Consider the following 244,251-nt stretch of genomic DNA (forward strand, 5'->3'; position numbering starts at 1 on the left):
CCAACACCGTGCAGGACGTTTGGCATTTGCCAGAGAACACCAAGATTGGCAAATTCGCCACTGGTGCCCTGTGCTCTTCACAGATGAAAGCAGGTTCACACTGAGCACATGTGACAGACGTGACAGAGTCTGGAGACGCTGTGGAGAACGTTCTGCTGCCTGCAACATCCTCCAGCATGAACGGTTTGGCGGTGGGTCAGTCATGGTGAGGGGTGGCATTTCTTTGGGGGGCCGCACAGCCCTCCATGTGCTCGCCAGAGGTAGCCTGACTGCCATTAGGTACCGAGATGAGATCCTCAGACCCCTTGTGAGACCATATGCTGGTGCGGTTTGCCCTGTGTTCCTCCTATTGCAAGACACTGCTAGACCTCATGTGGCTGGAGTGTGTCAGCAGTTCCTGCAAGAGGAAGGCATTGATGCTATGGACTGGCCCGCCCGTTCCCCAGACCTGAATCCAATTGAGCACATCTGCGATATCATGTCTCGCTCCATCCACCAACGCCACGTTGCACCACAGACTGTCCAGGAGTTGGCGGATGCCTTAGTCCAGGTCTGGGAGGATATCCCTCAGGAGACCATCCGCCACCTCATCAGAAGCTTGCCCAGGCATTGTAGGGAGGTCATACAGGCACGTGGAGGCCACACACACTACTGAGCCTCATTTTGACTTGTTTTAAGGACATTACATCAACGTTGGATCAGCCTGTAGTGAGGTTTTACACTTTAATTTTGAGTGTGACTCCAAATCCAGACCTCCATGGGTTGATGAATTTGATTTCCATTGATAATTTTTATGTGATTTTGTTGTCAGCACATTCAACTATGTAAAGAAAAAAGTATTTAATAAGAATATTTCATTCACTCAGATCTAGGATGTGTTATTTTAGTGTTCCCTTTATTTTTTTGAGCAGTGTATATATATATCACAGAAAAACAAAAAAGAGAAAAATAAATTTATGCAGAAAGAGTTCAGTTTCAGTAGATGCCAATTAAGATAAATGGTTTGCTTGCTTGACAGTTCAATGTTTGTATTGGGCATTGTATAGGCTAGGCACCATCTCTGTTGACCACTTCCCTAAAGCATTAGCTGTAATGGAATGTTTTGGTGTCAGAGGCTCGGGGTTATGCTTTGAGAGATTTCCCACCCAGCCAAGCAATAATCAATAGGGGAAACACTGTTGAGTCAGAGAAATCAGATGGGTGCTACACATTGGTAATGGATGAGGAGAGTTTCTGTTTCCACCCATGTACACGTGACAATCCCGGATGTCAACAAACGATATCAACAACAGGGAGGTGTCAACGCTTCGTTGTTACAGATTTTCCAATGGATTAACCGACATTTGATAATTAATTAATGTTACAGTCAGTCGTGTACATTCTGAAAGGTACTATGAGTGAGTTATGTTGATTCTACGCTAGTTTAGCATTTGACGAAGACTTTCAACATGAGGTCCGATTCTCCTCTCTCCAGCGTCAACGTAGTGCTTGTTATGGCCTACGGAAGTCTGGTAAGTCTTAAATGAATGTGTTCTCGTGTTTTTCCTTAATATAAAGAATGCTTGACAAAACTAGCTAGCTGTTGCGTTTCTCAGGACTCCTGTGTAATGGAATTAGCTTGCTAGCTACAGTATAGAGACAGGCAACACAGCAGAAGTGTCAATCAATGTGTAACAATAAACAGGTTATATGACAGGCAATGAAGACGAACTGGGCACTTGTAGTACTGAAAGCACACAACACAGTAAAATATAGCTAGCTTTTATTAAAGGGATAATTCACCCAAATGACAAAATGATACGTTGGTTTCCTCACCCTGTAAGGTATGACAGCAATCCACGCCTTGGTTTTATTTCCCTTGCTTTGGTTTTGTTTCCAAATGCTAACCTTTTAGTATTTGTGGCACATACCCCATTCAATGGGACCGATGTTAGCATTTTTTTGCGCATCACGTCCAAATCATCCGAAAGTATCTCAAATTGATTCTGAAGCTCATCAAAGTCACTTATAGATGATTTGAACATGCTAAATGGGATTTGTGTCACTAATGCATTTGCAAACAGTGCCAGGGAAACTTAACTAAAGCATTGATTTCGGTCATACCATAGACTGCTTACAGGGTATTGACACCAAAATGCCATTTTGTAATTTGGGTGAACTAAGAATGTATCTATTGTGGACAGGGTTTACGTGAGATTTTAGGTTCAAAACGTTTTGCAACGGAATCCGACTAATGAATACCCCCAAGTGGAAGTGCATTCTCTAAATAGAGATGGTGCAACTGTGTAATCACCTGCAACTAATCATAAAACAATCATTCAAAGGGACCAATAAGATGACAGTTACAAATCATATGATTACTGTAGTTGACTTTATGGAGGCCCCTCCACCCTGTTACAGTACATGCAAGCTGTGTCAGTGTATGCCGAACAAAAATATAAACGCAACAATTTCAAAGATTTGACTGAGTTCCAGTTCATATATGGAAATCGGTCAATTTAAATACATTCAATAGGCCCTAATCTATGGATTTCACATGGCTTGGAATACAGATATACATCTGTTGGTCACAAATACCTTTTAAAATATGTAGTGGCGTGGATCAGAAAACCAGTCAGTATCTGATGTGACCACCATTTGCCTCATGCAGAGCGACACTGTTGATTGTGGCCTTTGGAATGTTGTCCCACTTCACTTCAATGGCTGAACGAAGTTGCAGGATATTGACGGGAACTGAAACACGTTATCGTACACATTGATCCAGAGCATCCAAACATGATGACATGTCTGGTGAGTATGCAGGCCATGGAAGAACTGGGACATGCTTAGCTTTCAGGATTTGTGTACAGATCCTTGCGACATGGTGCTGTGCATTATCATGCTGAAACATGAGGTCATGGTGGTGGATGAATGACACAACAATGGGCCTCAGGATCTTGTCACGGTATCGCTGTGCATTCAATATAATGCAATTGTGTTCATTGTCCATGGTTAGAACGTTGGGCCAGTAACTGAAAGGTTGCTAGATCGAATCCCCGAGTTGACAAGGTAAAGATCTGTCGTTCTGCACCTGAACAAGGCAGTTAACCCACTGATCCTAGGCCGTCATTGTAAATAAGAAGTTGTTCTTAACTGACTTGCCTAGTTAAATAAGTAAAACAAAAAAAAATTAAATGATGCCTGCTCATACCATAACCCCAATGCCACCATGGGGCAGTCTATTCACAACATTGACATAAGCAAACCGCTGGCCCACACAACGCCTTACAGGTGGTCTGCGGTTGTGAGGCCGGTTGGACATACTGCCAAATTCTCTAAAGCGATGTTGGAAGTGGCTCATGGTAGAGAAATTAACATTACATTATCTGGCAACAGCTCTGGTGGACAATCCTGCAGTCAGCATGCCAATTTCACGCTCCCTCAACTTGAGACACCTGTGGCATTGTGTTGTGTGATAAAATGGCACATTTTAGAGTGGCCTTTTATTGTCCCCAGCACAAGGTGCAACTGTGTAATGATCATGCTGTTTAATCAGCTTCTTGATATGCCACACCTGTCAGGTGGATGGATTGTATTGGCAAAGAAGAAATGCTCACTAACAGGGTTGTAAACCAATTTGTACACAATTATTTCTGTGGTCTTTTATTTCAGCTCATGAAACATGGGACCAACACTTTACATGTTGCATTTATATTTTTGTTCAGTGTATATCTTGCTTGCCAAATTCTATATTGTGTCACCCCCTTCTAGAACATACTCCTCTGGATAGGTTGATGTCTCTTCTAGGACATACTCCTCTGGATAGGTTGATGTCTCTTCTAGGACATACTCCTCTGGGTAGGTTGATGTCTCTTCTAGGACATACTCCTCTGGATAGGTTGATGTCTCTTCTAGGACATACTCCTCTGGATAGGTTGATGTCTCTTCTAGGACATACTCCTCTGGATAGGTTGATGTCTCTTCTAGGACATACTCCTCTGGATAGGTTGATGTCTCTTCTAGGACACATTCCTCTGGATAGGTTGATGTCTCTTCCAGGACACATTCCTCTGGATAGGTTGATGTCTCTTCCAGGACATACTCCTCTGGATAGGTTGATGTCTCTTCTAGGACATACTCCTCTGGATAGGTTGATGTCTCTTCTAGGACATACTCCTCTGGATAGGTTGATGTCTCTTCTAGGACATACTCCTCTGGATAGGTTGATGTCTCTTCTAGGACATACTCCTCTGGATAGGTTGATGTCTCGTCCAGGACATATTCCTCTGGATAGGTTGATGTCTCTTCTAGGACATACTCCTCTGGATAGGTTGATGTCTCTTCTAGGACATACTCCTCTGGATAGATTGATGTCTCTTCTAGGACATACTCCTCTGGATAGATTGATGTCTCTTCTAGGACATACTCCTCTGGATAGATTGATGTCTCTTCTAGGACATACTCCTCTGGATAGATTGATGTCTCTTCTAGGACACATTCCTCTGGATAGGTTGATGTCTCTTCCAGGACACATTCCTCTGGATAGGTTGATGTCTCTTCCAGGACATACTCCTCTGGATAGGTTGATGTCTCTTCTAGGACATACTCCTCTGGATAGGTTGATGTCTCTTCTAGGACATACTCCTCTGGATAGGTTGATGTCTCTTCTAGGACATACTCCTCTGGATAGGTTGATGTCTCGTCCAGGACATATTCCTCTGGATAGGTTGATGTCTCTTCTAGGACATACTCCTCTGGATAGGTTGATGTCTCTTCTAGGACATACTCCTCTGGATAGATTGATGTCTCTTCTAGGACATACTCCTCTGGATAGATTGATGTCTCTTCTAGGACACATTCCTCTGGATAGGTTGATGTCTCTTCCAGGACATACTCTTCTGGATAGGTTGATGTCTCTTCCAGGACATACTCCTCTGGATAGGTTGATGTCTCGTCCAGGACATACTCCTCTGGATAGGTTGATGTCTCTTCTAGGACATACTCCTCTGGATAGGTTGATGTCTCTTCTAGGACATACTCCTCTGGATAGTTTGATGTCTCTTCCAGGACATACTCCTCTGGATAGGTTGATGTCTCTTCCAGGACATACTCCTCTGGATAGGTTGATGTCTCTTCTAGGACCTACTCCTCTGGATAGGTTGATGTCTCTTCTAGGACCTACTCCTGGATAGGTTGATGTCTCTTCTAGGACATACTCCTGGATAGGTTGATGTCTCTTCTAGGACCTACTCCTCTGGATAGGTTGATGTCTCTTCCAGGACATACTCCTCTGGATAGATTGATGTCTCTTCTAGGACATACTCCTCTGGATAGGTTGATGTCTCTTCTAGGACATACTCCTCTGGATAGGTTGATGTCTCTTCTAGGACATACTCCTCTGGATAGGTTGATGTCTCTTCTAGGACATACTCCTCTGGATAGGTTGATGTCTCTAATGTACAGAGGTCTGTGTCTCCAGGTGTTTGTGCTGCTGTTCATCTTTGTGAAGAGGCAGATAATGCGTTTCGCCATGAAGTCTCGTAGAGGACCACATGTACCCTTGGGCCACAACGCTCCAAAGGTAAGACACACACACACACACACACACACACACACACACACACACACACACACAGTCTGACTTATTTTTAACATTATTTTTCTATACACGTGTTAATTTTCTCTACTTCCTGTGTCCTTTAGGAGCTGAGACAGGAGATAGACTCTGGTCTGTCCAAGGTTCAGGAGATCCGCTTTGAGCCACGCCTGCTGTCTGAACAGGACGACAGACTACAGAGTGGCGGTGAGAGAACACACACATCATGTAGATATCTTTTCTACCCAATCTACAGCTACAGTAGCCCTCTGTGAACTAAAAAAGATGATCTATGTGTGTGTTTTTCAGGTTGCTATGACTACCTGTACAGAATGAGGGCACTAGATGCCATACGAGACTCTGGTAAGTCTTCTCCTGCTGTTTCACCCTGGCCTGTACATCTCACTGTCATCATCCCAGTCCAACAGCACCCCCTGTTGGGGTATTATGTAGTAACTATGGTATACTCAGTGCTGTTCTTGTGCACGACGCAACGCGGAGATACAACCCTTAGCCGTGGTATATTGGCCATATACCACAAAGCCCCGAGGTGCCCTGTTGCTATTATAAACTGGTTTCCAATGTAATTAGAACAGTAAAAAGACATGTTTTGTCATACCTGTGGTATACCACAGCTTTCAGCCAATCAGCATGCAGGGCTCGAACCACCCAGTTTATAATGCTGCACATTCTCTTCACCTACTGTACTACCTTATGAATCAGTGGCCTTCGACCTATAGATCCATAACTCCAATTTGATCATAAAATGTCTTCTCATCTCCTGTCAGATATTCCGTTCAGTGAGTTGGGAGGGACTCCCACAGCTGTGACAGGGAGGAGATTCCGCGCCTGGCTTCTAGATCTGAGGAGTTCCCATTCCCTGTTCTGCAGCAGCCGTAGTTCCCTCATAGACACACTGCTGGAGGGCTACCACAACGCTCGCCACGGCACCGGGGTCAGTGTGTCTCTATTTTATCTGGGGGAGAGAAACATGCCTGTGTCTGCACTACACTGTGTCTGCCACTGACTGAGTGGTCTATAATAGAGGTCGACCGATTATGATTTTTCAATGACGATACCGATTATTGGAGGACCAAAAAAAGCCGATACCGATTAATCGGCCAATTTTTAAATACTGAATGAACACTTTCATTTGAACTTATTATAATACATCAATAAAATCAATTTAGCCTCAAATAATGAAACATGTTCAATTTGGTTTAAATAATGCAAAAACAAAGTGTTGGAGAAGTAAAAGTGCAATATTTGCTATGTAAAAAAGCTAACGTTTAAGTTCCTTGCTCAGAACATGAGACCATATGAAAGCTGATGGTTCCTTTTAACATGAGTCTTCAATATTCCCAGGTAAGAAGTTTTAGGTTGAGGTTATTATAGGAATTATAGGACTATTTCTCTCTATACCATTTGTATTTCATATACCTTTGACTATTGGATGTTCTTATAGGCACTTTAGTATTGCCAGTGTAACAGTATAGCTTCCGTCCCTCTCCTCGCTCCTACCTGGGCTCGAACCAGGAACACATCGACAACAGCCACCCTCGAAGCAGCGTTATCCATGCAGAGCAAGGGGAACTACTCCTAGTCTCAGAGCGAGTGACGTTTGAAACGCTATTAGCGTGCACCCCGCTAACTAGCTAGCCATTTCACATCGGTTACACCAGCCTAATCTCGGGAGTTGATAGGCTTGAAGTCATAAACAGCGCAATGCTTGAAGAGCTGCTGGCAAACGCACGAAAGTGCTGTTTGAATGAATGCTTATGAACCTGCTGGTGTCTACCACTGCTCAGTCAGACTGCTCTATCAAATCATAGACTTAATTATAACATAATAACACACAGAAATACGAGCCTTAGGTCATTAATATGGTCAAATCCGGGAACTATAATTTCGAAAATAAAACATTTATTCTTTCAGTGAAATACGGAACCATTCCGTATTTTATCTAACGGGTGGCATCCATCAGGCTAAATATTCCTGTTACATTGCACAACCTTCAATGTTATGTTATAATTACCTCAAATTCTGGCAAATTAGTTCGCAACGAGCCAGGCGGCCCAAACTGTTGCATGTACCCTGACTCTGTGTGCAATGAACGCAAGAGGTGACACAATTTCCCTAGTTTAATATTGCCTGCTAACATGAATTTCTTTTAACTAAATATGCAGGTTTAAAAATATATACTTCTGTGTATTGATTTTAAGAAAGGCATTGATGTTTTATGGTTAGGTACATTCGTGCAACATATGTGCTTTTTTCACAAATGCGCTTTTGTTAAATCATCCCCCGTTGGGCGAAGTTGGCTGTCTTTGTTAGGAAGAAATGGTCTTCACACAGTTCTCAACGAGCCAGGCGGCCCAAACTGCTGCATATACCCTGACTCTGTTGCACAGAATGCAAGAGAAGTGACACAAATTCTCTAGTTAATTTGTTTTATATTAACAGGCAATATTAACTAAATATGCAGGTTTAAAAATATATACTTGTGTATTGATTTTAAGAAAGGTGTTGATGTTTATGGTTAGGTACACATTGATGTTTATGGTTAGGTACACATTGATGTTTATGGTTAGGTACACATTGATGTTTATGGTTAGGTACACATTGATGTTTATGGTTAGGTACACATTGATGTTTATGGTTAGGTACACCATTGATGTTTATGGTTAGGTACACATTGATGTTTATGGTTAGGTACACATTGATGTTTATGGTTAGGTACACATTGATGTTTATGGTTAGGTACACATGGATGTTTATGGTTAGGTACACATTGATGTTTATGGTTAGGTACACATTGATGTTTATGGTTAGGTACACATTGATGTTTATGGTTAGGTCAAACATTGATGTTTATGGTTAGGTACACATTGATGTTTATGGTTAGGTACACATTGATGTTTATGGTTAGGTACACATTGATGTTTATGGTTAGGTACACATTGATGTTTATGGTTAGGTACAAATTGATGTTTATGGTTAGGTACACATTGATGTTTATGGTTAGGTACACCATTGATGTTTATGGTTAGGTACACATTGATGTTTATGGTTAGGTACACATTGATGTTTATGGTTGGTACACATTGATGTTTATGGTTAGGTACACATTGATGTTTATTTTAGGTACACATTGATGTTTATGGTTAGGTACACCATTGATGTTTATGGTTAGGTACATCCCCATTGATGTTTATGGTTAGGTACACATTGATGTTTATGGTTAGGTACACCATTGATGTTTATGGTTAGGTACACATTGATGTTTATGGTTAGGTACACATTGATGTTTATGGTTAGGTACACATTGATGTTTATGCAGGTTTATATACACATTGATGTTTATGGTTAGGTACACATTGATGTTTATGGTTAGGTACACATTGATGTTTATGGTTAGGTACACATTGATGTTTATGGTTAGGTACACATTGATGTTTATGGTTAGGTACACATTGATGTTTATGGTTAGGTACACATTGATGTTTATGGTTAGGTACACATTGATGTTTATGGTTAGGTACACATTGATGTTTATGGTTAGGTACACATTGATGTTTATGGTTAGGTACACATTGATGTTTATGGTTAGGTACACATTGATGTTTATGGTTAGGTACACATTGATGTTTATGGTTAGGTACACATTGATGTTTATGGTTAGGTACACATTGATGTTTATGGTTAGGTACACATTGATGTTTATGGTTAGGTACACATTGATGTTTATGGTTAGGTACACATTGATGTTTATGGTTAGGTACACATTGATGTTTATGGTTAGGTACACATTGATGTTTATGGTTAGGTACACATTGATGTTTATGGTTAGGTACACATTGATGTTTATGGTTACACATTGATGTTTATGGTTAGGTACATTGATGTTTATGGTTAGGTACATTGATGTTTATGGTTAGGTACACATTGATGTTTATGGTTAGGTACACATTGATGTTTATGGTTAGGTACACCATTGGTGCAACGACAGTGCTTTTTTTGCGAATCCACTTGTTAAATCACCTGTTTGGTGAAGTAGGCTGTGATTCAATGATAAATCAACAGGCACCACATCGATTATATGCAACGCAGGACAAGCTAGATAAACTAGTAATATCATCAACCATGTGTAGTTAACTAGTGATTATGTTAAGATTGATAGTTTTTTTTATAAGATACGTTTAATGCTAGCTAGCACCTTACCTTGGCTCCTTGCTGCACTCGCATAACAGGTAGTCAGCCTGCCACGCAGTCTCCTCGTGGAGTGCAATGTAATCGGAGTCCAAAAATGCAGATTACCGATTGTTATGAAAACTTGAAATCGGCCCCAATTAATCGGCCATTCCGATTAATCAGTCGACCTCTAGTCTATAGTGTGTGACTCCTGTCTGTCTCTCTGTGTCTGAAGGTGTTTGGAGAAGCAGAGTTTGTCAAATACAAGGAAGCCCTGAGCGAACTGGCCTCTGTGTGAGTATAGACACACTGCCATTTATCTAAGCACTACTCAAGTGTTTTAATGAAGGTTTTTCAAGTTTGACACGAGTAGTTATTTTTCTCTCCCCAGTGTGAAGAGCCACTCCAGTTCCACCAGTCTGGACCAGCATCACCAGTTAGCAGCTAAAGACTTGACCAGTACCCCAGAGCCCACCCCCCCCTCTCCCCCCTCCCAGGTCACATACCTGCCGTCAGCTGGGCAACGCACCAAACGACCAAAACACTTCCTGGAACTCAAGAACTTTAAAGACAAGTACAACACCTTGGAAAGCACATTCTGAGAACTACAATCTCCTATGGCATAACACGAGAAACTACAATTCCCTACAGCATACCTTGAGAAACGACAACTTGCTGCCTCTGACAACTGCAACTCCCTAGAAAACAACAACTCCTTTGCTACCACTTTAAATCTGTTTTGTTGCGACTACTGGACTCACTTTCCTTCTCTATTTCCAAAGTAGATGGCCTAGTGAGAGAAAAAAAATCTGTCGTTCTGCCCCTGAACAAGGCAGTTAACCCACTGTTCCTATGCCGTCATTGTAAATAAGAATTTGTTCTTAACTGACTTTCCTAGTTAAATGAAGGTTCAATAAAACGGAAATGAAGGTAGTGATAAGTAGAGCTCCTGGAGGTGACATACTGGGGTTTGTGGTAAAAGAAGAGGTTGGTGAGTTAGTTTAGTGAGAGGCTTGTTAGTGCCAGCAGAGAGAGAAGAGACTTGGTAGGGTTGGTACTTGGTACAGTTGGGAAGACTGGAGCACAGCAGGATTAACAGTAGCATAGCACAGCAGTATAGGAATGACAGTAACATTACGCTGCCTTACTAGTACTGAGGAAAAACACTGCCTACTATCTATCATGCATCTCACATAGTAAATAGTGCACTAGATTTAAGATTATTTGACCTTAAACATCGTTGTGAACTTTTGCACAGACTTTGCAGGTAGATCATCATGTAGGGCTATGCAAAAGAGACCAGACAAGCTACATGCAGTTTCTATGCAGAATGCATTAATGCAGTGTTTCCCAAACTTGGTCCTGGGGCCCTGTAGAGCTGGTGCACGTTTTGCAGGTTTTGCCCTAGCACTACACAACTGACTCAAATAATCAAATAATCATCAGAAGAACTTTGATTATTTGAATGAGCATTTCCAGTATTATTGTCCTGTTGCCAGCCTTGTTTAGAGCAGAACCTGAAACATACATATTCTCTGGGGTCCCCAGGACTGAGTTTACAAGGAAATGAAATGCTGCATTAATGCAGTTGTTATTTGCTGCATAAAAAGACTTGTTTATAATGTGTTCAGTGCTGAAACTTTTAAGCTATTGATTTTTAAAGATAGCAGACCAGCTTTATTCTAAACAATGGCCCCTGAATAGAGCTACAATACAGGCTGTGCAGGCTTTGTTCCCGCCTGAGCACTAAACACCTCCAGTCAAGCTGATTAGTAGGTTCCAGTCTGATTAGTCACTGTTGAGCTGGAACAGTACAGAAGTTCCATGGATTATTCCAGTATTACTGCTAGACATTTCCAGTATTATTGTCCTGTTGCCAGCACTTGTTTAGAGCAGAGCCATGTATTTACATATATATTGCTCTGGTTTAGGGCTAGTGTTACAAGGAAATGAACATGTTACCACGTCTGATGGTTGTCTATTTGCTGCATAAAAATGATTATACTTTTTAGATTGTACAATGTTTTTTGTTTGTTGCTGAAATCTTTTTTTGTATTCCATTTTTAAAGATAACATGAATGCTTTATTCTAAATAATTAAGTGCCCTTTTTCTTGAATGGATGATTTTAATACAATAATGAGTTGGCTATAAAGCCTGGGTTCCAGTCTGATCTATTCATAATGAGGTGTGAGTTGGCTATAAAGCCTGGGTTCCAGTCTGATCTATTCATAATGAGGTGTGAGTTGGCTATAAAGCCTGGGTTCCAGTCTGATATATTAGTAATGAGGTGTGAGTTGGCTATAAAGCCTGGGTTCCAGTCTGATCTATTCATAATGAGGTGTGAGTTGGCTATAAAGCCTGGGTTCCAGTCTGATATATTAGTAATGAGGTGTGAGTTGGCTATAAAGCCTGGGTTCCAGTCTGATATATTCGTAATGAGGTGTGAGTTGGCTATATAGCCTGGGTTCCAGTCTGATATATTAGTAATGAGGTGTGAGTTGGCTATATAGCCTGGGTTCCAGTCTGATATATTAGTAATGAGGTGTGAGTTGGCTATATAGCCTGGGTTCCAGTCTGATATATTCGTAATGAGGTGTGAGTTGGCTATATAGCCTGGGTTCCAGTCTGATATATTCATAATGAGGTGTGAGTTGACTATAAAGCCTGGGTTCCAGTCTGATCTATTCATAATGAGGTGTGAGTTGGCTATATAGCCTGGGTTCCAGTCTGATATATTCATAATGAGGTGTGAGTTGGCTATAAAGCCTGGGTTCCAGTCTGATATATTCATAATGAGGTGTGAGTTGGCTATAAAGCCTGGGTTCCAGTCTGATCTATTCATAATGAGGTGTGAGTTGGCTATAAAGCCTGGGTTCCAGTCAGTTTCTGCTTTAACCAATCCCCTCTCTCTTACAGCAGAAACAGACTGGTATGGTACCCAGGCTCATATGAATCGTCAGTGGAGTTATCTAAAGCACCTACAGATGTGGGACCAGGCTAGAGATTTATGGATGATTGTAGCAATGTTCCTCCAATCAAATGTGAACAGCTTCAGAAGTGTGTTTGAATCTAATGAGTTGTGTGTATGATTGGGACCAGAGGAGGCTGGTGAGGAGATAATGGATAGAACTGAACGGTAACTAACACGAAAAATCAGGTGTTTGATTTGTTTAATACCATTCCATCCCAGCCAGTACTATGGCCTGATAATAGTGCTGAACAGGCTGCTTTATGTGTTAATGGACTCCCCTGATCTATCCTCTGTGCATTGTAATACATACTGCAGCTGCCATTCCATTGAAGTGGTACCACTGGACCAGAGAGATTATTGACTGATGGTGATGTCTCATGACATTGTTTTCATGGACATTTGAGATACAACTCAATTCTAGTGGTGTAGGTTACATTTCTCCCCCAAGAACATTATACGTTGCTCATTTCTTTAATAGCCTTCAACTGTAAAAGGGGAACATGAACATCTGCCTTTTCTCCCAGCACTTGTTGGTCTATCATGTGACTCACCACCAGGGGGCAGACATTCACTATGCATAAACTACAGAAGTGCTGCACTATCCATAAACTACTGTAGTACACTATACATACAGTACTGCACTATGCATAAACTACAGTACTGCACTATGCATGAGATACATAATATAGAAGTAAATTATAATAATGCATTTAGATGTAATATAGAAATGTGAATGAGAATATTTGACTCACTAGTACCCCCTCAAAAAACACGAAAAACAAATATTTTTCATATATTTATTAAAATAACTAAAACACAAAGTGTATGTTGTTAACACACACTAACATGTCTACTGAAAATGTTTTCCCTAAAATTAAAGTTGTATTTTCACATAAATACATAAAGATGATTGTCACACACACATGATTTGTCAGGCCAAACATTCCTGTCTGAAGGATAAAACTAACAAACAAATCCCAGAGTGAGACTACAGGGACATCAAAGAATACCACATAAACAAATAAATATAGTTATGTACAAAGCTGGTGATGGTGGATGAAACGTCAGGTAACTGAAATGCATGCAAAAATGTGGATAATGTCAACTTCTTGCAAGGTTAGTAAGTACTTGTCAGAATGAATCATCTTCATTTCCTTTAGACTTTAAAGTGACATCAGTATTGGTGAGGGGACTTCTAATCCACACATACTAGACCAAACATCCCACTTTCTCAATGAAAAAAATAACAAACATGGCCTTCATAACTTTGTATAAACCATGACACATCACTGTGGCCATATAAGTATATTTACAAAAAGTCAAAGATCGTCTTCCTCCCTTTCAGGTGTCAAATAAAGAGGATTCTAACAGTGGACTCTAGGCCAGACACAGGAAGTAGGTTAATGGGTTACAGAAGGGTTTGATGGAAAACTAGATCCTCCATCCTTAATGTGTTTCTGCTTCTCCAATACCTGTATAGTGTAGCAACACTCACTCTATCCTGCCTTGGTGCCATGGTAAAAAGATGACAACCTGGTTGTGTTCTGATTAGTTTAATACAGATTTCTTACCCTCCATCTCTCTCTTCAATCCCCCTCTCACTCATCGGCCATTTTATTTCTCTGTTATGGCCCAGCCTGGCATGGTTGCCTCCTCTCTGAGGCCAAAGACTCGGTCTGTTATCAGACCCTTACTAACCACAGTGCTATCACACAGTCTCTGGTCCTCTCTGTCAGTAGAGTCCTTCAGACGGACTTCAACAGATGACAATAGATTATGACACTGGGTTAGAAAGAATAATCTGTCTGCTATGAATAAATAGACTTCTATTGAGAATCAACTCTATAAGTAGATCTACATCAACGTCCATACACAATCCAAAACACACACACACACACACACACACACGGAGGCTGGTGGGAGGAGCTATAGGAGGAATACATGTAACGGTATGAAACACAGAAAACATATGGGAACAGTTGACTGTTCCATATATACCATTCCAGACATTACAATGAGCCACTCCTCCTATTGTTTCTCCCACCAGCCTCCTCTGACACATACACACTGCATAGTGTCCTATCGAAGGAGTGTGGCCATGGGTGGGTGATGGTCGTAGCTGGTGGTCAGTTGATGTGATGTTGTGGTCACCTCAGTTTAAACTTCATACGTGCACTGTGATGTTGGTGTGGTAGTAATGTGGTAGTGGTCTATTTCAGTCCAGTCTAGCTTAGCAGGTTTGGTGTCGTTAGGTTAGCCCTTTCTCCCTCGCTTTCACCAGTTCAGGACTTGGTCTCAATGATTTTGATGAAGGGAAGAGGCTTGTTGGATGAGTTGCTGGGCTTCAAAGGCTTACTGTGGAGGAGAGAGAGAGAAATGAGATGGATGCCAAGGTTTTACTCTGGGGAACACATTACTAGTGAACAGCTGAGGGACACTATGGGGATGTGCAGGGGTTAGAAGTGTGTGTGGAGGGCTGTGTGAGGTCAGGTGATGTTTCTGGTCAGTCAGGGGAATGAGGGGCCAGGTGTGTGGTGAGTTGGTGACAGGTCAGGTGCGTGTGGAGGGCTATGTGAGGTCAGGTGATGTTTCTGGTCAGTCAGGGGAATGAGGGGCCAGGTGTGTGGTGAGTTGGTGACAGGTCAGGTGTGTGTGGAGGGCTGTGTGAGGTCAGGTGATGTTTTTGGTCAGTCAGGGGAATGAGGGGCAAGGTGTGTGGTGAGTTGGTGAAAGGTCAGGTGTGTGGTGAGTTGGTGACAGGTCAGGTGTGTGTGGAGGGCTGTGTGAGGTCAGGTGATGTTTCTGGTCAGTCAGGGGAATGAGGGGGCAGGTGTGTGGTGAGTTGGTGACAGATCAGGTGTGTGTGGAGGGCTATGTGAGGTCAGGTGATGTTTCTGGTCAGTCAGGGGAATGAGGGGTCAGGTGTGTGGTGAGTTGGTGACAGGTCAGGTGTGTGTGGAGGGCTGTGTGAGGTCAGGTGATGTTTCTGGTCAGTCAGGGGAATGAGGGGTCAGGTGTGTGGTGAGTTGGTGACAGGTCAGGTGTGTGTGGAGGGCTGTGTGAGGTCAGGTGATGTTTCTGGTCAGTCAGGGGAATGAGGGGTCAGGTGTGTGGTGAGTTGGTGAAAGGTCAGGTGTGTGTGGAGGGCTGTGTGAGGTCAGGTGTGTGGTAAGTTGATGACAGGTCAGGCGGGTGGTGAGTTGATGACAGGTCAGGTGTGTGGTGAGTTGATGACAGGTCAGGTGTGTGGTGAGTTGATGACAGGTCAGGTGTGTGGTGAGTTGATGACAGGTCAGGCGGGTGGTGAGTTGATGACAGGTCAGGCGGGTGGTGAGTTGATGACAGGTCAGGTGTGTGGTAAGTTGATGACAGGTCAGGCGGGTGGTGAGTTGATGACAGGTCAGGCGGGTGGTGAGTTGATGACAGGTCAGGTGTGTGGTAAGTTGATGACAGGTCAGGTGTGTGGTGAGTTGATGACAGGTCAGGTGTGTGGTGAGTTGATGACAGGTCAGGCGGGTGGTGAGTTGATGACAGGTCAGGCGGGTGGTGAGTTGATGACAGGTCAGGTGTGTGGTGAGTTGATGACAGGTCAGGCGGGTGGTGAGTTGATGACAGGTCAGGCGGGTGGTAAGTTGATGACAGGTCAGGCGGGTGGTAAGTTGATGACAGGTCAGGCGGGTGGTGAGTTGATGACAGGTCAGGCGGGTGGTGAGTTGATGAAAGGTCAGGCGGGTGGTGAGTTGATGAAAGGTCAGGCGGGTGGTGAGTTGATGACAGGTCAGGCGGGTGGTGAGTTGACAGGTCAGGCGGGTGGTGAGTTGATGACAGGTCAGGCGGGTGGTGAGTTGACAGGTCAGGTGGCTGGTGAGTTGACAGGTCAGGCGGGTGGTGAGTTGACAGGTCAGGCGGGTGGTGAGTTGATGACAGGTCAGGCATGTTGTGAGTTGATGACAGGTCAGGCGGGTGGTGAGTTGATGACAGGTCAGGCGTGTGGTGAGTTGATGACAGGTCAGGCGGGTGGTGAGTTGATGACAGGTCAGGCGTGTGGTGAGTTGATGACAGGTCAGGCGGGTGGTGAGTTGATGACAGGTCAGGCGGGTGGTGAGTTGATGACAGGTCAGGCGTGTGGTGAGTTGATGACAGGTCAGGCGTGTGGTGAGTTGATGACAGGTCTATGACGGGTGTGTGTCTGCCTGAGTTACTGGACGTGAATTACCTGTAGACAATCTGACAGGTCTATGATGGGTGTGTGTCTGCCTGTGTTACTGGACGTGAATTACCTGTAGACAATCTGACAGGTCTATGACGGGTGTGTGTCTGCCTGTGTTACTGGACGTGAATTACCTGTAGACAATCTGACAGGTCTATGACGGGTGTGTGTCTGCCTGTGTTACTGGACGTGAATTACCTGTAGACAATCTGACAGGTCTATGATGGGTGTGTGTCTGCCTGTGTTACTGGACGTGAATTACCTGTAGACAATCTGACAGGTCTATGACGGGTGTGTGTCTGCCTGTGTTACTGGACGTGAATTACCTGTAGACAATCTGACAGGTCTATGATGGGTGTGTGTCTGCCTGTGTTACTGGACGTGAATTACCTGTAGACAATCTGACAGGTCTATGACGGGTGTGTGTCTGCCTGTGTTACTGGACGTGAATTACCTGTAGACAATCTGACAGGTCTATGATGGGTGTGTGTCTGCCTGTGTTACTGGACGTGAATTACCTGTAGACAATCTGACAGGTCTATGATGGGTGTGTGTCTGCCTGTGTTACTGGACGTGAATTACCTGTAGACAATCTGACAGGTCTATGACGGGTGTGTGTCTGCCTGTGTTACTGGACGTGAATTACCTGTAGACAATCTGACAGGTCTATGATGGGTGTGTGTCTGCCTGTGTTACTGGACGTGAATTACCTGTAGACAATCTGACAGGTCTATGACGGGTGTGTGTCTGCCTGTGTTACTGGACGTGAATTAGCTGTAGACAATCTGACAGGTCTATGATGGGTGTGTGTCTGCCTGTGTTACTGGACGTTGATGACAGGTCTATGATGGGTGTGTGTCTGCCTGTGTTACTGGATGTAAATTACCTGTAGACAATCTGGGCGTGGCGGTCTGATGAGAGGTGAGAGTTTGACCTTTCACCTCCCAGGAAGTAGTCCATCTGATCATGCATCTCCCGGTTCTAAACACACACACACACAGTTTAAAGTTTACATACACTTAGGTTGGAGTCATTAAACTCATTTTTCAACCACTCCACAAATTTCTTGTTAACAAACTATAGTTTTGGCAAGTCGGTTAGCACATCTACTTTGTGCATGACACAGGTAATGTTTCCAACAATTATTTACAGACAGATTATTTCACTTATAATTCACTGTGTCTCAATTCCAGTGGGTCAGAAGTTTACATACACTAAGTTGACTGTGCCTTTAAACAGCTTGGAAAATTCCAGAAAATGATGTCATGGCTTTAGAAGCTTCTGATAGGCTAATTAACATAATTTGAGTCAATTGGAGGTGTACCTGTGGATGTATTTCAAGGCCTACCTTCAAACTTAGTGCCTCATTGCTTGACCATGGGAAAATCAAAAGAAATCAGCCAAGACCTCAGAAAAAAAATGGTAGACCTCCACAAGTCTGGTTCATCCTTGGGAGCAATTTCCAAATGCCTGACGGTACCACGTTCATCTGTACAAACAATAGTACGCAAGTATAAACACCATGGGACCACGCAGCCATCATACCGCTCAGGAAGGAGACGCGTTCTGTCTCCTAGAGATGAACGTACTTTGGTGTGAAAAGTGCAAATCAATCCTAGAACAACAGCAAAGGACCTTGTGAAGATGCTGGAGGAAACAGGTACAAAAGGATCTAAATCCACAGTAAAACGAGTCCTATATCGACATAACCTGAAAGGCCGCTCAGCAAGGAAGAAGCCACTGCTTGAAAACCGCCATAAAAAATCCAGACACGAGGGTGGCAGCATCATGTTGTGGGGGTGCTTTGCTGCAAGAGGGACTGGTGCACTTCACAAAATAGATGGCATCATGAGGCAGGACAATGATGTGGATATATTGAAGCAACATCTCAAGACATCAGTCAGGAGGTTAAAGCTTGGTCGCAAATGGGTCTTCCAAATGGACAATGACTCCAAGCATACTTCCAAAGTTGTGGCAAAATGGCTTAAGGACAACAAAGTCAAGGTATTGGAGTGGCCATCACAATGCCCTGACCTAGAAAATGTGTGGACAGAACTGAAAAAGCATGTGTGAGCAAGGAGGCCTACAAACTCGACTGAGTTACACCAGCTCTGTCAGGACAAATGGGCCAAAATTCACCCAAATTACTGTAGGAAGCTTGTGGAAGGCTACCCGAAACATTTGACTTAAGTTAAACAATTTAAAGGCAATGCTACCAAATACTAATTGAGTGTATGCAAACTTCTGAGCGACTAAGGAATGTGATGAAAGAAATAAAAGCTGAAGAAAATCTCTACTACTATTATTCTGATATTTCACATTCTTAAAATAAAGTGGTGATCCTAACTTACCTAAAACAGGGACTTCTTACTAGGATTAAATGTCAGGAATTGTGAAAAACTGATTTTAAATCTATTTGACTAAAGTGTATGTAAACGTCCGACTTCAACTGTAGCGTCAGAGGTTGGAGGAAGTCAAACCATACTTTGTGTTGCAGGCATAAAATAATACAGTTCAGAGCTACAGTAGCTGGTGAACAAAAGACTACAAATCCCAGGCATGGTTAGTTGGTACTGACCTCTGCCTCCAGGAAAGCCACCTTCTCCTCCAGATCTCTGATGACACGGTCCCTCTCCTGGATCACCATACGAGAGTTCTGCAGCTGTACACACACACACACACAGCCATGTTATATTCCTGGTATAGCCCTGTTATAGCATGTTATAGTCCTGTTATAGTCCTGTTATAACATGTTATAGTCCTGTTATAGTCCTGTTATAACATGTTATAGTACTGTTATAGTCCTGTTATAACATGTTATAGTCCTGTTATAGTCCTGTTATAACATGTTATAGTACTGTTATAGTCCTGTTATAACATGTTATAGTCCTGTTATAACATGTTATAGTCCTGTTATAGCATGTTATAGCCCTGTTACAGCATGTTATAGCCCTGTTATAGCATGTTATAGCCCTGTTACAGCATGTTATAGCCCTGTTATAGCATGTTATAGCCCTGTTATAACATGTTATAGTCCTGTTATAGCATGTTATAGTTCTGTTACAGCATGTTATAGTCCTGTTATAGTGCTGTTAATGTATGTTATAGTACTGTTACAGCATGTTAGTCCTGTTATAGCATGTTATCGTCCCGTTATATTCCTGTTATAGCATGTTATAGTACTGTTATAGTCCTGTTACAGCATGGTATAGTACTGTTACAGCATGTTATAGTCCTGTTATAGCATGTTATAGTCCTGTTACAGCATGTTATAGTCCTGTTATAGCATGTTATAGTACTGTTATACCATGTTATAGTCCTGTTATAGCATGTTATAGTCCCATGTTATAGTCCTGTTACTGTTACAGCATGTTATAGTTCTGTTACAGCATGTTATAGTCCTGTTATAGTCCTGTTATAGTCCTGTTACAGCATGTTATAGCATGTTATAGTCCTGTTACAGCATGTTATAGTCCCATTATAGTCCTGTTAAAGCATGTTATAGTCCTGTTATGGCATGTTATAGTCCTGTTATAGCATGTTATAGTCCTGTTATGGCATGTTATAGTCCTGTTATAGTCCTGTTAAAGCATGTTATAGTCCTGTTAATGCATGTTATAGTTCTGTTAAAGCATGTTATAGTCCTGTTAATGCATGTTATAGTTCTGTTAAAGCATGTTATAGTCCTGTTAATGCATGTTATAGTTCTGTTAAAGCATGTTATAGTCCTGTTATAGTCCTGTTATAGCATGTTATAGTCCTGTTATAGCATGTTATAGTCCTGTTATAGTCCTGTTATAGCATGTTATAGTCCTGTTATAGCATGTTATAGTCCTGTTATAGCATGTTATAGTCCTGTTATAACATGTTATAAGTTCTGTTACAGCTAGTTATAACATGTTATAGTCCTGTTACAGCATGTTATAGTCCTGTTACAACATGTTATAGTCCTGTTATAACATGTTCTAGTCCTGTTATAGTCCTGTTATAACATGTTCTAGTCCTGTTATAGCTAGTTATAACATGTTCTAGTCCTGTTATAGCTAGTTATAACATGTTCTAGTCCTGTTATAGCTAGTTATAACATGTTCTAGTCCTGTTATAGCTAGTTATAACATGTTCTAGTCCTGTTATAGCTAGTTATAACATGTTCTAGTCCTATTAAAGCATGTTCTAGTCCTGTTATAGCTAGTTATAACATGTTATAGTCCTATTAAAGCATGTTATAGTACTGTTATAGCATGTTCTAGTCCTGTTATAGTTCTGTTATAAAATGTTATAGTCCTATTATATCTAGTTATAACATGTTATAGTCCTGTTATAACATATTATAGTCCCGTTATAGCTAGTTATAACATGTTATAGTCTTGTTAAAGCATGTTATAGTCCTGTTATAGCTAGTTATAACATGTTATAGTCCTGTTAAAGCATGTTATAGTCCTGTTATAGCTAGTTATAACATGTTATAGTCCTGTTATAGTTCTGTTATAACATGTTATAGTCCTGTTAAAGCATGTTATAACATGTTATAGTCCTGTTAAAGCATGTTATAACATGTTATAGTCATGTGTGTGTGTGCGTCTCACCTGTTCGATCATGTGTCTGACTTTCCTCTGCTGGCTCTTCAGCATGTCATCTAGATGATGGATCTTCTCCTTCAGAATGGCCAGCTCCTTCTCCAACTGCTCTGACCTGAGAAGAACACACAGCGTGAGTGGCTGAGAACACTCTTCGTCTATGTGTGTGTGCTCGTGTGTGTGTGCTTGTCTTGGTGTTTATGTGTGTGATCTGTGTGATCTGTGTGTGCGCTCTGTGTCAACTCAAATCACTTACACAGATTTGCAGATGTTATCGCAGGTGCAGTGAAATGCTTGTGTTTCTAGCTCCAACAGGGCAGTGTGTGTGTGTGTGTGTGTGCTCTGTTTATTATCCTCCTCACCTCTGCTCCTCGTTCCTGCCCTCCTCTCTGATCTTGCGTAATTCTCTGAGTTCCTCCTCTCTGTTCCTCAGTGTGTCTCGTAGGGCTTGGCTCTCCTGCGCCATGCCTCCCAGCAGCCTCTGGAGCTCCTCAATCCTCTGGTCCTTCCTCTCACTACTCTCCTCCACCCCCTTCAGCTTCTCCTCCTGCTCCCCCAGACGCTGGCGCAGATCCACACCCTCAGCCTGCACAGGAAAAGGACAGAGTCATAGTTTCATAATGTACAGCACTTTGGTGTGTCTGTGTGTATGTGTTTATGTATGTGTGTGTGTATGTATGTATGTATGTGTGTGTATATATTTATGTGTGTGTGTGTATATGTATGTGTGTATATGTGTGTGTGTGTGTTGGTATGTGTGTGTGTGTGTGTGTATATATATGTATGTATGTGTGTGTGTATGTGTGTGTGTGTGTGTATATATATGTATGTATGTGTGTGTGTATGTGTGTGTGTATGTTTTACCTGCAGTCTCTCTCTCTCCTCCTGGTGTTTCTTCTCGGTCTCCTGTAGCTGAGCATACAGACGCTTACTGACCTCCCTCATCTTGGCCCTCTCCACCTCATCCTCCCCTCCCTGAAGACAGAGAGAAAGAAAGAGGGAATAAAGGAACTGTTCAACTGGGAGAAAACCTATAAACACAGTTTGTTTCCATAGATTTGAGTGAAGCTCCAAGAATCCACTAATATCCTGTTCATAAACTCATTCAGCCACCTGACTGGTCAAAGCACTGTAAACTCCTGACTCCCCGGGCTCAGGGAAGTACTGTGTTGTAAAGCATTATACAGTAGTGTATTGTATACTGTTCGTCTCGGGCCTAACAACACCCATGCCAATATATCCTCCAAACACAGTCTACTCTGGGATTATCACTTACGTACAGTATTGTGTAGTACTGTATTGTACTCTATTGTATAGTGTAGTACTGTATAGTACTCTGTATTGTATAGTGTTGTGTAGTACTGTATTGTGTAGTATTGTTTTGTATAGAATTGTACAATACTGCATTGTATAGTACTCTATTGTATAGTGTAGTACTGTATTGTATAGGTTTCTTAGTGTTGATTCTACTTTAGTGAGAGCGGCTCGGCCCTTTGTTTACACAGGTGAATCAGATTAATGACGAGAGAGAGAGAGAGAGAGCGAGCGAGAGCGAGAGGAAACGCAAAATGCTAATATGCAAATAATTACAGAACAATCCATTTTTACATTTCAATGACAGAGGGAGGGAGAGAGTGAGAAAGAGTGAGGTGTGACTATGTGTCTGTGTGTCATAGCAGCGGTTACAAAGGGAGAGATTCTGATGGAAGCCAAACAAAGGCGAAAGTTTTCCACTCATATTTCTGTAACGCCAACTGCTACTCATGCGTCATTCACACGCTGCACACACACAAACTGTTAAAGTCAGCCCTATTCACTCTTCTGAAAAGGCTCCTGAATCCTGATATGAATAGCCTTGGGAACGCCCATTACCTGTTTGGCCTCGAGACTAAACCAAAGCTATTAAACAGGCAGTCATCTGGGGAATGTAGAACAATGGAGGGAGAAGAACACAAACACACTCAACAACACAGGAGGAGAGGAGGGACGGAATGTACCAGGCCTTCCAGATCTCTCTCCTGGGGGGTGTTCCTCTCCCTCTCTGTATTTGTGAATACACTCATACTAAAATGGACACACACACACACTGAACCATGCCAATCTCTTCGAACTGGGTCAGTCTAAGACTTGATATGTAGGTGTTAGACGCACACATAAGCTCTCTCTCTCACACACACACACACACACACCACACACACATGAACCTGTGTGTATAGGGCATGTGAAAAGCCCCTCACCTGCCCATCATCTTTAGCTCCTCCCTTTGAGGAAGAAGAGATGTTCTGATTGGAGGGAGTGCTGACTCCGTAGCCACTAGCAAGAAACTAGGGGGAGAGAAGGATGAAGAAAGAGAGGGAATAGTGAGGGATGGAGAGAACGAGAAGCGATATGAGAAACATTTAGGTAGGAGTGACACACACAGGACATATTGCATATGTCATCATTAGGTATCAAAATTAATGATGACATTAAACAACTGGTTCCATAACAACACGTGTTCACATAAACATTATAAATGTGTTCCATAACAACACGTGTTCACAAACATTATAAATGTGTTCCATAACAACACGTGTTCACAAACATTATAAATGTGTTCCATAACAACACGTGTTCACAAACATTATACATGTGTTCCATAACAACACGTGTTCACATAAACATTATAAATGTGTTCCATAACAACACGTGTTCACATAAACATTATAAATGTGTTCCATAACAACACGTGTTCACATAAACATTATAAATGTGTTCCATATCATCACGTGTTCACAAACATTATAAATGTGTTCCATAGCAACACGTGTTCAAACATTATAAATGTGTTCCATAACAACACGTGTTCACATAAACATGATAAATGTGTTCCATAACAACACGTGTTCACATAAACATTATAAATGTGTTCCATAACAACACATGTTCACATAAACATTATAAATGTGTTCCATAACAACACGTGTTCACAGAAACTTTATAAATGTGTTCCATAACAACACGTGTTCACAGAAACTTTATAAAATGTGTTCCATAACAACACCTTTTTCACATAAACATTATAAATGTGTTCCATAACAACACGTGTTCACAGAAACTTTATAAAATGTGTTCCATAACAACACCTTTTTCACATAAACATTATAAATGTGTTCCATAGCAACACGTGTTCACAGAAACTTTATAAAATGTGTTCCATAACAACACGTGTTCACATAAACATTATAAATGTGTTCCATAGCAACACGTGTACACATAAACATTATAAATGTGTTCCATAACAACACGTGTTCACATAAACATTATAAATGTGTTCCATAGCAACGCGTGTACACATAAACATTATAAATGTGTTCCATAACAACACGTGTTCACAGAAACATTATAAATGTGTTCCATAACAACACGTGTTCACAGAAACATTATAAATGTGTTCCATAACAACACGTGTTCACAGAAACATTATAAATGTGTTCCATAACAACACGTGTTCACAAACATTATAAATGTGTTATAAATGTGTTCAGAAACATAACAACACGTGTTCACAGAAACATTATAAATGTGTTCCATAACAACACGTGTTCAGAAACATTATAAATGTGTTCCATAACAACACGTGTTCACAAACATTATAAATGTGTTCCATAGCAACACGTGTACACATACATATTATAAATGTGTTCCATAGCAACACGTGTTCACATAAACATTATAAATGTGTTCCATAACAACACGTGTTCACATAAACATTATAAATGTGTTCCATAGCAACACGTGTTCACATAAACATTATAAATGTGTTCCATAACAACACGTGTTCACATAAACATTATAAATGTGTTCCATAACAACACGTGTTCACATAAACATTATAAATGTGTTCCATAACAACACGTGTTCACATAAACATTATAAATGTGTGCACATACCTTGTGTTGTCCTTTGTTCTTGGTTGCCATCTGTTCCCTCAGGGTCTTCAGACAGTATCTCACCTGAGCAAAACACACACACACACACGTGTTACTGACAGACTCACACACAGAGAAAGAAAGTGAGAGAGAGAGAATGTGTCTTACCTCCTGTATCTGGGAGACTTCATCTGACAACATCTTGAGGCTCTGCTGGTGTCTCTGCTGCTCCTGTCTACGATCCTCCAGATACACCTGCAACACATGGAACACAGACGTATTACACACACATTACACATTACACACCCTGGTAACACACACACCCTCAAACATTAAGCTCCACCCACCTTGATGATCTCAACCTTTTCAGTCTTCTCCTCAGAGGGTTTGATTGGTTCAGGCTTCAGAGCAGGCCTATCACTGGTTGGCTGCACCAGAGCAAATGCTCGTCCGATTGGCTGAAAAATCAGGGAGGGAGGGGAGTTTATGATACTTGGAATAGTGTGAAAATATTTCCAAGCCTCCAGCATGTGTGAACATGAAGTGATTCTGAGTGTGGTGACATGAATGTGTGAGAGGAGTTTCGTGTTGCAACACTAGATTAGGAAGAACACTCAGTGACAGACCAACAGGATATGACACAAACTGACCGTCAGAAAATGTACTAACCAGAATGAAACAGGTTAGAAACTAATGGTGGTCCTCTAAAACAGAAGGGGAGTTGTAGAATGTATACAGCATTATAGCACACATCTGTCATTTAGGTCCACCGCTTCAAGAACAAACTCTGGAAACTATTTATCTGTGTATACAGGATTCCTGTGTTTGTGTGTGTGTGTGTCAGCAGTGTTCCTGTGTGTATAAGCCCCCCATAATCAGTAGACATTACATTTAGCCCTGATTGCTATGGTGATCACCACCATTCCATAAACTCTAAACTTCTGTGGGACTGGTCAAAGAAAGAAAGAAAGAAAGAAAGAAAGAAAGAAAGAAAGAAAGCAAGAAAGAAAGCAAGAAAGAAAGCAAGAGAGAGAGAAAGCAAGAAAGAGAGAAAGCAAGAAATAGAGAAAGCAAGAAATAGAGAAAGCAAGAGAGAGAGAGAGAAAGCAAGAGAGAAAGAGAGAAAGCAAGAGAGAAAGAGAGAGAGAGAGAAAGCAAGAGAGAGAGAAAGCAAGAGAGAGAGAGAGAGAAAGCAAGAGAGAGAGAGAGAAAGCAAGAGAGAGAGAAAGCAAGAGAGAGAGAGAGAGAAAGCAAGAGAGAGAGAGAGAGAGAGAGAGAGAGAGAGAAAGCAGAGAGAGAGACAGAGAGACAGAGAGAGAGATACACTGTATACGTTTAGTAAGCTTGGTAGTGGTCTGTCTCTCCTCTCCAACACTGCTGTCTTAAGAACAGTCTTAAGAACAGTTGCATAAGACTCTGATGGAAACCGGATGGCAGCCATGACATTTTATGACCTGTTTGTGAGTCTGTGTGTGAACTAGCACCTTGTGTGTGTGTGTGTGTGTGTGTGTGTGCTACCCCTTTCTGATTCAACACACTATCAAAGTGTGTTAGGGACAGTGACCCCAGCCATCCCCTGGTCCACTAAAACACACCAAAACCCTCAGCCAGTTCAGAAGGGCTTATGTATATTCATTTACAGTAACAGTGCAGGTTCAGAATTATGTTCTGCCATGGACTTTTATCCACATATTACACATAGGGATACAATTCCATCCATCCAGGGACAGAGTTCCATGACTTCCTTCCTGTCCCCTCTGTTGTAATTGTAGGAGTCGGCTAATGCAGACAGAATTCTAGGTGTGTGTTGAGGGTCTAGGTCTGGTATAGAGGTTAGGGTTCTAGGTTCTTACCTTGCTCCTGGGTTGTTCTGTGATCCTCCCGACCTGGTTCTGCTGGTGGAGAGTCAGCCTCAGTCTCCTGCACCCATCCTGACGAACGAGACGAAGAAAAGACGAAATGAGAAGCAGTTACAAAGAGCCCGTTATGGGATGGAGAGAGAGAGAGATGGGGGGAAGGAGGGAACTACTGGAAATGGAGGAGGGGAAAAAGAGGGAGGAGAAACTGAGTAATACTGTGTAGGGCAGAGAGGAAGAGGGAAGGTGGGAGGGAGAGAGAGACTGACTGGAGGCTAGTACCCAGTCAACTAGTGTGTAGGGAGCCAGTGGTTAGAGAGAGAGAGAGAAAGAAAGAGAGAGAACAGAAGCATAAAGTTGCTCAGAGACAGAATGTTCCATTTGAATGGCGTTCCAGATCGATGCCAGCACCAATAGGAATCTCCATTAGAATTCTGGGAGACAGTGGGCAGAAAAACTGTACTGAAGTGGGATGGAACATTTCCATGGTAACCAAGTCTCCCAGTAACCATAAACTAAATCTGGCTCCAAAACAATGCAACTTAGGAAGAGTGTGTCTGGGTGAAAATACACACACAAATATACAGAAACCTAAACTCACACACATAAAACTGTTCCATGAGTCACTATGAGGGCAGTGAGGTCTGGTTGTGTGTCTCACTGGACAGGGAACCCCCATATTACCAGCTGAGAGGGATGTGTGTGTGGTTGTGTGTCTCACTGGACAGGGAACCCCCATATTACCAGCTGAGAGGGATGTGTGTGTGGTTGTGTGTCTCACTGGACAGGGAACCCCCATATTACCAGCTGACAGGGATGTGTGTGTGGTTGTGTGTCTCACTGGACAGGGAACCCCCATATTACCAGCTGAGAGGGATGTGTGTGTGGTTGTGTGTCTCACTGGACAGGGAACCCCCATATTACCAGCTGAGAGGGATGTGTGTGTGGTTGTGTGTCTCACTGGACAGGGAACCCCCATATTACCAGCTGACAGGGATGTGTGTGTGGTTGTGTGTCTCACTGGACAGGGAACCCCCATATTACCAGCTGACAGGGATGTGTGTGTGGTTGTGTGTCTGCATGAGGCTGAGGGAGCAGGGTTATAGAGATGATAAACCAGACTACCTGGAAACCAACAACACATCATGTTCTCTTTACTGTCCTCTGTGTACATTTCTGTGTCCTGAAGTCTAAACTCAAGTTAACTCTGAGACAAGACAGACACAGCAAATACTGTGGAGTTGTAAAGTGTTTGAATGGAAACACACTGTGTGGTTAGCTACTGTTCCGTTGAATATTGACTGTGTTGTTTTGACCCATCCAGTCAGGCCAGTTAGGAGAGTTAGAGTATGTGAGGTATGTTGACGTTCTCTGTAGCTCTCTACACTGCCAGCTTTGTGTTGACGCACCAGAGTAGTGCCTCACAAAGCCTCCTTTCATCAGCGCCCATTTTAAAACCATTACCCAGAAACCACCCACTAAATGTCTCATTCCTCACTACTGACTCGCACTGACAGTATGTGTTAAGAATGGGTAGGTGATTTTTGGGACACTTATATGAAATATTTCAACACTTAACCAAATGGTATGAAGTAGTGGTTGTTTCAGTCAGTGAGGTAGCCATGGGCAGCGCCAGCGGGCATATCTGGCACATACAGTACACACTACCTACCAGGCCCGTGTGTCTCAGTAGAAATGAGGTAATAACAGGTATGTGTGTTGCGTAACGATGATGATTGTGTTGTTGGAGAGAAGTGGTGTATGACAGACAGACACGGGTACCACTGATTAGAGGTCGACCGATTATGCTTTTTCAACGCCGATACCGATTATTGGAGGACAAAAAAGCCGATACCGATTAAATGGACGATTTTTAAAATGTACTTGTAATAATGACAATTACAACAATACTGAATGAACACTTATTTTAACTTAATATAATACATCAATAAAATCAATTTAGCCTCAAATAAATAATGAAACATGTTCCATTTGGTTTAAATAATGCAAAAACAAAGTGCAATATGTGCCATGTAAAAAAGCTAACGTTTAAGTTCCTTGCTCAGAACATGAGAACATATGAAAGCTGGTGGTTCCGTTTAACATGAGTCTTCGGCCTCCCGGGTGGCGCAGCGGTTAAGGGCGCTGTACTGCAGCGCCAGCTGTGCCATCAGAGTCCCTGGGTTCGCGCCCAGGCTCTGTCGCAATCGGCCACGACCGGGAGGTCCGTGGAGCGACGCACAATTGGCCTAGCGTCGTCCGGGTTAGGGAGGGCTTGGTCGGTAGGGATGTCCTTGTCTCATCGCGCACCAGCGACTCCTGTGGCGGGCCGGGCGCAGTGCGCACAAACCAAGGTAGCCAGGTGCACGGTGTACCCTCTGACACATTGGTGCGGCTGGCTTCCGGGTTGGATGCGCGCTGTGTTAAGAAGCAGTACGGCTGGTTGGGTTGTGTATCGGAGGACGCATGACTTTCAACCTTCGTCTCTCCCGAGCCCGTACGGGAGTTGTAGCGATGAGACAAGATAGTAGCTACTACAACAATTGGATACCACGAAAAGGGGGTAAAATTCAACAACAAAAAAAACACAAAAAAACAAAAACATTCAATATTCCCAGGTAAGAAGTTTTAGGTTGTAGTTGTTATAGGAATTATAGGACTATTTCTCTCTATACCATTTGTATTTCATATACCTTTGACTATTGGATGTTCTTATAGGCACTTTAGTATTGCCAGTGTAACAGTATAGCTTCCGTCCCGCTCCTCGCTCCTACCTGGGCTCGAACCAGGAACACATCGACAACAGCCACCCTCGAAGCAGCGTTACCCATGCAGAGCAAGGGGAACAACTACTCCAAGTCTCAGAGCGAGTGACGTTTGAAACGCTATTAGCGCGCACCCCGCTAACTAGCTAGCCATTTCACATCGTTACACCAGCCTAATCTCGGGAGTTGATAGGCTTGAAGTCATAAACAGCAGAGCTGCTGGCAAAACGCATGAAAGTGCTGTTTGAATGAATGCTTATGAGCCTGCTGGTGTCTACCATCGCTCAGTCAGACTGCTCTATCAAATCATAGACTTAATTATAACATAATAACACACAGAAATGAGAGCCGTAGGTCATTAATATGGTAGAATCCAGAAACTATCATCTCGAAAACAAGACATTTATTCTTTCAGTGAAATACAGAACCGTTCCGTATTTCATCTAACGGATGGCATCCATCAGTCTAAATATTCCTGTTACATTGCACAACCTTCAATGTAATGTCATGATTACGTAAAATTCGGGCAAATTAGTTCGCAACGAGCCAGGTGGCACAAACTGTTGCATATACCCTGACTCTGCGTGCAATGAACGTGACACAAGTGACACAATTTCACCTGGTTAATATTGCCTGCGAACCTGGATTTCTTTTAGCTAAATATGCAGGTTTAAAAATATATACTTCTGTGTACTGATTTTACAAAAGGCATTGGTGTTTATGGTTAGGTACACGGAGCAACGACAGTCCTTTTTCGCAAGTTTAATGCTAGCTAGCAACTTACCTTGGCTTCTTACTGCATTCGCGTAACAGGCGGGTTCCTCATGAGGCAGGTGGTTAGAGCGTTGGACTAGTTAACCGTAAGGTTGCAAGATTGAATCCCTGAGCTGACAAGGTAAAGATCTGTCGTTCTGCCCCTGAACAAGGCAGTTAACCCACCGTTCCTAGGCAGTCATTGAAAATAAGAATGTGTTCTTAACTGACTTGCCTAGTGAAATAAAGATTAAATAAAGGTATAAAAAATAAATTAAATAAAAATCGGCGTCCAAAATGACCGATTTCCGATTGTTATCACAACTTGAAATCGGCCATTCCGATTAATCGGTCGACCTCTACCACCTGTTAGGACAGGACACACACTCAACAAATACACATGCAGTCAGATCAGACTGCCAACTGAGTGCAAACAACCCTCCCCCTCTCACCATCCCAACATCTATCTCTCAATTCTATCTATTGCCACCTGACAGTAGGACTAATCCAGCAATATAAAGAAAGACAGAAAAAATGATGGAGACAAAGACCAGCAGAGAGACAGAGAGGGAGAGAAGCGAGAGACAGCGAGTAGAGATTGAAATTGAATTGAGAGAGTGAGAGCGAGAGCGAGAGAGAGACAGGGAGAAAGAGTAGAGAGTAGAGAGAAATAAAGAGAGAATGTTCTGTTAGATGAACAGCAATGTGTCCCTAGAGACAGGTCCCCTGGCCTCTCATATAGAAACCATCATCGCCAAACCCACTGGCTCCAGGTCATCTATAAGTCTTTGCTAGGTAAAGCCCCACCTTATCTCAGCTCACTGGTCACTATAGCAGCAACCACCCGTAGCAGGCACGCCAGCAGGTATATTTCACTGGTCACCCCCAAAGCTAATTCCTCTTTTGGACACCTTTCCTTCCAGTTCTCTGCTGCCAATGACTGGAACGAATTGCAAAATTCACTAAAGCTGGAGACCCATATCTCCCTCACTAACTTTAAGCACCAGCTGTCAGAGCAGCTCACAGATCACTGCACCTGTATATAGCCCATCTGTAAATAGGCCATCCAACTACCTCATCCCCCGTATCTCTACTTGCACATTCATCTTCTACACATCTATCACTCAAGTGTTTAATTGCTATATTGTAATTATTTCACCACTATGGCCTATTTATTGCCTTAACTCCCTTATCTTACCTCATTTGCACACACTGTATATAGACTTTTTTTCTCTATTGTGTTATTGACTGTATGTTTGTTTATTCCATGTGTAACTCTGTGTCGTTTGTGTCGCACTGCTTTGCTTTATCTTGGCCAGGTTGCAGTTGTAAATGAGAACTTGTTCTCAACTGGCCTACCTGGTTAAATAAAAGGTGAAATAAATCAAACAAAATAGAGAAGCAGACAAAGGTTCACCTAATCCACCACCAAACAGACACACCTTGACCTACTACACTATCACAAACAACCAGGATCGGGTAATGGCAGCCATCCACAGGGAAAACAGACTATTGCAACACAGACCCAGCCTACCGCCCAGAGACCCAGCCAACCGCCCAGAGACACAGCCAACCGCCCAGAGACCCAGCCAACCGCCCAGAGACCCAGTCTACCGCCCAGAGACCCAAGTCTACCGCCCAGAGACCCAAGTCTACCGCCCAGAGACCAAAGTCTACCGCCCAGAGACCCAGTCTACCGCCCAGAGACCCAAGTCTACCGCCCAGAGACCCAAGTCTACCGCCCAGAGACCCAAGTCTACCGCCCAGAGACCCAAGTCTACCGCCCAGAGACCCAAGTCTACCGCCCAGAGACCCAGTCTACCGCCCAGAGACCCAGTCTACCGCCCAGAGACCTAGTCTACCGCCCAGAGACCCAGTCTACCGCCCAGAGACCCAGCCTACCGCCCAGAGACCCAGCCTACCGCCCAGAGACCCAGTCTACCACCCAGAGACCCAGTCTACCATTATAATAGAGCAGTAATGTAAAACCAGATTCAGCATGGTCTACAGCCACAAGGGATCATAGGACATTGACAAGGCTATTGTTTGTGACTGTGGCATCAGGAGAGAGGGAGAGACAGATAGAGAGAGAAAGAGATAGAGTAGAGAAAGAGAGAGTAGAGAAAGAGAGAGTAGAGACAGAGAGAGTAGAGACAGAGAGAGTAGAGACAGAGAGAGTAGAGACAGAGATAGAGTAGAGAGACAGAGATAGAGTAGAGAGACAGAGATAGAGTAGAGAGACAGAGATAGAGTAGAGAGAGAGAGTAGAGAGAGGGAGAGAGTAGAGGGAGAGAGTAGAGAGAGAGGGAGAGACAGGCAAAGCAGAACAGAGGAACAGAGGGAGAGTTGTGTGATAGAGGCTGAATGACTCTTTCCACCCCTACACTGGAAACAGCAGACTACCTGCTAATAACAGTTGATAGGAGAGTTGAATAGAGACCCATATAAACAACGCAGAGAAATGTCAGTAAGAGCTCAGCGTTCAGTACTGTCCCTCCTCTGTCATAAATGGAACCTGAGAGAGCTGTAAACAGAGGTAGTGGAGCAGGTATCAGTACCACATCACCAAGTACCTATGGTCCAGTCAGTACCACATCACCTAGCATCTACGTTCCAGTCAGTACCACATCACCTATCAGTACCACATCACCTAGCACCTATGTTCCAGTCAGTACCTACGTTCCAGTCAGTACCACATCAAACATCAGTACCTACGTTCCAGTCAGTACCACATCACCTAGCATCTACATTCCAGTCAGTACCACATCACCTAGCATCTACATTCCAGTCAGTACCACATCACCTAGTATCTACGTTCCAGTCAGTACCACATCACCTAACATCTACATTCCAGTCAGTACCACATCACCAAGTACCTATGGTCCAGTCAGTACCACATCACCTAGTACCTACGTTCCAGTCAGTACCACATCACCTAGCATCTACGTTCCAGTCAGTACCACATCACCTAGCATCTACATTCCAGTCAGTACCACATCACCTAGTATCTACGTTCCAGTCAGTACCACATCACCTAACATCTACATTCCAGTCAGTACCACATCACCTAGCATCTATATTCCAGTCAGTACCACATCACCTAGTATCTACGTTCCAGTCAGTACCACATCACCCAGTACCTACGTTCCAGTCAGTACCACATCACCAAGCATCTACGTTCCAGTCAGTACCACATCACCTAGTATCTACGTTCCAGTCAGTACCACATCACTTAGTATCTACATTCCAGTCAGTACCACATCACCTAGTACCTACGTTCCAGTCAGTACCACATCACCTAGTACCTACATTCCAGTCAGTACCACATCACCTAGTATCTACGTTCCAGTCAGTACCACATCACCTAGCACCTATGGTCCAGTCAGTACCACATCACCTAGCACCTATGTTCCAGTCAGTACCACATCACCTAGTATCTACATTCCAGTCAGCACCTATGTTCCAGTCAGTACCACATCACCTAGTACCTATGTTCCAGTCAGTACCACATCACCTAGCATCTACGTTCCAGTCAGTACCACATCACCTAGCACCTACGTTCCAGTCAGTACCACATCACCTAGCACCTACGTTCCAGTCAGTACCACATCACCTAGCATCTACTTCCAGTCAGTACCACATCACCTAGTACCTACGTTCCAGTCAGTACCACATCCCCTAGTACCTACGTTCCAGTCAGTACCACATCACCTAGTACCTACGTTCCAGTCAGTACCACATCACTTAGTACCTACGTTCCAGTCAGTACCACATCACCTAGTACCTACGTTCCAGTCAGTACCACATCACCTAGCATCTACGTTCCAGTCAGCACCTATGTTCCAGTCAGTACCACATCACCTAACATCTACATTCCAGTCAGTACCACATCACCTAGCATCTACGTTCCAGTCAGTACCACATCACCTAGCATCTACGTTCCAGTCAGCACCTATGTTCCAGTCAGTACCACATCACCTAACATCTACATTCCAGTGAGTACCACATCACCTAGCATCTACGTTCCAGTCAGTACCACATCACCTAGCATCTACGTTCCAGTCAGCACCTATGTTCCAGTCAGTACCACATCACCTAACATCTACATTCCAGTCAGTACCACATCACCTAGTACCTACGTCCCAGTCAGTACCACATCACCTAGTACCTACGTTCCAGTCAGTACCACATGACCTAGTATCTATGTTCCAGTCAGTACCACATCACCTAATACCTACATTCCAGTCAGTACCACATCACCTAGTACCTACGTTCCGGTCAGTACCACATGACCTAGTATCTACGTTCCAGTCAGTACCACATCACCTAGTACCTACGTTCCAGTCAGTACCACATCACCTAGTACCTACGTTCCAGTCAGTACCACATCACCTAGCACCTATGTTCCAGTCAGTACCACATCATCTAGCACCTATGGGCGAAAACCCTCTTCCTCTGTACTGCATTCCATAGGAGAGAATGAACCATCCATAACCAATCTTACTGTGTGTGTGTGCATGCGTCTGTATGTGTGTGTTAAACCTTAAAGATCCGCCTCCAGTTAACCTCCGGAGGGGTCCGATTCCCATACCTGAGTTCAGGTGTAATGTGTGCAGTGTTACAGAAGGGAATACAACAGATGGCCTAGAGTAAACGCTAAGACATAAGGGATTCCAGTTGAAGAGAAGCTGTAAGACCTGCACACGGGTAAATAAGACCTGCACACGGGTAAATAAGACCTGCACACGGGTAAATAAGACCTGCACACGGGTGTGCAGAAGAGTGTTATGAGCATTGTCTGTTCTTTCCTCTGGGGGTACTAGGTGATAAATCTGTACAAATGATGACAGAGTTATGGTCTCCTGTGGAATGAGTTCTAGGCATGTACCTATTCACCTTTACTGAGGGAGTAGTACTTTCGACCCTAGCAAAATACATACTTAGTATGTATACACACTAGTGTGTGGAAATGGAATGAGGTTGTCTTGTTTAGTGTGAGTTACTGGTTCCTAGTGTGTGGAAATGGAATGAGGTTGTCTTATTTAGTGTGAGTTACTGGTTCCTAGTGTGGAAATTTAATGAGGTTGTCTTGTTTAGTGTCTGAGTTACTGGTTCCTAGTGTGGAAATGGAATGAGGTTGTCTTGGTTAGTGTCTGAGTTACTGGTTCCTAGTGTGGAAATGGAATGAGGTTGCCTTGTTTAGTGTGAGTTACTGGTTCCTAGTGTGGAAATGGAATGAGGTTGTCTTGTTTAGTGTGAGTTACTGGTTCCTAGTGTGGAAATGGAATGAGGTTGTCTTGTTTATTGTGTGAGTTGATGCTTCTTCTACTAGTTCCTGGTGGTGGGAAGACTGTTTCTGGTTCCTCCTCATAGATGAGTCAGAAGGTCATGTCTTGCACAGTTCCAGACAGTGATGTCACATTCTCCATAGCGAGGTAATGGGGAGGGATGGCGGAGGGGTGGGTGAGCTCAGTAAACATGAGGAATCAGGGTGGATCATGAGGCATTATTTAAAAAGTAGGAATGCTGACAAAAGCCTAGTGACGGAAAAGAAGAGACTTATCAAAACTCTCTGGTTGACTGGATGGATGTTATATTTAAGAATGAATGAGAGTGTGAATTAATAGATAGTCATGAAAAATGTACTGGCTGTTCTGTCAATGTTCTGCGTAATATCAATACTCACTCTCACACAAACAGAGTGTTCCTTCTATCCAGGTATAGTTCAATTACAGCTGGAGGGCACACATACCTGCATTCACACACAAACACACCCTTCACTGTTGCAACTTTGGGAACATTTATTTTCCTTATATTTCACAGTCCTCCTCTTCTCATAACTTCTAGCCTAAATGGACTTTAAAAGGTCTTTCACAAGGCCACAGAATCAGCACATCCTCCTATATTTATTCCATGTTGCTGTATCACCCTGGTCTTTCACAAGGCCACAGAATCAGCACATCCTCCTATATGGTGAATGCATCAATTTGTAAGTCGCTCTGGATAAGAGCGTCTGCTAAATGACTTAAATGTAAATGTAAATGTATATTTATTCCATGTTGCTGTATCACCCTGGTCTTTCACGAGGCTATAGCACAGAATCAGCACATCCTCCTATATTTATTCCATGTTGCTGTATCTCCCTGGTCTTAATAACCATATTCCTCCTATATTTATTCCATGTTGCTGTATCTCCCTGGTCTTAATAACCATATTCCTCCTATATTTATTCCATGTTGCTGTATCTCCCTGGTCTTAATAACCATATTCATCCTATATTTATTCCATGTTGCTGTATCTCCCTGGTCTTAATAACCATATTCATCCTATATTTAATCCATGTTGTTGTATCTCCCTGGTCTTAATAACCACATTCCTCCTATATTTATTCCATGTTGCTGTATCTCCCTGGTCTTAATAACCATATTCCTCCTATATGTAATCCATGTTGCTGTATCTCCCTGGTCTTAATAACCATATTCCTCCTATATTTATTCCATGTTGCTGTATCTCCCTGGTCTTAATAACCATATTCCTCCTATATGTATTCTATGTTGCTGTATCTCCCTGGTCTTAATAACCATATTCCTCCTATATTTATTCTATGTTGCTGTATCTCCCTGGTCTTAATAACCATATTCCTCCTATATTTATTCTATGTTGCTGTATCTCCCTGGTCTTAATAACCATATTCCTCCTATATTTATTCTATGTTGCTGTATCTCCCTGGTCTTAATAACCATATTCCTCCTATATGTATTCCATGTTGCTGTATCTCCCTGGTCTTAATAACCATATTCATCCTACATTTAATCCATGTTGCTGTATCTCCCTGGTCTTAATAACCATATTCCTCCTATATTTATTCCATGCTGCTGTATCTCCCTGGTCTTAATAACCATATTCATCCTACATTTAATCCATGTTGCTGTATCTCCCTGGTCTTAATAACCATATTCCTCCTATATTTATTCCATGTTGCTGTATCTCCCTGGTCTTAATAACCACATTCCTCCTATATTTATTCCATGTTGCTGTATCACCCTGGTCTTAATAACCATATTCCTCCTATATTTATTCCATGTTGCTGTATCTCCCTGGTCTTAATAACCATATTCCTCCTATATTTATTCCATGTTGCTGTATCTCCCTGGTCTTAATAACCATATTCCTCCTAAATGTAATCCATGTTGCTGTATCTCCCTGGTCTTAATAACCATATTCCTCCTATATTTATTCCATGTTGCTGTATCTCCCTGGTCTTAATAACCATATTGTTCCCACACCCCTAGTTGTTTATGTTCAAATATAAAACAAGATAAACCCGACCAGCACGAACAAAGCATAGGTTATGTATCTAGCCGTGTGCTTCATCATTTGACTGTGTACCTTGACCTTATAATCCAGTTTTATAGCCCTTAAATTCTGATAGGCTGTTGCTCCTGGTAGAGGTTAGCTATAGGCACATATCTAGGATCAGTGTACCATACTTAAGTCCAAACCTTGACCAAAGGGGGTGAAAAGTTAAGGGCCAACATCATGCTAGTGCTGATAGCTGTTCAAATCAAATCGATTTATATAGCCCTTCTTACATCAGCTGATATCTCAAAGTGCTGTACAGAAATCCAGCCTAAAACCCCAAACAGCAAGCAATGCAGGTGTAGAAGCACCTCTGTGCAACAGAGCTGTTGTATGGCTCTGCAGGAGCCTGTGTTTATCTGGTGAACGTGTCATGTTGTGGGCCAATGGTCAGGCCCCAGATAGACCATCATCAGAGACATTTGTCTAACAGGGTCAATGATTAACCTTCTCCAGCCAGACAGGAGATTAAGAGCTTCTATACCAGGGATAATGACTGGTGATGTAAACATCTAGGTGGAGCAGAGCTCAAAGGACCTTATAAGGGAACTCTAAATTGTATTAGCCTGGTTCTCAGTCTGGATGTAGTGTGCCTGCCCTGCAACCAAAGGATCACTGGTTCAATGCCTCTCACAGATGTGTTCCACACTAAATCACTACAATTATGGTACATGACAATGCCTCACGGGCATAGAGCAGGTGTGTCAAACATACGGCCTGGAGCCCACCCACGATGGGGACCAATCCTGCCCCCAATCCTGGGGGCAAACACAATATACTTGAAAATGACTAAAAGCAAATAATGGACCTACATTCATACAGTTTATTGACTGTGGCCAGCTCACTAATAATCACAGAAGAAGAAGGAAGACTGAATGCGCCCCCCGGGGACAAAATGAGTTCGACACCCCTGGCATAGAGAGAGGACACTTGTGACAGCAGTCTGGTCCCTCTGGCCAGATCACAGATGTTATTTGGGCTAATATGGTGTGTGTGTGTGTGTGTGTGTGTGTGTGTTAATACTATAATTACTAGAAAAAGCCCATTAACACCAGAGGAAGCCAGTAAGCCTGATAAGACTTCAGTCAGGAGGATCTAAGACCATTTACATTTACATTTAAGTCATTTAGCAGACGCTCTTATCCAGAGCGACTTACAAATTGGTGCGTTCACCTTAAGACCAATACTCAGAAGTTAATTAATCTCCTCTTGTTTATTCTTACTTTGGGACACAAAATGATACCACTAAAGTAAGGTATTGTGCTATCGGTTAAATTAAAAATTGTAATTGATCTCAGATTATAATGCAAAATATATTTGCATATCCAACAGGTTGGCATGAATAAATGAAAAAATATATATTTTAAAAAGTGGGGGAAATAAAGCAGCCACATAGTGATAGCATAACATTGACACACGTCAGTGGCGCCCCTCGATCTGCCTGACTGCCAGACTGTCTAGCCATCCGGAACGCAGAGAGAAGGAAAGTAAAACATGTTCACTTAAATAGTTATTGTCTTACCGCTGTTCTCTCATCAGCTCTGAGGTCCTCAAATGTACACAGACTCCGCGTTACCCCGTTCATCTTCACACAGATAAGATAGATAAATAACTATATAGCTTAAATATTAAAGAGTTGTCCAACGTTGCTTATATATAATTACTTTCTCTAAACAAACAGGGAACACGGATTTTCGTCCTCTTGTCTCACTCTCGCCCTCACAGACGGAAGATCACGGTTGATTTGAACAATAGTCGACGCTGCTCTTCACTACCAGTCGATAAGGTTTCGTCAGGCAGTTCCCTCCACTCCCGCCCTCCCCCAGGAATGTCAGCGCGTGACCACAGTGCACAGGCAGCAAAGATGTTGGATAGCGGGAGATAGTTCACTCAGGACGTTAACCATCGAAAAAAAAAAGATCCGTTCCTGTCTACTTAAGGGGGTGGCTCTCCAATATACACCAATACGACAGCAGCTGGGTCTGGTATTCTTCTTGGTTCATTGACTTCCATGATACAAAAAAATAGGGAGTGGGATGTCTCGCTGCCTCTTCTTTCTCTGTAGCCAGCTCGCTCTGTCTCCCGTCACGCCCCCGCGCTGCGCGCTACAACTGAAAAAGTCAGAGGAGCGCGGACTACGCAGGTAAATACCTGTAAAATAGCAAAATAATACAACTCAATCTCATTCCACCCGGAACTCAATCTCATACCGATCACATATTAGGAAAATTACGATTTTATTTCAGTTGAGTATTGCATTCAGGTTTGAGGGACACAAATATAGTTGTTCCACAGACAAATAGGCTGGACCACAAAAACACGGAAACTGAACCAGACAAAGACAGACAGGCACAGAGCTTAGAGAGAGACAGTGCTCCATCAGTGTGTCCACAGCAGCAGTAGCATGCAGGTCTCAGTGTTCTGATCCAGAGCTCAGGCTGCACACAGAACCCAAATTGGATCAATATTTATTAATGGTCATTAATGGGTGCGCTGAGCAGGAGTTAGTTAATGCCATTTTACCTGCTGTTGTTGTGCTAGCTGATTAGCTGTTGTTGTCTCACCTACTGTTTTAGCTAGCTCTCCCAATTCAACACCTGTGATTACTGAATGCCTCGCTGTATGTTTCTCTCAAATGTCAATATGCCTTGTATACTGTTGTTCAGGTTAGTTATCATTGTTTTAGTTTACAATGGAGCCCCTAGTTCCACTCTTCATACCCCTGATACCTCCTTTGTCCCACCTCCCACACATGCGGTGACTTGACCCATTACAACCAGCATGTCCAGAGATACAACCTCTCTCATCATCACCCAGTGCCTGGGCTTACCTCCGCTGTACCCGCACCCCACCATACCCCTGTCTGTGCATTATGCCCTGAATATATTCTACCATGCCCAGAAACCTGCTCCTCTTATTCTCTGTCCCCAACGCTCTAGGCGACCAGTTTTGATAGCCTTTAGCCGCACCCTCATACTACTCCTTCTCTGTTCCGCGGGTGATGTGGAGGTAAACCCAGGCCCTGCATGTCCCCAGGCACCCTCATTTGTTGACTTCTGTGATCGAAAAAGCCTGGGTTTCATGCATGTCAACATCAGAAGCCTCCTCCCTAAGTTTGTTTTACTCACTGCTTTAGCACACTCTGCTAACCCTGATGTCCTTGCCGTGTCTGAATCCTGGCTCAGGAAGGCCACCAAAAATTCAGAGATTTCCATACCCAACTATAACATCTTCCATCAAGATAGAACTGCCAAAGGGGGAGGAGTTGCAGTCTACTGCAGAGATAGCCTGCAAAATCAAGAGTCGGCTTTCTATTCCGCAACAAAGCCTCCTTCACTCACGCCGCAAAACTTACCCTAGTAAAACTGACTATCCTACCGATCCTCGACTTTGGCGATGTCATCTACAAAATTGCTTCCAACACTCTTACTCAGCAAACTGGATGCAGTTTATCACAGTGCCATCCGTTTTGTCACTAAAGCACCTTATACCACCCACCACTGCGACTTGTATGCTCTAGTCGGTTGGCCCTCGCTACATATTTGTCGCCAGACCCACTGGCTCCAGGTCATCTACAAGTCCATGCTAGGTAAAGCTCCGCCTTATCTCAGTTCACTGGTCACGATGGCAACACCCATCCGTAGCACGCGCTCCAGCAGGTGTATCTCACTGATCATCCCTAAAGCCAACACCTCATTTGGCCGCCTTTCGTTCCAGTACTCTGCTGCCTGTGACTGGAACGAATTGCAAAAATCGCTGAAGTTGGAGACTTTTATCTCCCTCACCAACTTCAAACATCTGCTATCTGAGCAGCTAACCGATCGCTGCAGCTGTACATAGTCTATTGGTAAATAGCCCACCCATTTTCACCTACCTCATCCCCATACTGTTTTTATTTATTTACTTTTCTGCTCTTTTGCACACCAATATCTCTACCTGTACATGACCACCTGATCATTTATCACTCCAGTGTTAATCTGCAATATTGTAATTATTCGCCTACCTCCTCATGCCTTTTGCACACATTGTATATAGACTCCCCCTTTTTTTTCTTTTTTTCTACTGTGTAATTTACTTGTTAATTGTTTACTCCATGTGTAACTCTGTGTTGTCTGTTCACACTGCTATGCTTTATCTTGGCCAGGTCGCAGTTGCAAATGAGAACTTGTTCTCAACTAGCCTACCTGGTTAAATAAAGGTGTTCTCAACTAGCCTACCTGGTTAAATAAAGGTGTTCTCAACTAGCCTACCTGGTTAAATAAAGGTGTTCTCAACTAGCCTACCTGGTTAAATAAAGGTGTTCTCAACTAGCCTACCTGGTTAAATAAAGGTGTTCTCAACTAGCCTACCTGGTTAAATAAAGGTGTTCTCAACTAGCCTACCTGGTTAAATAAAGGTGTTCTCAACTAGCCTACCTGGTTAAATAAAGGTGTTCTCAACTAGCCTACCTGGTTAAATAAAGGTGTTCTCAACTAGCCTACCTGGTTAAATAAAGGTGTTCTCAACTAGCCTACCTGGTTAAATAAAGGTGTTCTCAACTAGCCTACCTGGTTAAATAAAGGTGTTCTCAACTAGCCTACCTGGTTAAATAAAGGTGTTCTCAACTAGCCTACCTGGTTAAATAAAGGTGTTCTCAACTAGCCTACCTGGTTAAATAAAGGTGTTCTCAACTAGCCTACCTGGTTAAATAAAGGTGTTCTCAACTAGCCTACCTGGTTAAATAAAGGTGTTCTCAACTAGCCTACCTGGTTAAATAAAGGTGTTCTCAACTAGCCTACCTGGTTAAATAAAGGTGTTCTCAACTAGCCTACCTGGTTAAATAAAGGTGTTCTCAACTAGCCTACCTGGTTAAATAAAGGTGGAAAAAAAAGGAGTCTACAACGTTTTTTGTGTGTATGTGTGTATGTGTGTGTGTGTGTGTGTGTGGGGGGGGGGGTCAATGTCCCAGGTATCCATCAAAACATTCCAATACACACTGTAAATCAGTCTCTTAAACCCACCACGTTGTCAGGCATATGCCCGAGTGAGGACAGACCCAGACAGCTAGGGTCTCAGTGAGTGCCGACCCAGACAGCTAGGGTCTCAGTGAGGACAGACCCAGACAGCTAGGGTCTCAGTGAGTGCAGACCCAGACAGCTAGGGTCTCAGTGAGTGCAGACCCAGACAGCTAGGGTCTCAGTGAGTGCAGACCCAGACAGCTAGGCTCTCAGTGAGGACAGACCCAGACAGCTAGGGTCTCAGTGAGGACAGACCCAGACAGCTAGGGTCTCAGTGAGTACAGACCCAGACAGCTAGGATCTCAGAGTGAGTACAGACCCAGACAGCTAGGGTCTCAGTGAGTACAGACCCAGACAGCTAGGGTCTCAGAGTGAGTACAGACCCAGACAGCTAGGGTCTCAGTGAGTGCAGACCCAGACAGCTAGGGTCTCAGAGTGAGTACAGACCCAGACAGCTAGGGTCTCAGTGAGTGCAGACCCAGACAGCTAGGGTCTCAGTGAGTGCAGACCCAGACAGCTAGGGTCTCAGTGAGTACAGACCCAGACAGCTAGGGTCTCAGTGAGTACAGACCCAGACAGCTAGGGTCTCAGAGTGAGTACAGACCCAGACAGCTAGTGTCTCAGAGTGAGTACAGACCCAGACAGCTAGGGTCTCAGTGAGTACAGACCCAGACAGCTAGGGTCTCAGAGTGAGTACCACAGAGACGAGACAGCACAGATATGAACAGGAGTTTTAACAGTGAGACAGACTACCACTGAATATATCACCCTGGGTCACTGTTCTCCATACATCCCCTGTTCCTACCCAGTAGTCCTATACAGTACTGAGTCAGAGATCTCTCATCCAGACTGTCATTCAGTCCAACAGGAGACCTGCTGCTCTCAGCTATACATATTACATGATTTAGCAGAACACACTATCCATGCCATTTTAGGAAGAAAGAGAAATTGGGGGAAACTCAGTTAAACTTCAGTCAATTTAGAACAATAATTGACTAACCCAAATACTTGCCAATGAACTTAGAACAGTAGGATTGATGGGCAAGTTTATGGCCCCAGATAGGGGGAAATGACAGAGAAATATAACAGGATGAATAGGCAAATCTTTCTTCTGGCAGGGTAGAATACATGCTGTGGGTTGACTGAGATAGGAAACAGATGATATCCACTCCTCTGCTCCTCTCTTTCACACCTACAGTAACATGATCTGATCCCAACCACTCACACATGACAGCTAGTTTACACTTCTCCCAGATTATCTGGTTATGTCTTTCAAAATCCATTCCAATGTAGTGGTGGAAATAGTTTCATTATGTCACATGAGAATATAGAAATGTGAATATCTGTAGTGATCTAGCAGGTACTGTACATATCCCTCCCCTATGGAAAATGTTACGGCACAACATAGCCCACTTACACAACACTAACACACCCTGGGGATGATTTCTATACAAACATTGTTTGGGAAACATTGCATTCCATAACCACAGGTGGGGACAGCCCAGTGTTCCACTGTACTGTCAATATTGACTGGTTTGCCATCAGGAAAAACTGGAACACTGGCAGGACATAGCGTACTGTACATACAGACTACTGGTATGGAAACACTATTGCAAAGTGCTTTGTACAAAATACTAGAGAACACAAACATATAAATTAATAATGAATTATTATTACAGAAAAAGTGTGGACACATAAAAAATGTATCGCTATACACCAAGTCACTTGGCTCTGTCATAACCTCACATGGTCTCTCCTATCATTGCTATGCAGACGACACACAATTAATCTTCTCCTTTCCCCCTTCTGATGACCAGGTGGCGAATCGCATCTCTGCATGTCTGGCAGACATATCAGTGTGGATGACGGATCACCACCTCAAGCTGAACCTCGGCAAGACGGAGCTGCTCTTCCTCCCGGGGAAGGACTGCCCGTTCCATGATCTCGCCATCACGGTTGACAACTCCATTGTGTCCTCCTCCCAGAGCGCTAAGAACCTTGGCGTGATACTGGACAACACCCTGTCGTTCTCAACTAACATCAAGGCGGTGGCCCGTTCCTGTAGGTTCATGCTCTACAACATCCGCAGAGTACGACCCTGCCTCACACAGGAAGCGGCGCAGGTCCTAATCCAGGCACTTGTCATCTCCCGTCTGGATTACTGCAACTCGCTGTTGGCTGGGCTCCCTGCCTGTGCCATTAAACCCCTACAACTCATCCAGAACGCCGCAGCCCGTCTGGTGTTCAACCTTCCCAAGTTCTCTCACGTCACCCGCTCCTCCGCTCCCTCCACTGGCTTCCAGTTGAAGCTCGCATCCGCTACAAGACCATGGTGCTTGCCTACGGAGCTGTGAGGGGAACGGCACCTCAGTACCTCCAGGCTCTGATCAGGCCCTACACCCAAACAAGGGCACTGCGTTCATCCACCTCTGGCCTGCTCGCCTCCCTACCACTGAGGAAGTACAGTTCCCGCTCAGCCCAGTCAAAACTGTTCGCTGCTCTGGCCCCCCAATGGTGGAACAAACTCCCTCACGACGCCAGGACAGCGGAGTCAATCACCACCTTCCGGAGACACCTGAAACCCCACCTCTTTAAGGAATACCTAGGATAGGATAAAGTAATCCTTCTCACCCCCCTTAAAAGATTTAGATGCACTATTGTAAAGTGGCTGTTCCACTGGATGTCATAAGGTGAACGCACCAATTTGTAAGTCGCTCTGGATAAGAGCGTCTGCTAAATGACTTAAATGTAAATGTAATATAAATGTATCACAGATAGAACTGGGATGTAGTTGCTCAAGGTAAAGAGTTTGGAAAAGGAAATGTATTCCCAGGTACATGCAAAAACTCAACTTCCTTTCATAACGCTTGATATTCAATCACACAAAAGGTGTAGAACATCGGAGAAAACAACAAAAACATTCTTCACACAGAGAATGGCCTTGAGTCGTCTCACAATAACAGATAGTAATTGTAGCTCATTCTTGTCCTTGAAGAATACTGTGTACAGATATACAGGGAGTTCTTCTCTTATCTCTGGATATTCAATAGCAAAGTAATTATAACCCTTTTTTAAACGTTTTTTCCCCGTCACATACAGCCATAGTAGTACAGCACCCTTGGAGCAAATTAGGGTTAAGTGCCTTACTCAAGGGCACATTGGCAACTTTTTCACCTTGTTGGCTTGAGTATTCTAACCCACAACCTTTCGGTTACTGGCCCAACGCTCTAACCTCTAGGTTATCTGCCACCCTACAAATCAATATGTTGTTGTGTCGTGGGATGATAGGCTACCTATGATTAAACAAGAAAACAATACCCCTCCACACTGACCCTATTTAGCTAACACTGATCAGTCTTTCCCACAACTCCAAAGTAACACTGATCATTAAAACCAACTGCAAGGCAGTCTTTCCCACAACTCCAGTGTAACACTGATCATTAAAACCAACTGCACGGCAGTCTTTCCCACAACTCCAATGTAACACTGATCATTAAAACCAACTGCACGGCAGTCTTTCCCACAACTCCAATGTAACACTGATCATTAAAACCAACTGCAAGGCAGTCTTTCCCACAACTCCAGTGTAACACTGATCATTAAAACCAACTGCACGGCAGTCTTTCCCACAACTCCAATGTAACACTGATCATTAAAACCAACTGCACGGCAGTCTTTCCCACAACTCCAATGTAACACTGATCATTAAAACCAACTGCAAGGCAGTCTTTCCCACAACTCCAGTGTAACACTGATCATTAAAACCAACTGCACGGCAGTCTTTCCCACAACTCCAATGTAACACTGATCATTAAAACCAACTGCAAGGCAGTCTTTCCCACAACTCCAGTGTAACACTGATCATTAAAACCAACTGCAAGGCAGTCTTTCCCACAACTGCACGGCAGTCTTTCCCACAACTCCAGTGTAACACTGATCATTAAAACCAACTGCACGGCAGTCTTTCCCACAACTCCAGTGTAACAGGCTCTTTAAAACAAAGTTCGGCCAGCACAACACAGATACGTTTGTATCACAGTAGTAGCATAGTCCTGTTCAGTCCTGATCATTCCTGATCATTCTCACACAATCCAATCAGTCCTTTCTCAGTAGCTGTTGGGAGTGATACACAGAACAGAAGACATCCATCAAACCATATAGTAAATCCCTGTTTTCATTGCAAAGCTAGCTGAAGAGAAAACAGTGGGAGTCGGGTTTCTGCCCAGAAAACCACAAAAACGAAGTGTGGCAAGATTATTACAATACTAATTCCAACTGAATACTATGAAAGGTAAAGAGAGTTGGGCGTCTGCAGTAATGCTGCCTCTGTCTGTGCTCTATTTGCTTTTCACGCGTGTATGGCCTTATCTGCCAATCAGAGAACTGTGACGTTCATGGAGTAAATGGAATGGTATCAAACACATGAAAACCCTGTGTTTTATACCATTCCATGCCGACCATTATTATCAGTCATCCTCCCCTCAGCAGCCTCCGCTGATGAACATCCTCAGGGTCTATGTATGTAACGTGTGTATGTGTATGAGCCAGTGAGCATCAGTACTTTAGCAGAGGTGAGTGAGCGGTTCATTGTTAAAGGTTCATTGACCCGTTTCACCTCTATAAAACACGTGGATGCCACACACACGCACAAATCACATTTTATTTGTCACATGCGCCGAATTCAACAGGTGTATTACCGTGAAATGCTTATTTAAGAGCCCTTAACCAACAGTGCAGTTAAGAAAAATAAAGTTAAGAAAATATTGACAAAATAAGCTAAAATAAATAGTCCGGGTGACCATATGATTAATTGTTCAGCAGAGTCTTATGTCTTGGGGGTAGAAGCTGTAAAAGAGCCCTTTGGACCACACACCTAAACAACACACAGCTGAGAGTACAGTTTTTAGGGAGACCGACCCACAGTCCCAGTCCCTCCCTCCCCAGACTATCTAACAGGATCAAAGCACCTCTCTGCCACAAGGGATACAAGTTCAGACATTGATAGAGAAACACACAGGACTGTACCGTGGGTTCTATAAATACATGAACAGGACTGTACCGTGGGTTCTATAAATACATGAACAGGACTGTACCGTGGGTTCTATAAATACATGAACAGGACTGTACCGTGGGTTCTATAAATACATCAACAGGACTGTACCGTGGGTTCTATAAATACATGAACAGGACTGTACCGTGGGTTCTATAAATACATGAACAGGACTGTACCGTGGGTTCTATAAATACATGAACAGGACTGTCAACAGGACTGTACCGTGGGTTCTATAAATACATGAACAGGACTGTACCGTGGGTTCTATAAATACATCAACAGGACTGTACCGTGGGTTCTATAAATACATCAACAGGACTGTACCGTGGGTTCTATAAATACATGAACAGGACTGGATCTACACGCTCTACTTCCCCACATGAAAAGCTGTTTGTAACACACAACAATAAGGGTGGGGCTGTTTGTAACACACAACAATAAGGGTGGGGGCTGTTTGTAACACACAACAATAAGGGTGGGAGCTGTTTGTAACATACAACAATAAGGGTGGGGCTGTTTGTAACACACAACAATAAGGGTGGGGGCTGTTTGTAACACACAACAATAAGGGTGGGGGCTGTTTGTAACACACAACAATAAGGGTGGGAGCTGTTTGTAACACACAACAATAAGGGTGGGAGCTGTTTGTAACATACAACAATAAGGGTGGGGGCTGTTTGTAACACACAACAATACGGGTGGGGCTGTTTGTAACACACAACAATAAGCGTGGGGGCTGTTTGTAACACACAACAATAAGGGTGGGGGCTGTTTGTAACACACAACAATAAGGGTGGGGGCTGTTTGTAACACACAACAATAAGGGTGGGGGCTGTTTGTAACACACAACAATAAGGGTGGGGGCTGTTTGTAACACACAACAATAAGCGTGGGGGCTGTTTAACACACAACAATAAGCGTGGGGGCTGTTTGTAACACACAACAATAAGGGTGGGGGCTGTTTGTAACACACAACAATAAGGGTGGGGTGTGTGTGGTGAGAGGTAGAGGTATCTAAACAGGCAGTGAGGCAGTGGGGGGACTAGAGGTAGGTAGGGGGGGTAGAGGTATATAAATAGAGAGGCAGGGCAGAGAGGGGACTAGAGGTAGGTAGGGGGGGGTAGAGGTATATAAATAGAGAGGCAGAGAGGGGACTAGGGGACTAGAGGTAGGTATCTAAGGGGGGGGGTAGATGTATCTAAATAGAGAGGCAGTGAGGGGACTAGAGGTAGGTGGGGGGTAGGTATCTAAATAGAGAGGCAGTGAGGGGTATATAAATGGAGAGGCAGTGAGGGGACTAGAGGTAGGTGGGGGGGGTAGAGGTATCTAAATAGAGAGGCAGTGAGGGGACTAGAGGTAGGTGGGGGGGGTAGATGTATCTAAATAGAGAGGCAGTGAGGGGACTAGAGGTAGAGAGGTGGGGGTAGAGGTATCTAAACAGAGAGGCAGTGAGGGGACTAGAGGTAGGTGGGGGGTAGAGGTATCTAAATAGTGGGGGAGAGGCAGTGAGGGGACTAGAGGTAGGTGGGGGGTAGAGGTATCTAAATAGAGAGGCAGTGAGGGGACTAGTATCAAAATAGAGAGGCAGTGAGGGGTAGAGGTAGAGAGGGGAGGGGTAGAGGTATCTAAATAGAGAGGCAGTGAGGGGACTAGAGGTAGGTGGGGGGTAGAGGTATCTAAATGGAGAAGCAGTGAGGGGACTAGAGGTAGGTGGGGGGTAGAGGTATCTAAATAGAGAGGCAGTGAGGGGACTAGAGGTAGGTGGTGGGGTAGAGGTATCAAAATAGAGAGGCAGTGAGGGGACTAGAGGTAGGTGGGGGTAGAGGTATCTAAATAGAGAGGCAGTGAGGGGACTAGAGGTAGGTGGGGGGTAGAGGTATCTAAATAGAGAGGCAGTGAGGGGACTAGAGGTATCTAAATAGAGAGGCAGTGAGGGGAGAGGCAGTGAGGGGACTAGGGGTAGGTGGGGGTATAGGTTTCTAAATAGAGAGGCAGTGAGGGGACTAGAGGTAGGTGGGGGGGTAGAGGTATCTAAATAGAGAGGCAGTGAGGGGACTAGAGGTAGGTGGGGGGTAGAGGTATCTAAATAGAGAGGCAGTGAGGGGACTAGAGGTATCAAAATAGAGAGGCAGTGAGGGGACTAGAGGTATCTAAATAGAGAGGCAGTGAGGGGACTAGAGGGGTATCTAAATAGAGGGGAGGCAGTAGAGGGGACTAGAGGTATCAAAATAGAGAGGCAGTGAGGGGACTAGAGGTATCTAAATAGAGAGGCAGTGAGGGGACTAGAGGTATCTAAATAGAGAGGCAGTGAGGGGACTAGAGGTATCTAAATAGAGAGGCAGTGAGGGGACTAGAGGTATCAAAATAGAGAGGCAGTGAGGGGACTAGAGGTATCTAAATAGAGAGGCAGTGAGGGGACTAGAGTTATCTAAATAGAGAGGCAGTGAGGGGACTAGAGATATCTAAATAGAGAGGCAGTGAGGGGACTAGAGGTATCAAAATAGAGAGGCAGTGAGGGGACTAGAGGTATCTAAATAGAGAGGCAGTGAGGGGACTAGAGGTATCTAAATAGAGAGGCAGTGAGGGGACTAGAGGTATCTAAATAGAGAGGCAGTGAGGGGACTAGAGGTAGGTGGGGGGTAGAGGTATCTAAATGGAGAGGCAGTGAGGGGCAGTGAGGGGACTAGAGGTAGGTGGGGGGGGCAGTGAGGGGGGGTAGGTGGGGGGGGTAGAGGTATCTAAATATATACCTAGGATAGGATAAAGTAATCCTTCTCACCCCCCCTTGAAAGATTTAGATGCACTATTGTAAAGTGGCTGTTCCACTGGATGTCTTAAGGTGAACGCACCAATTTGTAAGTCGCTCTGGATAAGAGCGTCTGCTAAATGACTTAAATGTAAATGTAAATAGAGAGGCAGTGAGGGGACTAGAGGTATCAAAATAGAGAGGCAGTGAGGGGACTAGAGGTAGGTGGGGGGGGTAGAGGTATCTAAATAGAGAGGCAGTGAGGGGACTAGAGGTAGGTGGGGGGAGGGGTCATTCAGTATCCAACCATGTCATCATTCTATTAAATATGACAGAATTGACATAGCAAACACAGGTGAATGACAAAGATAACCATAGAGAGAGGAGGAATCAAAGCAAATTTCAATTTACAACAAAAAAATGACGTTTTCGTCTTTTGAGCTTCTAGGCATGATATCTATGCAGCCTACTCCATCATTTTTTATAGCTACTGTTTACAGGCCTCCTAGGCCATATAGCGCGTTCCTCATTGAGTTCCCTGAATTCCTATCGGACCTTGTAGTCATAGCAGATAATATTCTAATTTTTGGTGACTTTAATATTCACATGGAAAAGTCCACAGACCCACTCCAAAAGTCTTTCGGAGCCATCATCGACTCAGTGGGTTTTGTCCAACATGTCCTTGGACCTACTCACTGTCACAGTCATACTCTGGACCTAGTTTAAATGTTGTGGATCTTAAAGTTTTTCCTCATAATCCTGGACTATCGGACCACCATTTTATTACGTTTGCAATTGCAACAAATAATCTGCTCAGACCCCAACCAAGGAGCATCAAAAGTCATGCTATAAATTCACAGACAACACAAAGACTCCTTGATGCCCTTCCAGAGTCCCTCTGCCTACCCAAGGACGTCAGAGGACAAAAATCAGTTAACCACCTAACTGAGGAACTCAATTTAACCTTGCACAATACCCTAGATGCAGTTGCACACCTAAAAACTAAAAACATTTCTCATAAGAAACTAGCTCCCTAGTATATATAAAATACCTGAGCTCTGAAGCAAGCTTCTAGAAAATTGGAACGGAAATGGCGCCACACCAAACTGGAAGTCTTCCGACTAGCTTGGAAAGACAGTACTGTGCAGTATCGAAGAGCCCTCACTGCTGCTCCATCATCCTATTTTTCCAACTTAATTGAGGAAAATAAGAACAATCCTAAATTTATTTTTGATACTGTCGCAAAGCTAACTAAAAAGAAGCATTCCCCAAGAGAGGATGGCTTTCACTTCAGCAGTGATAAATTCATGAACTTCTTTGAGGAAAAGATCATGATTATTAGAAAGCAAATTACGGACTCTTTAAATCTGCGTATTCCTTCAAAGCTCAGTTGTCCTTAGTCTGCACAACTCTGCCAGGACCTAGGATCAAGAGAGACACTCAAGTGTTTTAGTACTATATCTTTGACACAATGATGAAAATAATCATGGCCTCTAAACCTTCAAGCTGCAAACTGGACCCTATTCCAACTAAACTTTTGAACATAATAAACGTCTCTCTATCCACAGGATGTGTACCAAACTCACTAAAAGTGGCAGTAATAAAGCCTCTCTTGAAAAAGCCAAACTTTGACCCAGAAAATATAACAGACTATCGGACTATCTTCCATTCCTCTCAAACATTTTAGAAAAGGCAGCAACTCACTGCCTTCCTAAAGACAAACAATGTATACGAAATGCTTCAGTCTGGTTTTAGACCCCATCATAGCACTGAGACTGCACTTGTGAAGGTGGTAAATGACCTTTTAATGGCATCAGACCGAGGCTCTGCATCTGTCCTCGTGCTCCTAGACATTAGTGCTGCTTTTGATGACATCGATCACCACATTCTTTTGGAGAGATTGGAAACCCAAATTGGTCTACACGGACAAGTTCTGGCCTGGTTTAGATCTTATCTGTCGGAAAGATATCAGTTTGTCTCTGTGAACGGTTTGTCCTCTGACAAATCAACTGTAAATTTCGGTGTTCCTCAAGGTTCCGTTTTAGGACCACTATTGTTTTCACTATATATTTTACCTCTTGGGGATGTCATTTGAAAACATAATGTTAACGTTCACTGCTATGCAGATGACACACAGCTGTACATTTCAATGAAACATAGTGAAGCCCCAAAATTGCCCTCGCTAGAAGCCTGTGTTTCAGACATAAGGAAGTAGATGGCTGCAAACGTTCTACTTTTAAACTCGGACAAAACAGAGATGCTTGTTCTAGGTCCCAAGAAACAATGAGATCTTCTGTTGAATCTGAGAATTAATCTTAATGCTTGTACAGTCGTCTCAAATAAAACTGTGAAGGACCTTGGCGTTACTCTGGACCCTGATCTCTCTTTTGACGAACATATCAAGACTGTTTCAAGGACAGCTTTTTTCCATCTACGCAACATTGCAAAATCAGAAACTTTCTGTCCAAAAACGATGTAGAAAAATTAATCCATGCTTTTGTTAGACTACTGCAATGCTCTACTTTCCAGCTACCTGGATAAAGCACTAAATAATCTTCAGTTAGTGCTAAATACGGCTGCTAGAATCCTGACTAGAACCATTTTTTAAATCATATTACTTCAGTGCTAGCCTCCCTACACTGGCTTCCTGTTAAGGCAAGGGCTGATTTCAAGGTTTTACTGCAAACAGCTGGAGGCAGGGCTTTCTCCATTTTTATGGAATGGTCTGCCTACCCATGTGGGAGACGCAGACTCGGTCTCAACCTTTAAGTCTTTACTGAAGACTCATCTCTTCAGTGGGTCATATGATTGAGTGTAGTCTGGCCCAGGAGTGTGAAGGTGAACGGAAAGGCTCTGGAGCAACGAACCGCCCTTGCGGTCTCTGCCTGGCCGGTTACCCTCTTTCCACTGGGATTCTCTGCCTCTAACCCTATTACAAGGGCTGAGTCACTGGCTTACTGGTGCTCTTTAATGCCGTCCCTAGGAGGGGTGCGTCACTTGAGTGGGTTGAGTCACTGATGTGATCTTCCTGTCTGGGTTGACGCCCCCCCTTGGGTTGTGCCGTGGCGCAGATCTTTGTGGGCTATACTCGGCCTTGTCTCAGGATGGTAAGTTGGTGGTTGAAGATATCCCTCTAGTGGTGTGGGGACTGTGCTTTGGCAAAGTGGGTGGGGTTATATCCTTTTGCTATATCTGGAGTACTTCTCCTGTCTTATCAGATGTCCTGTGTGAATTTAAATATGCTCTAATTCTCTCTTTCTCTCTCTCTCTCTGAGGACCTGAGCCCTAGGACCATGCCTCAGGACTATCTGGCATGAGGACTCCTTGCTGTCCCCAGTCCACCTGGCCGTGCTGCTGCTCCAGTTTCAACTGTTCTGCCTGCGGCTATGGAATCCTGACCTGTTCACTGGACGTGCTACCTGTCCCAGACCTGCTGTTTTCAACTCTCTAGAGACAGCAGGAGTGGTAGAGATACTCTTAATGATCGGCTATGAAAAGCCAACTGACATTTACTCCTGAGGTGCTGACTTGCTGCACCCTCGACAACTACTGTGATTATTATTATTTGACCATGCTGGTCATTTATGAACATTTGAACATCTTGGCCATGTTCTGTTATAATCTCCACCCGGCACAGCCAGAAGAGGACTGGCCACCCCTCATAGCCTGGTTCCTCTCTAGGTTTCTTCCTAGGTTTAGGCCTTTAATGGGAGTTTTTCCTAGCCACCGTGCTTCTACACCTGCATTGCTTGCTGTTTGGGGTTTTAGGCTGGGTTTCTGTACAGCACTCTGAGATATCAGCTGATGTACGAAGGGCTATATAAATACATTTGATTTGAATCACTGTCAAATGTTAGTTTTTTACAGGATGTTGAAGACAAGGAGATTATAGACAGCCCACTAACAGAGACAGAGTAATGACCCATTGCAACAGAAGAGCCATAACAACAATGAAGTGCTTTACGAGAGTAGTAAGGTGGGGTACCTAGCTAAACATAGATGGTGACGATTTGTTTGCGAAGGCCAGACTTCCAGAGAAGGATCAACAAAAGGTGTGTGGCCAGAAAGGAATTACTGTAATTAATCAACCGCCCAAACTTTGGTTAGACACATCACTGACTAATGCTTTCTGTTTGAGCTGGCTGCTCTTCCACAGAAAGAGTTTTTGAATGATTTCAGGATGAGGAAGAAAAACAGAACAGTTCTAAGTAAGGAAGATTAAAGGAGGTACTGTACATACAGTGGGGCAAAAAAGTATTTAGTCAGCCATCAATTGTGCAAGTTCTCCCACTTAAAAAGATGAGAGAGGCCTGTAATTTTCATCATAGGTACACTTCAACTATGACAGTAACTATGAAATAAAATCCAGAAATCACATTGTAGGATTTTTAATGAATTTATTTGCAAATTTGCAAAAACTCCACTATGGCCAAAGAGCTGTCAAAGGACACCAGAAACAAAATTGTAGACCTGCACCAGGCTGGGAAGACTGAATCTGCAATAGGTAAGCAGCTTGGTTTGAAGAAATCAACTGTGGGAGCAATTATTAGGAAATGGAAGACATATAAGACCACTGATAATCTCCCTCGATCTGGGGCTCCACGCAAGATCTCACCCCGTGGGGTCAAAATGATCACAAGAACGGTGAGCAAAAATCCCAGAACCACACGGGGGGACCTAGTGAATGACCTGCAGAGAGCTGGGACCAAAGTAACAAAGCCTACCATCAGTAACACACTACGACGCCAGAGACTCAAATCCTGCAGTGCCAGACGTGTCCCCCTGCTTAAGCCAGTACATGTCCAGGCCTGTCTGAAGTTTGCTAGAGAGCATTTGGATGATCCAGAAGAAGATTGGGAGAATGTCATATGGTCAGATGAAACCAAAATATAACTTTTTGGTAAAAACTCAACTCGTCGTGTTTGGAGGACAAAGAATGCTGAGTTGCATCCAAAGAACACCATACCTACTGTGAAGCATGGGGGTGAAAACATCATGCTTTGGGGCTGTTTTTCTGCAAAGGGACCAGGACGACTGATTCATGTAAAGGAAAGAATGAATGGGGCCATGTATCGTGAGATTTTGAGTGAAAACCTCCTTCAATCAGCAAGGGCATTGAAGATGAAACGTGGCTGGGTCTTTCATCATGACAATGATCCCAAACACACCGCCCGGGCAACGAAGGAGTGGCTTCGTAAGAAGCATTTCAAGGTCCTGGAGTGGCCTAGCCAGTCTCCAGATCTCAACCCCATAGAAAATCTTTGGAGAGAGTTGAAAGTCCGTGTACTTATTTTCCACCATAATTTGCAAATAAATAAATTAAAAATCCTACAATGTGATTTTCTGGATTTTTTTTTCTCATATTGTCTGTCATAGTTGAAGTGTACCTATGATGAAAATTACAGGCCTCTCTCATCTTTTTAAGTGGGAGAACTTGCACAATTCGTGGCTGACTAAATACTTTTTGCCCCACTGTATATGGTTTATGAAGTAAATTCAGCAAAAAAAGAAATGTCCCCTCACTGTCAATTGCATTTATTTTCAGCAAAGTTAACATGTGTAAATATTTGTACAAACATAACAAGATTCAACAAATGATACATAAACTGAACAAGTTCCACAGACATGTGACTAACAGAAATGGAATAATGTTTCCCTGAACAAAAGGGGGGGTCAAAATAAAAAGTAACAGTCAGTATCTGGTGTAGCCACCAGCTGCATTAAGCCAGATTTTCCAGTTCCTGCTGTGAGATGTTACCCACTCTTCCTTCAAGGTACCTGCAAGTTCCCGGACATTTCTGGGGGGAAATGGCCCTAGACCTCACCTTCCGATCCAACAGGTCCCAGACGTGCTCAATGGGATTGAGATCCGGGCTCTTCGCTGGCCATAGCACGACACTGACATTCCAGTCTTGCAGGAAATCACGCACAGAATGAGCAGTATGGCTGGTGGCATTGTCATGCTGGAGTGTCTTGTCAGGATGAGCCTGTAGGAAGGGTACCACATGAGGGAGGAGGATGTCTTCCCTGTAACACACAGCATTGTATTGCCTGCAATGACAAGCTCAGTCAGATGATGCGGTGACACACCGCCCCCAGACCATTACGGTCCCTCCACCTCCAAATTGATCCCGCTCGGGAGTACAGTTCTCGGTGTAACGCTCATTCCTTTGACGATAAACGCGAATCCGACCATCACTCCTGATAAGACAAAACTGCGACTCATCAGTGAAGAGCACTTTTTGCCAGTTCTGTCTGGTCCAGCGACGGTGGGTTTGTGCCCATATGCAATGTTGTTGCCGGGGATATCTGGGGAAGACCTGTCTTACAACAGGCCTACAGCCCTCAGTCCAGCCTCTCTAAGCATATTGCGGACAGTCTGAACACTGACGGAGGGATTGTGCATTCCTGGTATAACTCTGGCAGCTGTTGTTGCCATCCTGTACCTGTCCTGCAAGTGTGATGTTCGGATGTACCGATCCTGTACAGGTGTTGTTACACGTGGTCTGCCACTGCGAGGACAATCAGCTGGCCACCCTGTCTCCCTGTAGCGCTGTCTTAAACGTCTCACAGTACAGACATTGCAATTTATTGCCCTGGTCACATCTGCAGTCATCATGCCACCTTGCAGCATGCCTAAGGCATGTTCACCCAGATATGCAGGGAACCTGGGCATCTTTCTTTTGTTGTTTTTCAGAGTCAGTAGAAAGGCCTCTTTAGTGTCCTACGTTTTCATAACTGTGTCCTTAATTGCCTACCGTCTGTAAGCTGTTAAGTGTCTTAAAACCTCTCTGGGATGTGGGACGCTAGCGTCCTAGCTATTATCTGAGGATAGCACCTCCATAAACAAAATAGAGAAAACATTTCAACCCTGCAGACGCGACACAAAACGCAGAAATAAAAATATAAATCATGCCTTACCTTTGACGAGCTTCTTTTGTTGGCACTCCAATATGTCCCATAAACATCACAAATGGTCCTTTTGTTCGATTAATTCCGTCCATATATATCCAAAATGTCCATTTATTTGGCGTGTTTGATCCCTAAAAACACCGGTTCCAACTTGCACAACGTGACTACAAAATATCTCAAAAGTTACCTGTAAACTTTGCCAAAACATTTCAAGCTACTTTTGTAATACAACTTTAGGTATTTTTTAAAGTAAATAATCGATCAAATTGAAGACGGGATGATCTGTGTTCAATACAGGAAGAAAACAAACTGAAGCTAGCTTTCTGGTCACGTGCCTCTATCAAACAGTACACATGAAGTGACCCTCGTTCAAGATGGCCATACTTCTTCATTACACAAAGGAATAACCTCAACCAATTTCTAAAGACTTGACATCCAGTGGAAGCGGTAGGAGCGGCAAGCAAGTCCCTTAGAAATCTGGATTCCCAATGAAACCCTAATTGAAAAGAGGGTGACCTCAAAAAATAAATCTGAATGGTTTATCCTCGGGGTTTCACCTGCAACACAAGTTCTGTTATACTCACAGACATGATTCAAACCGTTTTAGAAATGTCAAGTGTTTTCTATCCAAATCTACTAATAATATGCATATCTTATCTTCTGGGGATGAGTAGCAGGCAGTTGAATTTGGGCACGCTTTTCATCCAAAATTCCAAATGCTGCCCCCTATCCTAGAGAAGTTTTAACGACCGTTCCACAGGTACATGTTCATTAATTGTTTATGGTTCATTGAACAAGCATGGTAAACAGTGTTTAAACCCTTTACAATGAAGATCTGTGAATTTATTTGGATTTTTACAAATGATCTTTGAAAGACAGGGTCCTGAAAAGGGGCGGTTTCTTTTTTTGCTGAGTTTATTACTACGCCCATTTGCATTCCAGCTGAAGAGGACTCTCCTTCCAAAGAAAATAACACAGAGAAACAGACTCCATTCCATTGAAGGCTGACAGTGGTGGGTTATTGGATGTCATTTCAACTTGTGCCAGAAAGACAATGAAACACATATTGGACTTCGATTGCTACGCAATATTTAATTCAATAGAAAACAGATTGGTATTGTGAAGTACAAATTCACAGCGTAAAATGACTAATCAGTAATCATGTACCACCTTCTGTACTCAGTTACAACAAAGCCATACAGTATGGTAGTCTAGTGCTTCATATATACTAAACAGTAAGTACTGTATGTGTAGGGTATAAGAAACACTAGAGCACCATAAATATTTCAAGCCAACTGAACAGTTGGAAGATTTATGAACATTGCAGCAATATCACTTACAGTGGTAACTACTGTATCACTGAATGAAAATACAAGCCCTCAGATCTCCCCCAAAACCAATTAAATAGAAACAAATCAATTAGAAAAATCTATCCAGAGTACATCAGAACAAGTACAACTGAAAATCATGCATTACAAAATCATTTAAACAACTTTTAAGGCATAGTGATTAAGATCTTCACAAGCTTCTCTGAGTATTAATTGTAAGGACTGCATAGAAGTTGTGCACAGATGCTACAAATACAATGTGTAAAGTGTGTGTGTGGAGAGGATTGGTATCAGAGCAAACTCCATACATGCATCTGTAGTGGCAGGCAGTCAAGTAGTAGAACATACAGCAGAATAGGAATCAAACTGTCAGAATACGTTGCTAAAGCAATGTTAACTATGATACCACGTTCAGCAGAATAGGAATCAAACTGTCAGAATACGTTGCTAAAGCAATGTTAACTATGATACCACGTTCAGCAGAATAGGAATCAAACTGTCAGAATACGTTGCTAAAGCAATGTTAACTATGATACCACGTTCAGCAGAATACGTTGCTAAAGCAATGTTAACTATGATACCACGTTCAGCAGAATAGGAATCAAACTGTCAGAATACGTTGCTAAAGCAATGTTAACTATGATACCACGTTCAGCAGAATAGGAATCAAACTGTCAGAATACGTTCTAAAGCAATTTGATTCACGTTCAGAATAGGAATCAAACTGTCAGAATACGTTGCTAAAGCAATGTTAACTATGATACCACGTTCAGCAGAATATTGTTGATTTCATGAATTAGAAAAACTATCTACATTTGTTCATCATTCTCATATATCTGGCAGCATTTGGTCCAACCGTGTTTTAAAAAGTACACTTGCATATCAGATCTCCATTAAGGACTGGATGGAATAGTGTTTGCTGTGCATCAGGTCCGTGTGACAGGGCACCAGTAGGATCAGATGAAACACTGTTCACCCTGTGAAAGCAGACATTAACCAGCTACAGTGTTAAATAGTCACAGTACATGTTGGTGTGGTTGCTCCTATCACTATTCAGTCAGTGTAATCATGTGACCAAACTCCTTTTCACTAAGAGTAATAGAGTATTGAAAATAACCATAATAATGACCGTATTAAACAGTACCACAGAGTACTGAAGAGTACCACAGCGAAATTCGGTGTATTAAAGAGCACCATACTAATTACAGTATCATAGCATACCATAGAGTACCACAGAGTAATGATGAAATTGAAGAGTGCAACAGTGTATTGCTGTTAAGTCCTGTAAGTCATTGTAAGTGCTTTAGACAGCGAGTCATCCTGCCTGTTCTTCTCAGGGGTAGAATGTGTTAGTGTTCTGTTACTGTATTCATGTTTATTGTCTTGTATTCTTCCTGGACATGGGAGCTTATTCACCCCCACAATCCTCCTCTTCAGTACGACTAGGAGTCTACTGTCCAGCGCAGTGAGTCATCCTCCTCATCCTCTCCTTCTCCCTGAACCTGTGATCCCTCTCTTTTTCTCTCTCCCTCCCTGAACCTGTGATCCCTCCTTTATACAGTGTTTTTATAGCAGGTCTATAGACCTGTCCCAGTGTATTGTACCTGTGTGTACAGTAGATGTCTATCTGAAGTGCTTAAAATAACCCCCTCCCTCCAACCTTGTAGTGCTTAAAATACACCCTTTAATCCACCTTCCTCCGTCCCTCTATCCTCCTCCTTCTCCCTTTCTCTATAGTGCTCAGAATAGCCCTTGTTCTCCTCCTCCTTCCACTACACTGAATGTTGCCACTACCCCTCCCTCCCTCCCCCTAGCAGGAGCTGGTGTGAAGGTTGCCACTACCCCTCCCTCCCTCTAGCAGGAGCTGGTGTGAAGGTTGCCACTACCCCTCCCTCCCCTCTAGCAGGAACTGGTGTGAAGGTTGCCACTACCCCTCCCTCCCTCCCTCTAGCAGGAACTGGTGTGAATGTTGCCACTACCCCTCCCTCCCTCCCTCCCTCTAGCAGGAACTGGTGTGAAGGTTGCCACTACCCCCTCCCTCCCTCCCTCTAGCAGGAACTGGTGTGAAGGTTGCCACTACCCGTCCCTCCCTCCCTCTGGCAGGAGCTGGTGTGAAGGTTGCCACTACCCCCCCCCTCCTCCCTCTAGCAAGAGCTGGTGTGAAGGTTACCACTACCCACCCTTCTCTCCCTCCCCTAGCAGGAGCTGGTGTGAAGGTTGCCACTACCCACCCTTCCCTCCCTTTAGCAGGAGCTGGTGTGAAGGTTGCCACAACCCCCCTAGCAGGAGCTGGTGTGAAGGTTGCCACTACCCGTCCCTCCCTCCCCCTAGCAGGAGCTGGTGTGAAGGTTGCCACTACCCCTCCCCCTCCCTCCCTCTAGCAAGAGCTGGTGTGAAGGTTACCACTACCCACCCTTCTCTCCCTCCCCTAGCAGGAGCTGGTGTGAAGGTTGCCACTACCCCCTCCCTCCCTCTAGCAAGAGCTGGTGTAAAGGTTACCACTACCCACCCTTCTCTCCCTCCCTCTGGCAGGAGCTGGTGTGAAGGTTGCCACTACCCCCCCTCCCTCTAGCAAGAGCTGGTGTGAAGGTTACCACTACCCACCCTTCTCTCCCTCCCCTAGCAGGAGCTGGTGTGAAGGTTGCCACTACCCACCCTTCCCTCCCTTTAGCAGGAGCTGGTGTGAAGGTTGCCACAACCCCCTAGCAGGAGCTGGTGTGAAGGTTGCCACTACCCGTCCCTCCCTCCCCTAGCAGGAGCTGGTGTGAAGGTTGCCACAACCCCCCTAGCAGGAGCTGGTGTGAAGGTTGCCACTACCCGTCCCTCCCTCCCCTAGCAGGAACTGGTGTGAAAGTTGCCACTACCCGTCCCTCCCTCCCCTAGCAGGAGCTGGTGTGAAGGTTACCACTACCCCTCCCTCCCCTCCCCTAGCTGGAGCTGGTGTGAAGGTTACCACTACCCCTCCCTCCCTCCCCTAGCAGGAGCTGGTGTGAAGGTTGCCACTACCCCCCCCTAGCAGGAGCTGGTGTGAAGGTTGCCACTACCCGTCCCTCCCTCCCCTAGCAGGAGCTGGTGTGAAGGTTGCCACTACCCCTCCCCTCCCTCCCCTAGCAGGAGCTGGTGTGAAGGTTGCCACTACCCGTCCCTCCCTCCCCTAGCAGGAGCTGGTGTGAAGGTTGCCACCGTCCCTCCCCCCTAGCAGGAGCTGGTGTGAAGGTTACCACTACCCCTCCCTCCCCCCTAGCAGGAGCTGGTGTGAAGGTTGCCACTACCCACCCTTCCCTCCCTTTAGCAGGAGCTGGTGTGAAGGTTGCCACTACCCGTCCCTCCCTCCCCTAGCAGGAGCTGGTGTGAAGGTTGCCACTACCCGTCCCTCCCTCCCCTAGCAGGAACTGGTGTGAAGGTTGCCACTACCCGTCCCTCCCTCCCCCTAGCAGGAACTGGTGTGAAGGTTGCCACTACCCGTCCCTCCCTCCCCCTAGCAGGAGCTGGTGTGAAGGTTGCCACTACCCGTCCCTCCCTCCCCTAGCAGGAGCTGGTGTGAAGGTTGCCACTACCCCTCCCTCCCTCCCCCTAGCAGGAGCTGGTGTGAAGGTTGCCACTACTAGCAGGAGCTGGTGTGAAGGTTGTCACTACCCCTCCCTCCCTCCCCTAGCAGGAGCTGGTGTGAAGGTTGCCACTACCCGTCCCTCCCTCCCCTAGCAGGAGCTGGTGTGAAGTTGTTGCCACTACCCGTCCCTCCCTCCCCTAGCAGGAGCTGGTGTGAATGTTGCCACTACCCGTCCCTCCTCCCCTAGCAGGAGCTGGTGTGAAGGTTGACCCGCTAGCAGGAGCTGGTGTGAAGGTTGCCACTACCCCTCCCTCCCTCCCCCTAGCAGGAGCTGGTGTGAAGGTTGCCACTACCCGTCCCTCCCTCCCTCTAGCAGGAGCTGGTGTGAAGGTTGTCACTACCCCTCCCTCCCTCCCTCTAGCAGGAGCTGGTGTGAAGGTTGCTCCCAGTGAGGATGGACGTGATGCTGGAGGGGTCGTACAGGCCTTCATCATCTTCGTCAGAGCTCAGAGCCGACGAGTCCAGGGCCTGACGCTGCGCCTGCTGCACCTTCCTCCTGAAACACACCACCATCAGCTTCAGAAATGTTATCTTCATCATCTATTGTTCACTACAACAGAGGCTGTAGGTGGATCTCAGCAAACATGTGTGGGAGTAGACAGTTGACTTCTACAGTAGACAGTGTGGTTCCCTGTAGTATCTGTCAGGGAGAGAGCCCTCTGCTGGTCAGATATGGGAACTGACTGGTGTGACATACAGTACATACAGTGGGTCTGTGATTTTTGAAGTGTACCTTTTATCATAGGTACACTTCTACTGTGAGAGACGGAATCGCAAAAAAAAATTCAGAAAAATCACATTGTATGATTTTTAAGTAATTAATTAGCATTTTATTGCATGACATAAGTATTTGATCACCTACCAACCAGTAAGAATTCCGGCTCTCACAGACCTGTTAGTTTTTCTTTAAGAAGTCCTCCTGTTCTCCACTCATTACCTGTATTAACTGCACCTGTTTGAACTTTTTTACCTGTATAAAAGACACCGGTCCACACACTCAAACAGACTCCAACCTCTCCACAATGGCCAAGACCAGAGAGCTGTGTAAGGACATCAGGGATACAATTGTAGACCTGCACAAGGCTGGGATGGGCTACAGGACAATAGGCAAGCAGCTTGGTGAGAAGGCAACAACTGTTGGTGCAATTATTAGAAAATGGAAGACGTTCAATGGTCAATCACCCTCGGTCTGGGGCTCCATGCAAGAGCTCACCTTGTGGGGTATCAATGATCATGAGGAAGGTGAGGGATCAGCCCAGAACTACACGGCAGGACCTGGTCAATGACCTGAAGAGAGCTGGGACCACAGTCTCAAAGAAAACCATTAGTAACACACTACGCCGTCATGGATTAAAATCCTGCAGCGCACGCAAGGTCCACCTGCTCAAGCCAGCACATGTCCAGGCCTGTCTGAAGTTTGCCAATGACCATCTGGATGATCCAGAGGAGGAATGGGAGAAGGTCATGGGGTCTGATGAGACAAAAATAGCTTTTTGGTCTAAACTCCACTCGCCGTGTTTGGAGGAAGAAGAAGGATGAGTACAACCCCAAGAACACCATCCCAACCGTGAAGCATGGAGGTGGAAACATCATTCTTTGGCGATGCTTTTCTGCAAAGGGGACAGGACGACTGCAACATATTGAGGGGAGGATGGATGGGGCCATGTATCGCAAGATCTTGGCCAACAACCTCCTTCCCTCAGTAAGAGCATTGAAGATGGGTCGTGGCTGGGTCTTCCAGCATGACAACGACCCGAAACACACAGCCAGGGCAACTAAGGAGTGGCTCCGTAAGAAGCATCTCAAGGTCCTGGAGTGGCCTAGCCAGTCTCCAGACCTGAACCCAATAGAAAATCTTTGGAGGGAGCTGAAAGTCCATATTGCCCAGTGACAGCCCCGAAACCTGAATGTTCTGGAGAAGGTGTGTATGAAGGAGTGGGCCAAAATCCCTGCTGCAGTGTATGCAAACCTGGTCAAGAACTACAGGAAACGTATGATCTCTGTAATTGCAAACAAAGGTTTCTGTACCAAATATTAAGTTCTGCTTTTCTGATGTATCAAATACTTATGTCATGCAATAAAATGCAAATGAAATACTTAAATATCATACAATGTGATTTTCTGGATTTTTGTTTTAGATTCCGTCTCTCACAGTTGAAGTGTACCTATGATAAAAATTACAGACCTCTACATGCTTTGTAAGTAGAAAAACCTGTAAAATCGGCAGTGTTTCAAATACTGCAGTGTTTCAAATACTTGTTCTCTCCACTGTACAGGGATGACTGCTCTGTCTGCTAGATCTGTCTCTGCCTCCCCACATACGTACGTGTGTGTGTTCCCACAGCACTGTTGAGTGGGGTTTAATGAGACACCTTTACACAGCTGGGTGAGTGTGACTGTTGAAGAAGTGTGTGTGTGTGTGTTTGAATCCGACTGCTTTATTCTGTAATGACGTGTGTCTGATAGCAGCATCTCTGTTGAGGGATCAGAGAGGAGCTCAGTGATCCATAGAATGATACACAACACACACACACACTGCACGCTAGTTTGGCTGTGGGGAGTGAACAGGCTGCCAGTAAATGTCAGCTCACTGAACTCAATTACCAATGACAAGAGGAACAGAAAGAGGTCTGGAGGAGAACAGAAAGAGGTCTGGAGGAGAACAGAGGAACAGAAAGATGTCTGGAGGAGAACAGAGGAACAGAAAGAGGTCTGGAGGAGAACAGAGGAACAGAAAGAGGTCTGGAGGGAGTGGAGGAGAACAGAAAGAGGTCTGGAGGGAGTGGAGGAGAACAGAAAGAGGTCTGGAGGGAGTGGAGGAGAACAGAAAGAGGTCTGTAGGGAGTGGAGGAGAACAGAAAGAGGTCTGTAGGGAGTGGAGGAGAACAGAAAGAGGTCTGGAGGGAGTGGAGGAGAACAGAAAGAGGTCTGGAGGGAGTGGAGGAGAACAGAAAGAGGTCTGGAGGGAGTGGAGGAGAACAGAAAGAGGTCTGGAGGGAGTGGAGGAGAACAGAAGAACAGAAAGAGGTCTGGAGGAGAACAGAAAGAGGTCTGGAGGGAGTGGAGGAGAACAGAAAGAGGTCTGGAGGGAGTGGAGGAGAACAGAAAGAGGTCTGGAGGGAGTGGAGGAGAACAGAAAGAGGTCTGGAGGGAGTGGAGGAGAACAGAAAGAGGTCTGGAGGGAGTGGAGGAGAACATAAGAACAGAAAGAGGTCTGGAGGAGAACAGAAAGAGGTCTGGAGGGAGTGGAGGAGAACAGAAAGAGGTCTGGAGGGAGTGGAGGAGAACAGAAGAACAGAAAGAGGTCTGGAGGGAGTGGAGGAGAACAGAAAGAGGTCTGGAGGGAGTGGAGGAGAACAGAAGAACAGAAAGAGGTCTGGAGGGAGTGGAGGAGAACAGAGGAACAGAAAGAGGTCTGGAGGGAGTGGAAGATAACAGAGAGAATTGGGCTGGTTCAGAAGAAGAGCCACATCTAGGAGAAAGGAGATACTTAGTAATCTAACATGTGAAACAGGTAGAGTGTCAGACTTGGAAACACAATCTGCAAAATTGTAATTATTCGCCTACCTCCTCATGCCTTTTGCACACAATGTATATAGACTCCCCCCCCCCTTTTTTTTTCTACTGTGTTATTGACTTGTTAATTGTTTACTCCATGTGTAACTCTGTGTTGTCTGTTCACACTGCTATGCTTTATCTTGGCCAGGTCGCAGTTGCAAATGAGAACTTGTTCTCAACTAGCCTACCTGGTTAAATAAAGGTGAAATAAAATAAAATAAAACAACCCACACAGACTTACTTGAGCTCAGTCTCCAGCGCGGTGACTCTGCCCTGTAAGGCCTCCTTTAGTTCCATCTGTTCCTCCATCTCTCTCTGGGCCTTCCTCCTCAATCCCTCCATCCTCTCTACCTCGGTCTCCCCCTCATCCACCTGTCTCTTCAGAGCCTTCACACGCAGAGACAGCTACAACACAGAGGAATCAGTCAGGGTGAGAGTGTGTGTGTGTGTGAGTGAGTGTGTGCGTGCGTACCTGGTCTCTCTGTTCTGTGTGTTGGTGTCTCTCTTCCTCCAGGGTAAAGTTGAGCTCCTTCAGTTTCTTCTCCAGGCGACGCTGAGACGACAACATGGAGTTCTTCTCCCTAAGACACACACACGTTTAGCACAAACATGAACAAGGTGATTCTGGATACAGATGTGTGACCAGTTCATAATATCATAAGCTTTACTTGTCATCAACAATGTGAATGTCAATTTAAGGTACACTTCTCTAACTAACAGTGAACTACCATACCAACCACAAAATCAGCTTTGGTTACAAAATATCATATTCTAGACTATGTGGTGCATTGTGGCGTCTGTAGTTCCTGGGGTGTGGTGCATTGTGGGACGTGCAGTGTACCTATCCTCGCTGTGGAGGCGTTCCTCCAACTCGTGAACTTTACTCTCTAGCTGAGCCACTCCTACAGAGGAGCGAGACTGACCCTCCATATCAGATACTCTGGTCTTCAACTCCTTCATCTGGACAGAGAGATTTAAGCATAATCAATCATCACTCAGACCTTAAGATCATTTCAGTGGAGACACAGACTTAACGTACATGTCTTTCTAGGGCATTCTTGTCCAGCTCCAGGTCCTGTCTGGAGGATCTCTCCTGCATCAGCTCTGAACGCAGCTGCTCCATCTGCACAGACAGACAGAGGAGCGCCAGACAGAGGAACACCAGACAGAGGAACACCAGACAGAGTGAGGGGAGAAAGAGGGTGAGGGGAGAAAGAGGGTGAGGAGAGAGATAACAAATACATTATTTTCTTAGCTTGGTCCTGGTTCTTTCAACTGTTAACCAACAGACTTGTGAAAGCTGCTAGACACACATTTATAGTGTGTGTGTGTGTGTGTACCTGGTCTCTGGTCCTGGTGACTCTGTCAGTGAGTAGCTCCACAGATCCCTTCTCCTCCTCCAGCTCCAGCTCCAGTCGTTTCATCTTGTCCTCCGTGCTGCGGAGCTCCCTGCTCTTGTCTGTGAGGCTGCTCCTGCTGTTCTCCAGTTCAGCCTCTAGGTGGTGCAGGCGGTTGGTGAGCAGCTCCTTGTCCAGCTGAACATTGTCTCTCTCCTCAACCACAAAGAGCAGATCCTTCTTCTGACGTGACGCCTGGCGCACGACACACACACACACACACACACTCTGGATCAGCGTTAAAGACAAATCACCTTCACCCCTCAAACTCATCTCTGGACCTCAAAGCCAGTTACACTGTGTTTTTTCATTGTTCCCCTCTAATCAGGGACCAATTTAGACCTCGGACACCAGGTGGGTACAATTCATTAGCAGGTAGAAGAAAAAAGCAGCAGGCTCCGGCAGGGTGAGAGTTGACTAGCCCTGACCAATACCATCACCTCCTGAAGACCCTTTCCTCCTCCGTCTCCTCCCTCTTTCCCTCCTCCTCTCTCACCCCGTCCCCCTTCCTCCCTCCATCCATCCATCTCTCTCTCACCTCCTGAAGACCCTTTCCCTCCTCCCTCCGTCTCCTCTTTCCTCCTCCGTCTTCCCCTCCTCCTCCTCACACCCGTCCCTTCCTCCCTCCCTCCATCCATCTCTCTCTCACCTCCTGAAGACCCTTTCCTCCTCCGTCTCCTCCCTCTTTCCCTCCTCCTCTCTCACCCCGTCCCTTCCTCCCTCCATCCATCCATCTCTCTCTCACCTCCTGAAGACCCTTTCCTCCTCCGTCTCCTCCCTCTTTCCCTCCTCCTCTTCCCCTTCCTCCCTCCCTCCTCCATCTCTCTCTCACCTCCTGAAGACCCTTTCCTCCTCCGTCTCCTCCCCCTCTTTCCCTCCTCCTCTCACCCCGTCCCTTCCTCCCTCCATCCATCCATCTCTCTCTCACCTCCTGAAGACCCTTTCCTCCTCCGTCTCCTCCCTCTTTCCCTCCTCCTCTCACCCCGTCCCTTCCTCCCTCCATCCATCTCTCTCTCACCTCCTGAAGACCCTTTCCTCCTCCGTCTCCTCCCTCTTTCCCTCCTCCTCTCACCCCGTCCCTTCCTCCCTCCATCCATCTCTCTCTCACCTCCTGAAGACCCTTTCCTCCTCCGTCTCCTCTCTTTTCCTCCTCCTCTCTCACCCTGTCCCTTCCTCTCTCTCACCTCCTCTTCCAGTCTCTTGAGGGAGGTCTGGCTCCTAGCCAGTTCTACCAGTGTGTCATTGCCCTGCCTCTGGGCCTCCTGTGTCTCACTGCGAGATCTCTCTCTCTGTTCCTCCAGCTGGGACCTGAGAACATGCACCTCCTCACCAGACGACTGGGACAGAGACTCAAACTACATGGACAGAGAAAGAGGCAGAGAGAGTGAGAGTAGACAGAGAGAGAGAGATTTTTATTTGCACAGTGTACATTTGTAAACACAGCACTTCAATGCAGTACACAGAGCATCAGAAAAACCCATGTAGACACATACTCCTCACCTCCTTATTGAGTTTGTCTAGGGACCGCTCCTGCTGTCTCCTCTGTTCCTCCAGCTGTGTGTTGGTCTGTGTGAGCTGGTCCCTCTCCTTCTCCCTGTCCTCCAGACGCAGGCTGAGCTGCCGGTGGTCCTGGCCCAGCCGAGAGGCTTCTCTCCTGGCCTCGTCAAGATCCTGCCTCAGCCCCCTCAACTCCGCCTGGAGGGACAGCTCTGCCTCCGAACTCTCTGATGCACTGGAAGCCAGCTGAGACTGGGGACACACACACAAATACATACTGTGAAACAACACACCCACTAACAAAGAGCTGTGAGAAAGAGGTAGTGTAATGTGTGTGTATGTCTCACCTCCAGGCGTGAGAGTTTCTCTCGGAGGCGTGTGTTAGCTGCCTCCTGCTCCTGCTGTGAGTCTCTGACAGCGTTTAGTTCTGTCTGGGTTCTGGCCAGCCGCTCTGTGCTTGACTGCAGCTCCTGCTCAGTGCTGGAGAGTTTCTCTCCCAGTCGGTCTCTCTCCCCACGAGCATCAGTCAACTCTGACTGCAGGCCAGACACGACCGAAGGGTCAGGGAGCTATGGAGAGAAACAAAAGAGTTGAGTGGTTGAGAGAAGGATGGAGATTATGAATATAAGGGAGGAAAAGTGGCCATCTTTCCCAGTCACATAGCTGGTACTACACAACACACACCTGTTTGGTTCTCTCCTGGGCCTTGGCCAGATCCTCTTTGGCTCGATTTGATTGGCCCCTCAGCCTGTCCATCTCATACTTGAGCTCCGCCTCCTGCTCCTGGTTGGCCTTCTTTAGGGAGATTACCTCCATGACCTTTTTATCGAGCTCCGCCCTTTTCTTCTCTGCCTCTGATTGGGCCTGCTGCAGATCAGCACGCAAACTCTGCAGCTCCTGACATGACAATGGAGAACAGTGTCAGTGTGTACCTTGTTGAGTGTGTGTGTGTGTGTGTGTACCTGGTTGAGAGTGTGTGTGTCAGAATCAGTGTGTGTGTGTACCTGGTTGAGCGTGTGTGTATGACTGGGGTCTGGTATCTGCTGTTTCATGGTGTTGACCCTCTCCTGTACTTCATTCAGTTCTTCCTCAAGCTCCTCTTTCTCCAGACGAGCCTGCAACATCCTGCAACACAAACACACACCATTTTAACCAATTAAAGATATCCATTTCAAAATCTAGAAATCAAGTCACAGATCAGCACTGATCAGACATCATTTAGTTTGATCACAGAAGCTACAGTTCAATCTCCAATGCTGATATCAGTCCCTCAAAGTTGATCAAACATTTAGTTGTTAAAATGAGGTCATTCTACAGTATCACACAGTCAGTCAAATAGAGAAACACAGAAGCTGGTTTAACTGGAATGTCAGCTACACGGCCATAAACCCCGGCTATTAACCGCAGCTATTAAAACCCTCTAGAGAGGATTCTAAAATATGGAACTGTACCACAGCTACTAACATGCATGCAGCCCATGCAAAAAAACATCTCTCTAGCTTAAACAGACATTTTGCTGGGATTTTTTCAATATCTTAATTACATTTCCGCGGGGTCGCAGAAATTATAGGCTAAGGGTTAGCACGGCTGGCTACTGGCACGGCTGGCTACTGGCACGGCTATAACCTATATACAGCACATATATAGGCTCCCTCAGGGTGGCTCAGGGGTGATGGCCGTGTCTCTAGTCAAGAAGACACGAGAGGAGGAGACGGTACAGAATGGGAGAACAGAAATGGGACATGTGGATGCTTACATAGATGTATACATGGATGGTTGAAAAACAGGAAGAGATGTGTAAGACTTGGTAAGTGAAGTGTGTGTGTGTACAGTACCAGTCAATTTTTTACTTAAGTAAATTAAATAACTTATTTTTCTTAAAACTGCATTGTTGGTTAAAAGTAAGCATTTCACAGTAAGGTTGTATTCTCTGTAGGTGCGTGTACTCACTCCTGTTTGGTGGTCCGTAGTTCATCTCTAGTATTGTGGAACTGCGTCATCCAGTGGCCACTCTCGTCCCTGCAGTCTTCCAGCTGCTGCTGTAGAGTACGCACCGACGCATTCACACGCAACCGCTCTGACTCGATACCCGCCTGAGACTGGGGAGAGAGAAGGAGGGGGAGAGAGAAGAGAGAGGATATGAGAGAGTGTAGGGGAGAGAGAGGGAGGGTGGATATGAGAGATTGTAGGGAGAGAGAGGGAGGGGGAGAGAATAGAGAGAGTGGATATGAGAGTGTGGAGAGGGAGGGTGGATATGAGAGAGTGTAGGGAGAGAGAGGGAGGGGGAGAGAATAGAGAGTGGATATGAGAGAGTGTAGGGAGAGAGAGGTAGGGGGAGAGAAGAGAGAGAGTGGATATGAGGGAGTGTGGAGAGAGAGGTAGGGGGGAGAGAAGAGAGAGGGAGGGTGAATATGAGAGAGTGTAGGGAGAGAGAGGGAGGGTGAATATGAGAGAGTGTAGGGAGAGAGGTAGGGGAGAGAAGAGAGAGGGAGGGTGGATATGAGAGTGTGTAGGGGAGAGAGGGGTAGGGGGAGAGAAGAGAGAGGGAGGATGGATATGAGAGAGTGTAGGGAGAGAGGTAGGGGGAGAGAAGAGAGAGGGAGGATGGATATGAGAGAGTGTAGGGAGAGAGGGGTAGGGGGAGAGAAGAGAGGGAGGGTGGATATGAGAGAGTGTAGGGAGAGAGAGGGAGGGTGGATATGAGAGAGTGTAGGGAGAGAGAGGGAGGGGAGAGAATAGAGAGAGTGGATATGAGAGAGTGTGGAGAGAGAGAGGTAGGGGAGAGAATAGAGAGAGTGGATATGAGGGAGTGTGGAGAGAGAGGTAGGGGGAGAGAAGAGAGAGGGAGGGTGAATATGAGAGAGTGTAGGGGGAGAGGAGAGAGAGGGAGGATGGATATGAGAGAGTGTAGGGAGAGAGGTAGGGGGAGAGAAGAGAGAGGGAGGATGGATATGAGAGAGTGTAGGGAGAGAGGGGTAGGGGGGAGAGAAGAGAGAGGGAGGATGGATATGAGAAAGTGTAGGGAGAGAGAGGGGGAGAGAAGAGAGGGAGGGTGGATATGAGCGTGTGGGGAGAGAGGGGTAGGGGGAGAGAAGAGAGAGGGAGGATGGATATGAGAGAGTGTAGGGGGAGAGGTAGGGGGAGAGAAGAGAGAGGGAGGGTGGATATGAGAGTGTGTAGGGAGAGAGAGGTAGGGGGAGAGAAGAGGGAGGGTGGATATGAGAGTGTGGGGAGAGAGGGGTAGGGGGAGAGAAGAGAGGGAGGGTGGATATGAGAGTGTGGGGAGAGAGGGGTAGGGGGAGAGAAGAGAGAGGGAGGATGGATATGAGAGAGTGTAGGGAGAGAGGGGGTAGGGGGAGAGAAGAGAGGGAGGGTGGATATGAGAGAGTGTAGGGAGAGAGGTAGGGGGAGAGAAGAGAGAGGGAGGATGGATATGAGAGAGTGTAGGGAGAGAGGGGTAGGGGGAGAGAAGAGAGAGGGAGGGTGGATATGAGAGAGTGTAGGGAGAGAGGGGTAGGGGGAGAGAAGAGAGGGAGGGTGGATATGAGAGAGTGTAGGGAGAGAGAGGTAGGGGGAGAGAAGAGAGGGAGGGTGGATATGAGAGAGTGTAGGGAGAGAGGTAGGGGGAGAGAAGAGAGGGAGGGTGGATATGAGAGTGTGGGGAGAGAGGGGCAGGGGGAGAGAAGAGAGAGGGAGGATGGATATGAGAAAGTGTAGGGAGAGAGGGGTAGGGGGAGAGAAGAGAGGGAGGGTGGATATGAGAGTGTGGGGAGAGAGGGGTAGGGGGGAGAGAAGAGAGAGGGAGGATGGATATGAGAGAGTGTAGGGAGAGAGGGGTAGGGGGAGAGAAGAGAGAGGGAGGATGGATATGAGAGAGTGTAGGGAGAGAGGGGTAGGGGGAGAGAAGAGAGGGAGGGTGGATATGAGAGAGTGTAGGGAGAGAGGTAGGGGGAGAGAAGAGAGAGGTAGGATGGATATGAGAGAGTGTAGGGAGAGAGGGGTAGGGGGAGAGAAGAGAGAGGGAGGATGGATATGAGAAAGTGTAGGGAGAGAGGTAGGGGGAGAGAAGAGAGAGGGAGGATGGATATGAGAGAGTGTAGGGAGAGAGGGGTAGGGGGAGAGAAGAGAGAGGGAGGATGGATATGAGAGAGTGTAGGGAGAGAGGTAGGGGGGAGAGAAGAGAGTGAGGGTGGATATGAGAGTGTGGGGAGAGAGGGGTAGGGGGGAGAGAAGAGAGAGGGAGGATGGATATGAGAGAGTGTGGAGAGAGGTAGGGGGGAGAGAAGAGAGGGAGGGTGGATATGAGAGAGAGAGAGAGAGTAGGGAGAGAGAGGGAGTAAGACGTGTCATTAAGAATGTGAGATCAGCTGATGTACTGCTTGAGGCTTTGTCTGTGCAGTCAAACGTAACGGTGTAATCACTTGTTGTTCCTGCTATAATGCCCCGGTGTGAAGCAAGTCCAGTGGGTCTCAATCACTACAGGCTCTGCTGCTCCCTCAGTGCAACGCGTGTGGGCGGGAAAGAGCTCTCAAGTAAGAATTTGACTACCGTTTTCCACCGGTTGTATCCTGTGGCCATGGTGAATAAACGCTGAAACGTGTGTGTGTACCTGTGAGACCTGCTCCACGGTACTCCTCAGTCTCTCCATGTCAGTGCTGTACTGTTCTCGAAGTGTCTCCATGTCTTTGTCGTGCGTGGTCACCTCGTCCTTCAGAGCTCCCTTCAGGGCCGTCAGCTCCCTCTCTCTCTGTCTCAGAGAATCCTCCAGCTTCTGCTTCAACATGGACACCTCCAACAGAGACGCTTGACAAGTCACCAGGTCCTGTAGACACACAATACACACAACACATTCTACAGGACAGTTACAAAGAGTGCACAACAAAGATCTTGTGTCTCAAGACCACCCAAATGTTGTGTTACCGTCTTGTTGCCGTTCTCTGTCCTCAGCTCCTCCTGTAGCTCGCCCAGTCGGTCCTCCATCTCTCTGACTCTGGACTCAGCACTCTCTCTCTCCATACGCAACTGACTCAGCCTGACAGAGAGCGTGATTTATTCATTTAACCTTTATTTCTACAAGTCATTCTCATTGAGATAAAATCTATTTTACAAGAGAGATCTGATGCTCTTTATCTCAACACTAACAAAGATCCTTTCAATAAGCCATCCTTATAACCAGTTCTGATCCAGCAGCCTGGAGTCACTTTCAACCTGCCTGGTTGAAACCTCAAGGTTTCCTTCTACCCAGGTCATTTGTCCTGCTCACTGTTACTCACTCAGAGTGTGTCTGGTGTAGTTCAGTCTTCTTCCTGTCCACAGTCTCCTGGAGCTGCATGTTCTCATCCAGACATGAATCCAGCTCTGCCTTTAACACAGGGTCAGAGCTGCCCACAGAGCCCTATGCACACACACAGTCCTGTACTGTAGGCTACATGACCACCACAACATCAGACAACGACAGACAGTGGGGAGGTGACAGAGTGGTAGTATTTAATTACACCATTAGAAATATTTTGGAGAACAGGCATGATTCTCTATTTAAACATGCTGTGTGTTTATATCTGTGTTCTTCAGAATAGTGTCAGACAGCCTTGCGTGTTTCCTCAGTAGAATTCACATACATGATTAAGTGATTATAGGGTGTTAGAGTTAAATACCAGCCCAACTCCCTTAAGCCAACACATAATTACTCATTATCAGATATAATAATGTGTGTGTGTCCACCTCTAACCCAACAGGTTTAAACTGGTTTAAAATCATCGGTGGTCCATTTACAGGGCTTTTAGGGCATTCGGACTGCCACTAAAAACATCAGCTCCTCTCAGCTGGTGTGTGTACTGTTGAAACAGCTCACCGTGAGCGTCTCCTAGGTGCCAAACAAACACCATCGCTCTACTCTTTCCATCACGTTCCAAATGATCACTCCTTCCTCTTTTTCTCCTACTCTCCTCCACTCACCCTCCTCTCCTCCTGTAGAGAGGTCTGTAGCTCCATCATCTTCCTCTCCAGATCCCTCTTTTCTCTCCTCCACTCCTCACCAGAACTGTCACTGGGCTGAGAGGGGGAGAGTGACTTTAGTGGATACCCCATAGAATGACAGCTAGCACCACCAATGACAAACTGAAATAAGAGGATGAGCAGTACTACGGAGGTGTATAGAGATGTATATTAGAGTACTACAGAGATGTATATTAGAGTACTACAGAAGTGTCTAATAGAGTACTACAGAAGTGTCTATTAGAGTACTACAGAGATGTATAGAGATGTACAGTGGGGAGAACAAGTATTTGATACACTGCCGATTTTGCAGGTTTTCCCACTTACAAAGCATGTAGAGGTCTGTAATTTTTTATCATAGGTACACTTCAACTGTGACAGAATCTAAAACAAAAATCCAGAAAATCACATTATGATTTTTAAGTAATTAATTTGCATTTTATTGCATTACATAAGTAGTTGTTGATCACCTACCAACCAGTAAGAATTCCGTCTCTCACAGACCTGTTAGTTTTTCTTTAAGAATCCTTCCTGTTCTCCACTCATTACCTGTATTAACTGCACCTGTTTGAACTCGTTACCTGTATAAAAGACACCGGTCCACACACTCAAACAGACTCCAACCTCTCCACAATGGCCAAGACCAGAGAGTTGTGTAAGGACATCAGGGATAAAATTGTAGACCTGCACAAGGTTGGAATGGGCTACAGGACAATTGGCAAGCAGCTTGATGAGAAGGCAACAACTGGCGCAATTATTAGAAAATGGAAGAAGTTCAAGATGACGGTCAATCACCCTCGGTCTGGGGCTCCATGCAAGATATCACCTCATGGGGCATCAATGATCATGAGGAAGGTGAGGGATCAGCCCAGAACTACATGGCAGGATCTGTTCATTGACCTGAAGAGAGCTGGGACCACAGTCTCAATGAAAACCATTAGTAACACACTACGCCATCATGGATTAAAATCCTGCAGCGCACGCAAGGTCCACCTGCTCAAGCCAGCACATGTCCAGGCCTGTCTGAAGTTTGCCAATGACCATCTGGATGATCCAGAGGAGGAATGGGAGAAGGTCATGTGGTCTGATGAGACAAAAATAGAGCTTTTTGGTCTAAACTCCACTGGCCGTGTTTGGAAGAAGAAGAAGGATGAGTACAACCCCAAGAACACCATCCCAACCGTGAAGCATGGAGGTGGAAACATCATTCTTTGGCGATGCTTTTCTGCAAAGGGGACAGGACGACTGCACCGTATTGAGGGGAGGACGGATGGGGCCATGTATCGCGAGATCTTGGCCAACAACCTCCTTCCCTCAGTAAGAGCATTGAAGATGGGTCGTGGCTGGGTCATGACAATGACCCGAAACACACAGCCAGGGCAACTAAGGAGTGACTCCGTAAGAAGCATCTCAAGGTCCTGGAGTGGCCTAGCCAGTCTCCAGACCTGAACCCAATAGAACATCTTTGGAGGGAGCTGAAAGTCCCGAAACCTGAATGATCTGGAGAAGGTCTGTATGGAGGAGTGAGCCAAAATCCCTGCTGCAGTGTGTGCAAACCTGGTCAAGAACTACAGGAAACGTATGATCTCTGTAATTGCAAACAAAGGTTTCTGTACCAAATATTAAGTTCTGCAATAAAATGCAAATGAAATACTTAAATATCATACAATGTGATTTTCTGGATTTTTGTTTTAGATTCCATCTCTCACAGTTGAAGTGTACCTATGATAAAAATTACAGACCTCTACATGCTTTGTAAGCAGGAAAACCTGCAAAATCGGCAGTGTATCAAATACTTGTTCTCCCCACTGTATATTAGAGTACTGCGGAGGTGTATAGCGATGTATATTAGAGTACCGCGGAGATGTATAGAGATGTGTATTAGAATACTACCAAGGTGTATAGAGATGTGTATTAAAGGACTACTGAGGTGTATGGAGATGTACAGAGAGCTCCAAAAGTATTGGGACAGTAACATTGTTTTATTTTTTGCTCTGTACTTTGGATTTGAAATGATACAATGACTCTGAGGTTAAAGTGCAGACTGTCAGCTTTGATTGGAGGGTATATTCATCCATATCAGGTGAACCGTTTCGAAATTACAGCACTTTTTGTAGATAGCCCATTTTAGAGGACCAGAAGTATTGGGACAAATTCACTTGTGTATTAAAAAGTAGTAAAACGTTTAGTATTTGGTCCCATATTCGTAGAAAACAATGATTACATCAAGCTTGGGACCTCAAACTTGTTGGATGCATTTGCTGTTTGTTTTGGTAGCGTTTTATAATTTTTTGCCAAATAGAAATGAATGGTAAATAATGTATTGTGTCATTTTGGAGCTACTTTTATTGTAAATAAGAATATAATGTTTCTAAACACTTTTACATTAATAATGTCTATACTACCATGATTATGGATAATACTGAATGAATCGTGAATAATGATGAGTGAGAAAGTTAGAGGCATAAATATCTTAGCCCGCAAAAAATTCTAACCTCCCATGGTATTGTAATGGTAAGAGGTTAGCAGGGGGGTATGATATGTGCGTCTAACTTTCTCACTCATCATTATGGGGCGGCAGGTAGCCTAGTGGTTAGAGTGTTGGACTTGTAACCGAAAGGTTGCAAGATCGAATCCCCGAGCTGACAAGGTAAACATGTCGTTCTTTTCCATCAATCTACACACAATACCAAAACAAAAACCGGTTTCGACATTTTTGCAAATGTATTAAAAATAAACTGAAATATCACATTGTCATAAGTATTCAGACCCTTTCTTTACGCAGTACTTTGTTGAAGCACCTTTGGCAGCGATTACAGCCTCTTCTTCTTGGGTATGTCCCCGAAGGAGGCTTTTTGCCTTTTGGTTGGCTGTCATGGTAATCTGTTCTTAACTGACTTGCCTAGTTAAATAAAAGGTTAAATAAATAATAAAATAAAATCTAAAATCTAGGTACATCTGTATTTGGAGAGTTTCTCCCATTCTTCTCTGCAGATCCTCTCAAGCTCTGTCAGGTTGGATGTAGAGTGTCGCTGCACAACTATTTTCAGGTCTCTCCAGAGATGTTCCCTGACCAAGGCCCTTCTCCCCCCGATTGCTTAGGTTGGCTGGGCGGCCAGCTCTAGGAAGAGTCTTGGTGGTTCCAAACTTCTTCCATTTAAAAATGATGGAGGCCACTGTGCTCTTGGGGACCTTCAATGCTGCAGAATTTTTTTTTGTACCCTTCCCCAGATCTGTGTCTATCACAATCCTATCTTGGAGCTCTACGAACAATTCCTGTGACCTCATGGCTTGGTTTTTGCTCTGACATGCACCGTCAACTGTGGGACCTTAAATAGACAGGTGTGTGCCTTTCCAAATCATATCCAATCAATTGAATTTACCACAGGTGGACTCCAATCAAAGGGAAAGTGTCTGTATACTTATGTAAAAACAAAAATTCTAACAACCTGTTTTTCTTTGTCATTATGGGGTATTGTGTGTAGATTGCTGAGGAAAATGTTTTATTTAATCCATTTTAGAATAAGGCTGTAACATAACAAAAACGTGGAAAAAGTCAAGGGGTCTGAATACTCCAAAGGCACTGTATATTAAAGTACCTTGAGTCCCTGGATCTTCTGGAAGATCACCCTGACTTTGTGTCTGATGACTGAGTCCCTCTCACTAGTCCTGTGGGGTGAACAACAGGTCAAACACACATGGTCAGAAGGATGTTGATAACTGGCCTAAATTAATGTTGAATGACACCGTAAGATAAATGCTCTACCCTTCTCTGAGGACACTGTAGATGGTCTGCATGACCTGCTCCTCCTCACTGGTGACCTCTGAACTCTGAAGCAGGTCAGGGGTCACCTTTAGACAGAGCTCAGTGTTAGTATGTTTTTAAACTTTACTGGAGGTATTGATAATGTACTAGCTAAGTATACCGCTTTCCCCTCCCGTCCAGTCTCTTACCAGCGGGTCTGTCCGATTGGCTGACGGCGTCTCCACAGCGACAAACCTCCCCGGCGGAGCCCGCTGATTGACTGGGTGGGGTGTTGCCTTACTGACGGAGCCTTGGCCCCGCCCCAGGCTGCTGTGAGTGGAGGAGGGAGGGGAGGAGTAGGGGTTGGGGGTGAGAGAGGGTGAAGGGGAGGAGTAGGGGTTGGGGGCGAGGGAAGAGGAGATGGTGTTCCTAGGGTCCTCTGCTACAGGAGAGCGCCTCCTCTGTTGTTCTCTGGTACTGCTGCTGCTGTCAAACCTGCTGATCAGTCTGTTGACGGGGGTCTGGGGGTGGGGCTGTGTTGGGTAAGGAAGGCTCTGAGGGTGGGGGTGTGTTGGGTAAGGAAGGCTCTGGGGGTGGGGGTGTGCCATGGTCAGCTGCTCTGTTTGGGAAGGATGGAGGTCAGGGGCATACTGACTCCCCCCTCCCCTCCCCAGTGACCCATTGAGCCCAGACTGATATGACCCACACATTATATTCCTCCCCTTACCCCCCTCCCTCACCCCTCTTTCCATTCTCTCTTCCACGACCCCAATCCCTCCATCCAGGTTCCCATAGCTACCAGACCTCCCATCCCCTGGTGGTCTCCCAAATCCTCCTCCTCCCTCACTCTCCAGTAATGAACCATGTGACTGTGCCCTGCGTAACACCCCTCCTGGCCCTCCTCCCCCCTCTCCCTCCTCTCGGTCTCTCCTGCGAGGCAGACTGCCGTAACCTGGGGGGTAGTGGGTACGGAGCTGCACCCCATACGAATCTCCCTTTGGGCCCCCGTCCTTCATAACCACATAGGGATGTCCAGCGATGCCCTGGACCCTGACAGCCACCCCGTACTTAGAGGTGGAGGGGGGCTTGGATCTCAGCTGGGTCGAGGGGAGCCCCCCTCCTGAGTCGTTGATGAAGCGGATCTGAACCCCGTAGTCCACGGGGCTCTTCCGACCTGACGGAGTACTCATACTGGGGAGGGAGAGAGCGAGAGGGGACGGGGCGGAGGAGGAGAGACAGGGAAAGGGGAGAGAAAGTGGAGAGGGGGAAAGACAATATTAATACAGCTATTCCAAGTGTTATACTTTAAAGAAGTGAATGTGACAGCAGTAATATATTATTTTCTTTCCCGGGAAAGTACGTCAACTGAATATCTGACTGGTATGAATGTCATGCAGACACACAGAAAGAGGGTGGACGGTGTGCGTTTCTATTGGGTTTGCAAGTTACAAAGGTGTGTGAGAGAATGAGTCTCAGTGGAGTTGCTTTAGAATGAACTTTGTTCATAGTGACCTTCATTATTCATTAACCTGGAAACACACACCCCCTACCTCCCACTCTCTGGCTCTCCTTACGTGTACTCTCTTGCTCTCTCTCTTGACTTCCACTTGGTTTAGTTTATCATCTTCCCTGCCTAGGCCAGGCCTGCCCAACCAGCACAGCAAAGGTGAGACTCCTTCCTCAATCTAGGATCTTTATGTGTAATCACACATGATCCATAGCCAGTCCTTGTGAAGGATCCTCCCTCTGGTTCCCTCAGTAAGTCTCATTAACATGGTCAGCAGTCATGACTAGGTCATTACACCGCATGCCTCATTAACATGGTCAGCAGTCATGACTAGGTCATTACACCGCATGTCTCATTAACATGGTCAGCGGTCATGACTAGGTCATTACACCGCATGCCTCATTAACATGGTCAGCTGTCATGACTAGGTCATTACACCGCATGCCTCATTAACATGGTCAGCGGTCATGACTAGGTCATTACACCGCATGCCTCATTAACATGGTCAGCGGTCATGACTAGGTCATTACACCGCATGCCTCATTAACATGGTCAGCGGTCATGACTCAGCGGTCATTACACCGCATGCCTCATTAACATGGTCAGCGGTCATGACTAGGTCATTACACCGCATGCCTCATTAACATGGTCAGCGGTCATGACTAGGTCATTACACCGCATGCCTCATTAACATGGTCAGCGGTCATGACTAGGTCATTACACCGCATGCCTCATTAACATGGTCAGCGGTCATGACTAGGTCATTACACCGCATGTCTCATTAACATGGTCAGCGGTCATGACTAGGTCATTACACCGCATGTCTCATTAACATGGTCAGCGGTCATGACTAGGTCATTACACCGCATGCCTCATTAACATGGTCAGCGGTCATGACTAGGTCATTACACCGCATGCCTCATTAACATGGTCAGCGGTCATGACTAGGTCATTACACCGCATGCCCCATTAACATGGTCAGCGGTCATGACTAGGTCATTACACCGCATGCCTCATTATTAACATGGTCAGCTGTCATCACACCGCATGCCTCATTAACATGGTCAGCTGTCATCACACCGCATGCCTCATTAACATGGTCAGCTGTCATCACACCGCATGCCTCATTAACATGGTCAGCTGTCATCACACCGCATGCCTCATTAACATGGTCAGCTGTCATCACACCGCATGCCTCATTAACATGGTCAGCTGTCATCACACCGCATGCCTCATTAACATGGTCAGCTGTCATCACACCGCATGCCTCATTAACATGGTCCTGTCATCACACCGCATGCCTCATTAACATGGTCAGCTGTCATCACACCGCATGCCTCATTAACATGGTCAGCTGTCATCATTAACACCGCATGCCTCATTAACTTGGTCAGCTGTCATCACACCGCATGCCTCCTCATTAACTGTCATGGTCAGCTGTCATCACACTGCATGCCTCATTAACATGGTCAGGTGGTCATTAACAGCTGTCATCATGCCTCATTAACTTGGTCAGCTGTCATTACACCGCATGCCTCATTAACATGGTCAGCTGTCATCACACCGCATGCCTCATTAACATGGTCAGCTGTCATGACTAGGTCATTACACCGCATGCCTCATTAACATGGTCAGCTGTCATGACTAGGTCATTACACCGCATGCCTCATTAACATGGTCAGCAGTCATGACTAGGTCATTACACCGCATGCCTCATTAACATGGTCAGCGGTCATGACTAGGTCATTACACCGCATGCCTCATTAACATGGTCATGGTCAGACTGTCATTACACCGCATGCCTCATTAACATGGTGACTAGGTCATTACACCGCATGCCTCATTAACATGGTCAGCTGTCATGACTAGGTCATTACACCGCATGCCTCATTAACATGGTCAGCGGTCATGACTAGGTCATTACACCGCATGCCTCATTAACATGGTCAGCTCTCATCACTAGGTCATTACACCGCATGCCTCATTAACATGGTCAGCTGTCATCACTAGGTCATTTTTGCACTTATAACCAACCAACTACAACACCAGGCACTAACCCAGTTACCACCCTTCTCCACCTTCTCTCATTCGCTCCCTCTTTCACACACAGACAAACTTTCATTCTCCCGCTGCCTCCCTCACTGACACACAAAAACAGAGTACAGAGTTTTTCCTCTCTTATCAGTGTGGCGGTGGTGGTGATAACACCAATGTCAAGCTCTTGTTCCTGTGGATAGGAAGCCCTGCCCCCACACATGCACTCCTCATACACACTCTGGAATTAACTGTGTACAAGCAGGCCCACACACTCACAGGTGATCAGTGGTGTTGTAAAGAGCGTCAGTGATGACCTTGGTGCAGTTTATACATGGTGTCCAGTATAAATCAAAGCCCTCGCTATCAGGACAAGAGAGGAGACACACACACCCATCCCCTAGTCAGATTGGCAGATTAACCTCAACCTCAGTCATTTTGTCATACTCATATCATGTCTGTACTGTAATGATATGAGCATAGCCATAGGAAGTAGTTTGGGGGTGGGGATGCTCATATCATTACAGTACAGACAGATGATATATGAGTATGACAAAATGACTAAAATGTTGAGGTTAATCTGTCAATCTGACTAGGGGATGAGTGTGTGTTGGGCTTGGAAGAATGATCATATAACGCTGTAACCAACAGTTAAAGGACAACCTTGAACTAAAAATAATCGTTATAATACATACATTTTAGTAGAAAGGGGATTCAACTTTATATTCAAGTAGATAGAAAAACTTATATTGCGTAAACTATTTTTAAATGAAGTGTGAAAGATTCTAATTATTTTACAAACAGGAAGGCACAGTCGGAAGGAGCAGGTTCATTTGTCTCATTCATTTTGGAGACAGGGGTGTCACCAAGCTGTGTGGTATTCATTAGGTATGTCCTAACTAGAGGTCGACCGATTAATCGGAATGGCCAATTTCAAGTTTTCATAACAATTGGTAATCGGGCATTTTTGGACACTGATTATGGCCGACTACATTGCACTCCACGAGGAGACTGCGTGGCAGGCTGACTACCTGATGCAAGTGCAGCAAGGAGCCAAAGTAAGGTGCTAGCTAGCATTAAACGTATCTTATAAAAAACAATCAATCTTAACATAATCACTAGTTAACTACACATGGTTGATGATATTACTAGTTTATCTAGCTTGTCCTGCGTTGCATATAATCGATGTGGTGCCTGTTAATTTATCATTGAATCACAGCCTACTTCACCAAACGGGTGATTTAACAAGTGGATTCGCAAAAAAAGCACTGTCGTTGCACCAATGGTGTACCTAACCATAAACATCAATGTGTACCTAACCATAAACATCAATGTGTACCTAACCATAAACATCAATGTGTACCTAACCATAAACATCAATGTGTACCTAACCATAAACATCAATGTGTACCTAACCATAAACATCAATGTGTACCTAACCATAAACATCAATGTGTACCTAACCATAAACATCAATGTGTACCTAACCATAAACATCAATGTGTACCTAACCATAAACATCAATGTGTACCTAACCATAAACATCAATGTGTACCTAACCATAAACATCAATGTGTACCTAACCATAAACATCAATGTGTACCTAACCATAAACATCAATGTGTACCTAACCATAAACATCAATGTGTACCTAACCATAAACATCAATGTGTACCTAACCATAAACATCAATGTGTACCTAACCATAAACATCAATGTGTACCTAACCATAAACATCAATGTGTACCTAACCATAAACATCAATGTGTACCTAACCATAAACATCAATGGTGTACCTAACCATAAACATCAATGTGTACCTAACCATAAACATCAATGTGTACCTAACCATAAACATCAATGTGTACCTAACCATAAACATCAATGTGTACCTAACCATAAACATCAATGTGTACCTAACCATAAACATCAATGTGTACCTAACCATAAACATCAATGTGTACCTAACCATAAACATCAATGTGTACCTAACCATAAACATCAATGTGTACCTAACCATAAACATCAATGTGTACCTAACCATAAACATCAACGCCTTTCTTAAAATCAATACACAGGTATTTATTTTTAAACCTGCATATTTAGTTAATATTGCCTGTTAACATAAAAAAAATTTACTAGAGAATTTGTGTCACTTCTCTTGCGTTCTGTGCAACAGTCAGGGTATATGCAGCAGTTTGGCCGCCTGGCTCGTTGAGAACTGTGCGAAGACCATTTCTTCCTAATGAAGACAGCCAACTTCGCCAAACGGGGGATGATTTAACAAAAGCGCATTTACGGAAAAGCACAATCGTTGCACGAATGTACCTAACCATAAAACATCAATGCCTTTCTTAAAATCAATACATAGAAGTATATATTTTTTAAACCTGCATATTTAGTTAAAAGAAATTCATGTTAGCAGGCAATATTAACTAGGGAAATTGTGTTTTACATAATTATGACATAACATTTAAGGTTGTGCAATGTAACAGCAATATTTAGACTTATGGATGCCACCCGTTAGATAAAATATGGAACGGTTCCATATTTCACTAAAATAATAAACGTTTTGTTTTTGAAATTATAGTTCCCGGATTTGACCATATTAATGACCTACGGCTCGTATTTCTGTGTGTTATATTATAATTAAGTCTATGATTTGATATAGCAGTCTGACTGACCGGTGGTAGGCAGCAGCAGGCTTGTAAGCATTCATTCAAACAGCACTTTCCTGCGTTTGCCAGCAGCTCTTCGCTGTGCTTCAAGCATTGCGCTGTTTATGACTTCAAGCCTATCAACTCCCGAGATTAGGCTGGCAATACTAAAGTACCTATTAGAACATCCAATAGTCAAAGGTAGATGAAATACAAATGGTATAGAGAGAAATAGTTCTATAATAACTACAACCTAAAACGTCTTACCTGGGAATGTTGAAGACTCATGTTAAAAGGAACCACCAGCTTTCATATGTTCTCATGTTCTGAGCAAGGAACTTAAACGTTAGCTTTTTTACATGGCACATATTGCACTTTTACTTTCTTCTCCAACACTTTGTTTATGCCAAATTGAACCTACTAAATGGATTTTATTGATGTATTATATTAAGTTAAAATAAAAAGTGTAGTTTTTGTTCATTCAGTATTGTTGTAATTGTCATTATTACAAATATATATATATATATATATAAATATCTGCCGATTAATCGGTATCGGCTTTTCTTTAGTCCTCCAATAAATCGGTATCGGCGTTGAAAAATCATAATGGGTCGACCTCTAGTCCCAACTCATTTTTACAGATGCATTATAAGCTCAAAACATTTTGCAACAAAAATTACAATAAACGTGTCCATTTGCATGACAATGAATCATAACCCAAAATGCCTTTGTCATTACAACTCCAGTGTGTGTACAGTTCAGCTCGTCACTTAGCACATCCCTCGCCCTAAGACAGACATCCAAAGCATGCCATTGAAAAAGCCCCCGTCACTGTACATTAGTGCAGACGACCGTAACACGTGCACAAAGTCACACACACGCACAGTCACACACGCAGTCACACACACCTCCTAATGGCCAAGTGGCAAGTAGTGGTGAAGATGTCCTAAAGACAGCTACAAGTCTGGTCTTTCAGACAGAGCACCACAGAAAGCCAGCAAAAAGTCTGGTCTTTCAGACAGTGGACCACAGAAAGCCTAGGATATCTATTTCAGATATAGGTCAACAGATACAAAGGACATTCAACACCAACCCTTCTTTCTGCATGCAGAGGCTAATCATCCATAATCAGTTGTAGAGGCTGAGTTTAAAGCAGTGTTTCTCAATCCCTGGTCCCTGGGAGTATGTTGCTGACCTCCTGACATTGATTTATTCCATTCATTCTAGTTTAATCTAGGCACTTGGCTATTCTAAGGAGGGAGGAGCATTGCTTGCCTGTCCCTGGTACTGAAACATATTGGGAAACACTGCTTGCTTGTGCGCCTGCGTGTGTGAGACAGAGGCTCAGTCTCAGCAGGGAGTACTGACAGTGAATAGGACCAAACATAACAGGAACACAGGAGTGGACCCCAGTCATTTCCCTCTCTCACTATCTCATTTCCCTCTCCCTTTCTCTCTCCCCATCTTTCTGTGTCAGTGTGTCAAGCCACTTCCAACAGGCCAGTTCAGCTGCTAAGCAGTGAAAGGGGACAGTTGAGAGGAGAGGGCCAGGGGAGACAGTCACGGGAAAGAGGGTGAGCCCATCCTATTGTCCAAACGATGTGGAGCAGAAAATGAGGGCAGAAACGCTGGGAGCGCAACACTCTTCTCCCCCTGGCCCTCTCCAGCTCTCCTTCAGTCTGTCTGTCTGCCTCACTTATATCACTGTTCTGCACCTGACCCTCCCTCCATCTCTTTAACCTGTCCATCTCTCTAACCTCTCGCTATCCCTCCCTTCCCTAACCTCTCTAACGCTCCCTCCCATCCTAACCTCTATCCCTACCGCCAACTCTAAACTTTCTATCCTTCCCTCCCCACTTCTCTCAATCCATCTTCCTAACCTCTATCCCTCCCTCCCTCATCCATCTTCCTAACCTCTCTATCACTCCCTCCATCTCTCTAAACTCTCCAGCCTTCCCTCCATCCCCCTAACCTCTCTCTAACCCTCCCCTGGGTTCCAAATCTCTGTTTCTCTCTGGAGAGAAGTACATGATGAGGCAGCTGACCGGACCTGCAACAGAGATTTGACTGTGGATACTTGTCTGAGGTTAAGACCAACAGGCTTCTGTGCTTCAGTGAAAGCACCTGAAAGAGGATGGCCTTACATGTGTGTGACTGTCTCCTTCTGTGGAGAGACAAATAGATTACATATCATGACTGATGTTGGGCCCTGTAAAATCTGGTTTATTTTTTGCCTGATTTCTCCGTTTTGTTTTTCTAGGTTTCCGTTTTTCGCAGTTTATTCAGGTTCACTCAAAATCACACTTTAATAGAAAAACAAAACTTTGTTCAAATATTGTTGAATTCCATTTTAGTGTCTAGATTCTGTGTTCCATCCACAACACAGATTTTATAGGGCCCTACTGATGACTGTCAGTCATGAGTGGCTGAAATACCAAAGACTTTCCACATTAATGCTGCTGTCATTAGAAAATGTAAATAACACACCAACTTGGGTCCCCAAGACAGTCCTTCAGTTAAGACTGTTTCCTTGGTGATTCGCAATTCATCCCTTCTGTCTCTTTATTACATTCTTGACTTAGACCAAACCCTTTTCCACTCCTCTCACACTCAAACAACCAGCCATTTCTTCCTCTGAGTCTAATGGCACTCATTGGCATAACAAAGACTTCAGTGTTGCCAAATAGAACACAAACACCAAATAGAAGCACCTAATACACCCCTCCAGTCACCCACATTCCACACTGTGTTGCTCAGTAAACATCCCCCTTACACACCTACCTGCACACTTCAGGGTCTCGCTCTAAGAGCATCCAATTTGTAAACAGTCTCATCACTCTGTCAGTCTCTCTCTCTCTCTCTCACTCTGTGCCTGTGGCAACAGTAAAACATGTCCCTCAGGCTGAGCATTCTCCCATCTGTCATCAATACACTGCTGTGTTAAATTCTACATACTAACAGACAAAATAATGCATAGACATCAATGTCAAGTTTAAATTCATAACATCATCTTATCAAGCCATCTAACACTTGCGATCTTGCATCAGATATGAGACAACACCCTGGCCAGTGGGAACTTTCTGTAGGCCACATGTCCATGTGTAATCACTGAATGTTGGCTAATAAAATGACAGAGAATGGTAAATAGCTTAGATAACTTAAGTTGGGTCTCTTTTGAACAGATTTCGCTGGCTACATTGAATTCCTCAGTGTAATGCGTCATAGTATCATCTAGCGTTAGCGAAACTTGGGAGAAGAGAGGCAGTGAGCAAAGTTGTTGAAGAGGAGCTCCGAGAAAGCGTCAAACTGACATTGACAGATGGGTACACGTGGTTTAAAATGAGAATACCACTACGGGAGAGATCTAGACGAGGCAATGCAAAGATACACCTGCTCCGTGGCCTTTGAATTCTGAGTGACGTTACCCAGCACCGTTTCGCCATCATTAAAAGTAAACTTAGGGTAAGACACCAACAAGAGAGCAAGTTATTAAAGACGGAGTGGACAAATGTATTAGCTAGCTATGTGTCTGTATTGCGCAAGCCAACCAGCTAGAGCTAGCAAGCTAACCCCAAGCTACTGTCATAACTAGTTAGTTAATTTAGCTGTCTGGGTTAGTTCGTTAGCTAGCTTGCTAACTAAACAACATCCAGAAACATACCTGCTATTTGGTCAAAGTAGTACAATTCATCAATTTATTTTCGACTTTCGAGTCCTCTTCTGTTGTTTTACTTGGTGTTAATGCAGATACTGTTTAAATCTGACAGAAAATACTTCTGAAAGAGCAGAGCATATCCATAATTCGAGACAGACAGACAAATTCGTTAAATGCAGCTCCAACCTGTTACCTTTGTGACCGAAGCCAGACGAGCCGCCTAGCCCCGCTAGCGGGAGTACAGGTATTGGTTGAGCACATAGCAGTAGGCGGTGCTCTAGACAGCGCCCGCTTTGAATATTGGTGATTCTGTCTGTCAATCTGTGATAAATTGACTCAGGGGAGAGGTCTTTCAGTGGTCTACATAAATAGAAATAAAACACTTTGTGAATGAAAATGCCTAGTGCTGTGTTTGTCATAATACATGTTTTAACTGCTAAGAAAGAGGTAAGCTATTGCAGAAACAAACGAAACGCATCACAACTTGTGGCATTAATCAGTTTGCACTCCTCAAATTCCAACCATCCCAAAGGGTAACCGTTCCACTTGATCTACCAGATCTCCTGCAGAGGGCGCCTTTAGCACACATTATGACCGATTATTGGCAATTAGGACAGAGGCCTAGGGGACAGTTTATTCTACTAATTTGAATCAACCACTGAAATGGCCATTTTTAATTGCAGCCAATTGTGTTGCACACAACAATTTCAAACAATGTAGGTTAATATTGACTATGTTGATGAATAAATATTGACTATGTTGTAATACGGCTGTGATGGCAACTTTTTTTTTAAATCATCAATTGAGAATTGCGTTGCCAAAGCTGCCCTGTCTCCTCCCTGTTAGTGAATAATAGCCTACTATAGGCGTTCTTTGACCATTCTGTTGTAGGCTAGTCCACCACCACACCCATTTCCCAACTCCACCAAACTCTTTCTCTCACACACGCACTTCTCTCTCCAGCACTCAGCTTTGACAGCCCGCTCCATACATCAGTCGCTCCGGGAATGGGATCATCATTAGTGAGTGCGAAGAAAAACTTCCAGTTCTTCCGATTCTACGCTCTCCAAAGACTACTCTTCAAACTGCGGGGATAGCTTCGAGATAAAGCGATAGCGACTGTCAGAAATAGATATTACAGGCGTTACAAGTTGATGAAAGGAGAGGTAACTTTACGCACTGTGGAACGACAAAGAGTATTGGGTCAAGCGACAAATGGGGTGAAGTTTGGAGTTAAAATTATATGAGAACATTTACTACTAAATTTATGGGGTAGAAATCATTATTAATAATGTTTTGAAATAAATTAACATCACAAAGGGGGTAATTCGGATAAGATATCAGGCGCGAGGCGCGTAAACGTAGGCCTATGTGTTCGTTGGCAAGTTTTATGTAGGCTAACCAACTATTCTCTGTGACTTGATTGCGGATGATTTATAAACATTAAGACTAAGTAGGCCTAAGTGAGTGTGTTATATTAGGATAAATTTGGAGCCAAAGCTAGAAACCAAAAAACTGCCACTGATCGTAACCAGCAATGGCAAAGTGGTTTAGTTCCGCCATCAATCTGAAGAACGGGACCGAACGGGTCCGCTCTGCCTCGGAGTCCGGCACTCAACCCCGAACCAGACACGGGTTAACACCGGGGACCAGTCTGAAGGGGAACCGGGTCAAGGAAAGTGCTGGAGGGATAGGCTCTATTCTGACCGGAAGAAACCGGAAAAACTCGGCCATCGAACTGGGTCGGAACGGCTCGGGTACTGGCGGGAACTCGTTTAAGGACGGTAAGATCTGGGACAGTCTCATCCCTGGGAAGAGTAGGAAGAATTCCAAGCTCGAGGTGGGGCCATCTGAGGAGCATCGTCCCACCAGGACATCCAGTTTGGCGCATGCGTGCATCAGCAGGATGATCAAGGTGGACAAACAGGACAAGGGTCCCAAACATAGCGGTACAGGTGAACAGGTGGGATCCGAAAACGAGAGGGAGAAGGTGGACATCAAAACAACGATGGTGAGTGGCTCAGATTTGGTACTGACATCTTTGTCAACAAAGTCTTAGATTGAACAAAATGAAAAAGTCATTTAGTAGTAACAATATATTCTATAATTAGCCCTACAGTGTTATTAGGCTTACTGTATTCACATTTGATCCTGTTGTTTATTGTCATATGTGTATGGAAGCATTTGGAAGCTCGTTCCCGCCACCCAAGTTATAAGTCATAATTGCGTAATAGAATGTGGTGTATGGCCAATATACCATGGTGAACTGTAGTATGGTCTGATATACTACGGCTTTCAGCCAATCAGCATTCAGGACTTGAACCAACAAGTTTATAAAAGGAAATAATGCACGCCCCAGAATGCCCTTCAAGCCAATCAGAAACATGTATTCGACAACGCCATGGTATAACTCGTGTTTGACTATGTTTGAGCTGCTTTTGAAAGCAAAAGTTGAATTCAAAACATTATTGGCATTGTTGAGTTAGATTTTCATAATGGCTATGATGGGAATGGTATATATTTAGTAAACTTGCTAGCTACTTAATTTCTAGCAGTAAATTTGTTAAATTATAGCCATGGTATGAAAGGGATAATCAACTCGGGGCTCTATACGTTTTCCCGTCGTGGAACACTAGTGCGTCGTGGAACACTAGTGCGTCGTGGAACACACTTTCCGCGTTGTTCATTATTTTCCATACAACGCATGTTGATTATCCCTTACATAAGTCATAATTATGAGATAATAAATCAGAATAATGAGATACTAGGTCATAATTATGAGGTAGTCATTCATTATTATGAAATATGGAAGTTATAATTATGAGATAATAAGTCTGGATCATGGACATTGAATAGTCCTGCAGGTAACGACCCCCTTTTAAAAGGGAAATCTGTGATTCAAACAATAACAAAGTGTACTCCCTGCCACTTAATTGGTAAACAGCTGAGGAATGTGGCAGGAGAAATGTAACCACTCTTAAATACATAGACGCAAGGACTCTCACACACAGATGTAGGATTTTCATTTGATCCTGTATGCTACAGCAGGAATAGAATCCTGCAGCAACAGGACATGTGAATTATTATGTGGATTCTAATTCATGGCCATTTTTTGTAGGGGTTGATACATTTTTCATTATGGCAAATCAAGTCTGATATTTTAAAGTGGAAATTACCAACTTGAGAAGCCTTTTTAATCCTCAAATAGACTACAAGTTTGCCATTCCTGCTGTGCAGGAAAATTCAAAGCAACAAAATTGACCAAATTAAGATCCGACATCTGTATGGATGCAAGAACTGACCATCTGTGTTGTGAACCTGTACAGTGTTTGTTTACAATTACGTTGTTTACAAACAATGGAGTAACACAAGTTTATATGTTTGGTTCTAATGGGGTAAGACCATTGCTCATGAGGAATTTCTAAGTTACATTCTTCAAGAATCAATGGCTATATATTAATAATTAATTAATTGAATTAAACAGGCACCAACTCACAACAACAAAACTCTTCAGTCCATTCATTTGGAACAATATCACCACAAACTCTCTCTCTCTGTCACGTCCTGACCATAGAGAGCCCTTATTTTCTATGGTGGAGTAGGTCAGGGCGTGACTGGGGGTTTAGTCTAGTTTAGTTTTTCTATGTTGGTGATTTTGTTCCCAATTAGAGGCAGCTGGTAATCATTGTCTCTAATTGGGGATCATATTTAAGTAGCATTTTTTCTACCTGTGTTTGGTGGGATATTGTTTATGGGTAGTACTCCAGCAAGCCATTGTCGTCACGTTTCATTCTTGCTTTATTGTTTTGTGCGTTTCACTAAATAAAGATGTGGAACCCAGATCACGCTGCATGTTGGTCCGACCGAGTATGCTTCCAACAATCGTGACACTCTCTCTCTCACACACACACACAAAATCTATGATTCACGTAATACAGACCGCCTAAACATATCTACTAATAATGACTTACTATCTCATAATTATAACTTAGTATCTCCTAATAATGACTTACTATCTCAGAATTATGACTTAGTATTGCAATATTATTACTTACTATCTCATGATTATGACATACTGTCTCATAATAACGACTTACTATCTCATAATTATGACTTAGTATCTCATTACAATGACTTACTATCTCATAGTCAGATTTTTTTAAATTGGGTGGCGGGAACGAGCTTCCATACATATATGTGTGCACTGATATAAAGAAAGAACTGTAGCTCGGAGAGTTGTGATCAGTCTCTCTCTCCCACCTCAGCCTTTGTCTCTACTTCTCCCTCCCCCTCCTGTCTCTCTTTCCTTACCACACAATGCACTGTGCTTTTATAACCCGCTGCATTCATGCCACAGCGCTCGGGACCAGCCGTACAAAATACACAATGAGACCTAACCTCTTTCCCCCGTCTGTCTTCCTGTGTCCCTTCCCCTCCTGTTCCCTAACTGCTGTCACACACATACAGACACACACCCACGCACGTACACACACACACACACACACACACACACACACACACACACACACGTACACACACACACACACACACACACACACACACACACACACACACACACACACACACACACATACATACACACACACACACACACGATACCTCTTTCTCCTCCTATATTTCTTCACCCAGTGAAGGCTATGTTTGAGGCATCACCTAACACTGTGGTGACTGTAGCTCTCCCACAAGCAGCTCAGATCACTGTGGCGCCTCTTTGATGAAGATCATACAGGCAGTCAGACAGACACGTAAACACTCAACACACAGAGCCATGGGAGGGAAGACACACACAGAGCACAGAGCAGGGGAGATTCCCCAAGAAACATTCCGAGTTCGTCAAGGGGACGTCTCCATACCAACTAGACTGTTACAGGTTAATTACATAGGTTATTGCAGTTACTCTGGCAGAAGGCCTACAGTATAGTACTGTGAAGGTTAGGTAGAGCATTTACCAACTTCTCTCCCGCTGTGTAGCTGATTATTCTGGAGGACTATGCTGACCCGTTTGACGCAGAGAAAACGAGGGAGCAGAGGGAGGCGGAGAGGGAGGGAGAGAACGATGGATACATGGAGCCCTATGACGCCCAGGTTATCATCACAGGTCAGTAAGGTCAGGGGTCAGATCTGGTCCTGGAGAGCTACAGGGAGTCCAAGCTTTTGTTCCAGCACAGCGCTAATACACACTGGCTCAGATAATCAATTAATCACAGAGACCTTGATTAGTGGAATCAGGGCTGGAGTTAGTGCTGAGCTGGAACAAAGCCTGCAATCCCTGCAGCTCTCCAGAATCAAGGTTGTAGACTGCTGCTGTTAAAAGGTTTTTAAAGGATCGGACTAGAACGAGACCCTCCTCTCTCTCTCCCCTGACTTCCTCCCTACTGGCGGTTGCTATGGGAATGGTGTTGTGCTGCGACAGTGGGTGCAGCTTCCTCTTGGATTTCCTGTCTCCTGCCTCTGTTTCCTTTACCACATTCTCTGGAAAGGAAGTTACCTCCAGTTTCTTCCCCCCACCCCTTCCATTCTACTTTACTTTTGTGTGAAAAGAACCAAAAGACCCCCACCTCCCATCCCCCTCCTCCTGGTCTCACCCAATCACTTCCCAGAATTCAGGAAGAGGTCCGTTCTGTCATCCATTCAGGCTCTGTGTTGACCTTTCTTTCCATTGTTTAGTCACACAATAGCCCAGACACACAGGCTACCTGACGGCCTCCACAGACATGTCTGACCACATCCCAAGCTACTAAGCTATGTGTTATACTCTTAGAAATAGGGGTTCCAAAAGGTTTCTTCGGCTGTCCCCATAGGCTGTCCCCATTGGTTCCAGGTAGAACCCTTCTTGATCCAGGCAGTACTATTTTGGGTTCCATGTAGAAAGAGGTTCTTCTAAAGGTTTTCCTATGGGGACACCCGAATAACCCTTTTAGGTTCTAGATGGCATAGTTTTTTCTAACAGTCTACAACTGAACAATGGATCACAATCATGTCACATCAGCAGTAATGTTGGAATGGCAGAGTTGAGGGTTTGATATCCACATGGGTCAAACAGGCCTACCAAATAATGACCATGTTATTGTTCTAATGACTTTGTAGGTATTCGTAGGCGGGGCTCCAAGGACCTGCTGAAGGTGTGTGTGCTGCTTCCCAAGGGAGATGGAGAAGGGGGCAAGCCCGCACCCCCCCACATCTACGACACTCCCTACGAGGGGCTGCTGGAGACAGATGGGGAGGCAGGAGGGGTGTGGATCCCTGTGACACGGCCGGAGTCAGACCCTCGCCCCCCTGGAGAGTATGAACTACCCTGGGAGTGGAGGAAGGAGGACATCGTCAGAGCACTGACAGGTAGATATGTTTTCCAGAGGGAGGGAGGTAAAGGGAGGGAAGGAGGGAGGCAAAGGGTGGGAAGGAGGGAGGTAAAAGGAGGGAAGGAGGGGGGTAGAGGGACAGAAGGAGAGGGAACATATTGCATACAACAATGATACACAAACATACACAGTTCTCTCTCTCTCTCTCTCTCTCTCTCTCTCTCTCTCTCTCTCTCCAGCCCAGTTTAAGAAGGGAATGAGCAGTTTGCCCCCTAAAGAGGAACCTCCTCCACCCATCAGACAGCAGACTCTCAGTCATCAGCAGACCCTCAGACAGAAGACCTGGAACAAGAAAGTCCTCGTCCCCTCTCCCTCCTCCCCTACTCCCCCCATTCTCAATCTCTCTCCTCCCTCACCTCTCTCTCATTCCTCTCCCCCCTCTCCCACCTCTCACTCTTCTCTCACTCCCAAACTTGCCCCATCCTCTTCTCCTCCCTCCACCACCTCCACACCCAACGCAGAGACAGCCAAAGTGGACCCCACCCTGCCCCTGGAGAAACAGAGGTAAGGGAAGAGGAGAGGGAGAAGAGAGAGGCTGGATGGGGGGGAATGAGATACACTATATATACAGCAGTATGTGGACACCCATTTAAATGAGTGGATTCGGCTATTTCAGCCACACCTGTTGCTGACAGCTGTATACATTTGAGTACAAAACCATGCGATCTCGGTTTGTGGACTCTGGAGCAGTGGAAACGTGTTCTCTGTAGTAATGAATCACGCTTCACCATCTGTCAGTCCAACGGACAAATCTTGGTTTGGCGGATGCCAGTAGAACGCTACCTGCCCGAATGCATATTGCCAACTATAAAGTTTGGTGTTGGAGGAATAATGTTCTGGGACTGTTTTTCATGGTTCCAGCTAAGCCCCTTAGTTCCAGTGAAGGGAAATCTTAATACTACAGCACACAATGATATTCTAGATGATTCTGTGCTTCCAACTTTGTGGCAACAGTTTGGGGAAGGCCCTTTCCTGTTTCAGCATAACAATGCCCCTGTGCACAAAGCGAAGTCCATACAGAAATGGTTTGTCGAGATCCGTGTGGAAGAACTCAACTGGCCTGCACAGAGCCCCGACCTCAACCCTATTGAACACCTTTGGGATGAATTAGAACGCCGACTGCAAGCCAGGCCTAATCGTCCAACATCAGTGCCCGACCTCACTAATGCCCTTGTGGCTGAATGGAAGCAAGTCCCCGCAGCAATGTCCCAACATCTAGTGGAAAGCCTTCCCAGAAGAGTAGAGGCTGTTATAGCAGTAAAGGGGGGATCAACTCCATATTAATGCCCATGATTTTGGAATGAGATGTTTGACGAGCAGGTGTACACATACTTTTGGTCGTGTAGTGTAGCACGATGCTGCCACCACCATGCTTGGAAATAATGAAAAGTGGTACTCAATGATGTCTTGTGTTGGATTTGACCCAAACAAAACACTTTCTATACAGGACATAAAGTTAATTTCTTTGCCAAATTTCAGGCAGTTTTACTTTAATGCCTTATTGCAAACAGGATGCATGTTTTGGAATATTTTTGTTCTGTACAGGCCTCCTTCTTTTCACTCTGCCAGGTTAGTATTGTGGAGCAACTACAATGTTGTTGATGCATCCTCAGTTTTCTCTTATCACAGCCAATAAGCAATGTAACTGTTTTAATGTCACCATTGGCTTCATGGAGAAATCCCTGAGGGTTTTCCTTCCTTTCCGGCAACTGAGTCAGGAAGAACACCTGAATCTTTGTAGTGACAGGGTGTATTGATACACCATTCAAAGTGTAATTAATAACTTCAACATGGTCAAAGGGATATTCAATGTCTGCTTTGTTTATTTTTACCCATCTACCACTAGGTGCCCTTCTTTGCGAGGCATTGGAAAACCTCCCTGGGCTTTGTGGTTGAATCTGTGTTTGAAACTCACTGCTCTATCGAGGGACCTTACAGATAATTGTATGTGTGGGGTACAGAGATGAGTTAGTCTTAAAAAAACACTATTATTGCACACAGAGTGAGTCCATGCAACTTATTATGTGACTTGTTAAGCAGATTTTACTCCTGGATTTATTTAGGCTTGCCATTAAAAAAAAGTTGAATACTTATTGACTCAAGACATTTCAGTTTTTCATGTTTTATTAATTTATTATGGGGTATTGTGTGTAGGCCAGTGACACAAAATATCCATTTAATACATTTTAAATTCAGGCTTTAACACAACGAAATGTGGAAAAAGTCAAAGGGTGTGAATACTTTCTGAAGGCCTTGTATACTGTATATCGTCATAGCATATTGCTCTAGCCTGAACTTACTCCTCAGCCTGAAGGGTATGAATACTTTCTGAAGGCCCTGTATACTGTATATCGTCATAGCATATTGCTCTAGCCTGTACTTACTCCTCAGCCTGAAGGGTGTGAATACTTTCTGAAGGCCTTGTATACTGTATATCGTCATAGCATATTGCTCTAGCCTGTACTTACTCCTCAGCCTGAAGGGTGTGACTACTTTCTGAAGGCTCTGTATTCTGTATATCGTCATAGCATATTGCTCTAGCCTGTACTTACTCCTCAGCCTGAAGGGTGTGACTACTTTCTGAAGGCCCTGTATACTGTATATCGTCATAGCATATTGCTCTAGCCTGTACTTACTCCTCAGCCTGAAGGGTATGCATACTTTCTGAAGGCCTTGTATACTGTATATCGTCATAGCATATTGCTCTAGCCTGTACTTACTCCTCAGCCTGAAGGGTGTGACTACTTTCTGAAGGCTCTGTATACTGTATATCGTCATAGCATATTGCTCTAGCCTGTACTTACTCCTCAGCCTGAAGTGTCCATACTTGCGCCAGCGAATACTGGTCACTGACTGGTAAGATTCTTCAGGACAGCGGTCATGTGTGCTAGCAAGGCAAAGGTCCTGGGTTCGAGCCTCGGTGTGAAGGAAGTGGTATTCGCTAAGCAAGCGTTCTCTATCTCTCCCTCCTACCCTCCTCTAACTTCCCAACCCTCCCTATATTCCTCCCCTAACCTTCAATATGACATCCATCCCCATCCATTCTACTGCTCTGAAGCTCTAAACATTGTATGCATGTTTGTTTCTCCCTCTTTTTCCCCTCATCCCCCCTCTAGCTGGTACCATGGCAGTGTGAGTCGCCAGCAGGCAGAGGCTCAGCTCCAGCGCTGCAGGGATGCCAGCTTCCTGGTTAGAGACAGCGAATCAGGGACCAGCAAATACTCCATCGCCCTCAAGTTAGTGTGTTTCTGTGTGTTACACTTCTCACTCTTCAGTGAGCACTCATCATTAACCACTTTACACACCACAGACATGGAGGGTGAGCAGCATGTGTTGGAATAACTCAGCCCCTAACCCTTTGCTACAGTACAGACATCCAGACTGTATCCTCTAGTTATGTAGCTATAGCTCCACATCTCCCCCTGTTACTGAAGTAATATGGTCTCTCTCTCTCCCTCCCTCCCTCCCTCCCTCCCTCCCTCCCTCCCTCCCTCCCTCCCTCCCTCTCTCCCTCCCTCCCTCCCTCTCTCTCTCTCTCTCTCTCTCTCCCCCCTCCCTCCCTCCCTCCCTCCCTCCCTCTCTCTCTCTCTCTCTCTCTCTCTCTCTCTCTCTCTCTCTCTCTCTCTCTCTCCCTCTCTCCCAGGACCAGTCAGTGTTGTGTCCATATCATCGTGGCCCAGACTAAGGGCAGTAAGGGTCTGGGTTATACTCTGGACCAGAGTAGCTGTGTGTTCAACAGTATACCAGAGGTGGTGCATCACTACTGTACACACAGACTGCCCTTCACTGGAGCTGAACACATGACCCTGCAACACCCTGTCCCCAGGCCACACTGAACACACACTGCACACACACACACACCACTGCAAAGGAGTAGCAGGTCTCACCCAAACAGCTTGAGAGGTACAGTATCATCTTGAGTTTCTCCAATGCACAGCCTAGTGGTCAAACCCTCACACTGCATAGCACAGAGAATGTTTCAGGAGGGAATAATGTTCTGTACTATGTATTATGTCATGTTTCATATGGGCCCCAGAAAGAGTGGCTGATGCTTTTGCAGCGGCTAATGGGGAGCCTGATAAATACCAAATGCCAAATGTTCAGCTAGTTAGCCTAAGTACCTGTATGTGTAGTGTGCTCTGGGTAATATTAGGCCTCATTGATTTGATAGCTGTCTGTATTATCATCAGACACATACAGTATGGTGCCTATTAGACAGAAGTATGATCTGTTTTTGATGTGAATGTATTTGCACATGTGATGGCTTCTGCAATGACCCAGGCTTGTTACTGTAATATCCAAGGCTTGTTACTGTAATAACCCAGTCTTGTTACTGTAATAACCCGGGTGTGTTACTGTAATAACCCAGGCATGTTACTGTAATAACCCAGGGTGTTACTGCAATAACCCAGACTTGTTGTACAATGCATGAAATACTGGAATGTTGACTGGAATAAAGTGACTGTGCATTTAGTTTCTTCTGTTTTTTAGATAAAGGCAATTTAATAATTATGACACAGACACACAAACACATGCGCACACACACACAAGCACACGCACACACACATGCACACATACACAGACACACACACGTACACTGGCACACACATACACACACACACACACACAAGCACACAGACGTGTGGGCACACACAGATCAGAACAGAAACACATATGACTTGGGTAATGATTGCCCTGTGATGAGAGTGAGAAGCTAACTACAGGATGTGTGAGATGAGCTCCTCTTTAACCGCAGAGCCATTGACCTGGGTAGTAAATAAATTAGAGTTAGACACTACACAGGAACATACACACAGAAAGAGAGAGAGAAACACATACTTACAAATGTACAGGCACACCTCACGTTTACACCATGCACACATAAGTTGAGTACACACAAAACCACTCTCATTCACATGGTAGGCTTTTTAAAAAGCCACAAACAACAATCTCTTTTTGAAAATAATAAGCTTCATCACACGTGGCTACCAGATGAGCTAAAGGACTTCTATGTGTGCTTTGGGGCAAGCAATACTGAAGCATGCATGAGAGCACCAGCTGTTCCGTACAACAGTCTGATCACGATCTCCTTAGCCGATGTGAGAAAGACCTTTAACAGGTCCACATTCACAAGGTCGTAGGGCCAGACGGATTACCAGGACGTGCTCACAGCTCAGAGTTCAACACCATAGTGCCCTCAAAGCTCATCACTAAGCTAAGGACCTTGGGACTAAACACCTGGACAACTGGATCCTGGACTTCCTGACGGGCTGCCCCCTCCTTAGTCCCCTCCTGGACCACTATTGTTTTCACTATATATTATACCTCTTGGTGACGTCATTCGGAAACATAATGTTAACTTTCACTGCTAGGCAGACGATACACAGCTGTACATTTCGATGAAACATGGTGAAGCCCCAAAATTTCCCTCCCCTGAAGCCTATGTTTCAGACATAAGGAACTCAAAACAGAGATGCTAGTTTTAGGTCTCAAGAAACAAAGATATCTTCTGTTGGATCTGACAATTAATCTTGATGGTTGTATAGTCGTCTCAAATAAAACTGTGTGTCACACCCTAATCAGTTTCACCTGTCCTTATTATTGTCTCCACCCCCTCCAGGTGTCACTTGGTATCCCTGGTGTATTTATCCCTGTGTTTCCTGTCTCTCTGTGCCAGTTCGTCTTGTATGTTTCAAGTCAACCAGCGTGTTTTTCCCGTGCGCCTGCATTTTGTATTCTCTTTTACTAGTCCTTCTGGTTTTGACCGTTGCCTGTTTTCTGGACTCTACCCGACTGCCTGACCATTCTGCCTGCCACACTGTACCTCCTGGAGTCTGAACGGGTTTTGACTTTTTGCCTGTCCACAACCACTCTCTTGCCTACCCCTTTTGGATATAATAAATATCAAAGACTCAAATGATTTGCCTCCCGTGTCTGCATCTGTGTCTCGCCTTGTGCCCTTATACTGAAGGACCTCAGCGTTATTCTGGACCCTGATTTCTATTTTGATGAACATATCAAGACTATTTCAAGGACAGATGTAACATTGTAAAAATCAGAAACTTTTTGTCCAAAAATGATGCAGAAAAGTTCATCCATGCTTTTGTCACTTCTAGATTAGACAACTGCAATGCTCTACATTCCGGCTACCAGGATAAAGCACAAAATAAACTTCAGTTAATGCTAAACATGGCTGCTAGAATCTTGACTAGAACCAAAAAATTTGATCATATTGCTCAAATGCTAGCCTCTCTACACTGGCTTCCTGTTAAGGCTAGGGCTGATTTCAAGGTTTTACTGCTAATTTACAAAGCATTACATGGGCTTTCTCCTACCTATCTCTCCGATTTGGTCCTGCCGTACATACCTACACGTACGCTACGGTCACAAAACGCAGGCCTCCAAATTGTCCGTAGAATTTCTAAGCGAACAGCTGGAGGCAGGACTTTCTCCTATAGAGCTCCATTTTTATTGAATGGTCTGCCTATCCATGTGAGAGACGCAGACTCGGTCTCGACCTTTAAGTCTTTATTGAAGACTCATCTCTTCACTAGGTCCTATGATTGAGTCTAGTCTGGCTCAGGGGTGTGAAGGTGAATGGAAAGGCACTGGAGCAATGAACCGCCCTTGCTGTCTCTGCCTGGCCAGTTCCCCTCTTTCCACTGGGATTCTCTGCCTCTACCCCTATTACAGGGGTTGAGTCACTGGCTTGCTGGTGCTCTTTCATGCCGTCCCTAGGAGGGGTGCGTCACTTAAGTGGGTTGACTCACTGACGTGATCTTCCTGTCCGCCCTTGGGTTCGTGCCGTGGGGAGATCTTCGTGGGCTATACTCAGCCTTGTCTCAGTTGGTGGTTTGAAGATATCCCTCTAGTGGTGTGGGGGCTGTGCTTTGGAAAAGTGGGTGGGGTTATATCCTTCCTGGTTGGCCCTGTCTGGGGTATTGTCGGACGGGGCCACAGTGTCTCCCGACCCCTCCTATCTCAGCCTCCAGTATTTATGCTGCAGTAGTTTATGTGTCGGGGAGCTAGGGTCAGTCTGTCATATCTGGAGTGTTTCTCCTGTCTTATTCGGTGTCCTGTGTGAATTTAAGGATGCTCCCTCTAATTTCTCTCTCTCCCGCCCCGGGACCATGCTTGAGGACTACCTGGCCTGATGACTCCTTGCTGTTCCCAGTCCACCTGTTTGTGCTGCTGCTCCAGTTTCAACTGTTCTGCCTGCAGCTATGGAACCCTGGCCTGTTCACCGAACTTGCTACCTTGTCCCGGACCTGCTGTTTTTCGACTCTCTCTCTCTACCACACCTGCTGTCTCTAACTCTGAATGATCAGCTATGAAAAGCCAACTGCCATTTACTCCTGAGATGCTGACCTTTTGCACCCTCTACAACCACTGTGATTATTATTTGATCCTGCTGGTCATCTATGAACGTTTGAACATCTTATCCATGTACTGTTATAATCTCCACCCGACACAGCCAGAAGAGGACTGGCCACTCCTCAGAGCCTGGTTCCTCTCTCGGTTTATTCCTAGGTTCCTGCCTTTCTAGGGAGTTTTTCCTAGCCACTGTGCTTCTACATCTGCATAGCTTGCTGATGGGGTTTTAGGCTGGGATCCTGGATAGCACTTTGTGACATCGGCTGATGTAAAAGGGCTTTATAAATACATTTGATTGATTGTTCACCCACGACTGCGTGGCCAAGCATGACTCCAATACCATCATTAAGTTTGCCGACAACACAATGGTAGATCTGATGAATGACAATGAAGAGACAGCCTATAGGGAGGGGGTCAGAGACCTGGGAGTGTGGTGCCAGGACAACAACCTCTCCCTCAACGTGATCAAGACATAGGAGCTGATTGTGGACTACAGGAAAAGGAGGGCCGAGCGCACCCCAATTCGCACCCCCATTCACACCGACGTGGCTGTATTGGAGCAGATCGAGAGCTTCAAGTTTCTTGGTGTCCACATCAACAACAAACTATCATGGTCCAAACACACCAAGACAGTAGTGAAGAGGGCACGACAAAGTTTATTCCCCCTCAGGAGACTGAAAAGATTTGGCATTGGTCCACAGATCCTCAAAAAGTTCTACAGCTGCACCATCGAGAGCACCCCTGTATATAGCCTCGTTATTGTTATTTTATTGTAACTCATTTTTTAAACTTTAGTTTTTTAGTAAATATTTTCTTAAGTCTTATTTTTCTTAAAACTGCATTGTTGGGTAAGGGATTGTAAGTAAGCATTTCACAAATACCTAATATGATTATTGTGTGTGTATGGGAGGATATGGCTGGCTTCCTCACTTCAGTGTGCGACACTGTGTATGTGTTTGTGTGTTATTGTGTGTGTATACAGTGGGGCAAAAAAGTATTTAGTCAACCACCAATTGTGCAAGTTCTCCCACTTAAAAAGATGAGAGAGGCCTGTAATTTTCATCATAGGTACACTTCAACTATGACAGACAAAATGAGAAAAGAAAATCCAGAAAATCACATTGTAGGATTTTTAATGAATTTATTTGCAAATTATGGTGGAAAATAAGTATTTGGTCAATAACAAAAGTTTATCTCAATACTTTGTTATATACCCTTTGTTGGCAATGACAGAGGTCAAACGTCTTCACAAAGTCTTCACAAGGTTTTCACACACTGTTGTTGGTATTTTGGCCCATTCCGCCATGCAGATCTCCTCTAGAGCAGTGATGTTTTGGGGCTGTTGCTGGGCAACACGGACTTTCAACTCCCTCCAAAGATTTTCTATGGGGTTGAGATTTGGAGACTGGCTAGGCCACTCCAGGACCTTGAAATGCTTCTTACGAAGCCACTCCTTCGTTGCCAGGGCGGTGTGTTTGGGATCATTGTCATGCTGAAAGACCCAGCCACGTTTCATCTTCAATGCCCTTGCTGATGGAAGGAGGTTTTCAATCAAAATCTCACGATACATGGCCCCATTCATTCTTTCCTTTACACGGATCAGTCGTCCTGGTCCCTTTGCAGAAAAACAGCCCCAAAGCGTGATGTTTCCACCCCCATGCTTCACAGTAGGTATGGTGTTCTTTGGATGCAACTCAGCATTCTTTGTCCTCCAAACACGACGAGTTGAGTTTTTACCAAAAAGTTATATTTTGGTTTCATCTGACCATATGACATTCTCCCAATCTTCTTCTGGATCATCCAAATGCTCTCTAGTAAACTTCAGACGGGCCTGGACATGTACTGGCTTAAGCAGGGGGACACGTCTGGCACTGCAGGATTTGAGTTCCTGGCGGCGTAGTGTGTTACTGATGGTAGGCTTTGTTACTTTGGTCCCAGCTCTCTGCAGGTCATTCACTAGGTCCCCCCGTGTGGTTCTGGGATTTTTGCTCACCGTTCTTGTGATCATTTTGACCCCACGGGGTGAGATCTTGCATGGAGCCCCAGATCGAGGGAGATTATTAGTGGTCTTGTATGTCTTCCATTTCCTAATAATTGCTCCCACAGTTGATTTCTTCAAACCAAGCTGCTTACCTATTGCAGATTCAGTCTTCCCAGCCTGGTGCAGGTCTACAATTTTGTTTCGGGTGTCCTTTGACAGTCCTTTGGTCTTGGCCATAGTGGAGTTTGGAGTGTGACTGTTTGAGGTTGTGGACAGGTGTCTTTTATACTGATAACAAGTTCAAACAGGTGCCATTAATACAGGTAATGAGTGGAGGACAGAGGAGCCTCGTAAAGAAGAAGTTACAGGTCTGTGAGAGCCAGAAATCTTGCTTGTTTGTAGGGGACCAAATACTTATTTTCCACCATAATTTGCAAATAAATTAATAAAAAATCCTACAATGTGATTTTCTGGATTTTTTTTCTCATTTTGTCTGTCATAGTTGAAGTGTACCTATGATGAAAATTACAGGCCTCTCTCATATTGTTAAGTGGGAGAACTTGCACAATTGGTGGCTGACTAAATACTTTTTTTGCCCCTCTGTATGTCACTGAGTGTGTCAGAATTCTTCTGCTAGTGTCACGCTCGTTGAAATGATTGGACCAAGGCGCAGCATAGAGTTCCACATATTTTTAATAAATCGAAACTCATCAAACAAAAACAATAAATCACAAACGAAACGTGAAGCTACTGGTGTGCACAAAGGCAACTATCTATAGACAGGATCCCACAAATCACAATGGGGTAATGGCTACCTAAATATGATCCACAATCAGAGACAACGATAAACGGCTGCCTCTGATTGGGAACCATATCAGGCCACCATAGAATTACAAATTCACCTAGATGACCCACCCTAGTCACTATCACGCCCCAACCAACATAGAGAATAAACAGCATCCTATGGTCAGGCGTGACAGCTAGATAAGGGATTACCAGGTTGCCATGGTGATTAGTGAGTGAGATAAGGCCATCTCTATTGAGAGGAGAAAGAAGAGGGGGAGAGAGGGAGACAGAGAGAGGGAGGGAAGAGAGATGGAGACAGGGAGGGAAGAGACACAGAGAGGGAGAGACAGAGGCAGAGTGAGGGAGGGACGAGAGACAGAGAGAGATAGTGAGGAAGGGAGGGAATGGAGGGAGAGAGAGAGACTGCAACATAAAAAGAGCTATGAATAACGGTGAATAACGGCGTGGCCATACGCATAGCTCTCTGTTTGTGAATGAAGAGCAGTGAGATGGAAGTCAGAGGAGAAACAGAAATAAAGTAATTTACTGAACTTCTGACCCTCCTGCCATAACTACACTCCCCAAAACACTTCCTGTGACAGACCCGCGCTACACAACCAACACCATCCAGCCATCTACCTCTTTTCTTCCCTCCCTTTCTCTCTCTCCCTCCATCTGTCTCCCTCATTCGTTCCTCAATGGTCTCTCATTTAGAGAGCTATATATAGGTCACAGTGAGCTAGAGGCAGAGGAGATGGACGTACAATCGCCGCTGGGTCTGTCTATCAGTCCATTGGTCAGTCTGTCGTACACTCACCCACACATCCATCCACCCTTCCATAACTCAATCCACCCGTCCATCTTTCGCACTGGTTTGTCTGTATGTCTAGCTGATGGTGATAGAGTTTGCTGGCTGTGTGAACACATCCACATGTTCTATACATCCAGCACTGCATACATTAACCCTAGCGCAGTCAGTCAGTCCCTACACCGCCACAATATCTGAACCTGTTGAGTTGATAGGGCAGCAGTCAGATCTGCATTTGTGACAGTCAAGCAGTGTCACTCACACAACAGAATGCAGCAGGCAATGTCTGCAGTCGAAGGAGAGAGGATGACAGAGAGGGAGGAAGGGACTAAGGGACAGAGACAAGGAGGGAGCGTAAGGGAGTGTGAGGGGAAGACAAGTACTCATGGGGGTCCCAGCTTCTAAATAATTCAGAGAGAGACTAAGCACTCAGTACAGAGGAGGAGCACTGTCAGGTCAGCTCATTGAGAGCAGAGAGAGAGAGAGAGAGAGGAGGGGGGAGAGAGACAGGTGGGGGAGAGAGGGATAGGGGAGAGAGAGAGAGGGATGAGGGGGAGAGAGATGGAGGAGAGGGAGGAGGTTGGAGAGAGAGAGTACAGAGAGAATACAAAGAGTACAGAGAGAGAGTACATAGAGAATACAGAGAGAGTACATATATAATACAGAGAGAGTACATAGAGAGTACAGAGAGAGTACAGAGAGAGAGTACATAGAGAATACAGAGAGAGTACATAGAGAATATAGAGAGAGTACATAGAGAATACAGAGAGAGTACATAGAGAATACAGAGAGAGTACAGAGAGAGTACATAGAGAATACAGAGAGAGTACAGAGAGAGTACAGAGAGAGTACATAGAGAATACAGAGAGAGTACAGAGTACAGAGAGAAAACAAAGAGAGTACATAGAGAATACAGAGAGAATACAGAGAGTACATAGAGTGTACAGAGAGAGAGTACAGAGAGAGTACAGAGAAAATACAGATAGAGTACATAGAGAGTACAGAGAGAGAGTAGAGAGTAAAGAGAGAACACAGAGATAATACAGAGAGAGTACATAGAGAGAATACAGAGAGAGTACAGAGAGAGTATATAGAGAATACAGAGAGAGTACATAGAGAATACAGAGAGAGTACATAGAGAATACAGAGAGAGTACAGAGAGAGTACATAGAGAGTACAGAGAGAGTACATAGAGAGAATACAGAGAGAGTACAGAGAGAGTACAGAGAGAGTATATAGAGAATACAGAGAGAGTACCTAGAGAATACAGAGAGAGTACATAGAGAGTACAGAGAGAGTACAGAGAGAACACAGATAGAGTACATAGAGTGTACAGAGAGAGAGAGTACAGAGAGAGTACAGTGTATTGAGAGAATACAGAGGGAGTACAGATAGAGAACAGAGAGAGAGTACAGAGACAATACAGAGACAATTGTACAGAGAGAGTACATAGAGAATACAGAGAGAGTGCAGAGAAAGTCCATAGAGAATACAGAGAGAGTACAGAGAGAGTACATAGAGAGTACAGAGAGAGTACATAGAGATAATATAGAGAGAGTACAGAGAAAGTCCATAGAGAATACAGAGAGAGTACATAGAGAATATAGAGAGAGTACATAGAGAGAGATCCCAGAGAGAATACAGAGAGTACATAGAGAATACAGAGAGAGCACAGAGAGAGTACAAAGAGAATACAGAGAGAGTACAGAGAGAGTATATAGAGAGTACAGAGAGAGTACAGAGAGAGTACATAGAGAGAATATAGAGAGAGTACAGAGATAGTATATAGAGAATACAGAGAGAGTACAAAGAGAATACAGAGAGAGTACAGAGAGAGTACATAGAGAGTACAGAGAGAGTACATAGAGAGAATATAGAGAGAGTACAGAGATAGTATATAGAGAATACAGAGAGTACAAAGAGAATACAGAGATAGTATATAGAGAATACAGAGAGTACAAAGAGAATACAGAGAGAGTACAGAGAGAGTACATAGAGAGTACAGAGAGAGAGTACAGAGATAGTATATAGAGAAATACAGAGAGTACAGAGTATACAGAGAGAAGTATAGAGAGAGTACAGAGAGAGTACATAGAGAGAATACAGAGAGAGTACATAGAGAGAATATAGAGAGAATACAGAGATAGTATATAGAGAGTACAGAGAGAGTACAGAGAGAGTACATAGAGAGAATATAGAGAGAGTACAGAGATAGTATATAGAGAATACAGAGAGAGTACAAAGAGAATACAGAGAGAGTACAGAGAGAGTACATAGAGAGTACAGAGAGAGTACAGAGAGAGTACAGAGAGAGTACAGAGAGAGTACATAGAGAGAGTACAGAGATAGTATATAGAGAATACAGAGAGAGTACAGAGATAGTATATAGATAATACAGAGAGAGTACAAAGAGAATACAGAGAGAGTACAGAGAGAGTACAGGGAGAGTACAGAGAGAGTACAGGGAGAGTACAGAGAGAGTACAGGGAGAGTACAGAAAGAGAGATTACATAGAGAGTACATAGAGAGAGTACAGAGAGAGAGTACAGAGAGAGAGTGCAGAGTACAGAGACAATACAGAGACAATTGTACAGAGAGAGTACATAGAGAATACAGAGAGAGTACAAAGAAAGTACATAGAGAATACAGAGAGTACATAGAGAGAGTACAGAGAGAATACAGAAAATACAGAGAGAACACAGAGAGAGTACATAGAGAATACAGAAAGAGTACATAGAGAGTACAGAGAGAGTACATAGAGAGTACAGAGAGAATACAGAGAGAGTACCGAGAGAGTATATAGAGAATACATAGAGAATACATAGAGAGTACAGAGATAGTATATAGAGAATACAGAGAGAGTACAAAGAGAATACAGAGAGAGTACAGAGAGAGTACATAGAGAGTACAGAGAGAGTACAGAGAGAGTACATAGAGAGTACAGAGAGAGTACAGAGAGAGTACATAGAGAGAATATAGAGAGAGTACAGAGATAGTATATAGAGAATACAGAGAGAGTACAAAGAGTACATAGAGAATACAGAGAGTACATAGAGAGTACAGAGAGAATACAGAAAATACAGAGAGAATACAGAGAGAGTACAGAGAATAGTATATAGAGAGTACAGAGAGAGTACATAGAGAGTACAGAGAGAATACAGAGAGAGTACCGAGAGAGTATATAGAGAATACATAGAGAATACATAGAGAGTACAGAGATAGTATATAGAGAATACAGAGAGAGTACAAAGAGAATACAGAGAGAGTACAGAGAGAGTACAGAGAGAGTATAGAGATACATAGAGAGTACAGAGAGAGTACAGAGAGAGTATAGAGAGATATAGAGAGAGTACAGAGATACAGAGAGAGTATATAGAGAATACAGAGAGAGTACAAAGAGAATACAGAGAGTATAGAGATATAGAGAGATACATAGAGAGAAAAGAGAATACAGAGAGTATATAGAGAATACAGAGAGAGAGAGAGAATACATAGAGAGTACAGAGAGAGTACAGAGATAGTATATAGAGAATACAGAGATACAGAGAGAATACAGAGTACAGAGAGTACATAGAGTGTACAGAGAGAGTACATATAGAGAATACAGAGAGAGTACAGAGAAGTATATAGAGAATACAGAGAGAATACAGAGAGAATACAGAGAGTACATAGAGAGAGAGTACAGAGAGAGAGAGAGTACAGAGAGAGTACAGAGAGAATACAGATACAGAGAGAGATATACATAGAGAGTACAGAGAGAGAGTACAGAGAGTAAAGAGTACAGAAGACAGAGATAGATACAGAGAGAGTACAGAGAGAGAGATACAGAGAGAGTACAGAGTACAGAGAGTACAGAGATAGTATATAGGAATACAGAGAGAGTACATAGAGAATACAGAGAGAGTACAATAGAGAATACAGAGAGAGTACATAGAGAATACAGAGAGAGTACAGAGAGAGTACATAGAGAGTACAGAGAGAGAGTACAGAGAGAGTACAGAGAATGGAATACAGAGAAATACAGAGAGAGTACAGAGAGTACAGAGAGAGTACAGAGAGAGTATATAGAGAATACAGAGAGAGTACATAGATTGTACAGAGAGAGTACATAGAGAGTACAGAGAGAGTAGATAGTATATAGAGAATACAGAGAGAATACAGAGAGAGTACAGATAGAGTACATAGAGAGAGTACATAGTACATAGAGAATATAGTGAGAGAGTACAGAGAGAGCACAGATAGAGAGTACAGTGTATTGAGAGAATACAGAGAGAGAGTACAGAGAGAGTACAGAGAGAGAGCAGAGTACAGAGACAATGCAGAGACAATTGTACAGAGAGAGTACAGAGAGAGTACAGAGAGAGTACAGAGAGAGAGTACAGAGAGAGAGTACAGAGAGAGAGGATACAGAGAGAGTACAGAGAGAGTACAGAGAGAGTACAGAGAGAGTACAGAGAGATAATACAGAGAGAGTACAGAGAAGAGTACAGAGAGATACAGAGAGATACAGAGAGAGTACAGAGAGAATATAGAGAGAGTACAGAGAGAGAGATACAGAGAGAATACAGAGAGAGTACATAGAGAGATACAGAGAGAGAATACAGAGAGAGTACAAAGAGAATACAGAGAGAGTACAGAGAGAGTATATAGAGAGTACAGAGAGAGAGTACAGAGAGAGTATAGAGAGAGAGATACAGAGAGAGTACATAGAGAGATACAGAGAGAGAGTACAGAGATAGAGAGAATACAGAGAGTAGAGAGAGTACAGAGAAGTAATGCAGAGACAATGTACATAGAGAATATAGTACAGAGAGAGTACAGAGAGAGTACAGAGAGAGTACATAGAGAGAGTACAGAGAGAGAGGATATAGAGAGAGTACAGAGAGAGTACAGAGAGAGTACAGAGAGAGTACAGAGAGAGAGTACATAGAGAGAGGATACAGAGAGAGTACAGAGAGAGTACAGAGAGAGTACAGAGAGAGAGGATACAGAGAGAGTACAGAGAGAGAGAGTAGAGGATACAGAGAGAGTACAGAGAGAGTACAGAGAGAGTACATAGAGAGTACAGAGAGAGAGTACAGAGAGAGTGCAGAGTACAGAGACAATGCAGAGACAATTGTACAGAGAGAGTACAGAGAGAGTACAGAGAGAGTACATAGAGAGTACAGAGAGAGAGTACATAGAGAGAGTACAGAGAGAGTACAGAGAGAGTACAGAGAGAGTACATAGAGAGAGGATACAGAGAGAGTACAGAGAGAGTACAGAGAGAGTACAGAGAGAGAGGATACAGAGAGAGTACAGAGAGAGTACAGAGAGAGTACAGAGAGAGTACAGAGAGAGTACAGAGAGAGTACAGAGAGAGTACATAGAGTACAGAGAGAGAGTACAGAGAGTACAGAGAGAGTACAGAGAGAGAGGATACATAGAGAGTACATAAAGAGTACAGAGAGAGTACAGAGAGAGAGGACACATAGAGAGTACAGAGAGAGTACATAGAGAGAGTGGAAGGAAAAGGATCTCACCGTGAAAGTGATTGGGTGTGAATGTGTCTTTATGTGTCTTTGTTTATGTGTGTGTTAGAGATGAAAATAGAAGTAGAATGAAAGAGAAACAGGTCATTTTCCTCTCCTCCCTTGCTGTTCTCTTTTTGTCACCACGGCGACCGTCTCCTCCTTCCATCCTGCACTAATGTTGACCTTGTTTACTCTTTCCTCCCTCCTACGCTCCTCTGTTTCTCCTCTCCTCTCCTCTCCTCTCCTCTCCTCTCCTCCCTCTGTTTGTCTCCTATTCCTCCCTCCTTTACCACAGTACTTCCTTCATCACTTGAACACCAGTGAGCTTCTCCTCGTTTAATTTCAGGGACTAAATCTTCCCCCCTATTTCTCCCTAAGACACAGGCGTTCCTCTCTCATATCAGCAGTCTAAACGAGAACGATCACTAGATGATCAGAACTTCATTCTCCTTTCCTCCACCTTTCTCCCGCCCCCTCCCTTCTTCTTCCACATCCTCAGTCCCTACTCCACCTTTCTCCCTCCTCCTCCCTTCTTCTTCCACATCCTCAGTCCCTACTCCACCTTTCTCCCTCCTCCTCCCTTCTTCTTCCACATCCTCAGTCCCTACTCCACCTTTCTCCCTCCTCCTCCCTTCTTCTTCCACATCCTCAAGCCCTCTTCCACCTTTCTCCCCCCTCCCTTATTCTTCCACATCCTCAGTCCCTCCTCCACCTTTCCTTCCCCTTTCCTTCATCTTTCTCCCTCCCCCTCCCTTTTTCTTCCACATCCTCAACCCCTCCTCCACCTTTCTCCCTCCTCCTCCCTTCTTCCACATCCTCAGTCCCTCCTCCACCTTTCTCCCTCCTCCTCCCTTCTTCCACATCCTCAACCCCTCCTCCACCTTTCTCCCTCCTCCTCCCTTCTTCCACATCCTCAGTCCCTCCTCCACCTTTCTCCCTCCCCCTCCCTTCTTCTTTCACATCCTCAACCCCTCCTCCACCTTTCTCCCTCCCCTTCCCTTCTTCCACATCCTCAACCCCTCCTCCACCTTTCTCCCTGCTCCTCCCTTCTTCTTCCACATCCTCAACCCCTCCTCCACCTTTCTCCCTCCTCCTCCCTCCTTCTTCCACATCCTCAACCCCTCCTCCACTTTTCTCCCCCACCCCTCCTTCTTCCACATCCTCAACCCCTCCTCCACCTTTCTCCCCCACCCCTCCTTCTTCCACATCCTCAACCCCTCCTCCACTTTCTCCCTCCTCCTCCCTTCTTCTTCCACATCCTCAGTCCCTCCTCCACCTTTCTCCCTCCTCCTCCCTTCTTCTTCCACATCCTCAGTCACTCCTCCACCTTTCTCCCCACCCCTCCTTCTTCCACATCCTCAACCCCTCCTCCACCTTTCTCCCTCCTCCTCCCTTCTTCTTCCACATCCTCAACCCCTCCTCCACCTTTCTCCCTCCCTCCCCCTCCCTCCTTCTTCCACATCCTCAACCCCTCCTCCACCTTTCTCCCTCCTCCTCCCTTCTTCTTCCACATCCTCAGTCCCTACTCCACCTTTTTCCCTCCTCCTCCCTTCTTCTTCCACATCCTCAGTCCCTACTCCACCTTTCTCCCTCCTCCTCCCTTCTTCTTCCACATCCTCAACCCCTCCTCCACCTTTCTCCCTCCTCCTCCCTTCTGCTTCCACATCCTCAGTCTTTCCTCCACCCTTCCTTCACCCTTCCTCCACCTTTCTCCCTCCTCCTCCCCTCTCTTTCACTTTTTTTCAGGGGGTGCTGCAGCACATTCAGCACCCCTAGTTCCCGCGGCTATGATCACCCCCTTTCTACTCCACCGCTGGTAGTCATTGGGAAGGTGGAGTGGAGGTCACTTCTATCAGGGAACACTGAGGGGGAGAGGACCAACATGGGCTTTTACCCTCAGAGAGGAGAATGGACTGACATAAAGGAGGAGAAGAGAGAAGAGGAGAGGAGGAGGAGGAGGGAGAGGAGAGGGAGAGGAGAGGGAGAGGAGAGGAGGAGAGGAGAGGAGAGGAGAGGAGAGGAGAGGAGAGGAGAGGAGGAGAGGAGGAGAGGAGAGGAGAAAGGGGAGCGGAGGAGAGGAGGAGAGGAGAGGAGAGGAGAGGAGAGGAGAGGAGAGGAGAGGAGAGGAGAGGAGAGGAGAGGAGAAAGGGGAGCGGAGGAGAGGAGGAGAGGAGGAGAAAAAGGGATGACAGAGGGATGAGAGGAGAAGAGGAGAGGACCCTCATAGCTTTCCTGTGGCTATAATTATTACACAACTTGTGACTCTCAACTCTAGAAAAACACTGGTTGAAGGATGGAGAGAACTGAGTGAGGGATCCAGGGGGAGAATAGGAGAGAGAGAGAGAGAGAGTACAGATAAATAAAGAGTAGTGGGGGAGAGAGAGAGAGAAATAGTCAATTGAATTTAATTGAGAAAGAGAGGGAAAAATAGAGAGAAACAGGAGGAGAAAAGCAGCAGGAGGGAAGTGAACAGGAGGAGCAGGAGGGAAGTGTGTGTGTGTGTGTGTGTGTGTGTGTGTGTGTGTGTGTGTGTGTGTGTGTGTGTGTGACTGTGTGTACGTGTGTGTGTGTGTGTGACTGTCTTAAAGAGATTTATTGAGGAGACTACTAGTCCACAGACAGACTACTTGACCACAGACAGACTAGTGGACCACAAATTCCTGGAGCACAGAGAGAATACTAGACTACAGACAGACTACTAGTCAACAGACAGACTACTGGATCACAGACGGACTACTAGTCCACAGACAGACTACTGGCCCACAGACAGACTCAGTCAAAACGTCAGTTGGTCATGTTGAGTGGATGGAAATATGGCCCTTTTACTGAGGCCTGATTTTCAAACGTTTTGATAAATCCTGCTATTCAAACCTGTTAGCTTTGTCCCTATGCCTATTTACTAAATGTACGGAGACATTGGCAGAGTCAGACACATGGCCTAAATTTTGGCATCATAGTTGATTAATTTAAACATCGCTATTTTAGGTCAACAGGCATTTTAATTTCCCCCTCAATATCAACCGAGGATATTGTGATAAATTAAATCACAGCACATGCTGCCAAGTGATGGGAAACTGCTGTACCCCACATCCTCCCCAACTCCCCCTCCCTTTATTTTCTAGCTCATCCATTGCTCAGCACCAACCTGGACTCAGGGGTAGACGTAACATATTAAATGTAATCCAAAAGACTTACTGGTATGATATGCTACGTTTCATATTGTACAGTGGCTTGTGAAAGTATTCACCCCCCTTGTCTTTTTCCTATTTTGTTGCCTTACAACCTGGAATTAAAATGTATTTTTGGGGGGTTTGTATCATTTGATGTACACAACATGCCTACCACTCTGAAGAAGCAAAATATTTTTTATTGTGAAATAAACAAGAAATACGACAAAAAAACTGAAAACATGAGTGTACATAACTATTCACCCCCCAAGGTCAATACTTTGTAGAGCCACCTTTTGCAGCATTAACAGCTGCAAGTCTATTGGGGGACAGTCTCTATAAGCTTGTCACATCTAGCCACTGGGATATTTGCCCATTCTTCAAGGCAAAACTGCTCCAGCTCCTTCAAGTTGGATGGGTTCCGCTGGTGTACAGTCATACCACAGATTCTCATTTGGATTGAGGTCTGGGCTTTGACTCGGCCATTCCAAGACATTTAAATGTTTCCCCTTAAACCATTCGAGTGTTGCTTTAGCAGTATGCTTAGGGTCATTGTCCTGCTGGAAGGTGAACCTCCGTCCCAGTCTCAAATCTCTGAAAGACAAACAGGTTTCCCTACAAAAATGTCCCTGTATTTAGCGCCATCCATCATTCCTTCAATTCTGACCAGTTTCCCAGTCCCTGCCGATGAAAAACATCCCCACAACTTGATGCTGAAACCACCATGCTTCACTGCGGAGCTGGTGTTCTCGGGGTGATGAGAGGTGTTGGGTTTGTGCCAGACATAGTGTTTTCCTTGATGGCCAAAAAGCACAAAAAAATCTGGCCACTCTTCCTTAATGCTCAGCTCTGTGGGGTGTGCGGCTTAAAGTGGACATATGGACAGATACTCCCATCTCCGCTGTGGAGCTTTGCAGCTCCTTCAAGGTTATTTTTGGTCTCTTTGTGGCCTCTCTGCTTAATGCCCACCTTGCCTGGTCCGTGAGTTTTGGTGGACGGCCCTCTCTTGGCAGGTTTGTTGTGGTGCCATTTTCTTTCCATTTCTTAATAATGAATTTAATGGTGCTCCGTGGAATGTTTAAAGTTTCAGATATTTTTTTTAGAACCCAACCCTGATCTGTACTTCTCCACAACTTTGTCCCTGACCTGTTTGGAGAGTTCCTGATGGTGCCACTTGCTTGGTGGTGCCCCTTGCTTAGTGATGTTGCAGAATCTGAGGCCTTTCAGAACAGGTGTATATATAATGAAATCATGTGACAGATCATGTGACACTTAGAATGCACACAGGTGGACATTATTTATATAATTATGTGACTTCTGAAGGTAAATGATTGCACCAGATCTTATTTAGGGGCTTCATAGCAAAGGGGGTGAATACATATGCCCGCACCACCACCCGCACCACCACCACCAAGTTATTTTTTACACTTCACTTAACCAATTTGGTCTATTTTGTTTATGTCCATTACATGAAATCCAAATAAAAATCCATTTAAATGACAGGTTGTAATGCAACAAAATAGGAAAAAACACCAAGGGGAATGAATACTTTTGCAAGAGTCTGTATGTATTAATTAGTGGATGTCCATCATCCATTTCATATGATATGTTACGAATTACAATTTGTATGATATCTTACAAATTGCAATTTGTACAATATGTTATTTTTGCAATTCTTACAATATGTTACAAAATTGCAAACGTATCATATGTTACAAAATCCTAACAGTAACATTAGCTAGGTGGCTAACATTACCTAGGCTAGGGGTTAGGGTTAAGGTTAGGAGTTAGGTTAAGGTTAGGGTCAGGGTCAGGGAAAGGGTTAGCTAACATGCTAAATAGTTGCAAAATAGATCAAAAGTCATAAGAAGTTGCAAAATTGGTAATTCGTTAAAATGCTAAAGTTGTCCGTGATGAGATTCGAAATACAACTTTTGGGTTGCTATACTTTTGCGTTATATTCCCACCCATCAACCTTCAAATTAAACCACCCATCCACCCGGACCAACCACCCTACTTTAGTTTTTGTCTTAAGTAACCTTCTGTCTTATGTAACCATACCAAACCATAACAAACTAATTTGAGTATCCCCGATTTACATTTACTATGTTACGTCTAGTCTATGAGACCAGGCTGTTAAACACAACACGGACAGCCAATCCAGCTCGACTCGACTCCCAAGTATACCTGGAGATTTTACACACGAATAAAAACTATGTCTGTACTGAGAAGACCTGACGGAACCATGACAGGTACCGAGTGAAGAATTAATAACGGAATATCAAGAAAAGAACACTGCGTGTGTTCCGGAGGCGTTCGCAGTTCGAGTGAGCACCTTTTGGTTCGGAGCGCACACATACGCACGCATCTGAGCAGCGATGGGCGCTTGGACGCTGCTGCTGTACCTACTCGCCATTGTGAGAGGTGAGTAAGTTGTCTGTCGAGGCTTTGTTAATGGCTCGCCGGAGCCGGGAATGATGCGCTTTTGTGTGGCTCTTCTCGGTACGACCACGAGGTGCTGAAAGCACCATACATTAGTCTTCTATAGATTTAATGGAAGGATGCTTTGAGGGAGGGATAGTTGGATAAAGGGAGAGGAGAAGACAAGATAGAGATAATGACCGTTTCATTGCTGTGTCACCATCGTTCTCCTAACGTCTCTGTGTGAGTACGTACTAGGCTACAACGGAATGATGATGTTAGGGAGAAATGATACATCATAACTGCATTACGTTATGCGCTCAACTGGGGTGATATTTTATGACAACATTACTGAAGGCAACCAGGAAGACAATATTTCTCTTCATGCTACGCGTTCATATATTGTAGAATGCAATACAATGGAGAAGGTGAGTTCCCCTCCTACAATAAAAGACGCGTTGAATCCTATACCCAAGCAATCCATGATTATTGAGTCCCCATTACTGTGTGGATATGTCTTCTTTTCTATTGAGAGAATGTTTTTCCCATCGACATAACCTTTTAGTCTATATTTCTTATCCAGTATAATGACGTTACATGACTGATAATGGGAGATTATGTGTCACTGTATAGCTGGCCTGGCTTATAGTACACAGATCAAGTAACATTATCACCCCAGTGTGGGATCCAAGGTTAGATGTATGATTTACACACACACACACAAACACACACACACACACACACACACACACACACACACACACACACACACACACACACACACACTACATGCACACGTGGCAGCAGGTAGCCTAGCGGTTAGAGCGTTGGGCCAGTAACTGAAAGGTTGCTACTTATAACTGAACCGACAAGGTAAAAAAAATCTGTTGATGTGCCCTTGAGCAAGGCACTTAACACTAATTGCACCAGGGACAACGTTGGTAATGGCAGACCCTGGCCGTGACTCCACTCTCCGAGGGTGTCTCAATATAGACTTTTACTTGTGTGAAATAGGACAAATATAAGCACTCACATGGCCCACACATACACACATACACACAAACACACATACATCATACACACAAACACACATACACCCATACACACAAACACACATACACCCATACACACAAACACACATACACCCATACACACAAACACACATACATCACACACACAAACACACATACACCCATACACACAAACACACATACATCATACACACAAACACACATACATCACACACACAAACACACATACACCCATACACACAAACACACATACACCCATACACACAAACACACATACACCCATACACACAAACACACATACATCATACACACAAACACACATACATCATACACACAAACACACAAACACACATACATCACACACACAAACACACATACACATACACACAAACACACATACCCATACACACAAACACACATACATCATACACAAAACACACACATACATCATACACACAAACATCATACACACACATACATCATACACACAAACACACAAACACACCATACACACAAACACACAAACACACATACACCCATACACACAAACACACATACACACATACACACAAACACACATACATCATACACACAAACACACATACACACAAACACACATACACACAAACACACATACATCATACACACAAACACACATACACCCATACACACAAACACACATACACCCATACACACAAACACACATACACACAAACACACATACACCCATACACACAAACACACATAAATCAAATCAAATCAAATCAAATTTTATTTGTCACATACACATGGTTAGCAGATGTTAATGCGAGTGTAGCGAAATGCTTGTGCTTCTAGTTCCGACAATGCAGTGATAACCAACAAGTAATCTAACTAACAATTCTAAAACTACTGTCTTATACACAGTGTAAGGGGATAAAGAATATGTACATAAGGATATATGAGTGAGTGATGGTACAGAGCAGCATACAGTAGATGGTATCGAGTACAGTATATACATATGAGATGAGTATGTAGACAAAGTAAACAAAGTGGCATAGTTAAAGTGGCTAGTGATACATGTATTACATAAGGATGCAGTCGATGATGTAGAGTACAGTATATACTTGTATGCATATGAGATGAATAATGTAGCAGTGGTAAGTAACATTATATAAGGTAGCATTGTTTAAAGTGGCTAGTGATATATTTACATCATTTCCCATCAATTCCCATTATTAAAGTGGCTGGAGTTGGGTCAGTGTCAATGACAGTGTGTTGGTTGGCAGCAGCCACTCAATGGTGGCTGTTTAACAGTCTGATAGCCTCTGAGATAGAAGCTGTTTTTCAGTCTCTCAGTCCCAGCTGTTGATGCACCTGTACTGACCTCGCCTGGCTGTCTGGAGTGACCAATTCAGTTTGTCTGGTGAACACCCTCTCCACTACTGTTCCATCGATTGGATGGGGGGTTCCCTCTGGTTGATGTCCTTGATGAGTCAGGTAGGGTGGAGGTGATATGGTCCTTGACTAGTCTCTCAAAGCACTTCATGATGACGGAAGTGAGTGCTACGGGGCGGTAGTCGTTTAGCTCAGTTACCTTAGCTTTCTTGGGAACAGGAACAATGGTGGCCCTCTTGAAGCATGTGGGAACAGCAGACTGGTATAGGGATTGATTGAATATGTCCGTAAACACACCGGCCAGCTGGTCTGCGCATGCTCTGAGGGTGCGGCTGGGGATGCCGTCTGGGCCTGCAGCCTTGCGAGGGTTAACACGTTTAAATGTCTTACTCACCTCGGCTGCAGTGAAGGAGATTGACCGCATGTTTTCGTTGCAGGCACGTTTAAATGTCTTACCTACCTCGGCTGCAGTGAAGGAGAGACCGCATGTTTTCGCTTGCAGGCCGTGTCAGTGGCACTGTATTGTCCTCAAAGCGGGCAAAAAAGTTATTTAGTCTGCCTGGGAGCAAGACATCCTGGTCCGTGACTGGGCTGGGTTTCTTCTTGTAGTCCGTGATTGACTGTAGACCACATGCCTCTTGTGTCTGAGCCGTTGAATTGAGATTCTACTTTGTCTCTGTACTGACGCTTAGCTTGTTTAATAGCCTTGCGGAGGGAATAGCTGCACTGTTTGTATTCGGTCATGTTGCCAGACACCTTGCCCTGATTAAAAGCAGTGGTTCGCGCTTTCAGTTTCACGCGAATGCTGCCATCAATCCACGGTTTCTGGTTAGGGAATGTTTTTATCGTTGCTATGGGAACGACATCTTCAACGCACGTTCTAATGAACTCGCACACCGAATCAGCGTATTCGTCAATATTTTTATCTGACGCAATACGAAACATGTCCCAGTCCACGTGATGGAAGCAGTCTTGGTGTGTGGAGTCAGCTTGGTCTGACCAGCGTTGGACAGACCTCAGCATGGGAGCCTCTTGTTTAAGTTTCTGCCTGTAGGCAGGGATCAACAAAATGGAGTCGTGGTCAGCTTTTCCGAAAGGGGGCGGGCAGGGCCTTATATGCGTCGCGGAAGTTAGAGTAACAATGATCCAAGGTTTTACCACCCCTGGTTGCGCAATCGATATGCTGATAAAATTTAGGGAGTCTTGTTTTCAGATTAGCTTTGTTAAAATCCCCAGCTACAATGAATGCAGCCTCCGGATAAATGGTTTCCAGTTTGCAAAGAGTTAAATAAAGTTCGTTCAGAGCCATCGATGTGTCTGCTTGGGGGGGATATATACGGCTGTGATTATAATCGAAGAGAATTCTCTTGGAAGATAATGCGGTCTACATTTGATTGTGAGGAATTCTAAATCAGGTGAACAGAAGGATTTGAGTTCCTGTATGTTTCCTTCATCACACCATGTCTCGTTAGTCATGAGGCATACGCCCCGCCGCTCTTCTTACCAGAAAGATGTTTGTTTCTGTCGGCGCGATGCGTGGAGAAACCCGTTGGCTGCACCGCATCGGATAGCGTCTTCCCAGTAAGCCATGTTTCCGTGAAGCAGAGAACATTGCAGTCTCTGATGTCCCTCTGGAATGCTACCCTTGCTCGGATTTCATCAACCTTGTTGTCAAGAGACTGGACATTGGCAAGAAGAATGCTGGGGAGTGGTGCGCGATGTGCCCTTGTCCGGAGTCTGACCAGAAGACCGCTACGTTTCCCTCTTTTTCGGAGTCGTTTTCTTGGGTCGCTGCATGCGATCCATTCCATTGTCCTGTTTGTAAGGCAGAACACAGGATCCGCGTCGCGGAAAACATATTCTTGGTCGTACTGATGGTGAGTTGACGCTGATCTTATATTCAGTAGTTCTTCTCGACTGTATGTAATGAAACCTAAGATGACCTGGGGTACTAATGTAAGAAATAACACGTAAAAAAACAAAAAACTGCATAGTTTCCTAGGAACGCGAAGCGAGGCGGCCATCTCTGTCGGCGCCGGAAGAAACACACATACACACATACACCCATACACACAACCACACATACACACAAACACAAACACACATACACCCCCTACCTACACAAACACACATACACCCCCTACCTACACAAACACACATACACCCCCTACCTACACAAACACACATACACCCCCTACCTACACAAACACACATACACCCCCCCTACCTACACAAACACACATACACCCCCTACTTACACAAACACACATACACCCCCTACCTAGACAAACACACATACACCCCCTACCTACACAAACACACATACACCCCCCACCTACACAAACACACATACACCCCCCTACCTAGACAAACACACATACACCCCCTACCTACACAAACACACATACACCCCCCTACCTACACAAGCACACATACACCCCCTACCTACACAAACACACATACACCCCCCCTACCTACACAAACACACATACACCCCCTACCTACACAAACACACATACACCCCCTACCTACACAAACACACATACACCCCCCCTACCTACACACATACACCCCCTACCTACACAAACACACATACACCCCCTACCTACACAAACACACATACACCCCCTACCTACACAAACACACATACACCCCCTACCTACACACATACACCCCCTACCTACACACATACACCCCCTACCTACACACATACACCCCCCCCTACCTACACAAACACACATACACCCCCTACCTACACAAACACACATACACCCCCTACCTACACAAACACACATACACCCCCTACCCACACACATACACCCCCTACCTACACACATACACCCCCCTACCTACACACATACACCCCCTACCTACACACATACACCCCCTACCTACACACATACACCCCCTACCTACACAAACACACATACACCCCCTACCTACACACATACACCCCCCTACCTACACACAAACACCCCCTACCTACACACATACACCCCCTACCTACACAATTGAGCCCCACAGTGGACGCGTCATAAAACCGAGCAGTCAAACATGGAAATGGTTCGCTCTCGTGTAAATGTCTCTCAGACAAGGAGACTTTTATCTATATATTCAGCTCTATTTACTCTTGGATTCCAAAATGCTAATTAGCATCAAGTAGACATCATGACTACAAATCCCTGCAAGCTCTTGCACGTAGACTACACATCCCTGCAAGCTCTTGCACGTAGACTACACCTCCCTGAAAGCTCTTGCATGTAGACTACACATCCCTGCAAGCTCTTGCACGTAGACTACACATCCCTGCAAGCTCTTGCACGCAGACTACACATCCCTGCAAGCTCTTGCACGTAGACTACACATCCCTGAAAGCTCTTGCACGTAGACTACACCTCCCTGAAAGCTCTTGCATGTAGACTACACATCCCTGAAAGCTCTTGCACGTAGACTACACCTCCCTGAAAGCTCTTGCATGTAGACTACACATCCCTGCAAGCTCTTGCACGTAGACTACACATCCCTGAAAGCTCTTGCACGTAGACTACACCTCCCTGCAAGCTCTTGCATGTAGACTACACATCCCTGAAAGCTCTTGCACGTAGACTACACATCCCTGAAAGCTCTTGCACGTAGACTACACATCCCTGAAAGCTCTTGCACTTCATCTCTAGCTGACACGTTTGCTGTCAGCCAGCTATATGAATAAGTTGGCATAGTGTTAGAATGCACTGCTGTATTAAAGCAATTGAGAACTAACTTGTTGACATGTTCTGTTGCAGATTCAAAGCCAAATGAACTCATTGCAGAATGTATCCATAATCATGAATAAATAAGCATATTGTTTTGACCAGAATGCACCAGCCACCCATCAATCACGTCAAACACCTGTGAGAGCGGAATTACAAGATGGTGTTATAATACTGTTATTGCATCAAATGGTTGTTTTGTGGAATAGAATAGGGGTCTTATAACACTGTCATCTGGGCATGGTCTTCTGAATTGGGCCTCTGGGGGCTCAATGCTGACCGTGGATTTACCATGCCTTTGGTGATAAAACCTAAAGAACGCATTCCATAGCATGAGTTGGTGTTTGTGTGCTGGGAGGTACCAGGATAGAGATGGCTCCTGTATGGATAATGATGAGAGGAACTTTGTTTTTGGGGGCCAGACCCTGGTTTCCACACAATGAGAACAGTCTTTACAGCAGATACTGTCTACTGTCCATTTACTTTATGCAAATCCTAACCTTGTGACCCATTCCACACCATCTGTTGTTTGTCATGTAGACTAAGGGGGTGTATCTTTGCTATAAAAGAGCTTTGTTTCCTTTGTGTCGGGGCTCTCAACGAATCATATAAGGGTGGTTCGTTGACCAGCCATCACTATTGCAGGGTACTCACATCATTAACTTGTGTGTGTGGTGTGACCTGCTTTCCTGATTAATAAGTGAATTAAGATTAGTTTATGTGTAAATCTGACTTGTGTGATGAGTTTGTCTCTCCTCATTTGATAATAAAGAAATAACCACCACACACCTTAACTCCAACAATTCAATTGTTTTAATGAAATCTAAATAGTAAACAATGCATGCATGTGCCTTTTATACATAACATATAAACATCTGAATGTAAGTAAAGATGAAATGATTTCTTCATCAATGCCACAAACCTGGGACATCGAAGAGCACCATATGAACTATTATTCCTATCAGAGAACAACACACAGATTCTTCTGATTTTCCATTTTAGGAATTAGACCAGCACAAATAACACCATGTAAAACAGCATATTGTAATTTTTGGTTGGGGTGAGTTACAAATGTAGAAACAATTGAAGGTGTAAGGTAGCTTTTATATAAAATACTAGGTCAACTCCAGCAGAATGAGAAACACACCTAACAGACTCAAAACAAGGAAGCCATGCCTAAACACAGCTATATCAACACCCTTCTAGTGTAACAGGTCCATGTAGCCATGCCTAAACACAGCTATATCAACACCCTTCTAGTGTAACAGGTCCATGTAGCCATGCCTAAACACAGCTATATCAACACCCTTCTAGTGTAACAGGTCCATGTAGCCATGTCTAAACACAGCTATATCAACACCCTTCTAGTCAATGTAACAGGTCCATGTAGCCATGCCTAAACACAGCTATATCAACACCCTTCTAGTGTAACAGGTCCATGTAGCCATGCCTAAACACAGCTATATCAACACCCTTCTGGTCAATGTAACAGGTCCATGTAGCCATGCCTAAACACAGCTATATCAACACCCTTCTAGTGTAACAGGTCCATGTAGCCATGCCTAAACACAGACATATCAACACCCTTCTAGTGTAACAGGTCCATGTAGCCATGCCTAAACACAGCTATATCAACACCCTTCTAGTGTAACAGGTCCATGTAGCCATGCCTAAACACAGCTATATCAACACCCTTCTAGTGTAACAGGTCCATGTAGCCATGCCTAAACACAGATATATCAACACTCTTCTAGTGTAACAGGTCCATGTAGCCATGCCTAAACACAGCTATATCAACACCCTTCTAGTGTAACAGGTCCATGTAGCCATGCCTAAACACAGCTATATCAACACCCTTCTAGTGTAACAGGTCCATGTAGCCATGCCTAAACACAGCTATATCAACACCCTTCTAGTGTAACAGGTCCATGTAGCCATGCCTAAACACAGCTATATCAACACCCTTCTAGTGTAACAGGTCCATGTAGCCATGCTTAAACACAGCTATATCAACACCCTTCTAGTGTAACAGGTCCATGTAGCCATGCCTAAACACAGCTATATCAACACCCTTCTAGACAATGTAACAGGTCCATGTAGCCATGCCTAAACACAGCTATATCAACACCCTTCTAGTGTAACAGGTCCATGTAGTCATGCCTAAACACAGATATATCAACACCCTTCTAGTGTAACAGGTCCATGTAGCCATGCCTAAACACAGCTATATCAACACCCTTCTGGTCAATGTAACAGGTCCATGTAGCCATGCCTAAACACAGCTATATCAACACCCTTCTAGTCAATGTAACAGGTCCATGTAGCCATGCCTAAACACAGCTATATCAACACCCTTCTAGTGTAACAGGTCCATGTAGCCATGCCTAAACACAGCTATATCAACACCCTTCTAGACAATGTAACAGGTCCATGTAGCCATGCCTAAACACAGCTATATCAACACCCTTCTAGTGTAACAGGTCCATGTAGCCATGTCTAAACACAGCTATATCAACACCCTTCTAGTGTAACAGGTCCATGTAGCCATGCTTAAACACAGCTATATCAACACCCTTCTAGTGTAACAGGTCCATGTAGCCATGCCTAAACACAGCTATATCAACACCCTTCTAGACAATGTAACAGGTCCATGTAGCCATGCCTAAACACAGCTATATCAACACCCTTCTAGTGTAACAGGTCCATGTAGCCATGCCTAAACACAGCTATATCAACACCCTTCTAGTGTAACAGGTCCATGTAGCCATGCCTAAACACAGCTATATCAACACCCTTCTAGACAATGTAACAGGTCCATGTAGCCATGCTTAAACACAGCTATATCAACACCCTTCTAGTGTAACAGGTCCATGTAGCCATGCCTAAACACAGCTATATCAACACCCTTCTAGTGTAACAGGTCCATGTAGCCATGCCTAAACACAGCTATATCAACACCCTTCTAGTGTAACAGGTCCATGTAGTCATGCCTAAACACAGATATATCAACACCCTTCTAGTGTAACAGGTCCATGTAGCCATGCCTAAACACAGCTATATCAACACCCTTCTGGTCAATGTAACAGGTCCATGTAGCCATGCCTAAACACAGCTATATCAACACCCTTCTGGTCAATGTAACAGGTCCATGTAGCCATGCCTAAACACAGCTATATCAACACCCTTCTGGTCAATGTAACAGGTCCATGTAGCCATGCCTAAACACAGCTATATCAACACCCTTCTAGTCAATGTAACAGGTCCATGTAGCCATGCCTAAACACAGCTATATCAACACCCTTCTAGTGTAACAGGTCCATGTAGCCATGCCTAAACACAGCTATATCAACACCCTTCTAGTGTAACAGGTCCATGTAGCCATGCCTAAACACAGCTATATCAACACCCTTCTAGACAATGTAACAGGTCGATGTAGCCATGTCTAAACACAGCTATATCAACACCCTTCTGGTCAATGTAACAGGTCCATGTAGCCATGCCTAAACACAGCTATATCAACACCCTTCTGGTCAATGTAACAGGTCCATGTAGCCATGCCTAAACACAGCTATATCAACACCCTTCTGGTCAATGTAACAGGTCCATGTAGCCATGCCTAAACACAGCTATATCAACACCCTTCTAGTGTAACAGGTCCATGTAGCCATGCCTAAACACAGATATATCAACACCCTTCTAGTCAATGTAACAGGTCCATGTAGCCATGTCTAAACACAGCTATATCAACACCCTTCTAGTTTAACAGGTCCATGTAGCCATGCCTAAACACAGCTATATCAACACCCTTCTAGTGTAACAGGTCCATGTAGCCATGCCTAAACACAGCTATATCAACACCCTTCTAGTGTAACAGGTCCATGTAGCCATGCCTAAACACAGCTATATCAACACCCTTCTAGTGTAACAGGTCCATGTAGCCATGCCTAAACACTGCTATATCAACACCCTTCTAGTGTAACAGGTCCATGTAGCCATGCCTAAACACAGCTATATCAACACCCTTCTAGTGTAACAGGTCCATGTAGCCATGCCTAAACACAGCTATATCAACACCCTTCTAGTCAATGTAACAGGTCCATGTAGCCATGCCTAAACACAGCTATATCAACACCCTTCTAGTGTAACAGGTCCATGTAGCCATGCCTAAACACAGCTATATCAACACCCTTCTAGTGTAACAGGTCCATGTAGCCATGCCTAAACACAGCTATATCAATACCCTTCTAGTGTAACAGGTCCATGTAGCCATGCCTAAACACAGATATATCAACACCCTTCTAGTCAATGTAACAGGTCCATGTAGCCATGTCTAAACACAGCTATATCAACACCCTTCTAGTTTAACAGGTCCATGTAGCCATGCCTAAACACAGCTATATCAACACCCTTCTAGACAATGTAACAGGTCCATGTAGCCATGCCTAAACACAGCTATATCAACACCCTTCTAGTGTAACAGGTCCATGTAGCCATGCCTAAACACAGCTATATCAACACCCTTCTAGTGTAACAGGTCCATGTAGCCATGCCTAAACACAGCTATATCAACACCCTTCTAGTGTAACAGGTCCATGTAGCCATGCCTAAACACAGATATATCAACACCCTTCTAGTCAATGTAACAGGTCCATGTAGCCATGCCTAAACACAGCTATATCAACACCCTTCTAGTGTAACAGGGCCATGTAGCCATGCCTAAACACAGCTATATCAACACCCTTCTAGACAATGTAACAGGTCCATGTAGCCATGCTTAAACACAGCTATATCAACACCCTTCTAGTGTAACAGGTCCATGTAGCCATGTCTAAACACAGCTATATCAACACCCTTCTAGTGTAACAGGTCCATGTAGCCATGCCTAAACACAGCTATATCAACACCCTTCTGGTCAATGTAACAGGTCCATGTAGCCATGCCTAAACACAGCTATATCAACACCCTTCTGGTCAATGTAACAGGTCCATGTAGCCATGCCTAAACACAGCTATATCAACACCCTTCTAGTCAATGTAACAGGTCCATGTAGCCATGCTTAAACACAGATATATCAACACCCTTCTAGTGTAACAGGTCCATGTAGCCATGCCTAAACACAGCTATATCAACACCCTTCTAGTGTAACAGGTCCATGTAGCCATGCCTAAACACAGCTATATCAACACCCTTCTAGACAATGTAACAGGTCCATGTAGCCATGTCTAAACACAGCTATATCAACACCCTTCTGGTCAATGTAACAGGTCCATGTAGCCATGCCTAAACACAGCTATATCAACACCCTTCTGGTCAATGTAACAGGTCCATGTAGCCATGCCTAAACACAGGTATATCAACACCCTTCTAGTCAATGTAACAGGTCCATGTAGCCATGTCTAAACACAGCTATATCAACACCCTTCTAGTTTAACAGGTCCATGTAGCCATGCCTAAACACAGCTATATCAACACCCTTCTAGTGTAACAGGTCCATGTAGCCATGCCTAAACACAGCTATATCAACACCCTTCTAGTGTAACAGGTCCATGTAGCCATGCCTAAACACAGCTATATCAACACCCTTCTAGTGTAACAGGTCCATGTAGCCATGCCTAAACACAGCTATATCAACACCCTTCTAGTGTAACAGGTCCATGTAGCCATGCCTAAACACAGATATATCAACACCCTTCTAGTGTAACAGGTCCATGTAGCCATGCCTAAACACAGCTATATCAACACCCTTCTAGTGTAACAGGTCCATGTAGCCATGCCTAAACACAGCTATATCAACACCCTTCTAGTGTAACAGGTCCATGTAGCCATGCCTAAACACAGCTATATCAACACCCTTCTAGTGTAACAGGTCCATGTAGCCATGCCTAAACACTGCTATATCAACACCCTTCTAGTGTAACAGGTCCATGTAGCCATGCCTAAACACAGCTATATCAACACCCTTCTAGTGTAACAGGTCCATGTAGCCATGCCTAAACACAGCTATATCAACACCCTTCTAGTCAATGTAACAGGTCCATGTAGCCATGCCTAAACACAGCTATTGTGGGCAGCACCTTTACCATTGCATTCAGTCTGAACCCCAGGATGAGCAGGAGGACAGAATTTACATAGGTGAAAGAAAGGTAGCAAAAACAGTACACCACAACACTTTTAAATGTGTTTCTGAGTCTAGATATGATCAAATCAGGAGAAGAACAAGTGAAGGAAGCAGCATAGGGAAATTGGGTGAACGTAGGGTGGTATTACAGCGATAAGATGGAGAGTTAAAAGGGTCTGAAGTTGAGGGACCGTGGGGCATGAAAGGCATAGTGTGGAATAAGGGGTAGCTAGAGGGATGGTTGGCCATGGAATAAACATACAATGTGGTGCTGGTGTGCTTCAACACCCCTTTAGGTTGTTGTTACCCAATGTCCAGTCATACTCGGGGCCTCAGAGTGTGTCCCTCGACGTCCTTCCATCTCAGTTGCAGCATTCAAATCATTTTGAGCATTGAGGACAGCATTTTGTTGACAACATGGTGGTTTACACTATGTCTACTGTGTGTGAATGATGGAAGAATCTTACCCCAGCTGTAGGTCCATTTGAGTGTGTGTGGCCACTTAGGCCTGCACATCAACCAGTACTGGGTCCATTTGAGACTTGTAATGCTTGCTTTCAAAGTGCTGCTTAATTTTCTTCAGGTTGTCACGTCCTGACCATAGAGAGTCCTTATTTTCTATGGTAGAGTAGGTCAAGGCGTGACTGGGGGGTTAGTCTAGTTTATTATTTCTATGTGGGGTTCTAGGTTTGTTTTTTTTCTATGTTGGTGATTGTGTTTGATTCCCAATTAGAGGCAGCTGGTAATCGTCACGGTTCGTTGTTAGTTTATTGTTTATTTGTTTTTGTCTTTACTTAGTTTCACTTTCTAATAAATAATGTGGAACTCAACATCCGCTGCGCCTTGGTCCGACATTTATTCTAACGAACGTGACACAGGTCTGCATATACAGTATATCACAAAAGTGAGTACACCCCTCACATTTTTGTAAATATTTGAGTATACCTTTTCATGTGACAACACTGAAGAAATGACACTTTGCTACAATGTAAAGTAGTGAATGCACAGCTTGTATAACAGTGTAAATTTGCTGTCCCCTCAAAATAACTCAGCACACAGCCATTAATGTCTAAACCGCTGGCAACGAAAGTGAGTAAAACCCCTAAGTGAAATTAAGTAGGCTAAAATAAAAAGTAAAGATACAAAGTAACACAAGAAGAATAACAATGAAGTTACCCCCATGTCCAGTCATACCATGGGGCTGTATACGGGGCACCGGTACCGAGTCAGAGTGCAGGAGCACCGGTACCGAGTCAGAGTGCAGGGGTACCGGTACCGAGTCAGAGTGCAGGGGCATCAGTACCGAGTCAGAGTGCAGGGGCACCGGTACCGAGTCAGAGTGCAGGGGCACCGAGTCAGAGTGCAGGGGTACCGGTACCGAGTCAGAGTGCAGGGGCACCAGTACCGAGTCAGAGTGCAGGGGCACCGGTACCGAGTCAGAGTGCAGGGGCACCGGTACCGAGTCAGAGTGCAGAGGTACCGGTACCGAGTCAGAGTGCAGGGGTACCGGTACCGAGTCAGAGTGCAGGGGCACCTGTAGCGAGTCAGAGTGCAGGAGCACCAGTACCGAGTCATAGTGCAGGGGTACCGGTACCGAGTCAGAGTGCAGGGGTACCGGTACCGAGTCAGAGTGCAGGGGCACCGGTACCGAGTCAGAGTGCAGGGGTACCGGTACCGAGTCAGAGTGCAGGGGCACCAGTACCGAGTCATAGTGCAGGGGTACCGGTACCGAGTCAGAGTGCAGGGGCACCGGTAGCGAGTCAGAGTGCAGGAGCACCAGTACCGAGTCATAGTGCAGGGGTACCGGTACCGAGTCAGAGTGCAGGGGTACCGGTACCGAGTCAGAGTGCAGGGGTACCGGTACCGAGTCAGAGTGCAGGGGTACCGGTACCGAGTCAGAGTGCAGGGGCACCAGTACCGAGTCATAGTGCAGGGGTACCGGTACCGAGTCAGAGTGCAGGGGTACCGGTACCGAGTCAGAGTGCAGGGGTACCGGCTAGTTGAGGTACATGTAGGTGTACATGTAGGTGGGGGCGAAGTGACTATGCATAGGTAACAAACAGCAAGTAGCAGCAGTGTACAAGGGGGGGTTCAACGTAAATTGTCCGGTGGCAATTTTTATGAGTTGTTCAGCAGTCTAATGGCTTGGGGGTAGAAGCTGTTGAGGAGCCTTTTGGTCCTAGACTTGGTCCTAGACAAGCGCTCCGGGACCGCTTGCCTTGCGGTAGCAGAGAAAACAGTTTATAATTTGGGTGACTGGAGTCTCTGACAATTTTATGGGCTTTCCTCTGACACCGCATATTATATAGGTCCTGGATGGCTGGAATCTTGGCCCCAGTGATGTACTGGGCCGTTCGCACTACCCTCTGTAGCGCCTTATGGTCAGATGCCAAGCGGTTTTCACCCCTCACATTTTCACACACCCCTCACATTTTTGTAAATATTTGAGTATACCTTTTCATGTGACAACACTGAAGAAATGACACTTTGCTACAATGTAAAGTAGTGAGTGCACAGCTTGTATAACAGTGTAAATTTGCTGTCCCCTCAAAATAACTCAACACACAGCCATTAATGTCTAAACCGCTGGCAACGAAAGTGAGTAAAACCCCTAAGTGAAATTAAGTAGGCTAAAATAAAAAGTAAAGATACAAAGTAACACAAGAAGAATAACAATGAAGAGGCTGTATACGGGGGCACCGGTACCGAGTCAGAGTGCAGGAGCACCGGTACCGAGTCAGAGTGCAGGGGTACCGGTACCGAGTCAGAGTGCAGGGGTACCGGTACCGAGTCAGAGTGCAGGGGTACCGGTACCGAGTCAGAGTGCAGGGGCACCGGTACCGAGTCAGAGTGCAGGAGCACCGGTACCGAGTCATAGTGCAGGGGTACCGGTACCGAGTCAGAGTGCAGGGGTACCGGTACCGAGTCAGAGTGCAGGGGCACCGGTACCGAGTCAGAGTGCAGGGGTACCGGTACCGAGTCAGAGTGCAGGGGTACCGGCTAGTTGAGGTACATGTAGGTGTACATGTAGGTGGGGGCGAAGTGACTATGCATAGGTAACAAACAGCAAGTAGCAGCAGTGTACAAGGGGGGGTTCAACGTAAATTGTCCGGTGGCAATTTTTATGAGTTGTTCAGCAGTCTAATGGCTTGGGGGTAGAAGCTGTTGAGGAGCCTTTTGGTCCTAGACTTGGTCCTAGACAAGCGCTCCGGGACCGCTTGCCTTGCGGTAGCAGAGAAAACAGTTTATAATTTGGGTGACTGGAGTCTCTGACAATTTTATGGGCTTTCCTCTGACACCGCATATTATATAGGTCCTGGATGGCTGGAATCTTGGCCCCAGTGATGTACTGGGCCGTTCGCACTACCCTCTGTAGCGCCTTATGGTCAGATGCCAAGCGGTTTCCATACCTGGCGGTGATGCAACCGATAAAATGCAACAGCTCTGGTGGACATTCCTGCAGTCAGCCAATCGGGTCGAGGGTTTCAAGTTCGGAAGTTCAGGATGCTCTCGATGGTGCAGAGATGTGAACCTTTTGAGGATCTGGGGGTCTATGCAAAATCTTTTCAGTCTCCAGAGGGGGTAAAGGTTTTGTCGTGCCCTCTTCACGATTGACTTGGTATGTTTGGACCATGATAGTTCGTTGGTGATGAAGACACGAAGGAACTTGGAACTTGAAACCCTCGACCCGATTGGCTGAATGCAGCAATGTCCACCAGAGCTGTTGCCAGATGATTGAGTGTTAATTTCTCTAACATAAGCCGCCTCCAAAGTCGTTTTAGAGAATTTAGCAGTACATCCAACCCGCCTCAAATCTCATGTGACCACGCCAGCCCAGGACCTCCACATCCAGCTTCTTCCCCTACGGAATCATCTGAGACCAGCCACCCGGACAGCTGATGAAACTGTGGGTTTGCACAACCAAAGCCTTTCTGCACAAACTGTCAGAAATCGTCTCAGGGAAACTCTTCTGCGTGCTTGCCCTCCTCACCAGGGTCTTGACTTGACTGCAGTTTGGAGTCGTAACTGACTTCAGTAGGCAAATGCTCACCTTTGATGGCCACTGGCACGCTGGAGAAGTGTGCTCTACAGGTTAATCACAGTTTCAACTGTACCGGGCAGATGGCAGATAGCGAGTATGGCGTCGTGTGGGCGAGCGGTATGCTGATGTCAACGTTGTGAACAGAGTGCCCCATGGTGGCGGTGGGGTTATGGTATGGGCAGGCATAAGCTATGGACCACGAACACAATTGCATTTTATCGATGGCAATTTGAATGAGCAGAGATATTGTGACAAGATCATTGTTGTGCCATTCACTAGCCGCCATCACCTCATGTTTCAGCATGATGGTACACAATTCCTAGAAGCTGAAGATGTCCCAGTTCTTCCATGGCCTGCTTACTCACCAGACATGTCACCCATTGAGCATGTTTGTGATGCTCTGGATCGACGTGTACGACAGCGTGCTCCAGTTCCCGCCAATATCCAGCAACTTCGCATAAACTAACCCTACCTTTTTCTAAAGGTGTCTGTGACTAACATACTGTATGCATATCTGTATTCCCAGTCATGTGAAATCCATCGATTTGGGCTTAATTTATTTATTTAAATTGACTGATTTCCTTACACTAACTGTAATTTAGTTAAATATTTGAAATTACTGCATGTTGCGTTTTATATTTTTGTTCAGTGAATAAAGGTCAACTACAAAATGGAGGAAGTTAACAACCTGTAGCTTAGCTTGAATTCAAAGTTGTCACTAAGCAATACGATGCAACAAACTACTACAAACTGTTCCACACAGGCCAGTACAATAGCCTACACATTGAGAGGAACCTAAAGGCACATACAGTACCAACCAATACTACTCACCTGACAGACAGGTGGTTCGCAGCTGCTCCCTTCTTACGCGGCATCAGTCAACAAGTTCAACTTGAGTGGAGCATGCATGATATATCAATACCCCCACCCCCCTACTAGCTATACTCATGATCTGCTGTCCAGAGGGCAACAGTAAACATATCAATACCCCCCACCCCCCCTACTAGCTATACTCATGATCTGCTGTCCAGAGGGCAACAGTAAACATATCAATACCCCCACCCCCCCTACTAGCTATACTCATGATCTGCTGTCCAGAGGGCAACAGTAAACATATCAATACCCCACCCCCTACTAGCTATACTCATGATCTGCTGTCCAGAGGGCAACAGTAAACATATCAATACCCCCACCCCCTACTAGCTATACTCATGATCTGCTGTCCAGAGGGCAACAGTAAACATATCAATAACCCCCACCCCCCTACTAGCTATACTCATGATCTGCTGTCCAGAGGGCAACAGTAAACATATCAATACCCCCACCCCCTACTAGCTATACTCATGATCTGCTGTCCAGAGGGCAACAGTAAACATATCAATACCCCCACCCCCTACTAGCTATACTCATGATCTGCTGTCCAGAGGGCAACAGTAAACATAATAATACCCCCACCCCCTAATAGCTATACTCATGATCTGCTGTCCAGAGGGCAACAGTAAACATATCAATACCCCCACCCCCTACTAGCTATACTCATGATCTGCTGTCCAGAGGGCAACAGTAAACATATCAATACCCCACACCCCCTACTAGCTATACTCATGATCTGCTGTCCAGAGGGCAACAGTAAACATATCAATACCCCCACCCCCCTACTAGCTATACTCATGATCTGCTGTCCAGAGGGCAACAGTAAACATATCAATACCCCCACCCCCTACTAGCTATACTCATGATCTGCTGTCCAGAGGGAACAGTAAACATATCAATATCCCCCACCCCCCTACTAGCTATACTCATGATCTGCTGTCCAGAGGGCAACAGTAAACATATCAATACCCCCACCCCCTACTAGCTATACTCATGATCTGCTGTCCAGAGGGCAACAGTAAACATATCAATACCCCACACCCCCTACTAGCTATACTCATGATCTGCTGTCCAGAGGGCAACAGTAAACATATCAATACCCCACACCCCGCCTACTAGCTATACTCATGATCTGCTGTCCAGAGGGCAACAGTAAACATATCAATACCCCCACCCCCTACTAGCTATACTCATGATCTGCTGTCCAGAGGGCAACAGTAAACATATCAATATCTGCCCCACACCCCCTACTAGCTATACTCATGATCTGCTGTCCAGAGGGCAACAGTAAACATATCAATACCCCACACCCCGCCTACTAGCTATACTCATGATCTGCTGTCCAGAGGGGAACAGTAAACATATCAATACCCCCACCCCCTACTAGCTATACTCATGATCTGCTGTCCAGAGGGCAACAGTAAACATATCAATACCCCACACCCCCTACTAGCTATACTCATGATCTGCTGTCCAGAGGGCAACAGTAAACATATCAATACCCCCACCCCCCCTACTAGCTATACTCATGATCTGCTGTCCAGAGGGCAACAGTAAACATATCAATACCCCCACCCCCTACTAGCTATACTCATGATCTGCTGTCCAGAGGGCAACAGTAAACATATCAATACCCCACACCCCCTACTAGCTATACTCATGATCTGCTGTCCAGAGGGCAACAGTAAACATATCAATACCCCCACCCCCCTACTAGCTATACTCATGATCTGCTGTCCAGAGGGCAACAGTAAACATATCAATACCCCCACCCCCTACTAGCTATACTCATGATCTGCTGTCCAGAGGGCAACAGTAAACATATCAATACCCCCCCCCCTACTAGCTATACTCATGATCTGCTGTCCAGAGGGCAACAGTAAACATATCAATACCCCCACCCCCTACTAGCTATACTCATGATCTGCTGTCCAGAGGGCAACAGTAAACATATCAATACCCCCACCCCGCCTACTAGCTATACTCATGATCTGCTGTCCAGAGGGCAACAGTAAACATATCAATACCCCCACCCCCTACTAGCTATACTCATGATCTGCTGTCCAGAGGGCAACAGTAAACATATCAATACCCCCCCCCTACTAGCTATACTCATGATCTGCTGTCCAGAGGGCAACAGTAAACATATCAATACCCCCACCCCCCCACCCCCTACTAGCTATACTCATGATCTGCTGTCCAGAGGGGAACAGTAAACATATCAATACCCCCACCCCCTACTAGCTATACTCATGATCTGCTGTCCAGAGGGGAACAGTAAACATATCAATACCCCCCACCCCCTACTAGCTATACTCATGATCTGCTGTCCAGAGGGCAACAGTAAACATATCAATACCCCCCACCCCCTACTAGCTATACTCATGATCTGCTGTCCAGAGGGCAACAGTAAACATATCAATACCCCACACCCCCTACTAGCTATACTCATGATCTGCTGTCCAGAGGGCAACAGTAAACATATCAATACCCCCACCCCCTACTAGCTATACTCATGATCTGCTGTCCAGAGGGCAACAGTAAACATATCAATACCCCCACCCCCTACTAGCTATACTCATGATCTGCTGTCCAGAGGGCAACAGTAAACATATCAATACCCCCCCCCTACTAGCTATACTCATGATCTGCTGTCCAGAAGGCAACAGTAAACATATCAATACCCCCACCCCCTACTAGCTATACTCATGATCTGCTGTCCAGAGGGCAACAGTAAACATATCAATACCCCCACCCCCCTACTAGCTATACTCATGATCTGCTGTCCAGAGGGCAACAGTAAACATATCAATACCCCACACCCCATGATCACCATTAGAGGCCCCCTACTAGCTATACTCATGATCTGCTGTCCAGAGGGCAACAGTAAACATATCAATACCCCCACCCCCTACTAGCTATACTCATGATCTGCTGTCCAGAGGGCAACAGTAAACATATCAATACCCCCACCCCCTACTAGCTATACTCATGATCTGCTGTCCAGAGGGCAACAGTAAACATATCAATACCCCCACCCCGCCTACTAGCTATACTCATGATCTGCTGTCCAGAGGGCAACAGTAAACATATCAATACCCCCACCCCCTACTAGCTATACTCATGATCTGCTGTCCAGAGGGCAACAGTAAACATATCAATACCCCCCCCTACTAGCTATACTCATGATCTGCTGTCCAGAGGGCAACAGTAAACATATCTATACCCCCACCCCCTACTAGCTATACTCATGATCTGCTGTCCAGAGGGCAACAGTAAACATATCAATACCCCCACCCCGCCTACTAGCTATACTCATGATCTGCTGTCCAGAGGGCAACAGTAAACATATCAATACCCCACCCCCCTACTAGCTATACTCATGATCTGCTGTAAACAGTAAACATATCAATACCCCCACCCCCTACTAGCTATACTCATGATCTGCTGTCCAGAGGGCAACAGTAAACATATCAATACCCCCACCCCCTACTAGCTATACTCATGATCTGCTGTCCAGAGGGCAACAGTAAACATATCAATACCCCCACCCCCTACTAGCTATACTCATGATCTGCTGTCCAGAGGGCAACAGTAAACATATCAATACCCCCACCCCCTACTAGCTATACTCATGATCTGCTGTCCAGAGGGCAACAGTAAACATATCAATACCCCACACCCCCTACTAGCTATACTCATGATCTGCTGTCCAGAGGGCAACAGTAAACATATCAATACCCCCCACCCCCTACTAGCTATACTCATGATCTGCTGTCCAGAGGGCAACAGTAAACATATCAATGTTTTCCCACTGTAAAGACTCGAGAGGATGCTAATCAGTCCATCTCCAAAACCTTTCAAAAATCCAGACTAAAATATCACATCTAGCTAGGGTAGCTACAAGTCAAGTAGTACTTGAAGTAGGAAACCCACCCCTCACCCACAGGCACAAACAAACATTATCAAGAACGCCTAGCCCTAGCTTCTCACCATCTAAGTTAGCTAACTATAGTTCACTAGCAAGCTAGACTGTTGGTTTATAAAAGCCAAAGAAATCTAAACTCATGCATTTAAATGGCTAGACAAATAGACTGCTAATCTATCCAGACTAATGTTGCTAACTAGCTAACCATGAGCTAACAAGCTAGATAACAGGCATTTACAATTTAAAACTTTCCCAAGACAGATAACAGAATTGTACATTTAAACAACTTTAGCCAATGTATTAATTACTAACATTAGATAGTTCATCTAGAGATTCTTACCTTTGCCTCAATTCATCAGTCTCGTCGAGGTCATCATGGCCCTGATGACATGAAGCTTTAGACAGGCATCTGTGGTTCTGTATGGGGGGGGGGGGGGGGGGTGTAAATACAGGTGAATATATTGATAAAGGTCATTTTGTCAGAGAGAGATTTATATGGTTATCAAAACGTCATACCAGGCCTACACAAAATACAGCCTTTATTTGAAGGGTTTCTAAAATCCATAATGGATAAAATGAATGGTTGGAAAATTACTGGAACCATTTCCACTGCTAGGTTTTATGGGTATTATGACTCATACTGTGGGGCTCAATATACACACACACACACACACACACACAGAAATGCGTTCACACTGCTGAGCAATCTGTCTGAGACTAAGGAAAACTACAACTATAGAAAGTGCCACAGTGGACCCCTACATCTGCATGCCAACTAGGTGGCTGCAACAGAAGCCTCCACCACCCACTCCCCTCCACCACCCACTCCCCTCCACCACCCACTCCCCTCCACCATTAGAACATCATGAGTAGGAGAAGTCTGCAGGAGCCCCCATCGAAACACACACACACACACACACACACACACACACACACACACACACACACACACACACACACACACACACACACACACGCAGACATCAACATTAAATTCCAGATAGGTTAATGAGCCGAAACAACACAAACACCAGCCAACGGCAACCACTTACCACACACACACATATATAAACACATCACTGATTGGCCGAGAGACAGCTGCCTTTAGATTTCCAACCAATCAATAGAGAGTGACAGGAGAGGGGACTCCCCCTCAGCCCTGGGTTAACTAACCATCTATCATCATCAGTACAACAACGAGACACACACACACACATTAACTGTATACAAACAGGGTAGTTAACGCATTAACTGTATAAATGAGTAGTTAACACAGAGCGGAGGGGGTGTTTTATACACACATTTGGAAGGCCAAAAAGATCATCAAGGACAAGAACCACCCGAGCCACTGCCTGTTCACCCCGCTACCATCCAGAAGGCGAGGTCAGTACAGGTGCATCAAAGCTGGGACTTAGAGACTGAAAAACAGCTTCTATCTCAAGGCCATCAGACTGTTAAATGCTGTTAAATAGCCATCACTAGCACATTTGGGGCTGCTGCCCTATATACATAGACTTGGAATCACTGGCCACTTTAATAAATGGAACGCTAGTTACTTTAATAATGTTTACATATGTTGCATTACTCATCTTATATGTATATACTGTATTCTAGTGTATCTTAGTCTATGCTGTTCTGACATTGCTCACCCAAATATTGATATATTCTTAATTCCTTTCCTTTTCTTTAGATTTGTGTGTATTGTTGTGAAATGGTTGGATATTACTGTTAGATATTACTGCACTGTGTAACGGCGTTCTTCGTTTGTGGAAGAAAGAGAGTCGGACCGAAATGCAGCGTGTAGGTTACTCATGACTTTAATGAAAGAATACGTAACGATACATGAAAATACTGAGAGTACAAAACAACAAACGGAACGTGAAACTAATTACAGCCTATCTGGTGACTACAACACAGAGACAGGACAATCACCCACGAAAAACAAAGCGAAACTAAGCTACCTAAATACGGTTCCCAATCAGAGACAAAGAGAAGCACCTGACTCTCATTGAGAACCGCCTCAGGCAGCCAAACCTATACCACACCCCTAATCAGCCGCAATCCCAAATAATACAAACCCCAATACGAAACACAACATATATACCCATGTCACACCCTGGCCTACCCAAACTATTAACAAAACACAAAATACAATGACCAAGGCGTGACACACTGTTAGAGCTAGAAACACAAGCATTTCACTACACCCACAATAACATCTGCTAAACACGTGAATGGGACAAATAACATGGGACAAATGACAAATAAAATGTGATTTGATTTTTGATTTGACACACATGTGTACAGACAACACCCCCTCCACCCTACACACACCACATCTGTTACCCCTAATGTAAACTGGCACTACCTGCTGTGGTGATACAGTATATTCAGCGTATATAACATCCAGCAGGTGATGGCAGACACTTAATCCTTTGCACCCCAGTATCTCTACTTGCACACTCATCTTCTGCACATCTATCACTCCAGTGTTTAATTGCTATATTGTAATTATTTCTCCACTATGGCCTAGTTATTGCCTTTACCTCCCTTATCTTACCTCATTTGCACACACTGTATATATATTTTCTCTATTGTGTTATTGACTGTATGTTTGTTTATCCCATGTGTAACTCTGTGTTGTTGTCTGTATCACACTGCTTTGCTTTATCTTGGCCAGGTCGCAGTTGTAAATGAGAACTTGATGAGAAGGTGAAATAAATAAATACAAGAACACATCTAAATGACTGTACGATTCTTCACTCTGTTGTTCCATGTGACTTGGGCCTTTCTGTCTGTAGACTAAATGACAGGAGACGATACAGTTTAGTTTTGCATGTTAGTTATGTACTCTGCATGACAAGGCAACTCCTTTCTCGTGTTTTATCATGCATGCTACTGTAGTATGAGGAATTCACTTTTACACCTGTGTGTGTGTGTGTGTGTGTGTGTGTGTGTGTGTGTGTGTGTGTGTGTGTGTGTGCGTGTGTGCGTGCGTGTGTAACTGACCTTGTCCCATTCAAAATCCTATTTTCCCTAACCCTGACCCCTAAACCTAACCCTTGCTCCTAACCCTAACCCTACAACTAGTCCTAGCTCCTAACCCTAAACCTAATTCTAAACCTAACTCTACTGTAGCAGTAACAGTAGCAATAACAGTAGCAGCAACAGTGACAGTAGCAATACCAGTGACAGTAGTAGTAACAGTAGAGGTAACAGTGACAGTGACAGTAACAACAACAGTGACCATAGCAGTAACAGTAGCAGTAACAGTGAAAGTAGTGACAGTAGCAGTAACAGTAACAGAAACTGTGACAGTGAAAGTAGTAACAGTGAGAGTAGTGACAGTAGCAGTAACAGTAACAGAAACTGTGACAGTGAAAGTAGTGACAGTAGCAGTAACAGTAACAGTGACAGTGAAAGTAGTAACAGTAACAGTAGCAGTAACAGAAACTGTGACAGTGAAAGTAGTGACAGTAGCAGTAACAGAAACAGTGACAGTGAAAGTAGTAACAGTAACAGAAACAGTGACAGTGAAGTAGTAACAGTAACAGAAACAGTGACAGTGAAAGTAGTAACAGTAACAGTAGCAGTAACAGTAACAGAAACAGTGACAGTGAAAGTAGTAACAGTAACAGAAACAGTGACAGTGAAAGTAGTGACAGTAACAGAAACAGTGACAGTGAAAGTAGTAACAGTAACAGAAACAGTAACAGTGAAAGTAGTGACAGTAACATAAACAGTGACAGTGAAAGTAGTAACAGTAACAGAAACAGTGACAGTAACAATAACAGTAACAGTAACAGTAGCAGTAACAGTAGCAGTAACAGTAACAGAAACAGTGACAGTGAAAGTAGTAACAGTAACAGAAACAGTGACAGTGAAAGTAGTAACAGTAACAGAAACAGAAACAGTAACAGTGAAAGTAGTGACAGTAACAGAAACAGTGACAGTGAAAGTAGTAACAGTAACAGAAACAGTAACAGTGAAAGTAGTGACAGTAACAGAAAAAGTGACAGTGAAAGTAGTAACAGAAACAGTAACAGTGAAAGTAGTAACAGTAACAGTAACAGTAGCAGTAACAGAAACAGTGACAGTAACAGTAACAGAAACAGTGACAGTGAAAGTAGTGACAGTAGCAGTAACAGTAACAGAAACAGTGACAGTGAAAGTAGTAACAGTAACAGTACCAGTAGCAGTAGCAGTAACAGTAACATAAACAGTGACAGTGAAAGTAGTAACAGTAACAGTAGCAGTAACAGTAACATAAACAGTGACAGTAACAGAAACAGTGACAGTGAAAGTAGTAACAGTAACAGAAACAGTGACAGTAACAATAACAGTAACAGTAACAGTAGCAGTAACAGTAACAGAAACAGTGACAGTGAAAGTAGTAACAGTAACAGAAACAGTGACAGTGAAAGTAGTAACAGTAACAGAAACAGAAACAGTGACAGTGAAAGTAGTAACAGTAACAGTAGCAGTAACAGAAACAGAAACAGTGACAGTGAAAGTAGTAACAGTAGCAGAAACAGTGACAGTAACAGTAACAGTAGCAGTAACAGTAACAGTAACAGTAACAGAAACAGTGACAGTGAAAGTAGTAACAGTAGCAGTAACAGAAACAGTGACAGTAACAGTAACAGTAGCAGTAACAGAAACAGTGACAGTAACAGTAACAGAAACAGTGACAGTAACAGTAACAGTAGCAGTAACAGTAACAGTAACAGTAACAGAAACAGTGACAGTGAAAGTAGTAACAGTAGCAGTAACAGAAACAGTGACAGTAACAGTAGCAGTAACAGAAACAGTGACAGTAACAGTAACAGTAGCAGTAACAGAAACAGAAACAGTGACAGTGAAAGTAGTAACAGTAGCAGTAACAGAAACAGTGACAGTAACAGTAACAGTAGCAGTAACAGTAACAGTAACAGTGACAGTGAAAGTAGTAACAGTAGCAGTAACAGAAACAGTGACAGTAACAGTAACAGTGACAGTAACAGTAACAGTAGCAGTAACAGAAACAGAAACAGTGACAGTGAAAGTAGTAACAGTAGCAGTAACAGAAACAGTGACAGTAACAGTAACAGTAACAGTGACAGTAACAGTAGCAGTAACAGAAACAGTCATAGCAGGACAGTGTGATTTGCAGCAGGCAGCCGATACGGATGATGTACAGATCAGATCAGTCAGCAGAAAGTGAGCTGAGTCTGTCAGCTGAGAGCAGAGAACCCTAAAGATAAAGGATGTTGGGAGTCTGAGGAGGAAGTACTGATGAAGCATTTCCTCTCTAGTTTCCCTGAGTGATATAACTGCTGCCAACACCTAATTGTTCAATTGAACCGGCCAAATGTTACTGGAAGGCTATGAGCTAAGGGTGGCAGGCAGCCTGCTTAAGTAATGATAGGGGAATCACTGCTGGTGAGGACTGACTCTGAAATGCAAGTGAATACGCTAACCATCTGTAAATAATGTTTCTCATGGTCTGAGAGTCCACATGGTCTGAGAGTCCACATGGTCTGAGAGTCCACATGAAGTCTTGCAACTATTCGAATCACCCCAAAAAAGCTAAACCATGTTTGTAGACAAAACCTGTCTCATCCTTATATAGACTCATCCTTATCTAGTCTCATCCTTATATAGACTCATCCTTATCTAGTCTCATCCTTATCTAGTCTCATCCTTATATAGACTCATCCTTATCTAGTCTCATCCTTATCTAGTCTCATCATTATCTAGTCTCATCATTATCCAGTCTCATCCTTATCCAGTCTCATACTTATCTAATCATATCCTTATCTAATATCATCCTTATCTAGTCTCATCCTTGTCTAGTCTCATCCTTATCTGGTCTCATCTAGTCTCATCCTTATTTAGTCTCATCCTTGTCTAGTCTCATCCTTATCTAGTCTTATCCCCATCTAGTCTCATCTTTATCTAGTCTCATCCTGATTTAGTCTCACCCTTATCTAGTCTCATCCTTATCTAGTATCATCCTTATCTAGTATGATCCTTATCTTGTCTCATCCTTATCTAGTATGATCCTTATCTAGTCTCATCCTTATCAGGTATGATCCTTATCTAGTCTCATCCTTATCTAGTATGATCCCCATCTAGTCTCATCTTTATCTAGTCTCATCATTATCCAGTCTCATCCTTATCCAGTCTCATACTTATCTAATCATATCCTTATCTAATATCATCCTTATCTAGTCTCATCCTTATCTAGTCTCATCCTTATCTAGTCTCATCTAGTCTCATCCTTATCTAGTCTCATCCTTATCTAGTCTCATCTTTATCTAGTATCATCTTTATCTAGTATCATCCTTATCTAGTCTCATCCTATTGTGGTCTTATCCTTATCTAGTCCCATCCTTATCTTGTCTCATCCTTATCTAGTATGATCCTTATCTTGTCTCATCCTTATCTAGTATGATCCTTATCTAGTCTCATCCTTATATAGTATGATCCTTATCTAGTCTCATCCTTATCTAGTATGATCCTTATCTAGTCTCATCTAGTCTTATCCTTATCTAGTATGATCCTTATCTCATCCTTATCTAGTCTCATCCTTATCTAGTCTCATCTAGTCTTATCCTTATCTAGTATGATCCTTATCTAGTCTCATCCTTATCTAGTATGATCCTTATCTAGTCTCATCCTTATCTAGTCTCATCTAGTCTTATCCTTATCTAGTCTCATCCTGATTTAGTCTCATCCTTATCTAGTCTCATCCTTATCTAGTCTCATCCTGATTTAGTCTCATCCTTATCTAGTCTCATCCTTATCTAGTCTCATCATTATCTAGTCTCATCATTATCCAGTCTCATCCGTATCCAGTCTCATACTTATCTAATCTTATCCTTATCTAATATCATCCTTATCTAGTCTCATCCTTATCTAGTCTCATCCTTATATAGACTCATCCTTATCTAGACTCATCCTTATCTAGTCTCATCATTATCTAGTCTCATCCTTATATAGACTCATCCTTATCTAGACTCATCATTATCTAGTCTCATCATTATCTAGTCTCATCATTATCCAGTCTCATCCTTATCCAGTCTCATCCTTATCTAGTCTCATCATTATTCAGTCTCATCGTTATCCAGTCTCATCCTTATCCAGTCTCATCCTTATCTAGTCTCATCCTTATATAGACTCATCCTTATCTAGTCTCATCCTTATCTAGTCTCATCATTATCTAGTCTCATCATTATCCAGTCTCATCCTTATCCAGTCTCATACTTATCTAATCTTATCCTTATCTAATATCATCCTTATCTAGTCTCATCCTTATCTAGTCTCATCCTTATATAGACTCATCCTTATCTAGACTCATCCTTATCTAGTCTCATCATTATCTAGTCTCATCCTTATATAGACTCATCCTTATCTAGACTCATCCTTATCTAGTCTCATCATTATCTAGTCTCATCATTATCCAGTCTCATCCTTATCCAGTCTCATACTTATCTAATCATATCCTTATCTAATATCATCCTTATCTAGTCTCATCCTTGTCTAGTCTCATCCTTATCTGGTCTCATCTAGTCTCATCCTTATTTAGTCTCATCCTTGTCTAGTCTCATCCTTATCTAGTCTTATCCCCATCTAGTCTCATCTTTATCTAGTCTCATCCTGATTTAGTCTCACCCTTATCTAGTCTCATCCTTATCTAGTATCATCCTTATCTGGTCTCATATAGTCTCATCCTTATCTAGTCTCATCTAGTCTCATCCTTATCTAGTCTCATCCTTATCTAGTCTCATCTTTATCTAGTATCATCTTTATCTAGTATCATCCTTATCTAGTCTCATCCTGATGTGGTCTTATCCTTATCTAGTCCCATCCTTATCTTGTCTCATCCTTATCTAGTATGATCCTTATCTAGTCTCATCCTTATATAGTATGATCCTTATCTAGTCTCATCCTTATCTAGTATGATCCTTATCTAGTCTCATCCTTATCTAGTATGATCCTTATCTAGTCTCATCTAGTCTTATCCTTATCTAGTATGATCCTTATCTAGTATGATCCTTATCTAGTCTCATCCTTATCTAGTCTCATCTAGTCTTATCCTTATCTAGTATGATCCTTATCTAGTCTCATCCTTATCTAGTATGATCCTTATCTAGTCTCATCCTTATCTAGTCTCATCTAGTCTTATCCTTATCTAGTCTCATCCTGATTTAGTCTCAGTCTCATCCTTATCCAGTCTCATCCTTATCTAGTCTCATCCTGATTTAGTCCCATCCTTATCTAGTCTCATCCTTATCTAGTCTCATCCTTATCTAGTCTCATCATTATCTAGTCTCATCATTATCCAGTCTCATCCTTATCCAGTCTCATACTTATCTAATCTTATCCTTATCTAATATCATCCTTATCTAGTCTCATCCTTATCTAGTCTCATCCTTATATAGACTCATCCTTATCTAGACTCATCCTTATCTAGTCTCATCATTATCTAGTCTCATCCTTATATAGACTCATCCTTATCTAGACTCATCCTTATCTAGTCTCATCATTATCTAGTCTCATCATTATCCAGTCTCATCCTTATCCAGTCTCATCCTTATCTAGTCTCATCATTATTCAGTCTCATCGTTATCCAGTCTCATCCTTATCCAGTCTCATCCTTATCTAGTCTCATCCTTATATAGACTCATCCTTATCTAGTCTCATCCTTATCTAGTCTCATCATTATCTAGTCTCATCATTATCCAGTCTCATCCTTATCCAGTCTCATACTTATCTAATCTTATCCTTATCTAATATCATCCTTATCTAGTCTCATCCTTGTCTAGTCTCATCCTTATCTGGTCTCATCTAGTCTCATCCTTATCTAGTCTCATCCTTATCTAGTCTCATCTAGTCTTATCCTTATCTAGTCTCATCCTGATTTAGTCTCACCCTTATCTAGTCTCATCCTTATCTAGTCTCATCCTTATCTAGTCTCATCCTTATCTAGTCTCATCATTATCTAGTCTCATCATTATCCAGTCTCATCCTTATCCAGTCTCATACTTATCTAATCTTATCCTTATCTAATACCATCCTTATCTAGTCTCATCCTTATCTAGTCTCATCCTTATATAGACTCATCCTTATCTAGACTCATCCTTATCTAGTCTCATCATTATCTAGTCTCATCCTTATATAGACTCATCCTTATCTAGACTCATCCTTATCTAGTCTCATCATTATCTAGTCTCATCATTATCCAGTCTCATCCTTATCCAGTCTCATCCTTATCTAGTCTCATCATTATTCAGTCTCATCATTATCCAGTCTCATCCTTATCCAGTCTCATCCTTATCTAGTCTCATCCTTATATAGACTCATCCTTATCTAGTCTCATCATTATCTAGTCTCATCATTATCCAGTCTCATCCTTATCCAGTCTCATACTTATCTAATCTTATCCTTATCTAATATCATCCTTATCTAGTCTCATCCTTGTCTAGTCTCATCCTTATCTGGTCTCATCTAGTCTCATCCTTATTTAGTCTCATCCTTGTCTAGTCTCATCCTTATCTAGTCTTATCCCCATCTAGTCTCATCTTTATCTAGTCTCATCCTGATTTAGTCTCACCCTTATCTAGTCTCATCCTTATCTAGTATCATCCTTATCTGGTCTCATATAGTCTCATCCTTATCTAGTCTCATCCTTATCTAGTCTCATCTAGTCTCATCCTTATCTAGTCTCATCCTTATCTAGTCTCATCTTTATCTAGTATCATCTTTATCTAGTATCATCCTTATCTAGTCTCATCCTGATGTGGTCTTATCCTTATCTAGTCCCATCCTTATCTTGTCTCATCCTTATCTAGTATGATCCTTATCTTGTCTCATCCTTATCTAGTATGATCCTTATCTAGTCTCACCCTTATCTAGTATGATCCTTATCTAGTCTCATCCTTATCTAGTATGATCCTTATCTAGTCTCACCCTTATCTAGTATGATCCTTATCTAGTCTCATCCTTATCTAGTCTCATCCTTATCTAGTCCCATCTAGTCTTATCCTTATCTAGTATGATCCTTATCTAGTCTCATCCATATCTAGTATGATCCTTATCTAGTCTCATCCTTATCTAGTCTCATCCTTATCTAGTCTCATCTAGTCTTATCCTTATCTAGTCTCATCCTGATTTAGTCTCACCCTTATCTAGTCTCATCCTTGTCTAGTCTCATCCTTATCTAGTCTTATCCCCATCTAGTCTCATCTTTATCTAGTCTCATCCTGATTTAGTCTCACCCTTATCTAGTCTCATCCTTATCTAGTATCATCCTTATCTGGTCTCATATAGTCTCATCCTTATCTAGTCTTATCCTTATCTAGTCTCATCTAGTCTCATCTTTATCTAGTATCATCCTTATCTAGTCTCATCTAGTCTCATCCTGATGTGGTCTTATCCTTATCTAGTCCCATCCTTATCTTGTCTCATCCTTATCTAGTCTCATCCTTATCTAGTATGATCCTTATCTAGTCTCATCTAGTCTCATCCTTATCTAGTCTCATCCTTATCTAGTATGATCCTTATCTAGTCTCATCTAGTCTCATCCTGATTTAGTCTCATCCTTATCTAGTCTCAGCGTTATCTAGTCTTATCTAGTCTCATCCTTATCTAGTCTCATCCTGATTTAGTCTCATCTAGTCTCACACTTATCTAGTCTCATCCTGATTTTGTCTCATCTAGTCTCATCCTTATCTAGCCTCATCCTTATCTAGTATCATCCGTATCTAGTCTCATCTAGTCTCATCCTTATCTAGTCTCATCCTTATCTAGTATCATCATTATCTAGTCTCATCTAGTCTCATCCTTATCTAGTCTCATCTAGTCTCATCCTTATCTAGTCTCACCCTTATCTAGTCTCACCCTTATCTAGTCTCATCTTTATCTAGTCTCATCTAGTCTCATCCTGATTTAGTCTCAGGGTAAGGTCATCATGGCATACCTCTACCTCTTCCCTCAGTCTTACCGAGGTCTAATGTGGGAGTCAGTCTGAAATATTCATTGTGTCACTTATTAACTATCTAGTCTCATCTAGTCATCCTTATATTATGATCCTGAAAACAGGCTGGATACAACCTGAGCTAGTCTCAGCAACATTAGTCTCACCATTCTATCCTGGGCCTGACTAGTATGACTTACAGTGATCCGGGGGAGATCCTTATGGAGTCTCAGGGAGGAATCTAGTCTCAAATTTAGTCTCATCCTTAAGAGAGGGAGAAAGGGGGAGATGGAGGAGGGGAGGGAAAGGAACGGAGGGGAGGGGGTGAAGAGAGAGAGAAAAGGAGGGAGAGCGGGGAGGGAGGGAAAGGAAAGAAAAGTCTGAGGAGAGTCTCTAGTCGGAGGGAGGGAGGGAAAGGAAAGCGGGAGAGAGTGAAGGAGAGGGAGGGAGAAAGGGGGGAGAAGGAGAGGGAGAAAGCGGGAGAGAGTGAAGGAGAGGGAGAAAGGGGGGAGGAGAGGGAGAAAGGGGGAGAGAAGGAAGGGAGAAAGGGGGAGAAAGGGAAGAGAAGGAGAGGGAGGGGAGGAAAGGAGAGGGAAGTGAAGGAGAGGGAGAAAGGGGGGAGAGGGAGAAAGGGGGGAGAAGGAGAGGGAGGGAAGAGGGAGAGAGTGAAGGAGAGGGAGAAAGGGGGAGAAGGAGAGGGAGAAAGCGGGAGAGAGGAAGGAGAGGAGAAAGGGGAGATGGAGGGAGGGGAGGGAAAGGAAAGGAAAGGTGAATAGAGAGACGGAGGGAGAGGAGGGAAAGAAAAGGAGAAGGAGAGGGAGAAAGGGGGGAGAGAAGGAGAGGGAGAAAGCGGGAGAGAGTGAAGGAGAGGGAGAGGGGGGAAGGGAGGGAGGGAGAAAGAGGAGAGCGGGAGAGAGTGAGAGGGAGAGAGGGAGAAAGCAGGAGAGAGGAAGGAGAGGGAGAAAGGGGGAGAGAGGGAGGGAGGGAAAGGAAAGGAAAGGTGAAGAGAGAGACGGAGGGAGGGAGGGAAAGGGGGGAGAGAGTGAAGGAGAGGGATAAAGGGGGAGAGAGAAGGAGAGGGAGAAAGCGGGAGAGAGTGAAGGAGAGGGAGAAAGGGGGGAGAAGGAGAGGGAGAAAGAGGGAGAGAGTGAAGGAGAGAGAGAAAGGGGGGAGGGAGAAAGCGTGAGAGAGTGAAGGAGAGGGAGAAAAGGGGAGATGGAGGGAGGGAGGTGAAAGGAGATGGAAGGAGGGAGGGAAGGAGGGAGGGAAAGAAAGGAGAGAGGAAGGAGAGGGAGAAAGGGGGGAAGTGAGGGGGGAGAGAAGGAGAGGGAGAAAGGGGAGAGAGTGAAGGAGAGGGAGAAAGGGGGGAGAAGGAGAGGGAGAAAGGGGGAGAGAGTGAAGGAGAGGGAGAAAGGGGGGAGAAGGAGAGGGAGAAAGCGGGAGAGAGTGAAGGAGAGGGAGAAAGGGGGAGAGAAGGAGAGGGAGAAAGCGGGAGAGAGTGAAGGAGAGGGAGAAAGGGGGGAGAAGGAGAGGGAGAAAGCGGGGGAGAGAAGGAGAGGGAGAAAGCGGGAGAGAGTGAAGGAGAGGGAGAAAGGGGGTGGAGAAGGAGAGGAGAAAGCGGGAGAGAGTGAAGGAGAGGGAGAAAGGGGGAGATGGAGGGAGGGAGGGAAAGGAAAGGTGAAGAGAGAGACGGAGGGAGGGAGGGAAAGGAAAGCGGGAGAGAGTGAAGGAGAGGGATAAAGGGGGAGAGAGAAGGAGAGGGAGAAAGCGGGAGAGAGTGAAGGAGAGGGAGAAAGGGGGGAGAGGGAGAAAGGGGGGGGAGAAGAGGGAGACAGCGGGGAGAGAGTGAAGGAGAGGGAGAAAGGGGGGAGGGAGAGGGAGAAAGCGGGAGAGAGTGAAGGAGAGGGAGAAAGGGGAGATGGAGGGAGGGAGGGAAAGGAAAGGAAAGGTGAAAGAGAGACGGAGGGAGGGAGGGAAAGGAAAGCGGGAGAGAGTGAAGGAGAGGGAGAAAGGGGGGAGAAGGAGAGGGAGAAAGCGGGAGAGAGTGAAGGAGAGGGAGAAAGGGGGGAGAGGGAGAAAGGGGGGGAGAGGAGAGGGAGAAAGCGGGGAGAGAGTGAAGGAGAGGGAGAAAGGGGGGAGAGGGAGAAAGCGGGAGAGAGTGAAGGAGAGGGAGAAAGGGGAGATGGAGGAGAGGGAGGGGAAAGGAAAGGAAAGGTGAAGAGAGAGACGGAGGGAGGGAGGGAAAGGAAAGCGGGAGAGAGTGAAGGAGAGGGAGAAAGGGGGGGGGAGAAGGAGAGGGAGAAAGCAGGAGAGAGTGAAGGAGAGGGAGAAAGGGGGGAGAAGGAGAGGGAGAAAGGGGGAGAAGGAGAGGGAGAAAGAGGGAGAGAGTGAAGGAGAGAGAGAAGGGGGGAGGGAGAAAGCGTGAGAGAGTGAAGGAGAGGGAGAAAGGGGGAGATGGAGGGAGGGAAAGGAAAGGTGAAGAGAGAGATGGAAGGAGGGAGGGAAAGGAAGCGGGAGAGAGTGAAGGAGAGGGAGAAAGGGGGGGTGAAGAAGAAAGGGGGGAGAGAAGGAGAGGGAGAAAGCGGGAGAGAGTGAAGGAGAGGGAGAAAGGGGGGAAGGAGAGGGAGAAAGGGGAGAGAGTGAAGGAGAGGGAGAAAGGGGGGAGAAGGAGAGGGAGAAAGCGGGAGAGAGTGAAGGAGAGGGAGAAAGGGGGGAGAGAAGGAGAGGGAGAAAGCGGGGAGAGAGTGAAGGAGAGGGAGAAAGGGGGAGAAGGAGAGGGAAAGAGAGAAGGAGAGGGAGAAAGCGGGAGAGAGTGAAGGAGAGGGAGAAAGGGGGGGTGGAGAAGGAGAGGGAGAAAGCGGGAGAGAGTGAAGGAGAGGGAGAAAGGGGGAGATGGAGGGAGGGAGGGAAAGGAAAGGTGAAAGAGAGACGGAGGGAGGGAGGGAAAGGAAAGCGGGAGAGAGGAAGGAGAGGGAGAAAGGGGGGAGAGGGAGAAAGGGGGGAGAAGAGGGAGACAGCGGGAGAGAGTGAAGGAGAGGAGAAGGGGGGAGGAGAGGGAGAAAGCGGGAGAGAGTGAAGGAGAGGGAGAAAGGGGGAGATGGAGGGAGGGAGGGAAAGGAAAGGAAAGGTGAAGAGAGAGACGGAGGGAGGGAGGGAAAGGAAAGCTGGAGAGAGTGAAGGAGAGGGAGAAAGGGGGGAGAAGGAGAGGGAGAAAGCGGGAGAGAGTGAAGGAGAGGGAGAAAGGGGGGAAGGAGAGGGGAGAAAGGGGGGAGAAGGAGAGGGAGAAAGAGGGAGAGAGTGAAGGAGAGAGAGAAAGGGGGGAGAAGGAGAGGGAGAAAGCGGGAGAGAGTGAAGGAGAGGGAGAAAGGGGAGATGGAGGGAGGGAAAGGAAAGGTGAAGAGAGAGATGGAAGGAGGAGGGAAAGGAAAGCGGGAGAGAGTGAAGGAGAGGGAGAAAGGGGGGAAGGAGAGGGAGAAAGCGGGAGAGAGTGAAGGAGAGGGAGAAAGGGGGGGAGAAGGAGAGGGAGAAAGCGGGAGAGAGTGAAGGAGAGGGAGAAAGGGGGGGAGAAGGAGAAAGACAGAGATAATGGTGGTCATTTATTCAGATGCTGAGTATATAGTGAGGGATGTCATTAAAGCCTAGCAGCAGGTGCTGACATGGAGTATTGAACTGTAGTGTACTGTGTGTACGTGTGTTTGTATCCTAGGTGTGTGTGCACAGTGACGAGTGTAGTCAAGGACATTCAAGGAGTGTGTGTGTCTGTAGTGCATGTCTGAGATCAGGAGCTGAGCCCACAGTGCTTTGTTCAGTAGCAATGTGTATTATTCATGTGGCACACACACACACACACACACACACACACACACACACACACACACACACACACACACACACACACACACACACACACACACACACACACACACACACAAACACACACACACACACACACACAATCCTCAGCCTCAAGCTCTACCCCATCACCCCTAAAAAACAAACTCACAAAGATAAACACATACACACAAGCACGTCTTTACCCCCCTTACACACACTCACATCAACACACACAACAAACAGACAAATAGCTACACACAGGCTGACAGCATTTGTATTAATGACAGTGATGGGAACGAAGGAAGAGACAATATCAGGCTGTCAGACAGAAAAAGAGATGGAGATAAAAACGGAGTTTACGGCTTATGATTACAGTCTTCATTGATCCAACCACTGAGGCCGTCATTCATGCTCACTGAACACAGAAAGCCACAGAGAGAGAGAGAGCAGGGGGAAGAGGGTGAGAGAGAGAACATGGGGAGATGGAGCAGGGGGAAGAGGGGGAGAGAGAGAACATGGGGAGATGGAGCAGGGGGAAGAGGGAGAGAGAGAGAGAGAGAAAGAGAGAGGAGAAGGGGATAGAGACAGGAAGGGGGCGAGAGGGAGAAAGAAAGAGGGGAAGGGGAGAGAGAGGGAGAAAGAAAGGGGGAAGGGGATAGAGAGGGAGAAAGAGAGAGGGGAAGGGGATAGAGAGGGAGAAAGAAAGAGGGGAAGGGGATAGAGAGGGAGAAAGAAAGAGGGGAAGGGGATAGAGAGGGAGAAAGAGAGAGGGGAAGGGGATAGAGAGGGAGAAAGAAAGAGGGGAAGGGGCTAGAGAGGGAGAAAGAAAGAGGGGAAGGGGAGAGAGAGGGAGTAAGAGAGACTGGAAGGGGATAGAGAGGGAGAAAGAAAGAGGGGAAGGGGATAGAGAGGGAGAAAGAGACGAGAAGGGGATAGAGAGGGAGAAAGAAAGAGGGGAAGGGGAGAGAGAGGGAGTAAGAGAGAGGGGAAGGGGATAGAGAGGGAGAAAGAAAGAGGGGAAGGGGATAGGAGGGATAAGAGAGAGGGAAGGGGATAGAGAGGGAGAGAGGAGAAGGGGATAGAGAGGGAGAAAGAGAGAGGGAAGGGGATAGAGAGGAGAAAGAGAGAGGGGAAGGGATAGAGAGGGAGAAAGAGAGGGGAAGGGGATAGAGAGGGAGAAAGAGAGATGGGGAAGGGGATAGAGAGGAGAAAGAGAGAGGGGAAGGGGAGAGAGGGAGAAAGAGAGAGGGGAAGGGGATAGAGAGGAGAAAGAGAGAGGGGAAGGGGATAGAGAGGGAGAAAGAGAGAGGGGAAGGGGATAGAGAGGGAGAAAGAGAGAGAAGGGGAGAGGGGAGAAAGAAAGAGGGAAGGATAGAGAGGGAGAAAGAGAGAGGGGAAGGGGATAGAGAGGGAGAAAGAAAGAGGGGAAGGGGATAGAGAGGGAGAAAGAGAGAGGGAAGGGGATAGAGAGGGAGAAAGAAAGAGGGGAGGGGAGAGAGAGAGGGAGAAAGAAGAGAGGGAAGGATAGAGAGGAGAAAGAAAGAGGGAAGGGGATAGAGAGGGAGAAAGAAAGAGGGGAAGGGGATAGAGAGGGAGAAAGAGAGAGGGGAAGGGGATAGAGAGGGAGAAAGAGAGGGGAAGGGGATAGAGAGGAGAAAAGAGGGGAAGGGATAGAGAGGGAGAAAGAGAGGGGAAGGGGAGAGGAGGGAGAAAGAGAGAGGAAGGGGAGAAGGAGAAAGAGGGGAAGGGGATAGAGAGGGAGAAAGAAAGAGGGAAGGGGATAGAGAGGGAGAAAGAGAGAGGAGGGGATAGAGAGGAGAAAGAGAGAGGGGAAGGGGATAGAGAGGGAAAGAAAAAGGGGATAGGAGGGAGAGAGAGAAAAGAGAGGGAAGGGGATAGAGAGGGAGAGAAAGAGAAGGGAAGGGGATAGAGAGGGAGAAGAGAAGGAGAAAGAGGGGAAGGGGATAGAGAGGGAGAAAGAAAGAGGGAAGGGGATAGAGAGGGAGAAAGAAAGAGGGGAAGGGGATAGAGAGGGAGAAAGAGAGAGGGAAGGGGATAGAGAGGGAGAAAGAGAGAGGGGAAGGGGATAGAGAGGGAGAAAAAGAGGGAAGGGGATAGAGAGGGAGAAAGAGAGAGGGGAAGGGGATAGAGAGGAGAAAGAGAGGGAAGGGGATAGAGAGAGAGGGGAGAAAGAAAAGAGGAAGGGATAGAGAGGGAGAAAGAGAGGGGAAGGGATAGAGAGGAGAAAGAAAGAGGGGAAGGGGATAGAGAGGGAGAAAGAAAGAGGGGAAGGGGATAGAGAGGGAGAAAGAGAGAGGGGAAGGGGATAGAGAGGGAGAAAGAGAGGGGAAGGGGAGAGAGAGGGAGAAAGAGAGAGGGGGGATAGAGAGGAGAAAGAAAGAGGGGAAGGGGATAGAGAGGGAGAAAGAGAGAGGGAAGGGGATAGAGAGGGAGAAAGAAAGAGGGGAAGGGGATAGAGAGAGGAGAAAGAGAGAGGGAAGGGGATAGAGAGGGAGAAGAGAGAGGGGAAGGGGATAGAGAGGAGAAAGAAAGAGAGGGGAAGGGGAGAGAGAGGAGAGGAGGGAAAGAGAGAGAAAGGAGAGGGGGGGATAGAGAGGGAGAAAGAGAGAGGGAAGGGGATAGAGAGGGAGAAAGAGAGAGGGGAAGGGGGATAGAGAGGAGAAAGAGAGAGGGAAGGGGGAGAGAGGGAGAAAGAGAGGGAGGAAAGGGAAGAGAGGGAGGGGAAAGAGAGGGAAGGGGGATAGAGAGGAGAAAGAGAGAGGGGAAGGGGATAGAGAGGAGAAAGAAAGAGGGGAAGGGGAGAGAGGGAGGAGGGAAGAGAGAGGGGAAGAGAGAGGGGAAGAGAGGGAGAAAGAAAGAGGGGAAGGGGATAGAGAGAGAGAAAGAGAGGAAGGGATAGAGAGGGAGAAAGAAAGGGGAAGGGGATAGAGAGGAGAAAGAGAGAGGGAAGGGGATAGAGAGGGAGAAAGAAAGAGGGGAAGGGGATAGAGAGGGAGAAAGAGAGAGGGGAAGGGGATAGAGAGGGAGAAAGAGAGAGGGAAGGGGATAGAGAGGGAGAAAGAAAGAGGGGAAGGGGATAGAGAGGGAGAAAGAAAGAGAGGGAAGGGGAGAGAGAGAGGGAGAAAGAGAGGGAGAGGGAAGGGGATAGAGAGGGAGGAAAGAGGGAGAAAGAGAGGGAAGGGGATAGAGAGGGAGAAAGAGAGAGGGGAAGGGGATAGAGAGGAGAAAGAGAGAGGGAAGGGGATAGAGAGGAGAAAGAGAGGGGAAGGGGATAAGAGGAGAAAGAGAGGGAAGGGGATAGAGAGGGAGAAAGAAAGAGGGAAGGGGATAGAGAGGGAGAAAGAGAGAGGGGAAGGGATAGAGAGGGAGAAAGAGAGAGGGGGAAGGGGATAGAGAGGGAGAAAGAGAGAGGGAAGGGGATAGAGAGGGGAGAAAGAGAGAGGGGAAGGGGATAGAGAGGGAGAAAGAGAGAGGGGAGAGGGGAAAGAGAGGGGAGGGGATAGAGAGGGAGAAAGAAAGAGGGGAAGGGATAGAGAGGAGAAAAGAGAGAGGGGAAGGGGATAGAGAGGGAGAAAGAGAGAGGGGAAGGGGATAGAGAGGGAGAAAGAGAGAGAAGGGGATAGAGAGGGAGAAAGAGAGGGGAAGGGATAGAGAGGGAGAAAGAGAGAGGGAAGGGGAGAGGGGATAGGGAAGGGGATAGAGAGGGAGAAAGAGAGAGGGAAGGGGATAGAGAGGGAGAAAGAAAGAGGGGAAGGGGATAGAGAGGGAGAAAGAGAGGGAAGGGGATAGAGAGGAGAAAGAGAGAGGGGAAGGGGGATAGAGAGGGAGAAAGAAAGAGGGGAAGGGGATAGAGAGGGGAGAGGGGAAGGGGAGAGAGGGAGAAAGAGAGAGGGGAAGGGGATAGAGAGGGAGAAAGAGAGAGGGGAAGGGGATAGAGAGGGAGAAAGAAAGAGGGGAAGGGGATAGAGAGGGAGAAAGAGACGGGAAGGGGATAGAGAGGGAGAAAGAAAGAGGGGAAGGGGATAGAGAGGGAGAAAGAAAGAGGGGAAGGGGATAGAGAGGGAGAAAGAAAGAGGGGAAGGGGATAGAGAGGAGAAAGAGAGGGGAAGGGGATAGAGAGGGAGAAAGAGAGAGGGGAAGGGGATAGAGAGGGAGAAAGAGAGAGGGGAAGGGGATAGAGAGGAGAAAGAGAGGGGAAGGGGATAGAGAGGAGAAAGAAAGAGGGGGGGGATAGAGAGGGAGAAAGAGAGGGAAGGGGATAGAGGGAGAAAGAGAGAGGGGAAGGGATAGAGAGGAGAAGAGAGAGGGAAGGGGAAGAGGGGGATAGAGATGGGAGGGGAGAGAGGAGAAAGAGAGGGAAGGGGATAGAGAGGGAGAAAGAGAGAGGGGAAGGGGATAGAGAGAGGGAGAAAGAGAGAGGGAGGGGAAGGGATAGAGAGGGAGAAAGAAAGAGGGGAAGGGGAAGAGAGGGAGAAAGAGAGAGGGGAAGGGGATAGAGAGGGAGAAAGAAAGAGAAGGGGATAGAGAGGAGAAAAAGAGAGAGAAGGGGATAGAGAGGGAGAAAGAAAGAGGGGAAGGGGATAGAGAGGGAGAAAGAGAGAGGGGAAGGGGAGAAAGAGAGAGAGGGAGAAAGAGAGAGGGGAAGGGGATAGAGAGGGAGAAAGAGAGAGGGGAAGGGGATAGAGAGGGAGAAAGGGGAAGAGGGGAAGGGGATAGAGAGGGAGGGAGAGAGAGGGAAGGGGATAGAGAGGGAGAAAGAAAGAGGGGAAGGGGATAGAGAGGGAGAAAGAGAGAGGGAAGGGGATAGAGAGGAGAAAGAGAGAGGGGAAGGGATAGAGAGGGAGAAGAGAGAGGGAAGGGGAGAGAGGGAGATAGAGAGAGGGATAGAGAGGGGAGAAAGAGGGGAAGGGGATAGAGAGGGAGAAAGAGGAGGGGAAGGGGATAGAGAGGGAGAAGAGAGAGGGGAAGGGGATAGAGAGGGAGAAAGAAAGAGGGGAAGGGGATAGAGAGGAGAAAGAGAGGGGAAGGGGATAGAGAGGGAGAAAGAGAGGGGAAGGGGATAGAGAGGGAAAGAGAGAGGGGAAGGGGATAGAGAGGGAGAAAGAAAGAGGGGAAGGGATAGAGAGGGAAGAGAGGGGAAGGGGATAGAGAGGGAGTAAAGAGAGGGAGAAGGGGAAGAGAGGGAGAAAGAGAGAGGGGAAGGGGATAGAGAGGGAGAAAGAGAGAGGGAAGGGGATAGAGAGGAGAGAGAAAGAGGGGATAGAGGAGAAAAAGAGAGGGAAGGGATAGAGAGGGAGAAAGAGAAAGAGGATAGAGAGGGAGGAAGGGGATAGAGAGGGAGAAAGAAAGGGGAAGGGGATAGAGAGGGAGAAAGAGAGGGAAGGGGATAGAGAGGGAGAAAGAAAGAGGGGAAGGGGATAGAGAGGAGAAAGAGAGGGGAAGGGGATAGAGGGAGAAAGAGAGAGGGGAAGGGATAGAGAGGGAGAAAGAGAGGGGAAGGGGATAGAGAGGAGAAAGAGAGAGGGAAGGGGATAGAGAGGGAGAAAGAGAGAGGGGAAGGGGATAGAGAGGGAGAAAGAGAGACGGGAAGGGGATAGAGAGGGAGAAAGAAAGAGGGGAAGGGGATAGAGAGGGAGAAAGAGAGAGGGGAAGGGGATAGAGAGGGAGAAAGAAAGAGGGGAAGGGGATAGAGAGGGAGAAAGAGAGAGGGGAAGGGGATAGAGAGGAGAAAGACGGGAAGGGGATAGAGAGGGAGAAAGAGAGAGGGGAAGGGGATAGAGAGGGAGAAAGAGAGAGGGGAAGGGATAGAGAGGAGAAAGAGAGAGGGGAAGGGGATAGAGAGGGAGAAAGAGAGAGGGAAGGGATAGAGAGGAGAAAGAGAGAGGGGAAGGGGATAGAGAGGAGAAAGAAAGAGGAAGGGGATAGAGAGGGAGAAAGAGACGAGAAGGGGATAGAGAGGGAGAAAGAGAGAGGGGAAGGGGATAGAGAGGGAGAAAGAGAGAGGGGAAGGGGATAGAGAGGGAGAAAGAGAGGGAAGGGGATAGAGAGGGAGAAAGAGAGAGGGGAAGGGATAGAGAGGGAGAAAGAGAGGGAAGGGGATAGAGAGGGAGAAAGAGAGAGGGGAAGGGGATAGAGAGGAGAAAGAGAGAGGGAAGGGGATAGAGAGGGAGAAAGAGGGGAAGGGGATAGAGAGGGAGAAAGAGAGAGGGGAAGGGATAGAGAGGAGAAAGAAAGAGGGAAGGGGATAGAGAGGAGAAAGAGAGAGGGGAAGGGGATAGAGAGGAGAAGAGAGAGGGGAAGGGGATAGAGAGGGAGAAAGAGAGAGGGGAAGGGGATAGAGAGGAGAAAGAGAGGGAAGGGGAGAGAGGGAGAAAGAGAGAGGGGAAGGGGATAGAGAGGGAGAAAGAGAGAGGGAAGGGGAAGAGGGAGAAAGAGAGAGGGAAGGGGATAGAGAGGGAGAAAGAGAGGGAAGGGGATAGAGAGGGAGAAGAGAGAGGGGAAGGGGATAGAGAGGGAGAAAGAGAGGGGGAAGGGGATAGAGAGGGAGAAAGAGAGGGGAAGGGGATAGAGAGAGAGGGGAAGGGGATAGAGAGGGAGAAAGAGAGAGGAAGGGGATAGAGAGGGAGAAAGAGAGGGGAAGGGGATAGAGAGGGAGAGAGAGGAAGGGGATAGAGAGGGAGAAAGAGAGGGGAAGGGGATAGAGAGGGAGAAAGAGAGAGGGAAGGGATAGAGAGGGAGAAAGAGAGGGAAGGGGATAGAGAGGGAGAAAGAAAAGAGGGAAGGGGATAGAGAGGGAGAAAGAGAGGGAAGGGATAGAGAGGAGAAAGAGAGGGGAAGGGATAGAGAGGGAGAAAGAAAGAGGGGAAGGGGATAGAGAGGGAGAAAAAGAGAGGGAAGGGGATAGAGAGGAGAAAGAGAGAGGGGAAGGGGATAGAGAGGGAGAAAGAAGAGAGGGGGAGAGGGAGAAAGAGAGGGAGGGGAAAGAGGGAGAAAGAGGGGAAGGGGATAGAGAGGAGAAAGAAAGAAGAGAGGGAGAAAGAGAGGGGAAGGGGATAGAGAGGGAGAAAGAGGGGAAGGGGATAGAGAGGGAGAAAGAGAGAGGGGAAGGGGAGGAGAGAGAGGGGAAGAGAGAAGAGGGGAAGGGAGGAAGAAGAGGGAGAGAGAGGGAGAAAGAAAGAGAGGGAAGGGGATAGAGAGGAGAAAGAGAGAGGGAAGGGGATAGAGAGGGAGAAAGAGAGAGGGGAAGGGGATAGAGAGGGAGAAAGAGAGAGGGGAAGGGGATAGAGAGGGAGAAAGAAAGAGGGGAAGGGGATAGAGAGGGAGAAAGAGAGAGGGGAAGGGGATAGAGAGGGAGAAAGAGAGAGAAGGGGATAGAGAGAGGGAGAAGAGAGGGAAGGGGATAGAGAGGGAGAAAGAGAGGAAGGGGATAGAGGGGATAGAGGGGAAGGGAGAGAGGGAGAAAGAGAGAGGGGAAGGGGATAGAGAGGGAGAAAGAGAGAGGGGAAGGGGATAGAGAGGGAGAAAGAGAGAGGGGAAGGGGATAGAGAGGGAGAAAGAGAGAGGGAAGGGGATAGAGAGGGAGAAAGAGAGAGGGGAGGGGATAGAGAGGGAGAAAGAGAGAGGGGAAGGGGATAGAGAGGGAGAAAGAGAGAGGGAAGGGGATAGAGGGGAGAAAGAGAGAGGGGAAGGGGATAGAGAGGAGAAAGAGAGATGGGAAGGGGATAGAGAGGGAGAAAGAAAGAGGGAAGGGGATAGAGAGGGAGAAAGAGAGGGAAGGGGATAGAGAGGGAGAAAGAGAGAGGGAAGGGGATAGAGAGAGGAGAAAGATAAGAGAGAGGGAAGGGGATAGAGAGGAGAAGAGAGAGGGGAAGGGGAAGAGAGGGAGAAAGAGAGAGGGGAAGGGGATAGAGAGGAGAAAGGAGAGGAAGGGGAGAGAGGGGAAAAGAGAGGGGAAGGGGATAGAGAGGGAGAAAGAGAGAGGGGAAGGGGATAGAGAGGGAGAAAGAGAGAGGGGAAGGGGGAGAAAGAAAGAGGGAAGAAGAGGGAAGAGAGGGGAAGGGGATAGAGAGGGAGATAGAAGAGAGAGGGGAAGGGGAAGGATAGAGAGGGAGAAAGAGAGAGGGGAAGGGGATAGAGAGGGAGAAAGAGAGGGAGGGGATAGAGAGGGGATAGAGAGGGAGAAAGAAAGAGAGGGAAGGGGATAGAGAGGGAGAAAGAGAGAGGGAAGGGGATAGAGAGGGAGAAAGAGAGGGGAAGGGGATAGAGAGGGAGAAAGAGAGAGGGGAAGGGGATAGAGAGGGAGAAAAGAAAGAGGGGAAGGGGAGAGGAGAAAGAGAGAGGGGAAGGGGATAGAGAGGGAGAAGAGAGGGGAAGGGGATAGAGAGGGAGAAAGAGAGGGGAAGGGGATAGAGAGGGAGAAAGAAAGAGGGGAAGGGGATAGAGAGGGAGAAAGAGAGAGGGGAAGGGGATAGAGAGGGAGAAAGAGAGAGGGGAAGGGGATAGAGAGGGAGAAAGAGAGAGGGAAGGGATAGAGAGGGAGAAAGAGAGAGGGGAAGGGGATAGAGAGGAGAAAGAGAGAGGGAAGGGGATAGAGAGGAGAAAAGAGAGAGGGAAGGGATAGAGAGGGAGAAAGAGAGAGGGAAGGGGATAGAGAGGGAGAAAGAGAGAGGGGGAAGGGGGAGAGAGGGAGAAAGAGAGAGGGAAGGGGATAGAGAGGGAGAAAGAGAGAGGGAAGGGGATAGAGAGGGAGAAAGAAAGATGGGAAGGGGATAGAGAGGGAGAAAGAGAGAGGGGAAGGGGATAGAGAGGGAGAAAGAGAGAGGGGAAGGGGATAGAGAGGGAGAAAGAGAGAGGGGAAGGGGATAGAGAGGGAGAAAGAGAGAGGGGAAGGGGATAGAGAGGGAGAAAGAGAGAGGGGAAGGGGATAGAGAGGGAGAAAGAGAGAGAGGGGAAGGGGAGAGAGAGGGAGAAAGAAAGAGGGGAAGGGGATAGAGAGGGAGAAAGAAAGAGGGGAAGGGGATAGAGAGGGAGAAAGAAAGAGGGAAGGGGATAGAGAGGAGAAGAGAGATGGGAAGGGATAGAGAGGGAGAAAGAGAGAGGGAAGGGGATAGAGAGGAGAAAGAGAGGGGAAGGGGATAGAGAGGGAGAAAGAGAGGGGAAGGGGATAGAGAGGGAGAAAGAGAGAGGGGAAGGGGATAGAGAGGGAGAAAGAGAGGGAAGGGGAGAGAGGGAGAAAGAGAGGGAAGGGGATAGAGAGGGAGAAAGAGAGAGGGAAGGGGATAGAGAGGAGAAAGAGAGAAAGGGGATAGAGAGGGAGAAAGAGAAAGGGGAAGGGGATAGAGAGGAGAAAGAAAGAGGGGAAGGGGATAGAGAGGGAGAAAGAGAGAGGGAAGGGGATAGAGAGGGAGAAAGAAGAGGGGAAGGGGATAGAGAGGAGAAAGAGAGGGGAAGGGGATAGAGAGGGAGAAAGAGAGAGGGGAAGGGGATAGAGAGGGAGAAAAAAGAGGGAAGGGGATAGAGAGGGAGAAAGAGAGGGGAAGGGATAGAGAGGGAGAAAGAGAGAGGGGAAGGGGATAGAGAGGGAGAAAGAGAGGGGAAGGGGATAGAGAGGAGAAAGAAAGAGGGAAGGGGATAGAGAGGGAGAAAGAGAGAGGGGAAGGGGATAGAGAGGGAGAAAGAGAGAGGGGAAGGGGATAGAGAGGGAGAGAGAGAGAGGGAAGGGGATAGAGAGGGAGAAAGAGAGAGGGAAGGGGATAGAGGGGAGAAAGAGAGGGGAAGGGGATAGAGAGGAGAAAGAGAGAGGGGAAGGGGATAGAGAGGGAGAAAAGAGAGGGAAGGGGATAGAGAGGGAGAAAGAAGAGGGGAAGGGGATAGAGAGGGAGAAAGAGAGAGGGGAAGGGGATAGAGAGGAGAAAGAGAGGGGAAGGGGATAGAGAGGGAGAAAGAGAGAGGGGAAGGGGATAGAGAGGGAGAAAGAGAGAGGGGAAGGGGATAGAGAGGGAGAAAGAGAGAGAAGGGGATAGAGAGGGGAGAAAGAGGGGAAGGGGATAGAGAGGGAGAAAGAGAGAGGGGAAGGGGATAGAGAGGGAGAAAGAGAGAGGGAAGGGGATAGAGAGGGAGAAAGAGAGAGGGGAAGGGGATAGAGAGGAGAAAGAGAGAGGGAAGGGGATAGAGAGGGAGAAAGAGAGAGGGGAAGGGGATAGAGAGGGAGAAAGAGAGAGAGGGGAAGGGGATAGAGAGGGAGAAAGAAGAGGGAAGGGGATAGAGAGGGAGAAAGAGAGAGGGAAGGGGATAGAGAGGGAGAAAGAGAGAGGGGAAGGGGATAGAGAGGGAGAAAGAAAGAGGGGAAGGGGATAGAGGGAGGGAGAAAGAGAGAGAGGGAAGGGGGGGATAGAGAGGGAGAAAGAGAGAGGGGAAGGGGATAGAGAGGGAGAAAGAGAGAGGGGAAGGGGATAGGGAGAAAGAGAGAGGGGAAGGGGAAGAGAGGGAGAAAGAAGATGGGAAGGGATAGAGAGGGAGAAAGAGAGGGGAAGGGGATAGAGAGGGAGAAAGAGAGGGAAGGGGAGAGGGAGATAGAGAGGGAAGAAAGAGGGAGAAATAAAGAGGGGAAGGGGATAGAGAGGGAGAAAGAGAGAGGGAAGGGGATAGAGAGGGAGAAAGAGAGGGGAAGGGATAGAGAGGAGAAAGAGAGAGAGGGAAGGGGGATAGAGAGGGAGAAAGAGAGAGGGAAGGGGATAGAGAGGGAGAAAGAAAGAGGGGAAGGGGATAGAGAGGGAGAAAGAGAGGGGAAGGGGATAGAGAGGGAGAAAGAGAGAGGGAAGGGGATAGAGAGGGAGAAAAGAGGGGAAGGGGATAGAGAGGGAGAAAGAAAGAGGGGAAGGGGATAGAGAGGGAGAAAGAAGAGGGGAAGGGGATAGAGAGGAGAAAGAGAGAGGGGAAGGGGATAGAGGAGAAAGAAAGAGGGAGGGAGAAAGAGGGGAAGGGGATAGAGAGGGAGAAAGAGAGAGGGGAAGGGGATAGAGAGGGAGAAAGAGAGAGGGGAAGGGGATAGAGAGGGAGAAAGAAGAGGGGAAGGGGATAGAGAGGGAGAAAGAGAGAGGGAAGGGGATAGAGAGGGAGAAAGAAGAGGGAAGGGGATAGAGAGGGAGAAAGAGAGAGGGGAAGGGGATAGAGAGGGAAAAAAGAGGGAAGGGGATAGAGAGGGAGAAAGAGAGAGGGGAAGGGGATAAAGAGGGAGAAAGAGAGAGGGGAAGGGGATAGAGAGGGAGAAAGAAAGAGGGGAAGGGATAGAGAGGGAGAAAGAGGGAAGGGGATAGAGAGGGAGAAAGAGAGAGGGGAAGGGGATAGAGAGGGAGAAAGAGAGAGGGGAAGGGGATAGAGAGGGAGAAAGAGAGAGGGAAGGGGATAGAGAGGGAGAAAAGAGAGGGGAAGGGGATAGAGAGGGAGAAAGAGAGAGGGGAAGGGATAGAGAGGGAGAAAGAGAGAGGGGAAGGGGATAGAGAGAGAAAAGAGAGGGGAAGGGGATAGAGAGGGAGAAAGAGAGAGGGGAAGGGGATAGAGAGGAGAAAGAGAGGAAGGGGATAGAGAGGGAGAAAGAGAGAGGGGAAGGGGATAGAGAGGGAGAAAGAGAGAGGGGAAGGGGATAGAGAGGGAGAAAGAAAGAGGGGAAGGGGATAGAGAGGGAGAAAGAAAGAGGGGAAGGGGATAGAGAGGGAGAAAGAAGAGAGGGGAAGGGATAGAGAGGGAGAAAGAGAGAGGGGAAGGGGATAGAGAGGGAGAAAGAGAGAGGGGAAGGGGATAGAGAGGGAGAAAGAGAGGGGAAGGGGATAGAGAGGAGAAAGAGAGGGAAGGGGAGAGAGGGAGAAAAGAGAGGGAAGGGGATAGAGAGGGAGAAAAAGAGAGGGGAAGGGGATAGAGAGGGAAAGAGAGAGGGAAGGGGATAGAGAGGGAAAGAGAGAGAGGGAAGGGGATAGAGAGGGAGAAAGAGAGAGGAAGGGGATAGAGAGGAGAAAGAAAGAGGGGAAGGGGATAGAGAGGGAGAAAGAGAGAGGGGAAGGGGATAGAGAGGGAGAAAGAGAGAGGGAAGGGGGATAGAGAGGAGAAAGAAAGAGGGAAGGGGAGAAGAGGGAGAAAGAGAGAGGGAAGGGGATAGAGAGGGAGAAAGAAAGAGGGGAAGGGATAGAGAGGGAGAAAGAGAGAGGGGAAGGGGATAGAGAGGGAGAAAGAAAGAGGGGAAGGGGATAGAGAGAGGAGAAAGAGGGGAAGGGGATAGAGAGGGAGAAAGAAAGAGGGGAAGGGATAGAGAGGGAGAAAGAGAGAGGGGAAGGGGATAGAGAGGGAGAAAGGGGAAGAGGGGAAGGGGATAGAGAGGAGAAAGAGAGAGGGAAGGGGATAGAGAGGGAGAAAGAGAGGGGAAGGGAGAGAGGGAGAAAGAAAGAGGGGAAGGGGATAGAGAGGAGAAAGAAAGAGGGGAAAGGGGATAGAGAGGGAGAAAAGAGAGGAAGAGATAGAGAGGAGAAAAAGGGATAGAGAGAGGGAGTAAGAGAGAGGGGAAGGGGATAGAGAGGGAGAAAGAGACGAGAAGGGGATAGAGAGGGAGAAAGAGAGAGGGGAAGGGGATAGAGAGGGAGAAAAAGAGAGGGGAAGGGGATAGAGAGGGAGAAAGAGAGAGGGGAAGGGGATAGAGAGTGAGAAAGAGAGAGGGGAAGGGGATAGAGAGGGAGAAGAGAGAGGGGAAGGGGATAGAGAGAGGGAAGAGAGAGGGAGAAAGAAGGGGATAGAGAGGAAAAGAGAGGGGAAGGGGATAGAGAGGGAGAAAGAAAGAGGGGAAGGGGATAGAGAGGGAGAAAGAGAGAGGGGAAGGGGATAGAGAGGGAGAAAGAGAGAGGGAAGGGGATAGAGAGGGAGAAAGGGAAGAGGGAGAGAGGAAAGAGGAGGGGATAGAGAGGGAGAAAGAGAGAGGGAAGGGGATAGAGAGGAGAAAGAGAGGGGAAGGGGATAGAGAGGAGAAAGAGAGAGGGGAAGGGGATAGAGAGGGAGAAAGAGAGAGAGGGGAAGGGGATAGAGAGGGAGAAAGAGAGAGGGGAAGGGGATAGAGAGGGAGAAAGAGAGGGGAAGGGGATAGAGAGGGAGAAAGAGAGAGGGAAGGGGATAGAGAGGGAGAAAGAAAGAGGGAAGGGGAAGGGGATAGAGAGAGGGAGAAAGGGAGAAAGAGAGGGGAAGGGATAGAGAGGAGAAAAAAGAGGGGAAGGGGATAGAGAGGGAGAAAGAGAGGGGAAGGGGATAGAGAGGGAGAAAGAGAGAGGGGAAGGGGATAGAGAGGGAGAAAGAGAGGGAAGGGGATAGAGAGGGAGAAAGAGAGAAGGGGAAGGAGAAAGAGGAGAGAGAGAGAGGGGATGGGAAGGGGATAGAGAGGGAGAAAGAGAGAGGGGAAGGGGATAGAGAGGGAGAAAGAGAGAGGGGAAGGGGATAGAGAGGGAGAAAGAGACGGGAAGGGGATAGAGAGGGAGAAAGAGAGAGGGGAAGGGGATAGAGAGGGAGAAAGAGAGGGAAGGGGATAGAGAGGGAGAAAGAGAGAGGGGAAGGGGATAGAGGGAGAAATAGAGAGGGAAGGGGATAGAGAGAGAAAGAGAGAGGGAAGGGGATAGAGGGAGGGAGAAAAGAGAGGGGGAAGGGGGATAGAGAGGGAGAAAGAGAGAGAGGGAAGGGGATAGAGAGGGAGAAAGAAGAGGGGAAGGGGATAGAGAGGGAGAAAGAGAGAGGGGAAGGGGATAGAGAGGGAGAAAGAGAGAGGAAGGGGATAGAGAGGAGAAAGAGAGAGGGGAAGGGGATAGAGAGGGAGAAAGAGAGAGGGGAAGGGGATAGAGAGGGAGAAAGAGAGGGGAAGGGGATAGAGAGGAGAAAGAGAGAAAGGGGAGAAGGGGATAGAGAGGGGGGAAGAGAGAGGGGAAGGGGAGGGGAAGGGATAGAGAGGAGAAAGAAAGAGGGGAAGGGGGAGAGGGAGGGAGGGAAGGAAGGGGAAGGGGATAGAGAGGGAGAAAGGAGAGGGAAGGGGGATAGAGAGGGAGAAAGAAAGAGGGGAAGGGGATAGAGAGGGAGAAAGAGAGAGGGAAGGGGATAGAGAGGGAGAAAGAAGAGGGAAGGGGATAGAGAGGAGAGAAGAGAGGGAAGGGGATAGAGAGGGAGAAAGAGAGGGAAGGGGAAGAGGGAGAAAGAGAGAGGGGAAGGGGATAGAGAGGGAGAAAGAGAGAGGGAAGGAGGATAGAGAGGGAGAAAGAGAGAGGGAAGGGATAGAGAGGGAGAAAGGAGAGGGAAGGGGATAGAGAGGGAGAAAGAAAGAGAAGGGGGGAAGGGGATAGAGAGGGAGAAAGAGAGAGAAGGGGAAGAGGAGAAAGAGAGAGGAGGGGAAGAGGAGAAAAGAGAGGGGAAGGGGATAGAGAGGGAGAAAGAAAGAGGGGAAGGGGATAGAGAGGGAGAAAGAGAGAGGGGAAGGGATAGAGAGGGAGAAAGAGAGAGGGGAAGGGGATAGAGAGGGAGAGAAAGAGAAGAGAGGGGAAGGGGAAGAGAGGGAGAAAAGAGATGGGAAGGGGATAGAGAGGGAGAAAGAAAGAGGGAAGGGATAGAGAGGGAGAAAAGAGATGGGAAGGATAGAGAGGGAGAAAGAGAGAGGGGAAGGGGATAGAGAGGGAGAAAGAGAGAGGGAAGGGGATAGAGAGGGAGAAAGAGAGAGGGAAGGGGATAGAGAGGAGAAAGAGAGAGAAGGGGATAGAAGGGGAGAGAGGGAGAAAGAAAGAGAGAGGGGAAGGGGATAGAGAGGGAGAAAGAGAGGGAAGGGGAAGGGGATAGAGAGGGAGAAAGAGAGAGGGGAAGGGGATAGAGAGGGAGAAAGAAAGAGGGGAAGGGGATAGAGAGGGAGAAAGAGAAGAAGGGGATAGAGAGGAGAAAGAGAGGGAAGGGGAAAGAGGGAGAAAGAAAGGGGAAGGGGATAGAGAGGGAGAAAGAAGAGGGGAAGGGGATAGAGAGGGAGAAAGAGAGAGGGGAAGGGATAGAGAGGGAGAAAGAGAGAGGGAAGGGGATAGAGAGGGAGAAAGAGAGAGGGAAGGGAAGAGAGGGAGAAAGAGAGAGGAAGGGGATAGAGAGGGAGAAAGAGAGAGGGGAAGGGGATAGAGAGGGAGAAAGAGAGAGGGAAGGGGAAGGGGAGAAAGAGAGGAAGGGGATAGAGAGGAGAAAGAGAGAGGGAAGGGGATAGAGAGGGAGAAAGAGAGAGGGGAAGGGGATAGAGAGGAGAAAGAAAGAGGGGAAGGGGATAGAGAGGGAGAAAGAGGGAGGGGAAGGGGAGAGGGGAAGGGGAGAGGAGAAAGAGAGAGGGGAAGGGGATAGAGGGAGAGAGGGGAAGGGGATAGAGAGGGAGAAAGAGAGAGGGAAGGGGATAGAGAGGGAGAAAGAGAGAGGGGAAGGGGATAGAGAGGGAGAAAGAGAGAGGGAAGGGGATAGAGAGGGAGAAAGAGAGAGGGGAAGGGGATAGAGAGGGAGAAAAGAGAGAAGGGGAAAGGGAGAGAGAGAGGGGAGAAAGAAAGAGGGGAAGGGGATAGAGAGGGAGAAAGAGAGAGGGAAGGGGATAGAGAGGGAGAAAGAGAGAGGGAAGGGGATAGAGAGGAGAAAGAGAGGGGAAGGGGATAGAGAGGGAGAAAGAGAGGGGAAGGGGATAGAGAGGGGAGAAAGAGAGAGAGGGGAAGGATAGAGAGGGAGAAAGAGAGAGGGGAAGGGGATAGAGAGGGAGAAAAAGAGAGGGGAGGGGATAGAGAGGGAGAAAGAGAGGGGAAGGGGATAGAGAGGGAGAAAGAAAGAGGGGAAGGGGATAGAGAGGAGAAAGAGACGGGGAAGAGGGAGAGGAGAAAGAGAGAGGGAGAAAGAGAGGAAGGGATAGAGAGGGAGAAAAGGGAAGGGGATAGAGAGGGAGAAAAAGAGAGGGAAAGGGATAGAGAGGAGAAAGAAAGAGGGAAGGGGATAGAGAGGGAGAAAGAAAGAGAGGGAAGGGATAGAGAGGGAGAAAGAGAAGGAAGGGAAGGAGGAGAAAGAGAGAGGAGGGGAAGAGACGAGAAGGGGATAGAGAGGGAGAAAGAATGGGAAGGGGAAGGGAAGGGAGAAGGGGAGAGGAGAAAGAGACGGAAGGGGATAGAGAGGGAAAAGAGAGAGGGAAGGGGATAGAGAGGGAGAAAGAAAGAGGGAAGGGATAGAGAGAGGAGAAAGGATAGAGAGGGAGGAGAAAGGGATAGAGAGGGAGAAAGAGAGGGAAGGGGATAGAGAGGGAGAAAAGAGAGGGGAAGGGGATAGAGAGGAGAAAGAGAGAGGGGAAGGGGATAGAGAGGGAGGAGAAAGAAGAGGGGGAAGGGGAGAGAGAGGGAGAGAAGAAGGGGAGAAGGGGGGATAGAGAGGGAGAAAGAGAGAGGGAAGGGATAGAGAGGGAGATAGAGAGGGGAAGGATAGAGGGAGAAGAGGGGAAGGGATAGAGAGGGAGAAAGAGAGAGGGAAGGGGAGAGAAAAGAGAGAGGGGATAGAGAGGGAAAGAGAGAGGGGAAGGGGATAGAGAGGGAGAAAAAGAGGGGAAGGGGATAGAGAGGGAGAAAGAGAGAGGGGAAGGATAGAGAGGGAGAAAGAGAAGAAGGGGAGAGAGGGGATAGAGAGAGGGAAGGGGAGAGAGAGGGGAAGGGGATAGAGAGGAGAAAGAGAGATGGGAAGGGATAGAGAGGGAGAAAGAGAGAGGGGAAGGGATAGGGGATAGAGAGAAAGAAAGAGGGAAGGAAGAGAGAGAGAGAAGAGAGGGAGAGGGAAGGGGATAGAGAGAAAGAGAGAGGAAGGGGATAAAGAGAGGGAAGGGATAGAGAGGAGAAAGGAGAAAGGAAGGGGATAGAGAGGAGAGGGGAAGGGAGAAAGAAAGAAGAGGGGGGGATAGAGAGGGAGAAAGAAAGAGGGAAGGGGATAGAGAGGAGAAAGAGAGGAAGGAAGGGATAGAGAGGAGAAAGAAAGAGGGGAGGGGGGAGAGAGGGAGAAAGAAAGAGGGAAGGGGATAGAGAGGGAGAAAGAGAGAGGGGAAGAGGGGAGAGAAGGGAGAAAGGGAGAAGGGAGAGGGATAAGAGAGGAGAAAGAAGAGAGGAGAAAAGAGGGGAAGGGGAGAGAGGGAAAGGGAGAGGGGGAAGAGGAGATAGGAAGGGAGAGGGGATAAGGGAGAAAGAGAGGGAAGGGATAGAGAGGGAGAAAGAAAGAGGGAAGGGATAAGAGGGAGAAAGAAGAGGGAAGGGAGGGGAAGAAAGAAAGAAGGGATAAAGGGAGAAAGAGAGAGGAAAGGGATAGAGAGGAGAAAGAGAGGGGAAGGGGATAGAGAGGGAGAAAGCAAGACGGGAAGGGGATAGAGAGGAGAAAGAAAGAGGGAAGGGGATAGAGAGGAGAAAGAGAGAGGGGAAGGGATAGAGAGGGAGAAAGAGAGAGGGGAAGGGATAGAGAGGAGAAAGAGAAGAAGGGATAGAGAGGGAGAAAGAGAGAGGGAAGGATAGAGAGGGAGAAAGAGAGAGGGGAAGGATAGAGAGGGAGAAAGAAAGAGGGAAGGGGATAGAGAGGGAGAAAGAAAGACGGGAAGGGGATAAAGAGGGAGAAGGAGAAAGAGGAGAAAAGAGGGGAAGGGGATAGAGAGGGAGAAGAGAGAGGGAAGGGGATAGAGAGGGAGAAAGAGAGAGGGAAGGGATAGAGAGGGAGAAAGAGGAGGGGAGAGAGGGAGAGGGAAGGGGATAGAGGGAGAGAGGGAGAGAGGGAGAAAATAGAGAGGAAGGGGATAGGATAGGAGAAAGAGAGAGGGAAGGGGATAGAGAGGGAGAAAGAGAGAGGGGAAGGGGATAGAGAGGGAGAAAGGGGAAGGGAAGGGATAGAGAGGGAGAAAGAGAGAGAGGGAAGGGGATAGAGAGGGAGAAAGAGGGGAAAGAGAGGGAGGAGAGAGGGGGAAGGGGATAGAGAGGAGAGGGAGAAAGAGAGAGAAGGGGAAGGGGATAGAGAGGGAGAAAGAAAGAGGAAGGGATAGAGAGGGAGAAAGAGAGGGAGAAAGAGAAGGGGATAGAGAGGGAGAAAGAAAGAGGGGAAGGGATAGAGAGGGAGAAAGAGAGACGGAAGGGGATAGAGAGGAGAAAGAAAGAGGGGGAAGAGGGAGAAAGAGAGGGAAAGAAAGAGGGAGACAGGGGAGAGGAGAGAAAGAAAGAGAGGGGAAGGGATAGAGAGGAGAAAGAGATAGAAGGGGATAGAGAGGGAGAAAGAGAGGAAGGATAGAGAGGGAGAAAGAAGAGAGGGGAAGGGATAGAGAGGGAGAAAGAGAGAGGGAAGGGGATAGAGAGGGAGAAAAGAGAGAGGAAGGGATAGAGAGGGAGAAAGAGAGAGGAAGGGGAAAGAGAGAGGAAGGGGAAGGAGGGAGAAGAGAAGAGAAAGAGGGGAAGGGGATAGAGAGGGGAGAAAGAGAGAGAAAGGGAAGGGGATAGAGAGGAGAAAGAGAGGGGAAGGGGGAGAAGGGGATAGAGAGGGGAGAGAGAGAAAGAAGGGGATAGAGAGGGAGAAAAAGAGAGGGGAAGGGGATAGAGAGGGAGAAAAAGAGAGGGAAGGGGATAGAGAGGGAGAAAGAAAGAGGGGAAGAGGGAGAAAGAGGAGAAAGCAAGAGAAGGAAGGGGATAGAGAGAGGGAGAAAGAAAGAGGGGAAGGGGATAGAGAGGGAGAAAGAGATGGGAAGGGGATAGAGAGGGAGAAAGAGAGGGGAAGGGGGAGAGGAGAAAGAGAGAGGGGAGGGGAGGAAGAGAGAGGGGAAGGGGATAGAGAGGGGAGTAGAGAGAGGGGAAACAAGACGGGAAGGGGATAGAGAGGGAGAAATAGAAGAAGGGGATAGAGAGGAGAAAGAGAGAGGAGAAAGGGAAGGGGATGGAGAGAGAAAGAGGGAAAAGAGAGGGGGGAAGGGGATAGAGAGGAGAAAGAGAGAGGGAAGGGATAGAGGGAGAAAGAGAGAGGGAAGAAGGATAGGAGAAAGAGGTAGAGAGGAGAAAGAGAAAGAGGGGAAGGATAGAGAGGGAGAAAAGAGAGGGGAAGGGGATAGAGAGGAGGAGAAAGAGAGAGGGGAAGGGGATAGAGAGGGAGAAAGAGAAGGGGGGATAGAGAGGAGAAAGAGAGAGGAAGGGATAGAGAGGAGAAAGAGAGAGGGAAGGGGATAGAGAGGAGAAAGAAAGAGGAAGGATAGAGAGGGAGATAGAGATGGGAGGATAGAAGGAGAAAGAGAGAGGGAAGGGATAGAGAGGAGAAGGGAAGAGAGGGGAAGGGGATAGAGAGGGAGAAAGAGAGGGAAGGGGATAGAGGGGAGAAAGAGAGAGGAGAAGGGATAGAGAGGAGGGAGAAGGGAAGGATAGAAGGGGATAGAGGGAGGAGAGAGAAAGAGAGAGGGGAAGGAGAAGAGAGGAGAAGGGGATAGAGAGGAGAAAGTGAGGGAAGGGGAGAGAGAGGAGAAAGAAAGAGGGGAAGGGGATAGAGGGAGAAAGAGAGAAAGGAAGGGGATAGAGAGGGAGAAAGAAAGAGGGGGAAGGGGATAGAGAGGGAGAAAGAGAGGGAAGGGGATAGAGGGAGGGAGAAAAAGAGGGGAAGGGGATAGAGAGAGGGAGAAGAGAGAGGGAAGGGATAGAGAGAGAAAGAGGAGAAGGGGATAGAGAGGAGAAAGAGAGGGGAAGGGGATAGAGTGGGAGAAAGAGAGAGGGAAAGGAGAGAGAGGAGAAAGAAGAGGGAAGGATAGAGAGGGAGAAGAGAGACGGGGAAGGGATAGAGAGGGAGAAAGAAAAAGGGGGAAGGGGAGAGGGAAGGGGGAGAGGGGAGAAAGAGAGAGGGAAGGATAGAGAGGGAGAAAGAAAGAGGGAAGGGGATAGAGAGGAAAAAAGAGGGAAGGGAAGGGGATAGAGAGGGAGATAAGAGAGAGGGGGAAGGGATAGAGAGGGAGTAAGAGAGAGGGGAAGGGGATAGAGAGAGGGAGAAAGAGAGGGGATAGAGAGGAGGGATAGAGAGAGGGAGAAAGAGGAGGGGGAAGGGGATAGAGAGGAGAAAGAGAGAGGGGAAGGGATAGAGAGGGAGAAAGAGAGAGGGAAGGGGAGAGAGGGAGAAAGAAAGAGGGGAAGGGGATAGAGAGGGAGAAAGAGAGGGGAAGGGGATAGAGAGGGAGAAAAGGGGGATAGAGAGGAGAAAGAAAGGGAAGGGAAGAGGGAGAAAGAGAGGGGGAAGAAGGGAGAGAGAGGGGAAGGAGGGAAGGGATAGAGAGGGAGAAAGAGAGGAAGGGGAAGAGGGAGAAAGAGAGGGAGGATAGAAGAGAGAGAGGGAAGGGATAGAGAGGAGAAAGAGAGGGGGAAGGGGATAGAGAGGGAGAAAGAGAGAGGGGGAAGGGGATAGAGAGGAGAAAGAAGAGGAAGGGGAGAGGAAGGGGGAGAAAGAGAGAGGGAAGGGGATAGAGAGGGGAGAAAGAAGAGAGGGGAAGGGGATAGAGAGGGAGAAAGAGAGAGGGGAAGGGGAGAAAGAGGGAGAAAGAGAGAGGGGAAGGGGATAGAGAGGAGAGAGGGAGAGGGATAAGAGGAGAAAAAGGGGATAGAGAGAGGAGAAAGAAAGAGGGGAAGGGGATAGAGAGGGAGAAAGAGAGACAGGAAGGGGATAGAGAGGAGAAAAGAGAGAGGGGGAAGGGAGGATAGAGGGAGGAGGGGATAGAGAGGGAGAAAGAAGGGAAGGGAGAGGAGAAAGAGAGGAGAAGGAGAGAGAGGAGAAAGAAGAAGGGGATAGAGAGGGAGAAAAAGAGGGGAAGGGGATAGAGAGGGAGAAAGAGAGAGGGGAAGGGGATAGAGAGGGAGAGAGAAGGGGGAAGGGGATAGAGAGAGGAGAAAGAGAGAGGAGAAGGGAGATAGAGAAGGAGAAGAGGGAAGGGAGATGAGAAAGAGGGAGGAAGTGGGAGATAGAGAGGGATAAGGGGGAAGAGGGAGAAGGGGAAGGATAGAGGAGAGAGAGAAAGGAAGGGGAGAGAGAGGGAGAAGAGAGGAAAGAGGAAGAGAGGGATAGAGAGGGAGAAAGAAAGAGGGAAGGGGATAGAGAGGGAGAAAGAAGAGAGGGAAGGGATAGAGAGGGAGAGAAGAAAGAGGGGAAGGGATAGAGATGGAGAAAGAGAGATGGAAGGGGATAGAGAGGAGAAAGGGAAGAGAGAAAGGAAGGGGAGAGAGAGGAGAAAGAAGAGGAGAGAAGGGATAGAGAGAGAAAGAGAAAGAGAGAGGGGAGAGGGAGAGAAGAGAGAAAGGGGAGGGATAGAGAGGGAAAGAGAGAGAAGGAGGAGAGGGGGAGAAAGGGAAGGGGATAGAGAGGAGAAAGGGAAGAGAGGAGGGAGAGAGAGAAGAGGGAGGGGAAGAGAGAGAGGGAAGGGATAGAGAGAGGAGAAGAGAAAGAGAGGGAGAGGAAGGGATAGAGAGAAAGAGAAAGGGAGAGAGGAGAATGAGGGAGAGGGGGAGGGAGAAAGGAAGAGAGGGAGAAGGAGAGAGAGAGGGAAGGAGAGAGAGAGAGAAAGAGAGAGGGATAGAGAGGGAGGAGAAATAAGAGAGGGAAGGGGATAGAGAGGGAGAAAGAGAGAGGGGAAGGGGATAGAGAGGAGAAAGAAAGAGAGGGGAAGGGGAGAGAGAGAGGGAGAAAAGAAAGAGAGAGAAGGGGATAGAGAGGGAGAAAGAAGAGGGAAGGGATAGAGAGGGAAAGAGAGAGGAGAGGAAAGGGGACAGAGAGAGGGGAGAGAGAGGGAGAAAGAGAGAGGGGGGATAGAGAGGGAGAAAGAGAGAGGAAGGGATAGAGAGGAGAAAGAAAGAAGGGAAGGGGAAAGAGGGAGAAAGAGAGAGGGAGGGGATAGAGATGGAGAAAGAGAGAGGGAGAAAGATAGAGGGAGAAAGAGAGGATAGAGAGGGAGAAAGAGAGAGGGGGAAGGGATAGAGAGGGAGAAAGAGAGAGGGAAGGGGGATAGAGAGGGAGAAAGAGAAGAGGGAGAGGAGGAAGACAGGATAGAGAGGGAGAAAGAGAGAGGGAAGGGATAGAGAGGAGAGAAAGAGAGAGAGGGGAAGGATAGAGAGGGAGAAAGAGAGAGGGAAGGGGATAGAGAGGAGAAAGAAAGAGGGGAAGAGAAGAGAGGGACGAAAGAGAGAGAGGGAAGGGGATAGAGAGGGAGAAAGAGAGAGAGGGAAGGAGGATAGAGAAGGGGAGAGAGGGAGAGAGACAGAAGGGGATAGAGAGGGAGAAAGAGAGAGGGGAAGGGGATAGAGAGGGAGAAAGAGAGAGGGAAGGGGATAGAGAGGGAGAAAGAAAGGGGAAGGGGAAGGGGAAAGAGAGAGGGAGAAAGAAAGAGAGAAGGGGATAGAGAGGAAGAGAGAGAGGGAAGGGATAGAGAGGGAGAAAGAGAGAGGGGAAGGGGATAGAGAGGGAGAAAGAAAGAGGGAAGGGGATAGAGAGGGAGAAAGAGAGAGGGGAAGGGGATAGAGAGGGAGAAAAAGAGGGGAAGGGGAAGGGAGAGGAGAGAGGGAGGGAAGAGAGGAGAGAAAGAGGAAGGGGGATAGAGAGAGGGAGAAAGGGGAGAGAGAGGGGGGAAGGGGATAGAGGGAGAGAGAGAGAGAAAGAGAGAGGGGAAGGGATAGAGAGGGAGAAAGAGAGAGGGGAAGAGGGATAGAGAGGAGAAAGAGAGAGGGAAGGAGAGAGAGGGAGAAAGAGAGAGAGGGAAGGGGATAGAGAGGGAGAAAGAGAGAGGGAAGGGGATAGAGAGGAGAAAGAGAGAGGGAAGGGATAGAGAGGGAGAAAGAAGAGGGAGGGATAGAGAGGGAGAAAGAGAGAGGGGAAGGGATAGAGAGGGAGAAAGAAAGAGGGGAAGGGGAAGAGAGAGGGAGAAAGAGAGACAGGAAGGGGATAGAGAGAGAGAGGAGGGAAAGAGGGAAGAGAGGGAAGGGATAGAGAGGGAGAAAAGAGAGGGGAAGGGGATAGAGAGGGAGAAAAAAGAGGGGAAGGGGATAGAGAGGGAGGGAAAGAGAGAGAGGAGGAAGGGGATAGAGAGGAGAGAAAGAGAGAGGGGGAGAGGGGAGAGAGAGGGAGAAAGAGAGAGAGGGAAGGGATAGAGAGAGAGAAAGAAAGGGAGGGGAAGGGGATAGAGAGAGAAAGGGATAGAGAGGGAGGGAGAGGGGGGATAGAGAGGGAGAAAGAAAGAGGGAAGGGATAGAGAGAGAAAGAAAGAGAGAGGGAAGGGGATAGAGAGGGAGAAAGAGAGAGGGGAAGGGGAAGAGAGAGGGAGAAGAGAGAGGAGAGGATAGAGAGGAGAAAGAAAGAGGGGAAGGATAGAGAGGGAGAAAGAGAGAGGGAAGGGGATAGAGAGGGAGAAAGAGAGAGGGAAGGGATAGAGAGGGAGAAAGAGAGAGAGGGGAAGGGATAGAAAGAGGAGAAGGGGAAGAGAGAGGGAAGGGGATAGAGAGGGAGAAAGAAAGAGGGGAAGGGGATAGAGAGGGAGAAAGAGAGGGAAGGGATAGAGAGGGAGAAAGAAAGAGGGGAAGGGGATAGAGAGGAGAAAGAGAGATGGGAAGGGATAGAGAGGGAGAAAAAGAGGGGAAGGGAGAGAGAGGGATAGAGAGGGGAAGGGGATAGAGAGGGAGAAAGGGAGGGAAGGGAGGGAGAAAGAGAGAGGGGAAGGGGATAGAGAGGAGAAAGAGAGAGGGGAAGGGGAGAGAGGGAGAAAGAGAGAGGGAAAGAGAGAGAGAAAGAGAGAGGGAAGAGATAGAGAGGAGAAAGAGAGGGGAAGGGGATAGAGAGGGAGAAAGAGAGGGGAAGGGATAGAGAGGAGAAGAGAGAGGGGGAAGAGGGGATAGAGAGGGAGAAAGAGAGACGGGAAGGGGATAGAGAGGGAGAAAGAGAGAGAGGGGAAGGGGATAGAGGGGAGGGGAGAAAGAAAGAGAGAGGGAAGGGATAGAGAGGGAGAAAGAGAGAGGGAAGGGGATAGAGAGGGAGAAAGAGAGAGGGAAGGGGATAGAGAGGAGAAAGAGAGGGGAAGGGGATAGAGAGGGAGAAAGAGAGAGGGGAAGGGGGATAGAGAGGGAGAAAGAGAGAGGGGAGGGGATAGAGAGGGAGAAAGAGGGAAGGATAGAGAGGGAGAAAGAGAGAGGGAAGGGGATAGAGAAGAAAGAGAGGGGAAGGGGATAGAGAGGGAGAAAGAAAGGAAGGGGGGAGAGGAGAAGGGAGGGGAAGGGATAGAGAGGGAGAAAGAGAAGGAAGGATAGAGAGGGAGAAAGAGAGAGGGGAAGGGGATAGAGAGGGAGAAAGAGAGAGGGAAGGGATAGAGAGGGAGAAAGAAAGAGGGGAAGGGGGATAGAGAGAGAGAAAGAGAGAGGGGAAGGGGATAGAGAGGGAGAAAAGAGAGGGGAAGGGATAGTGGGAGAGAGAGGGGAGGAAGAGAGAGGAGAAGGGGATAGAGAGGGAGAAAGAGAGAGGGGAAGGGGATAGAGAGGGAGAAAAGAGAGAAGGGGGAGAGAGAGAGGAGAAAGAAAGAGAGGGGAAGGGATAGAGAGGGAGAAAGAGAGATGGAAGGGGATAGAGAGGGAGAAAAGAGGGAAGGGGAGAGAGAGAAAGAGAGGAAGGGGAGAGAGGGAGAAGAGAGAAGGGGATAGAGAGGGAGAGAAAGGAGAAGGGGATAGAGAGGGGAGAAAGAGAGAGGGAAGGGGATAGAGAGGGAGAAAGAGAGGGGAAGGGGATAGAGAGGGAGAAAAGAGAGAGGGGAAGGGGATAGAGGGAGAAAGAAAGAGGGGAAGGGAGAGAGAGAAGGGAGAAAGAGAGAGAGGGAAGGAGAGAGAGGAGAGAGAGGAGAAAGAGAGGGGAAGGGATAGAGAGGGAGAAAGAGAGAGAGGAAGGGGATAGAGAGGAGGGAAGGGATAGAGAGAGGAGAAGGGGATAGAGAGGGGAAGGAGAGGGGAGAGGGAGAGAGAGAGGGAGAGAAAGAGAGAGGGGAAAGGGGAGAGGGGAGAGAAGGGGATAGAGAGGGAGAAAGAAAGGGGAAGGGGATAGAGAGGGAGAAAGAAAGAGGGGAAGGGGATAGAGAGGGAGAAAGAGAGAGGGAAGGATAGAGAGGGAGAAAGAGAGAGGGGAAGGATAGAGAGGGAGAAAGAAAGGGGAGGGGAAGGGGATAGAGAGGAGAAAAAGAGAGGGGAAGGGGATAGAGAGGGAGAAAGAGAGAGGGGGGGATAGAGAGAGAGAAGAGAGAGAAGGAGGAGAGGAGAGGGAAAGAGAAAGGAGAAGGGGATAGAGAGGAGAAAGAGAGATGGGAAGGGATAGAGAGGGAGAAAGAAAGAGGGGAAGGGGATAGAGAGGGAGAAAGAGAGAAGAAGGGATAGAGAGGGAGAAGGGGAGAGAGGGGATAGAGGGAGAAAGAGAGGGGAAGGGGATAGAGAGGGAGAAAGAGAGAGGGGAAGGGGATAGAGAGGGAGAAAGAGAGAGGGGAAGGGGATAGAGAGGAGAAGAGAGAGAGGGAAGGGGATAGAGAGGAGAAAGAGAGACAGAGGGAAGAGGGGATAGAGAGAGGAGAAAGAGAAGAGGGAAGGAGGGAGAAGGGAGCAAGAGGGAGGAAGGGGATAGAGAGGGAGAAAGAGAGAGAGGGAAGGGGATAGAGAGGAGAAAGAAAGGGGGAAGGGATAGAGAGGGAGAAAGAGAGAGGAAGGGGATAGAGAGGGGAAGAGGGAGATAAAGAGAGGGAGAAAGGGGAGAGAGAGGGGAGAGAAGAGAGAGAGGGAGAGGGGGATAGAGAGGGAGAAAGAGAGGGAAGGGGATAGAGAGGGAGAAAGAGAGGGGAAGGGGAGAGAGAGGGAGAAAGAAGAGGGGAAGGGATAGAGAGGAGAAAGAAGAGGAAGGGGGAGAGAGGGAGAAAGAGAGAGGGGAAGGGGATAGAGAGGAGAAAGAGAGGGGGAAGGGGATAGAGAAGGAGAAAGAGAGGGGAAGGGGATAGAGAGGGAGAAAAAGAAAGAGGGGAAGGATAGAGAGGGAGAAAGAAAGAGAGGGAAGGGGATAGAGAGGGAGAAATAAGAGGGGGGAAGGGGATAGAGAGGGAGAAAGAGAAAGAGGAGGAAGGGGATAGAGAGGAGAAAGAGAGAGGGGAAGGGGATAGAGAGGAGAGAGGGAAGGGGAAGAGAGGGAGGAGAGGAAAGGGGATAGAGAGGGAGGGGAGAGGGGATAGAGAGGGAGAGAGAGAAAGAGGGAGGGGATAGAGAGGAGAGAAAGAGGGGAAGGGGATAGAGAGGGAGAAAGAAAGAGGGGAGAGAGGGAGATAGAGAGAGGGAGGAAGAGAGAGAAAGGGAAGGGGAGGGGAGAGAGGGAGAAAGAGAGAGGGGAAGGGGATAGAGAGGGAGAAAGAGAGAGGGAAGGGGATAGAGAGGGAGAAAGAGAGAGGGAAGGGATAGAGAGGGAGAAAGAGAGAGGGGAAGGGGATAGAGAGGGAGAAAGAGAGAGGAAGGGGATAGAGAGGGAGAAAGAGAGAGGGGAAGGGAAGAGAGAGAGGGAGAAAGAGAGGGAAGGGAAGAGGGAGAAAGAGAGAGGGAGAAGGGATAGAGAGGGAGATAGAAGGGAGAAAGAGAGGGAAGGGGATAGAGAGGAGAAAGAAGGGGAAGGGGATAGAGAGGAGAAAGAGAGAGAGGGAGATAGAGAGAGAGAGAGGGGAAGGGATAGAGAGGAGAAAGAAGAGGAGGGAAGGGGATAGAGAGGGAGAAAGAGAGAGGGAAGGGGATAGAGAGGGAGAAAGAGAGAGGGAAGGGGAGAGAGGAGAGAGAAAGAGAGGGAAGGGATAGAGAGAGAGGAGAAAGAGAGAGGGGGAAGGATAGAGAGGAGAAAGAGAAGAGGGAAGGGGAAAGAGAGGGAAGAAAGAGAGAAGGGGAAGGGGATAGAGAGGGGGAGAGAAGAGAGGGGAAGGGGATAGAGAGGGAGAAAGAGAGGGGAGGGGGATAGAGATGGAGAAAGAGAGAGGGGAAGGGGATAGAGAGGAGAAAGAGAGAGAGGGGAGGGAGAGAGAGGAGAAAGAGAGAGAGGGACAAGGGGATAGAGAGGAAGAAAGAGGGGAAGGGGATAGAGAGTGGAGAAAGAGAGAAGGGGATAGAGGGAGAGGAGAAGGGGATAGAGAAGGAGAAGAGAGAGGATAGAGAGGGAGAAAGAAGGGGAGGGGAGAGAGAGGATAGAGAGGGAGTAAGAGAGAGGGGAAGGGGATAGAGGGAGAAAAGAAAGAGAAGGGATAGAGAGGAGAAAGAGAGAGGGGAAGGAGGGATAGAGAGGGAGGATAGAGAGGGAGAGAGAGAGGGGAAGGGATAGAGAGGAGAAAGAGAGAGAGAGACGGAAGGGGATAGAGAGGGGATAGAGAGAGAAAGAGAGAGAGGGGAAGGGATAGAGAGGGAGAAAGAGAGACAGGAAGGGGATAGAGAGGGAGAGGAAAGGAAGAGAGGGAAGGGATAGAGGGATAGAGAAGAGAAAGAGAGGGGAAGGGGATAGAGAGGGAGAAAGAAAGAGGGGAAGGATAGAGAGGGAGAAAGAGACAGGGAAGGGGATAGAGAGGAGAAAGAGAGAGAGGGAAGGGATAAAGAGGGAGAAAGAGAGAGGGGAAGGGATAGAGAGGGAGAAAGAAAGAGGGGAAGAGGGAGGGAGAGAGGAGAAGAAGAGAGGGGAAGGATAGAGAGGGAGAAAGAGAGAGGGGAAGGGGATAGAGAGGAGAGAGAGAGAGGGGAAGGGAGAGAGAAGAGAGGGAGAGGGAGAAAGAGAGAGGGAAGGGGATAGAGAGGGAGAAAGAAAGAGAGGGAAGGGGATAGAGAGGAGAAAGAGAGATGGGAAGGGATAGAGAGGGAGAAAGAAAGGGGAAGGGGATAGAGAGGGAGAAAGAGAGGGGGGAAGGGGATAGAGAGGGAGGGGAGAAAGAGACGGGGAAGGGGAAGGGAGATAGAGAGGGAGAAAGAGAGAAAGAGAAGGGGATAGAGAGGGAGAGAAAGAGAGAGGGGAAGGGGGATAGAGAGGAGAAAGAGATAGGGGGAAGGATAGAGAGGGAGAAAGAAAGAGGAGGGAGGGATAGAGAGGGAGAAAGCGAGAGAGGGAAGGGGATAGAGAGGAGAAAGAGAGAGGGAAGGGGATAGAGAGGGAGAAAGAGAGAGGGGAAGGGGATAGAGAGGAGAAAGAAAGAGGGGAAGGGATAGAGAGGGAGAAGATAGAGAGGGAAGGGATAGAGAGGGAGAAAGAGAGAGGGGAAGGGGATAGAGAGGGAGAAAGAGAGAGAGGGAAGGGGATAGAGAGGGAGAAAGAGAGAGGGAGGGATAGAGAGAGGAGAAAGAGAGAGGGGAAGGGGATAGAGAGGGAGAAAGAGAGAGGGGAAGGGGATAGAGAGGGAGAAAGAAAGAGGGGAAGGGGATAGAGAGGGAGAAAGAGAGACGGGAAGGGGATAGAGAGGGAGAAAGAAAGAGGGGAAGGGGATAGAGAGGGAGAAAGAGAGATGGGAAGGGGATAGAGAGGGAGAAAGAGAGAGGGGAAGGGATAGAGAGGAGATAGAGAGGGAGGGATAGAGAGAGGAGAGGGAAGAGGGAAGGAAGGATAGAGAGGGAGAAAGAGAGAGGGGAAGGGGATAGAGAGGGAGTAAGAGAGAGGAAGAAGGGATAGAGAGGGAGAAAGAGAGAGAAGGGGATAGAGAGGAGAAAGAGAGAGGGGAAGGGGATAGAGAGGGAGAAAGAAAGAGGGGAAGGGATAGAGAGGGAGAAAGAGAGAGGGGAAGGATAGAGAGGGAGAAAGAGAGAGGGAAGGGATAGAGAGGGAGAAAGAGAGAGGGGAAGGGATAGAGAGGAGAAAGAGAGAGGGGAAGGGGATAGAGAGGGAGAAAGAGAGAAAGGGAAGGGGGATAGAGAGGGAGAAAAAAGAGGGGAAGGGGAGAAAGAGAGAGAGAGAAAAGGAAGGGAGAGAGAGAAAGGAGATGGGAAGGGGATAGAGAGGGAGAAAGAGAGAGGGGAAGGGGATAGAGAGGGAGAAAGAGAGGGGAAGGGGATAGAGAGGGAGAAAGAGAGAGGGGAAGGGGATAGAGAGGGAGAAAGAGAGAGAGGAAGGGATAGAGAGGAGAAAGAGAGGGAAGGGGATAGAGAGGGAGAAAGAAAGAGGGGAAGGGGATAGAGAGGGAGAAAGAGAGAGGGGAAGGGGATAGAGAGGGAGAAAGAAAGAGGGGAAGGGGAGAGAGGGAGAAAGAAGAGACGGGGAAGGGATAGAGAAGGAGAAAAAGAGAGGGGAAGGGATAGAGAGGGAGAAAGAGAGAGGAAGGGGATAGAGAGGGAGAAATAAAGAGGGGAAGGGAGAAAGAGGGAGAAAGAGAGGGAAGGGGATAGAGAGGGAGAAAGAGAGAGGGAAGGGGATAGAGAGGGAGAAAGAGAGAAAGAAAGAGGGAGGGAAGGGGATAGAGAGGGAGAAAGAGAGAGGGGAAGGGGATAGAGAGGAGAAAGAGAGAGGGGAAGGGGATAGAGAGGGAGAAAGAGAGGAGGAAGGGAGAGAGAGGGAGAAAGAGAGAGGGGAAGGGGATAGAGAGGGAGAAAGAGAGAGGGAAGGGGATAGAGAAAGGGAGAAAGATAAGAGGGGAAGGGGATAGAGAGGGAGAAAGAGAGAGGAAGGGAAGGGGATAGAGAGGGAGAAAGAGAGAGGGGAAGGGATAGAGAGGGAGAAAGAGAGAGGGAAGGGATAGAGAGGAGAAAGAGAGAGGGGAAGGGGATAGAGAGGGAGAAAGAGAGAGGGGAAGGGATAGAGAGGGAGGAGAAAGGGGAAGGGGAAGGGGATAGAGAGGGAGAAAGAAAGAGAAAGAGGGGAAGGGGATAGAGAGGGAGAAAGGGGAAAGAGGGAGAAAGGAGACAGAGGGATAGAGAAAGAAAGAGGGGAAGGGATAGAGAGGGAGAAAGAAAGAGGGGAAGGGATAGAGAGGGAGAAAGAGAGGGGAAGGGGATAGAGAGGGAGAAAGCGAGAGGGAAGGGGATAGAGAGAGGAGAGAGAGGGGAAGGGGATAGAGAGGAGAAAGAGGGGAAGGGGATAGAGAGGGAGAAAGAGAGAGTGGAAGGGGATAGAGAGGAGAAAGAGAGAGGGGAAGGGGATAGAGAGGGAGAAAGAAAGAGGGGAGGGGAGAGAGAGGAGAAAGAAAGAGGGGAAGGGGATAGAGAGGGAGAAAGAGGGGATGGGAAGGGGATAGAGAGGGGAAGAGAGGAGAGAGAGAGGGGAGAGGGATAGAGAGGGAGAAAGAAAGAGGGGAAGGGGATAGAGAGGGAGAAAGAGAGAGGGGAAGGGAGATAGAGAGGGAGAAAGAGAGATGGGAAGGGGATAGAGAGGGAGAAAGAAAGAGGGGAAGGGGATAGAGAGGGAGAAAGAGAGGGGAAGGGGAGAGAGAGGAGGAAAGAGACGGGAAGGAGAAGAGGGAGAGAGAGAGGGAAGGGATAGAGAGGGAGAAAGAGAGGGAAGGGATAGAGAGGAGAAAGAGAGAAGGGGGATAGAGAGGGAGAAAGAGGGGAAGGGGATAGAGAGGGAGAAAGAAAGAGGGAAGGGGATAGAGAGGGAGAAAGAAAGAGGGGAAGGGGATAGAGAGGAGTAAGAGAGAGGAATGGGATAGAGAGGAGGAGAGAGAGAAGGGAGAGAGAGGGAGAGAGGGAGGGGAAGGGGATAGAGAGGGAGAAAGAGAGAGGGGAAGGGGATAGAGAGGGAGAAAGAGAGGGGAAGGGGATAGAGAGAGGGAGAAAGAGAGAGAGAGGGAAGGGGATAGAGAGGGAGAAAGAAAGAGGGGAAGGGGATAGAGAGGGAGGAGAAGAGAAAGAGAGGAAGGGGATAGAGAGGGAGAAAGAGAGAGGGGAAGGGGATAGAGAGGGAGAAAGAGAGAGGGGAAGGGGATAGAGAGGGAGAAAGAGAGAGGGAAGGGGATAGAGAGGGAGGGAGAAAAAGGGGAAGGGGAAGAGGGAGAAAGAGGGAGAAAGAGAGGGGAAGGGGGAGAGAGAGGAGGAGAGACGGGAAGGGGATAGAGAAGGAGGGAAGGGGAGGGAGAGAGGAGAAAGAGACGGGGAAGGGGATAGAGAGGGAGAAAGAAAGAGGGGAAGGGGAGAAAGAGGAGAAAGAGAGGGAAGGGGATAGAGAGGAGAAAGAAAGAGGGAAGGATAGAGAGGGAGAAAGAGAAGACAGGAAGGGGAGAGAGGAGGAGAGGGGAAGGAGAGAGGAGAAAGAAGAGAGGAAGGGGATAGAGAGGGAGAAAGAGAGAGGGAAGGGGATAGAGAGGGAGAAAGAAAGGGGAAGGGGATAGAGAGGGAGAAAAGAGAGGGGGAAGGGGATAGAGAGGGAGAAAGAAAGAGGGAAGGGGATAGAGAGGGAGAAAGAGAGATGGGAAGGGATATAGAGGGAGAAAGAGAGAGGGAAGGGGAGGAGAGGGAGTAAGAGAGAGGGAAGGGGATAGAGAGGGGAAGGGGATAGAGAGGAGTAAGAGAGAGGGAAGGGGATAGAGAGGGAGAAAGAGACGAGAAGGGGATAGAGAGGGAGAAAGAGAGAGGGGAAGGGGATAGAGAGGGAGAAAGAAAGAGGGGAAAGGGAGAGAGAGGGAGAAAGAAAGAGGGGTGGGGATAGAGAGGGAGAAAGAAAGAGGGGAAGGGGATAGAGAGCGAGAAAGAGAGAGGGGAAGGGGATAGAGAGGGTGAAAGCGAGACGGGAAGGGGATAGAGAGGGAGAGAGAGAGGGGGAGGGGATAGAGAGGGAGAAAGAGACGGGGAAGGGGATAGAGAGGGAGAAAGAGAGAGTGGAAGGGGATAGAGAGGGAGAAAGAGAGAGGGGAAGGGGATAGAGAGGGAGAAAGAAAGAGGGGAAGGGGAGAGAGAGTGAGAAAGAAAGAGGGGTGGGGATAGAGAGGGAGAAAGAGAGATGGGAAGGGGATAGAGAGGGAGAAAGAGAGAGGGAAGGGATAGAGAGGGAGAAAGAAAGAGGGAAGGGGATAGAGAGAGGAGTAAGAAAGAGGGGAAGGGGATAGAGGGGAGAAAGAGAGATGGGAAGGGGATAGAGAGGGAGAAAGAAAGAGGGGAAGGGGATAGAGAGGGAGAAAGAGAGAGGGGAAGGGGATAGAGAGGGAGTAAGAGAGAGGGGAAGGGGATAGAGAGGGAGAAAGAGACGAGAAGGGGATAGAGAGGGAGAAAGAGAGAGGGGAAGGGGAAAGAGGGGAAGGGGATAGAGAGGGAGAAAGAAAGAGGGGAAGGGGATAGAGAGGGAGAAAGAAAGAGGGGAAGGGGATAGACAGGGAGTACGAGAGAAGGGAATGGGATAGAGAGGGAGAAAGAGAGAGGGGAAGGGGATATAGAGGCAGAAAGAGAGAGGGGAAGGGGATAGAGAGGGAGTAAGAGAGAGGGGAAGGGGATAGAGAGGGAGAAAGAGACGAGAAGGGGATAGAGAGGGAGAAAGAGAGAGGGGAAGGGGATAGAGAGGGAGAAAGAAAGAGGGGAAGGGGAGAGAGAGGGAGAAAGAAAGAGGGGAAGGGGATAGAGAGGGAGAAAGAGAGAGGGGAAGGGGATAGAGAGGGAGAAAGAGAGAGGGGAAGGGGATAGAGAGCGAGAAAGAGAGAGGGGAAGGGGATAGAGAGGGTGAAAGCGAGACGGGAAGGGGATAGAGAGGGAGAGAGAGAGAGGGGAAGGGGATAGAGAGGGAGAAAGAGACGGGGAAGGGGATAGAGAGGGAGAAAGAGAGAGGGGAAGGGGATAGAGAGGGAGAAAGAGAGAGGGGAAGGGGATAGAGAGGGAGAAAGAAAGAGGGGAAGGGGAGAGAGAGTGAGAAAGAAAGAGGGGTGGGGATAGAGAGGGAGAAAGAGAGAGGGGAAGGGGATAGAGAGGGAGAAAGAGAGAGGGGAAGGGGATAGAGAGGGAGAAAGAAAGAGGGGAAGGGGATAGAGAGGGAGTAAGAAAGAGGGGAAGGGGATAGAGGGGAGAAAGAGAGATAGGAAGGGGATAGAGAGGGAGAAAGAAAGAGGGAAGGGGATAGAGAGGGAGAAAGAGAGAGGGGAAGGGGATAGAGAGGGAGTAAGAGAGAGGGGAAGGGGATAGAGAGGGAGAAAGAGACGAGAAGGGGATAGAGAGGGAGAAAGAGAGAGGGGAAGGGGAAAGAGGGGAAGGGATAGAGAGGGAGAAAGAAAGAGGGGAAGGGGATAGAGAGGGAGAAAGAAAGAGGGGAAGGGGATAGAGAGGGAGTACGAGAGAAGGGAATGGGATAGAGAGGGAGAAAGAGAGAGGGTAGGGGATATAGAGGCAGAAAGAGAGAGGGGAAGGGGATAGAGAGGGAGTAAGAGAGAGGGGAAGGGGATAGAGAGGGAGAAAGAGACGAAAAGAGCCGTAGGCAGACATGGCTCTCAAGAGAAGACAGGCTATGTGCTCACTGGGAAGGGGAGAGAGAGAGAGAGATAAAGGGAAGGGGAGACAGAGAGAGAGATATAGGGAAGGGGAGACAGAGAGAGAGATAAAGGGAAGGGGAGACAGAGAGAGATAAAGGAAAGGGGAGACAGAGTTGTTGTGGTGTGTCTCCTGCAGCAGTATTTATCCTCCACTTTGTGTGGTATTGTGACAGCTCTGCCAAAACCAAGCCACTCCAGTGATATGACAACAACCTGAGAGGGTGTGGGAGTGGGGTGAGGACGGGGGAAAGAGAAAGAGTCGGAGGAAAAGTGAGATGGAGGAGGAGAGAAATAGACAGTAGAGGAGAGAGGGAGAGAGGAAGAGGGATAGAGGAAGAGAGGGAGAGAGGGATAGGGAGAGAGGGATAGGGAGAGAGGGATAGGGAGAGAGGGATAGAGGGAGAGAGGGAGAGAGGGATAGAGGGAGAGAGGGATAGAGGAAGAGTCAGAGGAAAAGTGAGATGGAGGAGGAGAGAAATAGACAGTAGAGGAGAGAGGGAGAGAGGGAGAGGGATAGAGGGAGAGAGGGAGAGGGATAGAGGGGAGAGGGATAGGAGAGAGGGATAGAGGGAGAGAGGGATAGGGAGAGAGGGATAGAGGGAGAGAGGGAGAGAGGGATAGGGAGAGAGGGATAGAGGAGAGAGGGATCGAGGAAGAGAGGGAGAGAGGGATAGAGGAAGAGAGGGATAGGGAGAGAGGGATAGGGGAGAGAGGGATCGAGGAGAGAGGGATAGAGAGGGAGAGGGATAGGGAGAGAGGGATAGAGGAGAGAGGGATCGAGGAAGAGAGGGAGAGAGGGATAGAGGAAGAGAGGGAGAGAGGGATAGAGCGAGAGAGGAGAGGGATAGGGAGAGAGGGATAGAGAGAGAGAGAGGGAGAGAGGGAGAGAGGGAGAGAGGAAGAGAGGGAGAGAGGGATAGGGATAGAGGAAGAGAGGGAGAGAGGGAGAGAGGGATAGAGGAAGAGAGGGAGAGAGGGATAGGGATAGAGGGAGAGAGGGAGAGAGGGAGAGAGGGAGAGGGATAGGGAGAGAGGGATCGAGGAAGAGAGTGAGAGAGGGAGAGAGGGATAGAGGAAGAGAGGGATCGAGGAAGAGAGGGAGAGAGGGATAGAGGAAGAGAGGGAGAGAGGGATAGGGAGAGAGGGATAGAGGAGAGAGGGATAGGGAGAGAGGGATAGGGAGAGAGGGATAGAGGAAGAGAGGGAGAGAGGGATATGATGGGAGCTCCTGAGGGAGAGACTAGAGCTGTGCTGAGATGTTCCAGCAGACAGTAAGACTGCTTGACTCATTGATATGATGTATATATACTGAACACAATGTTATCGAGCAGACTAACATACAGCTTCATCACAAGGCCTCCCCATTAAACAGTTTCAGCTATATCCTTTGTTCTTGTTTTTTGTTGTTGTTGTTATCACCATAGAAAGCATTTGATGGACATGTCTGTGAACCAATTATTTATTTCTTTTCAGGCAGCCTGGGGGCGGATACTGAAGAGCGGCTGGTGGAGCACCTGCTAAACCCCGCCCACTATAACAAACTGATCCGCCCAGCGACCAATGGTTCTGAGCTGGTGACAGTTCAGCTGATGGTGTCACTGGCCCAGCTCATCAGTGTGGTGAGTATGTGTCTGTGTGTGTGGGGTGGCCCATGCTCTGTCTCTAACCCACCCACCTCAGAACATAATAATGTCTCTAACCCACCCACCTCAGAACATAATAATGTCTCTAACCCACCCACCTCAGAACATAATAATGTCTCCAACCCACCCCAATAATGTTGCTGTGTTCCTCTTTCTATTGCAGCACGAGAGAGAGCAGGTCATGACCACCAACGTATGGCTCACACAGGTCAGTTACACTCTGTCTTCACCTCTCTCTCCTTATCCCTCTGTCTTCACCTCTCTCTCTCCTTATCCCTCTGTCTTCACCTCTCTCTCCTTATCCCTCTGTCTACACCTCCTCTCTCCTTATCCCTCTGTCTTCACCTCTCTCTCCTTATCCCTCTGTCTTCACCTCTCTCTCTCCTTATCCCTCTGTCTTCACCTCCTCTCTCCTTATCCCTCTGTCTTCACCTCTCTCTCCTTATCCCTCTGTCTACACCTCTCTCTCCTTATCCCTCTGTCTTCACCTCTCTCCTTATCCCTCTGTCTTCACTCTCTCCTTATCCCTCTGTCTTCACCTCTCTCTCCTTATCCCTGTCTTCACCTCTCTCTCTCCTTATCCCTCTGTCTTCACCTCTCTCTCTCCTTATCCCTCTGTCTTCACCTCTCTCTCCTTATCCCTCTGTCTTCACCTCTCTCTCCTTATCCCTCTGTCTTCACCTCTCTCTCTCCTTATCCCTCTGTCTTCACCTCTCTCTCCTTATCCCTCTGTCTTCACCTCTCTCTCCTTATCCCTCTGTCTTCACCTCTCTCTCCTTATCCCTCTGTCTTCACCTCTCTCTCCTTATCCCTCTGTCTTCACCTCTCTCTCCTTATCCCTCTTTCTTCACTCTCTCTCTCCTTATCCCTCTGTCTTCACCTCTCTCTCCTTATCCCTCTTTCTTCACCTCTCTCTCCTTATCCCTCTTTCTTCACCTCTCTTCTCTCCTTATCCCTCTGTCTTCACCTCTCTCTCCTTATCCCTCTGTCTTCACCTCTCTCTCCTTATCCCTCTGTCTTCACCTCTCTCTCCTTATCCCTCTGTCTTCATCCCTCTGTCTTCACCTCTCTCTCTCCTTATCCCTCTGTCTTCACCTCTCTCTCCTTATCCCTCTCTTCACCTCTCTCTCCTTATCCCTCTGTCTTCACCTCTCTCCTTATCCCTCTGTCTTCACCTCTCTCTCCTTATCCCTCTGTCTTCACCTCTCTCTCCTTATCCCTCTGTCTTCACCTCTCTCTCCTTATCCCTCTGTCTTCACCTCTCTCTCCTTATCCCTCTGTCTTCACCTCTCTCTCCTTATCCCTCTGTCTTCACCTCTCTCTCCTTATCCCTCTGTCTTCACCTCTCTCTCTCCTTATCCCTCTGTCTTCACCTCTCTCTCCTTATCCCTCTGTCTTCACCTCTCTCTCCTTATCCCTCTGTCTTCACCTCTCTCCTTATCTCTCTGTCTTCACCTCTCTCTCCTTATCCCTCTGTCTTCACCTCTCTCCTTATCCCTCTGTCTTCACCTCTCTCTCCTTATCCCTCTGTCTTCACCTCTCTCTCCTTATCCTTATCCCTCTGTCCCTCACCTCTCTCCTTATCCCTCTGTCTTCACCTCTCTCCTTATCCCTCTGTCTTCACCTCTCTCTCTCCTTATCCCTCTGTCTTCACCTCTCTCCTTATCCCTCTGTCTTCACCTCTCTCTCCTTATCCCTCTGTCTTCACCTCTCTCTCCTTATCCCTCTGTCTTCACCTCTCTCTCCTTATCCCTCTGTCTTCACCTCTCTCTCCTTATCCCTCTGTCTTCACCTCTCTCTCCTTATCCCTCTGTCGTCACCTCTCTCCTTATCTCTCTGTCTTCCCTCTCTCCTTATCCCTCTGTCTTCACCTCTCTCTCCTTATCCCTCTGTCTTCACCTCTCTCTCCTTATCCCTCTGTCTTCACCTCTCTCTCCTTATCCCTCTGTCTTCACCTCTCTCTCCTTATCCCTCTGTCTTCACCTCTCTCTCCTTATCCCTCTGTCTTCACCTCTCTCTCTCCTTATCCCTCTGTCTTCACCTCTCTCTCCTTATCCCTCTGTCTTCACCTCTCTCTCCTTATCCCTCTGTCTTCACCTCTCTCATTATCCCTCTGTCTTCACCTCTCTCTCCTTATCCCTCTGTCTTCACCTCTCTCTCCTTATCCCTCTGTCTTCACCTCTATCCCTCTCCTTATCCCTCTGTCTTCACTCTCTCTCCTTATCCCTCTGTCTTCACCTCTCTCTCTCCTTATCCCTCTGTCTTCACCTCTCTCTCCTTATCCCTCTGTCTTCACCTCTCTCCTTATCCCTCTGTCTTCACCTCTCTCTCCTTATCCCACCTCACCTCTCTCTCCTTATCCCTCTGTCTTCACCTCTCTCTCATTATCCCTCTGTCTTCACCTCTCTCTCATTATCCCTCTATCTTCACCTCTCTCTCCTTATCCCTCTGTCTACACCTCCTCTCTCCTTATCCCTCTGTCTTCACCTCTCTCTCCTTATCCCTCTGTCTTCACCTCCTCTCTCCTTATCCCTCTGTCTTCACCTCTCTCTCCTTATCTCTCTGTCTTCACCTCTCTCTCCTTATCCCTCTGTCTTCACCTCTCTCTCCTTATCCCTCTGTCTTCACCTCTCTCTCCTTATCCCTCTGTCTACACCTCCTCTCTCCTTAGCACTCTGTCTTCATTCCTCTCCTACTGTTACTTAGCTCTGTCTTTTATCTCCTGAGATGCCAAATCAACTGGTAGTCTGACTTCATTAAATGTACAGTTAAGAATGCAACGATGCTCTCCTTTCTGTTAATTGATAACACAACAAATTGCATCGTGCAAGAACGTGTTTGTTCATTCTGCCGCTAAGTTAGGAATAGGCACTGTCAGACATAGCAATCTGAACCAGTAGGGGGTTGAAAATGACTGTCCCTGTATCAGTCTCCTACAACTCAACACAGACATTCTGGTCATTCAATGGGAACATGAACACACAACCAGAGTTTCCCAGGAGGGTTGCCATACACTACAGTACTTTTCTACCTAGCATCTTTATTTATTTGATTTCATCTTTATTTAACTGGGTAAGTTAGTTAAGAACAAATAGTTATTTTCAATGACAGCCTACCCCGGCCAAACCCGATCCCGGACGACGCTGGGCCAGTTGTGCCCAGCGTTGTCCCTATGGAACTCCCAATCACGTCCGGTTGTGATACAGCCTGGAATCAAACCAGGGTCTGTAGTGACGCCGCTAGCACTGAGATGCATTGCCGTAGACCACTGCGCCACTCGGGAGCATCACATTGCAGTATGCGGCAGAGAGAGACACAGTTCTGTATTGTTGTTGTGAGAGACTAATCCTGGCATGTTCCTGAGTTCTGACCCTGTTCTACACAGCTGGTTCTCTGTGTGTCTGCAGCTGGGGCCTGCAACATAACACACTGCCCAGTGGACAGGTTCACACACACATGCACACTCACAGCTGTAAATGCACTAATGTGTATAAATCAGTTATGAACCGTTATGGAAACCTGTTTGTGTGTGTCTGTGTGTGTGTCTGTGTGTGTGTCTGTGTGTGTGTCTGTGTGTGTACACGTGTGCGTGTGTGAAGGTGTTGATGGTCTGTAATTGAATAGAGAATGAGCATACGTGTTTTATGAGGCCCTTGGTCGTAGCCAAGAGGAGATGCCAAGGAAACCAGTCCTGAGCCAAGAGAGCCACTGCTATCACTTTCACCACCATTCTGGCTCTGATAATACCACAACACATCACTGTTTCACAGAGCCACCATTTTCAAGTCATGTAGCATCTGGCATCATGGCCATTATGGCTCTACATGGCATATACTGTAGCAATAACAGTTACAGAGCCCCTATTGTAAATGGTTATTAAGGTTATTCTACAGCCCTAACAGCCATAGAGCCACTGCTATCTGGACCATTATGGCTCATAATAGGGCTACCACCATCAAGGTCACTAAGAGCATGAGCATGTCACTAAGAGCATGAGCAGGTCACCGAGAGCATGAGCAGGTCACCAAGAGCATGAGCAGGTCACCAAGAGCACGTCAATGACTGACCCACACACCTTCAATCATGGGAGGCAAACTCACACACACACATGCACAGACATACACACATACATACGCACTCACTGTCACACACACACACACACACACACACATACACATACACACATACATACGCACTCACTGTCACACACGCGATCTGGATACCTCCTTGGCAGGCGGCCATTTCAGTCAGGATGATTAGATGTGTGTTTGAGTGAGTGTTTTTAACTGACTTACTATAGGGTCATGGTAGACATTAGTCCTTCTGTCTTACATCTCTAATTAATGGAGCTGAGTTATCACACTGTTCCTGGACAGGACAGTAAAGGTCTCTATAGGAACATATTTACATGAAGATCATTATGGAAAGTAAAGATGCATTTCACTGAGTGTTATTTCAAAAGTGAAGCTCACAGCAGCTGTTTGTGGGTCTCACACTCTTCTATGACTTTTGATTGGTCACTAACTCTGCTGTATGATTGGTTAGTAACAATCTTCTCAGCTGAGTGATTGGTCATTAACTCTGTTCTCTGGTCTGTGATTGGTGTCCAGGAATGGCAGGACTACCGTCTGACTTGGGTCCCTGAGGAGTTTGATGGCATGGAGAAGGTCAGACTGCCTTCCAAACACATCTGGCTGCCCGACGTTGTGCTGTATAACAAGTGAGTTACACACACACACACACACACACACACACACACACACACACACACACACACACACACACACACACACACACACATCTGGCTACCCGACATTGTGCTGTATAAAAGAGAGTTTTACATTTTAAAGACACGGATATCTGGACACTTATAGATACAGAAAGCACCTCCTTCTCCAAACAGCTAAGCTGTCCATGACCGCTGACACAGAGCAGTACCTTGGTGGCAATGTTACCTTTGTCCTCTGCAGGCCGGTAATCTGAAGGCCACATACTGTCAGCCTAATAAGTACATGGCCGAGACTCCCAAATATCAGCACCACAAGTTTGCAGTGATAACCAAGGCTGTTGAGGCATGACACTATGGGCTAGTTCTTCAGCAACTGTCTGCTCTACGTAGGTGTCAAAAGAGCAACCAACTTCCACACACACACACACACACACACACACACACACACACACACACACACACACACACACACACACACACACACAGTACAGCATTGTTTCTCAACTCCAGTCTTCTAGTTCCTATCTTATCGTAGTCTCTTAGCCCGGTGTAAGTTATCTTATCGGAGTGTCTTAACCCTGTGTAAGCTATCTTATCAGTGAAAGTGAACTGTCTGGCCTCGATCTCCTCTTTCTCTAATGCCGTCTTACGCTGATTAACCAACCGGTGGGGGCTAAACGGATCCACCCCCATAACCACTCGCAACACATTAACACAGTCAGTCACAAACTAATGGGTTCCATTGATTTAATTCCTTACGAAGGGTAATCAATATCTTCCTCCATTGCTCTCTTTCTTTGTTCCCTACCTGAGTTATTTGACCCGTTCCCTACCTGAGGTAGTTGACCCCTTCCCTACCTGAGGTATTTGACCCCTTCCCTACCTGAGGCATTTGACCCCTTCCCTACCTGAGGTATTTGACCCCTTCCCCACCTGAGGCATTTGACCCCTTCCCTACCTGAGGTATTTGACCCCTTCCCTACCTGAGGTATTTGACCCCTTCCCTACCTGAGTTCTTTGACCCCTTCCCCACCTGAGGCATTTGACCCTTTCCTACCTGAGGCATTTGACCCCTTCCCTACCTGAGGCATTGGACTTGTTCCCTACCTGAGGTATTTGACTTGTTCCCTGCCTGAGGTAGTTGACCCCTTCCCTACCTGAGCTATTTGACCCCTTCCCTACCTGAGCTATTTGACCCCTTCCCTACCTGAGGCATTTGACCCCTTCCCTACCTGAGCTATTTGACCCCTTCCCTACCTGAGGCATTTGACCCCTTCCCTACCTGAGCTATTTGACCCCTTCCCTACCTGAGCTATTTGACCCCTTCCCTACTTGAGGCATTTCACCCCTACAATGTCTACAATGTTGTTTCTGGTGTCCTTTGACAGCTCTTTGGTCTTGGCCATAGTGGAGTTTGGAGTGTGACTGTTTGAGGTTGTGGACAGGTGTCTTTTATACTGATAACAAGTTCAAACAGGTGCCATTAATACAGGTAACGAGTGGAGGACAGAGGAGCCAGAAATCTTACTTGTTTGTAGGTGACCAAATACTTATTTTCAACCATAACTTGCAAATAAATTCATTAAAAATCCTACAATGTGATTTTCTGGATTTTTTTTCTAATTTTGTCTGTCATAGTTGAAGTGTACCTATGATGAAAATTACAGGCCTCTCTCATCTTTTTAAGTGGGAGAACTTGCACAATAGGTGGCTGACTAAATACTTTTTTGCCCCACTGTATTTTACCCTTTCCCTACCTAAGGTAGTTGACCCCTTCCCTACCTGAGGTATTTGACCCCTTCCCTACCTGAGGCATTTGACCCCTTCCCTACCTGAGGCATTTGACCCCTTCCCTACCTGGGTTCTTTGACCCCTTCCCTACCTGAGTTCTTTGACCCCTTCCCTACCTGAGGTATTTGACCCCTTCCCTACCGGAGTTATTTGACCCCTTCCCTACCTGAGGCAATTGACCCGTTCCCTACCTGAGGCATTTGACCCCTTCCCTACCTGAGGGATTTGACCCGTTTTCTACCTGAGGCATTTGACCCCTTCCCTACCTGAGGGATTTGACCTGTTCTCTACCTGAGGCATTTGACCCCTTCACTACCTGAGTTCTCTTGAGTTGTCCTAGCTGTGTCCAGGTTAAGGAAGGATGATGTTTCCCTGAGCAATGACCAGCATGTTTATATAAGGAGTCGTGTGTTACTTTGCAGTCCTGATACGCATCACACCCTCGTCTGTCTGACCTTCTCCATCTTTCTGTCGTCAGAGAGAGTGTGTGTGTGTGTGTGTGTGTGTGTGTGTGTGTGTGTGTGTGTGTGTGTGTGTGTGTGTGTGTGTGTGTGTGTGTGTGTGTGTGTGTGTGTGTGTGTGTGTGTGTGTGTGTGTGTGTGTGTGTGTGTGTGTGTGTGTGTGTGTGTGTGTGTGTGTGTGTGTGTGTGAGAGATATCTTCTGTGGTCATCTTACCTGGCTGTCTGTAACAGTAGAGTCTTACCTGTCCTGCCCCTGTCACCCAGTCCTGTCTGTGTGAGATGTGGCTGAGGCTGTGTGATAAAGGATCTGTAGTGAGACTGGAGGAAATCTAATGAGACACACAGAGAGCTGAGGTTACATTTACACCAATTTATAGGAGAAACCGTCTCGCTCTTTTCTGCTCATTTTAATCTGTATAGAAGATTTTTTTTAAATGCAAAGATGTGATCGATTTAAAAGGGCATGCATTTTATATATATATATATTTTAATATCTAAAATCCTTCCAATAGTCTAACGTTCTCTCTCTTTCCACCCCTCCTTCCTTAGTGCTGACGGAATGTACGAGGTCTCCTTCTACTCCAACGCGGTGGTCTCCCATGACGGCAGTATCTTCTGGCTGCCTCCAGCCATCTACAAGTCAGCCTGTAAGATCGAGGTCAAACACTTCCCCTTCGACCAGCAGAACTGCACCATGAGGTTCCGCTCCTGGACCTACGACCGCACAGAGATCGACCTGATCCTGAGGTCCGACGTGGCCAGCATGGACGACTTCACACCCAGCGGAGAGTGGGACATCATCGCCCTGCCGGGGCGCCGCAACGAGAACCCTGCCGACCCCACCTACGTAGACATCACCTATGACTTCATCATCCGCAGGAAACCTCTGTTCTACACCATCAACCTCATCATCCCCTGTGTCCTCATCACCTCTCTGGCTATCTTAGTGTTCTATCTGCCCTCTGACTGTGGAGAGAAGATGACCCTGTGTATCTCTGTCCTGCTGGCCCTCACAGTGTTTCTCCTGCTGATCTCTAAGATCGTCCCCCCCACCTCCCTGGACGTTCCTCTGGTCGGGAAGTACCTGATGTTCACCATGGTCCTGGTGACCTTCTCTATTGTCACCAGTGTGTGTGTTCTCAACGTGCACCACCGCTCACCCACCACACACACCATGCCCCCCTGGGTCAAGCTGGTGTTCCTCAACAAATTGCCTGCGCTGCTCTTCATGCGCCAGCCCCAGAACAGCTGCGAGCGTCAGAAGCTGCGCCAGCGACGGAGGGGCCAGGAGCAGAGGGAGGGGGGCAGGGATGGGGGCTCTGCCGGGGGCTGATGGTGGGGCTGGGGGGCGGAGGGGGTGGCACGTATAACAACGAACCCTGTACGTGTTACGTGAACCGGGCGTCGGTGAAACAGTTTGTAGGGGAGCTGGGAGGGGGAACGGGAGGAGGAGGGGGAGGGGGGTCGATGGAGGGGCTGAACGGGCTGAGGGAAGACAGGGAGGGGGGGCAGGGGAACCGGCCCAGGGGGAAACAGGTAGGAGGGGGCCCAGCCCTGACCCAGGCCGTGCTAGGACAAGCCTGCCCTGGGTTGGAGGAGGCTGTCGACGGGGTCCGCTTCATTGCCAACCACATGAAGACTGAAGACGACGACCAGAGTGTGAGTAATGTAGAAATACATCATTTATTCACCATTCACTACAACTATACAGTGGGGCAAAAAAGTATTTAGTCAGCCACCAATTGTGCAAGTTCTCCCACTTAAAAAGATGAGAGAGGCCTGCAATTTTCATCATAGGTACACTTCAACTATGACAGACAAAATGAGAAAAAAAATCCAGAAAATCACATTGTAGGATTTTTAATGAATTGATCTGCAAATTATGGTGGAAAATAAGTATTTGGTCAATAACAAAAGTTTCAACTCCCTCCAAAGATTTTCTATGGGGGTGAGATCTGGAGGACCTTGAAATGCTTCGTATGAAGCCACTCCTTCGTTGCCCGGGCGGTGTGTTTGGGATCATTGTCATGCTGAAAGACCCAGCCACGTTTCATCTTCAATGCCCTTGCTGATGGAAGGAGGTTTTCACTCAAAATCTCACGATACATGGCCCCATTCATTCTTTCCTTTACACGGATCAGTCGTCCTGGTCCCTTTGCAGAAAAACAGCCCCAAAGCATGATGTTTCCTCCCCCATGCTTCACAGTAGGTATGGTGTTCTTTGGATGCAACTCAACATTCTTTGTCCTCCAAACACGACGAGTTGAGTTTTTACCAAAATGTTCTATTTTGGTTTCATCTGACCATATGACATTCTCCCAATCTTCTTCTGGATCATCCAAATGCTCTCTAGCAAACTTTAGATGGGCCTGGACATGTACTGGCTTAAGCAGTGGTACACGTCTGGCACAGCAGGATTTGAGTCCCTGGCAGAGTAGCGTGTTACTGATGGTAGGCTTTGTCTCTTTGGTCCCAGCTCTCTGCAGGCCATTCACTAGGTCCCCCCATGTGGTTCTGGGATTTTTGCTCACAGTTCTTGCGATCATTTTGACCCCACGGGGTGAGATCTTGCTTGGAGTCCCAGATCGAGGGAGATTATCAGTGGTCTTGTATGTCTTCCATTTCCTAATAATTGCTCCCACAGTTGATTTCTTCAAACCAAGCTGCTTACCTATTGCAGATTCAGTCTTCCCAGCCTGGTGCAGGTCTACAATTTTGTTTCTGGTGTCCTTTGACAGCTCTTTGGTCTTGGCCATAGTGGAGTTTGGAGTGTGACTGTTTGAGGTTGTGGACAGGTGTCTTTTATTTAACAAGTTCAAACAGGTGCCATTAATACAGGTAACGAGTGGAGGAAAGAGGAGCCTCTTAAAGAAGAAGTTACAGGTCTGTGAGAGCCAGAAATCTTGCTTGTTTGTAGGTGACCAACTACTTATTTTCCACCATAATTTGCATATAAATTCATAAAAAATCCTACAATGTGATTTTCTGGATTTGTTTTCTAATTTTGTCTGTCATAGTTGAAGTGTACCTATGATGAAAATTACAGGCCTCTCTCATCTTTTTAAGTGGGAGAACTTGCACAATTGGTGGCTGACTAAATACTTTTTTGCCCCACTGTATATCACATTATATACACTGCTCAAAAAATAAAGGGAACACTTAAACAACACAATGTAACTCCAAGTCAATCACACTTCTGTGAAATCAAACTGTCCGCTTAGGAAGCAACACTGATTGACAATACATTTCACATGCTGTTGTGCAAATGGAATAGACAACAGGTGGAAATTATAGGCAATTAGCAAGACAACAACTTCTCAGTTCCTATGCTTCCTGGCTGATGTTTTTGGTCACTTTTGAATGCTGGCAGTGCTTTCGCTCTAGTGGTAGCCACACAAGTGGCTCAGGTAGTGCAGCTCATCCAGGATAGCACATCAATGCGAGCTGTGGCAAGAAGGTTTGCTGTGTCTGTCAGCGTAGTGTCCAGAGCATGGAGGCGCTACCAGGAGACAGGCCAGTACATCAGGAGACGTGGAGGAAGCCGTAGGAGGGCAACAACCCAGCAGCAGGACTGCTACCTCCACCTTTGTGTAAGGAGGAGCAGGAGGAGCACTGCCAGAGCCCTGCAAAATGACCTCCAGCAGGCCACAAATGTGCATGTGTCTGCTCAAATGGTCAGAAACAGACTCCATGAGGGTGGTATGAGGTCCCGACGTCCACAGGTGTGGGTTGTGCTTACAGCCCAACACCGTGCAAGACATTTGGCATTTGCCAGAGAACACTAAGATGGGCAAATTCACCACTGGCGCCCTGTGCTCTTCACAGATGAAAGCAGGTTCACACTGAGCACATGTGACAGACATGACAGTCTGAAGACGCCGTGGAGAACGTTCTGCTGCCTGCAACATCCTCCAGCATGACCGGTTTGGCGGTGGGTCAGTCATGGTGTAGGGTGGCATTTCTTTGGGGGGCCGCACAGCCCTCCTTGTGCTCGCCAGAGGTAGCCTGACTGCCATTAGGTACCGAGATGAGATCCTCAGACCCCTTGTGAGACCATATGCTGGTGCGGTTGGCCCTGGGTTCCTCCTAATGCAAGACAATGCTAGACCTCATGTGGCTGGTGTGTGTCAGCAGTTCCTGCAAGAGGAAGGCATTGATGCTATGGACTGGCCCGCCCGTTCCCCAGACCTGAATCCAATTGAGCACATCTGGGACATCATGTCTCGCTCCATCCACCAATGCCACGTTGCCCCACAGACTGTCCAGGAGTTGGCGGATGCTTTAGTCCAGGTCTGGGAGGAGATCCCTCAGGAGACCATCCGCCACCTCATCAGGAGCATGCCCAGGCGTTGTAGGGAGGTCATACAGGCACGTGGAGGCCACACACACGACTGAGCCTCATTTTGACTTGTTTTAAGGACATTACATCAAAGTTGGATCAGCCTGTAGTCTGGTTTTCCACTTTAATTTTGAGTGTGACTCCAAATCCAGACCTCCATGGGTTGATAAATTTGATTTCCATTGATAATTTTTGTGTGATTTTGTTGTCAGCACATTCAACTATGTAAAGAAAAAAGTATTTAATAAGAATATTTCATTCATTCAGATCTAGGATGTGTTATTTTTAGTGTTCCCTTTATTTTTTTTAGCAGTGTATATGATGTCTTGACCCTGTTCTGCCATACACATCATAGAATGTTACTTACACTCGGCCATATATCTACACTTATTCACAGCAGATAGGCCTGTTTCGAGACGTTTTTTTTTTTGAACATTCGTTTTAGGACTGATGCCTAGCACTCTACTCAATGCATTGTCCATAAGCGCTGATGAAGATTTCATGCAAAGTGCATTATAGTGGCTTGGAAATACAATGACATTCAAAAGGAGGCAAATAATTATTAGAAAACCTTTTGTCATCATTTTGATGTTGCCAGATTGACTTTAAATGCAGTATAACGTTAGCTAGCTAGCTAAGATTGAGGGGAGGCCACCGGATTTTAACTAGCTAACGTTAGCATTGCTAGCTAATGACTTAATTGCCATCTGTTTGAAGTACATTTGATGACATGATAATGATGTCAAAGTTGTGTCCTACTAAATATTTGCCCACTTTAGCAATATAATCATATTTCCAGTCCACTATAGTGTAATTTAGACTAAACAGTCAATAGCCTCTGTTCAGAATGACTGGGCTTATCACGACTTTTGGGCACCACTATGGTGGAGGGCGGCTTGAGAACGTTCATAACAATGGCATGATGCGACCGAGTGACGGAGGTGCAACCTATGAATAGCTACCACCTACTGCTACATTCTAGGGATAATAACTATGGGTGAATGGTTATGAATTCATGGGCTACACTTGTTCTGCTCTGAATATTTAACACAGTTTTAATCTTAGCTACTGTATGATATCAGCATTGTGAGTGAATAAAACAGGGCTCTCCCAATGTAGGAGTAGAGGAGTAGAAAGAGAGGAGGATGAACGACAGAGGGGGGGATTTTTCCTTCAGTGGGCAGGGATGCCTGAAGGCATGGAGAGGGAGGAAAGAACATTCTCCTGGAATGAGACCCTGAATTAACAGTCCTTGTAATTCTGTCCATCAGCGCCACTCATCATCTCCATGGTTACCGTCCGTTTCCATGCCAACCACTTTTAAGACCCACCTGATTCTTCTTTCACTTCAGGTCCTCCCTTCACATACACATATTCCAAACATGCATCCTGTTTGCAATAAGGCACTAAAGTAATACTATTTTTGTCCTGAATACAAAGCGTTGTGTTTGGGGCTAATCCGACATAACACATCACTGAGTACCACTCTTCATATTTTCAAGCATGGTGGTGGCTGCATCATGTTATGGGTATGCTTGTCATCGGCAGGACTAGGGAGTTTTTTTTTAAATAAAAATAAATGGAATAGAGGTAAACCTGCTTCCATCTGCTTTCCAACAGACACTGGGAGACAAATTCACCTTTCAGCAGGACAATAACCTAAAACCCAATGTCAAAAAATATATGGCAAGACTTGAAAATGACCAACAACCAACTTGACAGAGCCTCAAAAGCATGCTCAAGCAGCAGAGTCGATATCCGCGCTTATAAACCCAGGGTCGTTACACTACTTGTGTAAACAAGATACTGTAAATTAGTTTTTATTTTTCATAGATATTTTACAAATGTTACAATTGTTCTTCCACTTTGACATTAGAGTATTTTATGTAGATCGTTCACAAAAAAATGACAATTAAATCCATTTGAATCCTATCTTGTACACAACAATAAGTGGAAAAAGTCAAAGGTGGGAATACTTTTAGTAAGAACTGTACTTATGTAAACCTCTGCCTACACCCTCTTCAGGTGAGCGAGGACTGGAAGTATGTTGCCATGGTGATCGACCGTCTCTTCCTGTGGATCTTTATAATTGTGTGTGTGTCCGGAACGGTCGGGATGTTCCTCCAGCCACTGTTCCAGAACTACACTGCCAAGACCATCACCAACACCAATGGCTGACCAACCAGGTGCCCAGCAGCATCGATGGACACCGCCCCGACCCAATCAGCACAGCAGGACAGGGGCAGGAGGGAGGGACCTGCCCAGCAGGGGAAGTGGGTTTTATTAAGTCTGTGGAACTAAATTGGACAGGAGCCACACCTGTTAACCTTTATAGCCTTTCTACTGAACTGTTCTGAACTGAAGAACTAAACTTAACACCAACATCGTATTAAAGATCATTTTTTTTCCAGAGGGATAAATGGATGGACAACTCTTCCCTTTTTCCCAGAGGAAGGTGGAGTTATGCCTCTCCTCTCTCCCTCTGAGTGACAAGCGGCAGAAGCCAATCAGGGAGAGAGGACAATCTCTAAATTGTTTGACATCCTGTAGAACGCTACGCCAGCCAATCAATGCTCTTCATTCCAAGCTGACTGTGCAAGCTTACTGAGAGTATATTGTCGCACCTTAACTGGTACAGAACTTAATGCTTCAGTAACAGAACCTTGATTGGAAACTGTGTCAACCAATCGGGAAAATGTAAAGGCAAGTGGGGGGTTGTCAAGGTTCATAATTGTTTTTCCAAGCCACTTCTGTTAAGCCAACTGATAGTACAGTACAGTATATTTTACCATAGCATAGCAGTGTACCACAGTATAGCTTTAAATATAATGTTATTGCGATTTCTCCGTGTCTGTTCCTGAGAGAAAGGTAGGGTGCAGTGGTTTGTTGTATGATTCTCTTTGCTTTTAAAGAAGAATGTGATATTACCTGTACTACACAGTCTGTGACGTGCACACTAACACTATATGAGGAGAAGAGACAGATCGTGAAGGAGAGAGATGAAAGAGAGAGAGGGATATTGACAGAGAGTTAGATGGAATGAGATGAAGTAGTTATAGTGAATCCCAAACCGCCCCCTCGCCAATACCAACTCCCTCCGTTGTCACGTGTTGCTGACGAAGCTCCGAGGGTGACTTCCAGAGAGTGGTGATGGGATCAATAAACCCACCGGGACCAGTCTCTGAATCAGACATAAACACATGCACGTGGTATATAATTAGACACGCCTCTCTATTTTTTACAATTCAATTGTGCTAACTTCAGACATATAGCAGTGAGTGTCGGGATAGTACGTCGCTCTGAAGCCTGCATCCATGCTGGCTAGGTCGAAGTGGCTATAGGAGGATCTAATTAGCCCCTACACCCCCATAATTTTCACTCCCTCAGCTTTAGTACACTTGTGCAAATGGCAGAGGTGGAGAGGCAGGGGGTGAAGGGGCAGGGGGTGATTTGGGATTCAACCTTAGAGGGGCAGCAGGGTAGCCTAGTGGTTAGAGCATTGGACTAGTAACTGAAAGGTTGCAAGATCAAATCCCCGAGCTGACAACGTACAAAATCTGTCGTTCTGCCCTTGAACAGGCAGTTAACCCACTGTTCCTAGGCCGTCACTTTTTTCCAAGATGGCGTAGCAGTCGGACGTGTGTTTTGTCTTGTCCCGTCCTGTATAGTGTAAATATAGTTTTTTTTCCTCGTTTTTTTCTGTATATATTTCGTACATATTTTAATCTCACTTTCCAACTACAGGCTGAATATACTCTCCTGCAACCCGCATCACCCAATGTGGTACGGATCTGCTTTTTCTATACTTTAGAATCGGAACCCTCATCAGAAGCTAGCCAGCTAACTAGCTACTAGCTAGTAGCTAGCCACTGCTAGCGGTCTTCAACGCTAACTAGGACACCAGCGCGACATCTACCCAAAGCATATCAGACTGCTTTTTCTCTACCACATCTCCGGATTCCTACCGCAAGCTCTGAACCTTTACACCGGATCATCGCAACTAGCTAGCTGCAATCCGAGTGGCTACTCCTGGCTAACGTCTCTGTCCCAGAGCAAGCACCAGTTAGCCTGGAGCTAGCCTCGAGCTAAGCCCATCTCCCGACTAGCCGAAGAGGTCCAACAATACCTATTTTGCCAATTGGCCTGGACCCTCTACTGCCGACACGGAGCCCCGCCGATCCATCACGACTGGTCCGCCGACATAATCGTCCGAGGGGGTTTCAACAGGCTTTTCCGCTGAGACATCGCCAAAGATCCATCTGCTGGCCAAGGCCCGCGAGCTTTCTGAATCGCTGTATCTCCAGCTCACATTTACATTTAAGTCATTTAGCAGACGCTCTTATCCAGAGCGACTTACAAATTGGTGCATTCACCTTATGACATCCAGTGGAACAGCCACTTTACAATAGTGCATCTAAATCTTTTAAGGGGGGTGAGAAGGATTACTTTATCCTATCCTAGGTATTCCTTAAAGAGGTGGTGTTTCAGGTGTCTCCGGAAGGTGGTGATTGACTCCGCTGTCCTGGCGTCGTGAGGGAGTTTGTTCCACCATTGGGGGGCCAGAGCAGCGAACAGTTTTGACTGGGCTGAGCGGGAACTGTACTTCCTCAGTGGTAGGGAGGCGAGCAGGCCAGAGGTGGATGAACGCAGTGCCCTTGTTTGGGTGTAGGGCCTGATCAGAGCCTGGAGGTACTGAGGTGCCGTTCCCCTCACAGCTCCGTAGGCAAGCACCATGGTCTTGTAGCGGATGCGAGCTTCAACTGGAAGCCAGTGGAGAGAGCGGAGGAGCGGGGTGACGTGAGAGAACTTGGGAAGGTTGAACATCAGACGGGCTGCGGCGTTCTGGATGAGTTGCAGGGGTTTAATGGCGCAGGCAGGGAGCCCAGCCAACAGCGAGTTGCAGTAATCCCGACGGGAGATGACAGGTGCCTGGATTAGGACCTGCGCCGCTTCCTGTGTGAGGCAGGGTCGTACTCTGCGGATGTTGTAGAGCATGAACCTACAGGAACGGGCCACCGCCTTGATGTTAGTTGAGAACGACAGGGTGTTGTCCAGGATCACGCCAAGGTTCTTAGCGCTCTGGGAGGAGGACACAATGGAGTTGTCAACCGTGATGGCGAGATCATGGAACGGGCAGTCCTTCCCCGGGAGGAAGAGCAGCTCCGTCTTGCCGAGGTTCAGCTTGAGGTGGTGATCCGTCATCCACACTGATATGTCTGCCAGACATGCAGAGATGCGATTCGCCACCTGGTCATCAGAAGGGGGAAAGGAGAAGATTAATTGTGTGTCGTCTGCATAGCAATGATAGGAGAGACCATGTGAGGTTATGACAGAGCCAAGTGACTTGGTGTATAGCGAGAATAGGAGAGGGCCTAGAACAGAGCCCTGGGGGACACCAGTGGTGAGAGCGCGTGGTGAGGAGACAGATTCTCGCCACGCCACCTGGTAGGAGCGACCTGTCAGGTAGGACGCAATCCAGCGTGGGCCGCGCCGGAGATGCCCAGCTCGGAGAGGGTGGAGAGGGGGATCTGACGTAGCCAGCGGTCAGGGATGAGTTGATGAGCGAGGTGAGGTAAGGGAGAAGGTCTCCGGAAATGGTCTGGAGAAGAGAGGAGGGGATAGGGTCAAGCGGGCAGGTTGTTGGGCGGCCGGCCGTCACAAGACGCGAGATTTCATCTGGAGAGAGAGGGGAGAAAGAGGTCAGAGCACAGGGTAGGGCAGTGTGAGCAGAACCAGCGGTGTCGTTTGACTTAGCAAACGAGGATCGGATGTCGTCGACCTTCTTTTCAAAACGGTTGACGAAGTCATCTGCAGAGAGGGAGGAGGGGGGGGGGAGGATTCAGGAGGGAGGAGAAGGTGGCAAAGAGCTTCCTAGGGTTAGAGGCAGATGCTTGGAATTGGAATTTAGAGTGGTAGAAAGTGGCTTTAGCAGCAGAGACAGAAGAGGAAAATGTAGAGAGGAGGGAGTGAAAGGATGCCAGGTCCGCAGGGCGGCGAGTTTTCCTCCATTTCCGCTCGGCTGTCCGGAGCCCTGTTCTGTGAGCTCGCAATGAGTCGTCGAGCCACGGAGCGGGAGGGGAGGACCGAGCCGGCCTGGAGGATAGGGGACATAGGGAGTCAAAGGATGCAGACAGGGAGGAGAGTAGGGTTGAGGAGGCAGAATCAGGAGATAGGTTGGAGAAGGTTTGAGCAGAGGGAAGAGATGATAGGATGGAAGAGGAGAGAGTAGCGGGGGAGAGAGAGCGAAGGTTGGGACGGCGCGATACCATCCGAGTAGGGGCAGTGTGGGAAGTGTTGGATGCGAGAGGGAAAAGGATACAAGGTAGTGGTCGTTGTACTGTAATTAAATTAAATGAAAATATGAAACTACCGGGGGAGCGAAGCGGAATGCGACCGGGTTGTTGAGTGCGGAAGTTCTATTCGGTAGACGTTGGCTAGCTGTTGGCTAGCTAGCAGTGTCTCCTACGTTAAGGACGACAAATAGCTGGCTAGCTAACCTCGGTAAATTAAGATAGTCACTCTAAGACTACACACTCTAAACTACACAATTATCTTGGATACGAAGACAGCAAAGACAACTATGTAGCTAGCTAACACTACACTAATCAAGTCGTTCAGTTGAGTGTAATAGTTTCTACAGTGCTGCTATTCGGTAGACGGTGGACGTTAGCTAGCTGGCTAGCTGCTGGGCAGATAGCAGTGTAGACTACGTTAGGACGACGAAATACGATAATTACGCAATTATCTTTGATACAAAGACGGCTATGTAGCTAGCTAAGAAGAAATTGCTAAGATTAGACAAATCAAACCGTTGTACTATAATGAAATGTAATGAAATGTAATGAAAAGTTATACTACCTGCGGACCGAAGTGCGGATGCGACCGCTCGCTCCAACCCGGAAGTCCTCACCGCATGAAGAGGAATAAACAGACTCACCCCATCGCGACGTCCCCCAAAGGTTAACTCTCTAGCCCTCGCTATCTCCCTGCTTGCTAATTCGGCCTGCTTAACGGCTAGCTTGTCAAGCTCCGGTCCGCTAACTGCTACCTTGTCTAGCTCGGGCCTACGAACTGTTAGCTTGTTAGCACAGGCCTGCTAACCGTCTGAACCACCGCGTCCCAATCACTCTCTGACCCCATTTACTTTCTATCTCTTTTTGATTTTTAATTTGTTTATACCTTCCGGAAACCTGCCTCACCCAATGTGATACGGAATCGCTATTACTTTTACTCTTATTTTTATTTTTATGACACACTCAAGAACCTCCAGACGCTAACCAGCTAACTAGCTACAAGCTATTTAGTCATTGTTAGTTTTTTAAAAACCTGGATAACACTTGCCAGCCCAGCCTCCCTGCCCATCCACCACTGCCCCCTGAACACTGATCTCTTGGCTACATAGCTGACGCACGCTGGACTGCCCATTAATCACGGTACTCCTTTCTGCTTGTTTGTCTTACCTGTCGGCCCCGTTGCCTAGTCAACGCCATTTTACCTGCTGTTTGTTGTGCTAGCGGATTACTGTTTTTAGCTAGCTTTCCAAATTCAACACCTGTGATTACTGTATGCCTCGCTGTATGTCTCTCTCAGATGTCAATATGCCTTGTATACTGTTGTTCAGGTTAGTTATCATTGTTTTAGTTCACAATGGAGCCCCTAGACCCACTCTGCATACCCCTGTTACCTCCTTTGTCCCACCTCCCACACATGCGGTGACCTCACCCATTACAACCAGCATGTCCAGAGATACAACCTCTCTCATCATCACCCAGTGCCTGGGCCTACCTCCGCTGTACCCACACCCCACCATACCCCTGTCTGCGCATTATACCCTGAATATATTCTACCATGCCCAGAAACCTGCTCCTCTTATCCTCTGCCCCCAACGCTCTAGGCGACCAGTTTTGATAGCCTTTAGCCGCACCCTCATACTACTCCTTCTCTGTTCCGCGGGTGATGTGGAGGTAAACCCAGGCCCTGCATGTCCCCAGGTACCCTCATTTGTTGACTTCTGTGATCGAAAAAGCCTTGGTTTTATGCATGTCAACATCAGAAGCCTCCTCCCTAAGTTTGTTTTACTCACTGCTTTAGCACACTCTGCTAACCCTGATATCCTTGCCGTGTCTGAATCCTGGCTCAGGAAGGCCACCAAAAATTCAGAGATTTCCATACCCAACTATAACATCTTCCGTCAAGATAGAACTGCCAAAGGGGGCGGAGTTGCAGTCTACTGCAGAGATAGCCTGCAAAGTAATGTCATACTTTCCAGGTCCATACCCAAACAGTTCGAACTACTAATTTTGAAAATTACCCTCTCCAGAAATAAGTCTCTCACTGTTGCCGCCTGCTACCGACCACCCTCAGCTCCCAGCTGTGCCCTGGACACCATTTGTAAATTGATCGCCCCCATCTAGCTTCAGAGTTTGTTCTGTTAGGTGACCTAAACTGGGATATGCTTAACACCCCGGCAGTCCTACAATGTAAGCTAGATGCCCTCAATCTCACTCAAATCATCAAGGAACCCACCAGGTACAACCCTAACTCTGTAAACAAGGGCACCCTCATAGACGTCATCCTGACCAACTGGCCCTCCAAATACACCTCCGCTGTCTTCAACCAGGATCTCAGCGATCACTGCCTCATTGCCTGTATCCGCCACGGAGCCGCAGTCAAACGACCACCCTCATCACTGTCAAATGCTCCCTAAAACACTTCTGTGAGCAGGCCTTTCTAATCGACCTGGCCCGGGTATCCTGGAAGGACATTGACCTCATCCCGTCAGTTGAGGATGCCTGGTCATTCTTTAAAAGTAACTTCCTCACCATTTTAGATAAGCATGCTCCGTTCAAAAATGCAGAACCAAGAACAGATACAGCCCTTGGTTCACTCCAGACCTGACTGCCCTCGACCAGCACAAAAACATCCTGTGGCGGACTGCAATAGCATCGAATAGCCCCCGTGATATGCAACTGTTCAGGGAAGTCAGGAACCAATACACGCAGTCAGTCAGGAAAGCTAAGGCCAGCTTCTTCAGGCAGAAGTTTGCATCCTGTAGCTCCAACTCCAAAAAGTTCTGGGACACTGTGAAGTCCATGGAGAACAAGAGCACCTCCTCCCAGCTGCCCACTGCACTGAGGCTAGGTAACACGGTCTCCACCGATAAATCCATGATTATCGAAAACTTCAATAAGCACTTCTCAACGGCTGGCCATGCCTTCCGCCTGGCTACTCCAACCTCGGCCAACAGCTCCGCCCCGCAGCTCCTCGCGCAAGCCTCTCCAGGTTCTCCTTTACCCAAATCCAGATAGCAGATGTTCTGAAAGAGCTGCAAAACCTGGACCCGTACAAATCAGCTGGGCTTGACAATCTGGACCCTCTATTTCTGAAACTATCTGCCGCCATTGTCGCAACCCCTATTACCAGCCTGTTCAACCTCTCTTTCATATCGTCTGAGATCCCCAAGGATTGAAAGCTGCCGCAGTCATCCCCTCTTCAAAGGGGGAGACACCCTGGACCCACACTGCTATAGACCTATATCCATCCTGCCCTGCCTATCTAAGGTCTTCGAAAGCCAAGTCAACAAACAGGTCACTGACCATCTCGAATCCCACCGTACCTTCTCCGCTGTGCAATCTGGTTTCCGAGCCGGTCACGGGTGCACCTCAGCCACACTCAAGGTACTAAACGATATCATAACCGCCATCGATAAAAGACAGTACTGTGCAGCCGTCTTCATCGACCTCGCCAAGGCTTTCGACTCTGTCAATCACCATATTCTTATCGGCAGACTCAGTAGCCTCGGTTTTTCGGATGACTGCCTTGCCTGGTTCACCAATTACTTTGCAGACAGAGTTCAGTGTGTCAAATCGGAGGGCATGCTGTCCGGTCCTCTGGCAGTCTCTATGGGGGTGCCACAGGGTTCAATTCTCGGGCCGACTCTTTTCTCTGTATATATCAATGATGTTGCTCTTGCTGCGGGCGATTCCCTGATCCACCTCTACGCAGACGACACCATTCTATATACTTTCGGCCCGTCATTGGACACTGTGCTATCTAACCTCCAAACGAGCTTCAATGCCATACAGCACTCCTTCCGTGGCCTCCAACTGCTCTTAAACGCGAGTAAAACCAAATGCAAGTACCTAGGTGTCTGGCTAGACTGCAAACTCCCCTTCCAGACTCACATCAAACATCTCCAATCGAAAATCAAATCAAGAGTCGGCTTTCTATTCCGCAACAAAGCCTCCTTCACTCACGCTGCCAAGCTTACCCTAGTAAAACTGACTATCCTACCGATCCTCGACTTCGGCGATGTCATCTACAAAATGGCTTCCAACACTCTACTCAGCAAACTGGATGCAGTCTATCACAGTGCCATCCGTTTTGTCACCAAAGCACCTTATACCACCCACCACTGCGACTTGTATGCTCTAGTCGGCTGGCCCTCGCTACATATTCGTCGCCAGACCCACTGGCTCCAGGTCATCTACAAGTCCATGCTAGGTAAAGCTCCGCCTTATCTCAGTTCACTGGTCACGATGGCAACACCCATCCGTAGCACGCGCTCCAGCAGGTGTATCTCACTGATCATCCCTAAAGCCAACACCTCATTTGGCCGCCTTTCGTTCCAGTACTCTGCTGCCTGTGACTGGAACGAACTGCAAAAATCGCTGAAGTTGGAGACTTTTATCTCCCTCACCAACTTCAAACATCAGCTATCCGAGCAGCTAACCGATCGCTGCAGCTGTACATAGTCTATTGGTAAATAGCCCACCCATTTTCACCTACCTCATTCCCATACTGTTTTTATACTGTTTTCTTTTTTTATTTATTTACTTTTCTGCTCTTTTGCACACCAATATCTCTACCTGTACATGACCATCTGATCATTTATCACTCCAGTGTTAATCTGCAAAATTGTATTATTCGCCTACCTCCTCATGCCTTCTGCACACATTGTATATAGACTGCCCATTTTTTTTTCTACTGTGTTATTGACTTGTTAATTGTTTACTCCATGTGTAACTCTGTGTTGTCTGTTCACACTGCTATGCTTTAACTTGGCCAGGACGCAGTTGCAAATGAGAACTTGTTCTCAACTAGCCTACCTGGTTAAATAAAGGTGAAATAAAATTTAAAAAAATAAAAATTGAAAATAAGAATTTGTTCTTAACTGACTTGCCTAGTAAAATAAATAAATACATTTTTTTTGAGAAAGATAAAGGTGTAGGATATCTGCGTATACAGCTCTATTGGGATAATAGCATCTTGTGCCATAGGGTACAGTTGCAAGGGGATGAGTCTAGATTCAGTAAGTTCCTGGGAAACTGAGATTGGGTTGAGCCAAGATGGAGTAAATTCCCTCTTTTTACAGTTTTTTAAAAATGTATTTAACCTTTATTTAACTAGGCAAGTCAGTTAAAGAACAAATTCTTATGTTCAATGACGGCCTAGGAACAGTGGGTTAACTGCCTGTTCAGGGGCAGAACGACAGATTAGTACCTTGTCAGCTCAGTTGAGCCATGATTGCACAAAATTGGGTGGTCGAATATAGAACTGACAGATGATATGTATTGTTGGAATAAGGATGTTTTCTCATGAAACATAAGCTATTGTGTGTTATGAATGTTTGCACAAATGTTAATTTCTGTCATCACTGTGAGTCTCATTATCAGAGTAAGACAGTGTCTCACTCTGTCCTCTCTTCCTTTCCTCCCTCTCTCCTCCCCCCCTTCCCCCTCCTGTCCTCCCCTCCTTCTCCCTCTCTCCTCCCCCTTCCCCTCCTGTCCTCCCCTCCTTCTCCCTCTCTCCTCTGCTCCTTCCTCCTCATGTCCTCCCCTCCTTCTCCCTCTCTCCTCTCCTCCTTCCTCCTCATGTCCTCCCCTCCTTCTCCCTCCTGCACTCTCCTCCTTCCCCCTCCTGTCCCTCCCCTCCTTCTCCCTCTCTCATCTCCTCCTTCCTCCTCATGTCCTCCCCTCCTTCCCCCTCCTGCCCTCTCCTCCTTCCCCCTCTCTCCTCCCCTCCTTCCCCCTCCTGTCCTCTCCTCCTGTCCTTCCCTCCTTCCCCTTCTCTCCTCTCCTCCTTCCCCCTCCTGTCCTCCCCTCCTTCTCCCTCTCTCCTCTCCTCCTTCCTCCTCATGTCCTCCCCTCCTTCCCCCTCCTGCACTCTCCTCCTTCCCCCTCCTGTCCTCCCCTCCTTCTCCCTCTCTCATCTCCTCCTTCCTCCTCATGTCCTCCCCTCCTTCCCCCTCCTGCCCTCTCCTCCTTCCCCCCTCTCCTCCCCTCCTGTCCTCCCCTCCTTCTCCCTCGCTCCTCTCCTCCTTCCCCCTCCATCCCCCACCTGTCCTCCCTCCTTCCCTCACCTGTCCTCTCCTCCTTCCCCTCCTGTCCTCTCCTCCTTCCCCCTCCTGTCCTCTCCTCCTGTCCTTCCCTCCTTCCCCCTCTCTCTCCTCTCCTCCTTCCCCTCCTGTCCTCCCTCTCTCAGATTGTGTTGTGCTCTGTAGCTGACTCTCTCCTCCTTCCCCCTCCTGTCCTCTCCTCCTGTCCTTCCCTGTTTCCCCTTCGCTCCTCTCCTCCTTCCCCCTCCTGTCCTCCCTCTCTCAGATTGTGTTGTGCTCTGTAGCTGACTCTCTCCTCTCCTCCTTCCGCCTCCTGTCCTCCCTCTCTCAGATTGTGTTGTGCTCTGTAGCTGACTCACTCCTCTCCTCCTTCCACCTCCTGTCCTCCCTCTCTCAGATTGTGTTGTGCTCTGTAGCTGACTCTCTCCTCTCCTCCTTCCGCCTCCTGTCCTCCCTCTCTCAGATTGTGTTATGCTCTGTAGCTGACTCTCTCCTCTCCTCCTTCCGCCTCCTGTCCTCCCTCTCTCAGATTGTGTTGTGCTCTGTAGCTGACTCTCTCCTCTCCTCCTTCCGCCTCCTGTCCTCCCTCTCTCAGATTGTGTTGTGCTCTGTAGCTGACTCTCTCCAGTGTGTAATGCTGTATTATTATTATTGTCAGAACACAAGCCACCTATAGTTATTACAGTAATGGACCAGGTTAATTTACTTAATGTCCGATGTGTGTGTGTGCACTCATTGCCCACTGCATTACCATATCTGTCCGACGCAATGTGCAAGAGAGCTTACTTCCCTGGAGAGAGAGAGAGAGAGACCAGCCAAGTGTTAACTGCCATCCTGAGTGATCCCCTTCCATGACCTTGCGTCACTCTGTGGGACACAGGCTTTTCACAGTGGGGTAGTCCAGGAGAGCCCCAGGAGTGTGTAAAGTCTATCAGAGAGCTGTGGAGTCCTGTGGAGTGGAGTCCTCTCTTTCCCTTCAGGACCTGGCTGTAGAGGTGTGAAGCAAACAGAGTGCTGTCCATCCCCTCCCTCCTCCCCGTTTCTCCACCCCTCTCTTTTTCTTCCTTCTCTCCCCTTCATTCCCTTGTTCTCTCTCTCCTCTGTCCCTCTCTCTTTGTCTCTGTGTGTTTCTCCATTCCCCACTCAGAGGAGAGCGTTGTCCTCCAATAACCGCTCACAGCTTTGTTCCTGTGCAATAAAGGTTGTAGGTTCAGTTCAACATTCAGTTTCTGTTGTATGTTCTTCTGACGCGCGCGCACACACACGCACGCACGCACGCACGCACGCACGCACGCACACACACACACACACACACACACACACACACACACACACAAACATTTGGAACGGTATTGGAATGTTTCCTGAGTTCACATAAAACACACAAAAGAAAACAACATTTCCTGTCTTTCTAATATTAATGCTGCTGACCCCCCCCCCCCTGACCTGATTCAAAGTGCTGTAGCTTTACAGTAAAACACTGTGGCCAGTAACCTGATTCAAAGTGCTGTAGCTTTACAGTAAAACACTGTGGCCAGTAACCTGATTCAAAGTGCTGTAGCGTTACAGTAAAACACTGTGGCCAGTAACCTGATTCAAAGTGCTGTAGCGTTACAGTAAAACACTGTGGCCAGTAACCTGATTCAAAGTGCTGTAGCTTTACAGTAAAACACTGTGGCCAGTAACTTGGTTCAAAGTGCTGTAGCGTTACAGTAAAACACTGTGGCCAGTAACCTGATTCAAAGTGTTGTAGCGTTACAGTAAAACACTGTGGCCAGTAACCTGATTCAAAGTGCTGTAGCATTACAGTAAAACACTGTGGCCAGTAACCTGATTCAAAGTGCTGTAGCGTTACAGTAAAACACTGTGGCCAGTAACCTGGTTCAAAGTGCTGTAGCTTTACAGTAAAACACTGTGGCCAGTAACCTGATTCAAAGTGCTGTAGCGTTACAGTAAAACACTGTGGCCAGTAACCTGGTTCAAAGTGCTGTAGCTTTACAGTAAAACACTGTGGCCAGTATCCTGATTCAAAGTGCTGTAGCTTTACAGTAAAACACTGTGGCCAGTATCCTGATTCAAAGTGCTGTAGCTTTACAGTAAAACACTGTGGCCAGTAACCTGGTTCAAAGTGCTGTAGCGTTACAGTAAAACACTGTGGCCAGTAACCTGGTTCAAAGTGCTGTAGCTTTACAGTAAAACACTGTGGCCAGTAACCTGATTCAAAGTGCTGTAGCGTTACAGTAAAACACTGTGGCCAGTAACCTGGTTCAAAGTGCTGTAGCGTTACAGTAAAACACTGTGGCCAGTAACCTGATTCAAAGTGCTGTAGCGTTACAGTAAAACACTGTGGCCAGTAACCTGGTTCAAAGTGCTGTAGCGTTACAGTAAAACACTGTGGCCAGTAACCTGATCTAAAGTGCTGTAGCGTTACAGTAAAACACTGTGGCCAGTAACCTGATTCAAAGTGCTGTAGCGTTACAGTAAAACACTGTGGCCAGTAACCTGGTTCAAAGTGCTGTAGCGTTACAGTAAAACACTGTGGCCAGTAACCTGATTCAAAGTGCTGTAGCGTTACAGTAAAACACTGTGGCCAGTAACCTGGTTCAAAGTGCTGTAGCGTTACAGTAAACCACTGTGGCCAGTAACCTGATTCAAAGTGCTGTAGCGTTACAGTAAAACACTGTGGCCAGTATCCTGATTCAAAGTGCTGTAGCGTTACAGTAAAACACTGTGGCCAGTAACCTGATTCAAAGTGCTGTAGCTTTACAGTAAAACACTGTGGCCAGTAACCTGGTTCAAAGTGCTGTAGCGTTACAGTAAAACACTGTGGCCAGTAACCTGGTTCAAAGTGCTGTAGCGTTACAGTAAAACACTGTGGCCAGTATCCTGATTCAAAGTGCTGTAGCGTTACAGTAAAACACTGTGGCCAGTAACCTGATTCAAAGTGCTGTAGCTTTACAGTAAAACACTGTGGCCAGTAACCTGATTCAAAGTGCTGTAGCGTTACAGTAAAATAACCTATTACTGTACTAACAAGTACAGTCAAGTTCTTCCTACTGCCAACCAACTGTTGTATGTGCACATTTACAGGATTGTGTGTTTGCATGTGTGTTGTAGTACCATTTGTAATGTTTGATTAATGCATTCCTATCACATTACAATTCTGTACCACATCAGTGTTCATCGACAATGGAAATATTTCATATTTGGTATAGACTACCAACATCCTGAATATCTGTTTCCTGAGGGATTCTGTCTGTTCTGCTAATTCTAAAGGTTTAATATTCAGTAATGTTGGCTTTGGATTCAACTTTAGGAAGAACATCTTAAAAATGAGAGGACAGTCTAAGATGGGTCAGCGTGGAACACAGTTCTGAGATCTGTTGTTGGACAGATTATAGAGCTCATTGTGAAGCATCACAGATCTTCATAAGGTACAGTGGGGCAAAAAAATATTTAGTCAGCCACCAATTGTGTAAGTTCTCCCACTTAAAAAGATGAGAGAGGCCTGTAATTTTCATCATAGGTACACTTCATCTATGACAGACAAAATGAGAAAAAAAATCCAGAAAATCACATTGTAGGATTTTTAATGAATCTATTTGCAAATTATGGTGGAAAATAAGTATTTGGTCAATAACAAAAGTTTATCTCAATACTTTGTTATATACCCTTTGTTGGCAATGATAGAGGTCAAAGGTTTTATGTAAGTCTTCACAAGGTTTTCACACACTGTTGCTGGTATTTTGACCCATTCCTATATATATATATATATAACAAAGTATTGAGATAAACTTTTGTTATTGACCAAATACTTATTTTCCACCATAATTTGCAAATAAATTCATTACAAATCCTACAATGTGATTTTCTGGATTTTTTTCTTCTAATTTTGTCGTCATAGTTGAAGTGTACATATGATGAAAATTACAGGCCTCATATCTTTTTAAGTGGGAGAACTTGAACAATTGGTGGCTGACTAAATACTTTTTTTGCCCCACTGTATGTATGAAACTAATCTGTTATTGTCAGCCCATCCAGGTACTGTTGGTATCAGTGGTAATATAAAATATCAGGCTTTTCAGGTAATTTCCTTCAGAATGACCTCGACGGGACCGCAGTGGAGAAGGTGGAAAGCTTTAAGTACCTTGGCGTACACATCACTGGCAAACTGAAATGGTCCACCCACACAGACAGTGGTGTGAAGAAGGTGCAACAGCGCCTCTTCAACCTCAGGAGGCTGAAGAAATTTGGCTTGGCACCGAAAACCCTCACAAACCTTTACAGATACACCATTGAGAGCATCCTGTCGGCTGTATCACCGCCTGGTACGGTAACTGCACCACCCACGACCGCAGGGCTCTCCAGAGGGTGGTGCGGTCTGCCAGACGCAAATTATCTGCCCTCCAAGACACCTAGAGTACCCAATGTCACGGGAAGGCCAAAAAGGTCATCAAGGCTGGGACCGAGAGACTGAAAAACTGCTTCTATCTCAAGGCCATCAGACTGTTAAATGCTGTTAAATAGCCATCACTAGCACATTTGAGGCTGCTGCCCTATATACATAGACTTGGAATCACTGGCCACATTAATAAATGGAACGCTACTTACTTTAATAATGTTTACACATTTTTCATTACTCATCTCGTATGTATATACTGTATTCTATTCTACTGTATCTTACTCTATGCCGCTCTGACATTGCTCATCATATAGTTATATATTCTTAATTTCATTCCTTTACTTAAATGTGTGTGTATATGTTGTGAAATACTTGTTAGATATTACTGAACTGTTACAGCTACAAACACAAGCATTTCGCTGCACCCGCAATAACATCTGCTAAACACGTGTATGTGACCAATAAAATTTGATTAAGTTAATGGAAGTGCAGCACAGACACGAAAGTCCATCTCTGGAGAGTTTCTCACTCTGCTCCCATCTGCTGGCCAGACTGTGTTACTACTCCTCTCCATCAGAGAGACTGGGTAAAATGAGGAATATCCCAAACATACACACAAAGTATCCAGAAACCACAACAATACTCCACGACAAGCTTTGGTTAAATGTCAGGTTTATTCTATCGAGGAGGAACAGTTTAACAATGAACGAAAAATGAACAGGGGGTTTACAAAAGGAATGAAAAGACAGAGAAATTATATTCACATATTCAACAATGACGTTGAATGACGTTAATAATGATGACTTAAACTCTCCACATTTTCACTCTGGAATAAACTTCTCTGTGTTGGGTTTGGTTTGGATCGAGATGGCACACACACTAAACACAAAAACACACTGCCCAGGGTGCCAGGATGCATCTATGAACATCTCAGAGTGTGTGTGTGTGCATGTGTGTGGTATGTATGGTGTGTATAGGTCTCTGTTATTAAACAGTAGACATTAAGCCTAGCCAGGATTTGAGTGGAGATGTCTCATAATAATCATCCTCCTCTCCTCAGTGAGTGAGTGTGAGAGAGAGAGCATAGATATGTGTGAGTGTACGTGTGTGTGTGTTGTGTTCACTTCTTCTCCCCCTTGTCGTTGTACTCCAGGAAGAAGTCGTTGCAGGCGACGGTGAGCGCCCCCACCAGGATAACAAACTCAGTGAAGTCCACCTCTCCATCATTGTTGGCATCCAGGTCCCCCATCACCTTGTCCACTGCTTCCTTGTCCTGGGCATTCTGGGTAAGGGAGAGAGGAATACTTTTATGCTGTGTGTCTGTGCGTGTGTGTCTGTGTGTGTGTGAATCTCCTTAGTGTGTGTGTGAATCTCCTTACCCCCAGGTAGTTGCCCAGCTCTGCAGAGAGCATCACTTTGAGCTCTGCTCTGCTCAGGGTGTATTTGTCGCCCTCGTCTCCAGAATACTTATGGAAGGTCTGGATCATCAGCTGCATGGCAGTCTCCAAGGTGGACACATTCTCTGTTTTGGTTGGGTTAGACATACTACAGAGGTAGAAAGACAATAGACATGGTTAGGATAATGAGTAGGGGTTTCACATTGTAGTAGGACATCAAGTGATGTAGCCTGTGCAGAGTGTTTGTGTTTTCTCATGGAAGCCAGGATCAGATGGATCAGTCAAACACACTGTAGAGAGCAGTGGAGGCTGGTGAGAGGAGAACATCTCATAATGGCTGGAATGGAGTGATATCAAACACATGAAACACCCCCCCCAAAAAATTGTATTTGATATCATTCCATTCCATTATTATGATCCATCCTCCCCTCAGCAGCTTCCACTGGTACAGTCTCAACTGAGTTAGCAATCACCATGCCTGCTGAGCACGGCAGGACAGATAGGACGAGAGAGAGAGGGATGGATGAATAGACAGAGAGAGCTGCTTGTTCTTCAACCCTGTCTAGTTCCTGAATTAGTCACAAGTTTAAAGTCATCCTACCCAACACCTGAAGAACTACAAACCCCAAGAGTCCTACTACATTACTAAAGCCCCAGACAGTTAGCCATGGAGTATGATGATGATTGATGATTAGTTTCCCCACTTAAGGATAAGTTGATCCTGGATCTGTGGGGAGCCACATTGAGACACTGTAATGGAAAGGAGATAGGTAATAGTGAGCAGGATATGTGAACCCCAGCCTTCTGATAAGAGTGAAACTCACACCAGGTAGAAACACACCTCGCTCTAACTCTAACCCTGTCTCTAACCTTATAGCCCTGTCCTATCCAAACCAGTACAGGAGGAACTGGGACTATAGGAACCCGAGCTAGCCTCCATCCCACCCCTCCATCTCTTTATCCCACCCCTCCATCTCTTTATCCCATCCCTCCATCTCTTTATCCCACCCCTCCATCTCTTTATCCCACCCCTCCATCTCTTTATCCCACCCCTCCATCTCTTTATCCCACCCCCCATCTCTTTATCCCACCCCTACATCTCTTTATCCCATATCTCCATCTCTTTATCCCACCCTCCATCTCTTTATCCCACCCCCATCTCTTTATCCCACCCCTACATCTCTTTATCCCATATCTCCATCTCTTTATCCCACCCCTCCATCTCTTTATCCCACCCCTCCATCTCTTTATCCCACCCCTACATCTCTTTATCCCACCCCTACATCTCTTTATCCCACCCTCCATCTCTTTATCCCACCCTGCCTCCATATCTTTATCCCACCCTGCCTCCATCTCTTTATCCCACCCTGCCTCCATCTCTTTATCCCACCCTGCCTCCATCTCTTTATCCCACCCTGCCTCCATCTCTTTATCCACCCCTCCATATCTCTATCCCACCCCTACATCTCGTTATCCCACCCTCCATCTCTTTATCCCACCCCTACATATCTTTATCCCACCCCTCCATCTCTTTATCCCACCCCTCCATCTCTTTATCCCACCCCTACATCTCTTTATCCCACCCCTACATCTCTTTATCCCACCCCTCCATCTCTTTATCCCACCCTGCCTCCATATCTTTATCCCACCCTGCCTCCATCTCTTTATCCCACCCTGCCTCCATCTCTTTATCCCACCCTGCCTCCATCTCTTTATCCACCCCTCCATATCTCTATCCCACCCTCCATCTCTTTATCCCACCCCTCCATCTCTTTATCCCACCCCTACATCTCTTTATCCCACCCTGCCTCCATCTCTTTATCCCACCCTGCCTCCATCTCTTTATGCCACCCTGCCTCCATCTCTTTATCCCACCCTGCCTCCATCTCTTTATCCCACCCTGCCTCCATCTCTTTATCCCACCCTGCCTCCATCTCTTTATCCCACCCTGCCTCCATCTCTTTATGCCACCCTGCCTCCATCTCTTTATGCCACCCTGCCTCCATCTCTTTATCCCACCCTGCCTCCATCTCTTTATCCCACCCTGCCTCCATCTCTTTATCCCACCCTGCCTCCATCTCTTTATCCCACCCTGCCTCCATCTCTTTATCCCACCCTGCCTCCATCTCTTTATCCCACCCCTCCATCTCTTTATCCCACCCTGCCTCCATCTCTTTATCCCACCCTGCCTCCATCTCTTTATCCCACCCTGCCTCCATCGCTCTATCCCACCCCTCCATCTCTTTATCCCACCCTGCCTCCATCTCTTTATCCCACCCTGCCTCCATCCTCCATCTCTTTATCCCACCCTGCCTCCATCTCTTTATCCACCCTGCCTCCATCTCTTTATCCACCCTGCCTCCATCTCTCTATCCCACCCTGCCTCCATCTCTTTATCCACCCTGCCTCCATCTCTTTATCCACCCTGCCTCCATATCTTTATCTCACCCTGCCTCCATATCTCTATCCCACCCCTCCATCTCTTTATCCCAGCCGTCATCTCTAAATATCTCCATCCCACCCTTCCACCTTCCCTTCCCACCCCAGCTATCTGTTGATCCCATCCCATCCCACCCCTCCACCTTCCCACCCCATCTATCTGTTGATCCCATCCCATCCAACCCCTCCACCTTCCCACCCCATCTATCTGTTGATCCCATCCCATCCCACCCCTCCACCTTCCCACCCCATCTATCTGTCGATCCCATCCCATCCCACCCCTCCACCTTCCCACCCCATCTATCTGTCGATCCCATCCCATCCCACCCCTCCACCTTCCCACCCCATCTATCTGTCGATCCCATCCCATCCCACCCCTCCACCTTCCCACCCCATCTATCTGTCGATCCCATCCCATCCCACCCCCTCCACTTTCCCACCCCATCTATCTGTCGATCCCATCCCACCCCTCCACCTTCCCTCCCCATCTATCTGTTGATCCCATCCCATCCCACCCCTCCACCTTCCCACCCCATCTATCTGTCAATCCCATCCCACCCCTCCACCTTCCCACCCCATCTATCTGTTGATCCCATCCCATCCCACCCCTCCACCTTCCCACCCCATCTATCTGTCGATCCCATCCCATCCCACCCCTCCACCTTCCCTTCGCACCCCATCTATCTGTCGATCCCATCCCACCCCTCCACCTTCCCTTCGCACCCCATCTATCTGTCGATCCCATCCCACCCCTCCACCTTCGCACCCCATCTATCTGTCGATCCCATCCCACCCCTCCACCTTCGCACCCCATCTATCTGTCGATCCCATCCCACCCCTCTACCTTCCCTTCGCACCCCATCTATCTGTCGATCCCATCCCACCCCTCCACCTTCCCTTCGCACCCCATCTATCTGTCGATCCCATCCCACCCCTCCACCTTCCCTTCGCACCCCATCTATCTGTCGATCCCATCCCACCCCTCCACCTTCGCACCCCATCTATCTGTCGATCCCATCCCACCCCTCCACCTTCCCTTCGCACCCCATCTATCTGTCGATCCCATCCCACCCCTCTACCTCTCCATCCCAGCCCTCCACCATCTATCTGTCGATCCCATCCCACCCCTCCACCTTCGCACCCCATCTATCTGTCGATCCCATCCCACCCCTCCACCTTCCCTTCGCACCCCATCTATCTGTCGATCCCATCCCACCCCTCTACCTCTCCATCCCAGCCCTCCACCATCTATCTGTCGATCCCATCCCACCCCTCTACCTCTCCATCCCATCCCTCCACCTTCCCTTCGCACCCCATCCCTTCCCCACCTCTCCATCTTACCTCCACCTCTCCCACCCCTCTTCCCTGACCACTCTACTTCTTTCCCTACAATTACATTTCCACTGTATCAAATTAACTTTATTCCAACAGAAATCTGAGGTCATTCTTGTTTAGGAAAAATATAGATTTGCCTCCTTTGAGCAAGATATTTACATAAACAGAAAATAAAGAAGAAAAAGAAGAGAGAGGTCAGTCAGGATAGAGGAAACACAACAGGTCAGAAACTCTATAGAGGCTAACATCACACCGGAATAGACCAGGGAATAGACATGAAATCACACAGAGTAGTGAAGTCTACTGTACAGGCTGTGTGCTTTCCCCTCTCTGTCAAAGTTATAATGACGTTGTTTAGGGTTACAGCAACGCAAACTTTGTATCATTGTCTCTAGATCACAAACAGCTGAAATATATTTCATCTGCTACACGTTTGACCGTGCTAGACAGAACTACCTCCTGAAGAGCAGAAGGGCTGAATTGTTTTGCCTGTTGCTGAAAAACTGCATTCATTCCTGAGTCAACCTTTCTTCCTTACCTGAGCAAATGAGGAGTGCTGGCCTGCTGTTGGACACGTAGAGGGAGAGTAACAAAGAACAATGAGGAGGGGGAGATGGACAGCCTCTTAAATACTTCTCTCCCTCCTCCCACTCTGCCTCTCTCCCTCCTCCCACTCCACCTCTCTCCCTCCTCCCACTCCACCTCTCTCCCTCCTTCCACTCCACCTCTCTCTCCCTCCTCCCACTCCACCTCTCTCCCCTCCTCCACCTCTCTCCCCCCTCCTCCACCCCTCTCTTCTTCCACCTGTTGCTCCTCTTCTCTGCCCCCCCCCGTCTCCTCTCCTCCTTCTCTGTTTACACGACGGACACCTGCCTTCCTGTGATGGACAGATAAGATCCATCCTTCATAAAAGCTGTCAGACATGACACCACATCACTACCTCAGGATGATCACATTTACATTATTAGTATCAAATATTACCCCCTCTGGTGTAACATACTCATTACTGTAGAGTATGGTACAGTATGGTATAGTGCTTGACCCAGTGTCGAGAATACTGGAGAACACTCTAGCAGTTTCACCTGTGAGAGATGTAATTCAATCTTAATGAAATCATGAATTATCCTTCAAGAAGTTTTTGAGAAAGCCAGGGAGATGAGAGGGAAAGCAGAAGAGGAGATGAGGAGAGGGAAAGTAGAAGAGGAGAGGAGCAGAGGGAAAGCAGACGAGGAAAAGAGGAGGAGAAGGGAGCGATGTGGTGTAGCCTATTTATCCACTTTGGCCACAGAGACAAGGTGCAGAGAGAGCCACAATGGAGCCAAGGTACAGAGAGAGCCACAATGGAGCCAAGGTACAGAGAGAGCCACAATGGAGCCAAGGTACAGAGAGAGCCACAATGGAGCCAAGGTACAGAGAGAGCCACAATGGAGCCAAGGTGCAGAGAGAGCCACAATGGAGCCAAGGTACAGAGAGAGCCACAATGGAGCCAAGGTGCAGAGAGAGCCACAATGGAGCCAAGGTACAGAGAGAGCCACAATGGAGCCAAGGTGCAGAGAGAGCCACAATGGAGCCAAGGTACAGAGAGAGCCACAATGGAGCCAAGGTACAGAGAGAGCCACAATGGAGCCAAGGTGCAGAGTTTTAAGTTCCTCGGCGTACACATCACAGACAAACTGAATTGGTCCACCCACACAGACAGCATCGTGAAGAAGGCACAGCAGCGCCTCTTCAACCTCAGGAGGCTGAAGAAATTCGGCTTATCACCAAATGCACTCACAAACTTCTACAGATGCACAATCGAGAGCATCCTGTCGGGCTGTATCACCGCCTGGTACGGCAACTGCTCCGCCCACAACCGTAAGGCTCTCCAGAGGGTAGTGAGGTCTGCACAACGCATCACCGGGGGCAAACTACCTGCCCTCCAGGACACCTACACCACCCGATGTCACAGGAAGGCCATAAAGATCATCAAGGACAGCAACCACCCGAGCCACTGCCTGTTCACCCCGCTATCATCCAGAAGGCGAGGTCAGTACAGGTGTATCAAAGCTGGGACCGAGAGACTGAAAAACAGCTTCTATCTCAAGGCCATCAGACTGTTAAACAGCCACCACTAACATTGAGTGGCTGCTTCCAACACACTGACTCAACTCCAGCCACTTTAATAATGGGAATTGATGGGAAATGATGTAAAATATATCACTAGCCACTTTAAACAATACTACCTAATATAATGTTCCCTACATTATTCATCTCATATGTATACGTATATACTGTACTCTATATCATCTACTGCATCCTTATGTAATACATGTATCACTAGCCACTTTAACTATGCCACTTTGTTTACATACTCATCTCATATGTATATACTGCACTCAATACCATCTACTGTATCTTGCCTATGCCGCTCTGTACCATCACTCATTCATATATCTTTATGTACATATTCTTTATCCCCTTACACTTGTGTCTATAAGGTAGTAGTTTTGGAATTGTTAGCTAGATTACTTGTTGGTTATTACTGCATTGTCGGAACTAGAAGCACAAGCATTTCGCTACACTCGCACTAACATCTGCTAACCATGTGTATGTGACAAATACAATTTGATTTGATTTGATTTGATTTGAGAGAGCCACAATGGAGCCAAGGTGCAGAGAGAGCCACAATGGAGCCGAGGTACAGAGAGAGCCACAATGGAGCTAAGGTACAGAGAGAGCCACAATGGAGCTAAGGTACAGAGAGAGCCACAATGGAGCCAAGGTGCAAAGAGAGCCACAATGGAGCCAAGGTGCAGAGAGAGCCACAATGGAGCTAAGGTACAGAGAGAGCCACAGTGGAGCCAAGGTACAGAGAGAGCCACAATGGAGCCAAGGTGCAGAGAGAGCCACAATGGAGCTAAGGTGCAGAGAGAGCCACAATGGAGCCAAGGTGCAGAGAGAGCCACAATGGAGCTAAGGTACAGAGAGAGCCACAATGGAGCCAAGGTACAGAGAGAGCCACAATGGAGCCAAGGTGCAGAGAGAGCCACAATGGAGCCAAGGTACAGAGAGAGCCACAGTGGAGCCAAGGTACAGAGAGAGCCACAATGGAGCCAAGGTGCAGAGAGAGCCACAATGGAGCTAAGGTGCAGAGAGAGCCACAATGGAGCCAAGGTACAGAGAGAGCCAAAATGGAGCTAAGGTGCAGAGAGAGCCACAATGGAGCCAAGGTACAGAGAGAGCCACAATGGAGCCAAGGTACAGAGAGAGCCACAATGGAGCCAAGGTACAGAGAGAGCCACAATGGAGCCAAGGTGCAGAGAGAGCCACAATGGAGCCAAGGTACAGAGAGAGCCACAATGGAGCCAAGGTGCAGAGAGAGCCACAATGGAGCCAAGGTACAGAGAGAGCCACAATGGAGCCAAGGTACAGAGAGAGCCACAATGGAGCCAAGGTGCAGAGAGAGCCACAATGGAGCCAAGGTACAGAGAGAGCCACAATGGAGCCAAGGTACAGAGAGAGCCACAATGGAGCCAAGGTACAGAGAGAGCCACAATGGAGCCAAGGTACAGAGAGAGCCACAATGGAGCCAAGGTGCAGAGAGAGCCACAATGGAGCCAAGGTACAGAGAGAGCCACAATGGGGTATCACTTACTGTCTCAGTCAGTGTGTTATTGTAGCAGTGGATTACCATGGCCCGGGCCTGTAGCCATATTGTACTGCGTGTCAAAACATAGGCAGGGGAAGCAGTGAAAGCGTGTTTAGATAAACAGGAGAAACCCTGGAGGAAGGTGAGAGGCCCTGCTATGGCGCCAACAATATTCTTTCAAAGATGCAAGATTCAAATACAGACCATCTCAATACTTATCCTCTGAAATGGAAAATATTTCATTTACAGTTTTCCACAGTTGTTTACACATGTTTGCTGACTAAACACAAAACTCTACAAATCTGTAGCAATAGCAAACACTGCATTCAAAACTGTTGGTCCGATCCTCCCTACTCCTCCTCAGACGACGAAGAGATTCGTTACACACTTGTGTTTTGTATGTAACACTTTCTGTACCCAACAGGAGAAAAACAGGAAAAACATTCAGAAAGATAAAGGGTTTTCTGTACAAAAATGAAAGTGGCTCATTCCTTCAAAACTCTAAAGACAAAAACACATCCAAAATGTAAGAAAGAAAAACATTAGGCTACATCCTGCTGTAATGTCTGCTTCAAACTCACATCCTCAAACACGTAGATCCCCTGAACGCAGCTCACTCTCCAGATCCCGATCACCTGAATTCTAGTCACCTGTATGTCATTATCACACACTATTTAGTTCAGTTCTTTGCACCCCGTCACTGTGAGGTATTGTTTGTTTTGTGACACACGGCTTGCAGAGCGCTGTGGTGCCCAAGATCGGCTTCTCCTGTGTATGATAGTTTTTGTCTGCCTCACTAACCACACCTTTTGCCTATTCCCTGCCTGTACTTTAGCCGGATTTCCTGTTCTCTACCTATTGCCTGATCTCCTGGACTACGTCATTAGCCTTCTCCATGCCTGTACTGTTGCCCTTTTGGACCCCCTGTGTATGACCTTCTGCCTGCCCCTGGACCCAGCTACCCGCCTCCTCCTGTGTATGACCTTCTGCCTGCCCCTGGACCCAGCTACCCGCCTCCTCCTGTGTATGACCTTCTGCCTGCCCCTGGACCCAGCTACCCGCCTCCTCCTGTGTATGACCTTCTGCCTGCCCCTGGACCCAGCTACCCGCCTCCTCCTGTGTATGACCTTCTGCCTGCCCCTGGACCCAGCTACCCGCCTCCTCCTGTGTATGACCTTCTGCCTGCCCCTGGACCCAGCTACCTGCCTCCTCCTGTGTATGACCTTCTGCCTGCCCCTGGACCCAGCTACCTGCCTCCTCCTGTGTATGACCTTCTGCCTGCCCCTGGACCCAGCTACCTGCCTCCTACCGTGGTCCTATGCAATAAACAACGCTTGAAACCAGTGCTATCTCCCCTCGTGTTCATTACACCTGCCTCCTATTTTGGTCTTGCCACAGCACCTCATCTACATCACAAGCGATGTTCTCCCTGGCTAAACAGCACCTCATCCACATCACAAGCGATGTTCTCCCTAGCTAAACAGCGGGGAAAGAATCTTCTGGAGTGACGGATCCAGCCACCAAAAGCCCCCACATCAACTTCACCACATGCATCATCCATTGCCTGGAGAAGAGGCGTGTGAGGGGATGGCGGTCATACACCTTCCATCACCATGCCGAAAAAAACTATTCAATTGTGTTTAGGATTTTTTAAATTTATTATTATTATTTTTTTAACCTTTATTTAACCAGGCAAGTCAGTTAAGAACAAATTCTTATTTTCAATGACGGCCTAGGAACAGTGGGTCAACTGCCTGTTCAGGGGCAGAACGACAGATTTGTACCTTGTCAGCTCGGGGGTTTGAACGCTCTAACCACTAGGCTACCCTGCCGCCCCATGGGGAATATGGTGGGAGGTATAGAACAAATTGTGGGTGGTCGATGGACCAGAGCAGCCCGGTGGAAACTCACGTTGTCCCAGATGACAACATCTGGTCCACTCCTCTGCTCGGCTGGAATGAGGATGCCATGTAGTGTGTCCAGGAATGTGATGAGAAGGGCGGTGTTGTAGGGACTAAGGTTGGCATGGTGATGGCTGACGCCTTACTGGCTAACGGCTGCACACATGGTGATATTCCCTCCACGCTGTCCAGGGACATTCACAATGGCACGGTGGCCAATAATGTTCCGTCCCCGTCCCCTTCTAGAGCAGTCAATATGGTGAGGCACAATATACTGGATTACAGTACTGTAATGTATCTATACAGTGCTGATATGATAGTAAATTCACAGTATAGTACTTACTTGCTCATATTCATAGTGCTGTTCTTTAACCCTCTCTGATGGCGACCTGTAGATCTGTTTCATCAGGATTCAGTTGCTCTGTAATACACGGTCCAATGTAGACAAGCCCACCTGTAGACCTGTTTCATCAGGATTCAGTTGCTCTGTAATACACGGTCCAATGTAGACAAGCCCACCTGTAGATCTGTTTCATCAGGATTCAGTTGCTCTGTAATACACGGTCCAATGGAGACAAGCCCACCTGTAGACCTGTTTCATCAGGATTCAGTTGCTCTGTAATACACGGTCCAATGTAGACAAGCCCACCTGTAGACCTGTTTCATCAGGATTCAGTTGCTCTGTAATACACGGTCCAATGGAGACAAGCCCACCTGTAGATCTGTTTCATCAGGATTCAGTTGCTCTGTAATACACGGTCCAATGTAGACAAGCCCACCTGTAGACCTGTTTCATCAGGATTCAGTTGCTCTGTAATACACGGTCCAATGTAGACAAGCTCACCTGTAGACCTGTTTCATCAGGATTCAGTTGCTCTGTAATACACGGTCCAATGGAGACAAGCCCACCTGTAGACCTGTTTCATCAGGATTCAGTTGCTCTGTAATACACGGTCCAATGTAGACAAGCCCACCTGTAGATCTGTTTCATCAGGATTCAGTTGCTCTGTAATACACGGTCCAATGTAGACAAGCCCACCTGTAGATCTGTTTCATCAGGATTCAGTTGCTCTGTAATACACGGTCCAATGGAGACAAGCCCACCTGTAGACCTGTTTCATCAGGATTCAGTTGCTCTGTAATACACGGTCCAATGGAGACAAGCCCACCTGTAGATCTGTTTCATCAGGATTCAGTTGCTCTGTAATACACGGTCCAATGTAGACAAGCCCACCTGTAGACCTGTTTCATCAGGATTCAGTTGCTCTGTAATACACGGTCCAATGGAGACAAGCCCACCTGTAGACCTGTTTCATCAGGATTCAGTTGCTCTGTAATACACGGTCCAATGTAGACAAGCCCACCTGTAGACCTGTTTCATCAGGATTCAGTTGCTCTGTAATACACGGTCCAATGGAGACAAGCCCACCTGTAGATCTGTTTCATCAGGATTCAGTTGCTCTGTAATACACGGTCCAATGTAGACAAGCCCACCTGTAGACCCGTTTCATCAGGATTCAGTTGCTCTGTAACACACGGTCCAATGTAGACAAGCCCACCTGTAGACCCGTTTCATCAGGATTCAGTTGCTCTGTAATACACGGTCCAATGGAGACAAGCCCACCTGTAGATCTGTTTCATCAGGATTCAGTTGCTCTGTAATACACGGTCCAATGTAGACAAGCCCACCTGTAGACCTGTTTCATCAGGATTCAGTTGCTCTGTAATACACGGTCCAATGGAGACAAGCCCACCTGTAGACCTGTTTCATCAGGATTCAGTTGCTCTGTAATACACGGTCCAATGTAGACAAGCCCACCTGTAGACCTGTTTCATCAGGATTCAGTTGCTCTGTAATACACGGTCCAATGGAGACAAGCCCACCTGTAGATCTGTTTCATCAGGATTCAGTTGCTCTGTAATACACGGTCCAATGTAGACAAGCCCACCTGTAGACCTGTTTCATCAGGATTCAGTTGCTCTGTAACACACGGTCCAATGTAGACAAGCCCACCTGTAGACCCGTTTCATCAGGATTCAGTTGCTCTGTAATACACGGTCCAATGGAGACAAGCCCACCTGTAGATCTGTTTCATCAGGATTCAGTTGCTCTGTAATACACGGTCCAATGGAGACAAGCCCACCTGTAGATCTGTTTCATCAGGATTCAGTTGCTCTGTAATACACGGTCCAATGTAGACAAGCCCACCTGTAGACCTGTTTCATCAGGATTCAGTTGCTCTGTAATACACGGTCCAATGTAGACAAGCCCACCTGTAGACCTGTTTCATCAGGATTCAGTTGCTCTGTAATACACGGTCCAATGTAGACAAGCCCACCTGTAGATCTGTTTCATCAGGATTCAGTTGCTCTGTAATACACGGTCCAATGTAGACAAGCCCACCTGTAGATCTGTTTCATCAGGATTCAGTTGCTCTGTAATACACGGTCCAATGGAGACAAGCCCACCTGTAGACCTGTTTCATCAGGATTCAGTTGCTCTGTAACACACGGTCCAATGGAGACAAGCCCACCTGTAGATCTGTTTCATCAGGATTCAGTTGCTCTGTAATACACGGTCCAATGTAGACAAGCCCACCTGTAGATCTGTTTCATCAGGATTCAGTTGCTCTGTAATACACGGTCCAATGGAGACAAGCCCACCTGTAGACCTGTTTCATCAGGATTCAGTTGCTCTGTAACACACGGTCCAATGGAGACAAGCCCACCTGTAGATCTGTTTCATCAGGATTCAGTTGCTCTGTAATACACGGTCCAATGTAGACAAGCCCACCTGTAGATCTGTTTCATCAGGATTCAGTTGCTCTGTAATACACGGTCCAATGTAGACAAGCCCACCTGTAGACCTGTTTCATCAGGATTCAGTTGCTCTGTAACACACGGTCCAATGGAGACAAGCCCACCTGTAGATCTGTTTCATCAGGATTCAGTTGCTCTGTAATACACGGTCCAATGTAGACAAGCCCACCTGTAGATCTGTTTCATCAGGATTCAGTTGCTCTGTAATACACGGTCCAATGGAGACAAGCCCACCTGTAGACCTGTTTCATCAGGATTCAGTTGCTCTGTAATACACGGTCCAATGTAGACAAGCCCACCTGTAGATCTGTTTCATCAGGATTCAGTTGCTCTGTAATACACGGTCCAATGGAGACAAGCCCACCTGTAGATCTGTTTCATCAGGATTCAGTTGCTCTGTAATACACGGTCCAATGGAGACAAGCCCACCTGTAGACCTGTTTCATCAGGATTCAGTTGCTCTGTAATACACGGTCCAATGGAGACAAGCCCACCTGTAGACCTGTTTCATCAGGATTCAGTTGCTCTGTAATACACGGTCCAATGGAGACAAGCCCACCTGTAGACCTGTTTCATCAGGATTCAGTTGCTCTGTAATACACGGTCCAATGTAGACAAGCCCACCTGTAGATCTGTTTCATCAGGATTCAGTTGCTCTGTAATACACGGTCCAATGTAGACAAGCCCACCTGTAGATCTGTTTCATCAGGATTCAGTTGCTCTGTAATACACGGTCCAATGGAGACAAGCCCACCTGTAGACCTGTTTCATCAGGATTCAGTTGCTCTGTAACACACGGTCCAATGGAGACAAGCCCACCTGTAGATCTGTTTCATCAGGATTCAGTTGCTCTGTAATACACGGTCCAATGTAGACAAGCCCACCTGTAGATCTGTTTCATCAGGATTCAGTTGCTCTGTAATACACGGTCCAATGGAGACAAGCCCACCTGTAGACCTGTTTCATCAGGATTCAGTTGCTCTGTAACACACGGTCCAATGGAGACAAGCCCACCTGTAGATCTGTTTCATCAGGATTCAGTTGCTCTGTAATACACGGTCCAATGTAGACAAGCCCACCTGTAGATCTGTTTCATCAGGATTCAGTTGCTCTGTAATACACGGTCCAATGTAGACAAGCCCACCTGTAGACCTGTTTCATCAGGATTCAGTTGCTCTGTAACACACGGTCCAATGGAGACAAGCCCACCTGTAGATCTGTTTCATCAGGATTCAGTTGCTCTGTAATACACGGTCCAATGTAGACAAGCCCACCTGTAGATCTGTTTCATCAGGATTCAGTTGCTCTGTAATACACGGTCCAATGGAGACAAGCCCACCTGTAGACCTGTTTCATCAGGATTCAGTTGCTCTGTAATACACGGTCCAATGTAGACAAGCCCACCTGTAGATCTGTTTCATCAGGATTCAGTTGCTCTGTAATACACGGTCCAATGGAGACAAGCCCACCTGTAGATCTGTTTCATCAGGATTCAGTTGCTCTGTAATACACGGTCCAATGGAGACAAGCCCACCTGTAGACCTGTTTCATCAGGATTCAGTTGCTCTGTAATACACGGTCCAATGGAGACAAGCCCACCTGTAGACCTGTTTCATCAGGATTCAGTTGCTCTGTAATACACGGTCCAATGGAGACAAGCCCACCTGTAGACCTGTTTCATCAGGATTCAGTTGCTCTGTAATACACGGTCCAATGTAGACAAGCCCACCTGTAGATCTGTTTCATCAGGATTCAGTTGCTCTGTAATACACGGTCCAATGTAGACAAGCCCACCTGTAGATCTGTTTCATCAGGATTCAGTTGCTCTGTAATACACGGTCCAATGGAGACAAGCCCACCTGTAGACCTGTTTCATCAGGATTCAGTTGCTCTGTAATACACGGTCCAATGGAGACAAGCCCACCTGTAGACCTGTTTCATCAGGATTCAGTTGCTCTGTAACACACGGTCCAATGTAGACAAGCCCACCTGTAGACCTGTTTCATCAGGATTCAGTTGCTCTGTAATACACGGTCCAATGGAGACAAGCCCACCTGTAGATCTGTTTCATCAGGATTCAGTTGCTCTGTAATACACGGTCCAATGGAGACAAGCCCACCTGGTGAATGTTATTGAATATTGTGTTGTCTGAATTGATGTGGTTCTGGATGTCTCGTAGGCTAATGGCATTGTTTGCCACCACCAGGGTCTCCTGTTCTGGTGTGAACAGCCGGTGACTTCCACCATGGCCTGGCCGTCTCTCAGTTCTGCAGAAGATCCACAAATATGATGACATTACTGTAACGTTGGGCAACAATCACTGAGTAACATAGGCCTACTGGTATGTCGGACTGCAGTATACATAAAGAGCATAGTATCGATGGTATGTAACTTACCGGTTGTCATTTCTGAATGTACGGATGATAGATGCAACCGTGTAGCAGCTCAGGTTGGGCTGAACTCTCTGCCCAGTCTCCCTCATACTCAACCCATGGTTGAGCACATGGTCAACCAATGTGGCCCTGATCTCATCTGAGACAACTGTCCTTCCTCGTCCTCCTCTTCTCACTCCTTCACCTCTAGCTCTTGCTTCACCATTGACTTCCATTTTCCATTGACTTCCATCTCATCTGTGGCCTTTTATAGCACTAAAACTCTGATTTCTAAGTGAACAATTCAGCAACTAGTGTTTACACCTGTGAGGAGTGGGTGTAGCCAATTGGTTTATAGAGCTTGCAATTTTGCAGACTTGGTTTAAGGATTTGGTACATGAGTTTCAGGTTTCGGTGATTGTGTTTCAAGTTCCAATTTTAGTGTGTAAACAATTGGGAAAAACTGTAATCTGTCATTCTCAAGCATCTGCTCAGTGAACTGTGTCTGTTCCCCTCAGGGAGTGTGGTGTGATGACCTTGTTGGCTGGGCCTGGTCCAACAGCTGCCCTGCTTGGCCTGGTAGTGTTTCCAAATGCCGTGTTGGACCCACTGATTGGTAGCAGCCAATTTCAGCTGGTGATTAGGTTAAGGCCTGAAACAATGGTTCTGTCTCCCAGTAGGTTAGATGGTAGTGGTTATTGAAATGAAGTGCAGAACATGTTGGAATGGCTTTAGGGTAATATAGGAGCTCCAGAGGAGGTTTATAAAGGTTTACAGCTCAGCAGACCGGAGGCTGTGGTTAGCCTAGTGGGTGTGTGTCTGGCCTGAGGCTGTTTGAAAGGGAAGCTGGTACCTGATACAGGATCAGAGGGTACTAGCTGAATGGAGACAACACCCTTGACAGGCAGCCATGCATAGTTATCACTTCTGTAACACAAACATATACAAGCAAACAAAATGACACACAAATCCTACATTCATACAAATGCACAGCTATTGTAATAATGTATATTTTAATGACAACTGCACTTCACAAACCAAAACAGCAAAGTAAATATGTCTCCTTGTTTGTCTGTGCTGTTTCTTTGACCACGCCTCAGGCTTATACAACCACTGAATTGTAGTGTCTGTGCTGTTTCTTTGACCACGCCTCAGGCTAATACAACCACTGAATCGTAGTGTCTGTGCTGTTTCTTTGACCACGCCTCAGGCTTATACAACCACTGAATTGTATAGTGTCTGTGCTGTTTCTTTGACCACGCCTCAGGCTTATACAACCACTGAATTGTATAGTGTCTGTGCTGTTTCTTTGACCACGCCTCAGGCTTATACAACCACTGAATTGTATAGTGTCTGTGCTGTTTCTTTGACCACGCCTCAGGCTTATACAACCACTGAATTGTATAGTGTCTGTGCTGTTTCTTTGACCACGCCTCAGGCTTATACAACCACTGAATTGTATAGTGTCTGTGCACGTCATATTTGTTAAGCCTGAATGTTAATGTAACATACAGTACTTACATCCACTACAGCTCTGAGGCTGCTAGCCCCGGGGGAGTGGAGAGTAGGATTGTAGTGTATAGATCTGCCTGTATTACAGTACAGACTTGTTATCTCTCCCTGGTGCAATGCAGCATTATATCCTCGCTGTGCACAATAGGTGGTGTTGTATATTGGTGTCCAATTTCAATATTCTGGTGCATCGTGGGCAACGGAGAGGGACACGACTAAATTTAGAAGGGGCCGCTGGTGTCCATGGAAGCAGGTATCAGCGTATTGGTTCTATAAGGTGTGTGTCTTCCTCATGACACAGGGCAACCTAGAGAATGTCATTTAGAAAGACTTCTGCCCAAGTCGTTGCCTCTCCTTGTTCGGGCGGTCGACGTCACCGGTCTTCTAGCCATCATTGATCCATTTTCCATTGGTTTTGTCTCGTCTTCCTACACAACTGGTTTCAATCCCATTCATTCCCTGTTGTGTATTTAACCCCGTTTCCCCTCATGTCAGAGATGGTCTGTTATTATTATCGTGTTGTATTGGTGCGCGTCAGGTTCTCCTACCCACTTTGTTTTGTGTATTTAACCCCGTTTCCCCTCATGTCTTTGTCAGAGATGGTTTGTTATTATTATCGTGTTGTATTGGTGCGCGTCAGGTTCTCGTACACACTTTGTTTTGTGTATTTTACAGCATTAAACTACTACATTTTACCGAGATAAATTCTCCTGCACCTGACCTCCATAACCCTATTCACACACCGTGGACAATGTTAGAGCAGTGAAAGAAGACATGACTTTAAAACATTGCCATGGCATTTATTTCAACATGATAACAAACCATTTATTGTAGAAGTGTTGATTTAGAGTAGTTATACTAAAACTGTTAAACTTAATGTAAAAAAATGCCTTCATAAAGTATTTATAAAACCAGTAACATTGTTAGCTGAGATGAAGATTGGTAGTGTAAAGCATATAAAATATGTTGAGATGAAGTTAAGTCTGATTATGTAGTGATATACAGCCAAGGGAGATTGACAGGTCTATGAGCCTCTATAGGTACATGGGGCCTTATGGAAGTGTTCTTCAATTCTGGCCCTGGGGTCACACACACTGTAATCAATTCCATCAAAGCCTTCACGAGTTTCCTCTGGTGTGTCAGTGCTGGAATGGAACTAAAGCCTGCACACCCTGTGGGTCACTAGGACCAGGATTGAAGAACCCTGCCTTATAGACTGCATAAGACATCTTATAGAGTGTCTATGAAGCCATATGTAGTTCCTATGAGGCAGGTGTGTTGTTGGCTGCAGTCCTCTGCTCGCTGAGGGTGTTTGCCACGTAGCCAATCAGAGTCATGTATTCCTGGAAGCTGACCTTCCCATCTTTGTTCTCGTCCAATCCCTTACGCATCTCCTTCACTGCAGAGGAACTCTCTGTTCCCTATGAGGTGAGAGGGGGAGAGAGGAAGAGAGTGGGGAGAGAGAAAGAGTCTATCATTAAAGATTGCTTCCCCTAGAACACCTGGTGCTGATTTGCATGGGTTGAGGCTCGGGTGTAACCGGGACGCGAACACGAACCTAGGGTTACGGCTCGGGTTTAACCGGGACGCGGACACAAACCTAGGGTCATGGCTCGGGTTTAACAAGGACGTGGACACTAATCTAGGGTCAGGGTTGAGGAGTAGTGATACAAGGATAGGTGGAACTTACAGTCATGACGTTGCCGAGCTGTTTATTGACGAGGCCCTGGAAGTCCTTATCTCCGAGACTGCCCTTCCCTTTGGCAGACTTCAGATACACTCCTACCACTGTCTGGATGGCCGACTCCATAGCTACTGGGAGAGAGGAGAGGATGGGGGGGTGCAGAAACTCAAACGCTTAGACAATTGAATGCAGCAACTGTTTCACTGGAACTGTTAAGACAAGGTACACTCTTAGAAAAAAAGGGTTCCTAAAGAGTTCTTCGGCTGTCCCCATAGGAAAATCATTTTTGATTCCACATAGAAAACTCTGTGGAAAGGGTCCTGCATGGAACCAAATGGTTTCGAACTGGAACAAAAAAAGGTTATTCAATGGGGACAGCTGAAGAACCCTTTTAGGTTCTAGATAGTACCTTTTTATCTAAGTGTAGAAAGAGGACGTCAGAATAGAGGAAAGAATGGAAGAGAGGTGAGGTGAGGTAAACAAAGGAAACTAAGGAAAGGATAGAGAGAGAGAGAGAGAGAGAGAGAGAGAGACGGGAGGAGTCTGAGGTAAACAAAGGAAACTAAGGAAAGGATGGAGAGAGGGGGGGCGGAGGAGTCTGAGGTAAACAAAGGAAACTAAGGAAAGGATAGAGAGAGGGGGGCGGAGGAGTCTGAGGTAAACAAAGGAAACTAAGGAAAGGATAGAGAGAGGGGGCGGAGGAGTCTGAGGTAAACAAAGGAAACTAAGGAAAGGAGAGAGAGAGAGAGAGAGACGGGAGGAGTCTGAGGTAAACAAAGGAAACTAAGGAAAGGATGGAGAGAGAGGGGGCGGAGGAGTCTGAGGTAAACAAAGGAAACTAAGGAAAGGATAGAGAGAGGGGGGCGGAGGAGTCTGAGGTAAACAAAGGAAACTAAGGAAAGGATAGAGGGGGGGGGCGGAGGAGTCTGAGGTAAACAAAGGAAACTAAGGAAAGGATAGAGAGGGGGGGGCGGAGGAGTCTGAGGTAAACAAAGGAAACTAAGGAAAGGATAGAGAGAGGGGGCGGAGGAGTCTGAGGTAAACAAAGGAAACTAAGGAAAGGATAGAGAGGGGGGCGGAGGAGTCTGAGGTAAACAAAGGAAACTAAGGAAAGGATAGAGAGAGGGGGGGTGGAGGAGTCTGAGGTAAACAAAGGAAACTAAGGAAAGGATGGAGAGAGAGAGGGGGGTGGAGGAGTCTGAGGTAAACAAAGGAAACTAAGGAAAGGATAGAGAGAGGGGGGCGGAGGAGTCTGAGGTAAACAAAGGAAACTAAGGAAAGGATAGAGAGAGGGGGGCGGAGGAGTCTGAGGTAAACAAAGGAAACTAAGGAAAGGATAGAGAGAGGGGGGGTGGAGGAGTCTGAGGTAAACAAAGGAAACTAAGGAAAGGATAGAGAGAGGGGGGCGGAGGAGTCTGAGGTAAACAAAGGAAACTAAGGAAAGGATAGAGAGAGGGGGGTGGAGGAGTCTGAGGTAAACAAAGGAAACTAAGGAAAGGATGAGAGAGAGAGAGAGAGAGAGAGAGAGAGAGAGAGAGGGGGACGGGAGGAGTCTGAGGTAAACAAAGGAAAGGATAGAGAGAGAGAGAGAGGGGGGTCTGAGGTAAACAAAGGAAAGGATAGAGAGAGAGAGAGGGGGGGGGGGGGGGGGTCTGAGGTAAACAATGGGAGATGTGATGTCTGATGGAGAGAGGGATACCTGATCACCATAAGCCAGCAGAAGGCTATGGGTTCACATTACTACAGCTATGATCTGTCTGTTACACTCTCCAATATATATATATATATAGCTACCCTACCCTCCCAGTATCTCTAACCCCTTCTCTTTTAACATTAGGGTGATGTCCTGAGGGTAGGTCGGGTGATGTCCTGACGAGGGTAATGATGATGGGTGATGTCCTGAGGGTAGGTCGGGTGATGTCCTGACAAGGGTAATGATGATGGGTGATGTCCTGAGGGTAGGTCGGGTGATGTCCTGATGAGGGTAATGATGATGGGTGATATCCTGAGGGTAGGTCGGGTGATGTCCTGAGGGTAGGTTAGGTGATGTCCTGACGAGGGTAATGATGTTGGGTGATGTCCTGAGGGTAGGTCGGGTGATGTCCTGATGAGGGTAATGATGATGGGTGATGTACTGATGAGGGTAACCCTAGAGCCCGTACAGGTAAATCTCCCATCTGACAATGTCACACCTGAATGCACACACACCAAAATGCCTGCGCATTCCCACAAACACACACACCTGTCCCCTGGGCCTAGGCCAATTAGGACTGATCTTACATTAGCCTAATTAGTGGGTGAGTGAGTGCAGAACACACCCATGGTCTGATGCCAGGTGTAGGATTCTGTTTCATATCCCACCTTGATGCCACACATACACACACTATCCTGTTTGAGTTGCGCTGTAACTAACACATTAGCCAACCACAGACCCACACCGCTGGACATCTGTCATCTTCATCCCTCATCACTATTTCACCAGCCTGCGGGTGTCCCGAGCGAGTCATCTTCTACGCACATCGCCCATAATTAGGAGACACTGTGTGCGGTCCTCTGTAGCTCAGTTGGTAAAGCATGGTGCCAGTAACGCCAGGGTAGTGGGTTTGTATGCACACATGACTAAGTCGCTTTGGATAAAACAGTGCTAAATGTTATATATTATTATAATCAGGGATGGGCACCTGGACCCCTTTTGTAGGCACATTTTTCAGGAACTCAGTCAGGGTCTCAACTTACTGTTGAGTTACAATAGTAGAACAGACCAGGTGACGTTTCTAACTGTGGTTGTGCATCAGCAGTTTATCCTGTTATGTCAGTCACTCAATTAGCCATGTCAGCTAAACACGTTATATTGGTAAATGAGTGTAGCGGCCAGCTATCTAAACGTGTAGTAATCATGGTCAAATTACCGACCTGGACCCCCATGTATAATCAGATGAAATTAATATGAAAAACAGAAAATATTGGTCTCATGGCAAGTGTAGAATCGCAGGAAATTCACTCAAAGAATTTTGTTTAGGGCCCCCAAAAGGCTGGCTCTGACTGCATGTGGGTATGGATGTGGGTACGCAGACCCGCAAGCTACTGTGGCCCTCATGATTTCTGATTTTTGGTGGCCCCCACCCTTATTATATATTGTGTGTGTGTGTGAGCCCTAGATCAGAGTGATTGATGAGAAGATCGATCCATGAGTATCTTTTTAGACCCAAACAGAGGATGTAATGAGATTAACTGGTGTGAAACCAAGCTGCCCGGGCTGCACCAGAATACAGAACAGAACCCTGGACAGGACTCGGTCAGCGGGAGGGAGGAGAGGAGAAGAGACAGAGAAGAGACAGAGTTCAATAAGGTGACACTAGTTTGGTGTTTTATGTTTGAAGCAATGACTTGGGAAAACCAGGTCAGCTCAGGCTCCAACAATACTTTAAATATATTTTTTCAAATTGAACCTTTATTTAACTAGGCAAGTCAGTTAAGAACAAATCATTATTTACAATGACGGTCTACACCAGCCAAACCCGGGCGATGCTGGGGCAATTGTGCACCGCCCTACGGGACTCCCAATCACGAACGGTTGTGATACGGCCCGGAATCAAACCAGGTTGTCTGTAGTGACACCTCAAGTACTGAGATGCAGGGCCCTAGACCGCTGTGCCACTCGGGAGACAGACATGTTTAATTGATGTTTAATACACCCCACTACGAATTTGCGTTCACATCCAACGTGTGTAAGAAAAGTTAGGAGTTACTTTCAACTATTCAACGTTATTTAGGTAGTCTACACAAATGACTTTGGAAGCTGAATGATGTTTATATGTGTTGACATGACATCTCAGTTGAATCTAACAGCTTGTTTCCATAGCTAAGCAGCGTACAATAGAGGCATGTATCTGGGTGGTAGACTTGATCTGACTGAAGTGAATTTCCTCCTGTATTCCACTAGGAGACAATGTTCAGGCAGGAAGTGTAGGACTGTGGCTTCACTTTTTATTTCAACATACCTCTATATTTAGGTTAATGGCATGACGTTGAAACTATGACGGTGTAAAATATGTCCAATCAAATATGAAACTCAATGTAACTTCATCCATATTGAATATGATGAAAACTATTATTTATGTTTTTAAGTGGAATTCAAAAGGACTTCAACTTATACATAGTTCTGATTATTATGTTGGAATTAGATTGATGTACTGTAACAACCTTTGGCAGGTTAAGTCAATGTATTTAGGTTGAAGTTTTACCCACATTTCAATGCTTCCAATGCTGGCTTGACCTGGGATGTCAGGGCTTGCAGGTGATCATCAACCTGAAAATGTAGAGATCTTTCTCCTTTCCGAACACATTTAGGGGATAGATACAATCATGTGGCAGCCTGAATATGGCGAGAGAACTTGCTTCAGTCTAATCAGGATACTTTAGAGAGCGTTGGGTGGGTCACAGCAAAGTTTGAGAACCACTGCTACAAGCTTAACTACATAAATGGGCAGACTTTCACACAATAGCTTATTTAGAGCTACGTCTACTCACTCTCTCCATGCCTATGAACTGTGAGAAGCTCGGTTCAGTGGACTCGTTTCACCTGCATGAGCTTTGATTATTTCGATGGCCAACCAGAATCAATCAGCGATGTGTTCAATAACTTACCAGGTGTGACTGGCTCACTTCCGCAACCATACCTGCATGGTGCTGTCAACGCCGTTTGCCACAAGCCATTTCTCCCCGCGCTATTAAATACACCTCGGGTTGTCATTCGACTCACTATACCAACGTCTTACCGTTCGTTAATAATGCAGGGTGAAAAGACTAGAGAACGAGCTGTCCTAGCTGCTGTTACACAGGGCCACGGTCGGTGTTGAGGTTGTAGACAGACTCGAACGAATGTCATTGTCCACAAGCTTGTAACTACAACTACCGAACCGTCCACTCTTCGGCTCGTGCATAATTTGAGACGATTGTGGGTAGCCTACCCACCGTGGTTTTGCCCCCCCGCCTTTAGCCGAACTAATACGGTCGATTTGTAGAGTGGTCTCGAGGTAAGACTGACAGGGAAAATAAAGACGCGCCTTCTGGTTTGTCCTGAATTGTAAAGGGGTTGAGGATTGGGTTACCGACAAGGAGAAGCCGATCCCTGTGCTATCATGCTAGGTGGGTTTCGGACAATAGATCCGCTCGCAAACTATACATTATTCATGTTCGAACGGAGGAACATTTTCTGGGAGGCCCATTTGGATCCATCAACGCAATGGCCTGTTTGAGTCAACGGAACTTTAGACAAACAGGCTAGGCTACATACTTCAGTTACTTTATCTACTCACCGTTAGATTGTGAATGAGAAAAAAACAAATGTGGTCGATGTCAATTATCTTGTCCAGGCTCTCTGTGTCTCTCAGGCACTCTTCTCAAGGCTCAAACTTGATCAACTAGTTGCACTAAAATAATCTCTTCCGTGATAGAATTTTTCTTCACCAAACTTTTTTGTATTGTGTCACAGAAGGGCGTGTGCCTGGGAAAGGGGGCCGTGTGCCTGGGAAAGAGCAAGGGAGATAGACGAAGGGGGAAGGGCTGCCAACAGATTCATTTTGTGTTAATAACTACTCTACGATATGAAACGTTGATTTGAACCTTCTGATCAACTAGTGGGTCAGGCGGCGCCCCACTGTCTGATTCATATTGCGTTGATTTCTGATGATTTTCTCGATTATATCGTCTGAATGGGGTTAATAACTACTCTATGGTTGGCTAGTTATTTTATTTTCATGTTTACAATAGATGGTTTATTGTAGACTATATGTTGTATTTAGATTTAAAAAAAAATTGTAGCCATAATATGGTAAACTTAGGTATGCTATTATGAACCCTCCACAAAACGTTAAAAGTTACTTAAAAATTACTTTCCACAGATCAATGTTAGGAATGGCTCAAATATTTTAGCCACCACATTGCATCAGCACCTTGAGTGAGCAAGTGTGAACAGGCAATAAGGTGTGTGTGTCTGTGCATGGTAGTAGACCGAGTCATATTTCCACCACACCCTTAAAGTCAACATCAGTTCGAGTTTATTCAACCACATTGCTCAGAAACACAAACCATAATTATAATTATTCACAAAGCAAGGAGAAACTTAGTCATGTAGAACTCACAGACATATTCATTAAGAACATATTCACAGCCATGTTTTTAGTTATTTACACGTAGGCTACATTCTCCCGTGGCATGTATTCATGGATGCCAAGGGAAGCCAGGCTTCCCCAAGAAATTGACAAAAAAACAAGATAATGTATATTTTGTCTCTCTGTGTTTCATACGTTTTTTTCCTTCAATTCACAAGAGGTTGAATGGATCTCACCAGAGAAAGCAACCAAGCGAGCGAAACAGTGCCCCTCTGTCTCTATGTGTAGCCCATCTATCTGATGCTGTCTAGTCAACAAGAGAATATTGTTGCCGCCTGTAGCATTGAATGCAAGGGAAGCCAGTGAGCATTTGGACTCCCTTGATAAAAAAAAATTACACAATGAAAGCCAATCAGCGTTGAGATAAACTGAGTAAACTCAGCTGTGAATGGTCCTGGCCCAGCCTGAAAAAGTGTCAAGGGAAGCCAGTTTGGATTTGGCTTCACACCAATCACATCACATCAAAAGCCAAACGTCATTGACAGAAAAAACTTGAATTGTTGCTTCTCGTTGTGTTGTTGTCCTCTGGTGGCTAGCTAGCTAAAATGGGCACTTTCCTAAAATAGCCATGGATGGAGAGGGATTTGGACTTGTGGTTTTACTTACAGTGCATTTGGAAAATATTCAGAACCCTTGACCTTTTGCACATTTTGTTACGTTACAGCCGTATTCTACACACAGTACTTCATAATGACAAAGCAAAAACAGGTTTTTAGAAATGTTTGCAAAAAAAAGATAAAACTGATATCACATTTACATAAGTATTCAGACGCTTTACTTAGTACTTCGTTGAAGCACCTTTGGCAGCGATTACAGCCTTGGGTCTTCTTGGGTATGATGGTACAAGCTTGACACACCGGTATTTGGGGAGTTTCTTCCATTTTTCTCTGCAGATCCTCTCAAGCTCTGTCAGATTGAATGGGGAGTGTCACTGCACAACTATTTTCCGTTCTCTAGAGATGTTAGATCTTGTTCAAGTCCGGTCTCTGGGTGGGCCATTCAAGGACATTCAGAGACTTGTCCCGAAGTCACTCCTGCGTTTTCTTGGTTGTTGTTCTTAGGGTAGTTATCCTGTTGGAAGGTGAACCTTTGCCCCAGTCTGAGGTCCTGAGTGCTCTGGAGCAGGTTTTCATCAAGTATCGCTCTGTATTTTGCGCTGTAAATCATGCCCTCGATCCTGACTAGTCTCCCAGTCCCTGCCGCTGAAAAACATCCCCACAGCAAGATGCTGCCAGCAACATGCTTCACCGTAGGGATGGTGCTAGGTTTCCTCCAGACGTGACGCTTGGAATTCAGGTCAAAGAGTTCAACCTTGGTTTCATCAGACCAGAGCATCTTGTTTCTCATGGTCTGAGAGTCCTTGAGGTGCCTTTGGCAAACTCCAAGTGGGCTGTCATGTGCCTTTTACGGAGGAGTGGCTTCCGTCTGGCTACTCTACAAAAAAGGCCTGATTGGCGGAGTGCTGTAGAGATGGTTGTCCTTCTGGAAGGTTCTACCATCTCCATAGAGGAACTCTGGAGCTCTGTCAGAGTGACCATTGGGTTCTTGGTCACCTCCCTGACAAAGGCCCTTCTCTCCCGATTGCGTGACACTTCTTGCACTGAAATGCATTGCCTTAGTCCGCTGTGCCACTCAGGAGCACCATTTAAGAATTATGGAGGTCACTGTGCTCTTGTGGGCCTTCAATGCTGCAGAAATGTTTTGGTACCTTTCCCCAGATCTGTGCCTCAACACAATTCTGCCTTGGAGCTCTACAGACAATTCCTATACGACCTCATGGCTTGGTTTTAGCTCTGACATGCACTGTCAACCTTGGGACCATATATAGACAGGTGTGTGCCTTTCCAAATCATGTCCAGTCAATTGAATTGACCACATATGGACTCCAATCAAGTTGTAGAAACATCTCAAGAATGATCACTGGAAACAGGATGCACTTGAACTCAATTTCGAGTTTCATAGCAAAGGGTCTGAATACTTACATAAATAAGGTATTTCTGTTTTTGTATTTGTAATACATTTGCAAAAATGTCTAAACCTGTTTTTGCTTTGTCATTATGCGGTATTGTGTGTAGATTGATGAGGAACATGTGTTATTTACCCATTTTAGAATAAGGCTGTAACGTAACTCTGAATACTTTCAGAATCCACTGTGATTCTGTGTTCTGGCCAATGATTATAATGGCCATTCTGATCCAACCATAAAGTCATACATTGTGCCACTGGCCTGAGAGGATGGAAGTTCAATGTAGCTAGATGTAGTAGGCTAAAACAAGCTGGCTAATCGTTGCCCATGAAGGGAAGTAAAGGCAAGCAAGCAAGCATTTTAGCCAGCCTATAGGACAACAACAACAAAGTGTATACTGTAAGACAAAGTCATAGACAGTTTCAGCAACATGAAAGAGGAGGATAGCATTGGTGTGTCTACAAGTAGGGTGAGTCAACATGTTTTTTTCTCCTTACGCACACACACACACACACACACACACACACACACACACACACACACACACACACACACACAGCATATGTGAGTTGATGATGTTGAAATGGTGCTGGAATAGTGGAGGCTCCTGTTTTCTTTGTG

The 244,251-nt window shown here is 46.4% G+C and overlaps 7 protein-coding genes and 1 long non-coding RNA gene across 15 annotated transcripts; 4 read left to right on the forward strand and 4 right to left on the reverse strand.

Moving 5' to 3' along the window:
• Positions 1–1,238: 1,238 nt before the first annotated feature.
• Positions 1,239–10,711, forward strand: LOC115118708 (protein C1orf43-like). 4 transcript variants are annotated; one of them, XM_065006916.1, is made up of 8 exons: positions 1,239–1,511; positions 2,651–2,790; positions 5,459–5,560; positions 5,683–5,782; positions 5,885–5,938; positions 6,364–6,530; positions 10,002–10,060; positions 10,140–10,711. In XM_065006916.1, exons 2-8 carry the CDS (start codon positions 2,776–2,778, stop codon positions 10,366–10,368), a joined length of 726 nt encoding a protein of 241 aa, XP_064862988.1. In that variant the 5' UTR covers positions 1,239–1,511; positions 2,651–2,775; the 3' UTR covers positions 10,369–10,711. The 4 variants fall into 4 exon arrangements, with proteins under 4 accessions (XP_064862988.1, XP_064862997.1, XP_064862979.1 ...); XM_065006925.1 differs by lacking the exon at positions 2,651–2,790 and adding an exon at positions 3,751–3,837 and having other exon boundaries at positions 1,240–1,511; XM_065006907.1 differs by lacking the exon at positions 2,651–2,790 and having other exon boundaries at positions 1,240–1,511.
• LOC135563739 (uncharacterized) lies at positions 6,537–8,906 on the forward strand. The gene is made up of 4 exons (XR_010460449.1): positions 6,537–8,263; positions 8,601–8,649; positions 8,720–8,768; positions 8,821–8,906. It is a non-coding gene; the product is annotated as an uncharacterized LOC135563739 (long non-coding RNA).
• Positions 10,712–13,521: 2,810 nt separating the features above from the next.
• On the reverse strand, positions 13,522–40,197 carry LOC115118711 (tuftelin-like). 2 transcript variants are annotated; one of them, XM_065006945.1, is made up of 12 exons: positions 39,692–40,184; positions 27,290–27,367; positions 25,784–25,894; positions 25,605–25,691; positions 25,458–25,520; positions 23,763–23,849; positions 22,390–22,500; positions 21,888–22,111; positions 21,535–21,640; positions 19,527–19,610; positions 17,835–17,929; positions 13,522–15,093 (listed from the first exon to the last, which is right to left on the reverse strand). In XM_065006945.1, the coding sequence occupies exons 1-12, from the start codon at positions 39,752–39,754 to the stop codon at positions 15,021–15,023; spliced, it is 1,182 nt and encodes a 393-aa protein (XP_064863017.1). In that variant the 5' UTR covers positions 39,755–40,184; the 3' UTR covers positions 13,522–15,020. The 2 variants fall into 2 exon arrangements, 1 of the variants encoding a protein (XP_064863017.1); XR_010460450.1 differs by lacking the exon at positions 13,522–15,093 and adding an exon at positions 18,297–18,437 and having other exon boundaries at positions 17,842–17,929; positions 39,692–40,197.
• A 22,946-nt stretch (positions 40,198–63,143) lies between these two features.
• LOC115118709 (cingulin-like) lies at positions 63,144–89,065 on the reverse strand. Its single transcript, XM_065006949.1, has 20 exons — positions 88,866–89,065; positions 79,216–80,197; positions 79,028–79,113; positions 78,861–78,930; positions 75,223–75,318; positions 74,541–74,662; positions 74,188–74,299; positions 73,877–74,089; positions 71,218–71,366; positions 70,272–70,392; positions 69,952–70,164; positions 69,615–69,836; positions 69,271–69,519; positions 68,955–69,125; positions 67,714–67,965; positions 67,413–67,496; positions 67,215–67,333; positions 66,846–66,954; positions 66,615–66,778; positions 63,144–63,311 (listed from the first exon to the last, which is right to left on the reverse strand). The coding sequence occupies exons 2-20, from the start codon at positions 80,194–80,196 to the stop codon at positions 63,173–63,175; spliced, it is 3,672 nt and encodes a 1,223-aa protein (XP_064863021.1). The 5' UTR covers position 80,197; positions 88,866–89,065; the 3' UTR covers positions 63,144–63,172.
• Positions 89,066–89,755: 690 nt separating this feature from the next.
• On the forward strand, positions 89,756–99,712 carry LOC115118710 (SH2 domain-containing adapter protein E-like). The gene is made up of 6 exons (XM_065006950.1): positions 89,756–90,870; positions 93,852–93,978; positions 94,968–95,216; positions 95,419–95,743; positions 98,356–98,475; positions 98,883–99,712. The coding sequence occupies exons 1-6, from the start codon at positions 90,397–90,399 to the stop codon at positions 99,073–99,075; spliced, it is 1,488 nt and encodes a 495-aa protein (XP_064863022.1). The 5' UTR covers positions 89,756–90,396; the 3' UTR covers positions 99,076–99,712.
• Positions 99,713–117,080: 17,368 nt separating this feature from the next.
• Positions 117,081–204,070, forward strand: LOC135563746 (neuronal acetylcholine receptor subunit beta-2-like). The gene is given in 7 exon segments (XM_065006956.1): positions 117,081–117,292; positions 188,171–188,316; positions 188,504–188,548; positions 192,951–193,060; positions 195,872–196,650; positions 196,653–196,981; positions 201,687–204,070. Coding segments are annotated over 7 exon segments (1,608 nt in total). The 5' UTR covers positions 117,081–117,246; the 3' UTR covers positions 201,840–204,070.
• Positions 204,071–217,055: 12,985 nt separating this feature from the next.
• On the reverse strand, positions 217,056–222,170 carry LOC115126109 (protein S100-A1-like). Its single transcript, XM_065006959.1, has 3 exons — positions 222,110–222,170; positions 217,780–217,945; positions 217,056–217,682 (listed from the first exon to the last, which is right to left on the reverse strand). Exons 2-3 carry the CDS (start codon positions 217,942–217,944, stop codon positions 217,521–217,523), a joined length of 327 nt encoding a protein of 108 aa, XP_064863031.1. The 5' UTR covers position 217,945; positions 222,110–222,170; the 3' UTR covers positions 217,056–217,520.
• Positions 222,171–234,586: 12,416 nt separating this feature from the next.
• LOC135563747 (protein S100-A1-like) lies at positions 234,587–241,003 on the reverse strand. 4 transcript variants are annotated; one of them, XM_065006975.1, is made up of 3 exons: positions 240,810–241,003; positions 235,498–235,622; positions 234,587–235,228 (listed from the first exon to the last, which is right to left on the reverse strand). In XM_065006975.1, exons 2-3 carry the CDS (start codon positions 235,615–235,617, stop codon positions 235,070–235,072), a joined length of 279 nt encoding a protein of 92 aa, XP_064863047.1. In that variant the 5' UTR covers positions 235,618–235,622; positions 240,810–241,003; the 3' UTR covers positions 234,587–235,069. The 4 variants fall into 4 exon arrangements, with proteins under 4 accessions (XP_064863047.1, XP_064863046.1, XP_064863033.1 ...); XM_065006974.1 differs by having other exon boundaries at positions 235,498–235,619; positions 240,810–241,001; XM_065006961.1 differs by lacking the exon at positions 240,810–241,003 and adding an exon at positions 240,139–240,341.
• Positions 241,004–244,251: the final 3,248 nt, after the last annotated feature.

Source organism: Oncorhynchus nerka, linkage group LG3, assembly GCF_034236695.1.
Source record: "Oncorhynchus nerka isolate Pitt River linkage group LG3, Oner_Uvic_2.0, whole genome shotgun sequence".
NCBI classification, from domain to species: Eukaryota; Metazoa; Chordata; class Actinopteri; order Salmoniformes; family Salmonidae; genus Oncorhynchus; species Oncorhynchus nerka.

Coding starts and splice junctions, on each gene's coding strand:
- LOC115118708 (XM_065006907.1), top strand. CDS start 1,449: ATGAGGTCCGATTCTCCTCTCTCCAGCGTCAACGTAGTGCTTGTTATG. Junction 5,783..5,884: donor CGACAGACTACAGAGTGGCG/GTGAGAGAACAC, acceptor TGTGTTTTTCAG/GTTGCTATGACTACCTGTAC. Junction 10,061..10,139: donor CTGAGCGAACTGGCCTCTGT/GTGAGTATAGAC, acceptor TGACACGAGTAG/TTATTTTTCTCTCCCCAGTG.
- LOC115118711 (XM_065006945.1), bottom strand. CDS start 39,754: ATGAACGGGGTAACGCGGAGTCTGTGTACATTTGAGGACCTCAGAGCT. Junction 25,692..25,783: donor AAAAGGTTGAGATCATCAAG/GTGGGTGGAGCT, acceptor CATGTGTTGCAG/GTGTATCTGGAGGATCGTAG. Junction 19,611..21,534: donor TCAGACACATGATCGAACAG/GTGAGACGCACA, acceptor GTGTGTGTACAG/CTGCAGAACTCTCGTATGGT.
- LOC115118709 (XM_065006949.1), bottom strand. CDS start 80,196: ATGAGTACTCCGTCAGGTCGGAAGAGCCCCGTGGACTACGGGGTTCAG. Junction 74,090..74,187: donor CAGAGAACGGCAACAAGACG/GTAACACAACAT, acceptor GTGTGTCTACAG/GACCTGGTGACTTGTCAAGC. Junction 69,520..69,614: donor AGAAACTCTCACGCCTGGAG/GTGAGACATACA, acceptor GTGTGTCCCCAG/TCTCAGCTGGCTTCCAGTGC.
- LOC115118710 (XM_065006950.1), top strand. CDS start 90,397: ATGGCAAAGTGGTTTAGTTCCGCCATCAATCTGAAGAACGGGACCGAA. Junction 93,979..94,967: donor CGCCCAGGTTATCATCACAG/GTCAGTAAGGTC, acceptor ATGACTTTGTAG/GTATTCGTAGGCGGGGCTCC. Junction 95,744..98,355: donor CTGCCCCTGGAGAAACAGAG/GTAAGGGAAGAG, acceptor TCCCCCCTCTAG/CTGGTACCATGGCAGTGTGA.
- LOC115126109 (XM_065006959.1), bottom strand. CDS start 217,944: ATGTCTAACCCAACCAAAACAGAGAATGTGTCCACCTTGGAGACTGCC. Junction 217,683..217,779: donor AGCTGGGCAACTACCTGGGG/GTAAGGAGATTC, acceptor TCCCTTACCCAG/AATGCCCAGGACAAGGAAGC.
- LOC135563747 (XM_065006961.1), bottom strand. CDS start 240,244: ATGACAACCCGAGGTGTATTTAATAGCGCGGGGAGAAATGGCTTGTGG. Junction 235,623..240,138: donor AAGTGAGCCAGTCACACCTG/GTAAGTTATTGA, acceptor CCTCTCTCCCAG/TAGCTATGGAGTCGGCCATC. Junction 235,229..235,497: donor AGCTCGGCAACGTCATGACT/GTAAGTTCCACC, acceptor CTCACCTCATAG/GGAACAGAGAGTTCCTCTGC.